At 43.1% G+C, this 280052-nt stretch overlaps 21 protein-coding genes, 1 long non-coding RNA gene and 4 other non-coding genes across 57 annotated transcripts; 13 read left to right on the top strand and 13 right to left on the bottom strand.

The window, feature by feature from the left end:
* Positions 1-26105: 26105 nt before the first annotated feature.
* On the bottom strand, positions 26106-33644 carry pfkfb3 (6-phosphofructo-2-kinase/fructose-2,6-biphosphatase 3). 2 transcript variants are annotated; one of them, XM_035610640.2, is made up of 15 exons: positions 33350-33644; positions 31793-31921; positions 31545-31641; positions 31382-31448; positions 31198-31272; positions 31045-31101; positions 30818-30942; positions 30512-30719; positions 30250-30396; positions 30045-30149; positions 29721-29850; positions 29476-29603; positions 29141-29329; positions 28892-28914; positions 27548-28447 (listed from the first exon to the last, which is right to left on the bottom strand). In XM_035610640.2, exons 1-15 carry the CDS (start codon positions 33426-33428, stop codon positions 28393-28395), a joined length of 1614 nt encoding a protein of 537 aa, XP_035466533.1. In that variant the 5' UTR covers positions 33429-33644; the 3' UTR covers positions 27548-28392. The 2 variants fall into 2 exon arrangements, with proteins under 2 accessions (XP_035466524.1, XP_035466533.1); XM_035610631.2 differs by lacking the exons at positions 27548-28447; positions 28892-28914 and adding an exon at positions 26106-27521 and having other exon boundaries at positions 33350-33643.
* A 3644-nt stretch (positions 33645-37288) lies between these two features.
* rbm17 (RNA binding motif protein 17) lies at positions 37289-50669 on the bottom strand. Of its 5 annotated transcripts, none has more exons than XM_035610667.2 (13): positions 50527-50669; positions 46127-46275; positions 45868-45984; positions 45512-45678; positions 45066-45190; positions 44414-44485; positions 43428-43566; positions 43095-43246; positions 42725-42775; positions 41151-41227; positions 40808-40906; positions 40644-40716; positions 37289-37516 (listed from the first exon to the last, which is right to left on the bottom strand). In XM_035610667.2, the coding sequence occupies exons 2-13, from the start codon at positions 46247-46249 to the stop codon at positions 37413-37415; spliced, it is 1299 nt and encodes a 432-aa protein (XP_035466560.1). In that variant the 5' UTR covers positions 46250-46275; positions 50527-50669; the 3' UTR covers positions 37289-37412. The 5 variants fall into 5 exon arrangements, 4 of the variants coding, with proteins under 4 accessions (XP_035466560.1, XP_035466552.1, XP_035466548.1 ...); XM_035610659.2 differs by lacking the exon at positions 50527-50669 and adding an exon at positions 46674-46811; XM_035610655.2 differs by lacking the exon at positions 50527-50669 and adding an exon at positions 46617-46770.
* A 670-nt stretch (positions 50670-51339) lies between these two features.
* On the top strand, positions 51340-56423 carry il15ra (interleukin 15 receptor subunit alpha). Of its 2 annotated transcripts, none has more exons than XM_035648612.1 (7): positions 51340-51576; positions 52480-52674; positions 53554-53601; positions 54406-54519; positions 55189-55299; positions 55511-55601; positions 55823-56423. In XM_035648612.1, the coding sequence occupies exons 1-7, from the start codon at positions 51498-51500 to the stop codon at positions 55902-55904; spliced, it is 720 nt and encodes a 239-aa protein (XP_035504505.1). In that variant the 5' UTR covers positions 51340-51497; the 3' UTR covers positions 55905-56423. The 2 variants fall into 2 exon arrangements, with proteins under 2 accessions (XP_035504505.1, XP_035504512.1); XM_035648619.1 differs by having other exon boundaries at positions 51343-51576; positions 55192-55299.
* Positions 56424-57533: 1110 nt separating this feature from the next.
* Positions 57534-70609, bottom strand: fbxo18 (F-box DNA helicase 1). 3 transcript variants are annotated; one of them, XM_035648562.2, is made up of 22 exons: positions 70300-70608; positions 69398-69565; positions 68897-69018; positions 68558-68774; positions 67582-67718; positions 67029-67176; positions 66745-66926; positions 66584-66658; positions 66125-66216; positions 64683-64851; positions 64182-64401; positions 64004-64091; positions 63805-63900; positions 63576-63712; positions 63076-63172; positions 62811-62977; positions 62507-62582; positions 62188-62382; positions 61866-61991; positions 61399-61505; positions 58111-58245; positions 57534-57887 (listed from the first exon to the last, which is right to left on the bottom strand). In XM_035648562.2, exons 3-22 carry the CDS (start codon positions 68989-68991, stop codon positions 57741-57743), a joined length of 2706 nt encoding a protein of 901 aa, XP_035504455.1. In that variant the 5' UTR covers positions 68992-69018; positions 69398-69565; positions 70300-70608; the 3' UTR covers positions 57534-57740. The 3 variants fall into 3 exon arrangements, with proteins under 3 accessions (XP_035504455.1, XP_035504446.1, XP_035504437.1); XM_035648553.2 differs by having other exon boundaries at positions 68558-69018; positions 69398-69600; positions 70300-70609; XM_035648544.2 differs by having other exon boundaries at positions 68558-69018; positions 70300-70609.
* Positions 70610-71421: 812 nt separating this feature from the next.
* On the bottom strand, positions 71422-77466 carry nudt5 (nudix (nucleoside diphosphate linked moiety X)-type motif 5). Its single transcript, XM_035648631.2, has 10 exons — positions 77127-77466; positions 76740-76814; positions 76105-76172; positions 75959-76008; positions 75776-75883; positions 74581-74676; positions 74277-74378; positions 72781-72789; positions 72624-72677; positions 71422-72531 (listed from the first exon to the last, which is right to left on the bottom strand). The coding sequence occupies exons 2-10, from the start codon at positions 76794-76796 to the stop codon at positions 72422-72424; spliced, it is 654 nt and encodes a 217-aa protein (XP_035504524.1). The 5' UTR covers positions 76797-76814; positions 77127-77466; the 3' UTR covers positions 71422-72421.
* A 191-nt stretch (positions 77467-77657) lies between these two features.
* cdc123 (cell division cycle 123 homolog (S. cerevisiae)) lies at positions 77658-85513 on the top strand. 2 transcript variants are annotated; one of them, XM_035648600.2, is made up of 13 exons: positions 77658-77814; positions 78067-78138; positions 78593-78656; positions 78899-78931; positions 79171-79266; positions 79535-79641; positions 80092-80143; positions 80309-80384; positions 80653-80775; positions 81656-81684; positions 81780-81881; positions 82028-82165; positions 84731-85513. In XM_035648600.2, exons 1-13 carry the CDS (start codon positions 77741-77743, stop codon positions 84785-84787), a joined length of 1023 nt encoding a protein of 340 aa, XP_035504493.1. In that variant the 5' UTR covers positions 77658-77740; the 3' UTR covers positions 84788-85513. The 2 variants fall into 2 exon arrangements, with proteins under 2 accessions (XP_035504493.1, XP_035504484.1); XM_035648591.1 differs by lacking the exon at positions 84731-85513 and adding an exon at positions 83966-84040.
* A 1117-nt stretch (positions 85514-86630) lies between these two features.
* LOC118318683 (kelch-like protein 22) lies at positions 86631-90840 on the bottom strand. Of its 2 annotated transcripts, none has more exons than XM_035648578.2 (7): positions 90424-90840; positions 89756-89921; positions 89357-89668; positions 88783-89210; positions 87912-88104; positions 87508-87741; positions 86631-87208 (listed from the first exon to the last, which is right to left on the bottom strand). In XM_035648578.2, the coding sequence occupies exons 1-7, from the start codon at positions 90642-90644 to the stop codon at positions 86903-86905; spliced, it is 1860 nt and encodes a 619-aa protein (XP_035504471.1). In that variant the 5' UTR covers positions 90645-90840; the 3' UTR covers positions 86631-86902. The 2 variants fall into 2 exon arrangements, with proteins under 2 accessions (XP_035504471.1, XP_047192300.1); XM_047336344.1 differs by having other exon boundaries at positions 89369-89668.
* A 1572-nt stretch (positions 90841-92412) lies between these two features.
* LOC118291500 (kelch-like protein 22) lies at positions 92413-98311 on the top strand. 3 transcript variants are annotated; one of them, XM_035619809.2, is made up of 8 exons: positions 92413-92982; positions 93063-93321; positions 93604-93769; positions 93862-94173; positions 94292-94719; positions 95717-95909; positions 96078-96311; positions 96632-98311. In XM_035619809.2, the coding sequence occupies exons 2-8, from the start codon at positions 93101-93103 to the stop codon at positions 96935-96937; spliced, it is 1860 nt and encodes a 619-aa protein (XP_035475702.1). In that variant the 5' UTR covers positions 92413-92982; positions 93063-93100; the 3' UTR covers positions 96938-98311. The 3 variants fall into 3 exon arrangements, with proteins under 3 accessions (XP_035475702.1, XP_035475697.1, XP_035475711.1); XM_035619804.2 differs by lacking the exon at positions 92413-92982 and having other exon boundaries at positions 92990-93321; XM_035619818.2 differs by lacking the exon at positions 92413-92982 and having other exon boundaries at positions 93180-93321; positions 93492-93769.
* Positions 98312-101886: 3575 nt separating this feature from the next.
* camk1da (calcium/calmodulin-dependent protein kinase 1Da) lies at positions 101887-157832 on the top strand. The gene is made up of 11 exons (XM_035649968.2): positions 101887-102266; positions 128165-128296; positions 131615-131689; positions 140405-140543; positions 144599-144725; positions 147398-147473; positions 149722-149834; positions 150314-150392; positions 150521-150608; positions 150742-150994; positions 152069-157832. The coding sequence occupies exons 1-11, from the start codon at positions 102169-102171 to the stop codon at positions 152191-152193; spliced, it is 1305 nt and encodes a 434-aa protein (XP_035505861.2). The 5' UTR covers positions 101887-102168; the 3' UTR covers positions 152194-157832.
* A 2688-nt stretch (positions 157833-160520) lies between these two features.
* Positions 160521-168499, bottom strand: ccdc3a (coiled-coil domain containing 3a). 3 transcript variants are annotated; one of them, XM_047336469.1, is made up of 4 exons: positions 167897-168496; positions 167354-167792; positions 166841-167018; positions 160521-162224 (listed from the first exon to the last, which is right to left on the bottom strand). In XM_047336469.1, exons 1-4 carry the CDS (start codon positions 167940-167942, stop codon positions 161919-161921), a joined length of 969 nt encoding a protein of 322 aa, XP_047192425.1. In that variant the 5' UTR covers positions 167943-168496; the 3' UTR covers positions 160521-161918. The 3 variants fall into 3 exon arrangements, 2 of the variants coding, with proteins under 2 accessions (XP_047192425.1, XP_035505867.1); XM_035649974.2 differs by having other exon boundaries at positions 167354-167865; positions 168035-168493; XR_007031937.1 differs by having other exon boundaries at positions 162090-162224; positions 166300-167018; positions 167354-167865; positions 168035-168499.
* A 2348-nt stretch (positions 168500-170847) lies between these two features.
* LOC124849345 lies at positions 170848-177065 on the bottom strand. Of its 3 annotated transcripts, XR_007031913.1 has the most exons (4): positions 176389-177065; positions 175732-175808; positions 174849-174902; positions 170848-174592 (listed from the first exon to the last, which is right to left on the bottom strand). It is a non-coding gene; the product is annotated as an uncharacterized LOC124849345 (long non-coding RNA). The 3 variants fall into 3 exon arrangements; XR_007031914.1 differs by lacking the exon at positions 174849-174902 and having other exon boundaries at positions 175190-175808; positions 176389-176915; XR_007031915.1 differs by lacking the exon at positions 175732-175808 and having other exon boundaries at positions 176389-176915.
* Positions 177054-185661, top strand: optn (optineurin). 2 transcript variants are annotated; one of them, XM_035649947.2, is made up of 13 exons: positions 177054-177170; positions 179609-179733; positions 179878-180086; positions 180277-180420; positions 181140-181324; positions 181492-181585; positions 181775-181890; positions 182084-182233; positions 182380-182464; positions 183303-183461; positions 183561-183703; positions 183846-183928; positions 184691-185661. In XM_035649947.2, the coding sequence occupies exons 1-13, from the start codon at positions 177070-177072 to the stop codon at positions 184801-184803; spliced, it is 1707 nt and encodes a 568-aa protein (XP_035505840.1). In that variant the 5' UTR covers positions 177054-177069; the 3' UTR covers positions 184804-185661. The 2 variants fall into 2 exon arrangements, with proteins under 2 accessions (XP_035505840.1, XP_035505849.1); XM_035649956.2 differs by lacking the exon at positions 177054-177170 and adding an exon at positions 177990-178148.
* A 651-nt stretch (positions 185662-186312) lies between these two features.
* On the top strand, positions 186313-194578 carry mcm10 (minichromosome maintenance 10 replication initiation factor). 2 transcript variants are annotated; one of them, XM_035610587.2, is made up of 18 exons: positions 186313-186558; positions 187762-187805; positions 187894-188184; positions 188318-188530; positions 188645-188785; positions 188889-189096; positions 189198-189363; positions 189813-189980; positions 190968-191084; positions 191185-191384; positions 191641-191735; positions 191868-191981; positions 192227-192718; positions 193273-193403; positions 193558-193671; positions 193814-193959; positions 194161-194203; positions 194318-194578. In XM_035610587.2, the coding sequence occupies exons 2-18, from the start codon at positions 187799-187801 to the stop codon at positions 194399-194401; spliced, it is 2730 nt and encodes a 909-aa protein (XP_035466480.1). In that variant the 5' UTR covers positions 186313-186558; positions 187762-187798; the 3' UTR covers positions 194402-194578. The 2 variants fall into 2 exon arrangements, with proteins under 2 accessions (XP_035466480.1, XP_035466478.1); XM_035610585.2 differs by having other exon boundaries at positions 187759-187805.
* Positions 194579-195644: 1066 nt separating this feature from the next.
* On the bottom strand, positions 195645-200292 carry ucmaa (upper zone of growth plate and cartilage matrix associated a). Its single transcript, XM_035610619.1, has 5 exons — positions 200138-200292; positions 199160-199219; positions 198981-199073; positions 196458-196556; positions 195645-196132 (listed from the first exon to the last, which is right to left on the bottom strand). The coding sequence occupies exons 1-5, from the start codon at positions 200193-200195 to the stop codon at positions 196044-196046; spliced, it is 399 nt and encodes a 132-aa protein (XP_035466512.1). The 5' UTR covers positions 200196-200292; the 3' UTR covers positions 195645-196043.
* A 1696-nt stretch (positions 200293-201988) lies between these two features.
* phyh (phytanoyl-CoA 2-hydroxylase) lies at positions 201989-220542 on the bottom strand. Of its 3 annotated transcripts, none has more exons than XM_047336317.1 (13): positions 220502-220542; positions 220315-220409; positions 211074-211196; positions 210329-210597; positions 207258-207351; positions 206588-206646; positions 206037-206147; positions 205557-205725; positions 205224-205305; positions 204283-204464; positions 204046-204195; positions 203771-203902; positions 201989-202663 (listed from the first exon to the last, which is right to left on the bottom strand). In XM_047336317.1, the coding sequence occupies exons 4-13, from the start codon at positions 210469-210471 to the stop codon at positions 202610-202612; spliced, it is 1176 nt and encodes a 391-aa protein (XP_047192273.1). In that variant the 5' UTR covers positions 210472-210597; positions 211074-211196; positions 220315-220409; positions 220502-220542; the 3' UTR covers positions 201989-202609. The 3 variants fall into 3 exon arrangements, with proteins under 3 accessions (XP_047192273.1, XP_047192275.1, XP_035466499.1); XM_047336319.1 differs by having other exon boundaries at positions 220315-220406; positions 220502-220520; XM_035610606.2 differs by lacking the exons at positions 211074-211196; positions 220315-220409; positions 220502-220542 and adding an exon at positions 207953-208020 and having other exon boundaries at positions 210329-210457.
* On the bottom strand, positions 207792-207874 carry trnal-cag. The gene has a single exon. It is a non-coding gene; the product is annotated as a tRNA-Leu (tRNA).
* On the top strand, positions 212251-214697 carry LOC118286250. The gene is made up of 3 exons (XM_035610575.1): positions 212251-212547; positions 212625-213953; positions 214266-214697. Exons 1-3 carry the CDS (start codon positions 212485-212487, stop codon positions 214521-214523), a joined length of 1650 nt encoding a protein of 549 aa, XP_035466468.1. The 5' UTR covers positions 212251-212484; the 3' UTR covers positions 214524-214697.
* On the top strand, positions 217447-223821 carry cfap206 (cilia and flagella associated protein 206). Its single transcript, XM_035610594.2, has 12 exons — positions 217447-218098; positions 218427-218510; positions 218789-218879; positions 219719-219907; positions 220224-220391; positions 220710-220924; positions 221064-221183; positions 221777-221975; positions 222090-222227; positions 222925-223118; positions 223222-223365; positions 223548-223821. Exons 1-12 carry the CDS (start codon positions 217991-217993, stop codon positions 223767-223769), a joined length of 1872 nt encoding a protein of 623 aa, XP_035466487.1. The 5' UTR covers positions 217447-217990; the 3' UTR covers positions 223770-223821.
* Positions 223822-226022: 2201 nt separating this feature from the next.
* On the bottom strand, positions 226023-226105 carry trnal-cag. The gene has a single exon. It is a non-coding gene; the product is annotated as a tRNA-Leu (tRNA).
* A 1020-nt stretch (positions 226106-227125) lies between these two features.
* trnal-cag lies at positions 227126-227208 on the bottom strand. The gene has a single exon. It is a non-coding gene; the product is annotated as a tRNA-Leu (tRNA).
* A 6193-nt stretch (positions 227209-233401) lies between these two features.
* mapk11 (mitogen-activated protein kinase 11) lies at positions 233402-246195 on the top strand. 3 transcript variants are annotated; one of them, XM_035649181.2, is made up of 12 exons: positions 233402-233685; positions 238888-239017; positions 239149-239207; positions 239427-239538; positions 240227-240256; positions 240463-240510; positions 240600-240714; positions 240800-240871; positions 241305-241384; positions 242112-242190; positions 242380-242553; positions 243086-246195. In XM_035649181.2, exons 1-12 carry the CDS (start codon positions 233573-233575, stop codon positions 243157-243159), a joined length of 1086 nt encoding a protein of 361 aa, XP_035505074.1. In that variant the 5' UTR covers positions 233402-233572; the 3' UTR covers positions 243160-246195. The 3 variants fall into 3 exon arrangements, with proteins under 3 accessions (XP_035505074.1, XP_047191889.1, XP_047191888.1); XM_047335933.1 differs by lacking the exon at positions 233402-233685 and adding an exon at positions 237512-237665; XM_047335932.1 differs by lacking the exon at positions 233402-233685 and adding an exon at positions 238310-238525.
* A 1070-nt stretch (positions 246196-247265) lies between these two features.
* Positions 247266-252162, top strand: mapk12b (mitogen-activated protein kinase 12b). The gene is made up of 12 exons (XM_035649196.2): positions 247266-247619; positions 248446-248575; positions 248708-248766; positions 248855-248966; positions 249110-249139; positions 249699-249746; positions 249841-249955; positions 250052-250123; positions 250480-250559; positions 250917-250995; positions 251099-251272; positions 251917-252162. The coding sequence occupies exons 1-12, from the start codon at positions 247501-247503 to the stop codon at positions 251979-251981; spliced, it is 1083 nt and encodes a 360-aa protein (XP_035505089.1). The 5' UTR covers positions 247266-247500; the 3' UTR covers positions 251982-252162.
* A 384-nt stretch (positions 252163-252546) lies between these two features.
* LOC118319102 lies at positions 252547-256252 on the top strand. 5 transcript variants are annotated; one of them, XM_035649224.2, is made up of 8 exons: positions 252549-252680; positions 252892-253001; positions 253807-253869; positions 254001-254249; positions 254331-254588; positions 255335-255583; positions 255678-255788; positions 256017-256252. In XM_035649224.2, exons 2-7 carry the CDS (start codon positions 252923-252925, stop codon positions 255770-255772), a joined length of 993 nt encoding a protein of 330 aa, XP_035505117.1. In that variant the 5' UTR covers positions 252549-252680; positions 252892-252922; the 3' UTR covers positions 255773-255788; positions 256017-256252. The 5 variants fall into 5 exon arrangements, with proteins under 5 accessions (XP_035505136.1, XP_035505117.1, XP_035505126.1 ...); XM_035649233.2 differs by having other exon boundaries at positions 255678-255801; XM_035649208.2 differs by having other exon boundaries at positions 255678-256252.
* Positions 256253-257036: 784 nt separating this feature from the next.
* On the bottom strand, positions 257037-263610 carry rpap3 (RNA polymerase II associated protein 3). Of its 5 annotated transcripts, XM_035649160.1 has the most exons (18): positions 263471-263610; positions 263227-263337; positions 262382-262542; positions 262117-262287; positions 261914-262024; positions 261710-261837; positions 261493-261614; positions 261333-261403; positions 261097-261231; positions 260621-260748; positions 260239-260360; positions 260031-260122; positions 259720-259812; positions 258742-258941; positions 258391-258568; positions 258021-258118; positions 257768-257868; positions 257037-257655 (listed from the first exon to the last, which is right to left on the bottom strand). In XM_035649160.1, the coding sequence occupies exons 3-18, from the start codon at positions 262532-262534 to the stop codon at positions 257570-257572; spliced, it is 1989 nt and encodes a 662-aa protein (XP_035505053.1). In that variant the 5' UTR covers positions 262535-262542; positions 263227-263337; positions 263471-263610; the 3' UTR covers positions 257037-257569. The 5 variants fall into 5 exon arrangements, with proteins under 5 accessions (XP_035505053.1, XP_035505063.1, XP_035505066.1 ...); XM_035649170.1 differs by lacking the exon at positions 263227-263337 and having other exon boundaries at positions 263471-263606; XM_035649173.2 differs by lacking the exons at positions 263227-263337; positions 263471-263610 and adding an exon at positions 262785-262954 and having other exon boundaries at positions 258391-258565.
* On the top strand, positions 263588-266050 carry atp23 (ATP23 metallopeptidase and ATP synthase assembly factor homolog). 2 transcript variants are annotated; one of them, XM_035649256.2, is made up of 6 exons: positions 263588-263735; positions 263982-264027; positions 264330-264411; positions 264526-264663; positions 265040-265123; positions 265301-266050. In XM_035649256.2, the coding sequence occupies exons 1-6, from the start codon at positions 263588-263590 to the stop codon at positions 265502-265504; spliced, it is 702 nt and encodes a 233-aa protein (XP_035505149.1). In that variant the 3' UTR covers positions 265505-266050. The 2 variants fall into 2 exon arrangements, with proteins under 2 accessions (XP_035505149.1, XP_035505159.1); XM_035649266.1 differs by lacking the exon at positions 263588-263735 and adding an exon at positions 263807-263882.
* A 7552-nt stretch (positions 266051-273602) lies between these two features.
* trnan-guu lies at positions 273603-273676 on the top strand. Its single transcript has one exon. It is a non-coding gene; the product is annotated as a tRNA-Asn (tRNA).
* The last annotated feature ends 6376 nt before the right edge of the window (positions 273677-280052 follow it).

Genomic DNA, 280052 nt, shown 5'->3' with positions numbered 1-280052 from the left:
CTTTAATGTTCACAGACTGTCTGGTTGATTCCGATTGGACCCAAATCTGTGCATCCTATTCCAGATAGCAATGACAAGACATTTTTATAAATTCATCATATCTACATTATCTGCAGTGGTTGTTTAGGTGTGCTAGTAGCATGGCTCTAGGAAATGGTCCACCACTGTTACCCTGACTGACATATTTCAGATTGACTGGCACAAACTTTAGTACCCATATTCACGAACCCCTCAGGATACATTTTTTGTTAGTTTTTCCTTTAGCACCATCAATGGGTTTCTTTTGTAATACTTTTGTGAATGGAACTAAGGACATTCACTGCTGACACTAGCAGGCAGAGTCACAGAGCTGCTAGCATGACTGTAGACTCTTAAAGGGGCAATAAGCGATTTTGGAGAAAGCTTGTTTCTCTTTCTTGTTGTTGTGATTTTCCTGCTCTGGCCAGGCCGCAAACCCACGACCTTCAGTATGGGAGTCCAATGTGTCTCTTGAGGTGTTGACAAGTGATGTTTACAGACTGCACTCGCAGTGTTGTGTGGTGCGGTCCACACCAATTTCTTTTGTTTTCGAATTTACAGAGCCTGGGCACAAAAGCGGCAGCTAATGTACGGTGAGGAAATTATCGCTGATTTTTACAAAACGTGTATTGCTTTAGAATCGCTTTCTACACAGGAGTCCATCTCACACACTGAAAAATCAGTTTCAATCAATTTTTCATTCTATTCACTTCCATATTGTGGACATAGCTATAGTTGTTAGGCGTTAGTTCCCGAATGCAAAATACAGGTGGCCTAAACTCAACGACTGTGCCTGAACACATCCTCTGTGGACACGGATGGATCACTGAGGGTGCTGCTGCTCAGCTTACATGATTTTGCTATGCAGGCTATGTAGACCTAATTTTAGTCTCTTGAGCATCAGTTTAATGAAGTGTCTTCATTTATCAGTTATTTGGTTTCCTCAATTTGCCAAAAAACATACACATAAAATTACAAATACAAAAACCAATACAACAACAATCAATGGTTATTTAATTGCTTTTTCTATCAGGCTTTATATCATTGCGCGGCTGACAGGGAGGAACTGTATAATGTTGTGTAACATAAGCTTGTTTGACTTGTTATTCAAGAGGATTAATATCAGCTTCACCCCATAACAGATGCTAAGTTAAGCCTCTCTGGTGACACTGGGTTTGGCAGCAAACAGGTGTATTCCCCAAAGAAATGGAGTTTTCTTTCTCACTGTATTCAAAAGCACGGTCTTTCCTTTTCATGAGCAGTATCAACATTTTATTTTGTTACGCTTCACTCGAAAACCATGTCCTTGGTCTCAAATATCCCCGGCTCAAAATTGCAAATTTGCAATGCTCCTGCTCAAAACTGTTTTTCTGCTAAACTCAAAATCCCCCAACCAACGGAATGCCAGGTATGACGTTGACAGTTTTTTGGGGAAGCATTGCAAAGCATTGCAAAATCTGCGTTAGAAAACAAATAAATTGTGCTCTTTAAAATCAAAGACTCTTGACTGAAGATAAGAAAGAAACTCCATGCAAAAATATTAGACTTTATAATCACATGTCTGAAGGATGAACAGACTCTCACTGTTCATACCTTCATTCATCACGGCTGGAAGCAAATGCAGTTTTGAATGAAGATCTGCCAAAGCAGACACAAAACCAGCCTCCAGGCAGAGGACACTGCAGCCCCTAAAACATTGTCATTTAAGATCATCAACTGAAAAATGGTTTTGTGTAAAATGTCAGTGTCAGAGACATCTAAAATATAATGACCGGTGATGAGTAAAGACTGAACAGTAACAGAAGGGAAAAGAAAAGAGAGTGATCAGTCAAATTTCACTTTGTTACCTGCGAGGCTTATATTTTAGTATCTTTGCTCACATCTTACAGTCCATGAAATTTTCATTTCATGGACTGTCACAGTTTCAAGAGTCTTAGATTGAATCCTTCTGCAGTGGTAAAATGCTCTCCAGTTTTTTATTTGTATTTTTAATAAGTGGCAAGCCATTTGCAAAAGGCAAACACAAATTGTACGCTGACAAATTGTGCTTACAGTAATGGTTATTCTGTATTTCTAAAATGGCCAGGATCATACTGAATGGAATGCTCGGTCCACAGTGGGACAGAGAGACAGAGGGCGAGGGGTGGGGCACTGTGCCCATAATGGGTCACATCCTCCTGCCGTTGTCGTGACACGTTTAGGTACACACGATGCTCGGAGACTAATCCACCAGGAAGTAGAGATGAGCGTTAATCACTGCTCTTCTGGTGGCACGCATGGATTACAAACACTCAAATACAGACCCACAGATGCATTTTTACAATTTTATATGAATATATTTGCTTCATCATGTGCGAAACTAATGCATATATTTTGACCACGAACACTTTACATTCTGTAACTGTTGACCAAGTACATATTCCTTTATTGCGTCCCTTCCTTCCGGTCTCTGTTCATTTCAGTGGACTATGTATAAAATAATCGAATTCTGGAAGCTTCCAACTCAAATATTACATATCAAATATTAAAGTACCACCACTGGAGGGTAGTACTTTGCTTATTTCTTTACTTTTTTATAGTGAAATATAGACAATGTCACTCATCAACCTGGCTATATGGTTGTAATCATTGGTCCATTACATTTTCAAATTTTATTTTCAAAGGAGCTGACAAAAAATTTGACGAGACCCTTGGTCGAACGCAAATTTCCATCAACAGTTCAGATTGTCAAGCCAATGAATAACAGGTTAGAAACTGACTAATAAACATCATAAACCTATAAGCCTGGCTTAAAAGTCTTTATTAAATTTTTTTTTAATGTTGTAACTTTCTCTCGCTCGTCCCAGATTCATTCTCCCCGCGGTTGTCTGACCAGTAAACTGACTCTCATTTAAAGCCGGAGCTAAGCCACAAGGGGTTAAAAGTCAGGTTGTTTCGTTTGGGTAAATGCAGACATAATCCAAAAAGTCATAATCTAGCACAGAGGTGGCAGAGCGGGCCATTAATCCTCCTACATCATCATCAGGGAAGCCCCCGCCATCAGCACTCCCCCCTCCTGTTGGATTGAACACATCCGCTTTGGCTTTACATTGAATGTCACCCGTCGTGACATAGTGGACGTAGGTGGGTTTAGTATGGGATCTGTTTGAAACCAGACATGCGGATTATGGGGCCTTGTCATCCGCCGAACAACAGACGTCCATTCATGGAGTGGTTTGCACGTCACCGCAATGTCCTCTAGCATTTGTCCAAGTGGAAACCTCCCTAACGTGACGTCAAAGTGTCTGGGCCATACTGCCTGTTGCTCCTGTGACAACGGCAATCAAACAGGAGGATCTGTGTTGTAGTATGTATCCATAGTATATTGGAAGGTATGATGACTCCTAGATCAGGGGTAATTAGTTGGAAAAAGCTACCAGAACTGAACTTTATACTTTACATTTACATTTAGCACGGAAAAAATATCTTGATATGATACAATGTAAATAGAATTTTCTAATATATAAGTAAAATATGACAAAACAGCGCCAGTTCTTCAGCTTAGTCAGAGCAATTCATCGAAACACTTTTCTACCGAAAAATATGCTTTAAACGACTGCAGAGCAACATCATTCATTTGAATTCATTGGACGTCGCAAATTCTTAATGTTGTGAAATTGATGCCACGTTCACCGTCGGTGCCTCCTCTTGTTTTGAGTGATAAACTAATTAGTTAATTAAGTTATTCCAAAGTGCTTGGATTATAGAAAGTAAGCACACAGATTCAGTTGTATCCATGGCATCAAAACCCAAATACTTCCTCCACAATAATTCTCACATGGTTAAGTGTTCATGATGATTATTGGTTCACCACACTTACATAACACCAGCATTGGTAAATGAAAGGGCGACCGAAGACGCACTGGGTTGGAGAGTACTTTAAAGGAAAGTATGAGATATTATCTGTGGCACTCATACTCTCAATTTGAACTGCCACTGCCAAAAAGAAGAAGATGTTCACACAGTTGTACCCACTATAGTATAAATAGAACATGTAGGAATTGCTTGTGGCCTCTGAAATCTCCCTCAAAAGTGTGCACTAATACAGCAGAAAGAGAGAAAAAACTGTGCAATTTATTTTAAGGTTGGTGTGAAAGTAGCTCACAAATCCCTGGACCTTTTTAGTGAGCTAATTGTTTTTGTATGTGGGCCTTAGGGCAGCCAGTGTTATCGTTATTGGTTTATGGGTTTTTAATTTTTTTATTTTTTAAACCCATAAATGTATTATGACCTAACCTGCCATGGAGTGTTTGTCTGCAGTACTTCATTCAATTCTATACTTTAAGATTATTTTCATTGTGGGCTGTGGAATATACTGTAATGTAATGTACTGTGTACCTTGAAAGGAAATTAGAGCAACACCATCAAAATTTGTGTGTTGTTTCTGCTGACATACCCAACTTTTTTTTTTACAATATCAGCCCACAGTTTGTGTCTACTCCACCTATGATTTGAAAGTAATTATTTCCTAGCAGTTCACCACACTGAACCAAAGAACGGGACACGCTGAACCGAACACCCTGTATCAAACCACCCATAATCTAGACATATTTGTTCAAGTTAGAGTAATAATAATTATTATGATAATAATATATGAAGCAATGATCATGTGGTCATGAAGCTGGTCCAGACAAAATATCAGTTGGCCACACTTTCACATTGTCCACGATTAACAGAACATGGCCTAGGGAAACCTGCAAGGCATGCAGTGGATAGCACACTGCACATGTTACATAACAAAGGTTTCATTTGCTAATAAAGAGTGATCTTTGGAATGCGTATTGAGGCTTGGTGGTTACACTGGCTGTTAAACACTCAATTATTTATGGCAAGAATCTTCACACTGCTTTTAGTTTTAGTAAATATCACAATGGCGCCCTTTGGGAAACAGTCTTGGTCCATGGGAAAAGTTCAAGGAAAAAATGACTTCCTTTGTTGATTGGGGATTTCCAAGTTACTGTAATACATTTTTAAAATAAATCTACACTCTGTCTTCTGTTCCTAGATTGTCAATGTCATCATTGAAATATAAATGAGACTGCTGTTACATAACAGTCAGACACTTGAAAGAATTTACAACCAAATTTATTAACCTGGTTTGAATCTAAATCTTTTTATTACCACTTCACCACGAGTGCTAACTGTATAGGTGTTTATTTCTTGTTGATATCTCGCTTATTTAACAAAACACTGACCTTACTTACGTTTGATTTTTCATGTGATATTGAGAAACCCCCTTAGAAACCCAACGCCGAATCACGCAAGTATTCACATGACTGTCTAGTAATATTTTTGGAAATAGGGTAAGAGAACTTGTTTTTCTTTATTAACATAACAAACTACTGTCATTATTGTTATTGTTTGTATTTTTATTACTATTATTATTATTATTATTATTATTATTATTTGTGAGATAGTTCACATTTGAATAATGTAAACTTGTCATCAACTGGTAGTTGATGACAGGAATCATGCATGGAGTTCCTCAAAGGTCCATTCATCTACATGCTCCCCCTTGCTCAGATTCTGGAATATTTGTAACATCTATTAACAACATGGTTGATGTTTTGCCAGAATTTTCTACAACTAAACTGAAAAAAACATGAATAATTGTTTTATGCCCCAAAGAAGTGAGTCAGTCCCCAGCTTAAATATGACACTAGAATATAGAAATTGTCCTCTTTCTAATCCATATCTTTTCATTTTCTTATTTGTTTGTTTTTTTATTGTCTTTAAAGAGGCAATTTTGATTTAATAAATTGCCTTGTCTTTTGAGAATGATTACATATTTAGTCTATAAATTCACAGTTATCTGAATTACTCACATTTCTTCTAAAAGTCTACACTATTCAAATTGGAAACTCACTAATACAAAATTATTATGGTTAATTTATTGATGGCTGTGTTATTAAAGACATAGACAAACAAAGTAGCGCACTCAAGCTAAAGCTTTGTGGCCTAAGCAGTAGTTTTGTCCACACTGGCTTACAGAAGAAAAAAAAGCCATAATTTCTTATCATGAGAACATGAAGTCCTTTGACCCTCTCTGATAAAAGTAAACAAACTAATCAGAAAGGTGACGGGTTTCTACGACCTTTCTCCAATTATGGTGCGCTATTGCTTTATTTAACTTAAACTTCTGCCATGTTCACATTTCACATTATTGCTATTCCTGATGTGCTTTATTTACTGCGCCATAATCCTACAGGCCCAATTATGGCAAAAGTTTTTTTTGGGTTCCCTGTAGTCGAACACAAAATAATGGAAATAACAGATACTGCTTTATTTCCCCTTCTTTCTTTTTTGAGACCCTTCTCCTTGAAACTTATGTGGGCAGAAGAGTAGAGAGATATTCCTTAAACTATTTCTTTTGGAAGTCGTTCAACTATTTCTGAGTGATTACTACCGAGCGGGAACATAGTAGGAAGCTGTGGGCTCAGAGCCAAATGTTTTACATCTGTCAGCAGCGCAGGCTCATTCTGCCACTTGTTCCTCATGTGCAGCAGTACACGAGGGAAAATACTCTTCTGGGTCATGCTGTATTTCACTCAGAGCAGGCCTGACACCCGCCAGGACTTTTCAGTCATTACTGAGACTCTGTAGATTTGGTTGTTAGGGTGGGAAATTATAGAGAAACTTCACATCATTATCATGATTATGTCAATTAGAAATGCATCAAAAACCAACTCTATTTTAAGAAAACACAGGAAGAAACAATGCGAGATTCAATCATGGCACACAAAGTATATTTCCTCACCCACAGTCAGAGAATGATCTGAAACTAATCAAATACACAAAGTCAGTCTGGGGGCATCTGATGAAGAGGAGGGACAGAGAAAGACGGAGAGGTCAGGCAACTAAACGGCAGCAAAACGGAGTCGGACAAATCATTTTGGGCCTTTCACAAAACCAGTGACATTCTACAATCTGCATCAAGTAATACACCACGCTTTGAAAAATATAAATTGTCTTTATCTTTTCAGAAGAACAACATCATCAATTTGTGTGGGAGTAAAGTTTTGATAACTATCCTGCAATGTATTGATACATGGCAGTGGAGTAAATAACGATGGAACTTTTTCTTTGAATTTACTAACAGAGTTTTCTGATAGACACCTGCTGTAATAGAACTTTTCTCCAAAGTCAGTTAATAATGGAGAATTCAAATTTAACTAAGTAGTGATCGGACAGAGGGTTTTGAGGAAATACTATTAGATTGTCAATGTCTATGCCATATGTCAGATCGAGGTCGAGGGTTTGATTAAAACAGTGGGTGGGTTTGTTTACATGTTGAGTAAAACCAATTGAGTCTACGAGCGAATTAAAGGCAGAACTAAGACTGTCGTTGGCAACATCCACATGAATGTTGAAATCACCCACTATAATAACTCTATCTGTGCTAAGCACCAACTCAGATAAAAAGTCTGAAAATTCAGATAGAAATTCAGACTGCGGGCCTGGTGGTCGATATACAACGACTATAATAACTGGTTTTTGACATTTCCAGCTTGGGTGAAAGAGGCTAAGAGTTAGGCTTTCAAATGAGTTAAAACAATGTTTAGGTCGAGGGTTAAGCAATAAGTCTCATTGGTAGATTGCTGCTACTCCTCCTCCTCGGCCTTTGGTCCGAGGAATATGAGTATTATTATAAGAGGGAGGTGTTGATTCATTTAAACTAACATATTCTTCTGGCTGTAGCCAGGTTTCAGTCATACAGAATAAATCAACGTGCTGATCACATTTTATTGTTCTATTGTTAGGTTCATTTATAGGCTTTGAGTTGATCTTTATGAGATTTGTGTGAATTACACCTCTTTTATTTACCTTTGGTTTAGATAGTTGAAGTGGTCGTGGGGAAGAAACAGTTTCTATGGGGTTATGTGGGGGCGACTGCTGTAATAGAAGGGCAGAGAGGCGTGTAAGACTGCAACTCTACTTCCTGGTCCCAACTCTGAAATGTCACGGGTTTGACCGTTTAGGTAACCGAGTCAGGTTTCTACAAATGAGAGCTGCACCATCCAAAGTTGGATGAATGCCGTCTCTCCGCATCAGACCAGGAATTCTCCAAAAGGTGCGCCAGTTATCTATGAAGCCCACATTGTTATCTGGACGCCACCTCGACAACCAGCGGTTTAGTGATGATGAACAGCTATACATGTCATCAACGTTCAAGTTGGGAAGGGGGCCAGAGAAATCTACAGAGTCCGACATTGCTCTTGCATAAGTACACACCGAATCAATATTCATCTTCATGACCTCCAAGTGGCATAATCGGGTGTCGTTCCAGCCGATGTGAATAATAATTTTACCATATCTACGTTTATCCTTAGCCATCAGTTTTGGTGGGATTCAACGTCGCCTGCTCTGGCCCCTGGGATACAGACTGTGGTCACTGCTTTCGCTAACTTCAAGTTCCTCAAAACAGAGTCACCAATGATCAGAGTTGTTTCCTCAGCGGGTGTGTCGAGAGGGGAGAGAATTTATTGGAAACGTGAAGTGGTTGGTGGTGAACCGTGAGCTTCAGTTTAAGACTATGCCTCTTAAAATCAAGGCATATTACAAAATTACAAAGAAAAAATTTGATATATTTCTGAAAAACCCCAGCGAACTGTCGGGTGGTGGCAATGAAACAGGACCCAAATGCAAAGTGCAGATTGAATATGATAATAATAAAAAGAAAAAGAAAAACATACAGTAGAGAAAACTAACCAGCAAACTGGACGAACTGACACAGAGGACTGGGAGCACAAAGACTAACCCTGCATTCCATTACACCTCGGAACTCGGACCCCGGAAGTCGGTGTGGTGATTTTTTCCGACTCGCAGTGTCGTTCCATTTGCAAATTTCGACGCCGAGTTCCGAGGTTTAATGGAACGCAGCATAAATACACAAGGGAAGCAGGGGTGATTGAATTCAGGTGATTGAATTCAGGTGAAAAACATTAGGAACAGGTCTAGACAATCACAAGGGAGCGAGACACAAGAGAAGTACAGTAACAGAAAAGAAACAGGGGAACAGGAAATAAATTTCAAAATAAAACAGGAAACTTGAAATTCAACGTAAAACAGAACACGGGGGAATAACAAAAGGTAACTTAAGTGAAACAGAGACACAGGGAAGGCAACACAGAAAAAGAGACAGCATGTGATCATGAATCCAAACAAAGTAACGAAATAGTCACAAGTTCACGGAGGATTAGAATCATCATCGACAATCACAACTCTTGAACCCAGACCTTTCAGAAAATCCCAGGTCAAGGCTTATGAATACTACAAGAGGGGGGCGTTAATGTGGACTCACAGGAAACACAGTAAACTTGACCCAATTTGAAGGCAACATCGGTCTTCTCATCTAACTTTTTGAAAGAAAACCAAAAACTAGGATTCACCTTGAGTTGTCATATTAGACCTTCCAAAAACCAAGATAAGAAACATTTTCTTCGAAGATGTTCTGCACCACAGTCAGTGCATATGTCCTTAGAACACTGGTGCCTGAGACTGAGGAGGCCCCTCACTTCCCACCAGCGCATGTACATTTACACCACCGACTTTATGATTCAGCAGAAACTGTCAGAGTTTTATAGTGTGCAGTGATCCAAGGCAGGCCAGAGAAATTCCCAGCGTTGCGTCAGCTGTACAGGCTCCAAACAATCGCGACACAGCAGTGACAGGTTTATAAGCACTCATAAAGTTCAAACCCAAACTGTATCCTGATGTGAAACTCCACCACAATGGCGGCAAAGGATATACATTCGCTTTCCGGGCTTCTGCTGTAGCCGAAGGGGCGGCGAACGACAGGTGAAATGTCGGAGCCACGGCGGCGAGCCCGCCGTAAATCTGTGCACCGGCCGAGAAGTTGTTAAGTGAAGCGGCACGATTTGTTTATTTACGTTTCAGGTTTCACGGATGTCACCGTATAGTCCAACCCTCATCCTGTTGGCTCCCTTTTCCAAGCATTGCTAACAGCAGCCATCTCCTTTAATCCAGTACCTCTTTGGTTTCGTTTTCTGTAGTTTGTCGTTGGACTTTACGCATTTATCTCATTAGACGAGCGGACTGACATTACAAAGCAATGTGTTATTTTCCCCACATCCCACCAAGATGGGGGTGGAAGGTAAATTTACTCAAATACTGAATTTAAAGCCACAGTGTGTAATATTTAGCTTATTAACTTACTCACAGAAATTGAATATATTGTCCATAACTATGTGTTCATATATATATAATCACCTGCAACAAAGTACCAATGTTTTTTCGTCAATTCTGAATGAGTTAAATATAGTTGCATGAGGTGGACCCCACCTCCGTGTGAGAGTCTTGTTGAATACGGTTGTTGAACTAAACGGTCCAGAATACGTCGCATTTGCGTTGAATTTTCAGCGCTGCCGGAAACCGGAAAAGGGAAATAGCGGTGCACCCCCATAAAGTGTCCCATGTCGGGTGCTCAGTTGGCTGCCATTTGCAACTTCACCACCAGATGCCGCAAGAAAAGTACAAAAATTACAGACTGTAGCTTTAAGTGTTATTTTAAGGTACTAGTACTTTGAGTAGTTCTATTTTATACTGCTTTATACTTCTACACCACTACATTTTGGATCCAAATAGTTGGATGCACTTTGTACTCCACTACATATATTTGACAGCTACAGTTTGTTACTTTGCAGACAGTACTGTATGTGTGTGCAACATTGTGTACATCAGTCCACAATTCTGAAATGAGCCATTCTGCATATCGAGTGCTTTTACATTGCTTTAACTTTATTTCTGGTACTTTTTCATGCCTTCACTGTAAACATCTAAATAATCCACTACGAGGACAAACAAACGGAGTTAAAGGAGACCAGTGTGACATAATGTAGCGTCTGTAACTTTTGAACTGGCGTCATTGAGATATTTATGAAGCAATGCTGTGAGCTGACACTGTGTTTAGCAGATAAAAGCCGTGCTTCATTTCAAATCAAAACACTCACTTGTTATGTGGAATATAATAATAACTGCACGTATTGTTAAAGTTACAAAGAGTTTATGTGAATTTACATAGCCGGACTGAATGCATCTTTCTATAGAGGACTTCAGGACAAAGTGGTCCTTGTTATTGTACCCCTGGAAGTCAACCTCTTGATCGTGCCATGTTGATTTAGAGTTTGCTTATGATTTATTTTGAAGGGCGGGCTTCCTGGGGACCAAGTTGATGGCGCAATTCATTGTGCTCAGGGAATTGAGCCAGAGTTTAGCCCTAGTCTGGTCTCTAATTTTGGCTCAGTTGTCAGCCACTTTATCATTAAAGGGATCATTCACTAAGTGCTTGAATCTTTTGTCAGTCCAACAATGTGAACATCTGAGCCGACAAACTGTTTGGTATTAAAAATATTAGTATTTAGTGGTGATTGCTGTTTTGTGTTTTTTAATCCATGAAAACAGAGAATTACTATATATTTCAGTGGCAGGTTTGTCTCCGTTAAAAGGACCTTTTTATTTCCATGTGACGTGTTAGCTCTCAAGTTGATGTTACTGTTGAATGGTGTAAACCTGGGCCCTTCGGAAATCTAAAAACCTTAGAGCACCATCTAGTGCACGCAGCTGGTAATGCTTCATTGTGTCACACTTTAACACCTAAAAACTGTGAACTTCTTCTATACTCTCAGTTTGTCACATTCATTCTCTCAGCTGTCAACCAACAATTGAGTTACTGCAATTATGTATTTTTTTTCTCTCTTTTTGCACAGCGATTTAAAGATTCTAAGGACATGTAACAATGTTTGGAACCTATTTGGTTTTTAATATTAAGAGTTTTGCTTTGTTTTTGCATCACACAAAAGTATGGTTCATCATCTGTGTTGCATTTGATTCAGGCGAGGTGCTGCTTGTCCCTTTTCTGCTCGTTCTTGCCAAAGTTAGGTCACCCTCGCAACCAAACAACAGCAGAAAAAATGAGCAGATTTCAACTTGGAAACTTATTTGATTGACTCATTAGATCACCCACACCTCAATGAGTGCATTCCCTCTCTGCCTTTCTATGTTCCTGTCTTCCGCCGAGGTGCAAACACAGCCGCCTTACTGCTGAGTTCACATGCAACGCACCAAGACTTCGGTAACAGCAGTCGTGAGACGCGTCTCCCCACATACCAGCAAACTTTTCATTTCCTTTTTCATCTGAAATACCACATTACGGAATTTATTGAATACCTCTGACGCTCAACTGTAAATCATGACATTCCATTCAAATCATGACATTTCCACTTGGAGCTTAGTCATTCTTTTGTTCTGGTTGGTCCTTATACCAGCTTCACACTGAAACAGCAGCAGAAAATAAGGGATGGCAACTTGGAAACTAATTTCTAAAAGTCATTAGATCACCCACATCTCAGTGGTTAAAATGAGCTACAGAAAGATTCCGCTGTCAGTACAGACAACTATGCTGTGAGCAAACTGTAACACTTTTGATTTTGCAGTTTGCACTTCCTAGTTAGACTCCTACATTGGCTCCATTCTTTATTTTTTCAACCGTTTCAACACTCTCTTTCCAGTAGAGGTCGCCCTTTCTCTTCATATCGCAACCATACTGTAACTGAGTGGCAAGAATTTTTTTTCCTTCCTGTCACATGTGGGACTGACTCACTCATCTGTGTGGTCAGAGAAAGTGAGTCATGCCGGGAATCAGCCTAAAAAGGTGTGTGTGTGTGTGTGTGTGTGTGCGTGTGCGTGTGTTGTGTGTGTTATATTTGATTGTAAACTTCTGTCTGCACAAGCTCAGAGCTCCGCGAATGTGAGGAAAGGCCTTCCAGCTCAGATTAGACGGCGTTATGATTTCAACAGGACGCACAAATGGCCCACTAGAAGGCCAGACAGATTAACCATGACCACCCTTCGACACACACACATATGAATGGGTCCAGGGATGACATGCACCATGACCTACAGTGTGGTTTCCTCTGTGGGTACAATATTTGAAGTTTCTGTCCAGCTGCAGTGTTGCTGTGTCATACCTCATCCAGCTGTGCAGCAACTGCACTGTAACCCAAACACTGTAGAATTAATTAATCTACAAATGGCACGTACGAAATCAGTGGTAGTTTATTTGTCTGACCCAAAGACTAAATATGTACTCTATACTGTGGTTTTTTGAAATGCGTCTAACCACTGAATTTCAGGAATTCTATTATGCCGTTGTAATATATTATATTGGAGTTTTGGATTTGATGTTGGATTTGTTCATTAAAGTAATATATACATAATAGTACCCCATGTAAAATATCAGATATCAGATCACAGTGTCGGAGGACGACACAAACACGGCCGGTTACAGGATGTCCAGATTTATGACTCATCAGTCCCTTCCGTCATCCAAATGTGTGTGTCTCACACACACACACACCAACCTGTAATAATCCCACACGGCAGGCTGACTCCCGCATTGCTCAAATACAAAGAGAAATATCACCGGGTTCAAGTAGATGACAGCCTCCGAGAAAAACTTTGCCACCACCGCCGACGGACAAAACAGCTGTACAGACAAACATTGCATTGTGAAAGAGGCCACATAGGTGTCATCACAGAGGAAGATATCATGTGAAATGAATGTCGTCATTCAAAATAGCCACATGAAATGAACCCAAGGAAGGAGAAGTTGATGATTCTCTAACAATACCCCCCACTGACATCACTGTTGATGGTCAGGAGGAAGAGAAAGGTCATGCAGTATAAACCGATAACGCACTGATGTGTCACTTATTACTGGTCTGCATTTTTTAATGGCTTACCGAGGAACGTGTAGTATCTCCATGCAAAACGTCACTTCCCATAATGCCGCTCTACAGCTCACAGAGAACAGACTTATTCCTCGTTGTTTTTCAATCCAAATGTATATATGGACCAGGCTGCTATCCATGACAGCTGAATTTTTGTTGAAATTCAGCCCTGCCCTTATTCCACTATTGTTCATTCCCATTCAGATTATAGCAGATTTTTTTTCTCTTTTAATCAAGGTAGAGGAGCCTCTCAAATGCCATCTGGGCCGTCTCAACCGAAACCAGAGTGGTGACATGATGTGGGGCTAGCAGCAATTTACCTGAACTACTTTCATATAGGACACAAACGCTATCGTCGAGATCAAACTTTAAATGTGAGCCGTCGACTGCACCCTTATCAGTGACGTGGGCTGCCGAGGCATCGCCTTTGAATGGTGCGTTGTTTTTTTTTAAAGATAAGCACTTTAGCTTTGGACAGAAAAGAAACAGCGTCATGCAAGGACGCAATGTCAATAACAAAATCTGATATGCTGTACCTGTCCAATAACTGGATGTAATTAATAGCTGAAAGATGCCAAGCTAATACAGATGTAGATTTTGAGCAGTCCTTCTTCATCCGGTACGCCTAGTTACATACTAATACGTGTATTTTCAAGTAATCATACTCTGAGTTGGGGAAAGTCTGTCTTTTATAATAAATTTGCAACTCACACAATAATTTCAGGGGGGAAAAAAACTTTTTTTTGTTTCCTCTGGATTGACCGCTGTCCTCGGGTGAAACTGAGAAGCGTTGGCGGTGCTGGCTGCTGTGTAGTTGTAGTTGCATGTTGTTCTTACAGTAATGGCCGTGTAGGGGTCAAGGTTATGTCAGTGGGCCGTTGTGCATCCTGAGAGGTAAGAGGATAGACAGCGGCTGAGAGCAGATATCGACATGATACACTCGGCGCTCGAGATCCCTCTCTCACAGTGTTTTGGATGGATAAAGAATCCCCTGGGTCAGAAATACGCGGCATAAGGCAAACCCAGCCCTTTGGTTTGTCTTTTTGCTCTTATTGTCCGCAACTACCTATTAAGAGAGACGTGTTTAGGTCACCGCATTAAGTGCTTCATTAACTGGATACAGGATAAATCCGTAGTCTGGGGATAGAAATGCAAAAACACTTTAAGTTGTATGTTTTTTTGTCTTCATGCCTTGAAGACAAAGTCATTTCAATGGTCAATGTTAAGGGCCGCCAAGACACACAGTTGATATTTTGAAGCAGTTGAGCATACGCAGATAGAAAAACAGGTTCGTAAAGGGATCCTGGATAAAGACCATTGGATCTGTCCGGTAGCTGACCGGACGGAGGATGAGCGAGGTTAAAAGTGTTCTTGGAATCATCCACCTGCTGTGATGCTGCCGTCTCACCAAACCCGTGGCTTAACGAATACAGAAACCGCAGCTACAGCTGTAGCTTCATACGCTTTGGGTTAGTGGTAGTCATCATCATTATTCACCCCGAAAGAAACAAATGTGAAGATGACAAATGCGTCGGTCAGGTTTTTGTCCTTTTTTTTTTTTTCCCGTGTAACAACTTTATTTGACCCATTCAACTCATGTGCATCAGGCCACTGTAATTTACAGTTGAAGGCGCACACTTGAAACAAAAAACCTCAACCCATTGAAAACTGCATTTATTCAAAGGAAACAAGCTTGACAAGCGTCACCCCGAACGTGAACTGCGCTTTCTAAATCATTTTCGATTTTGCAGAAGTGCCTCGCTTGCAACACGGGGGAACTTGTACGCTGAGAATCATTACTTGGAACATGACTTTTTTGCGTTTGACACAAAAGATTCAAATGAACCGCTTGCCCCCTCAAAAATTCTGAACAACGCGACTCTTTCACAATGAATCTAACCGATTTGGGGATTCGAACGCACTGACGCAGGGTCAGCGTCAGGTAACAGGAGGTCAAGTCAGGTGTTGGCTGATGTCGTCAGAAGCTCAGCAGTTGTGACAGTGAAGGCGTGATTCCTGATGTTGAAAATCACAGCTCTGTTCTGTTAGATCTCCTCTGAATATAAAAAAAATAACTAAACCCTGAGTTCAAACTCTTCTAAAAACGTTATTGAATCTCAGTGCGGTGAAATGTTTTCCCACTGTTTCTCTCATCAACTTTGCAGATTCTCATGTGGTCTAGTGATGTTTGTGGTTGCATGACTAACACAAGGAATAGTTCAACAAGTCATATCTTTGTTTCTTCCTCAGTGTCTTGTTTCCTACTTTGATTAAATTTTGTGGTGCATAATCATCTACATTGATACCCCTTAACATTGTGGAGGAGCTCAACTAACTTTGCAAGTAGGAGTGTGAAAAAAGTCTGATTCAATAGCTAAATGATAGATAGATAGATAGATAGATAGATAGATCGATAGATAGATAGATAGATAGATAGATAGATAGATAGATAGATAGATAGATAGATAGATAGATAGATAGGCAGGTAGGTAGATATATAGATAGATAGATAGATAGATAGATAGATAGATAGATAGATATATATATAGATAGGTAGGTAGGTAGGTAGATATATAGATATATAGATAGATAGATAGATGGATGGATGGATGGATGGATAGATAGATAGATAGATAGATAGATAGATAGATAGATAGATAGATAGATACAGAGAGAGAGAAAAAAGAGAGATGGTAGATAGGTAGGTAGGTAGGTAGATAGATAGATAGATAGATAGATAGATAGATAGATAGATAGATAGATAGATAGATAGATAGATAGATAGATAGATAGATAGATAGGTAGATAGGTAGGTAGATAGATAGATAGATAGATAGGTAGGTAGATAGATAGATAGATAGGTAGATAGGTAGGTAGATAGATAGATAGATAGATAGGTAGGTAGATAGATAGATAGATAGATAGATAGATAGATAGATAGATAGATAGATAGGTAGATAGATAGATATATAGGTAGGTAGATAGATAGGTAGATAGATTATATAGATAGATAGATAGATAGACTAGAATACATTGCTAAGAATAAGCTGATAGATCAAGTGGAAGTGAGGCATAATAACCTTATTAATTTCAAACTAAAATCGCTAAACATCTGAAAGTTGTGGATAAATATTTAGGGCTGAAATATGAAGCTTCTAACACTTCTAATTTGCAGCAGTGTGAATGCAAACTTGATCACGTGGCTAATAACAACTGGAATGAAATAAGATGAATTAAGTGGCATCGATGATTTTTAGACCTGTGACCTACAGTTTGAACAGGTGAAGTAATTGGCATTACAAAATCAAAAAAAAAAACTTTTTAAAAATGAAGAAGTAGATTTCAGTCGGCCAACGCCTCCTGAGTGTGGCAAGACAACAAAAGGCTCCAGTGTGATGTTTTAAGGACAAACTTTTTACAAGAGGCTTTTTTGAAATTCCGTGTATGTGCCTAATTGAAATATTTTTGGGACATTTTAACTCATGTAACATTAAGATACGCAGTATCAGAGGTGTCACAATCGAGTGACCCCCTTCGACTCCAGTGTGAACCTCCTGTCACTCTTCATTTGAGCGAGAACCTTAAACGAAAAGCCTTAAAGTATACGTATGACATAACGCGGCTCGGTGCCAATCTGTCTCACCCCAGAGTTCCACTCACCCTCTGCTGTGTTCACAGGCTGGGGTTAGACGTCTGGCTGCCGCAGAGACAGGAAACACTCAGCTCCTTCTCTCACGCCAAGTAAATGAGATCCCAAATGACCCCAAAGTGTGTATGAAAAGATGATGGAGGGAACCGCAGTGACCCGCGCTTAGGGTTAATGTTACCAACAAAACGATACAATACAATAAGTTGCAATAAAGTAGAAAATGTGGGAGTTGTGGTTTTTATTAAGATTGATATAGGGAAGGAAGTTGATTTAATTTGATTTCTTCAGAAATATTACTACAAGTTACATGTATATAAATGTTTAAACTATACTCACCTACAGCTATTTTTTAGCACGCGCGCACACACACATTGATTCGATGAACTCGTGGTGCACTGAGGAAACTTGGCCTTGTCTGTCTGCATCACCATCAGGGGGCAAACTCAGCTCAATCCAGTGTTTTTCCTCTCACCGAGCACACAGTATGCCCTGTGCAAACACAAGTCACAGTCCACATTGAGCTCCACACAAACACAACACACACACACACACACACACACACACTGTGACTCACAGGCTGGACGAACTAATGATGCTTCTTGTGGAGATGATATGTCTCTTTTTATATAATTAAGCGAAAGGGACCGGCGACGAATACGCGGGCAGCAATAATTCAAACAAGAGGTCATAATCATCATCATCATCACCACTAAAAATGAGTCATGGCAATCAGGTGAGAATGTGTATCGTGTTATCGTCAAGCTGATGGCCAGGGCACGATGCCATGCAGAGGTCATCAGTTTTTTCAAATTAAAATATATTTATTATCTAAAAAAAAACATTCATATATAAAAAGAGTCTATGGAATTTTATGTCATTTTTACGAATTTCCCAGAGACAGAAGTGATCTCACTGGTTGAGGTGCACCATGTTGCAGAAATATGCATGAGCAGCAGGAAAATTTTGACAGCATATAATAAAATTTGTCCTTAAAAATAACAGTAATAAGAGGCAAAACAACTCCAGATTGACAATAATTTAAGATTCATTATCGTACCTTTTTGGCTTGCCAAAAATTATTTCCTGTGTCATTTTTCTATCTACTTTAAAAATTTCATAGAGGTTTATCTGGCATTATCCCTTAAAAAACAAAAATACTTATCCTATATAAAAGTTGGTATAAAGTTGGTTGAATAAATAAAGAAAAAAAATTCCCTGTGTACATTACTTCTTTTTGGTGAGGCTCACTCCATGATCTTCAGACCCAACAAGTATTTTTATTTATTTGTGTTTTATTCAGAGGGAGAGGGAGGATGCAGTTTATGGTTTTGATCCACAGACCCATGATGTCCAGCAGCAGCAGCCATGTGTGTGATGAAGCCACCGATGCTCATTCTAGGGTTGTGGATGTGGCAGTAGTTGCATTAAAGAATCTTAAGGTAAAAAATGCATCAGAAAATGATTGCCCATCATGTGATGTGATGAAAATCACAAAGAAGTCAACGGATATCTCATGCATTATGCATTGTTGAAAGGTGCCTCTGCATCCTTTGGGAGGATAGACACGACTTAAGGCTTACAGGTATATATAGATCAAAAATAATTTATGGTAATATGGGAGTAATTCATTTAGCATAATGCCTCTGTGGAGTGTGTGTATAATGCACTAACTTTTGCAACAAATAATGTTAGAGAGTGGATCTACATCTTCAACAAGATCACCAATCATTCCTCATCATAAATGACGTCATGATGAAATGGCATTACTATAATTTAAAAAAGTTGGAATTGCAAGGTATGTGTCACCCGACAACAGACTCTATAATCATACATCATACTTGCAAATCGTTATCGTCGGAATCTTTCCTTTCTCTATTATCCATCCCATAACTCAGCAAGAGTGTCCCAGGACAGTCCTGGGAGGAGTTCACACCTGAGAATTAACTGACATCTTTTATGGATGTGCTATGTGGCTTAAATGTTCAGATTATTCCCGCCTCCAGAGTTTATTCTACTTCAACTACACCAGGTATCGTCTCTCACCTCGAATAGAGTCATCAACTGTCTCGCATGGAAAGAAGCAGCCGAGTGACATCACATGCTACTTTGCATGGGAATGTATCGGCCTCCGTTGTGTGTGTGTGTGTGTGAGAAACACTGTCACCTTTGAATTTGGATATCTGCAATGGTCAGACAAATCGGCGGCGACTGGCGGTAGAGGAAGTGAAATAATCGCGTCTGTGCAGAAGTCCCAGGGTTTTGTCATTTGGAGGAAAAATAAATTAACCAAACATGATTATTTGTGCCCAGCTGAGAAATAAATGACTCCACAAAAGAGGAAACAGATGTGTCCTGTGGGTTTCTGGCTATTTCATCCCAACAGCTGCCCATGGGGCGTCAGTGCTATTACTATGCTCTGCAGCGGATTTTTTCCTCCTCTGTCTTGCTGAGACTACGTGAGCCTCCACACATCACTCCCCCTGGATACAATATGTGTGAAGCGGGGGAAAGGAAAAAGGAGGTGGAGAGAAAGATGGAGAGAGAAGTTGGCGGGGGGAGGGAGGGATGAGAGCGGGGCACATTCAGGTGGACGTGACTCTCCGCATGCCGAGTGGTTTGACCCCGCCCCACACACACACACACACACACACACACACACACACACACACATCTGTACGCCTCCTCTCCAGTTCTAATCCCATGTTTTCTCTTCACAGCACATTTTTCCTTCACCCCTCTTTTCTGGGCTTTGCATCCAGCCTCTCCCATCTTCCCCATTTTTACTTTTCCTGATGTGCCCTCGGGTTTTTCAATTAAATCTCACACTTGTCTCTTGCTCCTATCCTTTCCCTCTTTTATCTCCTGTCTCACCTCTTCCTCCTCTCTCTCTCTCTCCCTCCCATCCCAATGTTGCCGTGTCTGCGCCCCAGGATGATCCTATTAGTCAGGAGTCTCCAACCCATTAACTTGACGAGGCTTTGCAAAGAGCCGGGACACTGATATAAGAGGCAGTAAGCCGCAACGTCAAGAGCACTTTGGGGCGGTGAAGCCACCTTTGGCTATACTCTTCCTCTTTTGAGATTTAACTACTAGTCCAGCGACTAATCTGGTGTCTATTTCAGCATCAAGGGGAGTGATGTGAATGTCTCCACTGCCAAGGTGGTTGGCACCTTCTGTGAATATGACCGTTGACGTGGCAATCATGAAAAGTCTTCCACAGAAAAGGGAAACACGCTCATCAGCAGTCACACCTCGCCCAGACAGTCTTCCACAGAAAAAGGCGACATACATTGTGAAGATCAAGATTTCTTCCTTCCCATTAGAGGACGCAAGTAATATAATAGCAACAAACTCTTTGGACGTTGGACTCCAGGTTTGGGTGCATAAACCAACACAGATCAGGGTGGAGTATCATCAGTCATAGAAAACATAAGCATTGACTAACTATTGTTTATATTTTTTTACAATAGCAGGATTATATGAAAAAAAAATCCCAGTTAAAACCAATAATAAAAGTATTGACTAGAGCCAATTCAGATTATTTTTACTTAAAAGTCCAGTCTTCTGTTCCAAAATCAAGATCAACAACAACACTTACAAAAATGTTGTTGTTGATCTCCAGTGTACACTATCCAATAAACACAATAGTTACAATTAATATGATTCTCCCCCAGGGGCAAAAACCTCCAAATGTGCATCTTTGTGCAGTAAAAAACAGCCTCTCTTTGCTCCTCGTAGACCAACCGGCTAATATCATTGTTATGCATTGTTATGGGTCTAATAATCACATCTTTTTATTGACCGGAATCCGATAGCTTGCAGCAGGAGATTGATGGGTTGATGACAGAACAGATAAAGTACAATGAGTTAGTTAGTGGACTGCCTTGCAGATCCTTGAGGGGAGGCATACCCACTGATATGGATATGCAGTTAGCTCCTTATTTGCTTCTCAACGTTGCTGTAACATCCTTGTTTTGAAAGCCACTTGCCTCACATTCAGCGCCACGACATACACACACAGGAAATTAAACACTTGTCTCAGCATTCCGCGAGGCCCTGGCCAAGTGGCTGGTATTTCAATTTCAATTGGAAAACATCAAATTATAGTCAAGGGGATTCTTTTTAATTGCAAGCCTACAGTGAGAATAAGATGTGAGAGGGATGCAGTGATCGCGATGACACAAATCTCTCTTACGGTACTTAAAGTTAAAGCCCCGGTGTGTTTAATTTTTGTACTTTTCTGGCAGCATCTGGTGGTAAAGTTGCAAACCGCAACCAACTGAGCACCCGACAGGGGACACTGTATTGTGGCGCACCGCTAATTCCGTTTCCGCTTTTTCCCGCAGCGCTGGAGATTCACTGTGAATGCAATCGTATTTAATGCTGCGTTCCATCATACCTCAGAACTCAGACCCCGGACGTCGGGGTGGTGTTTTTTATCTAAACATGGAAGTTCAGGTCCACCTCATTCAAAGTTGACGAAAAAACATTGTTTCTTTTTTTGGAGGTGATACATATATGAACACACAATTATGGACAATATATTCAATTTCTGTGAATACGTTCTTCTAAATATAACATACTGTAGCTTTAATTATTTTGTATTAGTGATAACATATTGATAAAGCATTGACAAATCCCAGAGGAAAGACTGCGAAATCCATAATCTGCCGATGAAAGTTACACAAAAGGTTTGACTCACTGTAGTCGGAGAATATTTTTTTGTTACGGTGATGGAACTGCACAGGATCTCGTAAAAAAAAGGGGGGGGCCTTTTATTCCAGCGCCAGTGTAATCAGGGATAAAGCGCAGGCTCTTTAATCTGCTCATGCTCCATTCAAGGCCGGCTGAGTGACTTATCCCCTTCCATTCAGGGCGAAATCTCACCATCAATGGCCCCCGCACAAAGAGAAAGGGATGAGTTTTCACTCCACCTCACATATAATGCATTCCTAACTAAACAGGAACAAAAGCCACAAGGTCAACTTGGGTATGCGCGTATACTCTTTCGCGGTAAGCTTCATATTCATATGACCGGTGGACAGCGAAGCTCCGGTCAATGGGATCAGTGCAACCTTCGTATCCCATGAATCTGCTTAAAAGCATTAATGACAGTAAAGATAGTAAAGACAGTAATGGCCACCTTGATCGACTACGGATGCAGAAATCTGTTTTAATAAATTTGACTTTTAACCGCATTCCCTTGGTCACAGACTAAACTTAAGGTTATAAAGACAGGAGTGTGTTGCCCCCTTCGACCCGGCAGCAAGGTCTCAGCTCAGAAGTCTTGTAAAAAAGAGTTTTCAGGGGTCAGAACCAGTAAACATCCCCTCCTGAGCCTGACGGGAATGTGTCGCGTAGCCGCATCTTCATGGCAAAACAGGAACGTTTGCCAAAGAGCGTGTTATTGCTGTTGTGCAACGGTCATATAGACATAAATATTTCTTTACTGACAAGTGATGCAATGCACGTCTAGGGGATATCCATCTAGGCCAGTGGTGGCTCCAAGGTGTTTTTGGTCAAGCGAAGTCCCACATGCACAGCCCCCTTTCAGATGAACTCAAGTAATTCTTCATCAGCACCACTCATCATGCATGGATAGTATTTAACCTTGAATAATATGAAGTGGATATTGTTACAACAAGTGTTTAGTTAGATTTGTATTCATGCAAGTACCAGCTGGAGCGGAAAAAGCTGAACTTTTAAAATTTTTGTCAATCATTTTTTTTAGGAGTTTCCACAGTTTATTCTTGACCTTCAGCTTGATCATTTATCCATGGCCTTTTAGCTAGGTCAACCATTTAGCCCAGACAGTGGGTAACTCACTTTCTAATAGTTGTCAATAGTCTTAATCACAGAATATTGTGTTCTAGTCGTAGGCTGAATATAAAAATGGTCATAGACAACGTGTCTGGAAAGTGAAGCCAATGCGGAAGTGCCTGGAACCTGTATTCTCTGGAATCACCAGCAGAGGCCGTCTCCACTGGTTTCAAAAATACATCAGTTTCTATAGAAGTCTATGGGAAAATAACTTCTCACTTGATTTAAAATGTCAGTAAATAATTTCCTGAGGAGTTTATTTTTCTCAATCGCTAGTTTCAAGTCTCCTTCAATGCAGAATGATGTCAATGTTTTTTTCTCTTAAATCATGGTCCCATTTAGAGTAAAATCGACCATCGGTATACATTGGTGCGTGGATACAGCGTGATTGACAGCTGGTCCCATCCAATAGGTGCAGGTGGCAGGTGTAGGTGCACATCCAGCGGACGAGGTCTGAGTCAGACCCGCCCCCCGACTCCTCAAAATATGGTTTCTCTGGGTGTCAAAAAACCAAGATGGCCCTGGCCAAAATGTGAAACTCCCTTCAACAACGACAATTAGTGGGCGACGTCATGGTGGGTTGCCCTTTGGTTTCAAGTGTCATAGCTGAAAATGAATCGTAATGTCTATTTCTTCTGATTAGTCGAGCGACTCACAATCACAAACACACTGAAGAAGTATCCCATGGGGTAACACTGCATCATATGGGTCAAAGGGCCTCAAGTTTTCATGCAGGTGTGTGTATATACACTGTATGTGATGAAGGGTACATGTAAACAAGATTACCGTGAGCTCAAATGGGTCTGGGACACGTGACCAGCTAAGCGGGACGAAGAGGACGAGCGACTGAGTCATGATAAAGGGATAGAGCGAAGGACAGGGGTAGAAGCGCAAGACACGACGCCCGGTCACCTGGTAATGATGGTCGATGGTTCTACGGCTCTTTTCTAGTCTTATCAACCGCGCAAGTCACATTCACCCGTATTCGTACGCCGCTGCTATTTACCGCACTTTTTTTAAATGTCACATTCATACTCTGCCGGAAGAGCCGCCAGGGGTGATTTAGGGTTAAGTGTCTTGCCCAAGGACACAACGGCATGCGGACTGGGGGAAGCTGAGTTAGTGGACAACCGACTCTGCCTCACAGACTGATGAGTCAGTCTGTGAGAGCGCGTAGATGCCTGGCGAAATGCAACCAAGCCTCAAAATGCTAATCACAATTTGTCCATGTTGTAAGCGAGTCACAAGAGTTTTGGTGTTGACCGGTCTCGATCGACCAACCGGGCCTGGTGTTTGTGTTGCCCGTGGCCGATTGCGGGGCAACACACACACAGTCCTGCATCAGCGCGGACTTAGACAGCTATTTGTGGAGCTGCTGATGCCTGTTAACGCCAAGCCCATGTACCATTCATATGCCTGACGCAGCAGCTCCTCTCTCCCACAGAGATTACTCTCTCTCACACACACACACACACACACACACACACACCAGCATTACCACCAGTACCTTCCCCAGGCCACATGCAAGTCTACTCTTGGCAGTATTTTTGAAGCATATACCACATAGTCAGAAGGCTTAGTCGCCTGTCATTAAAGTAACGAAGCACATTTGATTTAGTTCAGAATGCAACGCGACACAGATAAGAGCATGTTAGGTATAAATATGGGCATTAGCATGCTGGGATGATGATAATGATGATGATGCAAAACCTCTGCAAATGCCCAATGAGACTCTTAAACAGGCAAAGTGGCCCAGTCTGAGCAACAACAATATGCAAAGAATGGGTTTCAGTGACATGGAGAGTGCTGAGAGTGAACCTGCGGGGAGTCAGATATGCAAGTGTGTGTCTGTGTGTGTGTGTGTGTGTGTGTGTGAGGAGGAGCAGTAAGTGGTGAACCTGCCTGTAGTCACATAGCCACAGACTGAGCCAAGACACTCAGCCTGCCCATGATTCAGAAAGGAGGAAATGACCCAGTCGACTGGTAAATATAGAGTGTGGTTGACACGCCGCAGGGGGTCAATGAATGTTAATTATCGATTGGCATTAAGATGAGAAACGTCGAAGAGCTGCTGAAATGCTTTCCTAAATTTTAACAGGATGATGACGATACTAAAGAAAATCACCAGTAACCATCTTTACCACGGGTTATCAGGGACATCGGGAGTGTTACAAATGCTAAACAATATATATTACAAATCAAACACAAACATGTATGAATTTACAGGTCATCTACGTACATTACATTCATTGTACTTCCCTAAACATACTGTATGTTGCTTTTTTAAGATTTAAAATTTGTGTTTTGAAACCTGGATTGTGGGCGGCCTAACTTTCCTGCACTTTTGTATCATTTCAGAAACAGTGTAGATGAATTATAGATTCATCTTTTCGATTAACTACTAAGAAATCATCAGTCTATATTTCACAAAGCGCTCTCTGCCTGTACAATATATTTTTATTTTTTATCTACCATGTCTCACAATGTCTGTAAGTACTGTTTAAGATGTGGTCTAGACTTGCTCTATAAGACAAGAGCCCTAACATAACTGCTGTAATGATTTATAAATAAGGTTAGACTTGACTTGAACATATCAGTATCCTACATTCTTGATGCAAGTTGTTCGGCAACATTCCAACGCGCCCAGTGGCGACTAATGCTGATGGCGTGTGACTAATTAGTCTTGTGAATGGGTGAGATAGTGAAGGTAGGAGTGCCGGAACGTGCTGTGTACACTGCAGATTAGCGTCCGTGATGGACACACAAAAGGGGTTGACAGGAAATGTTGAGATTTGAGGCCAAGTGACAATAAGCAAACAACAAACATTGTGTTTTTTTTTGTTTTTTTCCCAGATTGAATTTATTGGTCCGGAAGGTCCAGCAAAATCAACTGTACAACATACTGTCCTCTCCTGCGTAGCAGTCATCAGATTAGAACAAGGTGCCTCTTGCTCCTAGCAGTCATTCAAAACTACATTAAAATAAATTAAGAGTATAACAAAACTGGGTTTTTTTACAAAAAGAAAAAAAAATTCAAGTATCTCAAGCAAACGTGTTTACAGTTTTACTGAGAGAGGTGAGCAGCAGCTTCGTTCTCAACAGATTTCCTGCTTTCCATTCAGTCCCAACACACTAGTACAAAAACAGTAATATACACACACATTTGTGTCATTAAAAGACTTCCAAGTCATCCCCCACACATTTCTAGCTACACTGTATGTACACTAACATTTACAAGTATATTATTAACAGCACGCATTGTTATAACAAAAATATAAGTGCTTGCATTTGTGCGTTGGAGACAACGACAGCAATAGGTAACCAAGCAAAATTAAAGTTCCCCAATCAGAAGAGGGAACTTTGTGAAATGATCAACGCGGACTGTAGAAACTACGACACGGTGAAAAATAAATATTCAAACTGTGAAAAATGAAATATTGAAATGAGATATGGGGTTATTAGGTGAAATGTGGTGCCTCTCCTCAAGCAATCAAGTGAGTCAGAGGGATGAAAGGAAAAGCGGCGTCAGGCTTGCAAAACAAGCACTACAGGCACTCTACGGTTAAAAAAAGAAATCACCTTCGTTACCGTCACAACAACACAGTGACACGTGAATCAAAGAAAAGTAAAAATGTATCCCCACTGTGCAATATGATCCCTTATTTTGTGTCACCATACAAAGGAGTCAATTACATCATGATACCACATTGTTAATGAGCATTAAAACCGAGCTGAAAGTTCTGGGCGTCAGATCTTCGATCTCGTCACATAATTAACCAAGAGAAACTGGTTTCCAAGAGAGACACATCTGAGCTGTGAGATGAAACAGGAATGAGTCAAAGTTTCCCTCCTTCAGTCTGAATAAAGGACACACTCTCACACACACACACGAGTTTCTAAAAGGTTTCCCAGAAAACACAGATCCATCAGTCTCATAAAGAAAGAAAATGACAATGGCATAAAAAGTTATAATTTAAGGGTCTTCCTTTGAAATGACAATATTATCTGAACAATAAAAAGCTATGTAAAAAATTACACAATTACCCAGTTGATCCTTGACATTTGACAAACTGAGAAATGTTGATTTTTCGGTTGGGGGAATTTTTACTTTTCCTTATTAATTCACGTTATTGTCGTCTTTGCCAGTGATCCACGTTGAGGCATCTTGAGCCTCGTGACACGTTGGTGCAGCTTCATTGGCAGGGCTGCAGGATGTCATGGCGACCAGATGAGCTCCTCCTCAGGTTCTGCAAACACACAACACACAACACACAAACCCCACCAATGTTTAGACATGATGTGCATTCTGTATTGAGGCTAACTATGCAATACAACTCTTATGGCTACCAGGAAAACAACACAAAAGGCATTGCTCCTGCATAAATATCCCCGGGGCCTAAATGATACCGTCTCATGCAGCGTAATCCCTAAAACCACAAGTTACATCACTTGTGTTTTTCTCAGGCCCTGAGTTTTTCCTCACACGATATTTTTAGAGGGCATAGCACCAAGTTCATGGGGTTGTGTGCGCAGGTTGCCGTGGCTGCGCCGCGTTAATCCTCGGGTGATTATGAACGAAGCCAATAAGAACCTCGCACACCCAGCTGCGCTATCTGCACCTTTCCACTGTCAGTGACAGCAAGACATAGCGCAGACGTGACGCTTCTCCACATGCGGTCGAGTTCAGTGACTATGGGGAGTCGCTTAACTTCCTGCTTGGCTACAGTTGAAATCTTTGGTTGAAGCAAAGTGAATTCTAACTGCAGAGAGACACAAATTGAGGGATAAACTATCAGGCCAACGTAGCAGCTGCTAACTGGTCATGGTGTAATTAATAACTATATTCCAAGTGTTTTGTGGTGCGTGACGTCACAAATATTGACAAGCTATTTCACTATGATTGAAATGGGGAAAATCTAATGGAACTATCCACTGATCATTCTGGACTACAAATGTGAGCACCCCCTAAAAAACCCTCAAATGGATGTTACGTTAGAAATTCCCTTGTAGTGACTTTTAAAGAATTAACTTTGTGACAGCCACCTGGTTTGAGTCATGTGTGTCAGATGGGGCTGCTGGCAGAAACTACAAAGCCACTGCAGAGCCACTACAGCGTGTTTACCTTTTGAAGACTAAGAGCGAAACCACTTTCAAATAGCGGAGGGTGGTTCGTCTTTAAGCAGCACATGACGGGCAAGAAATAAACCAAACACAGGGACACGTCAGTGTGAATCAGCTTGGTGTAGTAACAAGAAAGATTTTGGTGACATCAGCAGACAGGAATCACAACAATGTAAACCGGGGAGTTAGTTGGAGGCTTTTCCTCTTTTCCCTCACAGTGAGGAAACAAGAGTAAAGTTCAGACTTACTGTAAAACTCTGTTTATAACAACATACTTTATATTAGCGCAATGTGAAATTTGACTGAAATGTGTTGCATTTATCCTAAATACTCATAAATGCGGTTAATAGAGCTAGAAGAAGAGCAGACCTTATTTAATTATTATAGTAGTGCTGAGGGGGGGGGGAACACTGAACACAGTGTAAACAATGGCTACGGCAACAGGAAGGTGGGGGAGTGGGGGGTGAGATGGACAAAGCAAGACACGGGTACTTACAGGCAGACTTTGCCCAGCCAGTGCTGTAAGATGAGGAGGAGGCAGCAGAGGAAAATAGGACGGCAGACGAGTGAGTGAATGTACATGCAAAGATTGTCAGAAAGGAAATGAAATGGAGCAAATGTGACATTCTGCTTGTCTTGTGATGTCCTAAGTGCCATTTATGATTTTTCTGTAGAAACCAAAACTCGTGTAAGCCCTAGTAATCCTAGTAACCCTAAATTGTAATGTTTTTTCTGCTAGACCCACCTGTCCGGCCAGGGTGAGAGGGAGGTGTGAGGGGCTGCACAGGGCCAGCGAGGCAACAGACGGAGGCAGCTCCTGGATCGGAGCCTCGTCCAGGTCATCGATGCGAGGTTTCTTGATGTTCGACTCTGGGCTGGTGAGAGGAGTGACACTGTTCCTCCTGATCAAGGTGCCAGGACCCCTCTTCACCTCCTGCAGGGGTAACAAATGTCACACACACAAGACGTGAAGAGTCAGAAATTGAGAGGCATTTGAAAGCAGTGTAGACATTGTATTATCCCCTGTTGAACTGTTCTGTCAACCGCAAAGTTCTCTGAATTCACTTTTTCAACCATTACCTCCGGTCTGTCTCTGTGGGTGTTCACCGCCTCCACATTCAGAGAGATGGACTCCACTTTGCACCCATAGGCGACCGGGGTGAGCTTCAGCACCGTGTGGAGGGGACACTTCAGGTAGGGCATCTCATCTGGCAGGAAAACATATATATGAATAAAGATACGTTTGATTGAGAGTATTGCAACTCTTCATTTTTTTTTTAAAACAACACTAAAACCAGAGGGTTTCTGGGACTTGTAGTACCCACCTGCGCTCTTATCCAAGAAGTAGGCCAGCAGGCAGCGCATGACGGCCTGGTGGCAAATAACCAGGACGTTTTCCTGCCTCTCCAGCTCCATGATGACCGGCTCCACCCTCTGCACCAGGTCCTGGTAGGACTGCAGTCAGAGAGGCGAAGTTGTTTATTATTGTTTGTTAATTTGACCGTAGATAAATAATTTATCTGTAGCGGGGTTGTGTATTCATTATTAGATTATTAGATTATTAGATTATTTGATTATTTGATTCTTTGATTTTTTGATTTTGATTTGAACTAAATGTTGGGAATATGGCGGATGTAAACTGAGTGTACCTCTCCAGCAGGATAGCGGTAGTAATATTTATCTTCATCTCTCAAAGCAAACTCCTCTGGGAATTTCTCCTTCACCTCGTCGTACGTCATCTCCTCACACACTCCCTGAAAAGAACACAAACATGTATTTCGGTTAGACAACAGAGCAAATAGAGCTGTACGGTGTGTGTTTTATTTTTACAGCGTGTGTTAGAGGGACACTCACGCCATCGATCTCGTTTAGAGCCTTCCACTGTTCGTATGGGACCCCCACGTGCTCAGCGGTCTGGATGCTGCGGCACAACTGGCTGGTCCACACCTTCAGATCCTCCAGCTGCTGCTCCTCCACAAACCGAGCCAGGGCAGCTGAAAACTGCAGCGGGATAGAGAAGTTTTTTTCATCAACTGTGATGTCTAATCTCTTGTCATCTTGTTAAACCATGGGGCTCAATCGTCTATTTTGAGCTCCTGTCTGTAGTTGTTCGTACCTGCCTGCCCCGCGGCGAGAGGCCAGAGTCGCCACCGAGCCGTCCCTCCAGGTTGTCGGTGCTCTCTCCGTGCCGACAAAGGTAGATAGTCCGGGGCTGGATGTGGATGTTCATCAGGTAGTAGACAATCTTACTCTGGATGTGATCCTGGATCCGGTTGACGAGGAACCTCCGACCTATGTCGATCACCTTGATGAAGGAGAGGTCCCTGAAGGAGTGCAAGTGGGACGGTACGAGCCGATCAATACAACAGTTTTGTATGGGACAATGCAGATGTCCTGGCGCAAGCAGATGCTAAGGATTTACCTGTCGCGCTGATCAGGGTCCAGAGTCTGGTAGCTGGTTTTGTAGCATTCGATTCTTCTATGGAAATCCAGCATGGCGTCCATCTTGTTGCAGTCCCGGTAGTCTGGACACGACACCTTCACTTCCTGCACGAGGAGAAAGACTGTCAGCGGGGCAAATAACACGCCTGAGGCCAGACAGATGTTTAAGGAAAGCTCAACAATGCATTGTCGTGTCGTGTGACTCACCATAATGTTCGACGCAATAACGCTGGGATCGTCACACACAGACTCGATGAAAAAAACCTAAGGGAATAAAAATAAACAGAATGTCGTTAAAAGTCACTGTATTGGTAAACTATGCCATTACTTCACTCCTCAAGTCGCCACAGCGACACGTACCTTGAAGCCATTCTCACTGCCAAACTGGAGGATCATGTCTCGCCTTTCTCTTGTTGTGTTTGTGGCATCGAAGACCTGCAGGAAATACGACGGAGACGGTGTGAGGCGATTTTCGGTTTTCACAGCAATGGAGCAGTTGTGTTGCAGAGATTTAGAGGATGTGATGAACGACAGGAAGACTCACCGCCACATGGCCTCCCTCGTCCTTCAGGTAGGACTTGACATCCCTCAAGGCTGCTAAGGCACACTGCCTGAAGAACAAATATGGAGGAAAAGTTCATTTTTTCTCCCTTTCCGTTAAAAAAATGTTGCTACAGCGATCGTGCGTGTATGTGCGTGGGACTTACTGCCTGATTTTCACGGCACACTCATTATCAGGCTTGAAGAAGTCATAGGAGCTGTAGTTCTTTACCGCCTCCCTGCGATACTCTCCCACGTTGAAGACTACAACCCACACACACACGAAAATAACAACAACAAAAAAGTGTGAACATGCTGTACTGGAGGTAGAGACAGGACTTAAGAGTAATCGTGTAAATTCATAAGCAACTGAACAGACTGTGATAGAATTTGAGTGTGGCTGTGTGTTGTGTACCTTTAGTGGGCATGCCGATCCAGTTGAGGTAGCGGGTGAGCTTCTTGGACATGTACGTCTTGCCTCGAGCCGGCAGGCCCACCATCACGATAACAGTGGGGTGGTTGGCGAGGTGGGGTGCGCCGGCAGCTGCAGAGAGGGATGGGGTAAGGTTACAGCATGACAACTGTCACCGTTACAAATCTATAAAAAAAAAGTCAACATCTATGGCATTTCTTTGTGAACACTATGAAGGAAACCTGTAACGACCAACGACAGCCTAAATTTATTTATTAGAATCTATAATCCCCGTTTCTGTCCACGCCACACTGACACTCCTGAGTGAGCACGTGGCTGTCTGCAAAAACTGCCAGACTCGCCATTTACTTCCACCTCGCTGCACATCTGACCCACTTCTGCGTACTACGAGCCAGGACGAGATCATTTCCCAATCTCTTTGTTCTCCCTTTCATCCATCTCCATCTCACTCCCACCATCACATCCCTACCTCTGTACTTTCCACAGCCGCACCTCGTGGTGATTTTATTTTTACACTCTCCTTATCAAGGAAAAAAGGACAAAAGATATATTTGCGACAAATTTGTTTACCCTCATCAAACTCATCTTTTTCATCCCATCAATAATCAATGAGCAGCAGCAGAGGAGCGGGTGTTGTGAATCCAGTTGCACATCCAGCTGAATAGAAATCATTTCAAGCATGAAACAGAAACCCCCTTCTTCTTCTTCTTTTTACATTTTTCTCACATTTTTTGATCATGTCGTTCTACTATTTCCTCAATAGATCTAAAGCCTTCTCTAGTTGTAGCATTAGAAATTAAGCACTAATAACAAAGAAACGCAGAATAAATAATAATTGCTATTCTAATATTTGGCTTTAACGTCTGGAAACCAACTGAACCGAATTTGAGACATTTGTGGAAATTGGAGAGCTATGGAGCTGAGATAAAAGCTGTTGGCGCGTCATATTTCTGTAATAAACACAAATAATAACCGAGGACATTAATTATCATTCTCCTAAACTCCTCGTTTCCTTCGTCAACGATGAGGAATATCTCGGGGATACACGGACACGAGTCGTGCGGCGGTGGGGTCGCGCCACGCACACGCGCTGCCGGCGGACCAATAGGAGACCGGCGCCGCTTCGAAAGCGTCACACACGGGTCGACGGGGGCGCCGTGGTTGCCACGGTGACCGGAGCTCCGGGGGTTGACACGGGCGGTGACGTGCCGCGCGTGCTGATGGGGAGACCACCCAGAAATGGAGGTCGGTAGGTCAAAAAAGACCGGTGAAGGACAGGTGTGCTCCCATACAGCGCAAATATTATAAGTCCATTTAATTCAAAATATGTATATATTTTGTTGAATAGAAATGAATGGTTTCCTGTACAGGTGTAATGTGATGCTAGCTTAAACAATAGCACCGTGGAGACACGAACCTCGTCGCTAACAAGGAGCTGTCCAATGTCCATGTACAAATGAACATTTAGTAATATCATTAAGACATGTATTAATACTATATTATCATAAAAAAACAAAACACATGGAATACGGGTCGTACCTCTCCGCGGTGCCGGCTTGCCATCCTTGGTGGGAACCCAGATCTTTTGGATCCTGTTCTGAGTCAGCTCTCTGGGCATTCCTCAGGGACTGGAGGGAGCCGCACAGCACACGGGAACCGAGCCGCTTCAATATCCCCGGGGGTGGGAAGAGAAAAAGACGGAGTCAAACAAGAGTTCCGGGGGAGCACGAGCCTCGTCCGTCCGTCCGTTCAGGCACAGTGAGTCCGGGACTGTGTCGCTGTAGAGTGCAGTAAGCGGCGCACGTCGAATCTGCCGGTTTGCGGCACACATCCGCTATTTAAACCCCGCCCGGGCCGGGAAGCCACGTGACTGCGGTGACAAACACAAAGGTCCACACCGCGCACACATACACGCACACACAATGCACTACTATACTGCTCACTGTACTGACACGCGCGTAGCCACAGCGCCGCCTTGCGGCAAACTTCTTAATTATTTACATACTTTCAGATGTATAGTCTCTTATTAATATCAGATATCATTAAGACTGTAGTTCATGAACGCAGGCTCTGGTCCGTACTAAACGTAGTCATGTGTAGTTGTTTTGTGTTGTGATTATTACATTTCTATTACAGCAGTGGCAGTCATTCATATTCTATGAACATATTTTTAATATAACATTTCTTTCGACCATTTGCGGCGTATTGTTATTGTTTCAACGATATTGTTGTGTCGTGTTCATTATTTGAAGTATAGCTCTTTGTTACATGATCTGTTGTTTCTTGAAAATTTATTTTACTGCTGCAGAGGTGTCGGCAATTTTTAAAATCCTTGTTGATTTTTATTCATCTTATTTGTAACAAGACAACATGTTCTTACATCAGTAATTTTTTTACCATTCTAAACGGGCGATTTAATGCCTAAACACAGTATAATAATATATTATAATAATTTTTCTTCACATGTTGAAATTTGACACAACACTTTTCTGCACGTCCGCCTGCTGCCGCATCAGAGGCTCTGCTGTGGGGTTTATTTTTTATTTTTTTGCAGTAGTACAACCTGAGGAGACGTGCCGATTCTCGCATCGCCTCGTCCTGCTTCCCCATTCGGGGCTGTCCCATTGAGTCATAATTATACATACATGGTTATGTGGTTTGAAAAAGCCCAAAATTGGAGGAAACTGAAGATTTTGCAGAGGGGAAAAGGTGAAGGGGTCAAGCCAGACTCCCTCGATAAATGAGATTTAAAAGAAGCTCATTGTTTGATATTGAAGTGTTTGACCAGGAGACCTGTAAAATCACATATATGGTCTTATTTCAATTTTATGTTGTTTTTTCTGAACTTTTGCTCTACTCGTCATGTCTATTTTTTTATGTGACTGTAAAATGAAAAAAAAAATGAAAAAAGAATTAATCACATATATTGCACTTTAGAAAAAGGGAATTAAATGGTGTGGGTATTGTAAAGTTGGGACATCCCAGATGGTTAATTGAAATATTCATGTTATAATTTTGTTACCATGTATTTTATGGATTCTGTATGGGTTTTTTTAACAGCGTCTGGGCAGAGACTAAATATATAACTCACTGTGTTTCTGCACGGTTTGTTTGTCCTGTTTACTTTCATCAGTGAAAAAATTCATTCCTGTAGTTCACCCGAGCAAAGGGCAGCAGCAGTAAAACCCTTCCTTGTGTGCTGTCGCTGCTTTCGTGGGTAGCTGTAGTTAGGAGAAATTTAAACTTGAGCAAGGTCAGGTCCTGACCTTTCCCTCTTAGGGAAAGAAAGTGCAGTTTTGAAACTCAACTGTTTTTTTTTGTGTCTTTTGTTTGTTCTGATAGTGAAACAACTGGAAAGATTACATTTGGGAACACAGATGCAGATTCTGGGGGTATTCAGGATTAGATTATCACCCTCTTGCACTTTTACGATTAAAAAAGCAGAGAAAAAAGAGTAAATCATTAAGAATAAATAATACCTGTTGACTAAGTCTAATGAAATTTACTTGCAATGACCTTTTGTCTAGACACAGAAGAGTTTCTATTGTATAACTTCATAGACAGAAAACGGATTGAGGATGAATCTCAGTTGAGGAAAGTAAAGAGAGACAACAGAAAGACAATCATTTTTTATCAACATTAACATTTTTATTACAGCAATACATACATGGAAACTAAATGTTATGTATGTGTGCAATATAGTGTGCCACATTTACTGAACCCAGTGCTGAATCTCATACATGGAATGAGTGTATTCCCGCACATCAACCTACCAGATGCCTCGTCTTGCCTGTTCCCGACAGGAACGTGGCCATTGCTATGTGCCGAGCCTGTAACTGACCTCAGACTACTGTACACAGTTTGCTATGATGTCGTTGGTTGCACGGAGCGGGTTGTTGTTTTCCTGTAGCTACTCTGACGACAGAAGCACGACCTCTTGTTCTCCTCTTGGTCAGAACAGACAGACAGATTATTTCCCAGTAGTGGAAATTAATGTACTCTAATACTAGACTGGAGCACAATTTTTCACGTGGCTGTACTTTGAGTAATCCACCACATTTCATCAGCAAGCTTGTTACCCAACCTCGACCGAGTCAAAGTATAAAAGGACGCTTGCACATTGACGCAGCACGATTTGTATAATAACTAATAATGAAATTTACTTACTTGACATGCAAGTACCTTATTTTTCGCTCATGCTTCTGTACTTGTGTAGGATCTAAAAGTCAGTTTTGCACAAATGTAAAGGTACTTTTACTGAACCACTACAGTATGGATGGATGGATATTGTTTTTTTTCTTTCTTAAACGCCTTTAAACTGTAATTGTCTGGATGCGTGTGGATGCAAACGTAGCCTCTTTACGCTGTTGTTGAGATGACGACAGGGAAATAGGTTGAAATGATATTGTATTTATATAGTTATTAATTCCTTTTAAGCTGTGCACTCTTTCATGTCGTTGGTGTGTGTTGTCCTCAAAAGACACCAGAGACATCGTCACCAGGTCAACCTGCAGTTCCTGCCCTTACACATGGACCGGTGACCCTCAGCCACCTGAAGCCACGGGCAGCTTATCCCCGCGACCCCATCTCGTGTGACACACCCACTGGTATTTGGGTTAGGGTATTAATGGGACGCCGACAACCAATCACGCCACCGTGTTCTACCGTGCACGCTCAGGACACGCTCTGCCCATGCATCTCACGCCTGGTTCTCACATATACACGCATGCATGCATGCACGCGCAAAACTGTTTCCGTTAACCGCTTCTTAACCAGACACTTTTTTCCAGAAGTAACTTCTTTGGTACGAAGAAACATTGAGCGAACTATCAATAGCAGCACTTCAACGTCAGCAGGATATTTGAGTCCTTCCACAGCTGGTCAAATGTCTGTTTTTATGGATACGCTTCAGTCTGTTAACTCATATTCCTTTGACCTCTGACCCCTCTGCAGCCCTGCAATATAAATTACAGAATGAAATCTTTCTTTTCGGTCTCCTCTCATCTCTCTTTCTTTCGCTCCAGCCCGTTTTTCCCTGATCTGAATCAAAACCTGCTCCGTCGGGACACCCCGCTGACGTTTTTCCACCGGAGCCTCCGGGGGCCCTTTTCGGTGCACTTGCATAAGTTCTGAATGAGGCTGAGGCTGTGTTCGCCATCCCAGTCCCCTTCCCACAATGCATCAGGGCTAAATTAAGACTACGGGGCCCTGGAGATGTGTTAACACTGCTGAGGAGCCTGTGTTATGTGACGAGAAAATACTGAGGTGGGGAAACTAGGCCTTCTTGGATATTGCAAGCTCATCCACAACAGGATGTGAACATCTGCTTGGAATAATCAGAAGAAAACAGAAAACTTGACATAGTTCTGACCCTTTATTTTTTTTTTACATAAAGGTTATTATTCATCACAGGAAAATAAACATTAATATAGAGTGGACACTTCACTGTTTTTCAGAAAATAAAAAAAAATGTTTATGTACAAGTAAAGCAGACGGTGTGTGTGTGTGTGTGTGTGTGTGTGTGTGTGTGTGTGTGTGTGTGTGTGTGTGTGTGTGTGTGTGTGTGTGTGTGTGTGTCTTTCAGTGTCTTCCAGTGTCGACATCAGACCTGCTCCCCTAAATCCAACACCCGGAACTTGTCTAGATTGTAGAAGCAGGCCTTGACGACTCGCCCACCGAAGTAGCGCCCGTTCAGATCTACCACGGCTGCATAGAGAGAGAATGAGACACACACAGGTCAGTCTGTACCCAAATACGTGGACACAGATAAAACGTCCAACAACAGGATTAGTGTTTGTTTCAGAAACCAGGAAATCCCCGGTCGGATACTCCGCGGTGTCCGAGAATGCCCTCTTACGAGAAACTGCTATGGGGCTTTTGACGAGAATCTGCTCAAAGGAGGCTGTGAGATAACCCAAGCGTTTGTCTCGGTTTATGCGCTTATCGCCAAAGCAAAACGTTCTCAGAATTTGTATCCAACATGCCGTGCTGGCGTCTGAATGAGTTGTTTTTCTCGCTTACTGATTGTTGAGCGATCGCCATTCCTCAGTCATTACTATTAGCATATCTGTAGCTGCTGGAAATGTGAGTAAATATGCAATGGCACGTCAGTTATCCAAAAAATAGAGAACACAAATGCACCAAACTAAACAAAGCCACAGTTTTTTTAACAAGTCACTTGTTTTATGGTGGATTTTTTCCCTCCCCCCTTTAACTTTAAAGAACACGCTCACTTCTCTTCTTGTGAGAAGAAATTTTTCGAGATTTGTGGAATAAACATGACGCGGCGGCCACAGTTGATGTGCAAGCGATGGTCATCTCAGAGAGAAACACATTCTGAGAAAAAAAAAGAAAAGAAAACGATGACCTCACTGTGGCCTTCCCCGAAAGTGTCTCCTGTTAATGCCCGAAGAGGCAGACGTACAGTAAACGCTGTGAAAGAACAACTGAGATACGCAAGCGTTGATTCTGTCCCTTCTGACAGAGTTCACCTTATCAAGGGCATGGACAATCTCATGTCGTGTCTGTGTCCCAATCCAGTAGTGGAACAAATCCACTGTCCTTGCACGACAGGACAGGACAGGAGTCGGCACATTGTCCCGCAAAACAGACTGAACCAAACAAGGTGTGTATAAACACATCTTTCCAATGTACATTTACAGTATTTGTAGTTCTATCTGTGTATAGATTCAGTATGCTTTTAAAAACTTAACCAGAGTTATATTGTTGTCGTGGTAGTGACTGGTTTCCATTGGTGGATGTCAGTCACTCAACTACTTTGATCGAAAAAAAAAAAAAAGATATGTAGAAACATTCATTCAACAGCTAGTGAATGAGTTGAACTGACTGCCCAGAGCATTAATCCCCTTCCCCGACTTCTCCCGTGGTGCCACTATGAGTTTGATGTTTCTGATGTTGGATGAAATTTCTTAACAATCCATTTGACTGATGGACCCTGTAAGATAACTTTTATTACCTCTGGTGATCCCCCTGACCTGCCGACATCAGTCCAGCATATTAGTTTGAACAACAACTTGGTTCATGGCCAATTCCTGCCGAGGCATATATATCATATCTGCAAAATATCTGGATATTTAGCATCAGCGACAGCGTTAGCATTTAGCTCAAGTGCAGGCTCAAAGAGCAGCTAGTGTGGCTTTTTGGATTGTTCCACAAAATTCCAGACAAATCTAAATAAGTCTATTTTTACCACTATTACAGTAATGTACTTTCAAAGAGGTTAATGGTGAGATGTTACCGCCTTGAAAAAAAAACCCTTAAAATAACATTTAACAAATTTCCACATGGCAAGTGATTAAGGTTATATTTGAATTTCATTCAGTCCCAGACAGAAACAAGACTCAACTCGACTGCCTGCTGTGCAGCAGGACAGTGATGATCTCTACAGGGTGGAATGGCAATAGTACAAGGAAATGGCTCCCTCAATGGAGCACTAAAATGTTTTACCATCATCATCATCTTCAATGAAAACACCATACAGTGTGACACCTCTGTCAAATTGACTGCAGCCCACGCATTGTTCTTAGAGTGAGTGCGTGTGTGTGTCCCGCTTTCTCAGAGCTGTGATGTAAGCGCGGTTCTGCCCGGTGTCGCAGGGGAGATGGCTGGGTTCCTGGGCCACGTGTGATGTAACGCCGCAGGGAGCCGAGTCTCACCTGGCTTCTCATCTGGGCCAACCCATTTAGAATGGGACACGCTTTCACCCACATTACTGGAGCAGTTATACAAGTGACGCATTCACGTAAAGTCGATCCACGAAACCACCAAACACATTCTGACCCATTCACACACACATTCACAGATTGCTTTGTATCCAGCGGTAGGCTGTCTGGGCCATCAGGGCCTTTTTTCTTCATAATAAAATGAATGTGTGTCTGAACTCAATTACTTTTACAGTACGTTCCGATTATATTCCCAGAAAGAATATGGTTATTTTTGTGAGGCTGAGCGGGCGTCTTTTCCATGCGTCATCTAAACGCATCACAGCTCCGTGGACCAGCACTAGAAGTACTGCTAGCCTTTCATTGAAGCTGCCATTTCCCTTTTGAGTATAACTTTGACTGAAGTGTCTCATCAGCCAATCAAATGTTGATGCATATAGTGACAGAATGCCAGGGGCCCAGCGATGTGTCGGTGCTAGGCCCTTGCTGATGTCGTAGATTTAGTTTGAACCTTTGGTGGGTTGTGAGCGATTTGTGAGTGAACTAAGCTATGGCCGCCGCCTTCACACCACCTACTGATCCCATGTCCGATCTCCTTTGTTTGCCTTTTCCAAGGCAATCATTTGGAGAGAAAAAAGAAAATCATTTCAAGAGGAAGACCTTTGCCAGCCGTCGCCAGCTGGATGGGCTGGCGACGGCTGGCAAAGGTTTTGCACGGCACTTCATTGAGGGTAACTACGACCGCTATGACTGGCTAACATCTAGCCCCGAGCGGAACAAGCTATTTTGCAGGCAGTGTTTGCTTTTTAATACCCATTGGCATCTGTTGCCATAGAGAAGGAGCCGCTCATTCATCTTAAGCTGGAACCCCACAGTGCGCTACTGTTTCCATGAGACATCATTTATTCGGCACAGTTGCAAGGGACAATTTAGGGTCTTGCCCAAGGACACTTCGGTGAGACACATCGACCAGAGAAAATGGGGATTAAACCATCAACTCTAGCCACAGCCTGGGTTTCCATTTTAAGGCGACACAAACTGAGGGTGTGTTATAGAGACAAATCTGCTGCCGTGTCGGCCACTTCAGTTGTTTCTTCTGATGCGTTCAGGCGGGAGACGCCTTGTTCGAGGACAACAAGAAAAACACTGACCTTTTATGGCCGACTCCACCCTCTCAAACTCTAGAAATATCCGGACAGCTTCGTCGTCCGTGACAACTGCGATCTGAGAAGGGAAAAGTGTGTTTCTGTGATTATTCTGTCCAATCCACTTAACCCTCCATCACGTCGAAACCCCTGCGATTCGCTCCCCTCACCTCAAAAATTACACATTTGATCACTTTGCCGTATTTCTCGCACTCCTCTTTCGTCTCTCCCTCCAGGTCCTCATCCACTTCTCCTCGGCCCACCATGTTCTGGGAGACAAACACGTGCACACAAGGGCTTTACGTGCCTGGATCTATTGGAGATGATGAAATATAATTTCTTCTTCTACCAGGTCTTCTAGTGTCTCAATTTTCTGACTTGTGATTGATTTCCAAAAAATTGGTTCACTTGTTATTACACTCATATTCTCTGCAATGTTGAATGTGCAGTGTGTGATCTGTCTAGTAGAATATTTTCCTAAACACGCACAAACACACACAGAGACAGACATACCCTCAGCAGAACTACTTTGGTTGGATTTTTGAGGATCTCCGTGAGCGGGTTTGCGTCCGACTTCTTAGAGGGGTCGGCTGGTTGGATGGAAACAGACAAAAAGTTAACCTTTTTTTGTTTTAACCCCTCAAAAGAATATTCACAGGCTGCTGCTGCTGCAGAGCTGGATGGAGCAATGAGAAACAGCATCATGTTGTATTGTTCAAGACCTGGAGCTTGTTTCAACACATGCAATAAACGAAACAACTGTTCACGTCTTTTCTTATAAAAAATTATGTTCCGTGTTTGCCGAGCCAAACTCATATCTCCTTTTTCAGTCGTCACGTCTGGCTGTTTTCGTCATAGTTCTTTAGAGTGCTGTTTTTCATTGTGTTATACATGCTGTTCCAAACGGGTCATGAGTGCAGTTGCTCCACTGCTGGATAGCTGAACATGCAGCAGAGGGACAAATGCCTTGCTCAATGGAACAATGAAACATTCAGGTATACACATGAAGTATTTAGACTGTACATATGCAGCATACCTAAACTTTTCACCTAGTGTCTGGTTTAACTCACACATTTTAGACGGATATACTGATAACAGGGCTCATGCAACAGTTCTGCTGAAAAAATAAAGCAGCGACCAGCCTGACACCTAGTGGCCAGAAGCAGTCAGTGTTTTCAGAAAGAATCATTTCACAGGTCAAGTCATTCCAGCATAAATGATAATAATTATCCCCGTTAGTAAATAAATGTACATGACGTGAACCCATTTCCTCTCCAGGGTGCGTGTGCTTACACACACACACAAGGTCAAAGTCGGTGCCATCTATAAACAACGTCAGGCAGCAGACAGAATCCCACGCTTCACTAGTTTCTAATATTTGAAGCAACAGTTTGACATTTTCAGAAATGTGCTTATTTGCTTTTTGGCTCGAGTTACATGAGAAGATCAATGACAGCCTTGTGAGATTGTTAGTTTAGCTTATCGCGAAGACTGGAAACCTCCTATTTTCGTTCCTATTTCTTCCCAGTCTTTATGCTAAGCTAAGCTAAGCGCCTGTTGGGTGTTTTCACACGAGAAAATCGAGACCAAGTCTGCACCAACCAAAAAAGATTTTCACACGAACCACGGTTCAGTTCTATCTGAACCCAGACCGTGGTCTGAGGAACCTTTCACACCTGCAATTTTGGTTCGGACCAACCCATGTAGGTGTGAAAGCGCCTGAACAGTCAGGTCATAAAGTGGCGTCAATCTTCTCATCTAACACTTTCCCAGGCAGCGAATTTCTCTCCCAAAATGTTAAACTATGACTTTAAGCTATTTTAGCACCCTCTTATCATTTTCTAAGGGTTGGGAGAACAACCATGTTTAAATGAGACAACAGCAGCATTAGAAATGAAGCGTGGACATCACATTGAGCAGAAAACCCATGCAAATCTATTCTGATCCTTGCCATGGCATATCTTAAAACATGATGCCTGTTGGGTTGCAAAGTTCGCAATCCACATCGCTGATTTCAGTTTGGCTACCACGAGTCACTTGTAGACTAAAGGGTGAGAGGGACAGAGAAAAATGGAGTGGAGGCAAACCTGAAAAGCCTCCGACTGAAGTTTCAGCAACGGCTGACAGGCTGGACCCTGCTGCTCAGTCGCACACACACACAAACATACACAACGTGGACACAAATGAAAAAGAAAAAAAATGTACAAACATATGCAGACAAGGTCACAGTCATTTATCCAAGTGATGCGAAAATGACATTACGGTGGTCACTGATGAGTGTAGTAAAGTAAGTAACGTTTTCTGAAAAAAATTGCAAATTGAAAAGGAGACTAAGTGGAACAAGAAAAAGAAATATAAAATAATCCTAACAGATTTGCTGGCTCGACCCTAATAAAGCGTTGATCATGACAGGAGACAATTAACAGCGGGAAAAAAGAAACCAAGGTGCATCCTTACGTTTTTCTGCAGCGTCACCGATGATGATCTTTCCACCTCTCTTGCTGGTCTTCTCCACTGACAGCGCCGTGCTGAGGCCCTGCTCGTGCTTCCCCAGGCCCTGGCCTTCTCTGAAGCCATACTTCTGCATAATCTTATGGGCCACCGTACCTCTGTGGAAATGAACATGTTTTTATTTCAACAAAACTTTGCTCATAATGAAAAAACACAATGTCGATTTCATTCCGATATGAATATGTGGAACTTACAATACAAGGACATGAGCTGCTTGTGTGTTAAACTGTGGTGTGTGTGTGTGTGTGTGTTTTTGTGTGTCCCGTCTGTCTGACTCACCCCATGTTGGCCAAGAAGGAGCTGGTGGGTGCGGGTGGTGAACGTGGGCGGTCTGAGTCCTCAAACATAGGTGGAGGGATCGCGGCCTTCGATCCTCTGGCAGGACGCCCTTCATCCTCGTAGGCGAATGAAGCGGAGCCTGAAAACACACAAAAAACAACCCACAGCCATTAACCACATGTAGTGCTGCACTGAGATGCAAGTGATCTAGATGTTTTTGTTAAAAAACACACAAATTGAAAGCATTGTACTAATATAGGACTTCAGAGGTTGTGAATGTCTTACACAAAATGTATGTTCTCATTGATTTCTTTTTCTTAAAATTTGTCTGGGGTTTAAGATTACTATTACCAAGCACTCACACGTACACGTTGGTTTAACCCTCGACAGTGGGCGAGCCCGACACTTGGTGCTTGTGCTATCATCATTACAACAACAACGACCAATTAGGGCAGGGCAATAGTGCCAAAAATTGTATCAAGATAAAAAGATTCACATTAGTCGATAGCGATTAAGTATCACAAATAAATATCACATTATTATTTCTTTAAAGTTTAAAGACCAAGTTTTGCTCCAGGGTGAAGGTAGTGGTTTCAAACTTTTCTTTATGGTCAGAAAATGACAAACACTTTGTGATATACCACCTCACACTGCTTACACAATGCATAATCATTATATTGATCATATCGGAATTTTGTAATAATGCTATTGAAGAAATTAGATTGTTTTATCGCCCAGCCCTGCAACCAATCATTTTTTTTACTCGGGACACATATCATATCCATTAACGTCATTTGATTGACTGGTGAGTGTGTAGCTCAAGCAAAGCAAAGGCATGCAACCTAAATGAAGTTTGACGTCAGCCCATTTAAAGTGAACGAGCAGCGTTCCTGTCAAAGCCTCCAACGCGTATGCGTGAATGCTCCGTTACTAAGCCACTGTGGGCCTCTGCTGCTATTAGGGTGTATCGATTCTGCTGGTCTCACCTGATGGATCATCAGACCTACCATCTCTGTCCACGAGTGATGAAGGAGGAGCAATGGCCGCTCCGCCCATACCTGAGAAGGACAACGAGACAAAAAAAGGAAACATCAGAAGTTTAGTCTTTGTTTTGGCCGAAACTTGATGACGGTGTCACAAACATCTGGAAGCTCAACTGTATTGTGAGTGATGCTCAGGTGTCAACATCATTTTGTTTCCCCTTTTGAGTCCCAGTGAATATTACGCTCATGCAGTTCATTAATCTCACCCAATAAACGGTCAGAGTGCACCAAGTGACCGAAATGACAATGCAGACGGAACTAAAGCAGAAATTCCTCACATTTAACACCTGTTACTTATAAATGTTCTACTTCCTGAAACTGAAGACACTTTGGTTTCATATCAGACGATGGGAAATGACTAAATGATCAATACAAGACCAGCATTCACACTACACCAGGAGTTTCTATTGTTGTTATGAATTCAGATAATTTTTTTTATTTTTAAACACCCCCTTTTAAAAACGTGTTTTATTCGGTATCAGGAACAAGACCGCTCAGATAGTAATTGCTATTCATTATTATCAGTACTGTGTATGTAATAATAATAATAATAATATAACAACAATTTTCAGCCAAGCATCAGGGAAACACTCACTTCGTTTCCGCCGCTCTTTCTCGTACTCATCATCCTCATCCGAGTCTTCCTCCGCCACCGGGAAACGAGAGAAACCACTTGGAGCCGCTGCAGCTACAGGACCCTCGTTCTTGTCTTTCCTCTTTCTGCGACACATCAAGTTTCAGAGTCAAACAGGAGTCTCACATTTCTTCGGTTTTCTTACTATCAGGCGACAAATAACTAAATCCTGGAGCATTTTAAGGGCTACAGCTGCAGCAAGGACCACCCCCCCCCCCCCCCCCCCCCCCCCCCCGCCCCCCCGCCCAGGATCCAGAAAAGCAATAAATGGGATGAGAAACGGCATCAACAGATTAATTTTCAGCGTAATCTACTTTTTTGCCTACGTTATATCCTGACTCGTGTTTAATCCCAGCTGCCGTTTTTAATCACTGTTTGAGCAGGTTTAACAGGCATGATGCTCATACTTTTCTCTCTCCTCGATCTCCTTCTGCCTCTCCTGCTCCCGCTGCCGCTGTCGTTCTTCTCTGTGCCTCTTCACCACCTTCTCGTAGTCGTTGGGGAACATCGGATCATACTCGTCCGCCAGCGGGATCAGCGCATCACCAGAGGAGAAAGCAATGGGCACGACATCCTGAAAAAAGCACAAACACATGCAAGATGCATCGCATAAACTTTATTTTGATGTGGATATTCCCACGTACTTTAGCAGAAAAAATGTCTCTTTGCAACTGTATCCCAACCCAGAAAAATTTGTTTGTATTCTCTTACAATCCAAGCAGTGCTTAGCCCCTGACGACCTGCTTCCCTGTTTAAGACTGACCTTGATTCCAGCAGCGACGTGTGGAGGAGTGTCTATGATCTGACGCTCTTCGCTGGAGCCTCCTCTCTTAAGGTCAATGACGGGAGCCAAGACAGTAGACTGCTTCATCCGCTGGGTCTACAAACACAAACGAGATCACTGAAGATGTACACATTTCGGATCGCGGGGCATTCTTGTGTGCAAATCTAGTGCACATTCACTGGGCTCCATTCACCAGGATCAACGCTGTAATACCTCTACATAGTGCGTGTGTGCCTACCTTGGCCTGGGTCAGGGCTGCCTTCTTCACCTTCAGCTGGGACTGCAGCAGCTTGAAGTTCTTGGACCAGCCTTCCGTCTTGGTGTCACTGGCTCCCACGCCGAGGTCATCGTACAGCGACATTGCAGCTCGTCAGTACTGCTGTTCCCCTACACACACACACACAGATTTTATTCTATAATGTATATCTAAACTGGCTTCAGCAGCATCGTTTAGTTTTGGGACACTTTGACAGAACTCCAGCTCCTGATTCAGCTAGCGGCTAATTTTCACTTCATATTTTGTAACTGTTGTTCATTAATGCAAATACACATTCGCTAAGTAAGCTAGCTCAATAACAAGCAAACCAGGGGAGACTGGCAGCAACTGTGGCTAACACTTTGCTAATGCTAACACGACTCGTGAGCGAATTATCCGAACAACCCCCCCCCCCCCCCAAAAAAAAAAAAAGACGCCAATGCTTTAGCTTGCTTGTTTAATTTTAACCCACCTGCGTTAAGATACCAGGACATTAACTGAACACGAATTAGTATCACATAAAATATACATATATATATCTTGGACTTCTGATGTCGCTCTTCGATCGCTGTGCGTTTCGACTCAGCGGCACAACAACAAGAGTCAAGCGTGGCAGCCGACGACATAATTTTGCAACTCGCTGTGCTCTTGCGCCACCCAGCGGCCGGATGACTTTCTTCTTCTTCTTCTTCTTCTTCTTCTTCTTCTTCTTCTTCTTCTTCTTCTTCTTCTTCTTCTTCTTCTTCTTCTTCTCTTATTGTTTCATGGCGGTTGGCAATCAAGGAAATGGTGCATTTCCGCTACCAACTGGTAAGGAGTGTGGATCGGAATCACTAAAAACAAATCCAAACCAAACAACAACAACAACAAAAAAACAAAAAAAAACGTACAACAATGATTAGATTCTCCCTAACACCTTTATTTCCCTGAGGTACTGTATTAAATGACTATGACATTCATTATGTGAATCTTGCTGTAAAATGTCCAAAATATTCAGTTTCATCTAAAGCTTTCTCAGGTTCTGTCTGAGTCGTGTTCTCTCTGTCCCATATTTTTGACAGTGTACCATGATGTGTTCTATTGTTTCCTGTTGTCCGCAATTGTCACAGTTTCCTGAGTTATGTTTTCCTAATTTGAATAGTGTACTATTAAGTCCAGTATGCCCAAATCTGTGTCTTGTAATGATTGTCTCCTCTTTTCTACTTCTTCTTGTACTTCTCATCTCTCCCACTTTCTTTTGCATTCTGTAATACCATCTCTCTTTCCTTTCCTTCTCCCACTGTTTTTGCCAAATGCTTCTCAATTTTGTTTTATCACTCCCCTAATTTCTGTTGTGCTAATGTTCACCGTGGTGTCAATTTGTGTTTTTCTGGTCGCCTGCTTTGCAATTTTGTCTGCAATTTCATTTCCTACTACACCCAAATGTGCTGGAACCCAAATAAATTGTACTGTGAGACTCATCATATTGATTCTGTACAGTGTTTGTTGTATTTCTATTAAAATGTCTTTCCTACTGTCTGTGTGGCTGCTACTAATACTGAGTAATGATGAGCTTGAGTCAGAACAAATTATTGTTTTCATTGGTCTTACTTCTTCAACCCATTGTACTGCTAAAAGAATTGCCAACATCTCCCCGGTGTATATTGATAACCCATCACTGATTCTTTTCCCACTTGTGACATTTAACTCTAGTACTGATACTGCTGTTGCTACTTTACCATCAGAGCTTTTGGATGCGTCTGTATATATCTTTACATAACCATAATAACTATCAATTCGTTCCTGTACACTGAACCAGTTAATCTTTTGTCTATTCTTTTCTAAAAGTGTTAAATCCACTGGGGCATCTGGGAGTATCCAAGGTGGAATTACAGACATTGGTACTGTTGGACTGACATTCAACGTATGTACTTGTAGTTTCTCACATTTCCTTTGAACTTCCCATCCAAAACTTCTCATTCTCCTCTTCTCCTTGTCCCAACAGGGTTTAAGAATATCCTGTGCTGGATGATCCTCCCTGTGCCCTTGTAACCGTCCCCAATAATTTATTTCTAATTGTATTCTCCTCATTTCAAGTGACATTTCCCCAATTTCTACTTGTAACGCTGCTGATGGTGTTGATTTAAATGCCCCTGTACACAATCTTAGTGTCTGATATTGAATCGTGTCTAACCTTTGTAATGTTGTTTTTGCTGCTGACCCATATACAATGCACCCATAATCCAGAACTGATCTGATCAGGCCTGTGTAGATGGCCTACATCGCTGCTCTGTCAGCCCCCCACTCCTGTCCCACCAAACACCTCATCACATTCAGTACCTTTTTGCATTTATCTATTACTTTTTGAATATGCACCTTCCATGTTAATTTCTCATCATACCATATCCCCAAAAACCTAAACTGTTTCACTCTCTCTATTTCCTGGTTGTACAATTTTACTTTACTTCTACTGGATTCCTGCATTTTCTTTACCACAAACTCTACATTTCTACCCCTTTTCCAAATTGCACCATCATCTGCAAATAATGACACCCCCATCCCATTCTCTACCCCCACAAAAATATAATTTATCAATATGGAAAATATTAGTGGGCTCACTATACTCCCTTGCGGTGTTCCATTTTCTATTTCAAATTTTTTGGATTCTCTCCTTCCTACTCTTACTTGAATTATTCTTTTGTTTAAAAAGTCTTTAACCCACCTAAATATCCGTCCTTTGATTCCTAGTTGCTTAAGTTTTATTAGCAATCCTTCTCTCCACATCATATCATTTGCTTTTTCTATATCAAAGAAGACCGTCACCTCACTCTCTCTATTAACCTGAGCTTTCCTTATTTCATTTTCTAAGCACAGAGCAGGGTCCAGAGTATTTCTCCCTCTCCTGAACCCACTCTGATACCTAGACAAATATCCTTCCTTTTCAATATGATATATTAACCTTTCATTTATCATTTTTTTCCATTATTTTACACATGTTTGACGTTAATGAGATTGGTCTGTAATTTTTGGGATCCGAGCGATTTTTCCCCGTTTTTGGTATTGGTATTATAATTGCTTCTTTCCAGCTTTGAGGTAACTTACCTAATTCCCACACTTTGTTGTACAACTACAGAATTTTTTCTTTTGCTGATTCCCCAAGATGGTTTAACATGATATAATTAATTTGATCCTTTCCTGGTGCTGACATCAATGTTTTCCTCAGAGCTCGATTCAGCTCTGTAACACTAAATGGTTTATTAGTTAAGTTGTCTATGTCTTCTTCCTCCTTTAATATTCCTTCATTTCCTACTAATGTGTCTTCCCTTCCTCTTTTCCCTTCCCCACCGATGTTGTCTTCACTATGAATTTTGACAAAAGTTTTAGCTAGCATCTCTGCCTTTTCTTCATCCTTCACTGTTATTATTCCCCCTTCGCTCAAAACTGGATAACCACGCTCTTGTTTACCCCCCTTCATTCTTTTAATCATTCTCCACACTTTCCCAATTTCTGTCTCCTTTCCCACAGTATTACAAAATCTTCTCCAGTATTCCTTCTTTGCATCTTTTATTATTTTCCGTACCCTTGCCGGCACTCTTTTATATTCTATAACATTTTGAAAACTGCTATTCCTTTTAATAATTTTAAATGCTTTATTTCGAGCTTTCATTGCTTTGCTACATTCTTTTGTCCACCAAGGAACAATCTTAATATTATGCCTACTATTCTTCTTCTTTATAGATTTCTCTGCTGCCTCTAAGATGGCTTTACAAACATACTCATTTACTTCATTCACATTTTCATTAACCAGAATTTTTCCCATTTCTTGCTCAGTTATCTTTTTGAATTTATCCCGATCTGCACTATTGAAAAAAAAGAATGTTTCCACTCGTGTTACCTCACTCTCATATTCAATTCCAATATCTACCATTATCGGGTAATGATCACTGCCAATTGTTGTATTTGTAATAACTTCCCATGTACAAGTACTTGCCAGCGTATCAGATACCAGTGTCAGATCAATGGAGGTCTCTACTCTTGTTCTCGCATCTATTCTTGTTCCACTTCCATCATTCAAGCATACTAAATTTTTAATTTCCATAAATTCCTCCACAACTATACCATTATTGTCATTGCTTTTGTCCCATTACGTACTATCTGGCTTTCTTGAGAGGTTTTGAATGAATCGGTATATGAAAATCTTCTGTCTTAAATTTGATAATTATTTTAAATCCCTCTCTCACTACCTTTTTCCGAACGACCTGCCTTCCCTCACCCGAGCTGTTCTCCTCCAGACCCCTTTTGTTGTTTAGGCTAGTCGCACTCAGTCCACCATTTCCCCTTCCTCGTTGGCTACCTACGTTAGTCCAGTTGTCAGAGTCCATGTCGCCGTCGTCATCATCTACCTGACTCATCATCCCGATCCAGTCACAAACCAGCTTCTGCCAACCGCCACTTCCAGAGCCCGTGAAAAATCTCTCCAGTCGTGTGAAGTGTCGCCAAACTGTCCCGGGACCAAACTTCCCGCCTCCACCTAGGTGTCGCCGGATGACTTTGACCGAGCTCACTGTATTTAAAGGGATAGTTCTGTGATTTTGAAGTGGGGTCGTGTGAGTTACTTATGCATAGTTAATATGTAACCTCATGGAAGATGGTGATCAGCGATGTCATTTATCGGAGTTTGGAGGGGAAATGGAAGAAGCGAAAACCAAGCAGTGAACAAATACGTCCTTTAGCGTACAAATTAAGGGATATTTTATTTTTAGGTTGGCATTTAAAAATGTGGCGAAAAATACGTTTTTCGGTGGTCCCCTCTGAAACAGTGGGACTCAGACATTCGCTTCTTCCATTTCCCCTCCAAACTCCATGAAATTACCTCGCCGATCACCATCTCCATAAGGTGACATATTAACTATGCATAAGTAACTCATACAACCCCACTTCAAAATAGACCAAAATATCCCTTTTCACTGGTGTGCACACAGATTATTGCCTCTAGGCGGCAGTTTTGTGCGTCCATAATATAATGGACGCACAAAGGGAACTTTTCAGGAGGAAAAAAAAAAGAAAGAAGATATGTAGTCCAGTGTGAGCGTAGTTTCGTTAAAGAACTACAACGACGACCTCTGGCAGACGCCACGACCCGCCCATTGCGCTGCGCAGCGGTCGCGCGCTATTTACATACAGTCTATGGTTGCGCGCTATGGAGGAGGTGTGGCTGAGGATGAAAGTGAAAGAAGGAGGTCTGAGCAGCAGAAGCGGGTACAGTGGGCACAGTAGGAACAGCAGCAGCAGCGGGACTTCTCGCAGTGAGGATGGTCTTCACCGGTCTCACTCAACCCGGTGAACATGTTCTGAGTCTTCACAGATTGGTCAGATGGCTCTGGCTCCGGTCACACTCCGCGTCTGCGCCATGATGGTCTGCCTGCTCGGAGCCGCGCGTCGCTCCAAAGGCGGTAAGCGCTGCGTACACGGACCGGGACTCACCTCCGAGTATTGCGAGCTCTGCACGTTCAGAGTTCCCTTTAAAAAAAACAACAACAACTTCACTTTTACTGTAGGCGTTTGCTGCGGTGATTAGGTCAGAAATGGCACCAAAGAACCACATTTTGTTGGACAAATTAATTATTTTGTGCTGTATTATTTTCATTTTCTTAATTTTCTTTTGTTTTTATGTATTTATTTCTGAACGTTATACATGACATTACCGTCTGAAAGGATTGTGTTTGTATTCGATTTTCTAATAGATCATTATAGTATATATATATATTTTACAATTTAACATTAAAAATGATAACCCCAGGCAATACAACCACTTATAATACACGGGGCGATAACAAAAAAACGTAATAACCAAAAGAATACAAATCCAAAATTCACACTTGAGATGGTATTTATGACTTGAGTGTCTGGGAAGAAAGGTCAAGTGTCCCTGTCAATTTTAATCAATGGCAGATCTGACATTCTGACAGGAAGTCACTCGGACTGCATAAACAGATGCTTTACTTTCAGATTCAATTCTGCATTATGAATGTTCATAATGAACCGCGTACTGTAGACACTGGCGCATTGTCTGCGGCCCTTGGGAAAGAAGCTGAGGTCAGAACGTCTCCATTTACCGGTGTTAACGTGTTACTGGTAGAGTAAAAATACAAGTTACAATGTGTGTTGTTTTTGCTACTAAAATTCTACCCATGCATGCCCTCTTTTTGTTCCCCCTTTGATATCTCAAACCAAGTCACAAGAAAAACAAACAAATCTCAGATCAACTATAAAAAAAATTTTTTGCCACCTTTGCACAAGAGATTGCCCTCTGCATCCATACTGTCATTTTGTCACATGGCATTTTTGTTTTCTAGACGAAGATGGCTGTCGGTGTCCAGGAATTCCTCAAAGGCCTCTAACGAAACCGCCGCCGGAGACCTGTTTTAATGACACCTTTCGCTACACGTGTATGGACGGCTACGTGAGGAAAGCGGGAACCTCAAACCTCATCAAATGCAGCCCAATCAATGGCACTCTGCAGTGGACCAAACCCTCCCTCATCTGCAAACGTAAGATCTATCTATATAACTAATTGCACAGAGAAAATTCCTCTTTGTGTAATTAAGTAGTAATGTATATCTGCCAGTTGAGTTAATCATACATGCCATAATCTGGCTAAATTGTTGAGGATATTCATAAATTGGGGAAGAAATGGAATTCTGGACAAAGAGCACTATATTATCGGCATACAGTGAAATATAGTACTTGAATGCAGGGATTTAAATTAACTTTTTTGATCACCAGCCTACATGGCTAGCAGATTATTTAAATTACCAGCCAGTCAGATTTTCCACTAGCCAAATTTTTTTCCAGGGAAAATAAACCAGATTATGAGATGCATCCATGTTTCTTTGAAATTGATTTGATTTGCGTTGATGGCAGTTATACATTAAAATGGTAAAAAAAAAACAAATTATAACAATATAAAAAGGTGAACAGAAGAAAAAAGATCATCATCGATCATGTATCAAATCCCATCTTCATTGTCCGTTGTGTCTGCAAGCTTTCCTATTTTGCTCTTCTGGTTTTTTATCTCCACGTTTGTTTGTTTTTTCTGAACTAATGTTAACTTTACTACTTAATTTTTTCAGCTCCTTTATTTTGTTTTCGTGGACATAGGATGTCGTGACGATGTTCATTGGAAATGTAGGATTAGTTCTACAAAAAATGTAATTGTAATAAAGATTACGTCTCCAAGACAAACACACACAAAACCGCCCAAATTTCTTGGCCGAAAACAGACCAATCTGGCAACACTGATAGGATCCATCATTTCTGGAGTTTGACTGAGACTTGGTCTTAAAAAGTTTAGTTTAGTATAAGTAAGTTTCTAGTTGCAGATGATCGATTAACAGTCCAATTTCTCTATCCTTTTTTTTTCGTTTCAGCCGACCCTCTGAAAACCACAACACATCCACCTATGAGCACAGCAACACGTGAGTCTATCTATTATTATCTATTATTAGATTAGGACATTCGTCACAAAAGAGCACAAGCACATATGAAGCAAATTTACTCATTTGTAATTAATGACGGGTTGAAATGGGTTGGATTTTTGAAGACGAAAGAATAATAATGGTGCGCGGCTGATAATGATACAAAAAAATGGCTACATTTGTCTGTTTAGATCATTGATGTTAGGATTGCTTGGCATTGGTTTAGCAAACACCAATGCCATATTTAAGCAGTGTTTCCCCTAGGTTTACTGGTTTAGGGGGGGCGAAATTCTTTTTGTTTGGGATGACTTGCCATATTTTCCTCCTTCTGTCTCCTCTCTCTGTGGTTGTGCAGTTTTTCCCATAGGATTTTGAGAGACTATGGGGGGTGGACGTCAGACCAGAATTTTGTAAATTTTTAAAAGTTAAACCCATTAATCTGGTGAACTTTGACAGAAATTTAGGAGGCATAGATCTATGAAGGATTTTATGCTCTTGTAAACAATTGTGTGCCGTAGCTTTACAACCTATACATGTGTTGTATGGACACTGACCCACATACAACTACAAAAAAGGGGTTACATATGTTACGGATGCAATAGAGACGATGTAGCAACAGAATTTTAAAAACTAACAAGTCCAAATCACAATTTGATTTTTTTTTCGGCAGTAGTATTATAAGTAGTAGTGATGGGTGTAGTAACACAGATGGTGTTGGTGGTAGGAATAGTAGCAGTCGGAAATGCAGTCCCGCTCTCAGCTTTATTGGTAGGAGAGGTCATTTTCTTGTCTTGTCATCCGCAGCATCGTTCCCCAGGCTACAGATGACCCCGACGGGAAGCATCTCACCCGGAGAGGCGACAGACACAAACAGCACAGAGCCAATCTCACCCGGTGTGCAGGCAGATCACACGCAGGGTCAGGAGATGATAATCACTCACGCACACACACACACACACACACAAACACACACACACACACACGCTATGCTCTTATGCCTGATCGTTGTCAGGTCAGATGATTATATTGGCGACTTCCCCTGCCAATCCCACCTGGAATTATTCTCTTATTTATTACCTTTGAAATTTTCTTTATTTCTCCGCCGGTAATATAATAATTTATACACTTTTACTGTATAATCAATATAGATTTGGTTATTGTGTGTGTGTGTGTGTGTGTGTGTGTATAAGAAGGAAATCAGCACTAATGTGTGAACATTTGATTGAATCCACCGTGTTTTGAGCTTTGTCGTGTCACTTCGGAGACATCTGTTTTGAACATTTGTGCATTTTTTTTCTTGATTCTAAGAATAAGAGCCAGATTATGCATGTGTTTACTGTTGTATCATATTACAAAAAAAATTTAATCCACAAGCATACACTTTTGACAAATTGGTAATAATCAAAAACAGGTAACATTTATATTTAAAAGACAAAACAGTACAGAAACCTGGATAACATTGGGATAATCATATGACCGGTTATTCTTTACAACTTCAAAATCACCTTTATCTGCCAATGCAAAACTGCCCATGAATGATCGACCCACAGGAAAGTCTTACCCATCCTTTCTTTCACCTCTTAAAAGCAGAGTTCACGAGGGGCCGCAAAGCATCCGACCAGACAACATCGACGTCTCCCTACCAGCTTGTCAATAGGACGACGGTCAATCCTAGTGCGTCCGGCCAAACTGACCACGGTAAGTTCAACTCTGTAACTGTCACTAAGTCTCCTTCTAGAACAAATCTTATCTGTGGTGTTTGAACACGGGAGACTGACGAAGGAGCCACTGGGGCAAGTTTTAAGTGAGATGCATTATCCTTTCAAAGGTTGAACCAAAGACTGAGCATTGGTGGCACATTTTAAAATAAGTCTAAAGTTAGTAGTTTTACGTTGCGCTTCTTTTGCAGGACTTGGCAAAACAACAACAGGGCTGATTGTGTGCGCTTCGTTGGTGATCGCCTGTGCTTTGATCGGAATCAGCTACGCATGTTATAGAAGGTAAGCCAGGTTAAATGTATTTGGTTTTTTTTAATGTGGAATTATGTACTGCCACACTTTCTGTCACGCAATGAGATAACTTAAATTAAGGTAGAGCACATTATTTGTCCTTCAGATATCACAAAGTTTAACATTAAAAACCCTGGTCGAAATTCCCATGTGCTCTCTTATAATCATAACTGCCTGGTTGTAATTTTACCCCCGTTTCCTTTATACCTCAGGAGGTCACGAAACAACGGCCCACCAGCGACAGAAGAAGAAAAGATATCCATGAGTCCCGTTCCATCTGGATTCGAGACGTAAAAACTGCGGTGCAGAAGAAAATCAGTGCACTTAAACTAGGCTTTAAAAACACAACTTTATTTACAACAGAATATATGCAAGTAAAGTTTCCTGTACAGAACAGAATCACACCACCTAAGAAAAGACGTTTTCAAGAGGGCTATATTTAACTATCGGGAATATACAAGCAGAGAACAATAACAGTTAAATAAAAAAATATAGAAAAAGTAAAAGTCAGAGTTAATGATAGTAAGTCAAAAGTATATTGAATATCTGTTGTGTGCTTTTTACCCATTTTTATTTATTAAGAAGAAAAAAGTTTGTGCATTCCACAATTGTGGGATTGAAAAGACATTTACATCTGTATTACATTGATCATGATCATATTGTGAACTTGAAGTTCGATGTGCTTGTTCTTAAACATCAATCCTGACTGGACAGATGTGAAGTATAAATCCATGTTCATGTATGTGGTGCCCAGTGTAATGGACGTTGTGTCACGCGTCACGCAAATAAAGCAGCTGTTCTGTTGGTTCTACATTCACGTGTTTCAGGTTTTTCCCACAGTGCAACTACAATGCTGCGTCATGTTTGCCCCCTTTCCTTTCGTCAAGGACAGTCCAGTGTTTCCTTATGCTGAAGGAGAAAAGATGGGAAGCAGTGAAGCTCATTTCCTTATTACCGCAAAGGATGAGTGAAGTTTTGTTTTGAAGTTGAAATTCAATTAAATTTTAGGGCTATAGCGCCAAATCACAACACACATTATCTCAAGGCACTTAAATACTTTCAATACTTTCCTCGGCTGTGCCAGTCATGCCCACCTGGCACTCACTGATCCAGCTCCGCACCTCCCCACTCTCTCTCTCCTACAGTGTCAAAACCGCGCCCACCTCCACATGAACATGAATTCACACTCACACAGTCCATCCACCGTGTGACTATTATTTAAATGTGTATGTGTAAAGATGTGTAGGTACTACTAATGCCTCTGAAATATGTGCCTTCAGGGCTGTTCAAGTGGTGTTGAATCATCTTTTATTAAAATTAAGACATGGCTCTTTGATGTAGATATACTGTACATTTTTGCTCATATTTGAAACGGAAAAGCTGGTCATGGACGTGCGTAGTCTCCCTCCCGCGGAGAATTTCAGTTGTGTGAGAGGAGTTGTCACTAGTATCACATAATTTCTTCAGGATCAAGTCTTTCTGTTACCATGTTGGCTGTGACAATCTGTAGCGATGGTACATTTTGTCTGATGTGCTTGAATGATATTGTTCTTTTCCTGGAACTGTCGTCAGTGTGCCGCAACGCCGAGGCTGATTTGATAGCAGCTATTTGGCAGCGGAAACTTGGAAAAGAATTCAGGCCTCCGGGGCCCATCAGAGGAATGTGTCTCTCACACACACAGAGATTGTTAATGCTGCAACAAAAAAATATTTTACAGCTGTCCCTTACCAATACAATCAATTTCAAACTGTCCAAAGACTTGTCAAGTTAATCGAAATCAAAGAGCAGTGTTCAATCTGGTAGGCTACTTTTTTTATGGTCATGCACACACGTTTTTAAAACACGCAGAGAAAAAAGTTACACAGAGGATTATTAGTGACATTAAAATACTACTGAGGAAATAAATACACTCACAAAAGAGCAAAAGTAGAAAAGTCTTTAAAGAACACAGTCAGTGTAACACAATGACACAGAGTTCTCCAGTAAAATCTATTTTGTATCTCACAGAGAAAAATACACTCAAAAAACCCAACAGTTAAAAAAAAAAAACACAATCACAGTCGGTAAGCAGGGATGATGGCATAGCACCTTTAGAATTTTTACTGTTTTCATGTCCCGAACAGTGCGCATCAGAAACCGTGGTGGACTTCGTGGTCGAGTCTTTCTGGTATTTCAGCCATCGAGAGGACGTCGTCAGTCATGAGGAAGGCGGTTGGTCCGACGCGTGTCCACACGCACCTCTCGCACAGCGGGCCGCCATTTGACACATCATCCATCTGGACAAAGACAAATGTGTTAAAAAAAAAGAAGGAAAAAAAATCACACAAACATCAGAGCAAGCAAAATATTTGGTATTACAGGTATTACAACCCTTTGCCTGACTGAGACAAGATTGCAAAATCTCCTTTCAAAATGCTAACTGGCAAGTCACAGCTAACAGTAAATTCTGGGCTGTGAGTTGGAAGACGTATTTTGGTAGAAGTTTGGACATTTACTCACAAATTTCATCTCTTGTTTGTGCATGACGAACGCAGAGCCAGGTGTGATGCAGTTGGGACAGTTGGGGACGGAGCACGGCAGAGGCCCGCCCGCCTTCATCAGGGCTCTGGGCATCTCCGACTTCAAGAAGTACTCCTGGAGAGGTGATGGAGAAAAGACCGGGCAGACTGTTCAGATTATTGTGTAAGACTGCTTCTGCAAAAAGGGAACATTTATATATATTCTGAATTTATGATTTTTTTTAACTGTACAGGCTTTTGGTCTGCACCTTTTGTCCTCTGCCTTGCACAAACAACACAACTTGAAGTCAGTTGTAAACTGCACATTTCCAGCTCTGTTATTGTGTGAATTTGTTCTAGTCTTAGTGAGCGGTTTTGAAAGGTGACACATTATGCTCATATTCAGGTTCATACTTTCAATATAAGTGACCACATGAAAAGGTTTACATGCTCTAATGTTCAGAAAAGGCATCAGTGTTCTCATACTGCCCATTCCTGCAGCTCCTCTTTGTCTAAAACCCCTGGATTTCTCTTGGCACGCCCTCTCGATAAATCCAAGCCTGCTCTGATAGGCCGGCTGGCCCAGTCTGTCGTGATTGGTCAAATGCTTTCGAAATGTGTAGGAAATGCCAACCCCTTCACCAGGTGAAGTGGAGATTCTCAGATTGCAGGCGGGGTTACCCCAAAAGTGCCCAACTGTGACATCATAGTGGGAGAGAATTCTGAACCAGTTGTTCAGACACAGGCTGTAGGGTTCAGCCAGCTCACAAAAAATGACAGGGTGGTCTTTTTTCACAGTTTATGGGCAGGCAGGCTCCACAGATACACACATGTACAAACACTGAAAAAGTGATTTTTCCATAATATGTCACCTTTAAGTCAACATGCTGTGCTGTTGGCATTACAACAATTTTGTTTAATTCCCCTTTTTGGAAAAAAACGAGAGTTGTTTCTCCATCAACCACTCCAATGTCTACTACACTGTAAAAACGCAACAAATCCTTAGTAAGTCCTCAAAGACTTACATCACCAGTGGCTACAAGTACTTCTGGTCGACATGCATCGGAACCCTGAAGTATTGACAACATGCAGAACGCATTCCAGGGCTGGTAGTATAGTCTGATTTTAAGCTGCTGTGCATGTTTGATGGCTTGACAACTTCACAGGTGGGGGGTTCACACAGTGAGTCCGCCAAAGGATGTGCTTCACCACCAGCGTAGTCGCTGACTGAGTGCAGCTAAGTACTTGGTTTTTGGACTGTTGGTCAATTAAAAAGCTGTTTGGATTTCATCGCCTTACGCTGTGGGTCCAAGTGGTTTTCTGACAGCTCACAGCCCCACTTTCAACAGAATTCATCACAGCAGGAAAAGCACAGGTTTTCCATGTCAGTTTTCCAACCCGCAAGCGGAAGCAGCTAAATGGAGTTCGGCCACCATTTGTTGCATTAGGCCAGGCAGGGCAGACTGTCTGCCTGTCAGGGATGTGTTGGTGTAAATGGGCTCCTGTCCAGCCGTGCGCCTCAAAGATGTTTCTATTTTGCCCCACAGAAACGTTGCTACTGTAGTTCCATAACAGATAGTGAAATTGAGGAGTTTATATACTATGGTAATGACAGCATCTCCGGAGGAAGAGATTTTTTGAGGTTATGTGCTCATCATTATTATCTGATGGAAGTGGTTCAGATCAGATGCCAGGAATAGAGTGTGTAATGACAAAGGTGGGAACAAGAAAGGAGAAGTCCAAACAGGGAAGTGAACACACACAAACACAAACACACACACAGTCAGATTCAGGTTGGTGCCGTTAAAGATTTGTACAGTAAAACTACTTGTATCGATCCCTTATTTTAACGATATTTCTCATTTGCACCAATGAAAACATAACTCTGCCAACTACAGTCCATGTTAATAGATCCCTGTAAATCCTACAGTTGAAAAAAATTGAATGCAGGACCTTTTTTCTTTAACAGTATTTTTCAGTGTGCAGAAGTTTGTCTGCAGCCCTCAAATCCATAAATCTGTGTCTGCTCACGGACTCTCCAGGAATATTCTGTTTAAACCATTTCAACTTAAACGACTAACTCAGCCACCGTAGCCAGGCTGCAGGTTTAGAGATTTACACGCAGGAAGTGAAACCCCTTCACAGGGCAGGCAGAAATAGGAATAATGTGATAATGACATTGTCGACTTCTCACACAATACATGGCAATCTGAGGATTTTTGCAGAACACAGGGCCAGAACAAACTGCAGGGTTTTTCAACGGCATTATGAGAGTGTTTATGCACTCTCATAATGCTGTTGAAGAGGAAAAACAAAAGAAAAAAGCTGGGACATGTTCAGCTGTCATTTCTGGTCGTTCTCCTTCTGTCCTCTCGTCTGCTCTGTCAAGAGTTTCATTGTCATTGTGGGAGTGTAGAAGCAGAATGTGCCCTGAGTGTAAGCATTGTGAACAATATCTTGGTGGTGCTAAACATAATCATGCTGACGCCGATGTGTCCTTGCTGTGAGCAGTATCTTGCGGAAGCTATCGAATGTAAGGACATAGACGACCAATGTCATGTCAAGATATCTAGTATGATGACGCAGATGTGTACGTGTGTGGACAATCAAACATGTGACATCCCACGCTGCCTGTTTCGTAGATAGTGAGTACAAAAGAACTGTACACGCATATGCGCTTTGAATCGTCTTTGTTTTGTATGAACCACATCTCGAAATAAACGTCTCCCGCTGAAACTGCTCATCGGCTGCTTCGGCTTGTCTTTCTGCAAACCTCCTGAAACTCCTTACAGGAGCTCACTCACTCACTAATAATATACATAATAATAATATTCCTTGCACCAAGTTTGGAAGAATGAGTCCTCGTGGACTTGGTTTTGAAGTCTCCTAGCTACATTTGAGGCATCTATGCAAAGTTGGTAAATTGTAGTGTCTACAGAGATTATCTGCAGACACTACAATTTTTATTTTTATTGCAATTGTATTATGTTATAATTTTAAGAGTGTAAAATTGTCTTGATGATAATATGAAGAAAATATTGTTTATTGCAACTTCTTCTGGGACAATATATTGTCCAACAAAAGTAGTTTGCGTGACAAATGATGGTGAAAGGTCTCTATGGAATAACAATGACACAATTAGTCGAATAACTTTCTACTAGCTGTAATTATATGCGTCGGTGTGTTCCAACAATATCAAATACACTGATGTGTGTGTATACGTGTTTACGTTGTGAGTCAAATGTGCAAAGGTGTAAGAAGTGAGAGGGCACTGTCGGACGTGTCATACCCCGGACACTGTGAGGATGTGGCAGACGCTCTTGGTGATGATCAGCGTCGTCTTGGCACGAGTCACCGCCACGTACAGCAGGTTCCACTCATCGTCAGGGATTTTGCCTGAATAGGGAAGAGAGAAAGAAAAATATAACAACTTCCCACAAGAAGGATCAAGACTGAGAGGACTCAAATATATTGATATAAAGGAGTTTTAAAACATCCATCAACATAATAATAATACAGTATTATTACAGCATTTATTGGCACATATATCAACACCTCAGTCGGACCAATATCTGCGATAAGCTAATATCAGCTGATTTATTCAGCCAGGCAACAGAATACAACACAAAGTGGGTTGTTGGAGACAGAGACACTTCTTCCTGTGTTGGACAGAATAAGAGTGCGTGTTGAAAAACCTACAAAATAAATATGTGTAATGTGTAGAGGGGAAAAAGTTCTGTCCAAAGACGAACTTACCGAACGAGAAGCTGGGAGTGTGGTGCAAGTTGTGCATGGAGAAAGGAACCTTGGCAAAGTCGTCGCTGACAATCACGGTGTCGAACTCCAGACCTTTGGCCTTGTGGACGGTTCCGACTATGAAGTCTGGAACATGAGGTGAGTGCAGAGAACAGCAAGGGGGGGGGGGGGGGGGGGGGGGGGGGGGGGTGACAATTGTTTGTTTTTTAAAGGATTTAAAAGTTGTTTCATCTGATTTTCAAGATTTCGAATACACCGATATATTGTGTAAACCGTGGGGACGTCAGTTTAAAAGAGAACAAAAACGAGCGTGTCTGCAAACCTGCTTTGTGGAAGTCTTTCTCGAAGCAGCTGTCCAGGCGCTTCACCAGTTGAGGTATTCGACCCCGATATTTGTCCACGATGCTGAGTTTGCCCATGAGCTCCTTGTCCTGGGTCTGGTCAATGTACGTCTTCAGGGCAAGGACAGCGTTTTTGCTGTTCCTTGCGAAGCAGCGAAGTAGCGGATCCTTGAAGACTGAGGGCAGAGCAGGGTCAATGTGAACATGAACGTTGAAGGTCAGTGTTTGTTTTTTTTAAGAATAAAAGGGAATTAAATCAAAGATGATTAATTCATACGAGTGCATTTGTATGACTCTTACATTTTGGCTGTTTGTCTGACCCGTGCATCAGCCGCCAGATGTCCAGGATCCTATTCAGGCCGATATTTTTGACATCCTGAAGGAAAAGTTCGACCTGTTAGCACTTTCAATGAAGTGGGCCTTTAAATAATATTGAAGTGTGTTAATACCTGAATCTAATTCTGAAAAGTGTGAAGGTCTGAACTAAACAAGTGTGAAATTGCCCTCAGGCTCTAAACCAAAACCATATCTCACTTCAGACAGTTGCTGAATGGAGGTCAAGTATATAAGTTGACGTGACATCTTAACATAAAACATTACTCACTCCTATGAAGTGGATCCGGCAGTGCGGGTTGGCATCCGTCAGACTGACGGCTGTGCTGAACACGCTGAGATTGCATCTCGACAAGATAGCCGTCGTCCCCAGGCAAAGGCTCACGCCCGTCCTCACGGCCTCCGTGGCCTTGTCCGCGTTCTCGTCACACACACCGCCTGCAAGATGGACAGACGTGCAAAAACAAGACTGAGAAAAAATACCGATATTTATTTCCTTTTTACCTTGAAAATCGCGTCCCTTCATTTGCACTTACCCTTCTGCTTTCCTCCCACGAGAATCTTCTGGACCCTCTTACACACTTTGAGGATGGTGGCACCCACGTAGGCGATCTCGGCACCGAACCGAAAGCTCTGGATGAACACATCAGCGCCGCAAGGAAATCGTTTCTCTGATATGTACTGTATATAATCAGGTCTGAAGACAGCTATTTACAGTCATTATTTGTACTGAATATTGAAAACATAAAACACAAATGGGAGTTGGATTTAAATTGCTCAAACTTTTGGAGCAAGTGCGTTTCATCTCAATTGCACAAAATTGATCATAATCTGTTAGGATGCATACATTTAACAATATTTCATCTGTGTACGAGCAACGTAATATTACAAATGCAGATATTTGACTTATCTGGCACTGCCCAAATGACTGCAGAGCTTTGTAAATATACCACTAAAGACTACGTACAGAATTTATAGAAAAAGGAGTATTCCAAGGGATCCTAAAGCTCAAACTGCCCCGTGCGTTAGCGTATACCTGTGTCAGGTAGTAGATGTGCGTGTGGTCGACGACGTGCAGGGCGTTGACGGCGCCTCTGAAGGTGTAGATCTGCTGATGGGGATCTCCGACCAGGATCTTCCCACATTGCTGGGACAGCATCACATCCATGATGGCTGAGTGGGGAACAAAAGGGTAGCAAACGCCATCAAAAAAATACAATTGTACTTTTTCCCCCACTAAACCTGCGGGACTGCGTTAGCAGTACCCGGTGTGCAGTCCTGGGCCTCGTCGATGAAGAGAACGTCGTACTGGTCAGACAGAGCGGGTTTGGGGTCTTGGAGCTGCCACAGCTTCAGGTAACCTGGGAATGAAACGCTCCCGTTAGCATTTGTGCACTGTCTCTTCTTGTACTATAATATAAACACTTACTGTATATACATTTCATTTGTTTACAGTCGCTTTACCATCATGCGTCATGTAGTAGGCCTCGTTTTTCCTCTCATTGAGATCCTTCATTCTGTTCCAGATCTGCTGCACCTCGTGGACGACCATCTAGTATTTCACAATAAAAGAATGTGTTTTTGCTTCTGATTTATAAATAAACAAAGAGAACTTAAGTGTACGAGTTGAATGCATTCATACCAGTCTTTCATCACCATCTATTTCCTTCCTATTGCCATTAAGCGACACGTGGGCGCTGGGGACGTGGCTGGCCGTGATAGTTGGGTCCGCTGAGGCCATGAAGGTGTTGAGCGTTGTGGTCACCACTTTGGCCTTGGCAAAGCCGCCGCGGCCTTTGGGCAGAACAGCGCTGACAGTAAACGGCTTCAGGTTGGAGGTCAACTTCTGAGCAGCTTGATACCTGACACACGCGGGGAAATCGCGTCGGCTCAAGAAGCGTCAGTGTTGACATAGGAAAGCACCAGACGTACCTCAGGTTTAATTCAGTTCAAGGATCCTACACAGTTTCCATTTCAAAATTCTCAAATGTCCTTCCTCTCGGTAGATTTTGATTGACTAGCTTAAAGAGATTGAGACAGATCATTAGTGTTAAATCTGTTTAGACTTCAGTCTAAAGGTACTTCAACTCTAAAGGTATGACTGCTCATGGGATAATCTGAAGGAAAACTTGGGGGTTCTCACATCCGCCCGACGCCACTGAAGGCCAACGAGTGGACGGTCTTGCAGTCCACGTTCCCTGGGAAGCGGCGCACTGCTTCGCACGCCACCGACTTGTTGAAGGCCACGTACAGGAAGCGGAGGTGCGGCCGCTGCTCGGCATACTTGATCAGCGTGGTCGTCTTTCCCGTACCTGTGACAAGACGGCAATCATGCTGTGATATCCGAGGCCGGTCCAAGTCAAGCCTTCTGTGCTGGCGCCATCCGAGAATTATCAGTAACCTTCTGATATCCACAGATGTGCGTTTAAAAATGGCACATTTAAGACTTTAAGAGCCAGACCGTAACCACCGCTTAAAAGAAATCACGCTGGTGAAATCAGATATTAGACATGAGGGAAATAACTAGGGGCAACATTAAGTTCAGCAGGAATAATGAAGTCTTAATATTTTCAGGAAGTGTCAGAGCTGACATGCAGCTAGAAAAAAATCTGTCACTACATGGTTTTAAAAAAATTATTTAAGATGTACAAGTATAGGCGGTATGGATAAACTGTCCAAAGGAGAAAGACTGCGCCCTGGTAATGTTTCGAATGTCGTACAGTGAAACTGTGACACGCTTCTGTTTTACACCTTTGTCTTTAGCAATGTCTTTACTTTTATACCTTTGTCTTTGCGGACGACAACACTACATTTTTTACACACTTGACGTACATTCGTCAGCATTGTCACATACAGCTTAACACTTGGACTTTTAACTGCTCAGAAGAAGCGGTGAGCGATTTCCAGCGTGTCTTTGCTGTATAAACCAGGAATTTACAAATTATGATTAACAAAGTACTGTTTTTGGTATGTTTTGTGTTCTCTTAAAGTGTAACTCCAACCCCTACGTTTTGGCTGAAATGCCTCACCCTGGAAATTCAACAAATATAACATTCAACACAGGAACAGGGGCTGAAGCCCCATCCTTCTACAACGCCCATCCTCTCCTGCACCGCCATGTCTGAGGCCCCCACCCCCCCCGCACTGGACTTGAATGTTGTCTGATGGAACAGATTTTTAGCCCCACTCTTGCCGTTATCATAGACATATTTCATAGCACGGCATTTTGATTTTTTTTTTTGTATTTGACACAGATGCTCTTTTGTTCTTTGCACTAAACTGTGACACTGTGTCTCCCCACAGCTTGATTTTATACGAGGAGCGTAATGTTTCCCACACACTAGATGACTTTGAGAAGAAACTGAAAAGACTTTTAAAGGATTTGAAAAGACTGGGGATCTTGCAGGGTCACTATTTACTAAGACTGCCACTAGATTCCCTTTTAGATTTTTTTCCCATCATGCTCCTGGTGGGAGTTTAGAGGAAGATGAATTGTTGAACAACGGAGAAGAAACCAGTATGTGCAATGGTTTGTACAGAAAAACAGCAAGCAGCAGTGGCCACCACGTTTCTTGCTCCACGTACCTGCGAAAGCAATGATCTTGACCACGTCGTCTTGCTGGATGTCGTGGCCGAGGATCTGCTGCTGTTCACAGGTGAGCTGAATCTGAGGCCGCCTAGCAAAAAAAACAAAAACACAGAATAATGACAGTTAAAAAGACTAAACCTCTTCAGATTTCCATTACATCAGTCATACACAGTTAACCGTCTGTGGAACACTTCATGTAACTTTCAAGTGGAACTTCAGTACTTGGGAATCAGTCAACAAAGTTAGGCTACAACTAAGGCTACAGTTTCTCAGATAAACTCACTTCATCAACGAGAAGTGTTACGTGCGATTGCACAGTGTGGTCTACAAAATAACATAGGTTAAATAAAAAATCTAAAAAATTAGAGTGCATCTTTTCGTCCTCCCATAGTCATCGTACAATGTAGAAGGAAATGCGTGCTTAACGCGGAAGGAAGACGAGTTTTGGACCTCACCCGCTCTGACTGGAACCGACAGAAAAGGGTCCGTTCTCCATCAGGTGAAGCACGTAGTAGATGTTGTAATGCAACCTGAAGAAGCAAAAAGAGTAAAAGTCATGGGGGGAAGGCTGACAGGAAGTGAAGATAAATGGTGACAGACCCGTGGGACTTTTTACCTGTTATTTATCCGGATCCTGCTTCTCTCCAAAGCTAGCAACATCGTGGCCATGTGGCTGAGGTACTCGGTGACGCCGGTGTGCGACATGCAGCCGGAGAGCAGGGACACCAGGGCCTGCACGTCTCCGACACTTTCGCTCAGGATCAATACGACAGCCATGGCTGCATAGGGGTTGGGGCCCTGGAGATCAGAAAAGAATAGAAGTGAAAACAGGGGTCGTTTACCAGGTTTTTTTTTCCTTGCGTAGAGAATTACATGAGAGCTCTCGTGTGCGATTCATACCTTGGTGCCGAGGTTTAAGTACTTCTGAATGTCAGGAATACGTAATCTGATGGAGGCCTCGGCCTGAGGAAAAAGGCGATGTTTCTTAATACACTCCAGCACGTCCTCGGGCCTCACCCTCTCACCGACCTTATGCTGAGCCATTAAACTGACCAACACACACAAACGCACAATAATTATCACACTCAACATTAAAAGATTAATGCCCATACATGTAATTGTATCTAATTTCTGTCATTTTACCAAAACCCTGACCCAAACTAAATCACTACAAAACAACTATCAGGGGGGGGGGGGCATCAAATACAATAATGACTGACATGTCAAACTTCACAATTAATTATACACACACTTCCCATGTCTTCATTTAAAGGGGCAGTAAGCAATTTTGGAGAAAGCTCTCTTTCTCTCCTTGTTGTTGTTGTGATTTTACTCCTACGGCCAGGGGCCGCGATCCCGCGACCTTGGGTACCAGAGTCCGATGCAGTAACCACTGGGCCTGAAACCACGGAGTCGCAGGGCCACCAGGGCCTTTACGAAGGAAATGACTTACACTACGAGGTTTCGTATGCTGTGCTGTGACGATGCTGGGTGTTGTATGCGGCTGTTCTTCAGGATGGAAAATATCTCCCTCTCCGTCTCCTTCTCTCCCATCATGTAGCGGTAGTACTGTTTCCTGAAGGGCAAAAACTGCAAAAAAGGAACGCACAAAATCCACGTTAATCCGAGTTCAACACTGGTTTAACAATATGGTAGGAAATATTGAAACACATGGAAAGAGGATAAACTCCTCTTTGTAAAGTCAGCATGCTTCTCTCTGATGACAAAGAACCAACTAAAACTCTTTTCTCTGGCGCGTATACACCCGCCCTGTTTTTGCAGGGTGTCCCTACCGCTATAAAACTTGGGTGCAGCACCAAAGGATTTTTGTGCAGAGCCAAAATCAAATGAATTTTGAAAAAAAAGAAGGTTGTTTCCACTATGGAGTGAGAGGAAACCGTCTTACATCCAATTACATTGGATCATTCATCATGACAGATATTCTCTTTGAATGGAATAAGGAATGAGTACCAGTGTATCTCAATCTTCCACTGTGTTGCATTGTGGGTTGTTTGTCGCCTAAATATTGCTAGGCTGGTGGCTGTATTTCAGTGTTAATCAGCCTTAAGAGAGTTTGGTTAGTACAAATTTAACTTTCAAGGAACTTCAGTAAATTGCCGTAACACGTTCAAGTAAACAAATGAGGATTGCAAACGAGTTCTAAGCAGTTCTGAGAAATGTCCGGGAAAATAATTATGCGAGAGGTATCAACTCACTGCAGTTACTCAGCTGACTACAGTAGTTGCCAGTGTGAAAGTGACAGGTCTACAGACGTCCAACCGAATATAAATTTGTCATTTGTCACAAGTCTTATTTTACATCGGGACAGCCCTCACTGCAATTAGTGAGACTACTTGTTTCACATTTCTCATTGCTAATCTCTGACTGTGAACATGTACTTTTAACATAACTCTTGTGTTTTGTTTCACCTTGGCATCGTGGACAATGTCCCTCAAGCGATGGCAGACGAGGCCGACGCTGCGGAAGAGATCCTTGGCGGGGACGTGGCAGAGTACCTGCCTCAGCACCTCCTCCGGTAGGTCGTGCATGCAGCCCTGGGGCTGCAGCAGGACCCTGCTGCTGCCTAGGAGCCCATAGTGAGCATCGGGGAGGGCCTCCACCTCCTCCTCCTCATTGTGAATGTCACTGAAAGCACGTTCAAATTCATCATCTACCCCAAACATCTCTGCCGTGATTCCCTCCAGGTAATCCACCACCTCCTCCTCCTCTGACGTCACCATATCACTTGATTGTGTGAAATCATCAACCTCTTCCTGCTCCTCCTCAGTTGCCTGAGACTCCGTAGAGAAGGCCGCAGCAAGGAGGCTGATATCGTCAATCTCCTCCTCCTCATCATCTTCATCCTTTGGCTGGGGTCCTGAAGTCATCGCTTGAGAGTGCAAGAGAGAGGACAAAGATTGTGTCTGTATAAAATTTTACCCCTTACAGCACTTTTTAAAAAAATGGCACTGAACAAAATGGTCAGTTTATATTTTCGTGAACAGATGTCGTCCTGTCGGTTGTGAGCGTTACTTTGAGCACAATCAGAATTATTAATAAGGACTGCAAGCAGCAACGATCAGGCCCTGGCACATATGCGCACATCGGGGTGTGTCACGGATATCAGTTCCGGTGAACCATGGAAATTTCACATAAATGGGATGATGTTTGTTACATAAGTCTGACTTCCTGTTGGTCAGTAGGTGGTGCTATGAACATGGTTCAATATTGACATTTAAATGTGAAGGAGAAAGCTTAGTGCACATTACCCTGCCTTCGTCGTTTAGTGAGTGTCCTGGGGTACAGCCACTTGTTGGGGTCGCGGTTGCCCTGGCAATGGTTCATGAAGTGGGGCTGGGTAAGGGCATTAGTGCCCCCTGCAGTTTGTCCTAGGTCATCACACTCGTCTGCATTCAGGTGCCTCCTCTTGGCTTTCCCTTGGACAGAAGAAAGGCCGGGGTCAGATAAACGTCTGATAGGGTTGAATGGAGAGAAACGGTGGAGAGAGAGAAAGGGGGAAAGAAAAAGACGAGGAACGGTTCACCAGTTTTGTACTTATAACCATAAGACGTTGATTCCCCTTTTTCCTCAACCTTTTGAAAATTACCAAATCAAAAATAGACCAATGTGTAGTGTGAAATGTGAATGTTTGCCGAGTTTGGAATCCCCTGATCTTCAAAATGTCGCTTGTGCCAACGGCGCAAGTATCTTGACGAGAAAGTCATGAATTATGAAGAAAAGCACGGACTCTGTCCTTTTATGGTAATGAAAATGATCAACTAATATCCAATAGTGAGTCCGATCTAGTGTCATTACCAGTATCACATTTCAATGGGCATGTTGGACACGTATTCCACTGCACACTGGTTACATTGGGTTGTTAAGAATGATGTAGCAGTGAGATATGTAACTAAACTCTTTATATTAGGTTTAAAAATGTTTCCTCGTGTATATTTACTGAATGTTTACTTATTGAATCCGTTTATTTCCACTGATGTTTCTACTTTACCACCGTCCCTTGCTGCTAAATGTCCCCATAGTGGCACAAACGAAGGATTACCTCGTCTTTTATCTCATCTTAAAAACTGTGTTTAGCTAAAAAAAAACAAAAAAAAACACAGCTTGTTCAGTTGGAGTTCAGCTAATGGGTCTTCATTGGGAGTCGACTCACCTTTTACAGCCTCCTCCATGTTCATGCACACTGGCCTATCCGTCCTCTACAAAGAAGCCGAGCTCAAAAGTCACTAAGCTCATTCGTTCGTCATTAAAACACTGTCGCTAGCTTGTTTGACGCTGCACATTAACGTCAGCCGCAAGTTTCCCAACAACCAACGATCACAAATGTGACGCACCCGTTAACTCTAACGCATCAACTAACCCAAATATTGACATGGCTGTTGTGATATTGACATTTCTTTCTGAGCTGTTTCTGTGTAGCTACCATAGGGCAGCTACGAGCTATAGCGTTGCGAAGTTTGAGTTGATTGGCCCACGCGTTCTCTTTCGCTTATTTAAATGTTATTGGCTGACTACCTTAAAGGGCGCCGCACCGCTACCTGCTGGACTGGAGTGTAAAATAAGGTACACTGGCAGAAAACTGCAGTAGTGGGAGCTTTATGAATAAATTAAAAAAGTAAATAAAAGTTAGTGAATAGGTCTTTCTGCATGTATCACACCAGTAATCATTTAGAGGCTGTAAGAAGTCTAATCTTGTGAAAAAGGAATTGAATACACAAAGGACAGTAAAGTCCTGTAGAGCAGATATGCATAATTATCAAATTGTACACTAATATAATGCTGATTTTTTTTTTAGTAACATACATTCTTTGGCACATACAGTGAAGAATGTGCTGTCAGGCTTTTGCACCCCACTAAAGCCTATCCTATTCAATTTTTAAAATGTATTTCTTCTGCATTATTACAGAAACATGTCCCAAACCACAACAAAGCACTTACAAAGATATTAACTTTGTGTTATTTTTATTATTTGAGTTGTCTATACTCTTTCTTTTTTTATATACTGTTAATTTCACATTTTTTTAAGTCTTAATTTGTGTTACTACTTAGGCAGCTTCAGGCTTGTCCCACACAAAACTTCAATGTACCTAAACAGTGACAAATTTCTCTCTCCATCTATCTATACTGCATAAGCCAATTTACTAATATGTTTATAGAGAAGCTCAGACACATGCAATTAGTAAAAACTACTATCCCCCTCAATCGTTTGCCTGGACGTTGCTGACGTGTCCATTTGAGACAAGGCCCAGATTCAGGTAAGAACGTAAGAACCAGGTAAGAACGAAGGTAGTATCACTTTTATTCATTGGTCAGTACATTTCGAGTTTCTAGGTTAAGTACAGCATCGGTGTCCAGTCAATTGCACCGTAATCAGGTTAGAGGGGCTAAAACAGAATAGCTTTATCAATACAGCACATCTGTTGTACGTCACTGTCGAGTGAAAAGAAAAATCCCGGCTCACACTGTTAATAAATCAAAAACTTGTTACTTGTGTCACATTGCAGGAGATATGCCGTCGCTAATGGCTTTTACTTTCTCCAATGTAACCGGGTATTCACCGTTGAAAGGCATCCAGGAGTAAAAGAGGAATACACCAAACAAAAAGATAGATTCACCCATAGATGGTTATTAAACAGTATAGGTCGTTTGAGGTGCTTTTGTTCTTTATACCCTCCAAGTCAGCATTATAGAATGTTAGCACATGTAAGGAATGTTTCACAATCACTAGATTAAAAATATACATTTCACCTTATTAGTATTAAACTACTGATAATCTCATAAAAACCTGTAAATAACTGTTAGTCATTTAAGGAATACAAGATTAAACACTTTTCTGATTTAAGTGTGCAAACTATTTGGCGATTCATAGTACCACCTGTAACACTGAGAGCAAAAAGCAGTCTAGTACATGTAGCGTAAACCAGGGGCTCCTTCATAGGTTCAGTTTCTAAAACCAGGGATTTGTCAAGGAGTTTCATAATTTAATTTCAAGATTTTTTTCCCCCATTTAGTATGGTTCAACCACATATTTGAATTGCAATCTCCTACAATATTGCTCCGTCCGTGGACACAAATACTAAAATACAGAGTGAGGTTACATGGGGTGGAAAGTCACGTTGCAAGCCTAATTCTTCATACAATCTCTAAAAGAGCATCCGAGTCATCTGTTTTTTTTATTTTCAGTGCATTTTCCAAATATTTCCACATGTTGGAGCCCTATGACAACGACTACAGACTATTGTTCCTCTCACTCTACGCCTGGACGTTTTCCTTCTTCACTGCTTCAGGACAGGGAGCTCCCTTGGCTTGAAGAAGGCCTGAACCATCCCCATGGCAAAGATGTAAACTTTAGAGTCCACCACGATTTTCTCTTTCTTCAGCAGATCTGCAGGACGAGACAAGCCCAAGAGTATGTTACTGTGTTTTTCATGTTGATGGTCGTGATATGTTCGCTGTGGAGAAAGGCCGAGGTCTCACCGTCTATTTTCATCTGGAATTCGTCAAGCGGCACAAGAATGACTTCAACAAATTCTGAAAAGAGAAGATAAAAAAAAAAAAGTGGTGATGATGCGTGATCAAGATCTGCTGCACGATAGTTAAGACTATTTCTGAAATTAAGAGAAATGTAACTCACCTCCATCTCCTGTGGAGGAACACAACAGAATGTTGTTGTTATTTTTTTTACATGTAAACATATTCTTGACAAACAGGAAATATGAGATTTACTTAAAGGGCCCATATAATGCCCCCTTTTACACAAGTTACATTGGTTTTCAGGTGTGTGCACTACATGTCTTTGCCATTCCATGTCAAAACACCTCAAGGATCAAGCCACACAGCACCCTCCTCTTTCTGTATAAACAGCCCTTTGAGACTATGGTCGATTCCAGCGCTTTCCTGCTCACTCCTCGCCCCCCTCCCTTCGTGTTCCACCTCGCTCCGCCTCGCTCCTCCCCGGGTCTGCTGCGCAACTACGGCGTTGCGCTGCCATGACAACAGTCGCACGTAACAAGGCACAAACACGACGTAGAGAGCCAGGAGGCACAGCGAACACGTTCTCCATAATTACACACGGCGCACAAGGGGCTGGGCGATAGAACGTTAAGGACATCCCGGCCAGCTGGCAATGTCCTTAGCGAGCCAGCAGCCGCGAGCCGCGAGGTCCGCCAGCAGCCTTGAGCCGCGCGGTCCGCCGGCAGCCGCGAGAAAATTATGGCGTAGACGCGACCTGTTTTTCCGCACTTCAAGGGGGGAGGTGCTGCTCAGGTTGGGGGTGTGGTTGCCCCAGTAGAAGGAGTCAACTTACGTCACTTGACGCCTGGGCTGTGAATGGCCATTTACAGACCGTCTGCACGATCAACCCAAACCACGAATCAACGACTCATTGTTTTCTTTTCATTCTCCGTGGGCTGGCAGACACCCCAGATAACAAAATATACGTGGAGGCAGGCTGAAAAGGTGCCTGGAGCATAATATGGCCCCTTTAAGAATACAATACATAAAAATATAACACAAGAACAACAGAATAATATACTGTGCACAGATTTGACCATAAGCCGAAGAACAATGCCCCAAATTACTAATGTCGATACAGAAATTTACAGTCACAGAAATTATTTAAAAAAATAGTTTGACGAATTTTATATTGTAAAAATATCTTGATCGAGCAAAGAAGTCCATAACTAGAAACAGAAAGACAGAGGAGGACGTTCATCTAACAACCACTGAGTTAAAGAAGCTACCATGCCAAAAATATTAAAATAAAACCTGAATTAAAAAAAAAAACTTTTCAAACCCTAATCAGTATGTGTTAATCCCTGTGTGGCAACTGGCAGAATGTTAGTGCATGACTCGTCCAACAATTTTACTGCAAACAAATGAATCCATGCAACAAATTCTCTTGAATAACTCATATGCACGTACTTGTCACCTTCATGGCACAAGTGGTCCCAAATGAGTGAAAGAGTAAGCGTTAGCAGGAACGCAGTGAGCCAGACGGTAAATAATAGAATGAAAAAGCAAGCATGTGAGAAAAATGAGCAAGTTAGAGAGGATTAAAAGAATGAAGAGCAAATCTTTAATTAGACAAGCGCAGGAGGACAAATGATTGAATTGTGTCTGTCCGCTCACCGAGCTGTTGTGTCGGGTTAATGTTCTCCATGTCGTCTCCATTGATGTTGACCAGGATGATTTGGGTGGTACAATTCGACAGCCCCGGGTCCAGGCAGGTCACTGCAATCGAAGCATTAACATTACAGCACACTACACCGCCTTTCCAAATCTATCACATGAATTGTACAGTAGTTCCCTAAAATAGGCCCCAGACCCCTGAAACTCTCTCTGACACGTACGAGAGATAAGACACAGACGGGGGAGAGGCAGCTAATGTGATCAACTGTACAGTGTGCATCTCAGCGAGATGACGCCGCGATACCTGGAGTGACTCCCACTACTTCGCCTTTGTAGCCAGTTTCTTCCTTCAGCTCCCTCAGCGCGGCAGCCTCCGCCGTTTCTCCTTCGTCGATCAGCCCTGATACAAAGCGGAGACAGAAAACAGAAATTCCAAGTGTCGAAAAACTAAAAACAAAGACGTGGCATCGGAAATTCCAGCATCTCCAATGTCATGTGGTAAAATTCATGGAAGACAAGGCCATTGTTATGAGACAAATTATAGAAACTATATCACACCACAGCCATAGCTGGATTTCAAAAGTATTTTCAATCACTTTCAATCAAGAGTCTGTTCAGGACACAAAATGTATTTTCCTCAATGGAATGACAACATTCAATCAAGAGCTAAATGATTAGTAATTGCCTACTAAATTAATCCCCAACTATTTCAATAATTGTTTAATTAGTTCAAGTAGTTTTTATGAAAAAAATAGTAGTCTCTGTGATTCTTTGATTTAAGCTTCTTCAATGTGAATATTTTCTGGTTTCTTTGCTCCTCTATGACAGTGAAATAAATATCTTTGGTGTGTGGACAAAAAAAAAAATCCTGTTCTGGTTTGGGAAACACAATCAACATTTTTCACTATTTTATGGACCAAACAACTAATCGATGAATCGATTATGAAAATGATCGTTAGTTGCAGCCCAACATCTACCCAGAGCTTTTCGAGAATCCCACGAGCTATTACATCTAGGGCTGCAACTAACAACTGTTTTCATTATCGATTAATCTTACGATAATTTTGTCCACACACCAAAGATATTCAGTTCTCTGTCACAGAGGAGCACGAAACCAGAAAATATTCACAGTTAAAAATCTGAAATCTGAGAATTTTGATCTTTATATTCATAAAAACTACTTGAACCAATTGATCGATTATCAAAATAGTTGGCGGTTCATTTAGTAGTCGATAACTTACGATTTAACTGTTGTAGCTCTAATTACAACTGTGGAGATTCTAATTTAGAATCACTGAGTCATAGTTGTCCAATAGGGCAGTGAATCAGGAGTAACTGGACTTGGATGTAGATTCTTGAAAAAAAAAAAGTCAAGTGGGTCCTGATTCAATTCTCTTTTCGATGTGTGCTATTGCCAAAACATGGAGAAAAATCCCTCCTGAATCCCTGCCGGGGCTCACGCCAGTTTCAGTGATCAGGAGTGGGAAAAACAGTCTGACCTGCAGGAAACTCCAGCGAGCAGCATCCCAGGGGAGGACGAAACTGCTTCACCATCACCACGCAGTCTTTGTGGAGCGTCCGTTTCAGAAGGGCGATGATTCCCACACCTGCAGGCAAAATCCTGTTACACACTGAAATAACTCTCTTTAAGCGCCGACTGGCCGGGGGGGGGACATGCTCACCATCCGCTGAGTTGGTCTGCCTCGTCGTCCTCTTCACCGTCTCCCAGGTTCTGGTGGATGGAAAACGGCGATTAAAAAGCGTGTTGTTTTTTTTTTTTGTTTTTTTTTAAGGGAATATATTAGTGAGTGACGGAATGGAACAGCACCTGGTGTTTCCAGCCTGGTCCACGTATGTGGTCTTCTCCAGTTTCACCCATTTGCCCGATGCCATGAGCTGGAACACAAGAGAGCAGCGTGAGTCGACTGAGCCGAGACACTGTCGCTCTGAGACCGAAAAAATCCTCAGTTAATATATATATAGATATCTATATCTATATATATATAGATATCTATATCTATATATATATAGATATCTATATCTATATATATATATGTATATATATATATATGTATATATCTATATCTATATAGAGATATAGATATATAGATACTGTATCTTTATAGATAGTTATATACAAATAATTGAGGGCAAATATACCAGGTGAGATTCTATGATTACTCCACCAGATGATGAATCTGTCACTAGACACTAGTTAGGTTGCTTAGATCCCTACGACCTAACAGAGTCCATCACTAACGCCCTGCAGTAACTGAGGGGCTCATCTTAAAAGGCGTTGATCCATCTCTGTGGTTAAGAGTCGGAGAGTGTGTCCACTACTCTTTACACGCATGTTGTTGGCGACAGGATTGTTAAGAGACATTCAATTTCCCATGTGCACATTGGAGCCACACATCATTACAGGTTACTCTTGTGGAAACGTTGCAGGAAAACGAGACGTACCCCCTCTTTCACTATGTGCGGGGCTGTGGTCACTTTGGGCTCCTCGCAGTTGCTCATTGTCGATACCTGGGGCGACTGCATGTTGACGAGAAGAGGAGTTAGAAAGTTTTTAGTCGGAAACAAAACAACGTTCACTACGTGCTTAGCTGCTCAATTCCCAAGAGGTCGACAACAGGACGTCGCGATCATGAGTTGCTCAATTAGCTGCTACAGAGCAGCCAGCTCTTCTCCAGGTTTCTCAATACCGGCCCTCACATCTCGACGCGTGGCTTCTCTGCCCATTGCTACTTGCCAGACAAGTTACAATGGCGACAATTGTTTCCTCAGCTAACGTTTTCGAACTTTAAACAATCCCGACATTTAAATATAAAACTAAACGTAACTCACGTGAAAATGCAGTCGTGCAGGGGTAGTAATAGTGGAGATGTACAGAAGCGCAGAGGTGTCACTCTGCTACCGCTTCCGCTTACCGCGCACGTCAGCGGAGTCGAGTTTTATGCAAATAAATGGAGGGAAAAAAAGGTTGATTTAATGAACATTTACCTCTCCATCTAACGGTTGTGCTTCCTGTCTTATTGGTTATATTTATTAGCAATATTTCCTAGGTCCATTGTGTTACTGTCACGTTGTAGAATATAATTTCTGAGCATTTTGTGAGAATGAAGATGAACGTTACGCTTTCAGGGATTTTTCTTTCTTTCCAGTGACAATTCTTTCCCGTAAACGATCTATGTGGAAATCAGCGGGGTATTTTGCATCGGCAACGCCCACATGTGCACCTCCAAATGACTTCCCCGCCTGAAAACACAGATTTATCACATCATTTCAGTAATAAAATCAGTTTCCTTCACTAATTACAAGTGTCATTCAAACATATAATTAAAAAAAAACATTACCGCGCAGTGTGCCCGATGAAAATGCTTCGTAGAGCCTCAGGAAAACATTCCGGGGTTCGGACGATATTTACCGATGGACACCGTCTCATTACAGGATATTGCAGCATGAAGAAGGAGCAAGTTGTCAACTGTCAGTTTTCGGTTTGGTATCCGATTTTCAAGAAACATACGATTAAAAGGTAAACCGTTTGTTCAGATAATCGGGAGAAATAACATTGTTGCTGCTATTACGGTAGAACACATCCACAGTGCGCCGACGGGGAACGTTGGCTGGCAGAGACAGATACTGTTGCCGTCCTCTCAGCGCGACTGTCCTTAATCCTCGCCGTGTGTATCACTGAATAACTGTGTTTACATCCCTGTGTTGTCTGTTAGTTCATCTACTATTATTACAGTATCCATATGCGTAACTCACATCTTTCTATTTGCAGTCTGATTCTCCCACTGCCTCAGAATGTAATAGATTATTTACTGGACGATGGGACACTGGTAGTCTCTGGGAGGTATGTGGACACACACACACACACACGCGCACACACACACACACACACACACACTCGTTGTGTAAATACAAACGATTGCATGGCTTAAATGACATATCTTAAACATTGTGTAGACTGATTCCTAGTGAGGTTTGTGCAGTTTCTGGGGTGGTGCTGCTCCTCCTTTAGTATTTGAATAGGAGTCAGGTGACCGTCTGTGTTTTCAGAAGCATCAGTGCAAATATGCTGCGGGGTTGTGTGTCGCAGGGAAGTGATGTTACGCGTCTGTCTGTTAAAGGTCACACTACCAATTTTGTCCGTTCATCTTCTAAAAAAATCCACATTATATGCACATCAAGATCCTAAGAACTGTTTTGTTTCTCCTGAATCGGTTTAATGTTTGTCTGGCCTGTGACGCAGCTGCTAAATTGACTGGCCCCTCTCTGTTTTTGTTGTTTTTTCTTCTTCTCTCCAGTGACCACAACACACAGCAGACACAAACTAACAACAACGACTCGGATGCAGAGGAAGACATTCAGGTATCTGAGGTGGCCTCTCTCCACCTGGAGGCTCTTTTCACTGTTTGTCCTGTTTCATAATTCTCACGTGTTAAAAAAAGGAAATGTGTCATTGTTTCTCCAGTTCAGGGTCAGAAAAAAATATTAAACTTTTCCATTTGACTCACACAAATATTCCTATTCTTTGGATGACCAGTGGAATTTGACCCGAATCATTGAATCATTTTCCCTAATAATTTTTCTTCTTCTCTACTCCCATCTAGTGGTCAGATGATGAGACAACCACCACTGTCACAGTAAGGACATTAGTAGTTTCTTGCTGAAATCCACTGTCTGGGTCCTTCAGACCCAACACTAATGTTGAATGTATTTCTGACCTGATATATTTCCTTTGATGCCTTAAAACTCAGTTTGAATTGGTCTGAAAGTCTTCTCTCTCTGGTTTTTACAATTGAAATGAGTGTTTTATCATCAACCTTCATGCTTGTGACATCTACATAATAAAATAATGCAACAACGTGTGTGTGTCTGCCAGGCTCCCGAGTTCCCAGAATTCACCTCTAAAGTGCTGGAGGCGATAAATTCCCTGGGTGGCCGCATCTTTCCCAAACTCAACTGGAGCGCTCCTCGGGTGAAACGCTGCCCCCGGCTGCTTTATGAAAAATGGAAAATTGCATTACATTCAAAAAAGAAACTGTTTGCTTTCCTCAGCTTGAGAACCCAAAGTGTTTAGCTTAGCAGACAAGTGTTTCTTCTCTCATTTGCAGCATAAGAAATTTGTTTGTCAGCTAAAACCGCTGTTAATTTATGTTCAATTTTAACTTAAGAATTGTGCACCACTGCCAACATAAAGGACTGAGGCATAACTTAACGTGTGTATGTCTCTCTCTCGTTTCCAGGATGCTAACTGGATTGCTCTGAACAGTTCCCTTCAGTGTGACAGCCTCAGTGATATATTTCTGCTCTTCAAAAGTTCGGACTTCATCACCCACGACCTCACACAGCCGTAAGCCTTGCTATCAAACAACACCAACACACACACACACACACACACACACACACACATAAACACCTCAAATTATTCTGCATTAGCAGTGGCTTCAGATAGTGTTGATAACCATTCACACTATAATTTTATTTGCCTATTGGCAACAGCCTGTACTCAAATCCACAATGATAAAGGGAAAACACAATTTCAAACTGTCCTCCAAGAAAAACATGATCTGAAGTGCACATGACCTGAGACGGTGAGCCAAAATGTACCGCCAGGACAATGCTGGCTACGTGACAAGTCTCTTACTTTTTTCAAAATTAAAAAAATCTTCCTCTTCATTTTTTTTCTTATGCCTGGCCCTGATACTTTTCTTTACCCTTGTGATGCTACATAGCACTTATTTTATTTTATTTATAGATTGTTCTTTGCATTTGTAATCTTCATTAATTTCTTAATTTGCAGATTCCGTCAGTGTAGTGACCAGGATTCCCCAGATCCTGTCATCAACTATGAGGTATAAAAAACTAAAAATCAAACTATACATATCACGTTAGCATATATATATATATATATAAGATGATTTAGTTTACCATCATTTATTTTTTTATTTTCCTCACAAATATTATACACACCCCCACACCTTATGGATTTTTTCACTCCTGTTATCATATGTCCACAGCTGGTCCTGAGAAAGTGGAGCGAGCTGATTCCCGGTGGAGAGTTCCGCTGCTTCGTCAAAGAAAACAAACTGATCGGTAAAGATCCTCCTCTCACACTCACTGGGATCATCAGTGAAATGTCATTGACCAAAGACACTATTGCATCTCTGTCTTACTTTACATTGTGAGCTGCCAAGTCGGCTGGTGAGGGAGAATGGGCTGGGTCGCACGGAACAGCGAGAGAGAACTGTTGACTGAAAACTTAAATAATTTTAAATGGGGAACTAGCAGCACATGTCATTTAGAATAAGGTTATGAGATTCAGTTTCAGTTCAACTGATGTTCTATCTGTCCAATCTCCCAGCCATCTGCCAGAGAGACTACACTCAGTATTACCAGCACGTCTTCAAGCAGGAAGAGCAGACCTGTCAGGCCATACAGGAGTTCTTCAGCCAGCACATTCAGTACAACTTCCTGGACGAAGATTGTGAGCACCACCATCCCTTTTCTTTTTTTCCCCCACGCCTTCTATCTGTAATCTGAATTTCCACGACACTATCAACTTTTTACTTTTTAAGGAATCATGAAACATTCACAATGCGTAACGTTTGACGGCGGGGGGGTCGCTCGATCGAAATCACAACAATAGACAGAGTAGCGTGGGATCATGGGAGTGGCTGTCTTCACCATCATTGTTGTTATTGTAGTCAGCTTGTCCCTGTTGGGATTCCTTCAGTGTTCATCGTTCTTTAGGTTTTTTACCGGGGGGTGGGATTACCTCGTCTTCTCCAAAAGAAAGGGAGATTGAATCTGGTAAAAATACTTGATAAAAAAAAAAAAAATCTGGTGGGCACAAGCAGAGCTGCTGATTGATTCTCGGATCACTCAAAGATCCAGACGTCCAGTGACTGAAATCCTTCATCTGGTTAAAACAACCAAGATCTTAAATCATAAAAATATAGATTCAAACCTGGATAAAAAGTACATTTTTAAACATCTGAAAGTTAAACACAACACTGACAGACACACACTAAGGTTGATATGACGCCAGCTGACAGGCGACCAAATCAAATGGACTGTTAACTTGATTAAAATTCTCGTTTTGTTGGAGTCATTAGGGATACTGTTGTTACACGACAAATAATCTGGTCGTTTTCAGATATTTAAACCGCGTAAAAACCTTTTGTAAACGGGTTGTGGAGGCAGGAGAAAATGCAGGGAAAAGATTGATTGAATGTTTAAGATTTAAGGCAGCATTAACAGTTTAAAATTGTGCTTTGTCTTAGTGAAACTAGCTGAGAGAGTAATGCACATGTTAAGTTACTGGATGTGCAGTGGTTGATTGTAAATTCCTTCTATTTTTGCAGTTGTGTTTGACATCTACAGAGACAGTCAGGTAAGCACACTCGTGAATTATGTTTTAGAAATAAGTTTTCATACTCGCCCCTTTGAAAACACTTCTCACTCACATTTCTTGTGTGTGTGTTGCAGGGAAGGGTGTGGCTGATCGACCTGAACCCGTTCGGAGAGGTGACCGACTCGCTGTTGTTCAGCTGGGAGGAGCTGACGTCTGGAGAAGTCGCCAACCAGCAGGTCGACCACCACCAAACATCTTTTACCACAACAGATGTATTTCTTTGATTCATTGTCTGTTTGTTATTTGAGTCCTGAGCATACATAATTTAAAACTTCAGGCAGTTTCCTAATCTGTACAACGCATCTGTTCTGTATGTGTGCAGGAGGGCCCGGCGTTCCGCCACACCACCAGTGAGGTGACGGTGCAGCCCAGTCCCTGTCTGAGCTACAGGATCCCGCGGGACTTTTTGGAACTCTCCACCGGAGAAGACGCTTACAAGCTCATCGACTTCCTCAAACTGGTAATAATAATAATAATATATTGAGTTTATAAAGCGCTTTTCGGATACCCAAAGCACTCATACAAAACAAGACAAAACAAGAAAAAAAAAACAGAAGAGAAGAAAGTGTAATGGGGGAGGGTGGGGGGGGGGGCTAGGGATATGCAGAGGAGAATAGGTGGGTTTTAAGGCGTGACTGAAAGGTTGTGAGGGAGTCGGAGTCACGGATCTCTTGGGGGAGGGAGTTCCACAGCCTGGGAGCAGCCCTGGAGAAAGCTCTATCCCCAAAGCTGCGGAGGTTGGTTTTGGGGGTGGAGAGGAGACCGGCAGAGGTGGATCTGAGGGACCGTGTGGGTTGGTAGGGGGAGAGGAGATCAGTGAGGTATTGGGGAGCAGGATGGTGGAGGGGTATGAAGGTGAGGACCAGGACCTTAAAGGTGATTCGGTGGGAGACGGGGAGCCAGTGGAGTTGTTTTAGGACTGGGGTGATGTGGTGCCAGGATTTGGTGTGGGTGATGAGACGGGTGAGTGAGTTACAATAATCTAAACGGGAGGAGATAAAGACGTGGATGAGTCGTTCGGCGGCGGGGAATGTGAGTGGGGGTCTGATCTTGGCGATGTTACGGAGGTGAAAGAAGGAGTTTTTGACTATGTGGCGGATATGGGGTTCAAGGGAGAGGGTGGAGTCGAAAATTACGCCAAGGTTGCGGGCCTGGGGAGATGGGGAGACAGTGGTGCCGTCGATGGTGAGTGTGGGGTTATGGATTTGGAGCCGATGAGGAGGAATTCTGTTTTGTCGCTGTTGAGTTTCAGGAAGTTGTGTTGCATCCAGGTCTTAATTGCTGACAGGCAGGCCTAGATGTGGGAGAGGGGGGGTTGTGGGGGGATTTGGTGCTGAGGTTGGACGTTAAAATAGCTCTCGGGCGGAGTAGTTGTGTTCTCCTCTTGACTTGGTTCTCAGATCCTGTTCGTCACTCATTCAGATACTAAATAAATGGGGGGGGGGGTCTTTAGATCTCACGCATTTTTTTCGAGAAGAGTATTGTTTCACAGATTATACACCGAGTATGTTTCTCTCAAACTTAAATTGAACTCGGCTGTCGGGACCTGTAGCTAGGACCTCATGTTACATCAAGCGGTTGTTTGCTGTTGTCTTGCTTGATCGTGCCTGACACAGTAATAATTCCACTTGTAAAACATCCCTGACGTTGATGCTCTGGGACTACTCACTTAGCTTACTGTTTTATTGACAATTATAATATAAATTTGACTGCTCGGCCCCTGATGGTTCAATTTTCTTTCTGATTTGTTTCGGAACATGAGACTAATTCATGAAGATGACGCTGTAGACATTTGGCTGTGTCACACTGCATTTCAGTTGGTTGATGTTTTGTCTTCGTTCTCAGTAAAAGAGTTACCGGTGAGCGGCTGTTGTCCTGGTATGTGTTGGGTGACCCGGGGTGGAAAGGATGTTTGCGAAAGCCCTGTCTTTCAATAGACTAGAGAGGAGTTGTATAGTTGCTACACCCAATTCAAAGTTGTAATTAAAAGTTCCCTGTCGAGTGGTTCATCTCATCCAGTGCACAAAGACACGTGTGATGTAACACACATTCCCATGGTTAGAGTAAATGCGTTATGGCAACACTGATTGTAAAAATAACAAGAAGAGCCCAAATGGCCAGGTTTTGTAGTTGTGTAGTTTATTTGCCATAACCACAATTTATCCACAATCTTACAGCTATTATCCTATTCTTCTTTAGCAGAATAATGTCTTTACATTCACTCATTGCCCCTCTGTATCGTTTGTTTTTTCGGTGGCAGACCTCCGAGCTTGATTCAACTGACTTGCTCATGCACGAGGTATTCACAGATAACAATTGATGGACAGCACATTCATTCATTCATTATTTTAACTTTAAATTTTAATGTATACATTTGATGCATCGTACCAGAGTTAGCCTGGGGCTAATTTACATCTGCAGTCCCCTGGCAGGTCACAATTTAAAACATGTACAGACAAGGTTGATGAAATTCAGAAGACATAGCTCTTAGTTTGTGAGCTGTGACTTCATAATTGTGAACTCCAGGGCAAATTTAAGCATTAAACATTTGTGTTGGCACAATCACATCATTTTATGAAGAATATCTGGTCGCTTGTTCTTCGGATGTTCGTAGCAACAACATAGCTGCATGAATCACAGTGCCTGTCTCCAGTGATCAATAAAAGTGTCATTTCAGAGGGAACTCCAGGTAACCACAGTTTCACTGTATCAATCAGAACTGAAATCATGATTATTGTAGAAAAGACGACAAGAATGTAAAAAAAACACGTTGACATTGAACGTAAATCATACAGAGTTTGGCAAAATCATTTGGTGGTGTTGAAATTCTTGTCTGGCAATAGAATTGGCTGTTTGACCAGAGAGTCCATGAATTTCATCGTCAAAATCTGAATTCAGTCAAAAGTCGTCGAGTGTGAATCCAGTTAATACACGAACATGGTAATAATTACAATCGAATATATAGAATTGAGACAGGCTATTACTTAAATTTTCTTCTCCTCTTTTTTTCTCTTCCTTTCCTCAGAAGAAAAGCCAGCAGGAAGAGTTGGAGGTGGAAGAGGAGGAGAATGCTCCTCAGTGACACGGTTCCCCTGAAACCTGACAACAGTCCTCCATGTAATGATTTTTGCATGAAGTAACTCTTTACCCTCTGTCCTGTTTGAGCTCATTATTATTTTTCTTTATATTTCTGCCCGTTTTCCCTCACGCACTCCTGGTAATGGTACGTGCTGTACACGGGGTTTCTGTAATGGCTCTCTCGCGTCAGTTGAATGGAACATGTGAAATGAACGGATTGCGCTAGCGGCTCTGAGGAATCCTTTTCTGTCAACGTGCTCCCTGCCTCTGACACTTCTAATGGCTGTCTTGCCAGTCGTAATGTGAGACGAGCAGAGGGAGGCCTCAGCAGTGTCAAATTGTCTGTTATTCCATTTCTGGGGGAAACTTTTAGGGGGGGAAGTATTCACTAACGCTGTAAAGAATAACTGATTTTATTCATCAAGATAAGTGTGTATATAAGTTAATGTATATCCATTATGGAACAAAAAGTGTGTCTGGGTTGAAAATGAACTAGTCATCGACACACATTTCTTTGTACCTGAGTTTGTGTCTAATGAGGCTGCAGTGGATTTTTTTATTCAACACTAAAACCGTTCATCACTTAGTCACTTTTAATTTTTCTTCCCTGCCCCTCAATCTCTCCTCCCTGCCAGATTTCCCCTGAGCAGTTTTGACACACCCCTGTTTTCCATCATACATCACCGCCGACTGTTGCTCCAAAAAACACCATTAAATTTCTTGTCATGTATCGACTCGGCTGTCAGTCTGGTGGGTGCAGTAAACTAGCATTTTAGAAATTGATTGCGCTTTTTTATGCAGGCTCTCATTATGCCCGGGGCTAAATGAGCAGCGCCTGCACAGCGCAGGACAGTTTGTTTTGGGGGTTTGCTTTTATTTTATTTATTTTCCTCTTCGGTGGAGTGATTGAGCAATTACAGATAGACAGAAAGAGCCGGTGTGACAAGAGTTACAGGTCCCCGGCTGAAACGCTGTGGACGGGAAATGGTATACAGGTCACATACTGTGGGTAATGTTTTACATTCAGCTGTAAGCAGTACTAAGTACAACCTCGGAAATGGTTGTGCAAGTAGCCGGTTGGACGGTCCAGAGGCGTTATACAGTACTGAATATCAACCTCTCTTCCTTTCAGGTTTTCTTTGACTTTGTATTATAAACTGCCCCATAAAGACTAAAAGCTAAAAGAAAATAGCAGAGGAAATCAACTCAAAAAAGTAAAATACAAAATGCTCCTGGTGCTGAGATTTGTTCCCATAACAAATCCGTGTTGACATATCAGTTGTTATTGCTGGTACACAAGCACAGTGAAAGCATTTCATTTGAGCAGGAATGAAAATACAAAAGAACAAACAATTTTATAACGTATATATTTTAATACTTTACATACGTTAACAGTGAACGTTTTCAAAACAATATTGTACAACGTCTCTTCGTCGTGCTTTATCCACAGACATGGCACCATCATGTGAGTTGGGGTCTACATCCTGTGGCACCAGTGCTTCATCTTCCAGGGACGAACGCAAAATCAGTTCAACATTGTCTTTGCAACAAACTGTGACATCTGAGGAACAATATCCAAGGTTCATCTCCATAAAAACATACACAGAGAAACATACAAATACACCTCATAACACAGATTTATGTGTGGCCACAAAAAAAAGCCACAATATTTAAATGTCGAACTATATCAATAATTTGGATGTGATAAGTCAATTGTAGTTCAATGCAATAAACAGTTGCTGATATGTTGGAGATGCAAACTAAATCATATAATGAAAAGCTTTACTTTTCAGAAATTAATAATTCATCTGACGCCACAAAAACCAGCTACAGAAGCATTAGCATTTGATCAGGCAGGGATTCACGGTCGCAGTGTGATAAAATTTGAGAGGTGACTAAAAGTGTGCAGAGATCCCAAATGACATTTTGTTTCAGAGGCACTCAAAGTGGTCAACATGCAAAAAAGAACATGGTGCTGCCATAAACATTGCTACAACAATTTCCTGAAAGAACTTCAGATTTAACATGCTGATTTAAAAAGAAAAAGTGCATCAAAAGTCTCGAGTGCCCACAGACTCGGTTCATCACAGCTGCTTCACTAGTCCTCACTAGAGTCCTCCTAGTCTACCCATGAGGCCTTGGTGCGCTGCTCCCAGCCCCGGGCCTGGGCGATCACAGCAGGAGACATGAGCACCACGCAGGCTGCCATTCCAAGGACACACTCCTTGAACTCTGCCTCATTCTCCCACTCGTCTGCCTCGGTGTTGTACGCGTGAACGGATTTCCCCCTGTTGCCCCTGTCAATAGAGCGTCCGCCCAGGATGTAGATGCAACTGTCCAGCACAGCTACACCAGGTCCTTCATGTCCACCGGGAAGAGGGGTCATCAAAGACCAAGAATTGGCTGACGGTACAAAGCATGCAACCTAAAGGCAGAAAAAAAAAAAAACAAGTGTGAGTGGGGGGTATTAATTAATAAAAATACTGTCCAAACTGTAATGACTAAATGCTTTTCAGCTCATGAAAGCTTAATCATTATGTATAATGAGGTTGGATTCAACAGACAATAAAATGTTTTTTTTAATTGATCAAATGATAAACGCAGAGAACATATCAATGTATAAAATTGTAAAATAACGTGAAAAACAGGACAGAGCATGGGACAACTGTGTGAACACTCTTCACTGTGCAGCATTAACACCACTGATGACTTATTATATCATACTTTCAGGACATCACGCAGATGTCCACACTCATCATTGCTTCCCCCAATAACATAGACGCGTCCGTTAACAGCCGCCATGCGATGCCACGCCCGCTCCACTGGCCCCTCTGCACATGCTGCCCAGTCATTTGCCGCCGGGTCAAAGCAGTAGGTCTCTCTGAGGTACGCCGATCCTCGGCGGCCACAGGTGATATATATTTTGCCACCCGTCACTGCTCCAGCGTGGCCGTACACCTGCAAGGAAGGTCAGACTATCAATTAAGGGATTTCAACAAACCGGAACACCTGGTTTACATGAGGTAAGTCCCCTCAACAATGCTCAGGTGAGTATGCAGCAACGTCATGTGGATAGTACAAGTATTACATGCTGATCCTTGTCATCTTTCAGTTGTGACGTCTCATACCTCTCTTTTTAGAGGGGATACAAATTCCCACTTGTTGGTGTGCGGGTCATAGCGTTCCACTGAGTCCAGTGCATGCTTATAGTCCCGACCTCCAATAGCATAAATATGGTCGCCTACCACACACACGCAGTGGTCAGCATGCTGCTGCTGCAGAGGCTGAATGGAGCACCAGCTGTTGTGATGCGGATCATATCTGGGAAGAACGGACAAGTCTCAAAACAGCGAAGAAGAAATGTGACTGTCCAGGAATTCAGTCAGCAGCAAACAAATCTGTGCACAAAGCACATGTCGACTCAACCGAACTATGAGTTCAGTGGTTGGAAGAAACAAGAATATTCTATTGGAAAAGACTGATAAGTTCACCACAAGTTCCGTGAAGTAGCTCCTCTTGGATTTTGATCATATTACATGATCTTCATCAATACATGGGAGTTTTAATGGATTTAAAGATGTTCACAGTTCCATTGTTCTCAGAGCCCTTTATTGCATCTGCTTGTGAAGATCAATAGGTATAATCAAAAGCTCAAGAACAGCTATCAAATGCAGTGAGATTGCTGTTGTTTCCAAAAACTAAAATGGGCTAAGAAAACAATCTGCTGATGAATAATTATAGGACATGATCAAAAACTTCATAGCAGCTACTAAATGGATGTACTCTGAAACTGAATGGTCAAAGAAACATTTAAAGGGGAATCAGCACTTGTACTTCAACTATTACACTATCAAACAAAAGACTACACTAATGTCATGTGTCTGAGGATGTCATTGTGGGCACTGGGACCTGTAGCCTCGAATAAATCACAATATGAACCAACCAAGCAGTCTGGTCTGTGTTCTGCTGAACTAAACAAATGTCCCCAGGGGATCTCACCTCCAGCAGCGGGTCTCTGCTCGAAATCCACTGGTGTTATTGTCTCCTCCAACAAGATACACAAAGTTGTTGAGCACAGCGATGCCCTGGTTGCACATTTGGGGCGAGACTGCTCCAGGGACAGTCCTCCACTCCCCCCAGCTTGGGTGGAACACCTGAAACCAGTTCTTGTGCTTGTCTGGGTGGGAGATAGAGGTAAACCTCCCCCCAAAGCCCAATATACAATGGAAGGTGGACCTTGGCTTGGTTAGAGGACTCTGCAAGACGGGTTGCCAGATCTCCTGCTCATGGTAACTCAAGGCAACTGAAACGGAATCCTTCAGTGGACACTGGTTCAGTCTGCCGTGCAGTCTCTGCAATACTTTTTTATCAATCAGGGAGAAACGCACGGCATTGACCATCCTTGGATTGTCCTTTAAGCCAGGCAACTAAAAGGGAAGTAAATGTTAACAAGGATGATAAAGCTTGGACAAAATTTTATGATCAATCACAATCCCCTTTCTTGCTCAGTAAACTGTGTATCTGATGGAGATAAAGAGGCGGGTGCAGAATGCAGCCACACCTTGAAACTGACCTGCAAGTATACCTGGTCAGTTTCCACCTGTTCAGGACTGAAGTGGTAGTGAAGTGCCGCCTCGTACACCTCGTTCTCACTGTTCACCTGAAGCTCGTCACTGCTCAGCGCTCTGAAGACTTCGTCTTGTGGCAGCTGTCGGTACACGTCGGTTAGGGACAAGGTCTGAATGTTCCTGAGGATGTAGGAGTGGACCCTGGCGTGGAGCTGCTGCAGTCCATAGAGATCAGCCAGAGCATGCACCTCTAAAATGTTGCCCTCATCCAGCCAGACGAAGAGGAATTCACAGCAGAAGCCAATGACACTCTCCAGCTGTGAAACACAAAAGGACAAAGGTCTGCTGAAAACATCAAATACTAATCATCTTATTTTGCAAAACAGAGCCAACTAATGGTTTACCTGTACAAGTGTGGCAGCTCTGAGGACTTCCTTAACACACTCCAGGTCTAACTCAATCTCTGAGGTGTAGATGTAGTCAAGTATTTTTTCCATGGCCATGTAGGACACACCAGGGATTGGGATCTCCTTTTGCTGTGTTTCCTGAAGGCCTCCAGCAAACATCCCCCTGGTGGAGAGTTGTTGGGTTGATGAGTTAGTGTAATGTTGGGTCATTTGGACGGCCCAGAGATGATATACGGTAGTGAATATCAACCTCTTATCCTCTTCAGGTTTCCTGTCATTTTGTATTATAAACTGCACCATAAAGACAAAAAACTAAAAGAAAATGGCTCATGTTAAACAGAGGAATCAACTTAAAAAATAAAAATACAAAATGCTCCTGGTGTTGAGATTTCTTTACCCATAACAAATCCTTCATATGCTTTTGACCAAATCCGTGTCGACTATATTGACCTTCAGTTTTTATTGCTGGTACAGAAGCACATAGAAGAAATTTTGTGCTGTGTCTTTACCTACTTTTAGCATCATAATGAGATTGCAGGGCTACCTACCAACGTAGGGCTTTGGTTTACCAGCACAATGCAAGAGACACATCTTCTTCCATTTTGGAAGCGAATAAATAAAATGCAAGTCAGGCACCAATGCAACCTGTTGTGGGTGACAGTTACCTAAAATAATCACAAGAGGCTGCCAGGAGTATACGGTGGGCTTGGATGGGTCGACCCTCCACCAGCAGCACCACATCAAACAGGATGCCACTCTGTCTGACATCCAGCAGGCCACCAAGGAGGCTGTGAAAATAGGCTGAACTTCTATAGGTCTGTCGGCACAGACGGCCGGATGAGCAAGCGCCTCCCCCCACTGGACTCAGCTCTCTGTCTTCAGCCATAGCACGATACTGGAGTTCAGGTTTCAGCGCTTTAATCTTGAAAAAAAGTCCACAAGTTGTATGCTGGTTGGATGTTTTGAATCGCTGTAGGGAGTCCGATAAGAACTCCGGGTTCGGGAATTGTATTGTATTTTTAAATTTGGTCAAGCAACCGAGTGTCTGCTATAATTCAAAAGATGCGATTCAGTGAGGATTCACTACCTGTTGTGCTGTGATCACAGGAGTGTGTGCCTTTGAACCTTTGATCCATGCATCATGGGGGGTATATATGACAGTAACTCACTAATCAAGATAAATAAAAATGGCCATGCCTCTATGCAATCTGTTAGTCTTTTTATTTAGCAGTAAGTGTGTCAGGGTTATGCAGGAACTGGACCCAAATGCAGAGGGCAATTTAAATAATAGTTTTAATAAACAAAAAACAAACCAGACTTACATGGTAAAACAAAATCCAACTCAGAGTGTCCACGAATGTAGCAAAAGGAATCACAGAACAGAAAAGCAAACATCACAGACTGGGGGAAAATCACAGGGCAGGAATCACAGGTAACAGGTTGGGGGCAAAATCACAGTGCAGGAATCACAGACAAACCAACACAGAGACAGAATAGACACAAGGTGGGCGGGGGGAAATGGAAAACAGGTGAGACACATTAGGAACAGTTGCAAACAATCACAGGGGCAGGAGACACAGGCAAAGTAAAGTGAACAGACAAAAGACACGGAAAGAGAAAGTGCGGAAACACAAGGAACATTACTTCAAAATAAAACAGAAACCAACAACAAGGGATCAAGAAACTAAAATAATGGATACACAAGGAAAAGTACTACAAGGGAATAATCAAATCAAAATCCACAAGCAAGAAGAACTGTCCATGAAGAAAAACAAAAAGACTTTAAGAGTCAACAAAGGTCATGGGGCAGGTTCATAACAGTACCCCCCTCTTAAGGGCCGAATACCAGACAGCCGAACAAAAAAAAAGGGAACACTGAGCAGGACGAGTGGAGGGGGTCCTGAGGAGGGATCCAGGGGTAAACAAAACATCTCAGAGAAAAACTGGACAGGGGCTCTGCTGGAGGGTTCAGGATGAACTGGAGGTCGGGTGGCTGTGCAGGTAGGCAAAGAAGTTCTGGGGGACGGCTCGGAGGCCGGGTAGGTAGAAGTTGCAGTTCTTGGGGGACACCTCGGAGGCCGGGCAGGAAACGTAGCAGTTCTGGGGACGGCCCGGAGCCTATGCAGGCAGGCTAAGCAATTTGGGGGGAAGGCCCAGAGGCCTGGCAGACAGGCATAGTCAAACTCTGGGACCACCGACGAGGGATGTGTAAGTAGGCCCCCCACTCCAGCCAGTCCGCCAGCTGGAAACCAGGAGCTGGGGTCGGCCGGATGGCCGACAGGACACAAGGAGGGGTAGGCCAGACCACCAACAAGGGATGTGTCGATCGGACCACCGACTGGTGACGAGTAGCAGAGGTCGGCAAGGGATGTGTCGATCAGCCCACCCACTGGAGAAGAGAAGGGGTCGGCCAGACCACCGACGAGGGATGTGTCAATCGGCCCACCGACTGGCAACGAGGAGCAGAGGTCGGCCAGACCAACGACGAGGGATGTGTCGATCAGCCCACCTACTGAAGACGAGGAGCAGCGATCGGCCAGACCACCGACTAGGGAAGTGTCGATCGGCCCACCGACTGAAGGCCAGGAGCAGGGCTCGGCCAGACCACCGATGAGGGATGTGTCGGTTGGCCCACCGACAGGGGACGTGGAGGGGGGTCAGCCAGACAGGAGATGGCAGTAGGCTAGCAGGCCCGATGTTAGCCGACGTGCAGGCCAGTTGGTGGCAAGCAAGCCGCAGGCCTGCCGACGTGGAGACCAGCTGGAGACTAGGAACCCCAATGCAAGCCGAGGTGGTGTCCTAGCAGGCCGATGCTAGCCGACGTGGAGGTTGGTTGGAGGCTAGCAGCAACATGGGTGTCCAACCACTTTTTAATTGAGGGTACCACTCCAAAAGCCATGGTTTTGACTGGACCAAAAGCAAACAAAACAGACTTACAGTTTAAGTCATGGGGGCAGAATCATGACAAAGTGTTTTTGGAGAGTTGTCTTCTGTCTATTTACATGATTTCATTCCAAGTTGACTGCTAGCCGGTATTTTATTGTGTAACAGTATTCTGAAAGCTACAGTTGTGTGCATGATACTTGCTCGATTTGTTTTGTTTTTGCCCTTCTTATATACCAAAGGCGTGTCGGTAAATAAGTAACTGTCATATATACCCCCATGATGCATGGATCAAAGGGCCAAAGGCACACACAGTCCTGTGATCACATAGCACATAAAAGGTAATGAATCCTCTCCGAATCGCATTCTCCGTAGAGGCAAACTCAAAGATTTTTAACAGCGATTCAAACTATCCAACCAGCACACCACTCGTGCACTATTTTTCAAGATTTTCGTGCTATGGCTGAGGATGGTGAGCTGAGTCCAGTGGGGGGAGTCTTTTGCTCATCAGGTCGTCCGGGCCGACAGACCTACGGAAGTTCAGCCCATTACCGCAGCCTCCTTGGCGGCCTGCTGGATCTCAGACAGAGTGGCCTCCTGTTTGATGTGGTGCTGCTGGTGGAGGGTCGACCCATCCAAGCCCACCGTATACTCCTGGCAGCCTCTTGTGATTATTTCAGGTAACTGTCACCCACAACAGGTCGCATTGTTGCCTGACTTGCATTTTCTTTATGTATTTTCATTCCTGCTTATGTAATGACTAACCTGAACTTCCAGCTAGTGCAGAATGTGAAATCTTTGACAAGTTCGTTAAGATTTTTATCTTAATGGGGCAGTTTATAATCCAAAGTGACAGGAAGCCTGAAAAGGAAGAGAGGTTGATATTCACTACTGTAAATCGTCTCTGGGCCATCCAATTGACCCAACAACATCAACTCATCAACCCAACAACTCTCCACCAGGGGGATGTTTGCTGGAGGCCTTGAGGAAACACAGCAAAAGGAGATCCCAATCCCTGGTGTGTCCTACATGGTCATAGAAAAAATACTTGACTACATCTACACCTCAGAGATTGAGTTAGATCTGGAGTGTGTTAAGGAAGTCCTAAGAGCTGCCACACTTGTACAGGTAAGCCATTAGTTGGCTCTCTTTTTTTGCAAAACTAAGCCGTTTAGTATTTGATGTTTTTCAGCAGACCTTTGTCCTTTTGTGTTTCACAGCTGCCGAGTGTCATTGGCTTCTGCTGTGAATTCCTCTTCACCTGGTTGGATGAGGGCAACATTTTAGAGGTGCATGCTCTGGCTGATCTCTATGGACTGCAGCAGCTCCACGCCAGGGTCCACTCCTACATCCTCAGGAACATTCAGACCTTGTCCCGAACCGACGTGTACCGACAGCTGCCACAAGACAAAGTCTTCAGAGCGCTGAGCAGTGATGAGCTTCAGGTGAACAGTGAGTATGAGGTGTACAAGGCGGCACTTCACTACCACTTCAGTCCTGAACAGGTGGAAACTGACCAGGTGTACTTGCAGGTCAGTCCCGAGGTGTGTCTGCATTCTGCACTCGCCTCTTTATCTCCATCAGATACACAGTGATGATATAGTTTTGTCCAAGCTTTATCATCCTTATTTACATTTATTTCCCTTTTAGTTGTCTGGCCTAAAGGACAATCTCAGGATGGTCGATGCCGTGCGTTTCTGCCTGATTGAGAAACAAGTATTGCAGAGACTTCACGGGAGACTGAACAAGTGTCCACTGAAGGATTCCGTTTCAGCTGCCTTGAGTTACCACGAGCAGGAGATCTGGCAGCCAGTCCTGCAGAGTCATCTCACCCAGCCAAGGTCCACCATGCACTGTATACTGGGCTTTGGGGGGATGTTTACCTCTATCTCCCACCCAGACAAGCATGAGAACTTGTTTCAGGTTTTCCACCCGAGCTGGGGGGAGTGGAGGACTGTCACTGAAAAGCTCACGCCCCGGATGTCCAACCAGGGCATCGCTGTGCTCAACAACTTTGTGTATCTTGTTGGAGGAGACAATTACACCAGTGAATTTCGAGCAGAGACCCACTGCTGGAGGTGAGATCCCATTGGAACATTTGTTTAGTACTGCAGATCACAGACCAGACTGCTTGGTTGGTTCATATTTGTGATTTATTCAGGGCTATGACTTTCAGTTACTTTCATTATTGAGTAATCTGTTAATCTTTTAGATTAATCAATTATTTGTGGAAAAGTGTCACAGTATCCCAGTGCCACGGCATCCCAGTGGCCACAGTGACATCCTCAGACACCTGGCATGAGTGCAGTCTTTTGATCGATCGTCTTATAGTTGAAGTACAAGTGCTGTTCCCCTTTAGTTGTTTCTTTGACCGATTCCTTCTCAAAGTTGAGAAAACAAAAGTATTCAGAAGCAGATCCATTAAGTAGCTGCTCTGGAGTTTTCGATCATAACCTACGATTGTTCATCAGCAGATAGTTTTTTGAGCTCTTGCCCTTTTTAGTACATTTTGTTTTATAGGCTGAGGACAACACTTTTAAACTGACTTTGGATAGCTGTTCTGGAGCTTTTGATCATGCCTATTGATCTTCACAAGCAGATGTAATAAAGGGTTATGAGAACAATGGAACTGTGAACATCTTTAAATCCATAAAAACTACCATAATATTAATAATAATATATTTGATTTATAAAGCGCTTTTCATGTACCCAAAGCGCTGGTACAAAAAGAAAGAAATAAAATAAAAGTGGAACGGGGGGGAGCTGGGGATATGCAGAGGAAAAGAGGTGGGTTTTTAGGCGTGACTGAAAGGTGGTGAGGGAGTCGGAATCACGGATCTCGGACCATGTGTTGATGAAGATCATATAATATGATCAAAAGCCAAGAGGAGCTACTACACAGAACTTGTGAACTGATCTGTTTTTTCCAATAGAATGTTTTTGTTTCTTCCAACCATTGAACTCATAGTTCGGTTGAGTCGACATGTACTTTGTGCACAGATTTGTTTGCCGCTGATTGAAACCCTGGACAGTCACATTTCTTCTTCGCTGTTTTGAGACTTCCCTTCTTCCCAGATATGATCCGCGTCTCAACAGCTGGTGCTCCATCCAGCCCCTGCAGCAGCAGCATGCTGACCACTGCGTGTGTGTGGTAGGCGACCATATTTATGCGATCGGAGGGCGGGACTATAAGCATGCACTTGACTCAGTGGAACGCTATGACCCGCACACCAACAAGTGGGAATTTGTATCGCCCCTAAAAAGAGAGGTATGAGACGTCACAACTGAAAAATGGCCAGGAACAGCGTGTAATACTTGTACTATCCACATGATGTTGCTGCATACTCAGAGTATTGTTGAGGGGACTTTCCTCATGTAAACCAGGTGTTCACCATTTCTTGAAATCCCTTAAATGCTAGTCTGACCTTCCCTCCAGGTGTACGGCCACGCTGGAGCAGTGATGGGTGGCAAAATATATATCACCTGTGGCCGCCAAGGATCGGCTTACCTCAAAGAGACATACTGCTTTGACCCGGCGGCAAATGACTGGGCAGCATGTGCAGAGGGGCCAGTGGAGCGGGCGTGGCATCGCATGGCGGCTGTTAACGGACGCGTCTATGTTATTGGCGGAAGCAATAATGAGCGTGGACATCGGCATGATGTCCTGAAGGTATGATATAATAAGCCATCAGTGGTGTTAATGCTGCACAGTGAAGACAGTGTTCACACAGTTGTCCCACACTCTTTCATACCATTTCCTGATTTTCACGTTATTTTCCGATTTTATACACAGATATGTTCTCTGAGTTATTCATTTGTTCAATTAAAAGAAAACCTGTTATTGTCTGTCGAATCCAACTTCATTTTACATTCTGATGAAGGCTTTCATCAGATGAAAAGCATTTACTTATTACAGTTCGGGTGTATATATAATAATAATATATTTGACAACACACACACACACACACACTTGTTTTTTTCTGCCTTTAGGTTGCATGCTTTGAGCCCTCAGACAATTCTTGGTCTTTGATGACCCCTCTCCCCGTTGGACATGAAGGACCTGGTGTAGCTGTGCTGGACAGTTGCATCTACATCCTGGGCGGACGCTCTATTGACAGGGGCAACAGGGGGAAATCCGTTCACGCGTACAACACCGAGGCAGACGAGTGGGAGTGTAAGGCCGAGTTTAAGGAGCGTGTCCTTGGAATGGCAGCCTGCGTGGTGCTAATGCCTCCTTCCGTCATTGCCCAGGCCCAAAGCTGGGAGCAGCGCACCAAGGACTCTATTGAAGACTAGTGAAGCAGCTGTGATGAACTGAGTCTGTGGGCACAGGAGACTTTGGGTGCACTTTGTTTTTTTTGTTTTTAATTAGCACGTTAAATCTGAAGAAGTTTGAGGATATTGCTGTGGCAATGTTTATGTCAGGACTGTGTGCCACTCCCAATGTTGACTCAGTAGTTTTGTTTTTTTGGTAGTGTTTCATTCTGTCATTTTAGTTTCATTAGATACTTCAAACCAAGTTTATGTCTTCTAATTTCCAATGGCATCTTCCCCATTTCTATTATCAGCGCCGGTATTGGGGTTGTACGGAATGACCCACTGCACACTCTTAAAGGCTTTTGCTTGGACTATGTTAAGTTTACTGATCACTGAAGGGGCTGCTGATCCATAGATCATACACCCATAATCAATAGCTGATCTTATCATTGCTATGTACATCATCATAATTGATTCTCTTCCCAGCTTTAGGCTCAGCTTTGCTTGTTTGCCTTGTAGGAGACTGGTCATGCACCCAATTTGTGGTGCACGAGCAGAGTGAGGCAGCAGCAGGAAGTAAGCAGGTTCATCCAATAATTTTCTTCGGACCGAACATTCTGATTGGACATGGTTTTTTTCATTTCAATGACAGAGCATTCAAAACATTCATCGCTATTGGTGTGTTACGAGAGTTTTATCTGATATGACAGAGTTCTTCTTAAAAAAAGGATTTCTGCATGAACTGACTCTTTATCCTCTGTCCTGCTTGAGCTCATTATTAGTTTACTTTATATTTCTGCCCGTTTTCTCTCACGTCTCCTGGTAATGGTACGTGCTGTACACTGGGTTTCTGTAATGGCTCTCTCGCGTCAGTTGAATGGAACATGTGAAATGAACATATCACGCTGACGGCTCTTTGAGGAATTATTTTCTGTCGATGTGCTCCCTGCCTCTGACACTGCTAATGGCTGTCTTGCCAGTTGTAATGTGAGACGAGCAAGGGGAGGCCTCAGCAGTGTCAAATTGTCTGTTATTCCATGATTTGGGGGGGAAATTATTTGGGGGGTTTTAAAAGGGGTGGTAGGGGGGATATTCACGAACACGGTAAAGAATAACTGATTTTATTCATGAAGATAAGTGTGTATATTAGTTAATGGATCTCCATTTTGGCACAAAAAGTGTCGACACACACATTTCATTGTACCTGAGTTTGGGTGTAATGAGGCTGCAGTGGAGCACTTGGTCACTTTTTATTTTTCTTCCCTGCCCCTCAATCTCTCCCCCCTGCCAATTTCCCCTGAGCAGTTTTGACACACTCTTTGCTCCGACCGCTCCGGGGACTCCCCTGTTTTCCCATCATACATCGCCGCCGACTGTAACTCCAATAAACACCATTAAATTTCTTGTCATGTATCGACTCGGCTGTCAGTCTGGTAGGTGAAGTAAACTAGCACGTTAGAAATTGATTGCGGTTTTATGCCGGGGGCTAAGTGAGCGGTGCCTGCACAGCACAGGGCAGTTCGTTTTGGGGGTTTGTTTTTTATTTTATTTATTTATTTTCTTCTTCAGTGGAGTGATGGAGCAATTACAGGCAGACGGAAAGAGCTGGTGCGACAACAGTTACAGGTCCCCGGCTGAAACGCTGTGGACGGGAAATGGTATACAGGGCACGTACTGTGGGGAATGTTTTACAGTCATCATTATGAAAATTAATTCTGGCTGTAAACACCATCCAGACCTGGAGGCAGGATCCTGACTTGACCTGAGAGGATGAGCTTGATGAGCCATGAGTTACAGGCAAATGTGTAAAACCAACCAACGCTGTGGGAATGTATGAATTTTGTTGAGTCAAGTTATTTTGCACCTCTTCTGTGGTGGCAAAATTGTAAATACAAACTTAGACTAAGGATGAACTCCTGCCTGAAACCAACAATCACATAATAATGATTATGTAACTGATAAATAATTAGTGTGTCGCACATTTTGTTAGCTGTAGGTAGAAGCGGTCACCTTGTTTATTTGGTACACCTCACTAAAGTTGATACTCTCTAATTCCCTTCAATTCCATCGTGAAGTTTAAAAAGTGAAGTTTGTTTTTACACAGTATGAATTGAACTTAATGGTCATTAGAATAACCATCTAAAATTTAGTGGGGAAAATATAAAAGCTTTCTGCAGCACAATCCAGTGCAAGGCTTTTGTGTTAGACTGCACCCGTTTTAGCTACATGTGTTATAAACTGGGAACTGAGTGTGCTTACATTTAACAGTGCCATAATTGTCTTTTTATAACAATAGATCAAATTATAAAGGGTTTGCTCGTCTTGACAAAGGTACAAAATTGTCCCCCATACTCACCCTGTTTCCTATGCGCTCTTGTGAAACATTTAGCATCTTTCAGCGTGTTGTTTTGGTTTTCTCGCCTTCAACTGTTGTTTTGTTGTTGATTCCTTAAGCTCTCATACGTGGCAGTCAGTTGTTTTCAGAGGACAAAAAAAGCCCTGATACATCAACTGTATGATACCCACCCAGCACTAAACCACAGAAAGACAACATTATCATGTAGCTGGTGAAGGCTAGCATTTAGCTGCTGTAAAGCCAGATATTTTTGAATGCGTGTTCAGGTACTCTTCCTGGGGGGAGTTCCTGGTGTTGAGGTGCAGCTTTTGATGCTATAGGATGATAGAGTTACAGCTCTGTAAAACACAACACATTTCTTTGTTAAATAGGTGTATTCACCAGCTAAATTAAACAAACGGAGGTAGCTTCTTCTCTACCTCCCACTGAGGTGTAATCAACCAGTGACATTATCGCTTCTTGGGGCAAAGTCAGGGGAAGTTATGTTGACAGTGGCTTTGTTTAGAGTATCCCAGCCAGCCTCTGCTTTATAATATACTCCTGAGCTTACGGCAACATTTCCTCTGTAAAACAAAAAAGACCTATGGCACATTGCTGTGACCTGAGCTGCATCAAGATGAGCTGATGTAGTAGACGTGTACGTGTCTTATCTGACCTGTCAAACTGACTATCCCATGTATAATTTTAAAGGAGTCATTGGATGACATGATAGGGAGGGGGGTAAATATGGGTCTCAGCCATACTGAAAAGACCTTCATTGTGTCTTTGGCTCATAACCCAGCTGACGGAATGATTTATGGATCTCCTTGACATTCATCCTCTTTCTCTTCTTTTTTTTGCCATCTCCTTTATCCTCCCCTCCTTCCTTTGCAGCCATGTTAACACCTTTCATCAGGAGGAGGTCAGATTTGCTGACTCAGAGTAAAGGACGGGGAGGAGGGGGAGGGAACGGGGAATGGGAGCAGAGGGGAGGGGGGAGGGGAGTTTTCCTGGATTGCTGCTGAGGAAGAGCTGCAGTAGATTGCAGCCGGAATACTCATGAGCAGATGGGGCTGCAACACACTGTCCTCCCCTCCCCTCTCCATCCCTGCTTCTGTCTGCCTCTCCCTACAGTATTACCCACGTGTGTGTGTGTGTGTGTGTGTGTGTGTGTGTGTGTGTTGTGGGCAGCAACAGGCCTGAGCTGACCCCATCCCCCGCAGCTGTCAGAGTCCGGGGATCAGAGCTCCCCCTGCAAACTGAACCGTTGTAATCCAGGTGTTACAGCGGCCCAGCTGGCTGAACCCACACAGGTGAGAGTGCAGCTGCGCCCCGGGTCACTGCTGAGCCATGGTCGGGCGCGGCCCATCCTGTATAGGGATCCCAAATAGTGACGGATGCAGAATGGTCGTTCTTATTGTTTTTTTTTTTGCAAGTTGGTGCATTGCGAATTTACCCTGACCACACACGCGCGCGCGCGCGGAGTCGGACAGGATGCTCGAGCAGCACCCCATCAGCTCCCAAATCCTTTATTGCCAAAATAAGGCTCAGTTTTGAGGTGAGGACATGTTCACGAGAAAGACAGACAGAGAGAGAGAGAGAGAGAGAGAGAGAGAGAGAGAGTTTAAACACATTTATTGGTGGAGAATTTGAAACACAACCCCCCGCGACCCTCAAATGGATAAAGCGGTAGACGATGAATGAATGAATGAATGAATTTGAAACACTGAAAACGTGCAGTTAACGGCGTTTCGCTGTGGCGTCTGGTCCACACGTCAAGCTAGACACACGTAACCAGCGTACAGGGACATTGTGGGATGTTGGCTTCAGAATAAAAGCACAACAGAAACGCGAAAGTGTAGAAGAAGGCAAGGCTAGGAAGCCCAACAGCGAACTAGATGCATCTAATGGTTAAATAAAAAAGAGTTCGGAGAGGAGAAATTGTTCTCATTGTACATTGTGTTTAAGCTATGATTTCATTGAAATTATATATACTGCATTGCATTCATTCAGCGAAGGCCTTTGTCCAAAGCGACTGACAATAAGTGCATTCAACCATAAAAAAAATTACCCAAAGTGTAGGAATCGATAGAGTGCATAAACAATTATCAAATAGGCAAAAACAGCATCAAGTGCTCAATATATATAACAATATACTGTATATATATAATCTTAAAAGCAATGAAACCACTTAAAAAACTACTTGAAAACTCATAACGTGACAGGAAACGTCAGAATGAGTCTAGTTAGATATCCTAAACCATTACAAATTAAACTAACTAACTGATTTTTGTAGATCCCCTAAATTAAATCTATTGTGGGTCTATTACATTTCTTTTTTTTTTAAATATGTTTTTCAGCAGTTTGATATTTGGTTTAAAATGCATAGTTCGGATTGATTTTTGGTTTTTATACTGTCAGTCATTGTAGTAGCAATAATAATAATATTATACACCTGAGCAAGTATTGTTTTCACGCATATATGCTACTACATTATGTAAATCGGGCTTTTATTGTGAAATTGCGTAGGAGAAGTATAGTTACCTTCGTTGTGAATTGACGGCTGAGGAGAGGAAATGGAGAGAGAGAGAGACAGAAAGAGAGAGCGAGAGAGACAGAGAGAGAGAGAGAGAGAGAGAGAGAGAGGGGAGAGAGAGGGGAGAGAGAGAGGGAGGCAGTATAGGGACACTGTAACCTGCAGGAAGACTCATATGGTCCTGCAGCAGACCACGAACCACCGACATATCTGCAAACCTCTCACACTCTGCTCGGCTTCACTTTCCTCCGTCTCTTTAAACAGTCTTCCATTTTTTTTATTTTTTTTATTTGATTTAATTTGATCATTTTTTCCCCCCTCGCATCCCCTTCCTCCCGCAGCCCAGTATCGGTTGGTCGGTCGGTCGGTCGGTCGCACTCGGGCCGGTCAAGCAGCGCCATGGCTCGGGAGAACGGAGACGCCGGCAGGGGGGAAACGTGGAAGAAACAAGTCGACGACATCAAGAAGATCTTCGATTTCAAGGAGCTGCTCGGCACGTGAGTACTGCACACGCCGCACCTGAGATTTCATCTTTCGCTGTGTGATGTTCCAGTATATATATATATATATATATATATCTACATTCCCACTGGCTCTATAGTGAGTTTACAGTGACCTTAGCTTCACTTGTTGGCCATGTTACAGCTTTTGACCGATATTACAATAGAGACTTAACAATATTCGTCGGCACTAACCCTGACACACCTGGACAGTTCTACACTCTTCTTCTTCTTCTTCTACAATCTCTGTTGGATCATGTTGGATGTCCTGTGTTATGCTCAGGTCGGTGGGTGGGGGGTTTAATAATCACATCACCCGCAAATGTTTCTCCTCTTCTGTACTCTATTGTTATTTCACTAATGCCATGACATGCCGATGCCGTGACACCGGTGTAATAATAGGCAATGTGGCATAATATTTCAGCATAGTTCCGGGGTATGATGTGCTCGGTGGAAGTACAGTCCACAGGGCAGTCAACGGCAGGCTTCCTAACACTATTACTGTCATACAATAATTCAGCTAGCTAATTATTTCAACCGTTTATCAGTACTAATTCATTTCATTTACCTAACAATTTCAACTGGCTATCCATTTTTTCATGGATTTTACCATAACAATTTAGCCATTTCTTTTAGCCATAGTAATCACTATGGCTAAAAGTGATTACTATGACTTTTTTTTACCTTTAGCGTTAGCATACTCTTCGAACGTGTTACCCGTTACTTTTAGCTTTATCCTGTCCATTTGAACTCATCTGTTAATTAAAGCGTTCACTAATGTTTTTCAATTATGTGTTAGCTAACATTTTTAACTTATCCGTTACTTAGCATTAGCTAAATATTTTAGCAATCTATCTGAAACCGTTTATTTAGTTAACCATTTCAACCATTGCTTATAGCTACTTATATCCATTTTCTATCTATTAACTTTTAGCCAAATTATTTCAACCATTAATGTGTTACTCTTAATATTTTACAATTTATCAATTTTTTTTTCATTTTTCAGTTGTTTTCCATCACTTTAGTTTTGTACACCATTTACCCATTTATTTTAGCTAACTATTCAAATTGCACTGTAACTCGTGCTCAGCACCTTTTAGCTGTTTATTTATTTCTGCCTTTCCCAGACCCAGTCGCTAACTGATTATCATGCACTCTCAATTAAAACACATGTTGTGTTCGGGTTTTACAGTTGTCTAAACTGACTTAAGTCCAATAATGTCATTTAAATTTTTAAATTTTTTTGTAAGTTTCCACTGGGGTTATGGTATCCCTCTTTGGGTATCACTGATTTATGTTATCATTACAAACAATGAGTTTTAGAAATCTTTACACAGCACTTATTTTTATTGGTGCTTAGTTAATGGTATAGTAGTCACAATATGAAATCCTTATGATATCTCCACAAGATGATGTAAATTTGCATCAAAACTGATTGCAGCGGTATTATTATTGGGTGATAATATGTTTAATATTTCTTAATGAATTTACTATGGTCCCATGTTGTGTTTCTTTTGATCTCTTTTGCTACGATGAAAATTCAATGCCCCATAAACCTCTGACTGTGAGGCCCCTCGGCGTCTGTCTGTTTTCCTGCTGTGTGGAATGAGCTGCGCCTGGTTGGACGGCAGCCTGGAGCCCTGGAGGCGGGGGGGATGCAGATTGGGATTAACTATGCAGGGATTATAAAATTTCCCCCTGAATAGGGAGACGTTTTCCTTCAGCAACGTTGTGGACATCTAGCCGTTGGGGTTTGGACCGGATGTGAAACACATTGTCAGACGCACTTTGGAGGCAGACCGGTACAGGACTCAATGATCCAACTAAGTCGGCCATGTTGCAGCCACACATTAACCAGATCTGCTGACAGATCTTTTAACCTGATGCATCAGCAGAAGGAGTGTGTGTGTGTGTGTGTGTGTGTGTGTGTGTCTGTGTGTGTGTGTGTGTGTGTGTGTGTGTGTGTGTGTGTGCGTGTGTGTGCTTGTGTGTGTGTGTGTGTGTGTGTGTGTGGGTGTGTGTGTGTGTGTGCGTGTGTGTGTGTGTGTGTGTGTGTCAGATGGAGGAGTGGTTTCAAAGCGGGATGAGGAAGAGGAGAGGTGGTTACAGTGCTTAAATTAGGAACAAAGTAGAGCATAGAAACAAAAGCAGCAGCTGCATAGAACCAATCAAAAATGGGTTGTTGTATGTGCTACTGTAGCTGATGAGATTACCAGCCAGTGGGAAAATTGTCTCGCAACAACAGCGACGTTAAACAAGATACAGAGGTCAGTGTTTGCAGGTCGGACAAGTCACCTTGACCAGCAGCAGCAGCAGCAGCAATGTGTTCAGGTGCAGCAGCGCACGTTGGAAAGCTTAAGCGTCAGACTGGTCTAAGTGCCACTGCAGTTTTGAATGTATCTGCATCAGCACTTTTGAGCTGACGCAGAAACATTATGTGCAGTCTGTGCTCTGAGGGATGTGATGTCACGTCATGTTTTGTCTCCTCACACTCGGTCACCTCCTCTGTTTAGGGTTTTGTTTTTTTTCAGAGTGTGACCTACGATTCTCTTTCCCCTAAAACATTAATCTCTCAATCCTAACTCCTACTGACAGGTGTGTGTGTGTGTGTGTGTGTGTGTGTGTGTGTGGGTGACTTTGTGCAGCCATGTACATGAGGCTCTCCTCAGTGTCTTATTACCCTCCCCTGGTGAGTATTCTGTCTGTGTCCCTGTTGCTCACTATTCAATAATTCAATACCAACAGGAGTGTGTTCTTTGTGTGTGTCTGTGCGTGTGTGTGTCCGTGTGCTTGTGAGCCCCAGGTTTGCAGCTCTCCGCAGGAGGGAATCGCTGCATGTGTTCAAGACAAAATTTCCTTCAGGAGAATAAAAGTTGATCTTTTCTTAGTTCAAAACACAGAAGGAAAATAAATGTCCTTGTGTGCAAATTTTACCTGACTATTACCAAACACAGTTGGACTCTGGGTCCAGGTTAGACGTCCAGATGAGGTCGGATGAAAGTCTTTCCAGGGAGGACCCCAGAGAGAAGAAACAGTGTACGAGCGGAAAAGTAAACTGGCGGTGATGATGGTGATGCATTGTGGGAATGTCACTGTGCCATCTAGGGCACGCTGCCCTTAATTGATGCTCTACTTCCCTGCTGCTGGCACTGTTCTCTCCACTGTTTCTGGGCCTGAACAGCCCCCCCCCCCCAAACACACACACACATCCTCCACTTTCTCAATGCCTTTCTTTCTTTATGTGGCTCTCTGTGTCATATAGCTCCCTCCCTGAGTGTCCCTGTGTTCAACTCCAACACGCTTTCCTTTTTTTGACCGTGGATGCAGATTTAAAAAAGGGTTTATTTTCTTTTATCCCTGTTATAAATAGAAATGTTATAAAAAGAACAAAAGATGGTTCTTTGCTATGTGACAAAATGTCCAAAAGCTTTTCCTCCGTTCATCTCAGGAGGATGTCATCAGCCATTAAGTTGGTGGTGATTGCTCATGCAGCTGGATTTTGTCGTGGACCTTTTTCTATATTTTCTATGTTCCCATGTTTGGCTGATGTTGTTGTCCGTCACAATTTTTCAATTCAATTCAATTTTATTTGTATAGCGCCATATCACAACATATATTGTCTCAAGGCACTTAACATAGTGAGGTCAATATTACAATATTACAGGGAAAACCCAACAAATCCCACAATGAGCAAAGCACTTGGCGACGGTGGAGAGAAAAAACTCTCTTTTAACAGGAAGAAATATCTGACAGAACCAGACTCAGTTGTGGGCGGTCATCTGTCTCGACCGGTTGGGGTGAGGAGAGAAATGAGGAAGAGAGGAGAAGTGGGCAGAAAGAGGGTGGGAGGAGGAACTTTGGTTAATATTTTGTCAACCTGCTATTCCTGAAGTCGAGAGTGAACTTCCATGCTCAACATGGGTCATGAACTATCGTTTCTAATCATTCTGATAATACTGTACACGCCAAACTGACTGCTACCACGTGAAGAATGAAAATGTGAGCGTTAGACGATCAGATAGGTTGCAAATAATAGTAGTTGTCTAAACTACTATCATCTGGATGTAAAACTAGTACCACAAGTCCAAATTTAACGGATAAAAAGCACACAGTTTGGGTAATACAAACACGTTCACATTTTTTTCTCTTCCAAATAAATTTGGATAACACATGTTTCTTTTAAAATCAGTTTGATCATCTTGAATTCTCATGTTTCTTGCCCCTGGTAGCAAAATCTCTGCGTGTGTTTCCAGAACTTGAACTTGGCTAGTGCAGTGTTGTTATGACCAGTTTGTTAGGTATAGCTTCTGACCCAGAACACAGAGACAGGCAAGACTCAGAGGTGCGGTGTGAGTAGAACAAAAAGTTTCTTTATTTAACGGTTCGACCAGAAGCGAACCCCAGAGGAGGAAACCAGGCAGGCGAGCTCAGGCTTTAACCGCGGTGGCTGGTGGGCTGCGGGCATGTAGCAGGACAGGCTGAAGGGGAACTTGGAGCAGGGCAGATGTCAGCTGGAGGCAGGGTCTGAGCACAGAAAGAACAGGAGTTAGAGGAATTGGAACATGAACAAAATCAGAACACGAGTAATGACTAAACAGAGCCACGTTTACCACACTGGTGGATACAACAATCTGGCGACGATGGTGAGATCAATCCGGGTTTAAATCTTGTAGCGGTGATTCATGGATGGGCAGCAGCTGTGCGAGTAGAGCGGCCGAGTGAACGGCCACGGCCCTTAACTTGCTTCAGGAAGGACCCACCCCCAGACCTACAACCAGAAAGACAGCTGCCCCATAACAGTACCCCCCCTCAACGGATGCCACCGGGTGTCCCACTAGGCTTGTCCGGATGATCGCGGTGGAAGTCTGTGATCAACTGTGGATCCAGGATAAAGCGCCTAGGGATCCAGGTCCTCTCCTCCGGCCCATAACCCTCCCAGTTGACTAGATACTGTTGCCCCCTGCCCCGCGTCCGGGCGTCCAGGAGCCTCCGGACAGATTTGGCAGGATGGTCGTCAATGATCTGGGCGTGCGGTGGGGGATCCACGCAGGCGGGCACAAGGGACTAGAGGACACGGGCTTAATCTGTGACACGTGGAATGTAGGATGGATCTTCATCTGAGGTAACTTCAGCTAGACCGCAGAGGGATTTATCACGCACTCCACCATGAACGGTCCCAAATACCGGGAAGACAATTTCAGTGAATTGGTCTGCAGAGGAATATTCTTAGAGGAGAGCTAAACCTCCTGACCTGGCTGGAAACGGGGCGCAGGTGTCCTGTGCCTATCTGCCACCCTCTTGTTGCGTTCTGTGGTCCTAAGCAGGGCCGCACGGCGTCGCTCCACACATTGTGGCAGCGGCGAAGATTCTCCTGCACCGAAGGGGCGGCCAACTCTCTCTCCTGGGAGGGAAACAGTGGGGTTGGAATCCAGCGGTCATTTCGAACAGGGACAGGCCGGTGGCGTAGGTGGTCAAGGCGTTGTGGGCATACTCAATCCACGGAAGATCTTTAGCCCAGGAGGTTGGATTCTGAGCAGCCACACAACGCAGAGTAGCTTCCAGGTCCTGATTTGCCCTCTCTGTATGGCTGTTAGATTGGGGATGGAACCCTGAGGACAAACTCACAGAAGCACCGAGAGCAGCACAGAATGTCTTCCAGACACGAGAAATGAACTGTGGGCCTCTATCAGACACGATGTCCACAGGTATTCCATGGAGACGGAATACATGTTGGACTAAGAGGTCCGCTGTCTCACTGGCAGATGGTAATTTTGGTAATGCTACATAGTGGGCAGATTTAGAGAATCTGTCCACAATGGTAAGTATAGTATCATTATCTTCAGACTTGGGCAGGCCAGTGACAACGTCCGGAGCAATGTGGGACCAGGGGTGCTTGGGACCGGGAGGGGCAGCAGATGACCAGACGGGGGCTTGTGAGAGGCCTTTCCCCGTGCACAGATAGAACAGGCCCCCACGTAAGCCCGAACATCTGCTTCCACTGATGGCCACCAGAAGTGTCTCTTTAACAAAGTCAGCGTACGGTACATCCCTGGGTGACCGGCAAAGCAGGGTGTGAACCCACTGCAGCACCTGAGACCGCACTGACTCTGGAACATAGAGCAGGGTCGGCGGTCAATCCCCTGGTCCGGGGTCAGTTCGTTGGGCCGTCTTCACCAGCGACTCTATCTCCCAGCGTACCGCAGCCACAACGCAGGGGGAAGGCAGGACTGTCTCAGGCTTGCCGGTCTCTTCAGCGTCGGTGAACTAGCGGGACAGAGCATCAGGCTTTATATTACGTGAACCAGGACGGAATGACAAAATAAAGTTAAACCTGTTAAAGAACAGGGCCCATCTGGCTTGACGAGAGTTGAGTCTCTTGGTAGCTTGGATGTACGCCAGATTCTTATGATCGGTCCAGACCACGAACGGCTGCTCCGCTCCATCCAGCCAATGCCGCCACTCCTCCAACGACAGCTTAACCACCAGTAGCTCCCGATTGCCCACGTTGTAATTTCTTTCTGCGGGAGACAGTTTCTTGGAGAAAAAGGCACAAGGGTGGAGCTTCTGGTCTGTTGGGGAGCACTGACACAGGACGGCTCCCACCCCAGAGTCAGAAGCATCCACCTCAACAACAAACTGCAGCGTTGAGTGAAACCGCTGCAACTGTTTCCGCGAAGTGGGTGTGGGCCATTCAGTCAACGCCTTGATCTTCACAGGGTCTGTCTTCACCTGCCTGCTCTCGAAGATGAATCCAAAGAAAGGGACTGATCACTTGTGGAATTCACATTTCTACGCTTTTATTCTCCAACAGCCGTTGAAGGACCTGACGCACGTGCGACGTATGCTCATCGATGGATTTAGAAAAAATGAGAATATCGTCGAGATAAACAAAAACGAAACGGTTCAGAAAGTCCCTAAGCACGTCGTTTACCATGTTTGAAAAACCGCTGGGGCATTGGTGAGCCCAAACGGCATAACTAAATATTCAAAATGCCCAAGCGGGGTGTTAAACGCCGTTTTCCACTCATCGCCCTCCCGGATCCGAACGAGGTGATAGGCATTCCGCAGGTCTAGCTTAGAAAAAACCATGGCACCCTGAACGTGTTCAAATTTGGAGTCAATGAGTGGCAGGGGATATTTATTCTTGACAGTGATGTTATTTAGGCCGCGAAAATCTATGCAGGGGCGTAATGTCTTGTTCTTCTTGTCCACAAAAAAAAGAACCCTGCACCTACCGGGGACGACGAGGGGTGGATGATGCCAGCAGCCAGAGAGTCACCAATGTATTGCTCCATATTTCTTACCGGACGGGATAGACTGTATAATCGACTCGTCGGCAGAGGCCTATGGGGGGGGGGGGGGGGTAACGACAATGCCTTCTCCTTATTGAAAACCTCCGCTAGGTCATGGTATTCCTCAGGGACTAATGAAAGATTGGGAGGTTCAGTTAGTGGTGCGGGAGTGCCCTCTGCCGGAGGAACAGCAGAGCCAAGACACTCAGAGTGACAGCGGGCGCTCCAGCTGTGGATCCTCTGTCTATGCCAATCTAAGTGAGGGTTACAGAGACGCAAACAAGGGAACCGAAGGATGAGTGGGGTGGTTGGCGCGGACATAAGCGTAAACCTAATAGACTCGCGATGATTGCCAGACAGAATTAAAGTGTCGGGAACAGTCTGATGCGTGATCTCCGCAAGGAGGTTTCCATCAATAGCCGTCACACTAATAGGACTGGGTAGCGGCTCAACAGAAAACCCGGCTCTCTTCACAACGTCGTGATCGAGGAAGTTGTCCTCGGCACCAGAGTCAATGAGAGCTGATAGCGGCAGAGACAGAAAATGGGATTGCAGAGTAGCTGGAATCTGAAGCCGGGGAATAGTAGTTTCAGCATCAGATATCGGGCTCACCAGACAGCTGCCCCATAACACAGTTGTGAATTATAGCCAGTGCTGAAAAGAAGAAGACCAGGTTGTATTAAACTGATCCAAATGATCCCTCAATGTTACTGTTATTATTGCTTTGTTGACGACCGTGTGGGTGATGCTATTGTTACTGACATAACTCTGTTGAAGTCAGAGCTTTTGTCAATCTTCCAGTTACAGACACAGATTCATGTTTCAACGCGGATTAACGTGGAATATGCTGATCTCAGTTTGGGATGTCAGTGCTACGAAATTTGAGCTACAGTCACGTCACGCACGCACACACACACTCTCTCTCTCTCTCTCTCTCTCTCTCTCTCTCTCGCTTGCATTCGCTTGCTCAGGTCTTCCCTCATGACTAAATACATTTATTGTGAAAGGGTGTTTGCGCACGTGTGTAGGGGAGTGAGTATTAATGATCATAAACTTTAGTCCATTATCGGATCAGCGCTCTATTTTAAGCCTCTCAGCGACCACATCCAGCTTATAATGGCCCGGGGCTGAGAGGCTGGGGTGGCACACACGCGGCGGCCCTGTCTGACAGCTGTGTGCACGCTGGGACGTTGCTGTTCATGGATGTAAACAAAGCCACATGTTTGAAAGAAAAAAAAACGCATATCGAGAAATATTTGATTTTTTTTGTGGAATAAAGTGAGGAGATGCGCAAAACAGCCATCAAAATAATGTATGTATGTATGTAAGTTAGGCCAATATCCGTAACATTCATATATTTTGATAAACTGCCAAAATGTGACATTTAAAACTCTTTATTTTGTTGTATCCTGTCAGTCCTTCACTTTATGACTTTATAAGCGTTTACTTCATGCTGTATCATCAGGCCACGTACCTGGGTCAGGTATTCGGGGAGCTTGACATTACGCATCAAAAACACTTGACACTTTCCATTTTTGTCTGGGGCTTCTTGCCCCACTAGCCACACTGTGTGACTCCATCTTTTTCTGTTAGGGAAGCAAGACAAAATGCTGTTTCCTGGTGACCTACTGCATGACAATTCTTTCAAGAAACAGTATCATAATGAGATGAGATGGAGATGTTACATTTGGCCATCCTCTCCTTTGTGAGATCTGCAGACACAAGAGAGGTACATATGAACTTTGCAGGAAGACAAAATGAATGCAGGTATTGTGCGACAGCTGCAGAAACGAGACACTCGATCGTAATGCTTCAGTCTGTTTCTCCGGGAGGGATTTGGTTTCAGTCCGGTTGTGCAATCCTGAAGGGTCTCGACAACAACATCTGCTGTCCGAGAGGGGAATCAGGGATACAGCCCGCAGGGACACTGTTATTTAAATGCTCGCTTTCGTGAATTTAGCACTTGGTGGGTGACCATATTTTTGTGATCCGGGGGCGACAGGGTGCTCTGGGCCAGTGGAGTTGCGGCAGCAAGAGCAGCGTTGCTTACTGTTTTCCTGCAGCCTCTAAAAACATAGTGAGAAGTCAACAGAGTGGGAAGTAGACTTGTGAACAGCATAGGCGATTGTGTATCACAGATTTTAATTGAATAGTCAAAGAGGTGAATGAATAAACAAATAGGATGGTTTTGACTAAAATGAAAGTTTTGGTGGCTAATCAAAAATGCATGGTGGATTGTGTTGCGTTGGGGGAAATTCGACTCGTGACCTCCTCATTGCTGGCTACCCTCCTTGCTGCCAAAGCACCTTTGCGTACCTTTTGCAGAAGAAAACTAAAAAGCGGTGAGACAATCATGTTGGACCAGCCGGGGGCACGGACACAGCGTCAGCTCAGCCTGTGGTCATAATGTGTGCTGAGACAACGCAAACCCGTTTCCTGGATAAATCAAGATTGTGTGAGCAAGCGCTGTGGTTCACCCCCTCGGGGTGTGTTGGAATGACATTGCTTGTAGTTTTACTAAAAACTAAAACACGGGAAGCGCTCTTATACGGAGCAGCCAAAGGCCCCTCGGTCTGCAAACCATTACAGTGATTCAACTCGCTTCATTTTCATCTTCAGATTCCCCATAACCCGTGTTCTCCCAGAAGCAGCACTTTAAGGTTGGAGACACTAATGAGCTACGGAGGTTTCAGATTCCTACCACATGAAATATTTGGAGCAGTAAATGGAAAGACCTTTGTTTAGTTTTTTTATCCGCTGAAAAGTTCTCAGAAAAGCAGACGGTCAGAAGTGATGAAGACCTTTATTTCTATGAAACCGTGACAGTATTTTTTTAAATTCCTTTTGAATAAAAGCTATACAGTAAACCCTGATGGCTGTGATACAGAGCTGCAGAAAGCAGCTTAGCATATCCTCCCTCGAGGCTCTGCTGCTTTTGACAGAGGCAGTGCAATATATAAGAACATAGAAGAGAGAAGAGGAGGAGGAGGAAGAAGAAGAAAAGATAACGGGCAGAGGATTGAGAAATGAGGAGTGGTTATGAATAACAATGGGGGGAGCACACGCCTGAGGGGCGGCCTCAGGGCCCCTCCTGGAGAAATACTATATGATGGAAGTGATTTTTCAATCAGCCTTTCCTTTTTCTTCCGCCATCTGCCATCACCAGACATTTGTGAAGCTTTTGCTCCCCTAAAGAACAACATTATCTCCCTGTGATCACTCAGAACCCTGTCCCCGTGCAAAATTGGAGACATGGAGCTGATGTATGGTTACCATCTAAATAACAATTTCAATTTTAGGCAATGAATGGAAAGCTGTGGCAGTGTCAACGGTTGACCTTGGAGAGGATGTGGGACAGAATGCACAATGAATCAGCAGTCAGACCATCTCAGTTTGGGTCCGTTTATCTTCCCTGTCTGTGAGGCTTTGTCCACTGCAGGAGCACAGAGATCTGAACGTCCCTGTCTTTTTTCTCATCTCCTGTTTCGACGGTCGGAGAGCGAGCGCGGGCAGGTTGTGATTGATTTTTCCGAGCAAGACTTGGCAAAAAAGATTTATCCGCAGATGCGACAGTGAAAAGGGGGGGTGACTGTTGACCTCACCATATAATGCAGAACTCAGTTATATACCCTTCAACCCTATACCAGTTAAGTGAGGCTTCCCTGGCAGATGAGAATTAGACTGTCAACCTTGTGCTGGAAAAATATGATGGAGTTGACGCTGACTCAGGAGGACAGAGACCGTGGATGTCTTAAGCAGAAGCATTTATTACAAGGAACTCAATATCGAAGAAACTTCTGGTTCGTTACACAGATCTACAAGTGGTCAGTGCATGGCGTCCCAACAACCTCTCCCGGTGGGTGTATATAGCTCTCTCTGAATAATGTCGTCATCTCACAAACAGAATGGCTCATCTCCATAGTAACACTCAGTCTCTGTCTGAGTATGCTCTATATGTACTGCAGTGAATCTTGCAAGATGTAACCTAAATTCCGAGACAGCCTTCAGCTAACCACCGGCTGTCCCTTCATCCCGAAAATAAGATGACCTGGCATAGGCAAACCAAACACTTGTCTTTGCAGTCTCACAGAGAGGAGAGGAGAGAAGTTCCTCGACAAACCTGATGCAGGTAACAGGCATGTAGGCGCATGTTCGGTTGTGTGACTGTGGCTTGTGAGATGATGTGCATCGTCATGACAATCCCAATGTTAAAATGAATAAGACCTCAGCTTATGAATCTGTATTTTATATCTGTCTTTCCTAGAACAACAACAACAACAAAACGGTGCCAAAGCGACTACAAAATGACCAGGTTCATTCCACAATATTACCCCCGAGTAGCTTTTTTGAAAGCATCGCGTGGCACAAATTCAAAGTTCAATCGTCAATTCGTTGCATTACCACTGTAAGTGGTTGCCAAATTTTTGCAGGTGGTGCCAATATGACAGAACCTGTTTTTTTACCAAATGTGATGAGCGCAAACAACAGCTGGCTCTGTCAATCTTGTTTCACCTCCGGACTAATCTGCCTGCTGTATTATGGGTTTGGGACGATCGCGGTCAGGAGGCGCCCTATGATGAAGCGACAGATGGAGATGGTTTGTGTGAATGAGGATGATGGCTACTCACATTGGCTTTGGGCTTTGGCACTACACTTCAGAATTGGCAATTTCGTGATTATGAATTGAAAGATATGTATGATACATCTAGATTTTTTTTTCCTTCACTGCTGTTAGTCAAGTTGCACCCTATAAGAAACAATCAGGAGGGAATGAGGGTGATTGTCACAGTTTATGCCAGTCCTTACTAAAATGCGTCCCCGGCGTAAAAGGTTGCGAGCAGCGTTTCCAAAAAAACTTCCGTTTTCCAATTTGAAAGGTGAGGGGGTCTGCACTGCCTGGGCAAATCAAAGACAAGGGCTTTGAGTTTGAAGCCATGTCCACCTACTTCCACCTACAACCTGGATTTATCTATAGGTGAGGGAAGAACTGCTGATAATGTTACAGTAGATGAATAGCTCCAAATATCTTGTTTTATTTATTAAAAACTTGCCTTAGTTTAACTTTTTGTTCCCGTTTATAACCTTCCTTTGTCTTCATCCGATAGCAATCAGATGGCTGTGATTAGTTATGGAGTGACAACATGTACCCAAATAATATTTAGTAGGCAGGTTTGGCAGGTTGCCGTGGTAATGGTTAGCCGTTGCCCATCAGATTGTGAATGATCGCTGCCGTTAACGGAGGCAGCGCTGCAGAATCTCCATTGCTTGCCAGCACACACTCTGTCTCCTGGACAGGTAATTTAGGGCAGACTGCAAATATGCAGACACACACACACACACACACACACACACACACACAAACACACACATGTAAAACCCTTAAAACCCTTAAAACCCTTAGGATATTTATGTTAATCCACTTTTTGTTTAAAACATATCTACTGTAAACTAACACACTCACACAATGATACTACAAAATGACTCAAAAACTGGCAAGCATTACACTTCACACTCATTTTCACCTTGGAGCCTTTTTCTGTATTAGAGCAGACCTACTTTCACTAACCCCTACTACTGTACTTAGATCAGTGTGCGTGTGCGTGTGTGTGCGTGTGTGTGTGTGTGTGTGTGTGTGTGTGTGTGTGTGAGTGTGTGTGAGTGTGTGTGAGTGGCCGTTTATGTGGCTTAGCCTGGCCCAGTTACACTCAAGTCGTCCTTGAGCAGAACGCAATGTAACACACGTGAGATAGAGAAACAACACACATAAAACTCAACTAAAACCAGTTTTGAAGAGACTGAGAGAGGAGAGATGCTTTGTTACAGCTGAGGTGCTGTTTGATACTTGCACGTACCATTTCTTATTATTTGGTAACACCCAGTTGCGTTTTCACTTTTACTTTAATCGTAATAATGCACCCATGGTTATGGTAGTTTAGTGTTGCTGAGCCTGTGACACAGCGTGGGACAACACGATTAGACCCATTATCACAGCAAATATGGTTATGAAAGGTTTCAAAAAACCAAATCGGTGCTGGCCATTTCATTCTTGCAAAATAACTCTCTGCTGGTTGCCTGGCAAATTCTCATTTTAATCATGTTATACGGTACAGTGTAAAACGACTTTGAACACTCGAGTGATACTGGCTCCTGGCTGCCTCGTAAAATTGTCACATTTCAGGCACGTAGCTGACGCTGCTATTCATAGTCACTCTCTATAAGCGAGCGCGCTTGGCCGCTGGTGGGTCCCTTCCGCTCTCGGCAAAAACCTCAAGGCCTGCCGCACCCCGTGTGACCGTTTGCCAATGCTGACACAACCACTTCGCTATGCTTGTGTGTTTGACGTGTCTTTTTATGTTTTTTGTGACGTAGCTGTGATTAAATTAATTTGTAATCTGTTGGGCGAAGCCGAGATGTAGCCGACTGAATAGCCGTTATGATGTAACACGGCTCTGTTAACACCTGTTCTCCTGCGTGTGACCGTGTCGAGCGGTGACAGCAGCATATTTGGTCGGGTTTATACCTGGAAGCGATACAAGTATCAGCATGTATGTGTGTTAGTAAAGGAAATAGTCACCTTCAAGGCTATATCTTTTATACTGACACAACCAATATAATAAAGACAGTTTTATCACAAATCTCTCCAGCAAACATGCAGGTCTCATAGGAGACAAAGAACCACACATAATGGCTTCATGTGGTGAAGCTGTAGAGCCCTTCAGTCACACTCATAATGTTCTCATTTCTGTGAAGTGTTTTGTTTTTTTAATAGAGCATATTGTTGCAATTGTTTTGCAAAACCTTTAATCTGCAACTGTCACGTTTGTTTGCAAAGGTGATTTGATATCATACTACATATTCGAACCGATGCGGACGCTTCGAGTGCTCGTTCCTTGGAAATCCGTAGCGTTACATGTTTTTTCTCAGTCAGATACACGTGGTTATATGGAAAGTTTTGGCAGAATAGGCTGTGCTGTTTTTGTAGCCCGGCGTAGCCAGACCATTGCTCAAATGCGTATTAGCCTTGGACCTCTCGGTTCATTTACGATTTCCAAGAGGCGTTACCAACGGACGCAGAGCCAAAATGCCTCCGGATGCAATTGGATAGACCTACAACCGGTGAGAGCAACGAAGCATGTGACGTCTGTTGAGCGACGCGAAAATGTCAACAGACCAGAGCAGAGAGGAGAGGCCTGTGATGATGGTTCCACATTGTCTGTGAACCAGTGTTATCGGTTTTTGTGGGAGAAAAATTGAAAATGTCAGGTACTTTTAGTCAAATGCTCGTTCATCAGCGGCATTTGTTTCCAAAAGTTGCCTTGTCTCCGCGTCACGGTTTAAACCCCGCCCATTATCAGATAACCGCTTGCGATTGGACCGGCAAGTTTTCTGCGGGAGGGGAATCACTTCCCAATGGACGGGATCCAGACCATATTCTGGCAGAGCAAATTTGAATGAGCTCCCAGAATTTGTCTGGGTCCGAGGCTACTGTTTTTGGGGGGAGCTCTTGAAGAATCCAAGCAGCGGCAAGGTGTGTGCTGGCATAACTTATCCACTTTGAACAAACACATACAAGAATATGATAACGTCTGTGCTGTACACCTGCACGAACATGACTGGACATTCGTTGTTAGCCTTGGGGCTGATGAATGAGCCCGTGATCGTGAAGCATGAATGAGCTGAAGCTTATGCAAGATTGATTTCGGCTTCAAAAAACAGGAGAATTAGCACCGAGCTTGTATTTGTTTTGTCCTTCGGGCATTCAGGATACTTTATACTTTCTCCATTGGCCAACTGTGTACTCAGAGGGAGTCGATGGCTACCTGCCTCTGCACCATTCTCAGCTCTGTTAGGATAAAGGCAATGGATACATAATGAAGGAACTGTATCAAAGGCAAATATAGTGATGTTTGCTCACAGTGTGTGAGACATGTAATTACAATCCCCAGTCGCCCGTCTGGTGATAGAAAGCTGCAATAGAGCCAGACCTGTTTTTCCACTCTTTAGTGGAATTCTTTTTAAAATCAAAACTCCAAATGTTAAGAAATGATTTCACAAGTTCTCTTTTTACTCACATGTTCCAGCCTCAGAAGAATGGGTTGGACTTTATTATCACCGAGGCAGAGATGAAAGAAGTATTTCATGTTACAACAAAGCAAACATCAGGTGTTTGCTCACCAAGAGTCACTGGGATCAGCAACTGTAAAGTATGTGCTGAGGTTTTGATTGTAAAAACCCTAACTTACAGTAGCTCCATACATGTGACCTCTGCTCTGGGGGACTGGGTGTGATGAAAGGATCTTCCTTCTCATCTCGTGACAAATCCATTTTTAATATTCCCCTCACGACTTCCAAAATCAGAGCTGGACACCCGCGGGTGGCCTTCAACTTATCAGGTCATGTCTTTTTTTAAATCTCCAGTCGTCAAAGAAAAAGAAGAGTTAGGCAATGCTGTCTTGCGTTCCCCTGTATGCCTCTCCCTCTCTGCACGGCTCTTATAATACTGACTGTTTGTCTCTGTGTGTGTGTGTGTGTGTGTGTGTGTGTGTGTGTGTGTGTGTTTGAGAGAGAGAGAGTGAGAGAGAGGGAAATCTCCAAGGTGAGGAAAGATGAACGGCTGAGTCACCTCTCTCATTAAAACATCAACACACAGCTTTCCCTCAGTTGCTACTTGTCAAGGGATATGATCCACTGCTTTGTTGTGAATTTAAAGCCAGAGTGTGTAATTTTTGTAATTTTCTGGCCGCATCTGGTGGTAGAGTTGCAAACTGCAACCGACTGAGCACCTGACAGGGACACTGTCGCTGCTAATTCAATTTCCGGTAGCGCTGAAAATTCAACGCGAATATGCGTATTCTGGACTGTTTTGTGCAACTGTATTCAAGAGCTTCAGGAGTTTCATAAAGAGCAGAATCCACCTTGTTGTGCACACGTTGTAGCTCATACTGACATTAACAGGAAAGTCTGAGTGAATTAGCCCTGGGTAGTGACTCTGTTCTGCTGGATCCCAGCGTCTAACTCTTAATTGCTCCTGTGAGAAGTGATGCTGCCTGGCAGATGGTTTGTCATCATTTATCATCTTGTCTCTTTTTTCCCCTCCTCTTCTGTGTATCGTTTTAGCCTTGAACACACACGCACACACACACACACACACACACACGAATGCAGAAATGACCATGAACACACACAAACAGTCCCTGGCTTTTTCCACACAGCATTGGATTACCCAGGGTCCGTGCACACAGCTGTCTCCATGGTGATTAATGTAAACAGAAGGGAAGTCTCCTGACATCCCAGTGTGGTCAGGGCTGTTGCCATGGCAAATCCATACCTCACCTCAGTGGTTACAAGTGTGTGTGCAACGTACTGTATGATGTGTATCTTTCTGTGTGATGTGATCACAACAAAGCGGACAGGAATCATCATCATCTTCCTTTCTTTCATGTGCAGCATCTCACACACACATACACACACACACACACACACACACACACACACACACACACCAACAATACGCCCCTCCCAAACCTTCTCTCTTTTGTCCCCAGGAAATTCCTGATCACCAGGTGTTATCGGTATGAATACACCTACGTTTTTCCGAAATGTCCAAAGGAAATGAAGCACAAACATGGGCCAAAAGAAAATAACTATAATACCAAAGAAATTAAAGTCTAATCTGAAAAAAATTTGACAAATCAAGGTTGAAAATTACAGTTCCAGTGGAGAAAACAGACACCAAATGTTGCCTTATACATCGTCGTTGAACATGGTAGTCACTTACTACTCTCCCCTGTAACAGCCGTGTTATGGTGGGCTCACCTTGTAGCTGCATGTCACAGTGTGTGAGATTGATTTGATAAAATCTAGCCGTCAACTCTCCGCGGTTGTGGCCTAGTGGTTAGTCGTCGAACTCCCATACCCGAGGTCACTGGTTCGTGGCCCGGCCACAGCAGTAAAATCACAACCACAAAGACCAAAGAGAGAAACAAGCTTTCTCCAAAATTGCTGTTAGCCCCTTTAATCTGAACTGAGTGTGGGAACAGGGATTCGGGACTTGTTTTGGGTTGGCAAAAATTGGCACCTGTGAATTGAACACCTCACAGTCTGTGTGCAGAAAACTTTTATATTGTGTTTCTCAGTTCTTGGGTTACACACCCTGAGAACTCTGACACGTGCAGAGGTGTATAAAGTACTTACATGCTATACTTGAGTGAAAGTAAAGATTTCTTACTTGAAAATTACTCTGGTGACAGTGAAAGTTACACATGAGAAAATTACTTGAGTATCAAATGTATTTTTCAGGTATTAAAATGTACTTAAGTATCAAAAGTAAAAGTATGAAGAAAACATAAGAGACAGAAATTAAATTCTTCAATTTAAACTCAATGAACAGTATTTGTTTATCCCTCCTCCCTCTACTCCTTCCTTCTCTCCTTAAACTCCCTCCATCCCTCTCTCATCTCTCCTCTCACCCCCCTTACTCCCTCCATCTGCTCTTTTCCTTCCCTCCCTAACCTTACTCCCTCCATCCCCTCTCCTCTTACTCTCTCTCCCTCTCTTCTCTGATGAAGTACTTGCACTTTTTTACTTTACACCACTGGATGGTACATCTGGCGCATTGATACAATCCATTGTTGAAATGTTCATTATCAGTGGCTAACTTACCTGCAGCATTTGTATCAACGTTAACGTTACATTTTGTGCTACAGGGCTCTGCATGCACCTCCCATCTGTTGTGGTATTGCTGGTGGAGCCAATTCCTCACACCCATATGGACGACGGCTTGAGCTTTTTTGACCAAATGGTTCACGCATCGGTTGTGTGGATCTTTGTATGAAGAGAGGACTGTACAGGCATTTTCCCTCAGTCCCTCTCTATCTTTCTCTCTCACTCTCTCTTCATCCTCATCCTCTGCTGTTGGAGTCACGGAGAGAATACAGACTATAATTGGCACTTTATTGCTGCCGTGGCAACAGTGCTATTTAAGCCTACGCACTTTGCAACAAAGGCATACAGCGTGTGCTCCACTCCCACCCCCGAAAAAAAAGAGGAAAACACTCAAGGAAGGGGGCTCTCAGCTACCCTTCCCTCATTTAAGTGTTTATGTTTTTACATATGGAGACTAGATGCTGTGTGTGTGTGTGTGTGTGTGTGTGTGTGTGTGTTTTCATGCACAGCAACTGTGACAAAACTCTTTACCCATCATGCCTCGCTTCCTCCCGAATTAGATCAGCGTTTTTTTTCCACCCTTGGGCTGGGACCCGACAACAGGTGCCAAGATCATTTTGGAAAGATTATGAAATGGTGAAACATTTGCACATTAGTAAAAATTGAAAGCACGTTGTGGCTAATAACTCGATGAGAGTTTGATCGAATTACAGAAACTGAAAAGAAAAACAAAATGACGACCAGGTTTGACTTAATGTTCAATATCGTATCTTAGCTTGGGACCTCTGTTGCATCTCTCCCCATTAATTTCTGTCTTCTCTCTCCCAATAGAGGAGCTACAATTCTGACTTACTGAGTAATTTGTTTTTCCATTTTGCAGTTTTGTGGAGTTGACAACTTCGGGCTGGGTGACGTCTCGTCATCGCATGTTTTTCTCGATCAGACTTTTGTTATTGTTTGAGCCTGAGCAGCTGTTCGTGATTTCTGATAACATTGTGTTCCCCAAAGTAAAGTAAATGCCGACTATCTGCCGGCCCCAGCATTACCCGGCTCCATGTTGCCTTAAATAAGATGGTTCTGATGAGTTCCACACACTGGTTCATGCTTTAGATTTGAGGGGGGGGCAACGGAACTTTAATTGGATTGGTACTATGCATTGTGAGCGATATGGTATCTGGAAAGATATAAATTAATTTGGTGTATCTCTTCCCATAAATCTTCTGTGAACATGCTGTTGAGTTATGCTACATCATTTCACACACTTCTGTGCCATCGTATTCATGTGAAGTTGAATCAGCAATGAAACTATTCAACATCTAATGACTTTCTGATTGAAATTGAGTCATATTTATTAAATTAGCTAATTGACCCTCTCTACAGCTTAGAATGCTTCGTCACCCTTGTTTTTTTAATATTTTTATCACTTGATGTAGAATCCTACAGGTAGAAGAGAAACCCTCACGGTGAGCAATTTCCTCCAAACGCTACTGGTGCAGGTTTGTGTTTGCTCCCGATCTCATGAGAGACGTGTTAACATTTTTAATTATGCAATTACTGACGTCAATTTAGCCTTAATTTACGTCAATCCCTCAACAGGCAACAGGAAGGCATTGACGGACACGACAGACCTGTCCTGGTGTGTTTCTGCAACGCAGGTCTGCATCATTGACTTTCCCCACTCGTTTGAAAGTCCTCTTCATGTCGGTTTGTCAATACAGGTGTGAAATCACGGCAGTTACACAAAAGCTTGAGCCATTTTCACACACTCTATTTTTAATAGGGATTAAAATTTTGGCAGGTGTTACATCAGATGACGAATTGAAATACAGGAAGGTCAGTTTGTTTGAGGACTGCATCCATGAATTTGAAGGCTTACCAATAGTTTCACGGTGTTATTAGTACTGGATGAGTGCAATACGCTATGTGCAATATATGTGCAATGGAATGTCTGATATCTATTGTTCTATGTTGCTGTTTTTAATGTATTAGTGTGATCATTGTTTGTAACTGTGGAGGCATAATCTGGGCAGCACTTGAGTCCAAGACAAGTTTCCCTATGGGGACAATAAAGTATATCGTATCATATCGTAATATCACATGCTGGTTTATGGTTTTTACAAACAGATGACCTCGAGATCAACAGTTGAACTATGGCCAATCAACTTTGGCTAATCAACTTTGGCCAATGCTACACGTTGCTGTCACTTGACATTGTGGCTGAATGCATCCATAAAAGGACCAATTACTACTACCACTTTATTTATTCCTCTTCACTACGGTGACTTATATGAGATAAACTGTGCGGGGAAGTTGAAGCGTTGCAGCATGCTGCTAGGCCTGGGACCCAGACGAATTCTGGGAGCTCATTTAAATCCGCTCTGCCAGAATTCGGTCTGGATCCCCTCCATCGGGAAGTGATTTGCCTCCGGCAGAAAACTTGCCGGTCCAATCACAACCGATGATCTGATAATGGGCGGGGTTTAATACCACGACGCAGAAGGAAGCGACTTTTGTAAACAACCAAAATGGCTGACGCTGATGAATGAGCATTTGACTACAAGTACCCGATATCTTCACATTTCTCCCACAAAAACGGACACTGTGGAATCATCATCACAGGCATCTCCTCTCTTCTCTAGTCTGTGACATTTTCACGTCGCTCAACAGACGTCACATGATTCGTCTGTGTCCATTGGTAACGCCTCTTGGAAATCAAAAAATGAACCGAGAGGTCCCAGACTAAAACGCATTTGAGTTTTAGTATGGCTACGCCTGGCTAGCATGCTGCAGCAAACAGAAGTATTTGTATCATTTGTAGATTATGAGCATCTAACACTATGTATACACAATGAAACAATAGTAAATGGTACTGAATAGTAAATACACTGTACAAAAATAGTAGCTACAAACGGGAGTTGCTGGTCGTGGCTGCCAGTTAGGCCTCCTCTGTGTGACTGTTTCCCACTGCCATGTATAAGATCCGTGTTTGTGACGGTTTCACCTCGGTTCAAGGTGGAGTTTAGTAAAACAGAGGAATCTGATGACTGAACAACCTTCTGTCACCAAAGTATTTTCAGCTTGACATTGAGAAGGTGGCAGCTGTCAGTCTCCAAGTAAAATGTGTCACCATCACCTTGTCAGCCTATTCTAGTCTCTCCCTTTCTATCTCCGACTTAGACTGTGCGTGCCTGCGTGTGTGTGTGTGTGTGTGTTACTCACATGCGCACACCCTTGCACGCTCGGTGCACTGACAGAAGCAGTGGAGCTCAACTGACACTGTTATACAGCTTCATGCTGGAAAATTTGCAATCGTTGTTGCTGCAGGTAACTGCCAACGAGTCAACCCTACTCACACACACACACACACACACACACACACAGCTGCCAGATGTTATGCACACTTCCTTCCTCCAATCAAATGACCGCTAAGGTCCTTTCTGTGTTCCTGCTGTCGTGAGAGTGGTGGTGTGCATGTGTGTGTGCTCGTATATTTTTGTGTACTTCGCTTATTTATTAAGTTGATTCTGCCTCAAGTCACATTTGTAGCTCACACACACACACACACACACACACACACACACATACACACACACACGCACACTCTTCCTCTCTCCTCCCTCTCTCTTCTGACCTTTTTCATCATTTCAGTGCAGCTCAGCTCCATTTTTCTTCTTCCCACCATTCAGACATCATGAAGTCTCCTTGCCGACGCATTGATCAACTTTTGTCGCTCTTGGTTGCTTTGCCATTACTGATCCATACTGTCATTATGTTATACATCTGTATTTTGAAGTATATGCCAGGATAAATTGAAAGCTGTGCAAAATATTTGCATTAATGAGCTGTTACCAAAATTTTGACATATTATTCTCAGCTTGTAAAGTACGGGAAATCAGAGCGAATTTTGCACCCAATTTGGAGACGCGTTTCTGGCTTCTTTGGCTCTGTTTTGGTCTCCACCAATTTCTGAAGAAAATATATGGCTGTTCAGTTGCTACTGTAACTCTGTTTGCCATTTGGTGCTGTGTAGGTGGTGTACAGTGGGGTTTTTACAGCTTTGTAAAAAGAGAAAAAGTCAAACAGCTGTTGCTATTCCAAAAAATATTGCATTGAGAATCATGCCGCTCAGTTGCAGGACACAAACATAAAATAACGAGCTGAAAGATGCTTAAGTGCAGTAAAGGGATAATTCTCCGTGGGTTCGTCACTAGTCACTAAGTCATTTGATAAATTGTTACAACATTTCGACTGTAGTAGTTTTTACAGTTCCTGCAATTCATAATGAATTACCACTCAAGCAAATCCCAGTACGAAGCACCGTGGTTGGTTAGACGACACACATACACACCTTGAGTGTGTATGAGAATAATTGAGAGCTTTGTGCATATGTACTGTATCCCTGAGTTGTTGTTTTTTGCTCATTCATGAATGTACCAGTCTCTCGCTCTCTCTCTCTTCAGGGTAATGAATGAAAAGCTCCAAGTGTGTGTGTGTGTGTGTGCGTGTGTGTGTGTGTGTGTGTGTGTGAAGCAACAATACAAACAGCACGGCCCATGGTAATGTCTGGCTTTGACGTCATTTAAACCGGCAACAGCCATTATCAGTGCAAACAGAGTGTGTGTGTGTGTGTGTGTGTGTGTGTGTGTGTGTGTGTGTGTGTGTGTGTGTGTGTGTGTGTGTGTGTGAAGCGGCTGAATTGATCTGATTGGTTTCCGGACTGACAGGGGATATGATCGCTTGTCACTGTAAAAGATGTTTGGCGCGAGGGGAGATACAAAGGAGAGAATGGCAGAGAGAGGGAGGGAGAGGAGGAGGAAGTGAAGGTGAGAGGAAGACGAGATCTCTCACTTGGAGGTGAGAAAAACACCACAAGAGCAAGTGCTGCTGGAGAGGAAGCAGCAACCAGTTTCTGTATATGTGTGTGTGTGTCCCTGTGATGGTGACGCTGGAGTTCATAAGACCAGTCCGCCTTGTGTATGATCGGCGACTTGTCAAATGTGCTGCGGTCGAAAAGGGCTCGAGGGCTTTTCTGCACGCCAGCACACTGTTGATGCTCATTCACAACACCCCGAAATGAAATTGGATGAATGAATGAAAACCTCAGCACGGAGACGAAGGAGGAAGGTGTGATGCAGTTGTGGTTGGTTTGGTTGGGTGGCTGTATTAAAAAAGCAGCCACCCAATTTCATTTTCCAAGCAGTTAGATCTGTGTGAGATTGAGAGATGTAAATTAATTCATTCGTGGGTTCTCGAAAACCTCTTAAAAGACTCTCGACTGATGTGAGTTTTTCGGCAGAACAAAATGTTTAATCACCAAGGTCGGTGGAGGGATTTGAAAACATTGTTGGAATATCAATCGATGCTTTTTCTTTCTGTCAGTCTTTTATATCATTCGGTCAACACGGTGAGCAACCCGATCATTTAGTGCCATGAAAACAAAAAGTGACACATTAAATATGAAATGTTCAATAAAGCATCATTCCTATTCCTAACTCAATTTACACGGTTGGATTGGAAGAGTGGGAAGTTCTCGCTGAACATTGATGCAATATATATATATATTACTTTTACTCTTTCAAACGGCCCACTTCACTCAGCTCACATCCCCGCTTGGCGCTTCCATGAAGCGGCAGCGTGATTAATGCGTGTACCTCGTCCGCCCACTCGCGGTGCGTTCAAGACAGCTTGGGAAAAGGAACTCCGGGGATTACAGGTTGGAAAAGTGTTGGGACAGAGAGGAAAAGTTACAGGAAACTGTATACAGGGGTGTAGAACCAAATTCTGAGCCCTATACATAAGCAGCCTCTGTGGTTAATTCCAGACTCCCCCCCCCCCCCCCCCCCCCCCCCCCCCCCCCCCCCCCCAATGCTACCCCCATGCCTGTACCCCAAGTCCACTTTGCCCCTGATTCTACAGCTGAAGAATGTTGGATGCACAGTTTCTGCCCCCCTTTAAACTCTAACGTCCACAATCAGACACCAAATTTGGTCTGGTTCCGACCCAGGTGAAACAGGTCACTTAAAGTATAATTTTGCTATACAGCAATATGCACAGAACGGGGAGAGAGTTTCAGAACAGAACAAAAGACCTCTGGCTGAGCATTTCAAGACAATACACATAAGGTCATATGGGACTAAAATGTAAGAAATACAGCAAAAAGAGAGGTCATGAAGTACCCTAACATAAATACAGATTTTTCAGTCAGCGGGTCTGTGAGCGTCATAAATTTGGATTAGTTTCTGGCGCAGACGGGCTGATTGTTGGACAGGAAGAGATAAAGAGAGAAAATGAGGAGCCTCAGAGGGGGGGTGAGAGGAGATAAGGACAGAGAGATGTTTACTCTAATGTGACATCAGTGAAGCTGACGGCAGATCAACACATGAGTCAATGCTCAGCACTGGCAGATTAACTCGCAATAGGTTCATCTTCATTCATCACCCTGCTTTGTCTCCATCATGACGCCCACACACGCACGCACGCACGCACACACACACACACGCACACCCACAGAGCAGAAATGAGTTACTTAAATGCATTTAAATTTCCAATTATTGTCCCAATAGTGATGCAACGATTGTTATCAAGTTTCGTGATGCGCAAAAAAACAAAAATTCTGAATAAGTTTTCAACCTTTGCAGTTGTTCTAGATGAACAAATACAAAATTGCTAATGTTCTTCACTTGGCTGAACCAATCACATTACTGAAGGAATTCGATTACCAATTTTCTGTGTATGAAGATCATCAGATACAGGCTGCATCTTTTGTAAACGGGATCTAAATGGTACAATAACTGAATTGACGCATTGTTCAATCTTGAGTTACTCTGACACTGTTATTCCTTTCATTTGCTATGTTTAGTTTGGCACCACCGATGAAAATTTAAGTCCACATTCTCTAAAGAGAATTTCAGTTCAATTTGTTAGTGGTAGAATACAGTATAATTTACCAGTGTCAGGAAAGAACCAAATAATACAAGCATGAGACGGATGCCTTTCCTCAACTGATGAACTACAATTTGATAATTTATGTCTTTGTCTTCTTTTGTAGTAATATCCATTCAGTTTCGGTATCCATCCCTAATCATAGCACTTGGTGAAAACATTAAGCTCTAATGTTCAGAAAAGGCATCAGTGTTCTCATACTGTCCATTCCTGCAGCTCCTCTTTTCACCCTCTGTCTAAAACGCCTGGATTTGTTTTAGCCCCTCCTCCTGATAAACCCCAGTCTGCTCTGATTGTCCAGCTGGCCCAGTCTGTTGTGATTGGTTGACCGATTTCAAAATGTGTATGAAATGTCACTCCCCCTTCACCAGAGAAGTGGAGATTCTCAGATTGCAGGCGGGGTTACCTCAAAAGAGTCCATCTGTGACATCCCAGTGGGAGAGTCAGAATCAGTTGTTCAGAGACAGGCTGAAGGGTTAGGCCAGCTCGGAAAAAAAACACAGGGTGGTCTTTTTTCTCAGTTTGTTGTCCGGCAGGCTCCACAGATACACCCATTTATGTGCACAAACACTGAAAAAGTGATTTTGCATAATATCTCACCTTTAATGTAATGTACGGGATATTACACAGATCAAATATGTGGTCGAGTAGAGCTGCTGACTGCTGCAGCTGATGAGACATATTTATGAGAAGGGACAGCAATTTGTTTTTGTCTTCCAATATAATGCTCCTTAGAATATCTTCTCAATAAACACACGTGTGCTCACCCTACTGGTTTATATGGGGAGGGGGGTTCAAGGATGGCTTTCTTGTTGCCAAGTCACTGCAGGGTCAACAGTGGAGTCCGTCCCCCCCCCCCCCCCCCTCCACAGCTCATATAGAATCCAGGAAAACTTGTGAAATGTGAAAACCAATTGGAGGCCAGTAAGCTGACGTTATCTAATAAATGAGCCGCTGGTTGACTCACGTGATGTTTTGGGTTTTGTGTGTTCACAGAGGAGCCTTTTCGGAGGTCGTGCTGGCCCAGGAGAAGCTGACTGGCCGGATGTTTGCGGTGAAGTGCATCCCCAAAAAGGCCCTGAAGGGGAAGGAGAGCAGCATCGAGAATGAGATAGCCGTGCTGAGGAAGTGAGTGCTGTGACACACACACACACACACACACTCAAAAGCAAATTACCCTCCTAATTCCTTGTTACCAGGGCAACTGTGCATCTCCTCTCTCTTCCTCGATCACGACGACCCCCCCTCTTCCCCTCCCAGGTCACGATCCACAGCCCACCTACCACACATACATAGATGCGTCACAACTCAGACTCGTGTCTCTTTGGTTTCGCAGAGCACAAAACAGCTGCACGGTGTCAACAACAAAGTTCTTTGTTGGCATGAAGAAAATGACCTCTCCGTGGTCCGGACCACGGGGAGAGAGAAAGATAATGACCTCTGATGGCCGAACTGATGCGAGGAGAAGTCTTGAAGGTTGCCTGATTTAGTTGGTTTTTAAAAGAAGGCTCACTGTGAGGGAAAAACACATCACAAGGTTAGAAACATATTTAGAGCACAGGAAATGTGTCATTAACTCTTTGCCCAACGGCATTTTGACGACAATGTGTTTCTGGATGGTCAAACCGCTGATGCTCAGGAAATTTCTCTCCATGGTTACTCTTACACTATTGCTATGGCAACCATTTGAAATGTAATATAAAGATGTTGCTGTGGCTATTTTGCTTACTTAGCCACCTGTTTAATTTTTTTTCCTTTTCCATTTACTGTTTTTAACACTCGAGGGTAACACAACGTTGCACAGCGTCATTTCATGCCTATTACCAAACCTGGGATGCACGGTGAAGAGAAAAGTAGTGAGGTTACAGGACCTGGGGTGTTGTAATTGCTACTTTTCTGAAGCGCCACCAGTGTGTGAGCTGACATATGATACCTACAGCAGGTGGGGTGTTATGAAGGCCATAATGAAAGAGTCTGTGGCCTATTACTGTTTGGATCCAGCAGGAAAATCTACTCTTTGCTACTTCAACCCTTTTGAAATACACAAGCCTTTAAAGCGAAGAACACATTAAAAATGTATTTTTAAAAATATTTTTATCAGTCATGTATACTGTAAGGTTAATAGCCAGCATGAGATATCCCCGTATCATTAAATGATGGCATAGATGTGTGCCAGCTGTCGACCAACGGTGCTCCTGCGATGGCTGGAAGCCTTAGGAGCGTCCTGCTGCAGATAAGCAGATTTTAATTGGAATGGGAACGAGCCACCGTGTTTGGATACATCGTGCAGTGTTCAACGCAGATCCATGGGAATAATTAGAGGGAGCCAACAGCTCGTTAACACGCAAGGAGAAAGTGCACCTGATCCTCAGAAAACACGTCTCCCTCGTGCGTTCGCACCAAACGCCAGGCAAAGTCGTCGCGCAATCAGATTGCATACAAAGTCAATGCAGAGCGGGATCCTCCCAACCTCGCTGATATTCTCAGGTCTTGAGAAAGTTCGCTTTGCGTTCGGTGTGAGCTCACCATAACACACGAGCATGTAACCACACAATTACACAGAAATGTGTCAAACTGTCCGGTGTCTCTTTGTTGAGACAATGCAGATGTATAATGCTATTAAAGCAATACATTTTTTAATTTGTCTGTACTTTGTAGCATTAGAGAAAATGAGAATTGTCTCCAATATTGCAAGAGAGAGCAGACATTGGTGCGGACAACTGAGTGTCATTATTGTGAACAAATGAGAGCATCGCTAGGCAGAGCTCATGCAGCATGAGACACCAGGTCACTAGGTCAGCAGGTCAGCTTTGGAGGGAAACCTGCTGGATTATTTTACTGCACAAAACAGGGAAATGTCGCCGTTCCTCGAACTGGTTTGATCCCTGATGATTTGCTTACACCAAACCAATTGCGCAGCGTTTCTCAGAATTCATCATCGGAAAATGTCTTCAATATTGAGCGTGTGAGCATCATTGTTGTTGCCATGTTTGTAACTTTTTGCGTAGTGCACACTATAGGCTCAAATGTTATTTTCTGTTCATTAACTTTATCAATTTATCAAGTTACCCCCATGAGTCAGAGCTGATGTTATTTGAAATTATGAAAGATGAACTACATCTTCCAGTGGCTCCAGCTGTGTGGAGCAGGGACAAAGGGACACGCACGCAGAAGAAATCCATGAATGATGAAAACGAGCTGCAGCACAAAGCCTGAAATGTGTGAGAGGTTTTTTTTCTGAATGTACCCTGACTCTCCTCTGCCATCACACCCTTCATTATCCCAGGCAGGGCTTAAATACACAAACACACACACACACACACACATTATCTCTTTTCAGCCTGCACGCTTGCGTGTGTGTGTGTGCGTGCGTGTGTTTGAGTCACATCTCAGCTCAGCGGTTTATTGCCTGCCTGCCGTCGCAGAGTTCATACGCTCCATAATAAGTGTTAGATGCTCACCTATGCACCTGCTGTGTGTGTGTGTGTGTGTGTGTGTGTGTGTGTGTGTGTGTGGTGGTGGTGGTGAGAGATAGACCAGGGGGAATAACCTCTGTTCGCAATGTAAAAGATGTTTAACCCACACACAAAATCAATCAAGGTACGAGATAAGAGGATAACAAATACAAACCTACCTATACACACACGCACGCACAGAAGGTGGAAACACCTTCAGTACGCTGGCACTGTAACCATGGAGAGATCTGGTGAGAGCTGGCGAATCAGCAGAATGGTGAGGGGAAGATGAAAAAAATGAAACAAGTTTTTGATTCGGATCCCTGAAAAATTTACGTTGGCAGCCATAATAAGCCAAATAACTTTTGAATGTGAAATCTTTCAGCTGCTTCTCACCTGATGTCAACAAGCCTCAATCTGCTAATGCAACTCTGTCAGTTACGCTTCGAGAAATAAAACGTGAGGCTTCTGAACCTCGGAACAGACCTCGACAGGTACGTTCATCAGCTGTTCTGGAGCTTTTGATCACATTGAATGATCTTCATCCACAGCTTGAATTGGACGAAATCTGGGTTATTTTTCAAAAGTCAAAGGAAAACCAAAGCACGGAATGGCAGAGCTGACAGAAGCGCCTCACAGAGGCAGATTGCAAGCTTGTTGACATCTATTGAAGAGCATGAAAACCAGTTGAAAGCTCCAGAACACAAGTGTTAAGTATAAACTATTATCATAAAAGAAGTAAAGGTTAAAAATGTCTAAATCTGGATACGGAAATCTGGATTATGAGGTCACACTGGGCAAAAACACTGCCGGAGCATTATTCTGGATTATCTGTTCGTTCATTTTACGTGGAAGAAATCTAATGAAGAAGCAAAGTTTCTCTCATTAGGATTAAGAGTCATGTTAATGGCTTATTGTGTGTTTGACAGAAAACATGCTGCAGCTTTGTAACCACAACTTTAACTAAAGTTTTTTTTTTTGTGCTTTGCAGGATCAAGCATGAGAACATTGTGGCACTGGAGGACATCTACGAGAGTCCCGACCACCTCTACCTGATTATGCAGCTGTGAGTAGAAATTATTATTATTTAATTTTTTTCGACTTGATTTTTTTTTTGTGAGATGGTTATGTTGTTCAGTCTAACTGATAAGAATATCGTCCATGTGTTTTGGGTGATCCCGTGACATCCCGAAACATTTCATCTTCATCAGTTTTTTAGTTTAGTTTACTTTGTCGCAAGGAGTACGGCGGAGTTTAAGGGCCACATTGAGGAATTCAAAATAAAAATGAGACTTTGAGAATAAACATGTAATTTTTACGAGAATAAAGTCGTAATATTATGAGCATAAAGTCGTGATTTTACTCGAAATTTCAAATTTTATTTAATATTATATTACGGAAATAAACATCAACCCAGGAAACAGGCATGAGCCCTGGCAACAGCTTTCTCTTGTGTGCTAAGTGTTTTAAGATTGCAGAGGTCCCCCATGAGGTAAACATTATGACGAGGGACCAGCTGCCAACTTAGTACAAGAGTAAATGCGATGAATTCAGAGGTGAGGGGTTGCTTGTGAAAAGAAAAAAAATATGTAGGTCAAATTTAGTTTTTAAAAATTGAGAATGAGACAATGTAAGAAAATGTATTATTGAATAAATTACTGAGTTATCGATGTCCGAGTGCATAGAGGATTCGTTAAAATATAATGTCTTAAACACTATATATATGTGCTGTAAATTCATAACACCTCATCTTTGTCTTTCTCACACTTTTAATCCTTTTCTGCTGCCCACCCATCAATGCATGCGCGCGCGCACACACACACACACACACACAATACCGTCCTAATGCAGCTACAAGCCCTCTTCTACATCAGTAACATCTCCGCTTTGATGGTCAGCAGTAGAGTGATGCAGGATCGCACCATGGTTCACCCATGGGTGCCCGCCTAACCTCCTCTGCAAGGTTACCGCTGCTTACATAAGAGGAGAAGTCGGTGTGGGAGTTTGGCATTCGCGCTGGAAACATCTAGTCAAGATCAGGTGGAAGTCATGAATGTGGATTACATAACAGTGGCTATGTTTACAAGTCTGTGTGAGTAGATCATCTGTTCGCCTGCCACATGTGTTCTGGTCCTTCGATTTCCAAACTCTGCTCAAAATACAGGAAACTACGACCCAAACTTTTTTTTACTTTTGATACAGGGAATGAATTACTTAAAGACTACGTTACTTCTAAAGGGCATTAAGCAGCTAACACACAAGATTTCTTCTATGTTCTAGTTTTTTTTTTATTGTATTTTTTTTTTCAAAACAAACTTAACACACTCATACAGAAGAGTCTTCACAGCAAAGATCACGCGATGAGACTAGGTATCGAAGTTTTCATGAACTACCCGTAGACTGAATCACTATTACATGATACCAGTCACTAATATAAAGCAAATTATTATTATTAGTATATATGTAAACATTATTGTGTAAAATTAAAAGGCTGATAAGATGCTTATTTACTAAACAGGTTACTGTGACATAGTTAAGTCAGCCCTCCCTGATTATGGAAGTTTGAGCTGACACCGCTGATATTTAACGGTATTTATGTTCAGCAGCGGGCCAAGCGGTGCATGAAGTAATGACATTTTCCTTCCAGGTTAAGGTATTAGTCTCAGGAAAAGACTGCAAAGTGTCTGGTTTATATATATAAAGCTGAAGGGTTACAGCAGCAAAGTGGATAGCAGAAATAAAAAATAAAAAGTAGCAGCAAAACCAAGTGTTTTGAATTGAGCAAAAAGTTGGTTAACTTTTCGGTGATTCGTCTTTTTAGATTTTAGAGAGATATTAAGATATTTTGCCACCTGACGTTACACACTGAGTTTAAACATGACTTTGTTTTAGGCCAGCTAAAAAGCTGGCATAATGATTATAACTGCCGTAAATGATCGTGTCCTAGTCACAACTAACAGAGTAATTAATCTCTTCAGTGCAGTTCTATTCAGGCTGACTGAATAATAAATGAAGAAACCTATTCAGCCTCTCACAGAGATGAATTTTTTCCAAACATGCTGCTGAGAGGTGTGTTACAGAGCCTGAAATCCCTCTGTTGGCCAGTCTCCAGACTCCACGGCCTCTGATTAAGCTGTTTGCACACAGTATCAACCTTCTGATTGACTTTCCTGTTGCCATGAACAAACCAGATCACAGAGTACTTCTTTTTCCTGGGCCGGCTGTTTGTCACATTTACTATTCCTATATTTTCTTTTCTTTTTTTTTTTGCATTTCAAGGAAACAGTGATCTCCCATCTAGTTAATTTACAGTGAAATAAGTTGATAAGTGGATATGGATTGTCCTTTCTGTGGTCTTTTCCTATCTAGTATTCCTTGACCCCAGTGGAAAACATCATGAGGTCAAGTAAAGGTGTAAAGAGGATTTATAGGAATTAGGAAAAGCCGACAGCGGCGCTAGGAGAATCAGACTCCACTTACACTATACTACGTCATTATGCGTCTTGACGTGCGTCTGCCCTGGTGAAACTACACTTTACTGAAGATGGACCACAAAATTCGCATCTTATAGGCCACTTCGCTCTGTGCGTCCTGAACAGGTTTTTTCATGCAGGTTAAAAACATGGACAACACAGGGAAAATGACTTATTCATTACTAAGGTTGTAAAAAAAAAAACCACATAAATATAGGCTACGAAAACTGAAAGGAAAAGGTTCTCACATCGAGAATGTTTGCTCACGCTCACGCTCCCGTCCACCCATATTTATCCACATGACACCGTATGGCATAAGATGAAACGGTAACTTACATGATGACTTGCGTCCTTTCTCGTCATATTCATACTCTTCTTCTTCTTTTTCGGATTGAATTGTTGGTGTCTGTGCATGGCACGTCACATTAAATATCGCTGCCGCAATGAATAGTGTACCCTAGGTTAAAGGAGGTAGGAAAGTATTATGGAAGCACATTTCCTAAACATTTAGAGAATCCGAACTGCTCTTATCATGGCTGCCGACAAAATACCACCGGGTCATTTCAGGATTTAGGAAACTTCCTTAGCAAATCTGACAATTCGACCTCACCCGATGGTCCAGGTAGATTTCCCTTTACCCTGTGTGATTACTTTTAAACTGAGGGGATTGCAGCCTGAAATTCTCTCCATAGATATGATTAGATGTTATATTAGATAAATATTAATGCCACATTACTCAACAGTTCCAGGTAAAGGGTTGCAGATAAAGAATGACATGTAAAAGTGATTACCATCAAAATGACAGTTGCATTTCCTCAAAGAAGCGGGATCTCGATCACTTGCGTGAGTGGGACCTTAACTGAAGTATTGTTTGCTCTCACTGCTGCAGTCAGTGTGTCTCTGGGTAGCCGGGTTGATTCTATTATTAATACTGCTGGGTATGTACATTTCTTCTGTGCTTTATTGCATACAGTCGATAAATCATTGTCCCAAGAGGTCTTGGCTGTTCACGTGGTTCTTTTACTTTGGCTCTCTGACCATGTTTGTAACGCACTGTCCTGCAAGTAAATTGCATCGAGAGCTAAAGACATCACCTCTGCTCTTCCCCCTCCCCTCTATCTCTCCGTCTTTTGTCTCCCCTCTCTCACGTTACCCTCCCTCCACTCACGTCATTGCTGACCCTCACATCACACCTTGTTTCAGTCGCCATCACCTCTTGCCTTTTTCCATGCTCACTTGCATTTTCCCTTTTTCCTTTTCTTCCATTTTTTTTCTTTCTTCCTGGCACCATCTGCTCAATGAATCTGGGTTAGTTACCATAGTTACTGGGTCAAAGGTTACATGCGGGTTATAAACAACCTTGAGAATTGCAGCAGGGGTGAAAATGAGAGATTTGTTGTGAAGTTTTGAAATACTTCTAAAAATACTTTTATTACTCTTTTTAACATAAAAGATCACGCTTGTAAGTTTGAAATTGACCTTGCTTCTCGAGAGCTTTTGATCATCTTAAAGTGAGCACTGATGGTTTGATAGCCAGAAACGTAACTCCAAGTGAATGGTGGGTGTGTAAATATTGGATTGTTTGTCAACGTGTTCTCCATAACAACCTGATAAGGTGATGAAATATCAGGTATTGTGTATTCAGCGTGTTCCTTGGCTGAAAGGCTGAAAAATATATTGTTTGTGCAGATTTAATCAAGAAGGAAACCACTTTTTACATGATGTTGCTAATCCAAAATCGAATCAAATGTTTTCATGGTTGATCTTAGCTACTTCATTGCTCTTCCTCTAACGCAGAAGCATCACCAAACACCTGATCTGTTTTAACTTGAAGCTTGTTTTACCCAAGCACAGATTCCGAAGGTTCACTCACTGCCCTGATGAATAAGTGAATATGTCATTTCATTTATAATTATGTGCATTTATTGAGATGTCAGAAATCTCATTCAGGGTCAAGGACTTTTGAACATTTTCTGTGTTATTGCAGAGTGGTAGATCAATGCTTGTCTGCCAGCGTTCGCTTCATTACGATCCATCACGGTTCTTCTTGCGTAACCTCGACCGCAGGGAGGCAATCAGTCCGTGCTGCTATGAAAATCGATGCAACCAAGTGCAAAGTGGGCTTCATATTGATGGTGTTTATGCTGTGAATTGCGCATTAGTAAAAGGGGAGACATCATCAAAGCTGAAGATACGTCTGTTTTAATTTCACTTATTAAAATATGGGCGTGATTGACATCTGTCGCTGTCCTCGACGTTCTGTGGCACCTAGCGACCCACAGCCTGGGGTGTCAGGGTTTTTGTTTTTTTATATAATTTGGTTTTATTTGTAACTTTTTTCTTGTTTTCATATTTTGTAATCTCAATCAATGGCTGAAGTTATGTACCCTTTAATTTGTCAAACAAAGTATTTAAAAGTGGTGTGTTTACATGCACACTTTACATGATTACTGTGCATAACCTTGTTTAAGAAAAAAGGGTTTCCATGGTTCCAAGTGTTCGATAATTTGTTTAATGTCTGGAAGCATTCAAGGTACACTACAGGTCATTTTTATTAATTATGCAAAATAAGAAAATGCGTTCATTACATATCAAACATATTTTCAAAGCAATAACACATGACCAAATCATATATATTTTATTTTATGTATTAAATGATTGCTTAATAGCTGTAAGGTTGTGTTAATCAGGCTATGTTTAGACAGCTCGGCACTTCAATTAGTATAATTCGTGTTTATATGACAATTTCCATAGTATTGTCATAATCTGATTGAAATGGTCATGTGAACAAAACAAACATGTGTCCGCCCTTGACGGCGACTAATCACCAGCAGCAGCTCAAAGGCTCCCGTCAAATCTCCGCCTCTGTGATGTGATTAGTGAGTCTGGTCCTAAGACTGTGATGGCTCTTCATCTCTGCCATGGTGAACAGAATGCTTCACATATTCAACCACACACACACACACACACACACACACATAATCAAGGCTTGCTGTCAGCCATGATGCACAACCGTCGCCTCTAGAGAGCGATAAGAATGCCCTCCTCTCAATAGATCAGCTGTCGGCTGAGAGATGGATGGAGATACAGTGAAAGGGGAGGAAAGAGGCATGATGAACATTTACTCTTGAGACACCTGAAATTCATTTATCAATACGTGGTAAAAAAAAACTGTACAACAGTCGTTTATTTTAATCATGCAATGTCATTCTACGTTTGACAAACTAACCCAGTTCAGGGTTTCCAATTTCGTTTATACTTTTGTTTTTTTTAACATTTCTAATGCCATGTCTTTTTCTTCAAACATTTTTGTGTCTTGTCACATTTCACCCAAAAGTGAAGTAACTATAGCATATCTGCTCTCTTGTAAGACTTTGTCACCCCGTGTGAACTAAAAAACTCAAGCATCTTGGGGGTATTACAATAAAATATTTTATATATTTCAAGCCAAGCTGCTTAAGAAACTTTGTTTTTTCTGTTGGTTTCCCAAAAAATATTCCCTATTGAAGCCACTGTGGATCTAATAAAGTTCAGGCTGTGATTTCATCAGACACAACGGTTCTTGCTCTTCTGCCACGACTTCTCCATCCATTTTCCTCCCCAAGGCTAAAAAGGAACCAAACGCCAATCCAAAGATGGCTGCTTGTGTATCAGTGGTAACAAGGCACAAACAAGAAATACCTGGGAAGTGAAATGACAGCCAGGTGCTTCAGCAGCTACATGCACGGCAAAATATCTTCAGAGACAACAACTACATATACGTTTTTCATATCCACGTACACATTTCAATGCAAGTATAAAAATGTTTGTATAGTGTACATAATAGTGTGTGTGTGTGTGTGTGTGTGTGTGTGTGTGTGTGTGTGTGTGTGTGTGTGCTGTGCTGTTTGTCTTTTCAGTACTTTTTCCACCTTAATTTAGTGTGTGTGTGTGTGTGTGGGGGGGGGGGGGGGGGTTAAGTCTGTAAAAATGATGCTGCTGGTACAGTACATGCAGTATTTGTTTGTTTGCCTGACAGAGGCGTCGATTCAGGTCGGCATAAATGGAATGTGCTGCGCTCTCAGGAGTCCAATTAAAACCTCGCCCAACGAGCTGCACAGGTTGGATTTTGGAACCCACCCACTGAAAGCAGAGCGCGTGCAACACCACCACCACCACACAGTCCTCGGTGGAGGTTTGAATGACCTGTGTGGATGGATTATGGGTGTGAGTGTTTCCAGTTTCATGCTTTGTTAAAGAGACAAGGCGGTTACGCCCTACATTTTCCCTCTTTACTGAGCAGTGAATTAAGATCTCTGTCCAGTCATCATCACCTCTTTGTGTTAGCACAGACAAGTGTGGAGTCGCACATTTATTTTTGTACAAAATCCGACTCATTGTAATGAGCGATTATCAGAAGTATGTAGTGTGCAGGATGTTTTTCCATTCTGTTGTTAAGTTTTTGACGGCAGTATGTCTTGCGTACATTTCAGAATATGCACACAAACGCGGTGACAGAGGACGAATATGGTGCATTGGATAGTAAATTGTAAGTGATATCAAACATATACGTATACATTATCTTAAATGATCAAGTTGCTGTGACCTTTGACCTCCTTACTATTGGATGTTTTGAGATTATTCTATATTAAATGGAGGTAATTTGACCTTTGGCCTTGATTTACATCCTCTGTGTGCACTGTACATTATGTTTGCCTGTAGTGTGTGTGTGTGTGTGTGTGTGTGTGTGTGTGTGTGTGTGTGTGCGTGTGCGTGCGTGCTTGTGTGTGTGTGCATGTGTGAGATCCTGCCCTTGGATATGTGTGTGTGTGTGGGTGTGGGTGCTCCTGTCTGATTGCCATGGTCTCCTTACGCAAACACTTACGTAACCATTCAGCCGGGTGGCTGATCTCCCTTCCGCTGTGTGTGTGCGTGTGTGCATGCGCACGCTTAGCCCTTTCTTGTCATTCCCAGAAATGACTGCCTCTGAAACCAAATGAGTCGCTGACCTCTTTGAAGAGAGAGAGAGGATTAGCAATTAATTCTGATCTCTTTTTTTCAGAAACTTCATGAGAGTTTAACTTCCACTGGCTCTAATCTGATCTGTCGCCGTGGGCATTTTTGCCCTTGTTTGCTCTTGTGAGCCAGTAGTGTGTTGCATGTGCACGTTTGAGGCCGCTGGTGCACTGTGTTCCAGTTAGACAGGCAGCAAACATAGAGTACAGAGAGAATACTTATAGGTAGGTTGATTAGAGTATTCTTACGACTATTATTACAACATGTATATTTCCACTACTGTGCTGTTACAGTTTAACCATATATTTCTGCAACAGTTTGAACTGCAAATGGTGCGTCTGCAATGATAGATTCTGTCGTTTGCTGAAGGAGGAGGTTGTCCTCCAGCAGGGGGAGCTATGTGTCTGTTCTGCAGGTGGCGAGCCACGTCTCATCTGCACATACTGTATGCACTGTATACCTGAACAAGTTAATTCATGTGGTCTGGAGTCATAAAACCTAAAAGTGGCTATTGAAATAATCTGCCAGAGGGGAGGAATTGCAAATTAACTGTAGCGTTTTCTTGGGTCAAATTTGAGTTTTCCCTTCTTTTCATTTTGCAACTGATTTTATTTCAAAGAGAAGTGTTCTATTTTGGTGTAACTTTCAAAAGTAGTTGTTGGAACATGAACTTGTTTCCCTTTTTTTCGCCTGCGTGGTTCATCATTTTTCTCACACACAAGCTGCAAAGAAGAACTTTGATGTACTTTGAGTTTATCAAACATGTGTTACTTCCTTTTACCATTGCCCCTCGCTGAACCTTTAAGCTGCTGCTGCTGCTCCGGAAAAGAACATGAAAAAATGAATAATACAAAAGACAGAGATTTCACACTGATCAAAGATTAATTTAAAAATGTTATGAAAGTTTCAGCACCATCAAAGTGTAATGGATGGAAGTATAGGAATCACTTTGCAGGAGTAGAAGGATAATCTGTTTTTAAAAAAAAAACAGATTTTTAAAAATAACATGAAGATTTTACAGGGTATAATAACCTCTGCAGTGTGTGTGTGTTGTAGCACATGGCTCACAGCTTTCACACACTCTTGGCTGGAAAAGATCTGCAGCTCATAAATTTCTAGAAATCTCAGCCCAGCACACACTCCACCCTCCCCTTTCTTGTCGCCTGTTACTGCAGTGTGTGTGTGTGTGTGTGTGTGTGTGTGTGTGTGTGTGTGTGTGTGTGTGTGTGTGTGTGTGTGTGTTAGGTGTGTATGCGCGTGCATGCAATGCTAATGTTTCTTTACACACATACTCTGACACACTTCTTCTACAGGGTGTCCGGCGGCGAGCTGTTTGACCGAATCGTGGAAAAAGGTTTCTACACAGAGAAGGATGCCAGCACGCTGATCCGACAAGTCCTGGACGCTGTCAACTACCTGCACAAGATGGGCATCGTACACCGAGACCTCAAGGTACTGTAACACACACACATTCCCTCTTCTCTGAGGCTTGACACCACATGCACATGCACACACACACACACTCTCTCTCCACTCCCTCATCTCAAATGCACACACAAGTTCTCGTTCTCACATGGCAGCCAGTGATTTACTGCAGCAATAAAGGCAGCGGCGTGAACACATGCATTTTGCATCGTGGGTCAGCGTGGCACGTGCCGGCTGTTGGAAGCGAGTGGATTGGTTAGAGCGACCTCCACAAAGTGGCCGAGCGTAACATGAGGAAGCAAAGAGGGTGTTGGACACTTTTTTTTGAAAATTGCCTCAGATTTTTCTTTTACATGAGTCTGGTGCAACCTCTCCGGGAACCATCACCTTACCGTGGTGGAGGGGTTTGTGTGTCCCTATGAACCTGAGGGCTGTGTTGTCTGAAGCCTAGTGCTCCTGGTAGGGTTTCCCATGGCAGAGTGGTCTCAGGCGAGGGGCCAGACTAAGTATGGTTCAACAAAGACAACATGGACAACAGAGGAAGAGGAAAAGGGACCCAGCCCAGAGGAAGCCCAGGGCCCCCGTCTGGAGCTAGGCCCAGGCGGCGGGCTCGTCGGCGAGCGCCTAGTGGCCTGGTTTGTCACGTTGCCCGGCCGGGCACAGCCCTAAAAAGCTACGTGGCACCTACCTCCTCTCCATCCTGTGGGCCCACCACTCATAGGAAGAACCGCTGGGGTCGGGTGCGCTGCCACACGGGTGGCAGTGGAGGTCGGGGACCTCGACGAACCGGACCTGGGCTGCAGAAGCTGGCTCTGGGGACGTGGAACGTCACATCTCTGTGGGGGAAGGAGCCGGAGCTTGTGCGGGAGGTGGAGCGCTACCAGTTGGATCTGGTGGGGCTTACCTCTACGCACAGTTTCGGTTCTGGAACTGTACTCCTGGATAGGGGTTGGACTCTCTTTTTCTCTGGAGTTGCCCAGGGGGAGAGGCGACGGGCGGGTGTGGGGATACTCACAAACCCCCGGCTGAGCGCCGCTGTGTTGGAGTTTACCCCGGTGGACAAAAGGGTCGCCTCCCTACGCCTTCGGGTGGTGGGGGGGGAAACTCTGACTGTTGTTTGTGCATATGCACCAAACAGGAGTTCAGAGTATTCGGCCTTTTTGGAGACCCTGAATGGAGTCCTGCAAAGGACTCCATTCAGGAGTCCTTTGCAGGACCCTACTGGGGAGTCCTTTGCAGGACTCCCCAGTAGGGGACTCCGTTGTTCTACTGGGAGATTTCAACGCCCACGTGGGCAATGATGGAGACACCTGGAGAGGCGTGATTGGGAAGAACGGCCTCCCTGATCGGAACCCAAGTGGTTGTTTGTTATTAGACTTCTGTGCTAGCCATGGTTTGTCTATAATGAACACCATGTTCGAACATAAGGATGCTCATAAGTGTACATGGTACCAGAGCACCCTAGGCCAAAGGTTGATGATTGATTTTGTGATCGTTTCATCTGATCTGAGGCCGCATGTTTTGGACACTCGGGTGAAGAGAGGGGCGGAGCTGTCAACTGATCATCATCTGGTGGTGAGTTGGATCCGGGGGTGGGGGAAGACTCTGGATAGACCTGGTAAGCCCAAACATGTAGTGCGGGTGAACTGGGAACGTCTGGAGGAGGCCCCCAACCAGGAGATTTTCAACTCACACCTCCGGCGGAGCTTTTCTGGCATTCCTGTGGAGGTTGGGGGCATTGAACCCGAGTGGGAAATGTTCAAAGCTTCCATTGCTGAAGCTGCGGCGGTGAGCTGTGGTTTCAAGGTCTTAGGTGCCTCAAGGGGCGGTAACCCTCGAACTCCGTGGTGGACACCGGTGGTCAGGGAAGCTGTCCAACTGAAGAAGGACTCCTTTAGGGATATGTTATCCCAGAGGACTCCGGAAGCAGTTGCAAGGTACCGACGGGCCCGAAGGGCTGCAGCCTCTGCCGTGTCAGAGGCAAAACAGCGGATGTGGGAGAAGTTCGGAGAAGTCATGGAGAAGGACTTTAGGTCGGCACCAAGATGCTTCTGGAAAACCATTCGACATCTCAGGAGGGGGAAACGGGGAACCATCCACACATCCACACTGTGTACAGTAAGGATGGGACACTGTTGACCTCAACTGAGAAGGTAATCGGGCGGTGGAAGGAGCATTTTGAGGAACTCCTGAATCCGACTAACACGCCCTCTATGGTAGAGGCAGAGCTGGAGGCTGATGGAGGATCATCGTCAATTTCCCTGGCGGAGGTCACTGTGGTAGTCAAACAACTTCACAGTGGCAAAGCCCCGGGGGTTGATGAGATCCGCCCAGAAATGTTGAAAGCTTTGGGTGTGGAGGGGCTGTCTTGGTTGACACGTCTCTGCAACATTGCGTGGAGGTCGGGTACAGTGCCAAACGAGTGGCAGACCGGGGTGGTGGTTCCCCTGTTCAAAAAGGGGGACCAGAGAGTGTGTGCCAATTACAGGGGTATCACACTTCTCAGCCTCCCGGGTAAAGTCTACTCCAAGGTGCTGGAAAGGAGGGTTCGGCCAATAGTCGAACCTCAGATTGAAGAGGAACAATGTGGATTCCGTCCTGGACGTGGAACAACGGACCAGCTCTTTACCCTTGCAAGGATCCTGGAGGGGGCCTGGGAGTATGCCCATCCAGTCTACATGTGCTTTGTGGATTTGGAGAAGGCGTATGACCGGGTCCCCCGGGAGATACTGTGGGAGGTGCTGAGGGAGTATGGGGTGAGGGGGTCACTTCTTGGGGCCATCCAATCCCTGTATACTCAAAGCAATAGCTGTGTCTGGGTTCTCGGCAGTAAGTCGGATTCGTTCCCGGTGGGGGTTGGTCTCCGCCAGGGGTGCGCTTTGTCACCAATCCTGTTTGTGATAGTCATGGACAGGATATCGAGGCGTAGTCGTGGTGGGGTGGGGTTGCAGCTCGGTGGCCTGGGGATCTCATCACTGCTTTTTGCAGATGATGTGGTCCTGATGGCACCATCGGTCTGTGATCTTCAGCACTCACTGGATCAGTTCGCAGCCGAGTGTGGAGCGGTTGGGATGAGAATCAGCACCTCAAAATCTGTGGCCATGGTTCTCAGCAGGAAACCGGTGGATTGTCTACTCCGGGTAGGGAATGAGCCCTTACCTCAAGTAAAGGAGTTTAAGTACCTCGGGGTCTTGTTTGCGAGTGAGGGGACAATGGAGCGTGAGATTGGCCGTAGAATTGGAGCAGCGTGGGCGGTATTGCACTCGCTTTGCCGCACCGTTGTGACAAAAAGGGAGCTGAGCCGGAAGGCAAAGCTCTCGATCTACCGGTCAATCTTTGTTCCTTCCCTCACCTATGGTCATGAAGGATGGGTCGTGACCGAAAAAACGAGATCGCGAGTACAAGCGGCCGAAATGGGTTTCCTTAGAAAGGTGGCTGGTGTCTCCCTAAGAGATAGGGTGAGAAGCTCAGTCATCCGCGAGGAGCTCGGAGTAGAGCCGCTGCTCCTTTGCGTAGAAAGGAGCCAGTTGAGGTGGTTCGGGCATCTGGTAAGGATGCCCCCAGGGCGCCTCCCCTGGGAGGTGTTCCAGGCACGTCCAGCTGGGAAGAGACCTCGGGGTAGACCCAGAACTAGGTGGAGAGATTATATCTCCACACTGGCCTGGGAACGCCTCGGGATCCCCCAGTCAGACCTGGTTAATGTGGCCCGGGAAAGGGAAGTTTGGGGCCCCCTACTGAAGCTGCTGCCCCCGCGACCCGACCACGGATAAGCGGTTGAAGATGAGATGAGATGAGATGGTGCAATCTATGGACCCACATGACCATAACTTTACACCAATTGAAATCACAGAAATTAAATTAAAAACCCTTTATTCTCTCTCTCTCTCTCTCTCTCTCTCTCTCTCTCTCTCTCTCTCTCTCTCTCTCTCTCAATGTGTGTTGTTGTTGTTGTGTGTGTTTTTCTCATTTCATTTGTAGAGGACCGTGGTGTTCTCTGGTAAATCTTAATAAACATTGTTTATTAAAAATCAAATCTCACTCTCTCTCTCTCTCTCTCTCTCTCTCTCTCTCTCTTTCTCCAGCCAGAGAACTTGTTGTATTTTAATCCTCAAGACGAGTCGAAGATCATGATCAGCGACTTTGGCCTTTCCAAGATGGAGGGAAGTGGTGACGTCATGTCCACTGCCTGCGGTACTCCAGGATATGTGGGTAAGTTAGTCAGCCCACCCCCAAAAAAGGCACAACTTTATATACAGTGCACAGTTTGTTGTCCTTTAAACCTGTCATCGTGGCTAATCAGGCCTGTCTGGCCCTGGAGATAAGCCAGGGATAATGGTGGCAGACTGAACACTTCCATTTTGTCAGCGGAAATGACTGGCTAGCTGATTCACCTAACGTTTCTTCCACGAGTTGGTAGAAAGTGACATTGATGTTTCTGGCGGACTCGCTTTAAAACAGACAGCTGATGGCCACATAAATGACTTTGTGCTATAGGACACTGAGGCAGGCAAAGAAAACATCATCCTAACCAGATGGTGATTCATGCAGAAGACATGGACACAACATTGATCTTCTGTTGCTGTGTTCTGTTTTTACAAGTATGATTAGGAAAAATTTAAGATCAGACTTATTGGCAGAGTTAAGTCCCATGTTAAGTCAAGACAGACCACTGTTGCACGTGTGAGTGTACGTATGTGTTTATGCATATGCATATACAATACTAATATTTTTGTGTGGATTTTATGGATGTGTCTGTTTGTACAGCGTGTAGTTGCCTGTGTTTATGAGTCCCTGTGTGTGTGTGTCGTTAAAAGAGACAGATGCTCAGTGGTGAAAGCACACACTTCCATGGTGCAACACAAAACAAACTGGTTGCCTGTGTGTCTGACAAACAGCGTACAAACACTCACGTAAACAAATCTGTCGGAGATACAGGCAGACAGACAGACAGACAGATACATAAGTAACTGCTTTGATTTGAAAGTTTAATTTTGAAATTGATTTTGTCGCACCGCCATCAGGCCAACAGTTGGCTTCCTGTGGTGTGACAGTTTGAGTTTTCGCAAGTTATTACATTTTCAGCTGCAGCCTGCGTTTTCTCAAACTGCAAGTACTAATGACTCAAATGTAGACATGCAGAGGAGCGCAAACACACAAGCAGACACAAACTCACTCAAATGTCGCATCGCCCAGAATTTGGTTTTAAATGGTCATAATCTTTCATCAATCACTCTCACGTTCCCCTCTCTCTCCTCCTTCATATGTTTCTCTTTACCTCTCTCATCCATTCATCCAACATCATTTCAGGCTTCACACTTGACCCCCCGACCCTCCACACAGGAGAGTGGGAGGTTTGCTCGGCCACAGGGCATTTCCACTCCAGATGATGTGCGTCTAAATATAACTTTGGTATAAATAACCAACGGAATGCAACAAATGAAAACCAGATCCGACTGATGAGCGCGAGTACATGCACGAGTAATGATACTGATGCCAGGTCGCCATATTCCTGATGACACACCAACTGTATGTCCAGACAAATTAAATGAAATGGCTGCTGGAACATCCTACGAAACTATAAATTCCTGGGTAACGATGGAGGCATCATACTGCTCTAGTTGTTGTGAAAAACTCCAATCAATTTAGTCACTGAAATGTTTGAACATTTGCGCCTGTTTTTTAATCATCCTGTCCCTCCATAATAACACATTGAATCTATTGGTTTATGTACTTACTGTCCTTAGTCCCACTGATTCAACAATGATTAATTCAAGGATGTAAGTAAATCATTTAATAGTGCATGACCCGCCAAAATATCTGCTGATTCAGAACTGCAAAATGTGGAATTAGATCACCTATTAAATATCTTTCCATCTGCAGACACAATACACACTTTCTATTCAGTAAGTCAGTTTGCTGCAAACGGCGAAACCCCTTTCCTTCACCTGTCTACATCCCAGCGAAGAAAAGCACATGTAGATTTTAAAAAGCAGTTGATAGATAAACCCGTTGTCCTGATTTTATGAGAATCCTGTTCCACAAACTGAACAGCAAATTTATTACTGTGACCATGATGATGACAACAGCTGTTGGTATGTTTTTTTTCTACCTCAGTAAAATGAGACAAACCATCTGAAAGCTCTTGATAACAACACACAACTTGTGCTCTCAACTGAGAATACAAACTTCCAGCCAGTGTTTGCAGTGCACAAAAACACCCAAACAATTAGTATTCAGCAACGGCAATGAGTTAAAATGAAAAGAAATATCAGGTTATTTCTATATTAACTTCACGCAAACAGAGTTCTAAACCCATACTCTTACTTTTTGAAGTATCGAGCACCAGACACAATGACCTCAGTGTGTAAAAATGTCCTAATTCTGAATCCAGCAAAACAAGAACACAACACACACACACACACATACACACCTTCACAATGAGTGTCATAAACTCATAGACTCATAAACAAACTCAAGTACTCTGATTCAGCACACATGTGCTAAGTTTATTTTTTTGCCCCAGATATGAGTAGTATTTCTTAGAATCGCGCGCGCGTGTATGAGTGAGTGTACGTGTGCCAAATCTATTTCGAGCCAGCCTTGTGTGTGTGTATGTTTGACGTGAGGTAATGGTGAGCTCATTGTCAAGAAACAACAAGCTCTGTCTGATTTGTAGAAGAAGACCAGTGCAGTCAGATACCACAGAGATGTCTCAGGTTTGATAGTCACAAGTGTCTCTGATGTCAGGTACAACTTCCTGAGAGCCGTGAGAACCTCTACCTCCCGCAGATCCTTTCCCACTAATAAACAAACTGACATGTGGCTACTGCTGAATGGAGTTATAAATAACTAACCACTTCGTTCTCTGCCTCCTCCATCAGCTCCAGAGGTTCTCGCTCAGAAGCCGTACAGCAAGGCAGTGGACTGCTGGTCCATCGGGGTGATAGCCTACATCCTGTAAGTACCAGCTTGTCCTCTCTGTGGTCCTCTTAATCCGGCAAACTCCCAAAACCACTGGCTTGGCCATGTATGGACATGAAGCTGCAGGCCAAATGTTTTTCCCTTGATTTTTGTTTTGTTTGGTTTTGTTTTGTTTTGTTTTTCTTCTGCTGTATCACCCCTCACCTGTCACCCCCCCCCCCCCCCCCCCGCCCACACACACACACACAGAAAAACACACACACACACACAAACATACAAAATTGTTGAATGTGTGTGTACGTGTTGAAATACTACAATATCTGTGTCCAAGATAGTTTTAAAGTGTACGTGGAATGTGTACAATGTTATAGGTCATTATAGGTCATTAATGTTATAGGTGTGTGTGTGTGTGTGTGTGTGTGTGTGTGTGTGTGTGTGTGTGTGTGTGTGTGTGTGTGTGCGCGCGCGCGCGTGAGTGGAGCATGGCCCCTAAAATGTTCACAATGCTCCCGACACTTTAAGCAAATGCCTATAATTATTTTAAGGTGTGTTTGTGTGTGTTTGTACATAAGTGTTTCCGTGTGTGTGTGTGTTCCAACCTAGCAGACACACTATCTTGAGCGTGAGGTCAGATCAGGGGCCACAGGTCTGAGGTCAGCGGTAGGTTAATGGGATGCAGAGCGTGGGATGTGGCAGGGAGAAAGAGGCGCAGATTCAACGAATGTTTTTGTCCAACTTGTCTGTGATTTATCGCTAATGTTTATAAATGAATGAATGTCCCCTGCCCTTTCATCCCATTAGTCCCTCAGCTTTTCCGTCATGAACATTGTATTTGTTTGTCACTTTGTAAACCACAGGTTTTTTATTAAAGTGAGTAAAATGAGGTTTGGTGCAACTGTCAGCTCTCAGTGGAGGAAGTGATTTTGTGTGTGTGTGTGTGTGTGTGTGTGTTTGTGTGTGTGTGCGTGCAGAGAGAGAGAGACCAAGAGGGGCTCCCTGCTGGCAATTAGCACAATTAGTGTTGGGATTCAGACCTTGTTAGCTTTTAGCTGTTGTTCAGGTGGAAAGATCACATCAGGTAATCAGCCATGATAATCACACTGGACCCGGAGTGTGTGTGTAGTTGCGTGTGTGAGTGTGCGGGTGCATGTGTGTGTGTCTGAGTCTCCAACCACCCAATCAAACGTGAAATGGGAGGCATCTCTTCACTCCAGGTGGGACCTTCCCTCCTGTTGTGTGTGTGTGTGTGTGTGTGTGTGTGTGTGTGTGTGTGTGTGTGTGTGTGTGTGTGTGGTGTCGGATGAAGTGGAGGATGAGTTGGGGTGACGTGTAAGTCTTTAACCAAATGAGAAACCAAAAAGACAAAAAGAAAGCATTTCTGTCCTTGCGACAGGCAGAACACTTTTCTCCTGGTGTGTGTGTGTGTATTGATGGAGAACGGCATTTTAATGAGTTTTTATTTTTAAAAATCTCCTGGTGCATCCAGAGCTTGAGTAACGAGGTGCAGATGATATCTGTGGTTGAGCAGCAGCTCTGCAGTCGGTTCAGTTGCATCATTATAGCGTCTCAGACTAGTTCACCTTCACTGAGAACCAATAATCTCATGTTAACGTGATTAAAGGGATAGAGCCAACTACTGCTAACACGGATGGTGAAGGGCCTGTCCCATATACCACAGCTGTGACTAAGACCACCCTGTCCAGTGCCACAGATAACGGTATAACATGTAAAAAGTGAGATTATAACAGATATGTAGCACAGTAAATAAGTGACAGCAATAGTTAAAGGGATTAATGTTAGATACAGGATTTATATAAAATACACGTAGAATTCTGCATAGTACAGTTGGACAATATAATAATAATTATATTATAATAATTATAGGACAGAACAATACAATGACAGTGATAATAATGATAAAAATTAATTTTTTTCTTATATAAATAATAACCCAGTCATGTAAGTAGTTAAACGCATTTGAACTCATTTGTTTTTGCTTGTTTTATCCAACCTACAGGTCAAAACCCAAAGTATTTTTCCCCTGAAAACATGACTCATTCGATTAATCAGTTATCACAACTGTTAATTTGTTGGTCCCTTGAAAAAGTGACTAATTGTTGATGGTGGATCAATTAGTAGATTAATGAATGGCTTAATTTGTACCATATGACATGTCTAAAAGAGCATCAGGGACTGATTTAGTAGCTGAATGAATGAATGAAAGACTGAATAGATGATTGAACATAAGAAACCGTGACTGACCGAGTAAACTCGTCGTCTGCAGGCTGTGCGGTTATCCTCCATTCTACGATGAAAACGACTCCAAGCTCTTCGAACAGATCCTGAAGGCAGACTACGAGTTTGACGCACCATACTGGGACGACATATCGGACTCAGGTGAGCCTTCCTCTTTCTCCTCCTTCTTCTTCTAACTTGATCAGTCCTCCCTCCCCTTGTCCGTCCAAAATGTGGCACGTGGACCGCACAGCCACATTTGATACAATGTGGAAAAGACATCTGTGATTGTTTCTTTTTGTCATGGAACACTATCACAATTTCAACATTTGCTTTGTCAAATCATTTGGTTTATAGAATATCTGCAAAACTAATGACATTCCCATCAACATCCCAATTAACAAATGGTTCACCTAGTCTCTTCTCTTTGGAATTATGGAAACCAGAATTTGCACACAAAAAAATGGTGTAGCTGGACATTTGCACATGCCCACTGAGCTATCAATGAATATTAGTCACGTGTCTGTCAAAAAAATGCTTTTTTAATTCGTTTAGTTAAGAATTTGGTTAAAAGACAGTTTATTTTGTGTTGGTATTGGTATTTGTGTGTCTAAAGTGTTTGAATTTTCTTTTTCTCTCAGCCAAGGATTTCATCGGCAACCTGATGGAAAAAGATCCTGCCAAGCGTTTCACCTGTGATCATGCACTCAGACACCCCTGGTGAGAAACACACCCATACATACACACACACGCACACACGGTATCAAAGAGACTTACAATATAGATATTGATGTACTGTCAGAGGTGTAAACAGAGAATTTGTGTACGTGTTTGTGTGTATACATTAGGATCTCTGGGGATACGGCTCTCTGCAAGAACATCCATGAGTCAGTCAGCCGACAGATCAGGAAGAACTTCGCCAAGAGTAAATGGAGGGTAAATATTGTTTACTATAGTTTTTTTGTCTGAGGCCTTGGCTGCATTGTATCAGTATTGCTCCTGTATGTCACACGTTGTAATCCCAATGACTTTTATGAATTTCATCCTCCCATTTCCATCCTCTCTCCAGCAAGCGTTCAATGCCACGGCCGTGGTCCGGCACATGAGGCGGCTGCAACTTGGCAGCAGCATGGGGAGCAGCATGGATGCCTCCAACCCGCCGAACAGACCGAGCCAGGCGCAGAAGCCCGCCGGGAGCCCGATCCAGGCTGGCCAGAACCATTCAGCTCAGAGCCAAAACACGGCGCAGAGCCCGAGCACCAACATAGCTGCCAGCAAGACCTCTACCACTGACAACAACATAGCAGCTCCACGCAAGGAATGTGAGTATGAGTCAGGAGGATCAGAACATATGTGCATGACAGGAGGTTAAAGACTATTCGCTGAAAGACCCTTCCAAACAGCAATTATCCAATCCTATATTAGCAACGAAGGGGTAGGCACAGAGCTCTTGAGAGAGAGAGTAGCGACATCTCCGTTCACTACAATGGACCAGTTTTTTCCCCAGCAATGGCGGAAAATGGAGCCTCTCAATAGTTCCCGGAAGTGAGCAGCAGCGCATTAGAGTAGCAGCAGAATGGATCAATGGACTGTCTGTGTTGCACTTATGAAGGGTAAGACCTTTGAATAATCAGTTTGTATATTATCAGCACATCTGAATCAAATCTAAATGCGCATTAAGGCATGTTAGTGGATTACGATTTATGATTATTTATGATTTATTTAACGTATTGACTAACTACATAGAGTAACTACATAGGCATGTCGGTCTGCTTTATTGTAAATCGATACATTCGTTGACTTCTAATTACCAAAATCGAATTGCGCGCCAAGAACTTCCGGAACTATCGGAAGTTTACGTGAGTCACATGACGTGCAAACATTTTGGACTTCCGTTGTCACAGCTCTCATTCAACAGCGCTGGGCCTTCTCTATTAGATTTAGTGAAGTTTACATATTAGCAACCCCTGACAAAATCATGATCCATGATAGTGTTGCATTCAGATTGCTTAGACCTTACCCCGAAGCCTTTTTCTCTTCTTACATTGAAAGTAAAACACACTCTTTGAAAAAGCAGAGCATAAAGAAAGACCCTCTGGATGACTGGCTTTTATGAACGGGACAAGGTTAAAATGAAATGACAGACTTACATCAATCATATTACCTTTTCTTCCCATAACTATTGTAATACTAGGACAGATGCTAATTTGATGTTTGCTACACGATTAGCTTTGGCCTTAGTCCTTCAACCATCTATGTAGCCATTTAGTGTATATTTAAGATGCCCTTACAAGATTCTTATATTATAACAAATCAGTAAAAAACAGCTTGAAAGTCAGTTAAAGAATTCTGAACAATACATGCTGCTGATTTAACAGCTGCGTCCTCCCTCTCAGGTGTGACTGCGCCAGTCACGCCCTGCAGTCTGGCGTCCGCAGCCTCCTCTCCCACTGCGGGGGCCGAGCTGAACCGGCCACAAACCTCACCAGGGCCTGCCCCAGTGCTCACGGAGACCAAGTGACGCCAGGTCCCGCGGGGGACCAGCTGGGAGGCCACAGCACTGTGAGGCAAAAAAGAACGAGGAGGACAACAGGAGAAGAAGAGGATCAGCCTCTTCTTCGTCCGTCTCTTCACTGCACTTCCTCTTGGACGCCCTCCAGCCAGTTCCCTGCCCTGCTCCCGGGAGAGCAGAGGACTTTACCTCCACCCCACCGATTCAAGCCACACAGCGCCAGACTGAACGCCCGTCGCCCACCCGCCAGATCTGCCACAGCGCGGCCACTGACTCTCACTGCAGATGTTTGTGCGGCCAGCTGCGATTGGTTGCCATTCCTGGTTGAGTGTTGACTGTTAACTGCCCTAGACTTGAGCAGCAATCCGTGGTTCAAGGGGGGCGGTGGTATCATGTTATTCAATGTCAGTCAACTTCCCTCTTGAATCTGGTCTTTCCTGCGATGCTTTATTTAGCTTTTATCCAATCTTAGGTTTGACTGTTGGCAACTGGATTGTTTTATTTTGTAACTATTATTACTGTTCATTTTAAAGGTGCCGTGTTTAATATATCATTGTCAAATTAACTGCAATACTTTGGTATTATAACTGTAAATATAGCAGTCCATAAACAAGAATACAGATTGCTATTACTTGAGCAACTGCTTCTCTCCATTAAGACCCCAAGAGGCTGATAGACCTCTGAATAATGGCCTCACAACTTCAGCTACTGTTGTAAACTAATATGACAATGATTTATCCATGTGAAAATACTACACATAGCACCTTTAAGACCTTTTCTATGCCCCTATGGGCCTGTTTGTTTGTGCTTTAAGAAGTGCTTTAAAAGTACCATACGACTGTTGACATGTAAAAATATGAGTTAAGTGATTTACCTATTTTGCACAGAGAGGGTCGGACATGTTCTCAGACATGGATTAGCCACACTCCACTTAATGTTTTTCAGACAAAAAGTAGGGATTGTGAACCTTTATTTAAAAAACAAAACAAAAACAAAAAGGGTTGCAACTTGTCTGAAACATTCAGATTTATTCATTATTTTCTTACATTTTATGACTTTTATGATAATCTCCCATTAAGGGGCACACGCACACAGGTTACTATGAAGCACGCAGCAAGTTAAGGAGAGGATAGGAAAAGACAGAGATGTGTATTTTATTTTTTGCAAAACTGCCTCCAATTGAGAATGTTTGTGACTAAAGATAGCTTGCCATTTGACCTCCCAACCCAAGGGCCACAAGCAACGCAGTGCAGTTTCAAGGGAGTTAAAAGATACAGAAATGTAAGAAACCATCTCAGAGATATTTAGCTGCTTCCCACTGGGAATCTTCACAGTATTTGGCCCATGTGGAGTCAAAATCCAAGTTGGAAGAGCTGTGGCCTCCCGTTGTTCCGTCCCCACTTCAAATGAAGCCACGATCTCCCCTTCTCGCATCGTCAAGCTTCAGCAGTTCAGAAGTGCTCAGGGAAAACCGCAGCTGCACTGTGCGCTAGCCAACACTGGTTTAGATGTTTCCGTCATGGTACCGGCGATGTGGCATCACAGTTAATGCACCAGGGCTCTGGACGTTAGCTGTGTATTCTTACTGCAGGGTTGTAGTGACTCGTGACTTGAACATTTAGGACCCAGACCTGGTTTCAGACTGTACCACCGAGGACTTGTTTGTGAACTGAATCACCGGAAACATTTTTTTTTTTTTTTTTTTTTTGAGTTTCACCCGATCACCTGGTAGGTTTACAACAAAGGCCACATCACAGAGATTAACGTTACAACAGAAAAAGTGGAAATGCTGTCTGGGATGGAAAAACTTTTTTTTTGCTTAAGATGGCTTAATTTTTTTAAGAGCTTTTATTCCGATAATTTAAAGCAAATGAAAGTCCTCAGCTTAACGTCTCGTTTCCAACCGATGAACTCAGTTTAATCTAACTTTTCTTTTTACAGACTTCCCTTGAATGTGACCTTCTCTTGACTCAAATTGTGGTAATGGCTCTTCAGACAAAACTCAGAAGGGTGTAAGTGAACAACATTGCAATGCTCAGTCGCACATATCAGATCGTCATGTCTTCATTAGATGCAAATCTATTGATCCCTTTATCGTGAAATCTTAGCCAAGATTTTATTCATTCAGCGGTACTTGGTGAATTAGTTAGAACAGAAGTAGAAAGATTTTTAGTAAACTAAAACGTAAGGGCTGAACTCCAGCTGCATATGAATCTTGAGAGAACATTATTGACTTTTGACTTCCTATTCTGTTGCAGCTTAACTTTTTTTTCTTTACTCCACAAAGTGCTGCTGCAAGATATCTGTAAATTATTTATAGGGCATGTTTTAATCTGTATGGCATACAAAGTGAGTGTGAGGCCATGCCGGGATTAGAGTCAAATTAAAGTTGGGGGAGAAATAACACCGTAAATCAACACTCACCCAGGCTGTCTGGAATTCATTTGGCTCGCTGCATCATTTTGTGCATTCGGTCCGAACTATCTGGCACTCAAAATCGACTAAAACAAAACAAAATGAAACCTTTGCGAAGGTTAACCTATCTAAATCTTTCTCCCTCCTTGGTCTGCTCAGCAAGGACAATTCCAGTGTGTTTGCTTTCTCCGCTCCCCCGCGTTCCCCTTCGTGTTATATTGCTGTTTCAAGCTTTTATCACTTTCAGGATGAGGGCGGCTATATTCTATCGTTGACACTGATTGATGACAAATCCCATGGCAAGACGAGATGGAGTTAAGGTTGACATGAGACTGACCCTAATGTAACAGAAAGAAAATATCAGCTACTGGTTGAAAGTTTTACAGGGAAATAAAACAATCAGATGAACGAATATTGTGAATTAGAAACATATGTTTTTTTTGCCTTTTTATCCATAATAATTGTCCCTGAATGAGCACATCGATATGAAACAGATTCTGAGCTGTCCTTCTCAGTTTACAATGACTGCGTTTAGACGGCTTATAGTTCGATTGATGCTGATTGGGCCTGAGAAATTTGGGGAAGTGGAAATCTGATTTAGAAATTGCTGCGTTTGTTTCTGGTGAATATGAAAAGCAACTCAACACTTAAAGGGCCCCTCCACCTATTTTACAAATGAAATTCTGTTGAATGTTGACGATGTCATCAGGGTTGTCTCGGCAACCTTCAAATGCCATTTGAAATGTGGGCATTCTTGAGACAGGGTGTAGGCGTTAATGAAGGACACTATGGAATTGCATTATGGGAAGAGTATCACTTCAAAAAGAGTAAGGTGTGTAAGCAAAGGCCAATTAACCTGATTTATTGGGGGGTGGGGTTTTTTGAAACCTTTCGGTGTTTCTTATTGAACTACAACACCCACACATCCCCTAATGCATGGCTATACACTTCGTCTCGCAGAAGCCTATATTGTATTCTGACATTTTTATGGCAAGGCCTTACATTTGTTTTCTCTGCTAACCACACGTTTTCAAGTCAATCCGTCCATTCGTCCATGTCTCGTCGAGGGAAACGTTCAACATGTAAGGGCTTTATTCCAATGATCACCATAATCTTATTAATCACTGTAAGCGTGTATAGTACGTACACAATTACTGCTATGCATTTTTTTTAAAGATTTTTGAAGTGTGCTTTATTTTCCCCTTGAGAGTGGAATCAGGAAACACTAAGGAAACATCAGCAGCTATAGTTTTGAAAAAGAAGATCCTGTTCTGATTCTCAGACAATTTCAATGACTTAACTGTTAATTATTATTTTTATTATTATTATTATTATTATTCAATGAGCTACATTGTCAAAAAAGATGTACCACACGCTTCTCTGGCACAGATATGTCAATGAGTCGTCGGCCAAGACTGTAGGCGTACTTTCATTTAACAGGAAGTCGTCCGATTTGGTTTGGACGTTTTGGGTTTTACGAATGTGTTGTGAGGCAGGCAGAGGGTTCAGGTTCATGCTCCTCTGTGGTTTTATTGTCTGCTGTTGCTGTTTGATCTATAGAAAAGAAAGCAAGAGGAAAAAAAAACAAGTTTTCTGAATGAATCTTTCCGTGTTTAAGATATGCTACTGTAAATAGGTTGTGAACACGAGTGATCATTTTCAAGATAACACGAATGTTTTTGCTTTTCAGGCATGATTGACTGAGCGAGCGAGCGCGTGCGTGTCGAGGGAAGTTGATTGTATTCTCTATGGAATGTTTAATGTAGAGAATAGAAAAAGCTGAATTCCCCTTTACTCCCCCACTGCAGTTTGCTTTTATATACTGTACCGCACTGTGTGACTGCCATCAGCGGAGCTGCGCAGCTCCGTTTAATGCCGTCAGTGTTCCACCGCCACTTCGGTCGCACCAACTGAAGGGTGAAAGCATTGTTTACTGAACTCAGGCTTATGTTTTTTGCCATTCAAAAAGGAATCTGGCTCACCGGCCCACTATGCCCCATATGAGCTCACACTCATCTGACTTTTCTTTCTTTTTTTTTAACGAAGACGCTGCTGAGGTGCAACCGTCACGAAAGATGAAAACAAGCATGTCTGGCAAAAAAAAAAGAGGAAAAAAAAGTGCTTCGAGAATCCAACTCCACCATGAGTGTTTGCATTACCTTGTATTCCTCCTGTACGATGTTAGTATCTCTGTGTTATGTAAACATGCGCACGGGTCGAGATGCCCAGGTCCACGAAAAAAGCCGAGATCACTCGGTGGCAGACAAGGGTTTCGGTGCTACGAACAGTTTTCAAGAGGTAGACTTACAACATACTGTGTTCCAATGGAAATTGCAAAAAAAGGAAAATGCTGCATATTAGAGTGATTCCTTCTGGCTCCCTTCACATATGGATAATGTCAAAATAATCAAATGATTGACCATGCAAAGACTTTATTGTACCAAATCGTGACAGCAAAAAATCATTCAGCACGTCACGATTTAAGTGGCTGTTGTCCTCCAAGTGTATGTGGTTCCTGGGTCAACAACTGCCTCTGCCAATCAACATTTGTGATGTCATCTCGTAGAGTAACCCTAACCTTAGCCCTTAAACTTACCCTGACCCTAACCCCTAAACAAAATGTTGGTCCCAGGACAGCAGCCACTTGGCCAAATCAGGACACTCGAGTCATGTATGGGTAGTTGTGGCACTCGGGGAAAGTTTTAGTACAGATATATTGTAACTATTGTGCCACAGTAAATATGGCAAAAATTCAAAAGAATACATTTAGTACATAAGCTTTTTCATTCATTTATGATCTTGAAAGATTTTCTAGGGCTAGGGTCAGATCTTTGCCGCTGACCCGGAAAGTACAAACAATCGTTTGTCGCACTGACACTCTGCACGCTGCCCTCCTGGGACCGGGCGTCTCCCTGTGCGCGTCCCCGTCCAAGCGCCTGCCGGCCGTTATAGCTGGCTGTATTTACTCTCTGCATGTGACCACAACAAAATCCCACCGTGTGCACCGTCGTTCACGTGTGACGACATCCCCCGTGTCTCCGAGCGGCACTCATTGTGCTGTGCCGATGGCGACGACAACTTTTTGTCCTGTTAATGGGGCTTGTATATCCGATGCCTTTCGACAATCATGTGCACATATCAGTTACCATGACGACACAGGCCACAGAGCGATCGATCGTGTTTCGTTTGTTTTTTTTCCTCCTGGAATAAATCCCGAATGATCGTAACATGAACTTGGCCATCAGGTTGTTGGGGTGTGTTTGTATGCATGCAAAATGAGATGGATGGCTTATTAGTGTGATTTATTCTCAGAAAAAAAAAGACTACATTTCTACAAGCATAAACATATGTGCGTCTGTGCGTGCATACAGATGAGAAGCAGACACCAGCCGCCCCCCCCTTCTGCTCTGACCAACATTTAGCCCATACACATGCTGCACAGCAGATGTTTAGCAGACGGACAGATGTTGCAAACACTTGAGGCACATGTTGGCTCTGCCAGCACATGTTGAGATATATTATTAGGGTTAAAGCATTAAAAACACATCTGTTTGCAGTACACTCCAGTCTCCTTCAAGGATTGTGCATTTGCAGCTTAAGGTTCAAGGTACAAGATTAGACATGAACACTAAAGAGACCACGCGTCTATTTTGCTTTTCTGTTTTGTCTCCATGAGAGCAAATTATTTGAGGCCTCAAAGATCCCAGTGTTCAGACTGCACGCCGTGCGGGATTCGTCAGTGCTGATTGGCTGCCACTCAGCTTCACGGCCGTCTCTCGCTGGAGTGGAACCATCTTCTCCAGCAGACCTGGGTTTACTTCGTTTTACAACCGCTGTAAATACGTGTCTGTTTGCTCTATTGAATTAACATGCATTTGTGCCATTTTCAAATTTAACTCTGCACTGGCTCTGGACCAAATTGAAGAGAGAAGAAACTGGCAGGGGTGAGGAAACAGATCAACGTGAGACAGAAACGCTGCAGGCCGCCTCCTGTTCTCGCATGCCCCTTTGAACACTTCGGTTAATAAGTTGACACACAGTCTCACTTTAGAAGTCAACTTTTTAAACTGATCTTCAACTGAACTGTTGAGTTCAGCAGCATTGTATTATCATTTCAGATGAGCAGACTTCACATTGGTCCTTCCGTGAACAGGGTTCGGCCCCTTAGCAGTTTCTTGAGTTTCAAGTCATCGCACTTCCTCCGCTTTACACTCTGCTAATGGAGATTTTCTTTCTCTCTGTCTGTACTGTGCATTGTAAAGCTCACACACGCACACACAAACACACACACCAAAACCAAACTAACTTTGAAAATAAACTCGTGGCACCGAAATATGACACCAATGACATCAGGAAAACATTTTTATCTTAGAAGGGTACAACACTATGTTCTTTCAATGGCAGTTACAGAACTCCCAAGAGAGAGAGCGATGTGGAAGATGACGGCAAAGTTGGGCCATGGCTCAGTGTTAGTTTGTTATCTGGTTTACTAGCAACCATTGATCTGCCTTTATACTGCAGTTAATTGTGAAGAGAGACTAGAGACAACAAGGTAGAGAATCCGTGCCACATACACTTACCCACTACATTTGGACCAGATTGTTTTTTTGGGAACTAGACGTACGTGCAGGTGATGGCTCTGACAGAGGGGTCATCCCTGTGTTCCCTCAGCCCTATGTTCCCTCATTTCTATGACCCCCCCAATCAAAATTAGGCCCTATTTTCCCTCAGCCCTATGTTCCCTCATGGATTTGCCTCCAAATTAGGCCCTTTGTTCCCTTATTTCCATTAAATTTCCCCTGCATCAAAATTAGGCCTTATGTTAGGGTAACATAGGAATGAGGGAACATAGGAATGAGGGAACATAGGGCTGAGGGAACATAGGACTGAGGGAACATAGGACTGAGGGAACATAGGGCTGAAGGAACATAGGGCTGAAGGAACATAGGACTGAGGGAACATAGGGCTGAAGGAACATAGGACTGAGGGAACATAGGACTGAGGGAACATAGGGTTGAGGATAGGGCTAGCACCGATTGGACGGCCCTAGCTGTCAATCACACTGTATCCCCACTTCAATGTGTAGGCCTACTGTGTTGAAGGAGACTTGAAACCATAAATTCCTCAGGAAAAATGTTTACTGACGCTATAAATCAAGTGAGAAGAAGAGTCATTTTGTCATTGACTACTATAGAAACTGATTACTTTTTACAACCAGTGGAGTCGCCCTGTGCTGGTCATTGCTGGGAATACAGGTTTCAGGCACTTTCCCTCCCTGACCTGGTTACTACTACGTCCACTGTTATATCCAGTCTATGGCCACCACATGCAAAACATGTTCAATGGCATTAGGCTACGAAGGCGCAAATACATCTATGCCAAAAATCTTTTTTTCAAATTCCCAACTCCCAGTGAGCGACCCTATTGACACTTTGGTGACAGTGCTGCACACGGACTGCACTCCTTTTTCGCCAGGATTGCCAAGTTTCTGTTAAACAGACAAAAAAACCGCTGCGGACAAAGTAGCTCTAATCTTCTCAATCATTGCCCCCTCTGCCAAGGAGTCAGCATGGGTTGTGGGTCACAACTCGTCACGGCACGCATTTGTATAGTTCGGGTGTGTTTCACGGTAGTTGCTTTATTTCTTTCAACGAATCCATGCTCTGCAGCAATACGTCCTGAGAAAGATCCCTTCTCCTTAGTCAGATATGAATTGCTTTTAGGCTGTGGCAAAGGTATAAGGTTCTTCCTGGCGTTGATCAGTAAATGCAGCCAGGTCATAATTAAGCTGCTGCTTTATTCCTCAGCTTCATCATGTTCCTCCCACAAGACAGAACCTATCTCTCTCTGCAACCCCCTGTCCGTCCAGCCTGCAGCTCACTTTGTCGTGTTTTCAGTGATTCGTTTTCTTTCCATTGAAAAAAGGTCTTGTGATGTGACGGACCCTTGCCTCCCTCCGGAGCTTTGTTTTTTTTTTTCCAGACTGAATTAGAGGAATATTTCAGGGACATCCTGCTGCTCAGAGCACCGCTGCCCATACAAACACATTCCAGTCACTTGATGGACCAGACAGACACACACACACACACACACAAACGTTCTCCCCCCAAATAGTTCACACACACACACACACACACACACACACACACACACACACACACACACACACACACACACACACACTCACACACACACGTACTGTTTCTGTTTACGACCTTAACCCTGCATGAGTGTATACTCCGGTGACTCGGTTGTTAACGTTATCCCAACATAACACTGTCACGGTCACACTTTTGTGCATCCAACTTCAAATTTTATAAGCAGAAAGTGTTCATACAAAAATATGTACACGCAAGTTGACGTGCAGACTTGAATTAATAAAAAAGAAAAAGGAAAAAAAGAACCTTCTCAAACATCCAAGAGTTCTCGATCACGGACACACCACTCTCTCTGAAAGTGAAAGTTGACTAATGACAATATGTTTGAAATCAAACTTTTCGTCTGACTTTAACACTGGATTAACACTTAACACTCCTACACATCCCATAGTGCAACTCAATAGCGTCATTTGTTAGACCCCACCCAAACGCTTACGTCTTATGTCCCCGGTGTGTAAAACTTTGTGATAATTTTTTTCTGATCATTTTTCAAACCCGAGCAAAGACAGCCCTGATGACATCACTGGGGTTATTTGCAGAGTGCTTCACTTTGACGTGTAAAATAAGTGGGGGTGCCCATTTAACTTTAATTCTTAGTTCTCCTCTTGTCTTGCCCCTTGCATGAACGGACCTATTCTTTGGCCAGTTTGTCTTGACCTCTCAGGTTGGGGAAACAAGACACTTGTGAGCGGCCACCATGATATTGTGCCACTCTTTACACTCCTACATGCGTCCGCTGATGCTGATGTATTGGAGGAAAAAACACATCCGATGTGATCACAGCCTGAGAGTAGCACTGAGCACCGACTAGATCCTGTTGGAAAAACAGCTGAGCTAAAAGTGCTGCTCGAACCGCGGGCGGAATTATCGAGAGAGTAGGTGTTCGATTCCCTTTCAGGAAAACTTTTTGGTTCATTTGTCAGATGACCAGGAATCTGACCTGACCCTTGCCTCGTTGTGTAAATGCAATCAGTGATATAAGAGAGAAATAATACTTTACTTACAAAAACTAAGTAGATTATTACTTTACAGATTTGTTAACTCTTATACGGTAGTCGCTATTTCTTTTGTCTCTTTGCTCAGAAACTGCCCAGCAGCCTCTCGCTCTCCACAGCCAGTCTTCAGTCCAGGTGGGTGGCAGGTTGGGGCAGGCAGGTCTAGTTAAAGCTGCACTTGCTGGCGCAGCGCTGCGCTCGCGTAACGCCCGGGCGGAGGCTCCTCCTGGGTTATGGCGTTGAGGTGGTGCCCCTCTCGCCGCTCGGCAGCCTTCAGCTGCTCCTGCAGCTCCTGCGCCGCCTGCTCGGCCCTGCGCGTGGCCTTGCGCGCGTTCCGTAAGGAGCGCTTGGCCTTGCGGACGCGCTCCTTCAGCTGCCGGTTCCTCCTCTCCACTGCGGCCAGGCGCTCCCGCAGTTTGCGGCCCCGCTCCTCTTCGTCGAACAGCGCCGACTGCACCGAGGAGCACAGCAGCTGCGGGGAAGAGGAGGGGCAAAGTTCGCAGTCAGTGAACGTACACAGGAAGGTGTGTTTTTTTTTAACAGGCTAAACAAAACTGTCGTAAAAAAAACACCAGTTGCCATCTCGTCAGCTGGTTTTGCAGTGTGGGAGCACTGGTTATGGGATTTTCCCAGCAGCCTCTCTGGGAAAAAGAAAAAAAAAGAAAACATTGGTCTTTTGATCTGCAAAGTGCTGTTATTTCTCCTTCGCTATCACACTTGGAAGGAGGGAGGACTGGGGAAAAGTGGACGTCCCGACCCTCGTCATTTGTATTTAAGCACCCGACTGCCACCTCTCCTCCACATGAGGAGAATGCGTGCTGTTCATGTGTGTCTGTGTCACCCACGGACTCGCCCATCCCTCCCCGACGAGGCGAGGGTCGCGCACTTTGATGTTCCAGGGGGCCTAATTTTCCATCTCATTATTAGACCAGAGCTGACCTGAGCCAGCAGAGGGTTAACAGGGGTGAACACTCTCGCAGTGGGGAATTTGTATGTGTGTGAGTTTGTGTGTGTGTGTGTGTGCGCGTAACTGCATTTTGACAGAGGAGCGTACCCCCCCAGGAAAATTTATAAACTCGCGCCATGTATTGTACATACAGTGTTATAATAACACCCTGCTCACAATAATAATAATGCATTTTATTTATAGGAGGATGTATAGGCTACTGTAATATACTATATATGCCATTTTACATTTTAGGGGGTCAGTTCCTAAAACTAAGTTTTTTTATTGGAGCTAGACCAAGGACATGATATTCATAATTGCTACCCAGCTATATTCAAACAAAGAACATTGCGGTTGCACAGTTTTTTGCCTTACACCACAGGACTAGAGACAAACATCCTTTGAGACAAGTCTTTTTTTCCCGTAACATTGATACTTTTCTTTTGTACAGTTTGACCCCTTTGTCATGCTCATAGGAAGGCTCTCAGTCGGACGGCCCTGACAGACGCACTCCAACGCACACCACCTGTCAAAACATCTGGGTGTCACCTGCCTGCTGCTTAGCATCATCTGTACAAACAGTGTTTACAGGACATGTGAAGACACACACACACAAGTACATGGACACAACGCCCTCAAATTCAAGAATGCAAAATTTAAAGGCAGCAACGCAGAGAGAGCGAGAGTGTCTCTTTTGTCCGAAACTCGACATAATTTCAAAATTGAGGGGGGATGATTGTCATGTATTTGAAGATACATGAAACATTATATCTGCATTGAAAATTAAACAAAAAGACTGTTAGGGGAGTTTCTGGTTGTGATAAAAAAATAACACTGATAATTATAAGCAAACCTAAACAATTTTTGTTCAGCTCTATATATGTTTTAGGATGTTTCAGCACACACCCGTGTGTGTGTGTTTGTGTGTGTGTGTGAGGAGGAGTGAGTATTGGACTAATCAGCGTGTCATTGAATAACATTAAAATGAATTAATTAATTCCTGATGTTGCTGATGTAAATTGGCGAATGTTTGCTCACACGTTAGCCAAATACGTTTTTCTATAAATTGAAAAAATGACAATGGTGTGAGCAAAATGCTTCTCACTATATTTTACACTGGACCAGGCTGCGGCACCACCTGCATTTTGCTTCATTAAAACCAATTAAAGTAAGAAAAACACAGGAAAATTTAAGAAAAAAAGATGCTGTAAACGAAAGGGAGAGTGCACGGCTGCTCATTGGTTTCTCCAGATTAGGGATGCACCGATCCAGCTTTTTCAGTCCCGATCCGATACCGATACCTGGGCTTAGCGTATCGGCCGATACCCGATACCGATCCGATACCACTGTTGAATTAATCAACCGTACACCAGGGTTCCCCAATTAGTTTTAAATGTTCTTCTATACACCAACACTAAAAAAAAAATAAAAAAAATAAAAGCACCCTGGCAGGCTAACACCTTTTTACATCTGTGACTCAAGTAAGAAGCCTTTTAATTTACAGCACCCACATAGAGGCTCAACATAAAGGAAGACAATGAGGGAGCAGTAGTTCAAAAGGTCCTAGGTGTGTGGGATATATTCTGATATTCACAACAGCAAAAAGCATTTATTAATAACACTATAGCAAGAGGCACACAGAAATGCATGCCATCAATACCATTAGTTCAGTTTTTAAACCCATCTGCAATATGTCCACAAATACAGCTGTCAGAAGCATCTGTACAACCCTTCACCTCAAGAAGAGCAAAGCAGGCGACTGTGTGAGACACACACGTAAACAGAGAGAGAGAGAGGGAGGGGGAGAGAGGGAGAGAGAGCGCGTCAGCTGTCAGTTTGTCACTCATGGTCCGGTAAAATAAAACAAATCTCATCAGTCCAGTCACTTTGCCACCTTTTGGTGCGGCCCATGTTATTAATTATCTGACTTACTTGGATATTTCACTCAGAGGACCAGCGGATCAGCTGGTGTGTGTGCGCGGGATCTGATCCTTAGAGCAGTGCGCACCTTAACTCTCATGTTGCTCACTTAGTTTCATATTAACACAGATGGAGTAGGGATGCACCGATCCTAATAGCGGATCGGTGCATCCCTACTCCAGACCTTTGATTTCTCCTTCTAATTTCATGTAGACCCTCAGAAAGAGCCCCCCACCAACTACCCTGACCCAGGGGTTGTTCTTGGGACACACTTGTGTCTTAAGAGCTTCATGACTGACGTCAAACAGACAAGCCCGGGGTTTCTCCTCTTCCTCCTGAGGTTTTATCTTGATTTGTGGGTCTGTGTGTGTGTGCATGTGTGTGTGTGTGTGTGTGCGTGCGTGTATGTGTGCATGTGGAAGGGAGGTTAGCAAAGAGACACGGACAGAAGAGAGAAAGTGAAACATGATGAGATAAAGAGAAGAGAGAAGGGAGGTAGAGAGAGGAAGGAAAAACAGCAGGCAGCAGGCAGTGAGCGTCCATATAAAATTTTAATGAGTCCGAAAACTTGTTAAAGATGTTTACATGACAGTAACAACTGAAGTTGTCCCTCAATGTGGTGACCATCACGTCGTTGGGTTTGTGTAAACATAGAAAATGTGCTGATTTAGAGCTGTTTGGGGAGTCGGCCCTCTGTCCCACTGTGACCTACCTAATTAAGGCCGAAGAGCTCCAAGATAAGTGAAATGCGTCTTCAATGTGCCGTATGAAAAGTGAGCTTGCAGGAGTCTCCACCTCTGGCTGGTGGTAAAAGGGTCTCAGCGTGGTGCTGATAAGAGGGGGGCTTTGAACAAAAGCTAATTGAAGGTTCTGGCAGAAGAGTGGAGGAAGTCTCTCGTCTCCCCTTCTGGAAGCGGCGTCTGGTTCCCACGAGGCTGGAACCAGGAGCGAACCACTGACCAACTCCTGTTTTTTTTGTGTTTTTTAACTCCCGCTGAAGGAGCTCTTGGATCCTCGAAGCGCTTGGAGAGCGACGCAACCGTGGAAATGCTTTTAAGATCCTTTTGGACAGAACCCAGAATTCAGGATAGTGAAATTACAAATGGGATCCTGTACTCCTTTTTCATTTTTTTTTCATTTACAGCCCAAACAAAACAAGGGGGGGGGATATTCAAAATCCAGGGAAGAAAGATGGCCGTGCCATCTAATGCTCCTCCACAAATTCCCAGAGAGAAAAAAAACAACCAGTTTGGCACGCAGCCCTGCCTGAAGGTTGTGGCCTCGACGTGCGGGTGCTCGTCCTCCAAATGAACAGTGCATTTAACCCCTGTCTGTTTGACCTCTGACCTCTCAGCTCAGAGCCCTGCAGGTCAAACGTGCAGAGAAAGGGAGCAGGAGACACCACACCGCCCGCCCTCTCCCACACTTTGAATAAATAAATAAAGCCACTTTGGGAACATTTGGCCATGTCATCCTGTGAAAATTGTGCAGACGGTGACACAGCATCTCAGATATCACAGTCAGTTACTGCGACGATGGCTGTGAATGGCAATTTTAGCAATTTCACCTCAAATGAGATACGAATGCATTGATTTTTTGAATTACAGTAGTGGGATGATAGAGGCAAGTGTGATGCAAATCTCTGCACTAAAACTGTCCTCCCTCCGCTGACAGGGCTCACCTTGTCTCCCGTCCCCGGGTCAGCAGGGGCACAACTTTTCATGCCGATATGGATCGAAGCTGAAGACTGACGTGCTTTCAAACTGCTGCCCGTCAGAGACGTGGACCTTTGCTGTTTGCCCTTTGACCCCCCCTGACGGCCAGTATCCCGTCTGCCCCAGGAGCCAGACGGACGGACCTTGAACAATCAGTAATTGCTTTGATCTTCAACTTGCTGGGACGTGATCACATGGGACCAATCACATGCTGGAATTCTATCTCAGATTTGAATCACTTCTTTAGTGCGTGTGTGTGCATGTACGCGTGTGTGTGTGTGTGTGTGTGTGTGTGTGTGTGTGTGTGTGTGTGTGTGTGTGTTGCCGTGGCTCTGTGCTGCGTCAGAAGGTAGTTAAACTCTGATTCCAGTGATCCTTACCACATTCCTGTCAGCAGAGTCACAGCTCGAGTAAGAATTAGGTGTTGGACACGTGTGTGTGTGTGTGTGTGTGTGTGTGTGTGTGTGTGTGATTGAGCGTGTGGTTTGAAACTGTGTGATGCCCTACCCTGTTGTCCTCCTGGGTGTCCCACTCGGGGCTGAAGGTGTGGAACGGCTGGTTCCCCATGGTGCAGTTGGAGAACTGGAAGAGGCTGGAAAACATGCGCCTGTTGTCGGCCGTGTCGGAGAAGATGGCGTCCTGGAAGTTGACGCCATGCGGGAGGAAGTTGTAGTTCTCGTCCATCCTGCAGGTGACAGCAGCGGGAGGAGATGAGAGGAGATGGAAATGCTCAAGTAGCCCCTCAGAATTATATTTAAGTACAGCAGTCTTTTGATTCACATATGGATCTACATAGTTTGCTCCAAGACAAACAGGGACACGACTGCAGAGGTATCACGGTGTTTGTTTAAAGCATTTAGCAAAAATGCACATATGAGAAAACGTTGCACAGGCTGCAGTTTAACTTGTGTGTCAACATGTTTACGTACTCTCTGCTGTAAGTAGAGTTTGAAGCTATACTCAGAGTCTAAATATCTGTTGGATGTGTTGGAAAAACGTGTGCAGGCCTTACGCCCTCACCTGAGGAAGAAGAAGTAGGAGTAGTTCTCCATCACCGTGTGGGACTGGCAGGACAGGTACCCTAGTCCGGTCAGGTTGAGCCTAGATCCAGTGGGCACCTCCAGCATGCTGCCCCAGGCCTGGTCGCACAGCAGCTCCACCTCTGCCGAGTACAGCAGCCCTTCCTCTGCGCCCTCGTAGCCGTACCCGTACCCGAAGGCCAGCGAGTTGTGCACGCTGCCCTCCCCGCCGCCGGGGGGCTCTCGGTGGATCGCCAGCACCCGAGCGTACACGATGATCTCCGCCAGCTCCGCCCGGCAGCCCTCGCTCAGCGGCCGCCACTCGGAGGGCAGCTGGCACCCGTGCGTAAAAGTGTCCAAGTGCGCAAATGCGCAGAGGGCGGCGAGGAGGAGAGTCGTGCAACACATCCCGAAGAAGCCCGAGAAGAAGACTCTGAAAGCTGTCGCGATGGTTGAACGGAGAGAAGTTTGGCCGATCGAAGTTTCTTCAAATCGTTTTCTAAAAAATTGCCTCTGTAAAGAAGTCGACGCCGTTGATTGTTACCTGAACGCTTAAGGATGCTCTGCTCGACCAACGTTTCGCACTGCATGAACTAATCTTGCAGACTCTGATCTGTTCACTTAATAAAAATAATCAAATTAGAAAGTGCAGTGTGCAAAAAATAAAATAAACAACTCCAACCTGTGGTCGTGTTCCCGGCGTCCCCCCTCTCATCTGTCTGCTGCTTGAGAGCGAAGGGGGCTTCTGAGCGCACAGGTGCTGCGTTCAGGGACTGACGTGACGCTCCGACATCTGAGGCTTCTGTATGTGGGCCGTCCCGCCGCCGCCTGCATCCGAGTGCGACGAGAGCGGCGAACTTCTGTTATGAAGTTGCTTAACCTGATACTATGCATAATCCTGAAGATTGTAAGACACATATTCATAAAGCGCAAGTTAACAAAGGCGGAACAAATATTAGTGACGATCTATTCTGGGAATTATATATTTTTTGTATCACTTACTGACAGGAAACGTGTTTCCCCCTTTTTGTTGATTGAGTCTTACCTTTAAAAAATGCCATGGTTGAAATACAAAGACATCAGGCTTTGGGTGTATGCTATTTCTTGCAAGATTTCCTAATGGAAATCATTTCTTCCTATCTGGCATTTGAAAGCATCTCAGAGGAAATGGGGGGGGGGGGGGGGGGGGGGGCATCAGCTGGACCCACAGTTAAGTAGGAAAGTGGTATCTGATCTGGGAGAACATGTTCAGAAAATTTTTTTTGAGTATAGGTTCCAGACTACCGTAAATTATTTTTTGCCTTCCTCTGCGATTTCAAGGACCTAGGTCGATGTGTTCCAGGGGTCACCTGAGGTCATTGTAATGGATGTGAGAGGGTGTCGTGACTCCTGATCCAGGGGTGTATGTGGTCTGTGATAAGAGACGATGTTGGTGGAACACTGACTGTGCTCCTCCTGGTCCTACAGGGAAAATAAAGGGGATCTTGAGAGGTTTTGATTGGGGGGGCTCCATGGGACATGCATTGTTCCTGTGATGTCTGAGGTGGCTTTAGGGTTCTTGGGATGGGTGGATGGGTGGGGGGTGGGGGGGTCCCAGTATTTAGTTGGGGTGAGGTGTCATGTGATTAATAGATATAACATGGATACATTTCACAATGTCGTATCTGATCAAGTAACCAGGGCCGGAGTGGGGCCACTTTTCAGCCCCGGGAGTTTCAGGCCCAAGACCGGCCCACTTTTTCTATGGTGTGGTGGAAATTGAATACATGAAGCAACAGTTTAGCTCTTACTACCGTGAAGTTTTTATTTATAATATGTTCTAACAAATGTATTCAATTCAATTCAATTTTATTTGTATAGCGCCAAATCACAACATACATTGTCTCAAGGCAGAGAGAAATGCAGAGAACCCTTTGTACTGTCCCTGCATATTTGCTGCACCATCAGTGGAGTTGCCCACACGTGCCAATGTCAATGCTGAGTTTGTCTAATGTGTGTTTCAGCATCTCTGTGAAATAATTGCCTGTGGATTTTTCACAGTCCACCACAGCGACCAACCGCTCATGAACGGCATTTGTGACATATCTGAAAATGATAGTACACTAGTCCACACTGATTAATAGATATAACATGGATACATTTCACAATGTCGTATCTGATCGACAACAGTATAGGCCACAGAAAACACAAGTGATGGGGATGAGGAAATTCCACTCTCAGGTCAACTCCTCCAAACGTCCTGCGTGGTTTGCTTGAACAACACTGCCGCCATCTAGTGGACACTGAAGTTAACACACACAAAAGAATACATTTTGCATAACAAATGATCAAAATCAAATAACCAGGGCCGGAGTGGGGCCACTTTTCAGCCCGGGAGTTTCAGGCCCAAGACAGGCCCACTTTTTCTATGGTGTGGTGGAAATTTAATACACAAAGCAACAGTTTAGCTCTTACTACCGTGTAGCTTTTATGTATAATATGTTCCAACAAATATCATTCATTCATTCATTCATCGTCTACCGCTATATCCATTTAAGGGTCGCGGGGGGTCGCTGGAGCCAATCCCAGCTAACATTGGGCGAGAGGCGGGGTTCACCCTGGACAGGTCGCCAGCCTATCGCAGGGCCACATACAGATACGGACAATCATTCACTCTCACATTCACACCTACGGTCAATTTAGAGTCTCCAATGAACCTAACCCCATTCTGCATGTCTTTGGACTGTGGGAGGAAGCCGGAGAACCCGGAGAGAACCCACGCATACACGGGCAGAACATGCAAACTCCACACAGAAAGGCCCTGGTTGAACCGGGATTCGAACCCAGAACCTTCTTGCTGTGAGGCGAAGGTGCTAACCACTACACCACCGTGCAGCCCTCCAACAAATATATTCAATTCAATTCAATTTTATTTGTGTAGCGCCAAATATATAGCGGGGGTGGGGGGGTCCCAGTATTTAGTTGGGGTGAGGTGTCATGTGATTAATAGATATAACATGGATACATTTCACAATGTAGTATCTGATCGACAACAGTATAGGCCACAGAAAACACAAGTGATGGGGATGAGGAAATTCCACTCTCAGGTCAACTCCTCCAAACGTCCTGCGTGGTTTGCTTGAACAACACTGCCGCCATCTAGTGGACACTGAAGTAAACACACACAAAAGAATACATTTTGCGTAACAAATTATCAAAATCAAATAACCAGGGCCGGAGTGGGCCACTTTTCAACCCCGGGAGTTTCAGGCCCAAGACCGGCCCACTTTTTCTATGGTATGGTGGAAATTGAATACATGAAGCAACAGTTTAGCTCTTACTACCGTGAAGTTTTTATTTATAATATGTTCTAACAAATGTATTCAATTCAATTCAATTTTATTTGTATAGTGCCAAATCACAACATACATTGTCTCAAGGCAGAGAGAAATGCAGAGAACCCTTTGTACTGTCCCTGCATATTTGCTGCACCATCAGTGGAGTTGCCCACATGTGCCAATGTCAATGCTGAGTTTGTCTAATGTGTGTTTCAGCATCTCTGTGAAATACTTGCCTGTGGATTTTTCACAGTCCACCACAGCGACCAACCACTCATGAACGGCATTTGTGACATATCTGAAAATGATAGCACACTGGTCCTTTGATATGACATCTTGGGTTGTATCAATTTGAACTGAAAACATTCCTGCCTCTCTAACCTCATCTGCAATCGTGTCCTTTATCACCTGGCTGAGAGCATCCACAACTTTACCAACAATGTCCTTTGAAAGTACAGTCACAAGAGAACCTCTACCTTTTGCACCAGTGTCATGAAGCTTCTTGCATTGCTCAATACAACTACTAATGTGCTGTTGAAGGCACAGATCATACTGGCTCAAAAGTATGACCAACTCTAGAAAGTTGCCATGATTGACTGCAGTATTTTACAAGAGTATAAGCAACCTCTGCTTGACCCCCTCTGTAACTAAGTCCACATTTGCCTATGACTTTTATCACATCTATGATGCGTTCCATCACCTGACGCTTCTTTTTCACCTGCTCATGATGTAGAGACATGTTTGCCAGCCAGAAGGCTTTTTACATCTGCCCTGTTAGCCAACAGAAAGTAAGTGTAGCAGTTCACTTTCGGCTTCTCTGCGTTGTGTCGGGAACAGAGTGCGAGGAACTCAAGACGATGAGCTGGGTACTTGGTCTGTGCGCGTGTCATGGACTTACTTGCGAAGGCGATGGGGCGTGCCTTGCACTCTCCTTCAGGTACTTGAGAGATCACAGCACCTAATCCATCCAATGAAGCATCTGTTGACAGTATAAAAGGACGGCTGATGTCAGGGTGAGCAAGCAATACTGAGTTTAGCAAGGCTGATTTTAGTTGGTTGAATGCTTTACTCTGCTCTTCAGTCCAATCACCTGGGCCTCCTAAAAGATGCAGCACCTCTTGCGTTGGTCTTGCCAGGTGCAGCAGTAGTCAGCGAGAACAGGGGCTTTGCTATGCTGGAGCAGTTTTGTATGAACTTCTTTTTTGCTGAAGGCGTGACTCCATCGTCCATCATCAGGTCCCCCTCAGTCATGGCAGTGATGGCTTCAACTTTGTCGGGATCTGTGGCAACTCCATTCCCATCAATGAAGTGACCTAAGAACTTGTCACTCCGTCAAAAGAAGTGACACTTCTTCTGAGCCAGCTTTAGCCCATGCTCCCTAAGTCGTCCCATCACAGTCTTGAGACTATTTAGGGCCACTTCCTCAATTGGAGAAAAGACCAACACATCATCAAGATAGCATAACAGGGTTAGAAAATCCTGGTCTCCAAAGACGTTCATCATGAGATGCATGAAGCTCGCTGGGCTGTTACACAGGCCCTGTAGCAGCCTGTTGAGCTCATGGAGCCCGACTGGCGTCGTAACGGCGGTGAACTTTTTGTCCTGCTCGTGCATGGGGATGTTATAGAACCCTGATGTTAAGTCCATGGTGCTGAAGATGGCGTTTCCTCCCAAAGCAGCCAACCGGAGGTACCGGATGAGCATCTTTCACGGAGCGTGCATTAAGCCACAGGTAGTCCACACAAATGCGTAGATCACCATTCTTCTTCCATACAAGAACCCAGGGAGACGCCCACTCACTGCATGGCTTGCGTATGATGTCCTTCTCTTCCATTTCAGAGAGGACCTCTCTCAGCTTCTGGTACTGGCCCAGTGGAACACGGCGATACGGCAGACGGAATGGGCAGTCATCGGTTAGATGGATTCTGTGGACAAAGTCTTTGGCACAGCCACAGTCCAACTTGTCTTTCGAAAACACATCTTCATAGTGCTGTATAAGGTCCACCAGCTGGCCCTTCCAATAGAGTGACACTTCACATGAGTTGATGTCGATTTCACCCAGTCCAAGATTGCTGAGTCTGTCCTGATGTGTGTGAGCTCCAGTAGTAGCTTGGATGGGGCAGTCCTGCATGCTTTGGCCTTGTGCCTTAATCTCTGTAGCGGGGGTGTGGTCCACATTGAGTTCAAGATCTTCTAGCGCCACACAAGGTGAAACATCAGCTAGTTTCGTGTTCCTCTTCAGTGTCACTGGCTTGTCACTTGGATTCATGACCTTTACAGGTACCCACCTGTCACCACTCATTGAAGCCACAGTTCTCCCTACCATGATGTTTTTCCTGTGTGATTGATACTTCAATGGTTCCACCAGTATGGCACTCACCTCAGAGACAGGGAAATTCCCAGGAAGTTTTGCCCAAACGATGTGTTCTTGTCAGGGCATTAGCATCACAGCACTAGTTAGCTTCACAATTCCAATGGAGTCTGGAATGCTTTCACCCTTCCATCTTGTTATGCCAGAGAGCATGCTTAAGAACTGTTCAATGCCCGGCTCACCAGGAGAATCAGCTTTGTTCATTGACAATGTCCTGGTTGGTTTGGGTTCCCTCTAGTAGCAGTCCTGCTATGCGGAGCTCCTCTTCGGCCGCTTCACTCATAGTACAGGCCATCGAACCAGTGTCCAGCATCGCCTGCAATACAGTTTTATCATTCACCAGCACATCAGTATAAAACAGGTCGTCTGCCTTCTCAAGCCTGTGTATATTCTGGCAAATGATGATGTTGTCGTTCTGAACAGACTTGCAACGTTCCTAATATACAGAGCTTAAGTCATCTTTTGTTTCGAGGGACTGACAGGAAACACTCACACTATGCCCTCCTGAGTGTGAGTGACTCAGTTTTCCTGGTTTAGTGTGCGGCTTTCTGGCTGAATCTGGTGTTGCCTGGGTCGTGTGCAGTCTCTTTTCTGGTGGCCTGGTTCCAAGCATCCGAAGCACCTCTTTTCGTTCATACAGTGATCACATGTGGGGTGCGCCCTTTCACCACACACACAGCAGGAACCAGAGCGTGTCCACTGGGTTGACTGTTGGGCTGGTGAAGCAGATCTAGCCAGTACATTTTCCAACATGATCAGTACCCTCTGTAATGCTCTCACTTCTGAAGCAGGAGTTGTACTTATTTTAGCTGGTGTAGGAGGTTCGTGAATGGCAGCTCTCATTATGGTCACTTCCGTGGCTGACCATTTGCTGATTACCACAACATTCAGTTGAGACATGTCCAGTGTAGAGGGTAGAGGCTCTAGTGGCGGGATGGCTGAAGGGTATGGAGTGTGTCTTGAGGGATTAAGTGATTCACTGGCTAATATGCGACTAACCACAGAATAACCAATCTGGGTCCCTAGCTCTCCTTGCAAGTCACGTAGCTGTTCCAGGGTGTCACTACTAGCAGCAGCGGGGCTGAAAGACTGGGGCTTGTCTACCAGTGTGACATCATCCAAATCTAGCCTCCTGGTGAAACCTTGCTGCTAAACATCATCCCTGTCTGTGTCAGGTGCATATACTAACCCTCTACCCCTCCTATAACCACTAGCTGGTGTAAACTCCATTACACATCACATACAAATCAGCACAAATTATTTAGTTTAACTTGCTCACACAGTGAAATCCAGTACTGTGTAAAAACCAAAGTGGGATCGACCAAACAAATATGAAAAATACGATTGAATGTCTTTGTGGTCCTTGGATCCTTCCTGCCCACAGCAAGATAGGCTTACTTGCATACAGCTTAACCCGGCGATCTGCAGTGGCTGATCTGGAGAATCCGGGTCACGGCACCATTTGGAGCAGTTCACTTTCTGCTTCTTCTCTGCGTTGTGTCGGGAACAGAGTGAGGGACACACGATGAAGATGTGGAGATGTCATTTATTCCTTTTAGGAAAAAAGAAAACATGTCACACTTCCAGCCGTGCATCTCTCCACATAAGGCTCAGAGCGTCCGCTCTCACTCACACACACAACACCACACTCTCCAATGCTGTACATTCCAGTCTGATACAACATACAAAATGCCACAAAAACAACACAAAACAAATGTGATCTCTTCAAATCATCAAACACGTTTCCTCCCACTTTTTCATACCATACAAATCGAAACACATTAATACACTCTTCTCCATGAACATACCTTTTAGGAAAAAAGAAAACATGTCATACTTCCAGCCGTGCATCTCTCCACATACTACACAAAATGAATTAAACAAAAAAACACATTAGACAGAACACCATGCCCACTGCTCACTCCGATTAGAAAACCGGTAGCGGCTAGCGTTAGCCTAATGCTAATTTTATAAGCATCAAATTTACTTGACCTACAAAAGCTCTGTATAAACTTTTACACGACATTTGTTCGGTCAATCATTAACCAACGGGTTCATAAACACCCTACATAAACACCAACATCATATAAAATAATTTGAAACAAAAATATAAAAGCTAAATGAGAGAGCATATTAAGGGACGACTTACAGGCTCAGAGCGTCCGCTCTCACTCAAGTCCAGCCAGGAAGTGCAACACAAAAATAACACCCACACGAGACAAACAGGTATGCCCTGAAAACTGAGGTAGGAACCTTTTTTTAAAACCAGAACTAATTTTGGGGAAGTTCACACTTAAATTAAAACGAAAGAATTACTCAAGACAAATAAAGAAAACATTTGCTCTACTACATAAGCATCAGCACTATCTCTGTGGATCTTACTTTTCTCATGCTCCTCTTTACGCTGGTGAACATGTTTCCATGTTTTCATACCTCCCTTTATGAAAGGACTATCCCTTGCTGTAGGTGCAAATGCCAAACACACAGAACGATACAGTGATTGTGTTTTTTCACTGTATGCCAGCCACTTGCGGTTGGTGCCATGTTTGCTCTGAAAAACTTTAGCTAGCAGGGGGTGTTTTGTGGGTTGCTGAGGATGGTAATGGAAAACGTGTCTGAATCCTGTGGTTGAGGATGAGCAAAATGATCAAAATGATCGGTCTCCTCATCTACACTAGCATTTGTCTGTACCTCTGGGATCTTCTGCTGGGCTGCTGTTGTCTCACTTGATACTGTCTCTTTATCTCCTCTCTCAGCATCGGACTCCCCTGTATTGCATGGCATTAAAATGCAGAAGGGCATAGAAACTGTGATGTCATGACCGCAGATAGGAACTCTTGTTTAAACAACTTGAACCTATTATTTATTCAATCATTTTATTGTAATGCATTTATGCGGCACAATGAATTCTGTCTAGCATAACTCTAAATCTTTAGCCTAATGTTAACACCATTCTGAATATCTGGATATCATATAGAATCTATCACCTCTCCTGCTCTATGTGTGTGTTATCTAATTTTACATGAAATAACTTGAATTGATATTGTTTGCTCTGTTATCCTCTCTACCTGTCCCTTCTGCAGTCATGGCCTCTGGTTCTTTTTCCTCAATTTCAGCAGGGGACTGGCTTATCTGTTGCTCAGAGGCTACAAGAACAATCATGAAGCGGTCATTTTACTGTGTACACAGATCAAGCTTGAGGTTGTTGGGGTTTTTTTTTATCAATATTTGCTTAATATTAGCAAACTCTGTGATTCTCTATGGGCGATACAAATAGGCTAATATTTAAGCCTAAAATGTTAGCCTAATAATTACACTGCTAATCATTAGGCCTATATCTCTCTTTACCAGCTGCCACTTGGGTCCGTCCTCTCCAAAACATTTCTGTGAATTTAGCAGGGCCCTCCTCCAATGGCCCTTTTTCTCTTGAACATGGCCTCTTCAGCCCTCCCGGCCACTTTCCACGGTCCGTCCTTGCTGACGCTCGTCGAGACAGTGAAGCTGTCGGTACCTGAGAAGCTCTATGGACCCAACCAACTCTATCTGGGAGGAGGGGGGAACTCCTTCAGATGGTACAACCCATCTGCTGCGCTGTCAGGCAGGGGCTGCGCTGTGAACTTTAAGAGAAGTCAACTAACGGGACAATTGTCAGGTTGTGAAGTGAAAGTGAAGCGGCCCACCGGGAATCCGCCCGAATCTCCCGATTACCCATTCCGCCCCTACAAATAACTAAAAGGTTGCTATACAATATATAAAAATTAATACGAATGATGGAATATCTGGTAATATATTCTTCCACCTTGGTTTAACATTTGTTTTTCCATAACAGCATTGCCAGATTAATCCAGCAGGATTAATTATATATATTATATTGAGTTGTAACTCAGTCATAGCTGTGTGGGCGGGTTCAGGGAATCTACAGTTTTTCCTCACAAGTGCAAGGTGACTTGCAGGGAATTCCCGCTGACAGCTGACAGTCGGCTCCGCCCAGCAGCTGTCAGATCCAAGCGGATGTATAAAAGACGGTGGATGGACCCGTCACCGCGGTGCGCCTGCTGGAGCGCAGCTGCTCTGCGGTATATGAATCTCCCGACGCCTGGTGACGTCACTTCAAGGAAACGAAAACGACGGTAAAAATCTCAACCCGAGTCATCGCTGCGCCAGACTAACGACAGTTAGGCCAGTGCATACAGGAAGTGTGACAAATTCAGCCTGTAAAATAAAAGCTCAACAACATGGCGCTGACGATCATGCCACGTCATTGCTAACAACTTCTATTTATCATTTGACTCCACATATTCAAACAGTCAATTCATGAATTTTATATAATATATATGTCTGTGACAAAACCTTACTGAACCAGCAACCAATGAATAGTATTTTTATTTTATTTTAGGTTCTGTGAAGTAAAGTTGACTGCTCACAATATTATAGATTGAATAAAATACAAGCAAGTGTTTTCTGACAATAATAATGTTGTGCCATATGATCGGCTAGACAGTTGAACTTGAACAGTTGAGTTTTTGTTTTACATTATGATGAATTTCTTTTTTCTATTAGTTTTATTAAAAAGTTTCGCTGTATAATTTGGAAATATCTTATCGCCTTTTTTATTCTGCTATCCACTTTGCTGCCGTAACATCCACATTTCCCCGTTGTGGGCCGAATAAAGGATAATATTATTGTATCTTATCTTATCTAATCTTACTGTCTTCCAATGACACAATTTAATGTGTATTATTGCCTACAATTTAAAAAAAGTTCCATAAAAATAAAAACAAAACTTCGAACTGATCCTTTGAAGGATCCCACCCTTTAAAATTCATTTGAATATATATAAACATTGTTGATAAAGGATATTGTCCGCTCTTGTGCCCTTTTGCACACCCATTCACCTATTATGCAGGTGTGCTTTTATTTTTTCAAAACACTCGCCGGAAGTGCCTTGTGTTCGCACCTTGACTTTACGTCGCCGCGAAGCAGAAACAACAGAAACAAGGTTGTTCTGACACTTCGGTCCCTGTTCGCTCTCCGTACCGTCCCGAGTGTGTCCCATGTCTGTGAAGAGCGGACACCCTCATCGCGTGTAGCTCCGTAGCGGACAGTGGGTGAGTTCAAACCTTTTAAAAGAAAAGAAAAAACCCCGCTGTTAACGTTTTGGTTGTGACGCAGTTGGTTTCGAACCTGCGTCCGCGCGGTGCGAGTTGCTGGGTAACTTTTCAGTGTTTCCCGGGGGAGTCTCACACCGGATAGGCCCACCTGAGGAAAGTGGAAGTCAAATGACATCAGCAGAAATTCAACAAGAGTACTTTCCATACGATTCATTTTCAGGGCGACACTGTGTCTGGGACTTTGATCTCCTTGTTATTCTCTGTAGTCTCCCCTGTGTCATGCCTCCTCAATAACGATCGTGTTGTGTATTTGAGACGGTGTGTGTGCGTGTGAGGCCAGTTTTATGTTAACATTGCATTATCATGTGACCTGCTGATACGATTTGCGGCTGCATTGCAGAATCCCTGAGTCACTTGGTGATGTCAACATGGAGCAAGTTTAACTTGATAATAATCAATAAGTGATCGATAGCCCTCTGGATTGCCTAGTGTTATGCCAGGTTTATAATAAAAAAAAGTCTGCCATGAGATCAGATGACTGCATTTGAGCTTTGGAATAGGGCTGCAACTACAGGTTATCTTTTTATGATCGATTAATCTGCGTCGATTATTTTCTCGATTAAATCGAATAGTTGTTTGGTTCATAAAATGTCATGTAAATAGTGACAAATGTCATGTTCCCCCAAACCCCCACACCAAAGATATTTAGTTCACTGTCACAGAGGAGCAAAGAAACCAGAAAATATTAATATTTATGAAGCTGAAATCATAGTTTTCACTAAAAGAAATAGAATAATAAAAGTACTTGGTTATCAAAATAGTTGCTGATTAATTTAGTAGTCGATTACCAATCGATAAATCGATTAACTGTTGCAGCCCTAGTTTGGAGACAGTCCATCATATTGCCTGACTACATTATCCCTGAATCAAATAACTCGTAAACAAGAAAGTTATGAGTTCCTCTTCTTCTTTTTCTTCTTCTTCTTCATGCAAATTGTGTGACAGAGTGACAAAGGGTCAGAAAGACATTCAGTAATTGCTTTGATTTCCAACTTGCTGGGACGTGATCGTACATTTTTTGTTAGATTCTATGTAAGAGTATATAAATATATATACTGTAGATAGCAACCATTATAATAATCAATATTACTCTCTGGACGGTCCCCTAGAGATGTGGGTGACGGGAATATTCAAATAACATGAGAGAGAAAAAAACAGTTTACCGTCAGAGGGAAGTATGTATGTGTGTGTGTGTGAAATGAAAAAGAATAAATAGAAACAAATAATAAATGAATAAAGCAAAACCAACAGTAGAACTAAAGGAAGTGTCATGTCTGCTGCTGTACTTCTTCTCTGGTAATTGCCGTGTCAGTGCCACTGTTGTATATATAATATATATATATATGTATATATATATATAAACTCTCTGCCTCTTTCCTTAACTGTCTTTCTCTCAGCATCATGGCGTCTGGAGGCCCCGTGATGAACGGCGACATCTCTCGCTCCCCCAGTCAGTCGGGCGCGCTGGAAGATACGCTGCAGCAGATGAACATCCTCATCCAGGAGAACAGGGACCTTAAAGGTGAGCGTGGTTAGTGTGGCCACAGGCGTGTGCGTTTGTCTTTGGGTCAAAGGTCAGTGGGATACACTGAGTTACTGACCCTTTCGGTAAAAGGGGACACAATTGAACTGATTTGGCCTCTACATATCTGTGTCCTCGCCCCAGAGGCCCTGCGGCAGACCAACGTGACGATGAAGGAGCGCTTCGAGGGTCTGTCCGTGTGGCGGGAGAAGCAGCGGGAGGAGAGGGACTTCCTGGAGAGTCGGCTGGAAGAGGCCCGCGGCCGCATGGAGGCGCTGACCCGCCACAATCAGGAGCTGAGCAGGAGGTTTGAGGAGGGGTGGAGGCCAGGAGGAGCTCCAGGAGGAAAGCAGGTGAGGGTGGATCGGAGCAGCCGGTGCTAAGTTCCTATGTTTCATATTTTTAGTTTTTTTAAACAGTCTTTTATTTCCTATATAGACTTGACCCCAAATTGTTGTACACAAAGTTACACTAGATAACGCTACTGCATTACAAACCAAAATGAACACTTTTAAAACTACTTCATATTCTGCCCCCAATCAGAGTGCGGAGGTGGAGGCCCTGCGTGCCCAGGTGGCTCGCCTGCAGGCGGAGAAGAACGACTTGGTGGCCATGAACTCTGAGCTGCAGCTGGAGGCGGACGACGACTCGCGGGACGACTCCTTCATTGAGGTCATCCGGGTCTCGGTGAGGTTCAATGCGCTCACGCACACACACACACACACACACATACACACGCACACACACACACACACACACACACACACACGTGTATTTAAAGAAAGTAAGAAGATGGTCGTAGTCGGAGGCGTTATATTTTCAGGGTTTTCCGTCCGTCTTACTTACATGAACGTGATACCTAAGGAATAGGATGAGAAGATTTCTTTAAATTTGGCACAAAGGTCTCATTGGACCCAAGGGTGAACTGATTAGGGTTTGTCTGGTCAAAGGTCGAAGATCAAGGTCACTGGGATTTCAGAAAAATATGTTTTTTGGCCTCTTGAACGTCATATCTCCAGATTGCTTTGAGGGAATTTCTTCAAATTTTGCACAAATGTTCACTCGGGCTCAAAGATGAACCGATTTGATTTTGGTGATGTGTGAATGTCACAAGTCAAGGCCACTGTGACCTCGTTGTTTGTGAATTTAACAGGAACAGCCCAATGGTAATTTCACTACACAGGAATGAACCCGATTAGAATTCAATGGTCAAAGGTCACTGTGACGTCACGTTTTTAGGTAACTGAGGAATACGTACATTTATTATAACACAATACACTTAATACCTTTTATTAAAGATCTTCATCACCGAATGTTTTATATGAGTTTAGACAGACAAACCAGGTTTGATTTTTCCGCTGTAAACCAAAGTTTATCGTCCAATCTCTGTGTTTTTCCTCCCCTAGGACGGAGGCGTCGATGGTGTGAACGACGCGTGCGGCACAGAGCGCAGCACACGGCTGGACCTGAGCATGACGGCGTCACGGCTGGACAGCAAGGAGGTGACGGTGAGCCACCTGCTCCAGTCGCTGAGGAACGAGACTGAGCGGGCCGATCGGCTGGAGGCCGAGCTGCAGGCTTCTGCTGCCAGGTCAGACGACTTCCGCTTAAAGGGAACATATACAGTATATTTATTGTTGTTGTTTTCCAACTTTATTCACATTAAAAATAACTTCTCTTAGGTGCAGTTTTTGTCAATAAAAATCTTTAGTTTTTACTTCATCTCACCTCTTTAAATTTGTCACTTCGTCAAAACAGAATTAGAGAGCTGGAGGAGAGGAAGAGTAATGAAGACGAATCCACTCAGACGACCCAGCCAGAGACCAAGGAGGATTCTGGGTCGGAGGAGAAGGTATTTTTTATACTCAGTAACAGGAAGTATCTTAAATCCTTATCTGAGTAGGTTTATGAGAAACGTTTTTGTAGTTGATCCTCTCCAACAGTTTACAAGTAAAGGAAACTTTGTCTGATTTCCTCGACGGGGGATGTTTACGCATGTGTTGTTTACTGTAATGTTTGTGTGTCATCGTGCAAATATTAGACTGCATCTGAGGTAGAGAATCTCAAGTCTCAGATGATGACACTTTTCAAAGAGCTGCAGCATGCCCAGAGCAAGCTGGATGAAGCGGAAGGCATGAAGAGGAACCTGCAGGACAGGTTAGACCCATACTCACACTAAAAATGCAACAATAATTTAGGTCCCAGTTATTTGTTTTAATTCTGTCTTTTAAAAAAAAAAAATACTTCAGGAAAAAGAAAATTACCAAAACATATGCAAAACATATCCTCTTGTATATCAGATGTCTCTTTCCTTCAGTGTGAGCGGTTGATGTTTTGTCTCTCTGAGTAGACACCGGGAGGTGGAGCAGGACGTGACCACTCTGAAGGCTCAGCTGGTGGAGAAACAGGCGGTGCAGTCGGAGAACGACCGGCTGAAGCTGCAGCTGGACAGCATGCAGGCCCAGAGCCAGCTGGAGCAGAAGAAGGCCGGGGAAGAGAGGTCAGAGGGGAACACAGTAAAATATAGTACATTACTGCTTTTAGCTCTACAGAAAAAAAAGCTTTTTAAAATATAAGCTGCTTTCAAACATGTACTGAAGTCCACCAGTCCACTGAGTCACTGGTATCTTCCTCCCTCCCGCACAGAAACACACTGGCCCAGCTGAAGGAAGCCTACACCAAATTGTTTGAAGACTACAATGAGCTCAAAGAAGAGAAGAAGAAGAGAGAGGTACATTTATAAGTAAAGTGGGGACATTTTCTGATTTTGGCAGCTGATTTACACCAAACCATATGCAGGTATCATATAGAGAGAGTATGAATCTGTTGCAGCTCTAGGTGCAGTAGAGATCAAGGGCTTAGCCATGACATATTTTAGTTTACTTTAAAACATGTAATAATAATTTAACTGAATGTTTATACCTGCAGCTGCGGTAAGTGCTGCTGCTTTACCAGACTGAATTTTATGTTAATGTGTTTCTAATATTCTCATACTTACAAATGGAAACATGTGAAATGCATCACAATATAATTCAGTAAATTGGGAGACACAGGGAGCAAGGCAGATTGCAGGGCGGAGCCATTGTCATCATGTTCATCATCATCATCATCATCATCATCATCATCATCATTATCATCATCATCATTAGCAGGAGCAAGGTGGCATCTGTTAAAACATCCATCCTTCTGAAATATTTGCTTCCTTTCAAAGTATTTAGGTTTTCTGCCAACTGCAATGCTATAGTGAAGTTACCAAATTAAGTGAGGACTTTATAAAACTTCCATTGTAGTGTCTGCCTTCTGCTGTGTGTACTTTACTCGCTTCCTTTCCTTTATTTTCTGAGCTTGGAAGCTTCTCACTGAAAAATCTCCCAGGGATGGAGGGGAGGTCTCCGTCTTTTTTCTGTCAGTGTGTCACTCTTAAAATGCATCAGTTCCCATTTAGCTATGGTCTGGTGTTTAAGACTAAAAAAGGCAAATTGTGAAAAATAGTAAAAGCTTATGCCTATGGTATAAACAATTCCAAATAAAATCCGGACACGTGTGACCTTTGCTCTGTGGTCCCGCAGTCTCAGATGGTGAGGAAGGAGACGCTGGACGAGCTGCAGCACCGGATGACCGCCGCCGAAGAAGCCCTGGCTGCGAAACAGAGCAAGATTGATGACATGAAGCAGGAGATCTTCCATAAGGAGAAGGAGCTGGAGACCATATCTGTGTTCCAGGCCCAGGTCAGTGGATTTCTAAATGTTTCGCTGTGATGGTGGAGTGCTTTCATTTTGGCTCCCTTCAGTTTCATGGTGTTTCATGGTGCATTTTGCTGTGTGCAGGCGGAGGTGTACTCCTCGGACTTCTATGCCGAGCGGGCGGCGAGGGAGAAACTCCATGAGGAGAAGGAGCGTCTGGCTACTCAGCTGGAGTTTGTGAAGAAGCAGAACTCCCAGCTGCAGGAGGAGATGGAGTCACTGGGCCGGTACGGAAACAAATAGGAGACTTTTTTAACTGTGCAAGACATGGAACGTTACAAAGTGTTACAATATCCCTCCTGACTCCTGGAGTAGTTTATCAGTGTGGCTTCAGTTCAAGGCAGCCTCTTCCCTTGTCCTCCTCCACAGGCAGTCGCTGAACGAGATGCAGAGGAGACACCTGTCGCTGGGAGGAAATCCATGCGGAGCTGGTGCATCTGTGGTTGGAAGAGGTACCACATTTTTTTTTTTTGTGCCCTGAATTTAGCCTTACGAGGAGACCACGTCCTGTAAGCCAGGGCTCAGACGACAGGAGTTTTACAATCCTGACCAATTTTGAAATCGGGGTTGCATCACACACAAGTGGAGAATCTCAAAGAAGCACACACGACAAGATTTGAAAGTAATGGCACATTACACACTGCAGGATATTATTAAGATTATCGCCCCATAAGGAGCAACGCACCACCTCTGACATGAGGAAGAACGTGTAAACACAACAAACACGATGGAGGCTGGCGTAGTGCAACAACATGCTCTATAATGCTCTGCAGTGATAAATGCAATTGGTCGTCGTCACAGTTGCCACTTCAAAAGTTCCACGGTAATGAGCAGCTGACAGTGTTGCCAGCAACGTAAGCTCAGCAACGCTGTCTGTCTCTCATTGGTTCTGCTCGAAAAGTACTGACGTAATCATCCCGATTTTAAATCCTAAATTTCATGTTTGATGATTCTACAGGCATTTAGGGAGGTTTACGAACGGCTCTGTAAATCCCTCACACTACCAGATAATCTGGGCCCAACATCGGTACCGATCAAGGTTCCAGACCAGATTTCTCTTCATATTCTCGGGGAGGGGGCAAAATCAGCCCGAAATTGATACCTTGATACGGATCAGATGACTTTTGGTCTGGAGCCAATCTCAGCTCGTGGGAAGTGCAAGTTCAACGTCTGTCCAGTGGGCTCAGATTGTGATCAGTGTCTCTGACTCGCAGGTACTGACTGGCAGCATCAGGAAAACATTCCCGAACACGTCTGTCCCAAGTGCAACGAGATCCTGCCAGACCTGGACTCCCTCCAGATCCACATCATGGACTGCATCAACTAGACCTCCACGACGACAGCAGCAACCTTAGCACCTTGATCTTGCGAGTCTTCCTCTGCTGTCACCTGTACCTCTTCTCCGAACTCCGTGACAGCGCCCCACATATGCACTACAAGATCAGCAATACTCACTATAGGATGGGAACACTCTGCTTTTGTCTACTTTACTGTCTGTAAATTGGGGTAAAAAGTAAAAGAGTATTAATCTCTTATTTTTTTGTCTATTTTTAAAATTGCTCAAAAACATTTGGAATGGTAGAGAAATAACACTGTACATCCACTTGTAGGTTCCTGGTCTTTGCCATTTGGCTCAGTGACTTAGCAAACAAGCTGAAGATAAAATTCTTTGAGTCAAAACAAATCTGGAGCATCATAACAGAAACCACACTAAACACTTTGACAAGGATTTCAGTTCGGTGCTGTGAGCATGCCAAGCACTCGTTAACTAATCAACCAAAGTCAAGCCTTTAAAAGTTGTATTTGTTTACCAAATTGGTTGCTGGGAGATATTTCTTTTCTTTTTTTTCCCTGAAGGTTTTCTCGTCAAATTAAAATCAATTATTTTTATATTTTTTTCCTTGGAAGGGATATTTTAGCTGGGTTTTTGGTGTTGATGTAAAAAGAATGGAGCATGCACCAAGACATTTTAATATGAAGATATAAGATATATTTTGTTTTCAATCTGTAGAAATATCTGCCAGTTTCAACCAACTATATTTAACCTGTTGATCAGCCTATGAATTTAAGCATTATGATTTTTCCAGGATGCTCCAGCACCCTGATGAATCTGTGATCTGTAGATTGTAAAGGACTGCTGGTTCCATGTTGTAATTCTGTGAATAAGAATAAAATTATTTCCAAACCCCTGTCTACGTCTATTTATGTTAAAAACAGGAAACATAAAACATTTCTATTTAAACCAGTATTTTACATAATGATAGTAAATCTGAATGGAACCCTAACATTGTTAACTTTATCTGGCTTTAACCACTACAGAAAAGGTTATATAGAATTGGAGGTCACGTGTTTCTGGTTAGCGCTCCGCAACTGTAGCTGCAAAAAATAAAATCACAGTCCAGGACCTCGGACTTGTAAACACAACTTTTCATCTAAAACGTTTACGTATTTCTATAGGAGGTATGATTGTTTCTCTAACAAAAGTTTGACTTGCATTTTGTGAGCAATATCTTTGTATTTTGGTTTCTGTACATTTGAATAAAGTTTTTTAAACCAAACAAACTTGTAAACATGGACATCTGGGCTTCTGAGTACCCGGTGGACATTTTAACCAAAAAGTTAATAACAAAAATTCTGCTGGCTTATATATATATATATATATATATATATATATATATATATATATATATAATTTTTTTTTACCACACAAGAATACTGCATTAATATTTTGGTCCAAACAAACGCCAGCATTTTGTCCACGACACAGAAACCTCTTTTTTCATTAAGGCAAATCGTCGGGCACCTAACAGAACTTTGACAACACAGAGGGGTCCTCCGTTTAGCGCCAGTTTATGGTTTCTCCCTCGCTCCGAGTGCTTGTGGAGGGTACAAGATCTTCTTACCGTGACGTTTTAATAACACACAATTGAAGGAATGGCACATAGATACGCGTAATGTTAATAACGGGAAAATACATACTGATAGTCACAGGCTGGACGTCGAAATAAAAGTCTGTAAAAGTTGCATTCGGGCTAGCAAAGGACCAGAGGAGCTGTTCCATTATCTCTCTCCGACTCGACCAGTAAGTGGAAATCTAAATGCGTTTTCAACAGAGAAAAAAGAAAAAACATTGTGTTAATGTTACCAAATGTCGACTTTCGTGACTTCGGCAGCTGATAAACATGATAAAAGTTGGTTCTATTGTATGTGTCAGTTTAACTGGGTTAAACGTGGCCCCTCTGAGACTCCGTAGGGATTGGGGACACTTGTCCCATTGGGGACACTATAGACAGACAGTACGTGCAGTGGGTATGGTTCATCCATGCAGTATTTAGAAATCAACTTCACATCAGGAGTGTGTCACCCATTATGTGCTGTTCTTTCAGAAAAGTGCTTTACCACCAGTGGGGTTATTGAATGGCATTTCTCTCAGAGAACACAACTCCTCAGGAAACATCTTTACTCTTTATTTAATGATGTTATCGGAAAATAGTAGTCAGGGCTTCAAGTGCAGTCAACGTCATATATGTGTGTATATATACTGCAGTGTAATATATTGTATTGCCTGAGCGGAATATGCATCTATGTAGAAAAAAAACACAGAAGTTGATGTAGCTACTAATGCAATCAGACGCAAGTCATTATATTGAAAATGTGTATTTAACATTGGAAAATGTATATTGGAGTGTGACTGCTACTACAAATTAAATACAGGATGTATTGGGTAAATAAGGCAGGAAACAGTGCATAGACTTGTCACGATATATTTTGTTGACCTCAATAACAGCCTTTGTGTCAACATGTGTGTTGAATGAATGTCCACAACAGTCAAGTAAGTTTCGCTGCTTCTGTTCTCTCATCTGTTCTCGTCGTATGATTTATCAGTAACTCGTGTGGTCTATAAAATGTCAGAAAATAGGTATTTATTTGTATTTTTGTAAAGGCACCATGGTTTCAAATTTCTTGTTCTGGATCTAAAAGCAAGTCTAAACTTTGGATAACATTTCTCTCAGCAGCATCACAAATCGTGTAGGACTTGCACGCGACCAATAGGCCTTTACGGCAAGCTCACATGATTCTGTATTAAAACAATGGCGATATTATTGTTTATCGCAATAATTTCTGGAACAATATATCGTGCAACAGAAAGTAGTTCCCGTGATGGGCCCAACGGTGTATTTGATGTATGTAAACTTATCAAAAAACATTTGGTAGGTAATGATTAGGTTTCCCACAAATTAATAAGTCTCTCCTTCATTCCAACTATCACCCTGCCTGTCAGTAGGTCATCTGGAGTCAGCCCCACTATTAACATCCCTACAATGGACAGTGAGTATCAAAAGACTTAATATAACTGAATATAACAAGCTTCATCAGTTGTTCAGGGAACTCACCTTCACACTTCTCATCTGATCAGGTGAGGATGATCTGGACATTTTGACGGCGCTGCTGGAGGAGAGCGAGGGTGTCGGAGAGAAAGATCGGTACGGCCTGGAGCGGGAAGACGACTTGGACGGCCTGTTTGATGATGACGGTGGGGAGGAAGAGTACAAGGAGGGCGTCGAGGAGGAGGAAGGGCGAGCTGCGGGGACGGAGGAAGACGCGGTGTCAGAGCTCTTTGGAGATGTGGATGACATTGAACATGAGGAGAAGGTCACGAAAGGAAAAGCAAGTGGAGCTGAAGCCGGGTCCAACGAGGCTTTGCAAGGTTTGTGCCACGGCATGGCGCTCTCTCTGTAAAATCTGCTTCTAGTTGATGTACAAAGACATTTAGTTCAGTAGAGTGTTGCTTGGCAAGTCAGTGTTTGCAACCATTTGCAACTTGTGTCCTCCTTCCTCAGAGGAGCTGAGACAGATGCAGGAGCAGATGCAGAGATTGCAGCAGCAGCTGGAGGCAAGTAAGAAGGTTTCCACCCTGTCGTCCACTCCAGTCCGGACTGCAGGGAGCTCAGCTGGTCCCAAACGCATGACGCCCAAACAGACGCCTCCCAGACAGCTCCCCTCCAAAGTGACCCAGGCCAAACCCGCGGCCGCCACACAGAAGACACAGGCAGGTAAACATTTTATTGTTCAGGTGCAACATTTGCTTTCTGGTGTCGCGCACTACGTGTAATATAAATGGATAATGACACAGAAAAACAGAAGTTGATCATGCTTCTGTTTTCCAGCGACGCCCTTATCCACCCCCGTCAGAGGAGAAGGCGTGAAGCTCCACGAGTCTGCTGACTTTTCCAACCAGCTGAATAACGCCGACTCCTTCAAACGCAAACCCAGGGTGGCACACCAAGCAATACCCAGCACATCACCGGGTAAAATACACACGTACACCATCTGTCAGTTCTTAGACTGATGTGCAAACATGCTCCCCGTACAGTCGTTTGAGTGTATTTGCTTCCCTGGTTTCCCCTTCAGAGGACAGGGGGCCGCTGGTGGAGATAAAGCTTGGCAGCTCCTTTAAGCCCATGGAGAGCACCGGCAAAGTTTCCAATCCTCTGCGTTCACCTCCAGCCTCCCACACCAGACATGCGGGAGCTGCATCGGCGGGACAACCCAAGCCTTCGCCTCTCCCTGCTGTCCCTAAAGACGTGGCTGTTGAGAAATACTCTGGACTGCGGCTCAGGTCAGCGCACAGGAATTACGTGACTTTTTGACTTTTTTATTTATTTAAAAACCGAGACAGAAATGCTGCCTTATTGGTCTGAATCCGTTTTTATTTTTTAGAAAACCTCGGGTTTCCTCCAGCGAGATGGACCGCAAGATGGCCGACCGTCGTCTGATCCGTCTGTCGCAGTTGCCGGAGCGTTTGGCCCGGGAGAAACTGGAGGACAGTGACTGGGTGACGTTCGCGGTGTTGGTCAACAAGGCCACGCCGCAAAGCAGCAGCAGTGTAGGTCCCGTCTTGGATTCTACCTTGCTGAATACTGCGGCCTGTCTAATATAAGTAAATAAAATAGAAGTTTGGAATGGATGAATGGATTTCTAATGACCATTCACTAAAGTTAAGAGAGACACATTTAGCATAACCAATCAACATATTTTAGCAATAGTTCAACTATGGATTCTATGGAGCCCACAGTTTCCGTTTTTTCTTTCTTTCCAGCTCTGTTTATCCAAGGTTTCTTTCCATTCAATACAGACTCATCTCTCTAACAACAAAGGGTATATATATATCATAGATAAAATGATCCATAGCAAACTGGTAGCTTCAACTCGTGATTGGTGGGAAATCTCACTGATGAGATCCGACAGTAAAACTCATCCGAAACTAAATTGAAGTCAGCAAATCCTAAAAAAGTAATTGGAAACATTGTGTACCGTCACATCTTCCTCCTGCAGGGCAAAACCTTCAGCATCTGGAAGTTGAACGACCTCCACAACCTGGAGGTGTTCGTGTCCCTGCTGCTGTTCAGTGAAGTCCACAAAGAGCACTGGAAGACGGAGCCGGGCACCGTCCTCGGACTCCTCAACCCAAACCACATGAAGCAGAAGGAAGGGTACGACGGGGTGAGTGTCTTGACGGTCTGGACTCAATTTTCTTTCATTGTCTTGATGTTTCCGCAGACACATTTTTTTTTTTTTTTTTTTTTGAACGTCAAGATTCTCAAGCCAGTTAAACCGATCACCACCGTTATTTGTTCGAAGCACCGGAAACCGTTTAATCGATTTTATTCTCAGTCTTTCCTAATTACTCCTGCTCTTCTGGCTCTTCTTTTTCTGGGAGCCATGTTTTGGGATTTTAAAGTTTCTAATGTCACAGTGTTAATAAGGGCCGCAACATAATATAATTTTAGAGATTAAGCAGCTCAGTATTTTCTCCATTAATCGATTTATTTGTCTGAAAAAGGTGAAAAACATCTTTAACAATTTCAGATTGTCAGGTGTCCAGGAACCAAGACTATTGACATCACAGTGATATAGAGTACACAATTGTTTCAAACGATGAATCTGCTATCAGAGCAGTCATTAAAAACAGCTGATCATTTTTAAAAAACACTTTTCCAATTATCCTGTTACTACAGATACTACAAGACCCAGAGCCTTTCCTGTGTATATATATATATCTGTTGGTCGTAGACAACAGACATTAGTATTGGCATGTGGATTTGAAAATAATGAACAAGAAACTGCAGCACAGAAGTACCCAATATGTATTTTTAAGCTAATTCAACAAACAACATTTCCACGTGTCTGTCAGAGAACACAGACAAGTTTATTTTCTCACCTGGAAAATGCCCTTAAACTAATTTCAGGGATCCTAATGAAACACATATCCTCTCGCCAACTTCAGCATCACTCAGAGCAGTGAAACGTTCGTCCCACCAGTGAGCATGAGACTCTGGAAAGACTAAAAGACAAATAAAGAAGAGAAAACAAGCTGATATTTGGCCTTTGTTGCGTTTATCCTCTGTTTTTGATCGTTGTTGACTCGTCTCATGTCAGAAGCTGATTCCCCTTTGCAGAAACTAAGAGTTTGTGGTGAACATGTTACAGGTCAGCCTGACGGTGGATCACCCGCAGAAGCTGCTGCTGATGGGTGAAGCTCAGGACTTTGGCAACTGCCAGGCCATGAAGAAGAACGGAGACCCCTGCTCTCAGATTGTCAACATGGTGGGTCCATCATTTTCACCCTCTTCTTCAAAGTACCAGACCCATTTTCGTCCACATCATCCTCCGTCAGTATTCACATTTGTTGCTCTGTGGTTTACAGTACGAGTGCCAGTACTGCCAGTATCACGTCAAGGCCCAGTACAAGAAAATGAGCTCTAAGAGGGCCGAGCTGCAGTCGTCTTTCTCCGGGAAAGCTCCTAACAAGGTGAAGGGGAAGAGTGGCGGCAGCCTGAAAGAGCGGCTGTGTCAGGACGGCTTCTACTACGGCGGCGTTTCCTCGGCCGCCTGCGCTGCGTCACTGTGAGTCGTGTCAGAGGTCGCCTTCCCCTTGTATGTTTTACCTCCGTGCCGAACTCAAGATTCGTTCACTGAAGTTTTGATTTCAATCGAGCGTGACACTGTAGCAGACAACCCAGTCCCACTTTGGGTTGGGGCTGAAATTACATTTGCATTTATATAGTAATGTGTGCCAGAGTCAGTTTGGCGGGAACACGGCGCGGGTCTGTTCAGAACCACAGCCGCCGGACATTTTCAGTAACGGACCCGTGTGTTACAGGACGGCGACCAAACCTAACAAACCCACCCAGAAGACTCTGGACAAGCTGTTCGTGAAAGGCTCGGCTCAGCTCGCAGATCAGGCCAAGAGGCTCGGTAAGCACCGCACGCACGCACGCACGCACGCACGCACGCACGCACGCACACACGCACGCACACACACAGGTCCAAAAAAAAAATCTAATGTCTTCTGTGCTTTGACATTATTTTTTTTTACTTTTTTTGAAGCTCTGCAGTCCGGTGAGGTCTCGGGTTGTACAAATGAATTCAAGGGCCTGCTGTCCATGCAGACACCCGGCGCTCTGCAGCTGAAGAGGCACTTGGCGCACGGCGGCCAATCAGGTATGCCGCTCTGCTAGCCTAGAATATTAGCTTCAATACATAAGTAACGTCCAGTTCCACAGAAACTATCGACTCATCTGTCTGGATTCAATTGGAGGTTCTTGCCCACACAAAAACAGTTGAATAAATAGCCATTAGCCTCATATTTTTTTCACAATATCTGTGACCTGGGTTGATACCATGTTACCAGCCTGGCCATTACAGTTTACACATGTTCTATTTATTAAGCCGTTGTCATCCCTCAGCCCCCAAAGATACGTCCGGAGCTCCCGTTCAGTCGATCACAGCCTCAGACCTGCTAAAGCAGCAGAAACAGAAGCAGCGAGAGCTCCTGCAGAATCGTCGACAAAGGGCGGATGAGATCCAGAAGAGGGTGCTGCAGAACTCTGCGGGGGTCAGACCCGGGTCGTCGTCGTCGTCATCCTTGCTGGGCCGAGAGGGTCTGACGTCCCCAAAAGCAGCCTCTGAAGTCCCCAAGTCCACCCAGGGCCCTGCAGCGCCCCACACGCCCACCCTGGGCCGAGGCTTCTCCGAAGGCGAAGACATCCTCTTTTTCGAGAACAGCCCCCTGTCAGCCCCCGCCCTCAGCATCTCAGCCGCCAAGATGGCTGCTCTGAAGAAACTGAGAGGTAAAGGGGCGAAACTTGAAAAAGAAGACCCCAACTCTGTGAAGAGGAAGAGGAGTAACGACATCAACATCAGCGCACGTGTGGAGAAGAACCTGACCTCACCCACTGGTACACGCACGCGCACACAAAAACACACACACACACACACACACACACACACACACACACACAAATATCATTCAGACTTTTGTTTCCTGATGATCTCTTTTGAATTTCATATTCTGAATGTTTTATAATTTGATATACCAAACCTGAGAACTTTTTTGTACCCAGTGTTGATTTGTATTTTCTTTTAATAGAATAATAAATAACATGGAGTATAGAATAATATTTATTGGTATTACTATGTGGCAAGAAGTGATAATATTTGTAGCAGCTAAATCAAATTTCTTGCATCGTATCTTGTCTGTTTTTTTTTCACTAGTTGTTATCTCCTTATCAAATTAGAATCATCAAAACAAATATTAAAAAGGACAAGGATAGTAGCATAGACCAAAGACTATACAATAAAATGAAATATATAAAACTGAAAGTAAAAATGTTTGCACAAAAAGTTTGTGCAAAAGGGAAATGCTTGAACATTATTAAGAAATCTGATTTGCTCTTGATTTTAGAGTTCGAGTGAATTATTGTTTTACTATCACCCGTTCTTTGTCTTGCAGGTGGATCGTCGAGTCCTGAGGATGAGGAGCCGGCCCTGAAGAAGAAGCGCGATCAGCTGCGCTACATTCAGTCGGAGGAGTTCCAGAAGATCCTCAACGCCAAGTCTCGTCACGATGTCGTCCTGCAGGCGGTATGACCAGTGTTTTTTCGTGGCCCAGATTTATCAGAGTAGATCTGATTTTCCCTCTGGTTTAGTTTTTTACTTTCAGATGCTTTTCTGCATATGAAACATTATTAAGTGTGTGTGAAAAACAAAAACCCTTGAACAATCTCCTTTGTCTCAGGCTGAGTACCAGCTGCAGGAGCGCTACTTTGACCCTCTGGTGAAGAAAGAGCAGATGGAGGAAAAGATGAGGGGCGTAAGAGAGATGAAGTGTCGTGCTGTGTCCTGTAAAAAGGTATCGATAAAACAATTTATCTTTAAGCTAAACTACGTCTGTGTAATCATCATGAACGCCAACACGGCAGAGACGATCGGTCACCTTTAACTGTCTCACTAAAGTCGGAAAAGTAAACAGTTTTTTTTCCCCACGCTTCCAGTGTAGTTACACTTACTTTAAGCCGGCGGATCGCTGCGTGGCGGAGAACCACGATCTGCGATGGCATGACGCCACGAAGCGCTTCTTCAAATGTCCGTGTGGACAGAGAGCCATCGCTCTCGACAGGCTGCCCAACAAACACTGCAGGTGAGACTCTTTCAGTAATGCAGAACATACATGTAAATGGTTTTCTGAGTGGAGACTAAACTGGAAAGTAGCCACTGGATTTAACATGGCATACTGAAAGTTGTTGTAAAGTTATATAGTTATTTTTTTCATTTGACTGTTTTTTTCTGTCTCTCTTTCTCCTTTGTCACATGAATAACTGACGTCCTTTTACATTTCCAGTAACTGTGGCCTTTTTAAATGGGAGCGCGATGGGATGCTGAAGGTAAAGTTCCTCTGCCTCGCAGTTTTTACTCTCATTTGAAATGGAAGATACATTTTTTTTCACCATCGTGACAGACAAACGGACGCTGATGTTGTTCTTGACGTTCTGTTGCAGGAGAAAATCGGACCAAAGATCGGCAGAGAGCTTCTCCAGCCTCGAGGGGAGGAGCACGGCAAGTTCCTCAACAGCACGCAGTGACCGCGTGGCCGTCTTCACCACTGCCACATTCTGGTTGTTAAGATTTTAGTTAGTCTGGTGTCTTTCTACATGTTTATGAATTATGATTTTAAAGGTGTCGATCATGGAGATTTTAAAATGTCTGTGATTACATTGTGTTTGCTGGAAATGAGCTCATTAAAGAAACAATTTGAAACATTTCATGTTTAATGCCTCTTTTCTGAAGCTGAGCACACAGGTGCTATGAAAGATCTAAATACGTGATGAAATGAGGTTTAAAAAATGGTTAAAAAATGATTCCTCAATTCATAACAGCAACATCAGGTCAATTTTTTAATATGTGATTAAAAAGTAATTATTGCATTGGTGCTTGACGCTTTTTTGCTAACAAACTTGTTATTTGTTACAGTAGGAAAAGAAGAGGTGTAAATAAGACTGATGGCTGAATTCCATTTAGCTGCATCAGTGTCAGGATCCTGGTGGTGTTCCTGCTGCCTCACCATCACTAACTTAAAGTAAACTTACGCTTTTAATTGTCAAACACTTCTCATCTTTAATATAAACTAATGTTTCCTTATTTTTCAGGTTGTTTTCCCATGGAACGTTGGTGCCTTTTCCCCACTATTATGAAATGTCATCTGTCCGTTTTGTTTAAAATGAATGGTAGAACCGGGTGGTGAAGGTTGAATGAGGTACGATGTGGCTGTAGATATATTTTACAGGAAGTTCAAATTTGATTTAATATCTTTTGACCGAGAGATATTTGGTGCGTTGGGACTGAACCGGTCTCCCTTGTCAGGACACAAACATCCTCTATAACACACTCCATGTGTTGGACCGGCGACTACTGGGGCCTGGTGGCACGCGCTCAAGTCTCCGAGCCAACCCACATGGCCCTAAAACAGGAAAGCTCTGAGGTGGAATCGTGATTGGACGGAGATAAAATAAGGCTTGTGGATGTGACACTGTGATTGGTAAGTATATAGGAGGTATTGCCACTTCATTGTAAAGGCTTAATTTGTGCTCATTATCCCATTGCTGCTTTATGTCCCGCCTCCCTTTCCCCTACCTCTCCTGTCTCTCCAGTTGCCCAGTTTGGATCTAATATTTCCACTCCAGAATGTGGAATTAATTTCTGCCTTGATGACTTCTGCAGCTTGCCTCCTCTTCTCTTTTATTCCACTAACGCCTCCCTCGCTTTTAAATACTCCAAATAACAGACAGTATTAGCTTATTGAGTCAAAACACATCAGCAGACTGGTAATCCAGGAAAAACTTGTTTATTTGTCATTTTTTACTAAGAAATGAAAAGAAAAGTCAGTTTCTTAGCAAAAAATCTAACTATCTGTACACAAGAAGTGTATCTAGACATTGTATATGCTCGTATATACTTGTAAAAGCATGCATAACATATTGCCTGTGTTTAATGTGATAACATTGAGCTTTAAATGCAAAAAGTGCACTTTAAAAGTTTAACATAGAAACAAACATTGCAGTGTTTAGGCTGTATAAAAAAAAAATAAAGCAATAGAAAACTTATCGTAAAGATGAAAGTAGAAAAACAATATGGCGATAACAACTAGCACTTGCTCTCAATGCAGAATTACTCCCGGCCCCGGTGGGAGGATCTGTGACCCCGGTCCGCTGCACCACAAGGTCGTGCTCAGTGAGACCAGAAGTAGCGAGGATAGATGCCATCATAGTGGAACTCTCGCAACTGCTCGTTCGTCTCCCTCGACCTCTCATTCACCTCTGTGGAATACAAAATTTTAATTAAAGCAGCTACAATCAATATTTTATATATATATATATATATATATATCAACTCTACCTATTCGATGTCAGAAAGCTGTGGTTGCATGTAAATTCAGGTGTTAAGTGTGTCGGAGCAGACTTTGATTTTTGAGATGCACTAATATTGAATCTCTGTACTTTCAGCCCTCCGTGGAAAAGGGGGAAATGACGGACGGGTTTAGGATCTTTTTCTAAATTATTTCACACAAGTCTGAACTTGTTTTCACTTGTTTGATCTCTTTCCATTCTTTGGAACCGAAAAGCGGCTGCATCGAGGCCTTACCGTCGCGCTCCTCCTCCACGTAGTTCTCGTACTCGTCCCTCTGCTCCTCGTTGTAGTCCCTCCTCCGCTTGTCCGCCGCCAGCCTCACCCTCTGCTCGGCTGCCGAGAGAAGACAACAACAATGTCGCGTGATCGATGGAGCAAGTGCAGCCGGTGCAGTTCCGCTCCTTTAACAACCTTGACGCATCATCTGCTTTGTGATTATTTTTTCTCTTCCTTCCAGCAATGCTACTGGCATGGCTCACATTTGGCTCAGTGCTGAGCTTAGGTAGCCTACAGCCTCACAGAGCTGCAAACACGGCTGTTAAATCTTTAACCAAAAACCCAAATGAAATCTTGAATGTCTCCTGTGCAGGTACAGGCGGGCAGCCACTGTATTGTTTGACATGCTACTGTACATACTATAAATGAAATGTATTATTATTATTATTATTATTATTATTTCTCCTAATCCGTCTGTGTTCTCCCCCTCAATTTAACTTGAATTATAATTATAATTATAATTTATAAACCTATTTTCCCTCCAGTAGGCCAATCACTTGCGGGCCTGGTTTAGGTTTCATCTGGATATTTGCCTGGTTGACAAATATACAGATGAATCCGCGACAACTACAGCCCATCAGAGCGGAGGACTATGCCGTCGTTGGGGGGGGGGGGGGGGGGGGGGGTTCTCCTGGTGAAAGATCGTGTAGCGTGTGACCCCAGGCTGTCGCCAGTCAGTAGTGTTGTAGCATGAACTCCCAATGACTGCGAGAAAAACAAGTTGTGTAGTGTAAACTGCACGGCAATCCAACTACTTTGATGCTCCTGTGGGACAAGTGGCTCGTGACCACGTATTAACTAACTTTCTGCGCTGCTTCTTTGTTTTTTCCACCGTGTCTTAATTTCAACACCTCACATTAGTCCTATATTCAAGTAATGAGCTCAGTCGATTCTTTGGTCCTTCCACCACTTCCATCCGGACTGAAACTTCTGGATGGATCGCCAAATTGTCTTCACACATTGATGGAATGGCAATAACTTTGGTGGTCCTCTACTTTAAAACAATCGTATGCAATTGGGTACTACTACATAACTTTTCTTGTGAGAATGAAAACAATTCAAAGTCCCTCATACGCACACAGAGAGAGAGAGAGAGAGAGAGAGAGAGAGAGAGAGAGAGAGAGAGAGAGAGAGAGAGAGAGAGAGAGAGAGAGAGAGAGAGAGAGAGAGAGAGAGAGAGAGAGAGAGAGAGAGAGAGAGAGAGAGAGAGAGAGAGAGAGAGAGAGAGAGAGAGAGAGAGAGAGAGAGAGAGAGAGAGAGAGAGAGAGAGAGAGAGAGAGAGAGAGAGAGAGTTCTCGTGGCCCGTGCTGGCAAGGGACATAATCGACCTGTCCCCAGGAATGTGGGTCTGTGTTTTCAAAGGCCCCGTTTGGCGCGCTGATGGGCGGCAAGGTGAACTGACTCACAGCGTTTCTCCGGAGGCCTGCTCCGGGGGCACACGTGCTCGGTCTGATGGGTTTTCCGACAGAAACGTCTCAGTGAACAGATGAATCAATGTTTGTCTGCTAAAAAGATTTGGCAGGTTTGGCCGTTTTCCTCGCCTTCTTCTCAGTTAAAGGAGCCTGAGCGGAGGAATCTGTTTTTAGCTACGGGAAAAAACGGATTTAAAGATTTCGTTGTCGTGATACTGTCCTTATCTGTGTGTTTATCCACTTGGTTCAAGTTGCAACGCTGCGTATCGTGCCAATGCTTGGCAGTGGAAGAATGAGCTTATTGTGTAGAGAAACAGAGAGGAAAGGCCTGCTCCATGCTACCCTGTGACTCCTTCAGCCTCCTGTGTGTGTGTGTGTGTGTGTGTGTGTGTGTGTGTGTGTGTGTGTGTGTGTGTGTGTGTGTGTGTGTGTGTGTGTGTGTGTGTGTGTGTGTGTGTGTGTGTGTGTGTGTGTGTGTGAGAGTGTGTGTGTGTGTGTGAGAGAGCTGCTACTGTACAGAAAAACACCTGTCTGAGTTTCCACTACTCTGTTTCTCTCACTGCTTGCAGTCAAAACCTCAAAACTGTATCATATTCAGAATTTAACCACGAACCAATAAAGCAACACTAGCCCACAGACTCACATACACAAGTTCACTACGGGAAGCCACACATGCCATATTTATGGCTACATCAACCACACACAACACCAAATATGAATAAATACAGCCGTCCATCCCGATCATCTAACTATCAGACATTTGATTTGAGAAGAAGAATTAATCTTGGCTCTAAGGCGCAAACTCACTTCAACTTAATTCTTCCCGAATTATTTCCAAAAGGTACATCCACTCTCCCATGTTGACAATTGGCACAAAACATATGGGCCATCTTCCACCTGTTGCAGAATTCTGACTTTACCTTTTTTCCTGTCTGAAAGCAGCTTTTATCAGACATCTCAAAAACGACATCTTTCTGGCAGGCAGCAGCAGCAGCAGCAGCAGCAGCATCATCATCCTTTATCTTGGCCCTTGAACAGAGAAGTTAAATGCACTTTTTTAAAAACTTACCTTGGAGCTCATAGTACCGGACTGAGCGGCGACCACGGTGTTTGAAGAAGTTGGAGGCGTCTGACTCAGGCACGAACACCTGACGCGCCGCGCCTAAGGGTCAGTTCAGACGCGTATGGGTCACATATGGAGGTCAAACTAAAGCTTATGTGAACTAATGTGAACTAGTGCTGAACAACCTTTAGGATCAGCTGCGTTCGAGTCGTCCCGTACTGCTGCGTTTTCCCCCACACTGGAAACTAAAGGCAGAAGGAAAAAACTGTTATTTTTTTCTTTTTACACTAAATCTTATTTTTGTCTTTACATCCTACTGACAAGAGACCAATCTTAGACAAAACCCCATGTATCTAACAAAACCGCACATACACTACTGTACATCATGAACTTTTCTTCATTTAGCCAAGTAAAAATGTAACATCTGTGACAACAAAGACTCCAAAAGCATCCTTTAAAAGATGCTGCTTCTGCTTATAGTTTGATATCATGCCTTAAAAATGCCACAAAGGAACTGCAGACGGAAAGAAAAACCCTTGTTAAAATACATATTTGCACAGGATTGATATTATGGGGGAAATTCAGTCTTCACCAGGGAATGGAAGGTCACCTGGCCCACAATTGGTCCTTTACAAAATGATTAATGTTGCTGAAGGGAACGGGATTATGATGATAACAACAATAATAATCCATAATTATTGATATTCACAGAATGTGTAGCCCTGCAAAGCCATCTACCAAATTTCACTTTACTCACCGTGATAGTGACAGCACATATGGTGCTTCTTCAAACTAGGAATCTTCACTGAATCTTCACTCTGAACTGACAAATAGTTCACTTGCACATGTAATGCAACAATCAGAATGTATTTTGAGAACTTTTACAAATGGATTCACACACGACCTGCTATTATTAGGTAAAATGTGAAAATAATTGTGGAATCTAACAAATTAATTTCACACAAGTCATGAAAAGCTTGAGGGTTAAAGTCATAAAGTCCTACCAGCTTCATGAATATTCTTTTACACATTAAAGGCTGAAAGCACATATCAGTGCCTAATATAACCTCAAATCTCTCCTAGAGGATGTGAAATGTTTTTGTTTTTTTAAATCCCTCCTTCCGCTGACCTTTCCATCGCCCCACCCCACACATGATACTCACAGGTGAGGATGAGGAGGGTAGTGAGGAGAGCAAGGACGAAGACCCGAGTCCAGGACATGTTGAAAGACCCAGGCAAGAACTCTACTGGACTCAATGACGCACCTACTTCAACTGAGAGAGGAAAGTGAGATGAGGGAGGGAAGGGAAGAAGGGAGTGGGAGGAGAAAGAGGGGGAGAACGGCTCAGGGAGGGGAGGAAAGCTGCTGGAATTTCAATCTCCCAAGGGATGCGAAGAAGAGGAGGAGAGCAAGGAGGAGTGATGGGGTGAGTGCAATAGAATATAAACTATAGGGTTTGTCACAGGAAAATCAAAAAAAATCTTGGAGGCAGCACTGTGCACTGCCTATGGGAAGCCCGAAGGGTAACAAAACAAAAAGATACAATGAAAATGCATATATGAATGAATACATTTATTTACTAAAATCTTCAGCCTGGTCATATTTTTCTGTGGGTTTATTTCTGACAAGGGACTTGTTTCACATTATAATCATCTGACCCGTAAATATAAAATTGTATTGATTGGAGCAGCTTTTGAAATGAAATTGAAGTGAATTATTTTCAGCTTTTCGACAGACGTTTTATGAGGAGGTAATATACAAGGTTTTGTGTGTGTGTGTGTGTCTTTGTATCAGTATTTTTGCTGGCCAAAAGTTCATTAAACTTGAAGTGAGACACAATTTAATAACTTATAATTTAACAGACCTGCTGTGTCCAGAAATCATCTTTTTACCTTTTGTTGGGCTTTGTCACACATTAAATGTGCATTTTTATGTTTCTAAATTAATGGTGTGTATTGTGTATTTCTCTCACAGAGGCTGTGCGGGTGTACTCATGTTGCTGTACTGAACCCATTCATTACTGGTCCTTACAGGTATGAATGATATCGGGGTTCAGAATGCAGATGCATACCTACGCTGACCTGTATGCATTTGCAAATACAGCCGGTCGCTGTGGATTGTTCCCTGACTAGGTGTGATCAGGTTAAATCTGAAATGTGTTTCAGTTTCCTCCAAAGGAAACTGGGCAGAGACCACAGGCTCCTTTGTTCAGTCTGGGAAACATTTAGCCGCAAATGAGCCTGTGTGTGTGTGTGTGTGTGTGTGTGTCTGTGTGTGTGAGAGAGAAAAACTATTTGCTGTTTGTGTATTTGTATTTTTTTGAGAATATTAAACTAAGATACTGAGATCTTCCCTCTGGATTTTAAATGAACAAGCAGTTTATAACACACACACACTCTCTATCTCTCTCTCTCTCAAACTAATGACAAGTCTTTTGTTTACAGTAGTTTGATGCTGCAATCCCATGTGACTCAAGCAGCTTGTTTATCAAATGTTTATTTTAACCTGCCGGTTAGAAACAAAACCGACTCTTGCAGATAAGACTCATCCGGTGTGACTTCATTTTGGCTGTTGTTCCCTCTGGTAGATGTCTTACATAATTGATGTAACATGATGATATTGCACATGCAGCGGGCAGAAAAAGTAACGGTTAGTAATTACCTATGTTTACGTAGAAACTTGTCCTTACAATAACTGCAGTTCACAATCAATTTGTACTAATAACACAGAACATTGTAGTGTTCTTGTCCATGTTGAATATAGTGTACAAAGATTCAGTGTAAGCTGTAGATCGAGACGGTATTAAAATAAAGTGACAAATCCTGGAATAACGTGACATTATCACCATAACTGTTTACTATTATTATTATAATATATAATGTATAACTGTATTTCATTATTGACACTCAATTGAGAACTTATAATCTTGACCGTCCTTTATTGCATAACACAGGTGAATTGGGAAGGTGTGTGTGACGCTGTAGAGGGGCGAAAAAATCAAAGCAAAGTCTCATTATAATAGCAGCAATTTCTTTTATTATTAATGTTATTTTAACATTGCAATTATCATAGACAGACAAGAAAATAAGGCCAAAACCCATTCACCCATCATCAAACAGTTAACACCCATCAAATAAAGAGAAACAAGAAAATTCAAACAGTGATACGTTTGTGAGGCAGTGAAAGGTGAAGGCCCATGTAATTATTATTGTTTTGCTTTCTGATCAACATAACACAAGTCTTTTTCAGCCTGGTATTAGTGCACTCAACATCCCTTTCCATCAAGGTATGTGTTCATTAAACAGCCTGGTTGACATTTCATGATGCATTCACACTGTTCCATCGTTTTAACGTCATATTTCAGCTTCATAATGTAAAATTACATCAGCCATTTTCCATTCAAACATTACTCCCCCATATGTTTTCTGTTCGGACGACATGCTCCCCATCACTTGCCCAGAACAAATCACCAAACAGTTATTGAGCACGATTACATATACAGTAATTCATCTAGAAATTCCGTTCCTCCTCTGCTGAAGGAATTTGGGGATTTTTTTTTTTACCATCAGAAGCTGATCATTACATTAATCTGCTCTCGTTGCAGCTCAGTGATTGGTCACGTCTGTGGGCGTCCTCACAGTGATACCCTCTCTCCCTGCACCAGACGGCCTCGGAAAGCCCAAGAATCCTGTCGGGGGAACAGTTAAAGGTTTAGTTCACTTATTTCAGTCATGGCTTTTTTGCAACAATATTCAAATTCACAACGCAAATGTGGGTGTTTTCCCCTCGGATCAGGTCGTCACTGCTTCATATCATAATTTTGACTGTTGTCACATTTGGTCTGTGTATGTAGCACGTAAGCCAAATAACATTTGGGTCAATTTCACTCCTGTGTACGATAATGACAAACAACAACTCTGTTCCTTCCCAGGGGTGATGGGGTCACAGTGTCACTGTGTCAGACTCTGGCAGCAGAAAGACGTGGCGCTAACTGAGACGCGTCGACAGATCATTACACCAGTTACATGGCAGTGTTGAATCGGACGACCACTAAACCCACGTTTAGTTCTCCTTGTTTTCATGAATTTCTGAACTAATCCCACATTTTCTCTCCTGCCTGCAGAGACCCAGGATTGGATTCTGCTAAAACCGACTCATGCCACAGACCAGGGTGGGTTCGGATTGTCCTTCCTGTCGTCTTTCCTATCTGCTATTCCTTCACCTCAGTGGAAAACGTCTAGAGGTCATGGCAAAACTTTCACTATACTATGTCATCACGCGACAGCGGATGTTATTGACGTGAGTCTGCCGTGGTGAAACTACACATTTCCGTAGATGGACAACAAAAAAATGCAGCGGCTCCACCCAGCATTTTTCAGTGTGTTTTACCACCGTGTGACATCAGATGTAAATGATTCATATGTAACAGTAACTTAAATGATGACGTGCGTCCCTTCTGGGTCATATTCATACTCTTCTACTTCTTCTACTTCGGATCGAATCGTTTACGTTCATGCATGGCTAGTCACGTAAAATATTGCTGCCACAATTAATTGTGGGGCATCTATTTGTCCTTTCCTTTCGCATAGGAAGGTCCAGTGTACCCTATGCTAAACGAGATAGGAAAGGAAGCATTAAAGCTCCTATCCTATGCATTTAGAGAATCCAAACAGCTCTTATCATGGCGTGTCAGCAGCATCAAATACCTCAAAGGTAGTGGAACTCCACAGGTTTATTGCAATGTATTAGGGAACGTTTAAAGTGGATGAATGCGATATGAGTGTAAATGTCTGACCTTGAATGCAATTTTGTCCAAACCATACTTCCGAGCTGCGATCTCCATCACCTCTTTCTCTATGTTCTCTTGTGTGGTTCCTTTCACGTCGATGTAATAACAGTCGCCGCTGGCGTAGTGGCAGGAGATGGCCTGGACGCACGCACGCACGCACGCACGCACGCACGCACGCACACACACACACACACACACACACACACACACACACGTGTGATCACACAAACCTGCCTCCGATTCGATGTGCGGTTTCTAATTCACATAAATAACGCCAGTACCTTGCGGAAGCCCTCCGTCTCGTTCATGCCGGAGCCATGGATGAGGAGCGGGTGGAAGAAGACAGTGTCACCCTTCTCCATCTCCAGGTGGACCCTGGGGTGCTGCGGGTTATAGTCCCGCACGCCGTGATACATCTTGTTCACCCCGCCCTGACGACAAACATGGTGCTGAGACACTGCACACGTGTGTGACTGTGGAATCCTGCTGTGTTTTTTTTTTTGTGTGCGTTTGTGTACCTCCCACACGGGGTAGTCGTGCTCCTGCAGCGTGCCGGTGTGAGTTCCCGGCAGGACGACCAGGCAGCCATTCTGCCTGTTTACTTTCTCCATTGCCGTCCAGGAGCAGACGATGCGGTCGGCCGGTCGGAACGGGAAGTAATGCAGATCCTGGTGCATCGGGTGGCGCGACGTCTTCTTACCTGACACACAGCACACGCACCACATGCATCATCACCAGGATTCTGCAACCTTTCCTATCAAAAGAGACATTTTTGGCCCTTCACCCACCAAATAAAATTAATCTGGAGCTGCAAAACCTATTTGACCCTTAAAATGAAGATAACGCAGCATCAAAAGTTTTATATATAGTTATGCTATACTTATACTATATAGTTATACTATATATAAAACAACTACAGTCTGATGCATTTATGAAACTGGCGAACAACAAAAAGATAACTGTTGACATTTTATTGCTGTTTTGAACTGTTATAACAAAGGAACAAGGAGTAAAAAAACACTGACATGTGTAGGCCTACTTTGAAATAAAACACAGAACTATGCAGGCCTATTTGAGTCCTTCCCTTATTTGTGGAAAATTTATAAAATACTTTTTTCTTATCCATGGTTCTCTTACCGAGGGTCGGAAACTCAAGATTAGCCACCGGCAGGCGGAAGGATGTGACGCATATTTTTGTTGAAGAAATATTTCAAACACTTTCTAAACATCTGTTATTGTTTTTTTTTCAATATCTGTAAATCCTTCCTCCAATCGCGACCAACAGAACCCCACAGATGTTCCGTTTATAATCATATATTACGAAACAAAGCGAGCAGCAATTTGAATTTGAAAAATTTGATTTGTAATAAAACAAAAGAACAATCAGGAAAATATGTGCCAGTTAAGTTTCTGCCAATGGCTCCATGGATTCATTGACACTGAGTTCCTCACTCTGTACCTGCGTCGGGAGGTTTGTTGATCAGCATGGTGTGCATGGCCATGATATTTGGTCCAGTGAAACACTCCACATACTCCAGGATCTGACACAAAAAAGTTACTGTTGATCAGTGCTTGGGTTAAAATTATTTGTAAAAAAAACAACCCTGTATGTATATACACAATCCCAGTAAAAACTGACGCAGGCTGTATTCTGTCTTCAGCCTAATCATCTCAGTATCCATGAGTTGGATCTATGTTGTTGTTTTTTTATATACATTGTATCTTTAAAAACAAGGGTATCACAATGAATTTGCCGAGCGAAGACATACTGTGTGTGTTGATGTTGTTGTACCTGTGGTAAGCTGCAGTAGCGGAACAGTTCGGGATCCTCCTGGAAGTCCTGGATTTTGGACACGGCCCTCTGGTCCGGGACGAACTCTGACTTGGCGATCGCCACGTCCCTCATCACAAGCATGCCGGGAACTTTCACTTCCTGGCGACAGATCCGTTCAAATGCCTTCCTGGGGGAATGCACATAGCTCACGTTCAGCACGTTTGTGGCACGGTCGAAGGATTTCTTAAAAATTGACAGTGGCGTTAAAAATTTAATAGAAATCCCCAATTTTCGAACAATAAAAACTCAATATTTTCTTTAACCACTCGCAGTCTCCTCGGTCGCACATACAGTCTGTGGTTCTCAATAAGTGGTTGATAGAGGTTTTTGTCATAGGAAACTGTACTACAGTTACTAATGTTAATATTACATGTTTACACGCTGGGTGTAAAGCATCGTTTCCCGTTGCAGTCGCCAGAGTGAGTTCACGGCGGTTACCTGAACTTGTCGACATCCTCCTCTGGCACCAGGTTCCTGATGAGGACGAAGCCATTTTGCTCATAAGAGAGTCGCTGCTCTGGGGTCAGCAGGTCACTGTCAAAAGTGTATCTGCCAAAAACAAGAAGAAAAGCTGCAGTGAAGTCTTTGGGTCTGAGGGAAATGTTTGACAGGCAGTGTAGCATTAAATGTCAGATTGGATTTATGGTGAATAAAATCCAATCTGATTTTTTAGACTATGAAAAAAGTGGTGACTACAAGCAGGACAGGCAAGACTTTTCTGTCATGGACTTTTTTCCCCCCCACTTTGTCTCAGCACTCAGCCAGTGCCCCTGCTACTCAAAAACAACACGACAGTTCCTATTGCCTCTGGAACAAATAAAGGCACTTACGGGCCTGCACAAATAAAAACTGTGTCAGGGGTTGAATGAGGAACCTGGCTTGTATAACAGTGCATGCAAGGACCTTTGACCTGGGTTGGACTGCCGACGGCCGAAGCCAAACACCGTGGCAGAATTTAAGTCCCTTTTAAACGCAAGATGGACCCTCACCTCAGACTCTGCGGTGGTCTTCTGCGGGCAAGGGTCTGAGCAGAGGTCGGTGCGGCTTGCTGAAGAAGAACAAGTTAAGGAGGGAAACAAGCTTTTATCTAAAAACGTCCCCAGGGCATCTACACTTGAACACAAGAGGCAATCTTCCATATACAAGTGCAGCAGATGTGTTGTGTTTGTTGACTTGTCATGAAAGCAATATCTAGCTTGCAGGGACATAAAGATGACGTGGAATTATTAGTATTAGTATTATTTTTAACATTCTGTAATCTTTACTGTGTGTAAGGTGACAAATGAAACACAAGATACATAAAAAAAATGTTAATTAAAGATGTAAGGTTCACAGGCTTTCCACGAAATTCAAAGTTGGGCGATTTCCAGCTAACGTTTCAAAGATAATTATAATAATAAAATACATGTACCATTTTTTTGGTTAAACTCTTAAACGTGCCTGACGTTAACCCTTCAGGGTTCCTGACTCACTAACAAACCGGCTGCGGTCGCTGTTGAAAGAGCCGGTGCCGTTGTTGCCGGACGGCCTGCTGCCCCAACGGAGGGACCGCTCGGCGTGCCGCTGTCCGCTAACGGGCGCAGAGTACTTCCGCCCTTGTGGAGCTCCAGCCATGCAGGCAGCGGGCGATGGGGTCAGTCAGCGTAATGAAAAGGATACGATCGCGGCCGGCGAGCGATCGAGGTGACCGATCAGCTGTTTGAGTCTGTCCGCAGCCCGAGACATCTTCCCCGTCAGGTCCCGCTGTCCCGATCTGATCGAGGGTAAAACGAAAATGTGGGGCAAAGGGCACACACACACACACGCACACACAGAGGCGTCGCTTGCCAGCAGGCAAGGCAGGCAACTGCTTGGGGCCCCCAGGTCTGTAGGGGGCCCCCCGAGGGCTGACAAACTTGATAACTACAGCAGTGACAATGCGCAAAGTTTGCAATGAGAGTAGGAGAAAGAAGAAAAAACAGGAAGACAGTGTTGTTCACTGGTCCTTGGAGCCCTCTAGTGGATGTTGTCAGAACACGAGTACTATACAGTACAGTAAGTACTTCATAAGCCATGTAACTGATGACTTTGGATGTGTGTCACCAGCTGGTGTGTGTAAGTAGACACCAGACACACAGGTACAGTTGTAACTTATGTGGAGATACTGGGAAATTGTTGTCCAAGAACAGATGTTGACCTGATATAAATATTAACTGTCAGAAGTGGGATTCGAACCCACGCCTCCAGAGGAGACTGCGACCTGAACGCAGCGCCTTAGACCGCTCGGCCATCCTGACTATAGTACAGCAAAAATATCACCTTTTTTTTCTCTCGACGTCTTTAACAGGTTTTGTGAGTGTGGTAGGTCTACTTACTGTAGCCTGAACAATTGAAAGATTGTCTTCCCCAACAACAGAAAGATTGTGGTGTGTCCACTGTACACCTGTGTGTGAACGCAGCATGGAAGGTTTCGTTAATATCTAGAAACCATATAAGACTGTGGTGTGAGAGATTATGTAATGGGCAGCACTCTGGACTCTGAATCTAGCGATCTGAGTTCAAATCACTGTTGGACCTGATTTTGTGAGAAATAGACTGTTGTCCCAGAAATCAACACATGATAATGATACTCTTCTGAAAACACTTGACATATTGGCACATTTTACGAATTGAACTGATGAACCAAAGTAACCAAAAATGCTACAGTCACATTCATTGAACAAATGCACATATAGGCCCAGATGAACAGTTAATTTACAGACTGCAAAAGCAATGGAAAAACAAGGACGATACACAAGTTGTAACTTGATCACTTTCTCATATACATTGAGAAACAACCACACTTGTCAGGGAGTGGACACAGGACCTTTGGGGTTGACCTGGGGGGGACATTGGCAGAAAAGGGTTTGGGTTTCTTGGATCCATGATTCTAGTGATTTCACATATTATACGTACTTGGTCAGATTGGAAGTTCTCTCTCATTAAACAGACTTTTCGTCAGGTTCTATCGAGACTTGAACTCGGATCACTGAAGTCCAGAGTGCTGACCATTACACCATGGAACCATATCTCTAAGGTGAGTTATTATTAACTATGACAGCATACAACAAGTGACACTGGTTGAAGAATCACTAACACCTAGATGAATGCTTGATGAGGCTCTTTTTGTGAAGATATAATTCCTTTCCCTGTTTTTTTGTCTTGGCAAAGTCAGGCATAGACTGAGGAAACCTGAACCAAATCTGGTCATGTAAAGCTGAGCCTGATGCACCTGAGTCTAACGTGTCCTACAGTAAAATGGCTACTGTTGGTGCCACTTTCGACATTGAACCCTCATATGAAACACAAACCACAGGTTCATTCAGAGCATTGAAGTCGCATGTGTTGGAAATGATGCTAATTGGCCGTGTTAGTGTTACTGCCCCTCCCTTTCTGCCTGCAGTGCTTCAACTGGCCACTTACTGCTGGAGTGCAAGTAAAGGTGAGTTGTTAAGGTAATGTGGTGGCACCTGTGTGGACCTCCACCAATGTTTTAAATACTAGTCTGAGCGCAATGTCTCTGGCTCCCTCTTAGGTTCCACATCGCTCCAGGTTTTGGGTTTGTTTTGACTTGTTGTTTTTTCCCCTGTCATTCAACAGTAGCATTCCCATGTCTAATACACACATTCTACATTCAACGCTGTTTTCTCACTTAATAGTGGTGACGACCTTATCAGTGCGATAGTTTTGAGTCCTGTCAAGATATGTAGCTTGTGGTTAAAATGTTAAGTTAGCCTCCATGAACTGAATGTGTTCATATTTGTTTTTACAGATCAGAGCATCTTAAAGAGAAGCTGCAGCCTTACAAAACAGAGGTTGCCAAGAATGCTGCAAAGGCCGTGATGTTGTTGTCCCACTTCAGGGAGTCCATTCACACTCGTGCTATGGTACTTAATTTAGTAAATGTGCTGTTCCTTTGTGTAACCGGTAGCGTGTTTTCCCCTCCACTTTTTTGGAGGTGTAGTATGAGTGATGTGGTAGTTATGTTGTCTGAGTCATTCGTATCTTTGAAATACCTCAAACTTGCCCCCCTCTCTCCCACTATCAGGCATGCGTTTGTTGTGCTGAAGATGCAATCTGCAGGTTGGCAGAGACCCTGCTGTTGGATGGTCAGAGCAAGGAGCACTGTGTTCTGGATCTAAAGGGCCTGAAGGAGGAGCTCCACTCAGCTATGTTCTTCACTCTCCAAACCCTAAGGGCAGTTCTCAACTACCATCACTACTTCAACAAGGCAGGTTCTCTGCTGTAGTCTAGTGATCACCAATCAGCTGTATGTAGTGTGAAGTTACTCCATTGATCAGTGGATTAGTTGATTATGAGGAAACATATCAACATTTTTTACCTTATTGTTAAACTTTTAATGGCATATCTCAAAGAAGGGTACCATCTTCACTTTTCTACCGTGCCTGTACAATATTGTTTTGGTTTCTGGAGGGAATTTCAAGGTTGCTCATACAGTATTCAATGAATATTTCAGGTGTAAAAAGTGAAAAAATTCATATAGTTCGGTTGGGACACTTAAGTTGCGATGAGTTGAAACGGATTAAGAGTAAACATTGAAAAGAGTTCTGGTGTCACTTTGAGAGAAACTGCTGAAATCAGCACAAGAATTATGTATTGAGCGCTTCAGAAATGTTTTAGTTTGAAGTTCAAGAATAGTAGAAATGGTGTGTAGGGGAGAATCTGTGACCCCACTGTGTAACACTAGGTACCTGTTTACTGCTGCTTTTGTAGGCCAACAGCTGGTACAGTCTGGTGCTATGTGAGAACCTCCTCCAGGAGCTGCTGTCAGGTGTTGATGCAGCTGGTGGTCCCACACAGCGACACAGGAGGACCTGGGGGACGATCCCTGCATGGAGGTGCAGACTTTCTTTTTTCTTAAAGAAGAATCCCCCACCAGATACGGAGGAGCTGGTTCATCTGGCTTATCTGTCTAATGTAGTCCCAGGTGATGCCGTCCAGCAGGCGGGCAAGCAGATGTCTGAGCGGTGAGAGAATTGAGTTTGAGATGAAAGATTAAGGGGTCGCAAGCCGAAATAGAATGAGCCACTGATTTTATCAGATTACAAAGAAAGAAATTTATTAAGAAAGCTTTGTTTTCTCAACCGTTCTATCTTGTAAATGGTCATATGCATAATTTAATCTGTATTGCCCATTTTTAACAATTATTTCATCATCTGTCTCAATTGTAGACATGTTGGCTTAATCATACATTTTAGTCATCCTTTATTCTCTGTTATTCATCAGGTGCATGGCCCTGAGGAAACTTCTAATTTCTTCCGGACCTGTGGATTTGGGTCACCTGCAGATGGCCTTACAGTGGCAGTATGAGTTGTTGCGGAGCAGCCATGTAAATCAGTCCCGTGCTGACAGTGCCCCAAACAGAACAGCCAAAGATTTTAAAGACAACCCTTCAGAGTCAAAACTAATTAAATCTGAAAGTGGTAAGGAAGCTACCAATCTTCCTGGAACACGTTCTTTGACTGCAGTTACTGGGGTGGTGTTAGCTGCTGGTAAGCCCCCCTCCTTCAGCTCATTCGACTCAGGCTTTCATGGAGCCGGGAGCAGCCAGCTGGAAGCCTGGGGAGAGAGAGAAGGAGTAGAAGGTCTGCTTAGATTGGTTCGGACCAAGGACTCTGTCAAACCTACCATGAGCCATCCTCAAAATATCCATGAAGAGCAACTGTACAGTGTTTCAGATCCTGTGGATCACAGAGGGGAGTTTGACTTAAGTCCCATCCGCAACGTACTCTCCAGCACTGTAACAGATGAAAGAGATGAGTCCATCTGCACCACAGAGGGGATTCCTAGTCTTCTCTGGGATTTTTATGACCTCCATTACCAGAATTGGGATGTTGAGGATGGGTAATGCTTCAATTTGTCTCAAGCTGATTCATTTTAAATATGAACCCTGTAAGAGAAGAAAGCACTTAAAGGCAACATACCCTAATATTCTCTAAAAGACTGAGGCTTAAAGCTATATCTAAGCCTTTCACTGTAGAACAAATAAAATAAATCAAAGCAGCACAGGTTTAAGTGCAATTTTCTCAGGATTGCTTGCAGTCTTCCCCAAAACGTTTGGTCGTTGGTAATGCTGGTATGAATACCTCTAAATTCATTTTCTCCATTTGATGACTATTTCACGCTGAATTGACAACACGCTAACGTCAGACACACTGCATCTACAAACCAATCGATGTCAAGTATATGTAGACATAGCCCACTTAAATCGTGTGTACGCATGTGATACAAAATTATTTAGTGCGCTCCCGAAATTGAAATGAAACTACACTAAACAGATGAAATGCATGCAATGTAACAAAGACATGAACCTTGTTTTGGTCCAGACTTTCAGTTATGAAAACTCCCTTGAAGGTAATTTACTGAAGATGGTGGTCAGATATGTACTTGACCGCTGCTGGTGTGCTTTTCATGCACTAAAGTTTTAAGCATTTTGAAAGCAGAAGACTGTTGCCTACAAGTCAGTTCCACTGAGAAATGAAAAAAGTTTGACATTAAAGGGAGTCATTTGTTGAACATGGCTAACTATTGATATAAGTATCAATTTATTTACTATGAGACTATTTACTTGCTTTTTATTCCTAGTATGATTGCTATATCTCAAAAGGATTGGGATGAGGAGCAGGACAGTTTGATGGAGTTGAAGGTCCTCGGCAGGACTGATGACAGACTGGATGTAAGAGATGCACCATTTGTGTCAGGGAGTGGGTTACAATATGTTATTTTGTAACAATATCTGGTTCCCAGTGATGTCTTCATGTATTTCTTGATCTGATCAGCAGTCAAATATCTGTCCCGACAGGCAGAAGAAAATGTTCTTGCTCAGGAGGCTGTGCTGGAGGCCCTGATGAGGTCAGACGACAGACACAGCCATCGGCCAGTGTGGAAGGGAGAGGAACGGCTGCGTGTGGTACGTTAATTGCAGATCAAAACAAGTATGTAAACTATGAATGGGAGGCTGCTCATCAGTGACCTTTTCTTTTAAAGATGTCATCCAGTGGGTTAACTGAAGCTGGTGACATTTGCCTCGAAGACTACTTTGATCGTGCTGAATATGACAACCTCTGTGAACACATTTCATCCAAATCTACAATTGAAACTAAGGAGTCTGAAGATGATGGGCACTGCACTGAAGCTGCAACAGAAGCGGATATAGCAGAATTTCACAGCCAGCCAGACCTGCTGATGGAGCGAAGGACAGTCCATATTCTGGACAAGGGCATCTTAGAGGAGCCCCTGAAGATTCATGAGCTCCGACACTGTTTAGAAAACCCCAACCACGAACTCTGTAAGCTCAAGCCTTCAGATGCAAACAGGTCATCAAATGTGAGCGAAGAGAGGAAGGCTTTCAGGTTACAACTAGAAAAGGAGGAAAGGGAGGTGGAGAAGCTTGAGAAGGGTTTGGACAGAAAGTGTAAAGTGAAGATGCATCAAGACAAAGCTAGAAAGGTTGTAAAATGTTCTGTAACAGACAAGGCTAGAAATAAGAATAGGGAGGACCGAGCGCTCTCTGAGCTTTTATCAAAGAGCTGTAACGGATCACCCAGAAATCATACTGAATCTTTGGACAAGAATGAAGATGCATGTAAGATTGATTATATTCCAGCTGAATTGGTTCCTGGTGCTGCCAAAGAGGCTAAATGCTCTTTCTCTGAGGAAACCCAACCTCAGGAATGTATCTACTGGAGAGAATTGGCCACATCTGGTGAAAATATTACCATATGCAAACCAGGAGCCTCTTTAATCCCTGGAAAGGTGCCAGATGGAGTGTTTGATCCAGGTGGAAAATCACGCCTTCCTCCTGTGCCTATGCCAAGAAAAGCTTCCTTTCCTTTGGAGGACAACGTTGAATCTCCTCATTACACAGAGCTGGCGAATCCTGCTCTGTCTTCAGTAGCTCAAGATCCTGGTTTTGTGCGACTTGATCTACAAGAAAAACCTCTTAAATCCCTGTCAGGGAATGTGACTACATCCATCAGTGTCTACTTTCTCAATTCAAATGTCAAGGAACACAGCAATGACAATGACCAGCCAGAGAAATGCGGGCTTTCATTGGACCACTTATCTGAAATGGCCACTAACAATGAAGAGGGGACGCCATCAATGAAATTCAAGACTTTATCTCCTACATATGAGTGGCCACATCAACGGTCAGCACCACAGCTACCTCCTGACCAGTCTCTAGAGTTTGACTCTGGTGGAAGAGATGAGCTGAATGAAGACTTGCCTGATGGTGTTCAGAGCTCTGAGGCCTTGAGGATATCAGTCTCTTTGTCACCTGGGATTCGGGTCGATCTTAACATCAACACGAGAGAGGTACATTATTTACTGGAGTACATGGCGGAGCCACTTTTAAAGTCGTGTTCTTTAAGTCCATTAGTCAAGAGCTTACAATGCAGTGTAATTTTATAGGAATACATTTTAGCTGAGATGAGAAGATGGATATCAGTCAGATGGAGGCAGGCAAGCTTTTTTCTCCCTGCTTCCACTTTTTAAACTAGGCTATGCTAAATGTCTCGTGACTCCTAAAATGCTGAACTGTTAATTTGGTTGGCTTAATGAATGAACCCATTATAAAGAAGTTGCAGCATTTATGTTGACTTTATGTTTTTCACTTCTGGATTACAGATGATGGATTTTTCTTTTGGTGTCTCCCTGAGAATGGAAATACTCTGCTGCTGGGACTGCATGGATGATTCCAGGTTGAAATCAAAGGCCTGTTGCCTACTGTCACCAGGCCCAAAGGCAAATAGTTCTCAGTGTGGAGTGATGCTGGCCAACGTGGAAACATCAGAAAGAACATGCAGAGTTCAGCTTGCAAATCGTCTTCAGAAAGTGCTCCTGAGAAGGACTGCTGTGAGGTCTGTGAGCCTGACTCCTGTGTAATGTACCACTTCAATTTATTTCACCAAGTACAATGTACACATAGCTCTAATGCAGTACTATGCCTTGTCTGAGCCGCCATATAACCCCTTTTAAATATGCTTTCTGTATTGAGTTTTTTTGTAGCATCACTTTTACATCCGTCATCAATGTGGATCTTGACAAGTGAGCTCTTGACACCAGCAGTTTCTATTGAACTGCTGCTTGCTTTATGCCTTAATCAATTGAGATCCATCAATTGCGTTTCTGTTTTCCAAGAATTTAAGCATAAAGTATTACATATATAGTTTATGGAAAAGGACAAATATTTAAATTTAAGCCGCTCAATGTTTGTCAATTAAGTAAAATTTAAACTGCGTCAAAAAATTATGACCGCAATAAATTATCTGTGTATAATGTGCGAGCACGTCAGCAAGCCTCTTCGACCATAACTGATGCTGCAGGTCTTTAGGACAGGCCTGAAGATGAGATTCTTGGACTAACTCTTGCAGTTTGTTCTGTAGGTTTCTGATTGTGTTCTTTCTCCACAATTCTTACTAGTCTGTCCTGCAGCTCTGTCTGCTGGAGCTGCTCATTTTGTATACACAGCATGGAATGGAAAATCTGTCATCAGCAAATTATAGACAGGTTTTTCCAGTTATGTAATTTTGACTCTCTGTGCTCGCTTCAAATATATGTATTTATCTAATATCAAATGACTGTGTATTTATACAATTTAAACTAAATTTGGTATGAAATATTATCTTTGTGTTGGACATGGTGAAAGTTGCATTCATTTTTGAAACGTTGATCAATGTTGTTGTTCAATGTTCACGTCATTTTTTATGATGGCGCATTAGGGACACTGTTGAATTATATTATGACTCCTTAAAATATGACTTATAATAATATGACTTATAGTAATAACAGTGACCCTAATGATCATCAAATATTGTGACTCAAAGCAACAGATCAATGTACATAGATGTTCGCTATTACAACAGTATACTGTGAACTGGAGAGGAGGGAAGAGAGGGTTTGTGGGATACGCAGTTCATATTCCAGAAATCAGTTGTAGCTGAGTCATCAGTTACCTCAGTGTTATCTCAGTTATTTTTCCCACATGTTGATTCTCCACCTGAGTTGACTTTTGGTTGGTGAAGGTTTGTATGTGGTTGGTAAGAAGGAAGTAAAAGTCCATGGTGAATGATGTGATATATGGTTTTGATATGGTAATGCCTATCCCTTATTCTGTCAAACAGATGATGTTAAATGCTACTGCTGCAGGTACAGTGTTTTGTATGTGTGAATAAGAAATTCTCTTGAGTGCAGTGTCTTACCTTTGTTATATTTTTTGGTTATCCAATATATTATCTGAGAACATTGGCTGTGTGGGCTTTTTCAACATCTGTGCAGTAGTGTTTTCTTTTGTTGTTGTTGTTCTTTTGGGGATAGGAGTTACAATGTTGCCAAAGCAGCTGGATTATCTCATTACAATGGATTTTGAAAGCATTTGTCAACCCTGTGTCTTCATACCTTTTCCTTTTGCATGAAATTATTTGTTGGATGTAATTTGGTTGTGCTTTGTTTTCATATGTGGCTGCATGTTTTACTATTTTGGTAAATTTCCCAGAAAGGCATAGGGTTGCCATTTGACCTAAAGCTTAGTTAAGTGGAGATCAGTGAAATGTGACACTGGAAACTAAACAGATCATGTAAAATGCTACTGCTGCAGGTACCGTGTGTCTTTTGTCTAAAAAAGAAATTATCCTATTGAGTGCAGTCTCTTGCTTTTTATTTTATATTTTGGTTTCCAATCTTTTCTGAGAACATTGGTTGTGTGGACTTTTTCACATCTGTGCAGTAGTGTTTATTGATTTTTTAATAGGACTTACATGTTGCCAAAGCAACTGGATCATCTCATCACCATGAATTTCTAAAGCTTTTGTCAACCCTGTCTTTATACTTTTTCCCATGCATGAAATTATTTGTTTGGTGTAATTGATTGTACTTTTTCATATTTGGCTGCATGTTTTTTGTATTTTTGTAAATTTCCCTCTAGAAAGGCATAGGGTTGTCACATGACGGCAGAAATGAGCCACTCCGTCTGCTTTTGTTTACTGGCTGTAGTTTGAAAAGAACAGGCTCTTTTACCTTGTCTGGGTCACCTCCGGTAAATGTAACAGTCTGGACTGAATCTAGCGATTTTTCACCTAAACCATGTTGTCTATTTCTGTTTTTATATTAAATATTTTAATTATGTTTGGTGTAGTCCCTTTCATTAATTTTCAGTTATTTCACAATTTCCCACAGCAGAACCTGAAGTAAACACATGCACTCGCCTGTCTAAGGAGAAAATTAAAGGGGAATGCCTGTTCAAAATAAAATTTAAGTAGTCCATAAGAATTTAGATCCAATCATTTGAAAAATGCTGCTCATCATATTTAGCCCTGGACTGCGTTGGCTTAAAAATGCTCTTATACATAATAATGAAGAGCAAAGGAAAATTATTGTGTTAGAGGCATATAAATAATGTTAAATAATATTATTTCTAACTAACGTATAGATAACTCTACATGGAAATAAACTAACCATTACAACTTGCTACTATATTACAAATTAAATGGTAAAGAACATTTATTTGCAATAAGTAAATTTACACTATTCCTCAAACGTTTCAACCATGCAACAACCAGCTTTCTCCCGCCGTTTCTGCTTGACTTCAATAACTCAGCAACTTATGCAAAAAAAAAAATTCTCCTTGAAGTGGCGCCCACGAGGATTTACTCAGGTGGGAACCTGAGTAAATCCTTAGTTTTCCGATTATTCCGACACCACGTGAATGCTCTGTCTGTGACATGTCTTCTTTCTCAGATCAAAGACTCCTCTTGACGTAATGTGTGAAGCACATGGAAATAATGCTGCCATGCTGATCATGTTTTTCTTTTTCGTAATTTCGATTTTATTCTATTGTGTTATTCATCTCGTCATAAACGCCTCTTCTGTCTGTATCGACAATGTCACGTGAAAACGGTTACCGTGGCAACAAGCGATCAACAAGCTAAGCGAGTTCAACATACGTGTTTCCGTTATCTGTTTTCACTTAACCTAACATTGACCATCCTGGATAACCTGTGCGACTTAACTCTTTATATACCGATTTTAATGAAACGTAAACGGATTGAGTGATTGAGCAATTCACTTCCGGAACAAGAGCCGTTCTTAAAGTGTGCGGTCGCCGTCGAGCTCAAGATCTGCTGCGCTTTATTATTCGTCCCGTTACTCTTAACTCTTTAACAGTCATGATCCTGAATGATGACTGTGGTTTTCCAGTGATCTGATCGGTACGATGTTCTTTGATTAGCCCCTTTGATCTGATTATCTCGAACTTCGTGCCGTTCAGCGTGCGTTGCCATGGTGATGTAAGAAGCCTCGTCGGACGGAAAAACCTCAGATTTAAACCTGAAGTTACCTCCCGAGTCGTGAAAGAAATGCATCGTGCTCGGGCGGAAAGTGTGATCAAAAACATTATCCGTGGAATAGTGCAGCAGTGTGCCGCGAAGGGACACGTCGTGTCGGACACTCTGGTGGCTTTCATGGTCAGTAGCCCCAATGTATCTGCTGAACTAGCTGGCTAAGAAACGCTAGATGCATATGTGTACATTGCTTTACATTTTGATTCCTTTGTTTTTATTTCTATAGTTTTGCGATAATTATATCAATAAATATCACCTGTCTTGAGACTAGACATATAGCGTCCTATGAGTTATGATGCACAGATATCGGTTAAGTTATAATTTTTTGGGAATTTCCTGGGAGTTAAATATTGTGCTTTCCTTAAACACAGACTGTCGCCCCTGTGTGACTGTAAGCTCAATGTAGGAAACTGTAGGATTTTTTTTTCTTTTTAAAATACTGTATCTTTAGGTGAAAACTGTTGTGCTGGACCCAAGAAATGGATTCAATGTTGATCGGACGCTGACAAAACAAGATCTCCAGAAACTTGAAGAGGTAAGTTTATGTATATATACTCTGTTTATTCAGTTAACTGCTGAATGATGTGGACTGTATATTTTATACTTCAGCATGACAATCTAAAAAATGAAAGCTGTCTCTACGGTATAAAACTTCAGTGTAATATGTGTGGTCTAAAAGTGGTCAAATTCAAACCGTTTTAGTATATATCAAAGAACCATTAAGAATAGTACAATGTATAATCTCCTGCACAAATCTCCCAAATCACAGCGCACGTGACCTCAGTGTGGTCTAATCTGCAATGTTTCTTCCAGCTGTGTCTGGGTAAACTCAAGGAACAGTGCAGCCCATCCCTGGACACGATCAAAATGCAAGTGTATTTTGATATGAATTACACGTCCCGACGTAAGTGATGAAAAAAACATTCACACGAATGTCTCTTCTGCTGCCGCAGTGATGATGTCATGACTTCTCTTGAGGCCCGGTACACAAACTGAGTGAATTTGTTGTCACACTGATTTAGGTAAAAAAAAAAAAGTGTTTTTACAGCGTGATTGTGTTTTTACTACAATTATGTTTTTAATATATTGATTTACCCTTAAGGAAATATGTGCATAATAAATTGAAAACAGCACTCGGGTATCTCCACCCAACAGCCTATAACCCAAAGACATTCAGTAATATACTGTAGGTGCCAAAAAACTACATGGAAAGTCACCATTCAGTCATTTGTAGATATTAGTTACTGCCAATTGTGATTTTTATCCTGTAACATTAAACCAATTAGCTAAAATGAAATCATAACTCAGATGTTCAAATATAGTTCAATCTGGTCAAAGGAGTATCATTTTAGGAGTATTGTAAAAATGTAATACATAGTTAACACAATGAAATTGCCCTACATGCCTAATACCTAAATGTTATTGTTATGTCCTTGTTGTCTAGCTGTGCCGCCTTGTTTTTTTAATGTAAGTCTTTTTTCTGTGTAAGTACACTGACAGCTCAGGAATCCGGAGTCTAATTCCTAGTATGTTTACACATGCTTGACCAATAAAGCTGATTCTGATTCTGAGTCATCTGGTTATAGAGAGTTTTAGAAATGACAAACTGGAGCATATTACAAATGGTCTTTTTTACCTGGTCTGGCTTTTCATTTTAGAATTGTTTTGTGAAAACGAGTGAGAAAAGTTCTTCTACAATATGAATATTATGTCGAGGCATGTACTCGTGTACTGTGTGTGCAGGTGCGTTTCTGGAGGAAATCCACCGGGTGGCGGAGTGCAGGCTCAACACAGTGAGCAGGGAGATCACGGACAGCAGGGTGAAAACCCGGGAGGAACTAGATGCTCTGTACCGCAAGATTGTTACTTACATCCTGCTGCGCTCCGCCATGGGCTCACCCACGCATGGCGACACCGTGCAAGAGGCCACAGGTTTCACAGCGACTTTTACAACGCAAACGGCATTATGTGGGGAAAGTAGGATAAAGGAGCAGTGCCACCCATTTTAACAACTCACAGGGGGTGATCCAGTTCCAGGCTCTGGGCTCAGTGTTAAAATGTTGTCATTTCATGAAAGTAAAGTTTTCTTTCTAGCTTTTAAACTGGATCGTAATATTATTGCAACTTTTCCGCCCCCCAACAACAGCGCCACACAATTGGAGCGAATCCTTGCACACACACACACACACACACACACACACACACAAACACACACTGTAACCTGACCCTTGATGTCTCTTTGTCCCAGCTGCCCTGCAGAGTGTCTTTCCTCCCACTGAGCTGGGAACCTTCATGGTGCTGTTGAAGAAGGAGAAGGAGCAGCAGCTCCGTGAACTCACCATGGTCGTGACGGGGATCCGACTCTTCAACAAAGTCAGCAAGGGGGGAGCAGAGGAGACGGACCTCGACGAACCAAGTACAGTGCACCACACTGCTGACATGAAAAGCAATATAATGGCAATGATAATTTTTTAATGTAAAAATACCACCTTCTGATTAGACCACAGCGTCTTGTATCCTACTGACCATGCAGGTTTAAAGTCGACAGCTTTTCAGTGTGCGGTCCAGCTTGTAGGCCATCAAGTTCCTGTACATGAGACAAGATGAGAGTTTTGTCCCGAGAACATAATTTTTTTCAAACCAACATGTAAAATCACGCATAATCTGTGTCTTAAACCACATCATCAGACTTGGTTGTTAATCGCCAATACTGCTGTTTACATTATCCCCGCAGTGCCGCAGGTTCTCAAAGAAACTCTTCCTGTCGTCAGTAAAAGCATCGAGGAGGAGCTGAGCGCGTCCCAGAGTTTGGCGTGGAAATACACGGCCGCACAGGAGAAGCTGACGAACTCCGACAGTCAGCCCGAAGAGCGCGACGCGCCCGCTGTCTCGCTCAAACAGGCTCTCAGCAACGTCAGGCAGCACGAGGTTTTCCTCAAAATGTTACTGGTGAGGTATCCGTGGCTGGTATTTATAGTAATTAAGTGTAATTGTGATATTTTCACGTAGCCTATGTCAATCTTCAGTATAATCAAAACTTCACTTTCTGAAGTTTATTCAAATAAATTGCTTTTCTCTTCACCACCAGGCAGATGCACATCTGTGTGCCAGGCATGTAGAATTGCTGCAGACGGAGCTCTCGTCACAGATGAAGCTGCTGAGAGAAACTGTGCAGTCAAAGACGGCTGTTCCCACCGCAAAGGTTTTCGTAAGTGTTTTTTCCGCGGGACGACTGTTAGTTGGTATGTTGTTGTTTTTTTTAATGCATTCGTCCAGCAAAATTTTTCAATCAGTCCTCGATTTGAGCCAAACACGGTGGAGGGATGCAGCGTGGGCCGGGGAACAATTGTGATCAGCTGTGGCTCAGACGCTAGAGCGGGTCGCACTCTAACCAGATGGTCTCTGGTTCGATTCCCAGCTCCTCCAGTCTGTGTCCTTGAGCAAGAAATTACTGAGTGACATACTGGGATTGCTACTGTAATTGTGACCTGTCATATTATCTCTTAAAGGAATAATTCAACATTTTGGCAAGTACACATATTGGCTTTCATGTCGAGAGTGTGTTTTGACGGCTCATATCAGGCCTCTGTCTTTCTTTAGTACAGAGCTGAAGTCAGAATGTGCTTAGCCTGATTCCCAGTAGTGGTACCTCTAGCTTGTTTATATGACACAGTTTAACTGAGAACTCCACAACCTTATTTATTTTACTATTTTCATTGTCTTGTTCTTGTTGTGAAGCATGTTGTACTGCATTTTTGGTCAAATGCAACAATTGTCTCATTTTCTCATATTGTCTTTCAGCCACTGTTCAAGGCCCTGTCAAAGGCGTGGTCTGGACTTCAGGATGAGGGTGAGCTGCTGAGCATCCTCCGTAACATCACGCTCAACCTGAAGCCCTTCCTTGCCTCTCAGGCCACGATCGTTTCCGAAGCCTATTTGAATGGGCTGCTGGAGGCGTCAGAGGTGAAAACAGACCAACAGAGAATGACTCAGTCCTCGGGTAGGGGTGAATTCCACGTCTCACGAAACTTGGCTCAACAGGGAAAAATGTCTATGATCAGAGCCCAAGTGCTTGAGCTTACATGCAGTTGCACTTCTTCTCGGTGTGTTTCAGAGTGTATTGTTCCGGCTGAGATGAAGACACAGGAGTGGTTCCTGCCTGAAACAACAACCAGTTATAATGATCTGTTGCTACAGTATAATGGAATCTGTGGCTACACACTTGTGACCAGAGACGGGCTTCTGCTTCCAGGTACTGCTCTCATTATGCACCGGGATGATTTCAGGAAGGGGCATTTGAATGTTCCTTCTTCGATGTGACAGTAAAACCAAAAGTGTCCATACGTGTCTGCCCCAGGTGTCTCGTCACGCTTCATGTTTTCGCAGAATATCTAACTGGGGAAAAGGCATTGGCCTGGGGGGCTCAATAAATATTTAGATGCCTGAACCACCTCAACTGACTGGTATCAGTGTTACGCAGCAGAAATAGAAATACATTTTAGCTGCATGTATCCGTGATGTTGTTCTTTGGGTCATTGGCCAAAGCTCATAGGTGGAAGGTAGATTAAGTGGCAAACTGCCTTGAAGCTGATCCTCTCTCCAACCCTACAGTCAATTACGTAAAAGTCAAGGGGCAACCCTCCATTTTCAGCCATTGTGTGATGCCAACAAACGGCTAAAATCCAAAGATCCCATCTGAAATGATATCATAAACAGAATAGGAACACCATAACCATAAAGAAACCCATGGCAACATAGGGAAACAAAGCACACGTAGATCGGACAGGTGATTTTTTATTGATCCATTCTTTCTAGTTATACGGCTTGTTATTATCATTTATTTCCTCCAATCAAAATTATTCTTAGTCTGCAAATTATCTCTTAAGGGACACATTATGAGGAGCATCCTTAATCTACGGTTTAGTTTTCAGTGTATTTTTTTTTTGCAGGTAATCCACACATTGGAGTCATGAGGCACAAAGATAAACTTTATGTTTTTAGCTCCAAAGAAGCTGCCTTGAAATTTGCCACCAGTCCTGACTACTTCATCGCAGAGGTTTTGGAAAAAGCCAAACTCTCCCCAGAACTCATTCAGCTCCTCAAACTCCACCAACAGTTCTCCTGCGTCAGTCCGTACTCTGAGGTGAAAAAATTACATTTCATTAATGCCACTATTTGTATGAGTTCACAGCTCGTTCACTGCTCGTCACTCAAAAATAACAATTGTGGGGTTGTTTTTTTTGCAGATGCAGCCAGGAGAGAGTTTACTGGTAAAGCCCATGATCAAGTGTGAGATCAGCACCCAGACTGACCTCCACCCCATGGAGACAAACATTGTCAGGTCATATGAGTGGAATGAGTGGCAGCTCCGGAGAAACGCTATCAAACTGGTGAGCCAGATGAAGTCACAGGATGTTTGTTTTTTTGGACATAGTCACCATGTATTTTGTATCTCTTTTCAGCTTTTTTGTTTGTTTGCATTAAACAATATCCAGGATAATTAGGCAGGAGTAAGAACATGAAGAACCATTGGTAAAATAATTGACAAATTGTTTGTATTTCACAATTCTAGGCTAATCTCCGGACCAAAGTGACACACTCGGTGCAGTCTGATCTGAGCCACATGAGGCGGGACAACAACACTCAGACCTGGCTGCCCAAGGACGCCTCCTGTCAAGGCAAGAGAGAAGGTGGGAGCAGCATGCCCAATCCTCAGACCTACCTGGCAGGTCTGAGGGGACAAAAGGACGCACATGTGGTCAAAATAAACCTGACCAGACCTGTAGATGAATAATCAAAGTGTGCAAAAATGTTTCAATAAAGGTTTGTTGCTGAGTAAAGTAAAAGCTAGTTTGTTCTTGTGTTACTCAATGAAGACTGGAGGATTCAGCAACTAAAAGCAGAGACAGATAATACAGTAGTTCAAAGCATTCCTAGAGAGTTAACCATTTAAAATGCATGCACGTTAACAGGTTGTTGAGCTGATAAGGCTAATGATTATTATCCATACAGGGCTCCAGACTAACTTTTACTAGGATCACTGTTGCCTCTTACTGACGATTTTAGGAGCCAAATGTAGGGGCACACCTTACATCAACCTGCAACACAATTGCTCACATTTTCACTGTATTACTGATTTTGGTAATAAATAGCCAAGTTGCAGAAATTACAATGTGCAGTTTTATTTAAATTCAGTGTCACATTTTAATTGTATGTGAAAAAAAAATGTGAATGGATCTTTTCACCATTGTTGAGTAAGATTATTATTTTTTTGCTTTATCCCTACACGTTAGCATGGATTAAAGCAAAAAAAATAATAATCTTCTGACAGATTTTTTTTTGAAGGTGTAGGAGACCTACACTGACCTCACAGGTGACCTCTCTGGAATCTAACTGGCGGCCAATCAGAGCAGGCTGGGCTTTCGGGAGGGGGGCCTTAAGGAGATGGTTTTATTTTGTGTGATAATCTTTCCCTCTTTTTATTAGAAGTTCAGAGTAGACACATGAAAAGTCTGGAACAGCAACATGATTCCACTCATGCATAAATATCTGCTGCGCTTTATTATTTGTCACGTTACTCTAAACTCCGTTGTCCCTGACGGGATTCTGTAGAAAAATGACGCTGGTTTCCAGTGATCTGATTGGTCGGAAGTGGGGCTATTGACAGGTTTCGATCTCGTATCTTGAACATAGCCTGCCCCGTAGCAGGTTAGCCATTCAGGACAATTAACCATGGTGATTTATGCCGATAAGAAGAGAACCAGCTTCGTAGGACAGAAAAGACAGAGTTAAAGCTTAAGCTTCGATAACCGCAAATCCTGCTTCACATGGACCCCTCAGCCATCCTGACTGCTTGCTCATGAAATAACCCCCTACCGGTGCGCGTCACGCATGACAGAAGCAGCACTGCTGCAGTCAAAATGTAATTAATCTCCTTTCCTAACTGCTTTAGGTCATTAGGTCAGAGAAAGCTAGAGGAGGTGGTTGCTTGTGCAGGATGGTGTGCAGTGGACAAGCTCAAGTCAGACCAATCTGGTCAAATTACGAAACTCGAGGCTTCAAAACAGCAGTTCACAAAGCAACAAGTGACGTCATGGTGGGTTGCCTATTGATTTTTTCATACCATTACTTGCCTAGTCCCAGTTCAAATTCGATAAGAATACTTATAATTTACACAAAAGTGGCCATTTGGAGACTCCAACCCTATACCCCTTCACTGCTTTTTGCTGAGAATATGTGGTTTTCTCTGCCTTTTTGGCCATTTAGTCTTTAATACCTTGGTATTCACTTTGACAACACATCAGCTACACTGTTTTTTAAACTCCACTAGCTTTGTCCCTGCTTAAAATCAGGTTCTATTGACATTTGAACTCAGATCACTGGATTCAAAGTCCAGAGTGCTAACCATTACACCATGCAACCTCCAGAGAAGAAGTTACATGTTTTGATTATATGTACTTCTGGGAGCTCATTTCAAATTAGCTCTGCCAGAATACGGTCTGGATCCCCTCCATCGGGAACTGATTGGCCCCGGCAGAAAACTTGCTGGTCCAATCACACACCAGCGGGGTTTATACCATGGCACAGACGGAGGCGACTTTTGTAAAAAAAGCAAGGCTGTCGCTAATGAATGAGCATTTGACTAAATCCAACCGATATTTTAAAAATTCTCCCACAAAAACGGCAACACTCGTTCACAGACATTGTGGAATCCTCATCACAGACATTGCCTTGCTGTACGCTCTACTCTACATCAACATTGTTGACATTTTTGCGCCGCTTAACGGACACATTATTCGCCTGCTTCCGTTGGTAACGCCTCTAAGAAATCGAAAATGAATATATGTCTGGCTATGCCAGGCTAGTTCCTCTAGTGTGTTATACCTTTTTTGTGTATGTAAAGTTAAAAAAGGCAAAGTGCACAGTTGAGGGAGCTCCTCTACCCGACACAAACACCCTGATCCTGAAACACCTCGTCAGCCCTACATAAGTACTCATATAGTCTGATTTTCTCAACATCATATTTCACGTGAGGAAAAGCATTGACTGTCAGAAGTGGGATTCGAACCCACGCCTCCAGAGGAGACTGCGACCTGAACGCAGCGCCTTAGACCGCTCGGCCATCCTGACTGTGCCCATCTAGAACCCCCTACGTCTCAATCAAGCCAAGCTGAATGAAGCAGTATTGGAGACTCCAAAAGGACCCCTGGTAACCACCCCTGTATCATATACAATGACATATGTAGAGTATAGCCTTGCATAGCCAGACTTATACTCAAATCAAATTAGTCTGGGTTGTCTCTGGGTTCATTTTCGATTTCCAAGAGGCGTTACCAACCGATGCAGACGAAGCATGTTTTTTAGTCTTCGAAGACATCTAAGTCAGAAGTATGGGTATATTTTGTAGTTTACGAAAGTGCTGAGGCACAGTTCATAGAAGATTGCTATCCTGTCTACAGAAATGCATAAAATAAAATCACACTGAACGCCTCTTTAGGATGAACGAGGGGATCAGAACTGACTTGGAGCCATTCCTTTTTATTTTAGATCATGCTCTCCCCATTTTTTCATCAGTCCTAATCCATCCACTCCCCTTAACTTGAGCAGAGAGAATCAGTCAGTCATGAGAATTACATTTTATCAAGGTTCAGAGCAGAACACACACTTTGAGTTTCAGTTTCTTCTCCTCCACCGAGAGAAAGAGAGAGCCGGTGGTCCATTGGACATAGTCCCCAGGTCCAGAAATTGAAGCCTATGCGGAAGTGCCGGAAGCCTGTATTCTCTGGAATGACCAGCAGAGGGTGACTCCCTGGTTGAAAAAGGAAGCCAGTTTCTATAAATGTGAGAAAATGACTCTATTTCTCACTTGATTTATAACATCAGCAAACATTTTCCTGAGGAGTTTGTTTCAATTGATAGTCTTCAATACAGCATGATGTTCATTTTGTAAATTGTGGTCTCATTTAGAGTACAATAGACGATAAAGCATTGTTGCGTGCATACAGCTTGATTGACAGCTGGTCAGTCCAATGCATCACTTCAGTTTAGCATATTTGATTTATTCTTCATTTATTCAGGCAATCTTAATGAGATAAGGATCTCCCTTTTTCGAAGAAAGACCTTATATCACATATAAGGAAAAGCATAAACTGTCAGAAGTGGAATTCGCACCCACGCCTCCAAAGGAGACTGCGACCTGAACGCAGCGCCTTAGACCGCTCGGCCATCCTGACTGTAGGTCACAAAATTACCCGGTACCGCTAGTCAACTCGCTGCAGTCAAAATGTTATTAATCTCTTTTCCAAACTGCTTTTGGTCATTAGGTCAAAGAAAGCTAGAGGAGGTGGTTGCATGTGCAGGTGGGCGCACAGTGGACAAGCTCAAGACAGACCCACCCCCAGTTCTACGTCCGGTATCAAAAAACCCAACAGGATGCTGGTCAAAATGCGAAACTCAAGGCTTCAAAACAGCAGTTCACAAAGTAACGAGTGACATTATGGTGGGTTGCCGCTTGGTTTTAACCCTGATATAGTAATTTTTTTCCTAATATTACTTACTCATTCTTGTAAAACTTCAGGTCCCACCAAGACGTATTACCTGGGAAAACACTATGAGAACACAGCATAAAGCCTCGCCTAGTTCCAGATCAGATTCGATAAGAATTCCCCAAAAGATTTACATTTTTCTTCATGTTTTTTCTAAGGGTACGTCCTGACACTATCCAAAAGTGGCCATTTGGAGACTCCAAAAGGAGCCCTGGCAACCACCCCTGTATACCCCTCCACTGCTTTTTGCTGAGAAAATGTGTTTTTCTCTTCCCTTTTTAGCCTGATGTCTTTAATTCCTTTAAAAACTGTTCAATTAAAAAAAAACAATGAAATGCCTAATGACATATGTAGAGTAGCTACTCTCTGCAGATCAGAGTTTTATTGAACGCATTTAACTACTGAGACTCAATGGTATTCCCTTGTATCTGATAACTTCAACAACAAATGCTTGTTTTTAAACTCCACAAGCTTTGTCCCTGCTTAAAATCAGGTTCCACCAGATTTGAACTCAAATCACTGGATTCAAAGTCCAGAGTGCTAACCATTACACCATGGAACCACTATAGAATATGGCTAAATTGTTAAATGAATGTAAATAATACAGAATATATGATATATGACATGTGAACAATGACAACGTAGTTGAAAAAGCTTACCAATTAAAAATGGAACTAACTTTTGGTACATGGTCAACTCGCAGTTTGGCAACACGCTCTCACTTAAAGATTAGTTTTGGTAATAGACTGTATACAAAATTGGATGTAGTCCGCAAGTCTAGAAATTTAAGCATATGCAGTGCCTGAAGCCTGTATTCTCTGGAATGACCAGCAGAGGGCAACTGCCTGGCTGAAAAAAAGTCAGTCCCATAAAGGTCTATGAGAAAATGACTCTAGTTCTCACTTGATTTATAACGTCAGCAAACATTTTCCTGAGGAGTTTATGTTTCAATCGCTAGTTTCGAGTCTTCTTCAATACAGTATGATGTTCATTTTAAAAATTGTGGTCTCATTTAGAGTAAAATAGACGATAAAGCACTGTCGCATGCATACAGCTTGATTGACAGCTGCTCCGTCGAATTAGAACATCGCTTCAGGCTATCCTATTTGATTGAATCTTTTTTTAATCAAGCAGTCTCAATGAAATTAGGATCTCTTTTCGAGAGAGACCTTATATCACATATAAGGAAAATAGGCTGTGAGAAGCAGAATTCGAAACCACTCCTCCAGAGGAGACTGCGACCTGAACGGAGTGCCTTAGACCGCTCGGCCATCCTGACTGTTTAACAACCAACTGATTCCCTACCATCATCTGTCGCACATGACAGAAGCAGCAGCACTGCAGTCAAAATGTAAATAATCACCTTTCCTATAAGAAGTACAATTTTGCAAAGTCTGTTTTCAAAATCCAACTTGAGTGTTCATCTTTTTTGATTTCCGAAATCATAACACATGAATTACATCTGAAGAAAATCATGTGCTGTCAGAAGAGGGATTGAAACCCAGTCCTCCAGAGGACACTGCAACTGCACGCAGCACCTTAGGCCGCTCGGCCATCCTGACTGTGCCCACACTCTCATGCCACATTATTTTCAAACCCCAGACACCAACCCCCACTGAGATAGGGAGCAGGGCTGCAGTCGAGTAAACAATCCCCTTTCCGAGCTGCTTGTGGATCATTAGGTCAAAGAAAGACGTGAAGGATAATTCATAAAGATTCATAAGCAGTGCTCACAGAATCTGGCTACTAGGCTTTTTTTTTTTACACCAACTTTATTTATAACACAGATCGGGTCACAAGCACAAGATAAGCACTGTTGTCTGTCTCCTCCCCCACTGTGGGTGTTTGAGGGGTGAAACAAGTGGGACCCTTTGATTGGTCCGTTTGAAGAGCTTGCTGCCTTTGGATTGGACCAATTGATGACAGCATTTCATTCATTGTGTATTGTCTTCTGTAAGACGTGTAACTGCAGACCAGTCCTTTAGACAGTCTGAGAAATGTGAGTGGTTCAGAATTACTGTTCTAGCTTATCAATAAACAAGTTTGTATGTTGTTGTTTGTAAATTAACCATGTGCATATGCTAAAATAGAGAAACCAGTAGCAGACTGGTGGGAGTGATAGGCTGTTTGTGTTTGATTGTTTGTTTTACTACTTTCCTGTCTCTAGACTGGGAATCCACACATCTTGAATGGCTCCCGGCACTCTGCCATCTTATGCCGGGATTATGGCAATTGTATACAAAATAATTAAAGAACCTCTCCAGTCACATTTTAAAGTATTTAAAATCATCTGATATGCCTAATATTTTGTTTAACATTGTTTACTCCAAAAAAGTTTTTTAAAAACCCTCTGACATGGGACTGGAAACCATCCATTATCTCGCCCTCATTGAGGAATTCTGCTACTATGAATATTCATGATATGCAAATAACACAGGCCCCACCCACCACAGCTGCCCACGCAAGGTTGACCAGTGGATGTGCTACAAGATGGCTAGCGCCAACATCGGCAAGATTCGGTCATAAAACCTTCACAAACTGCTAATGCTAACACTAACTGTCTGCTCACACACCTGCCGTCCTCTAAATAAATAAATTTTATTTATAGTGCCCTTTTCATCAAAAGGGCTACAGGTTAAAAGCAGTTTTGTTAATTTTAAAAACATCTAAGAGGGGGAACCAAAAGTTTTGCTAAAAATAAATGTCTTAAGACCTTTTTTAAAACAGTCAGTGGATTGTGGTGCCCTCAAGGTGTCAGGGAGGGCATTCCACAGGCCGTGGGGCAGCAGCACAGAAGGCCCTATCTCCCATGGTCTTAAGTCTGGTTCTGGGTAAGTGTAGGAGGTTTGAGTGAGTGGAGCGGAGGGAACGTGTTGTGTTTTGTGGTTTTAGAAGTTCTTTTGGGGTAGAGGGGGGCATGTCCATGGATACATTGGTGTGTGAGGAGGGAAACCTTATACTCAATCCTGGTGGAAACGGGAAGCCAGTGGAGTAAGTGGAGGATGGGGATAATGTGCTCATGTTGTTTCCCCACTCTCATCAGGATCCTAGCTGCATAGTTTTGAATGTATTGGAGCCTCTGCAGGCTCTTGCTAGGGATCCCGATGAGAAGTGCGTTGCAGTAGTCCAGTCTGGAGGAGATAAAGGCATGGACCAGTTTTTCGGCATTTGAGAGGGAGAGAATGGGTGGCTCTAGTGGACGCACTGCCTCTGCTGCAGTGGAAGTTTCTGGTTTCTTTGCCTACATTTGAATATTCAACAGCAATTGCTTTTCTGTATTTGTGACATAAAAAATCTAGATTGTCCAGGATTCTTTCGAATTTCAAATTGCAGAGAAGTGCACAGACATTTTAGAGGATAGCAACAGAAGATAAACACTTTTATGAGTGAAGGGGGACTTTAAAAAAATAAGTAAAATGTAAAATCCTACTTTTACATTTCTAAATCTAATGACAGAACTTATAATAGTAAAGTCACTGGGGACATTGAGTAGATTTTTGATCATACAAACTTTTTTCTTCAATGCTGGGCTTTTACTTGCGATACATACTTTAACAGTGTAGTACCTGTACTATGGATGTAAAGGCGTCCTCCACCTCACATGCTAACATGCTAACATGCGTCCTCCACCTCACATGCTAACATGCAAACTAACGTGCTTTAGTTATGACAGTGAAGTTACATGCTACATCTTGTTTATCAAACTAAAAAGATAGATAGATAGATAGCTACTTTATTTATCCCAAGCTGGGAAATTCCGGTGTAACATAAGCATGTTTCACACAGCACACTTTAAAAAAATATACAATATCTACACAAGTAAATTTAAAATATACGAATTGACGAAAAGAGGATAAGAATAATACATTTAAAGAATTTACATGACATATTAACAGTGGAAATAGTGAAGTAATACAACCATAATGAACAAAAAATAATAAACTAGGTTTAATACTTCCTGTTAAATTGCGTATTCTGCGTTCATGTCCAGTCATTATTAATTCTGTTTAAAAAAAGTATTTTTCGATTAATTCTTTAGTTTTTGCAAAAACACTTCTCCATCCAGCTCAACAAACTGTCACACGGGAACTTGCAAAGAGAATTTAGTCACACAAATCGTGATATCATCAGAGACTTATTATTGCCGTAATATCTAATACCCCGTCAAATGCACCGTCAGCTTTTACAGCAGCTGCACCAATTAAACAACTGCACAGCTGTTTTTTAGCTGCTAATGTTTTTGCTACATTACCTAACATGACACAGGAGCAGTCCGTCACTTCAAATGTTTTGGCCTGGGTTATCCGGTTATCACGGCCAAAAGGTACAGACACTAATGGTAGAAGTATCTGTGGTTTTATTATGGTATGAACACGAGCCTTGTCTTACCTGTAAACTGGCTGGTCTTTCAGGTGAGCCGGACGACGTCACGGCCGAGTGTCGAGCAGAGGTGAGCACGCACAAACCGGCCATAGCCAGCTAACGGTGCATTCACAGACAAGAGAGGATGTCGGAAATTTCCAGTGAGCGGAGATGGTGTGAGCTGGCGCACTGCAACTTAGTTCAACCTGATTTTTTAGAGGCATCTATTCCGGTGGAAAACCCCATTGTTATTTGTTGAAATACCAACAAATGCTTTAGACTTAGAGGCTAGGTTTTTTTTCTTCTTCTATTGGTATACAGGTTCCATATAAGCACCAAAATAGTGCGAGTGCTTGCTGTATACCTGTTTAAAATCAAAAGATTCATTAAAAATGTTTTGCTTTCATTGTGATTCTTGGTGAACACAGTCTAGTTCTGTTCTAGTTTTTTTGCCCATAAAAATATTTAAAAGTTCATGATATTGTTCGCTTGGGCACCTAGCCGTGTCTTGTGTTTGGCTCTAAGAATTGTGGATATATCTTTTAAAGCTCCATTAGTCAATATTTAATAATTAAATTACTATAAAAGGGAAAGGGGTCTTTTAAAGGTTTAGGTTTAACCCTTACCCCCAGTACAGTACACAGTAGACTGCTGTACACAAACCCAAGGGGGATCGTGGTACAAACACAAATGTTGCTATATGGACATTTTCCAGAAAAGAAAAATCTGCTAACGTCTCAGTGCCATCGACAAACTTCCTTCAGCATCCAAACTAAAACCTAAAACTAGGTAATAAACTAGGTAAACTGTGTCTTGTCAGTTTGTGTTGGAGTTATTCTGCCCCCTAGAGGCTCAGGTCTTTTAGTGCAGCTTTAACCCATAACCTTTGCAAAATTATGCGACTATTTTACATTAAAATAACAGCTTCAAAGTCATTTTAATGAGACACAGACTTGAACAATGCCTCTTTCATTCCCACTCCGCTCCCCGAACGCACTGTTGCACAATGCAACTGTGGTGAGTGGGTACAATCTCACTTTAACTGCCAGGCCCAGCGAGTTCAAGAGTGATGCAGAATTGGGAGTCAATCTGAAAGCCCCCCCCCACCCCAAAAGAGAGAGAGAAATGAAACCCAATCGTTCAACTCTTATTATTTGGCAAAGAAATGTGTGAAATATAAAGAATTCCAGTTTTCAGATTGAATTACCACTTGTGGCTGCAGAGGGCGCTGTTGCTCATGCAAAAGTTTCATGGCGTTGCGTTTAGCAGCTGAACTTTTTCAAGGCAGACAGGGCACAGCTTCTGTTGAGCTCACTTATATATATATACACACACACACACACAGACACACACACACACACATGTATAGCCTACTGTAGCTCACATTATATTGTATTTTTTGGGACCTATTTTCAATGATAGTCTGTTATATCAACCATTGGGCAATGTAGCCTCAGCTCAGGGGGAGGGGGAAGGTGAGAGAAACAGAGAGGGGAGTGATGGGGTGGGAGAGAGAGAGAGAGAGAGAGAGACTGTCAGTGCAGTGTGAGGAGCAGCAGCAGCAGCAGCAGTAATAGTAGAAGGCGGCCCGGGTCCCATCTTCTATCGTTTCCTCCCTGTATTTCCTCTCACAGTATCCCCCCCACCGCCTCTGTTTGCTCCCGTCTCCCCCCGTTGACGTCTCGGAGAAATGTCCGCCAGACCGGGATTCTACCGGCAGGAGCTGAACAAGACCGTGTGGGAGGTTCCCGAACGATACCAGAACCTGACGCCGGTAGGCTCCGGAGCCTATGGATCGGTGTGGTGAGTTCGTCTCGGCGCGTGCGTGTGTGTGTGTGTGTGTAGGTAGGGGCGAGGCTGCGCTGCCACAACATTTACCGAATACTGGCGGCTGATGCATCAGCAAAGCGACGTGTACATGTCGGCGGTGAAGTGGTGATGATGATGTTGATGTGGTTTTATGTTGTCATTGTCCGTATCACCGGTCTATTATCAGCCCAGTAGCTCATGCATCTGCAGCAACGGGGACAATATTTGTACATAAAAAACATAAAATAATAATAATAATAATTTCTTCTAAAAGCAGATGAACACATTTTTTAAATTTGTGTTGTCAGATATCTAGAAAGACAGGAGCTCATATACTGTAAAATGGTAGCAGGGGATTATAGACAGAGACAGTGTAAGTACTGGAATTTCCGAAATCCCCACCACCACCACCACCCACACACACACACACACACACACACACACACACACACACACATAGACATAGTCACACAGACAAACACATATATACACACAAACACATATAGACATAGACACACACATACACACAAGCACACACATCGTCTCTACGCCCATTTGAATATGGCAAGCAACTGTGCTGAGGCAGGTCTAGTGGGACCCCACAGATGCATGCACATCTGGATATCATGTGGTGAGTCTGGATGGTCCTGTGTACTGTAACATATTTTTAGCAGTTCTCTGCAACCCCCCCTCACTTTATGCCCCACTGTTCAGATTGCAGAGTTATTCAACCTTGCAACATGCAGTTGCTTTAACATTTTTTGTCCAATCTGTGTCAGATAGTGAGATCCTGTTGCCATGGCGATGGAAAGCACCTCCAAGAGTCGACATTAATTAGGCTGTTAATAGCAGGCGGATGGTTACACGAGGGAATGTAAAGAGCAGGGTTTGTTTTTACTTTTCACGTGGCTGATTCCAGAGGAATAATCACATCTTCAAGACACAATGAAGATGTTAAAGCGTCACGCAAACCTTGCAATGCAGCGGAAGTAACTTGGTAAGAACATTTTTCACAGAGGTTCTGACAGATGGGCCAATCACTGTGAATACACACAGACGCTCTCAAAACCAATTTACACAAAGCTTTGTAGATGTAAAAATGTAGAATCTTTCTGTAGTTATGTGCCATCCGGTCCATATAGCAGCGTTTAAAGCCGATCCAATCCCCTGCACTTTAAAAATCTCAGTCACAGCCTGAAGCCTCAAGCTGTCCACTGAGGCTTTCTGGACATCAATGAGAATAATCCTAATTCGCAAGGCTGTATGTTTCCAAATCCCACAAGTCCAAATCACCAGAGGGATGAGAGGGGCAGAAGATTAATAGCGTTTATGGTCTGCCCCTAACTCTACTGGTTCTAAGACAGTTTGGACGTTAAAGTTTCTGTTTTGGCTTTGTCATAACTGCAATTTGAGCCACTCTAGGCTGAATTCACTTCATCATATTCTCATGTTATGAAAAAGGTGTGGGAGAACGGCTTTTCTGGTAGCATTTTCTTCACAATCTTACCACCGGGATATCATCGTGTAATGTGTCAGATCACATTGGCAGCTCACTCGCTGGCCTGTTCATCCACACCACTCGGTGCCATTCGCTGCAGTTAGAAAGGAGGTTTTATCTGCCGACCTCTTGTCAAGATGTTAATTAAGATACTTTCTGAAACGGCAGGAGTTGTTGGGATGCGCCTCTCTGCTGGAAGCTCCACTCAATGATTCAGGCTCTCACATGAGCATTTTGTTGCATAAACATCTCCCTTATATTGCAGCTTTGATGAGCTCCGCTCAGTGTCACAGAGCACAGAAGCAAAAGTGAAGAGAGCCGGATCATGACTCGGCTCTCGGCTGATTCGAGATTAAATGCACACGGGCATCCATTCAGTGTTTCACAAACGATTTTGTTCCTAAGCAATGTGGCATTAACAGGCATTACCTGTAAACGGCCACTTATCCATTACTTTAAGGTAAATATTTGAACAGTTTATTCATAAGTTTAAGCCGGCGGCAGCTTCTCTGTTTGTTTGCTCACTAGTTTTCACGAACTCTTGGTTGCAACACATACAGTATTCAGGTGTTGCCTCTGACTCAGCGTATGGATATGTTTAAACAGAATGTGATTATGATTTCTATAGTTTTTTAAAAATAATTAATTTCTCTGGCTTGGTTTGTTTACAATAATGAAAAGATTTGCAGTTATTTTCCTCCTCCTGTCTCATGCACTTTGCAGTTGTTATATTTCTCAAGGCGTCATATCTATGACATCCCATAATGGTGAATGTTGGCGTCGGTGAAGTGCCCAACTCTTTTTTTTTTAAATATACACACAGACAAAAGACATTCCTCCACACACCACCCCAGCACTGTCCCTTCATTTTTAATGTTGATCTCAAGCCATTGTCACTGACTCTCTCATGATGACATGACTTGGGGGTTATGTCTCGTATAGTCTATTTCTTGAGATGTGCAGTGAACCACCTTTCATCGTTTATCTCAAATAGCTGCATTTTCTCTCAGCAAACCCTCCTTGAGACTGCAAGCCTGCTCCTATGATCCATTATAGCTAGAGATAAAGAACTTATACGCCCCTCGTCCGTGGGAGGGGGGGAACCAGGAGACACAGAAACAGAGTTTGGAAAGAAGATGGTCCAGTAGATATAAGGGAGTATATTAGCTAGTGGGGAATGAATAGATGTCCAACATTCCGTATCTCTCTGCAAAGCACAGACACGAGAGAGAGAGAGAGAAGCATCATAAATACAGAGCGTATTTAATAATTTAACGTGCAGCGCCTTTTGGATTGTGATAAGTCATGAGAGAAAGTATGGCAGACTTGAACACCCAGTCAGTGCTCTAGCGGTTATTCAGACTCATTGTTCTCTCCAACCCAATGAGAATCCTCATTTCTGCTTCAGCTTCTCAAGACAGAAACTGGGCCAGAGTCAAGTCTGAACATCAACCGAGAATATGCGCTTTACCCGATCAAGGCTGCTTTCATCTCGTGTCTGCATATGTCTGCTCAGTTATCCAGAAACTCGGCGAGCCTGTTACTTCAAATAAAACACGACCGGCTGCTTCGTTCTCTCCTGTCAAAAGTCTAATGTGGCTTCTTTTTATCAGTATGTAGATTCGAAATGTAATAAACGGAGCAGAAAGCGAGACTGCGGTTCTGATTTGTTTTTCGTGATCGTGACTGGATAGATTGAGGATCATTTGACAGCAGTGCACCTTAACAGACGGATGCATGTGGGATGAGATATATATAGATATATATCTATTAGAGAATGATTTAATAGGCTAATATTTTCATAATGGATATTCATGTAGTTTTTCAAGCTAAATCGCCAAATTGTATTGCTTCTAAATTGTGATTATTTGGTACTCTTTGTGGTTTTATATGATAGCGGTCAGTGGTGGCAGCCCAAATTTTGTGAAACTTATTGGCATATTTCAGAACAGATCTGGGCTTACAGTCTACCAAGCTGGAAACACAATGTAATTGGAAAAGCCACTGCCCCTCTCTCCACTCCAAATATACTGTATGCGAATCACATAATTTACCATAAAGATCAGAAAATCTATACGAAAGCAGTTGTCATTGGTGGATAACCCGCGAATCATAAGATTCAGAGGCAGAATATGAAGACATATATAGTGGGACAAGAAAGAGGAGGACAGAAATCAATTGTGTGCACGCTGAGAGCGGCGCAGTCGTCAGACCCATGTATGGAGGATGGCAGGGAGGAAGGTGTGTGTGTGTGTGTGTGTGTGTGTGTGTGTGTGTGTGTGTGTGTGTGTGTGTGTGTGTGTGTGTGTGTGTGTGTGTGTGTGTGTGTGTGTGTGTGTGTGTGTGTGTCAGTCAGTCAGTGATGCCTGCTTGATGTCAGAAACAGAAGGAAACTGGCTGCAGTCCTGGCTAAAAGCCTGGTGGGGACATCCGGACTGTCAGCAGGGGATTTCAAAGCCGAGAGCCACATGGATGCGTGAGTGTGCGAGAGTGTGTACAGTAGTTTACCTTAGCATGTGAGCATCACAGGTCACCAGGAAATGATACAGTAGTATCAACAGTGACGGTCGGTTCGAGAAAAAGACAGGAGACATTTGACTAAATTGTGAAGAGGTCGTTGTTGTTGATGTTATTTCACCAAAGGTATAAACCTCATTACTGGGAAATTCCTGAAATGAACAGCGCACATTCAAGAAAAACCTCATGTGTATAAGCAAGAGGGGATTTTCCAGAAATCAGAAGTCTCATATTACATAGATAGTGTTTCATACCACACATTGAGTCAGTGCTAAATAGGCCGGACGTTTATTTATTACCATTCACTCTTACTCTATTTCAAATGCCCACTTCTTTTTTTTCCACTTATTGTTTCACTTCTCGCTTCGCGCTCGTCCCGCGACTGGTCCGAGGCATTTCTCAATTCTCGTCCATGTTTCCTTCCCGTTTATCCGCTATGCTATCTGATGACTGTATAATTATTATTACAGTTCAAAAGCTGGCAGGGCTGAAAAAAAAAACAAAAAAAAAACATTGGCACAACAAAGGCGGTGGCATCGGCAGCAAGCGGGGCCCGGTCGTTCGACGTGTGGAGTGACATTTACATTTCCAAAGAGGCGGATGAAATGAACGGCTGCACTGTTACAATATCTGACATCCTCACTTCTCTTGTTCCACCACATCCTCTTTCACTCTTTCTCTGCACTTCTCTCTGTCAGTCTGTTTGTCCCCCTCAGTATCTCCACCTTTCAAATATTAATCACCAGTTTGAAGGGATGGTTTGACATTTTGGGAGATACTGATGAGTTGGATGAGTTTGTTTGTTCCTCGGGTAAAATGGTAGTCTCTTTTTTATGAATTCTTTTTTTATTCTGATCAAATGAGATTTATCATGCTTTAGAGGTGTTGGCATATTTTTTTCAATGTGTAGACAGAGTCAGACTAAACTTTTTCCCCCTGTTTTCAGTCTCAATGCTAAGCTAACTGTCTTTTGACTCTATCCTAATATTTAGCACCAATCAATTGTCTCATACAACTGTGAAATAAAAGTTTGAACCATTGCTTTGATTTTTTTGGTCAACAAGCAATACATGGCTACATAAGAAAGTTTTGGAAAAAATGTCTTTCAGTATTGTCTCTGGAAACATCACACATTCACACAAGGTTTAACATTCATTTCCCTGTGTTCTCTCTTTCTCCAGTTCGGCATATGACGTGGTCTCAAGGCAGAAGGTCGCGGTGAAGAAACTCTCCCGGCCGTTTCAGTCCCTGATCCACAGCCGCCGCTCGTACCGGGAACTCAGGCTGCTCAAGCACATGAAACACGAGAACGTTAGTGCCCCTCGTAAAAAAGAAAAAAGAAAAATACCCCCGCGACAGACGGACATGGCTCTCTGCATGGTTCCGCTCTGCTATTGATCTGCTGTGCTCTGCCTGTCTCATGTCTCGGTCTGTCTCTGCAGGTAATAGGGCTGCTGGACGTCTTCACGCCTGCTGCAACATTAGAAGACTTCAATGAACTGTGAGTTATTTTCCTTTTTTTCAACACTTGATGTTTTCTACAAGCTCTACAGCTGTCCATGTAAATGCATCGATTCTGTTTAATGGTATGGCGACGGTGGTGGAGGTGATCCAGGGGATCAGAGGTCCAGCTCGGAGAGGTGCCTGACAGTTGCCGTGGCAACGTCTCCGTTTTCCCCATCCCCCTTTCACTCAAACTTGCACCCTCCCCTTTTTCCAGCTACCTGGTGACTAACCTGATGGGAGCAGACCTCAATAACATCGTGAAATTTCAGAGGTTGTCGGACGAGCATGTGCAGTTCCTAATTTACCAGCTCCTCCGCGGCCTCAAGGTAATTTACTGCATCGTGACACGTGTGCTGCATGTCGTACTAAATGCAACACGGTGTACAGTTAATATTCAGATAGTAAATACCTTGTGGACAGATTGTTTTTGTCTCATGCAGTCCTCTCAGACGAACTAGGATAAAACCTCATGAACGCCATCATAACGAACCAAAAATGTGGATTTGAATTCACTTTAAACCTGATATTATTCAACACTACTGTTTCGATTATTATGTTACAGTATTTGATTTTTTTTTTGATTTTTTTCCCCATCAAATTGTACAACATTTAATTTCTCATCCCCTGGCAACTTAAACACCCCCCCACCCCGAGGTACAATAACCCCCGATGGGAATTACTGTGGTAAACCATGCTTGGTGTGAAAGCAGCCTGTCAGCAATCTATCTGTCCGCATTTGGAAAATCATATAAGTCGATGTTGCACAGATAAGTGTAAACTGCCGTTATGTTATTCTTTGTAAATTATGTGCCATGTTTGCTTGCCGACACTGAGTAAGTTCGGCAGAGCTGGCAGGATGTTGTGTATTCCCGGTTACCATGTGGCCGACAGGAGCAGTCCCTTCCCTTAGGCGGGAGCTAATATGGTGAACTGCGCCGTTCACGCCTGTCTCCCTTTATGTCTTCCCTCTCCTCCCCATGCCCTACTGCCCCACCCCGCTGCCCGTCGGAACAGTACATCCATTCAGCGGGATTGATCCACAGGGTGAGTGCCCCCTCTTTGCTCTTCTCGTCATCATGACCATCAAGTCTGAGAGATTTGTCGCAGTGTTTACCTGATTTAAAATGAAAAAACATACAGTTTCCCCCTTTGTATTCTCTCTAAAGGTTAGGAGAGTATCTCCAGCCACATTCTGACTAGACTACACATTTATTCTAATCGTGCTTCTCTCACGTCCCTATCTTTTTCAGGACCTCAAGCCAAGTAATGTGGCGGTAAATGAGGACTGTGAGCTGAGGGTAAGACCTGACCTTCAGTTTAAATGTGCAAATCCCTCAGTCCAAAGTATGAGCCCTGTCCCTTAGAAAAGTCTACACCTGTTCTACAGATTCTTGACTTTGGATTGGCTCGGCAGACAGATGACGAGATGACAGGGTATGTGGCGACTCGCTGGTATCGAGCGCCGGAGATCATGCTGAACTGGATGCACTACAATCAAAATGGTAAGATTCCATCAAACCAATATTTTTTCAGATGCAAACAATAAATATTTGCTGAGCGATTCAACCTCTGGTGTTTCTGTTCCAGTTGATATTTGGTCAGTGGGCTGCATTATGGGGGAGCTACTGAAGGGGAAAGTCCTTTTTCCCGGCTCCGACTGTATCCTTTACAAGCATGGCAGAGCATCAACCTTCAATTACCTTTTTAAAAAGCCTCGTCGACGCACAATTCTTTTTGGATTTGCATCACAATCCCAGGCCTTGCTGACGGGGAGGTGCATCAACAGAGAGAACTTGGGAATGAATAGGCTCAATCACAAAGGGTCGAATTAACTTGGGTGTTGTAGTCGTGACTAAGAGTAGAGCCGTAAAGCGAATTTGATCTACTGATCTTTGTGTGTTGTCCAGAGAAGACCAGTTGACTCTCTGTTGCGTTTACCAAGTAGAGTTTCTGTCCTGATTGATTTGTGTGTGTGCGTGTGTGCGTGCGTGCGTGCGTGCGTGCGTGGGTGACAAAATAACACGAAGAGCCAATCCTGCAGGTAGACTTTTTTACAAATCTGGATGGACCCTTGACCCCCTCCTTCTCTGAGATATCGACCAGCTGAAGCGAATCATGGAGGTGGTTGGGACTCCGACACCTGAGTTGTTAAAGAAGATCTGCTCTGAACACGTAAGGGAGGAAAAGATGACCAGAGGCATGTAGGCCACACTGGTTAATCTAACCTGGGACCCAGGTGAATTCTGGGAGCTCATTTCATTTGCCCTGCCAGATAATGTCTAGATCCCCTCGATCGGGAAGTGATTTCCAGGTGGCAGAAATCTTGGTGATCCGATCACAGCAGATTATCTGATAATGGGCTGGGTTTACACCGTGATGGATAGAGAAGCGACTTCTGCAAACAACAAAAATGGGTGCCGCAGATGAACGAGCGTTTGACTAAATTTACTCGATATTTTCATAATTTATCCCATGAAAACGGCAAACCTGGTTCACAGACATCATGGAACCATCATCACAGACATCTCTCTGCTCTGGTCTGTTGACATTTTCGCATGCTCGACATATGTCACATGATACGTTGCTCTCACTGGATGTAGGTTATATCCAATTGCGTCTATTAGTAACGCCTCTTGGAAATCAAAAATGAATAGGGTGGTCCCAGACAGCACCTGCATTTGAGTATTAGTATTAGGCAAGAACGTGAGGAAGAATTGATTATGCAAACACTACAATTGCCTCCACTGATGACAGCAGCCTGTTCTGATTGACGAGTCATTCCGTCGGCATGGCTGTGGATTGAATAGTCAATATGTGTGCGTGTCGGGGTGATCGACGGCTGATTGTTTGACACCGAATGATGCACACCGTCTTTGTCTGGTCTGGTCTCTATTTGCAGGCACAGAAGTACATTCAGTCTCTGCCCTTCATGCCCCAGCAGGACCTGGAAAAGATCTTCAGAGGAGCAAATCCACTAGGTAACTGCTCCACAGATTGGATTATCAAACTCTTAAATCCAATCGAAACAGCCTATTACAGAGGCTGGGAAAGCTCAAGTTGCTCTCTCCATATTGAAAATTATGAATTCACTTACACAGGTTTGAACTTTTTTTCCCCACTCATATCCCAGACCCTCCGTCACTAGTCTCCCTGTCTGTCTCTTTCAGCTGTTGATCTTTTGAAGCGTATGCTGGTGCTAGACTGTGATGGGAGGATCTCGGCCAGTGAGGCTCTGTCACACCCCTACTTCTCACAGTACCACGATCCAGACGACGAGCCCGAGGCCCCGCTTTACGATCAAACTCTGGAGAGCAAAGACCGAACTCTTGAAGAATGGAAAGGTAAAGATTTCACCTTTGAAAGTGACACAAGTGACACCATGTGATTGGATTATATTCGTGGCGTTTTGAAAAGTGCAGCTGTTGTCTACTTTTCAATTTCTTTCAAATGAATGCCCTCACTTCCCTTCATAAACATTATACTCAGTTTTTAAATTTGCAGAGGAAGAAGTTGCACAAACTTGATGCCACATCGCATGAACTTCAAGCTGCGGAGCGCCTCACAATGGGGATTGTAAGGATGAGTTAGAGCTTGCATGTGTGTTATAGGAATGCTGACTTCACCGTTTCGAGATATTCGGAGCTGCCCTTTCATAACATCACAGATAGGATTTTGCCACAGTACAGCCGGGGGTTTTATGGTTTGTTTGGTCTGAGGTGATGCGAGTCATGGTGGATAATTTTGCTTTGGTTGCATCTTAAATATGAGCTTCTTTGGAAGACTACCATACCGAGCTGAACAAGCACAAAGACGACAGCGCTGCGTATGATACATTGCTTATTTCCCTTAATTCTTTCCCTTTTATGTATATAGAGTTGGTGTTCGAAGAAGTGAACAGCTTCACAGCACCCGGCAACAAGACTGATAGCCTTCAGGTGGAGCAGTGAACCTCCGTCTGCTGTGCCTCTACCCGGAGAAGGACAGAGGACTCTGTGAGCAGGAGAAGGGCTGTGGAGAGAGAACTCCTCCTGCTGGAAGGACAGTCTCCGCGGGATGAGACGCACAGGTTTTTAATTCACGTGGAGGCATTTTGACAAAAGACAGACGGATCGCTATAGTGCAAAAAGTTGATCCGTCCTATGTTTCCTCCCGGTGAGGGCAAAATGAGGAACAGTTTCGTCTCGACTACGACAGGGAGCACAGAGGACACGTGGATTCATACGAGGGAGTAACTTTCAAGAAAACTGAACCGTGTTTACAGACTGAAAGAAGGATGTCGACGGAAGAACAAAAAAAAAAACGCACACTAGGATTTCCAAAGTAACAACAACAAAAAACGCCATCCAGACCCTCATCACAACATTACCATAAGCAGCCACTGCTTACATAGATGAAATCCATGTCTGTAAACGACACAGAGCAGCTTCAGCCAGCATACTACTGCATGATTTTTTGTGCAATACCGAGTATATTACCAGTATTGTACTATAACCATTAAGAATGCTCATTGCATCTGCCACACCGGTATTAAACCAGTATACAGGTCAGAGAGAGAGGCATTACCAGGAACGTGTCCAAATTTGAACTTCTTTTTTTCTTTTTTGTAATAATTTCAACACAATACAAAAAGCAAACAAAACACCGCCGTTCATCCTCTCCTGCTTTCAGAAAGAGTAAACACCAACTGTGCGATTAATCAGCAAGGTAATTGATATACGCCGAGGCTGGAACAGAACGACTATGCTGCGGGTCCGTGTTTACAGTGTGGCCTCACTCCTCTTATACGGTTTCCAACGATTGCCAGATTCTGATCACCTGTTCGCCAAGTTTCCATAGTTCTTTTGAGTCCGCGTGGATTGAGTTCACAGTCATTTCGATCGCAGGTATTTTGTTAACTGTGAGAAACAGTTCCCAGAATGTGTAGCAGTGCTGGATGAAAAAACAAACCTCCATCCAAAAAAAAAGGCACTCACATTGAGCAGCCATATTTAGCGAGTACTATAGTTATCTTTCATGTTTCCTCAGCTTCTTTTCAGTTTTCACGATGCCTGAGTATTACAAAGGTCACTACCCAGATTGTACACGTCCATCACACTGTAGACCATAGTATTAAAGCATCGGGGGCATTCCCCACTTCACCGACTTCCCCACTGACGCTGCGTCATTCCCCTTGCAGCAGACCTTGGAATTTTACTTCTACAAACTTTCTGCTGAGGTAGAAATAATCTGGTTGGGTTAAACCACACTGCACAATGCCAAGGGACCAAAGAGTCTGTGGGATAACATGTATAATAGGAAACATTCTACATAAATTCACAAACTGATGGTGATCCAGTTTCCAAATCCCACCTACACTCTACCCAAACTCTTTGAAAAATTTCAAACTCAAATTTGAACGCATCAAACTGCAAACAGTACTTAAAACTGTCGACTCCTATTAAAAGCAGCCTGCTAACTACAGTATGGAAGATGCAAAATGTCATCCGGGGATTAAGTAGATGCAGATGCGAGATTAACAGCAGAACAAGAAGTGAAGTGGAGGGGTTCATTAACTGATGGCAGCTGACATTTTTGAGAGATAAAAGGGTCATAAATCAGGAGCGGACATTAATCTGGTTTATGTCCGGAGGCCGAAGACGTATTCTTTAAAGTGAAGCTGTAACTGACCAACTAATGACCAGCATCAGCTAAAGTAGCTCTTTCTGCCATTGCAATCAGCTTGAGATTGCACGATCGTTTAGTTATCACTCAGAAATATTGCCATTTTTTAGCCTCTTTGCATCAAAATTTACACAATGCATAGTAAAACGCATTTAATTTTTAGCAGTCAGACTTTTTCATGTGCTAAATGAGCCAAAAATAAATAAATAAAGGCATCTAATCGATAGTTTTAGGTTAGTATGCAATGAAATATAAGAACATTATAAAATTCCAAACCAAGCCTTCTTGGGAGTAATCAGCAGTCACTCATGAGCAAATAATAGGATTCCATGTGTGCACCAAAGTTTTCATGAAAGGCGAAAACTTGAGGCGCTTGAGAGATGTAATAATTGACATATGTCACAAAACAGAGATAAAACCGGTAACTCCTCCTCGCGCTCAGAAAGGCATCTTGCGTCGTGTTCGTGTGCACCTCCCGACAAAAAATGGTGAATAAAAGTGTGCCGTTACACGGCAGAAAATGTATTCGTGCACTCAAGCTTAAGGTCCGGTTTGCTGCGCATATGAGGAAAAAACCGCAAAATAATAATGTCAGTTGAAAGGGAATTTCACAGACATGAGTCAGATACCAGTTTCAGGAGATGAAAAGCGGGTAAACTAAATACTATTATCTACTGGCAACAGTAGCTGTTTGGGCCAGCTAAATAGCTGCAGCCAGTTCTGATTAAAACCCAGTTCGCTAGGTTCAATCAAGTTGTATTTTGACAGTGCAGTGCTTTGGCCCACACTCAAGTTTAACTCAATGAATTAGATTATTTCTACCTCAAAAACATACAATTACAACAGAAATATATATTATATTACATATTCGGGATTTTTTCCCCCCATAATGGTTCACACTGGATTGGTACATGTAGCCTTTTGTGCAAGTTGTCCACTAACACTGGATGCAAAATGTTACAGTCCAAATGAACTGAAACTGTCTTAGTCAAAGCGTGTCAGAGCTCTGAATGTTAACGTGTCACGTGCTTATGTGGGTGTTGTACATGTGATGGATTTGAATAGTAAACCGCAAACTGAATGTATATGTATACTGTATGTATGTATATGTATGAATGTATGTTACAGGTTTCGAAGTGTCTTTTGAATACGTGGTGGCATGTGATTCGGCTGTAGCCATGAGTTTCAAATCCCCTAAACTGAATGTCGGCTCTGGATTTTCAAGTAGTTCAGATGATTTTCTCGCTCATCGTTAACAGGTAAGGTGACTTGGCAAATCTTTGCTCCAACGGAATAAACACCGTCATTTCTGTTTCTCAGTATGTTGTTGTTGTTTTTTCTGTCTTATGACAAAACGCACGCAAAGCCAGTATAAACAATATTGCTTATCGAAAAATATCAACAGAACAATGTGAAAATATCCCCTCAAATAACGGAACATAAGTGTTACAGTAAATTTAAAGTACTGGGTTGGTCCCGGTGACCGATATACTATTATGACACCATTAGATGATTAATACTGAACCGTCAGTGGGTGAGTAGTATCATATACTATTGTATGTACAGTATAGTAATGTATAGCATAAAATAGCACATCTTAGGCCCTATATATCATATCATAGTATAGTATAGTAGTAAATAATTGCATAGTATTCCATACAACCATAAATAGTATAGTATAGTATATAATTGCATGGTATTCCATTCATAAACAAATATTATAGTATAGTATAGTAAATAATTGCAAGGCATTCCATACAGTAACAAATAGTACAGTATAGTATAATAAATAATTGCATGGTATTCCATTCCGTTATAAATATTATTGTATAAAATAGTAGAAACAGTTATCTAGTAAATAAGTGCATAGTATTCCATACAGTAATATTAGAGTGTAACATGGTATACTTTTGTTTAAATGTAATCAGTGAGCAGTAAAAATACTTGTGATACTACTGATTAATGTAATTAGGCTAAAAATCATTTCTCAGTAGTACTCTAGAAAGATACTCTCACACCTGTTTTTACTCAAACAAAATACTCTTTCTAAACCTTGCAGAGATATCTTTATCAAACATTGATACACGAGAATTATTGGTTGAGATAACATTGTACAGCATTCAAGCATATTATATCAATGAGTATTTTGCACTGATCCATGATCATCACTGTAAAGTCAACCCTGTATAGATTGAATATGACAGAAACATTACTATATTAATTTGGTATTAACATTCCACGGGGGGATTTTACATGGGGTTTAACTTTAGTATGGACAGATGTTTGGTTTGTTGTTTATTTCCCCCGCACACATTGTGGACACACCCACAGATTGCCCAGGACCAATGCCTAACAAAGTATGTGAGTGTGTGTGTGTGTGTGTGTGTGTGTGTGTGTGTGTGTGTGTGTGTGTGTGTTGGGGGTGTAACGAGACAACCCTGCGAGAGTCGCACAAGTGGTCGGCTGGTTTCGTCTGGAGGATTTTTAGGCACCGCCGAACCGTTGGCTGCACGTTTAAAGTGATTTATAAAAAAACAAATCTGTGCATCCTCACTCACATGAGCGGCGGACCGGACCAGAGCGGACCCACATCCTCCTGACCTCGGTCGCGTTGCGTCGCTAAGGACATGGCTGTGCGCTCCAGGACGGGATTCTTCCGGCAGGAGGTCAACAGAACGGCGTGGGAGGTGCCGGAGCGGTACCGGGACCTGAAGCAGGCCGGGACCGGAGCCTATGGAACAGTGTGGTACGTCTGGGGGAAGAGTAAAACGTAACATCACATTTATAGTCCCGAACAATGTGGACAGAATATATTGTTCACGTCAGCTGTTCGGGGGACAGGGGTTTGCGTAAAAGCCGAGAATCACATGAACTATTTTTTTTTTTTTTGCCAAATGTTGCCAAAAGAGAAACAGCTGAGAACAAAGTGTGGACATAAGGGATGAGTGCTACTGTCATTGCAGCAGTCCTTTTTGTATTTCCTGTTTTCAGTTGGACCTTTAAACGATACACCCTAACCTAAGACAAAAAAACAAAAAACAGGAAGCACCACATTTTTTTTTCATGCAACACCACTTTATGCTGCAAGTAACCTGTGTCAATCCTGCGGCAGCACCACTGCTCCCAGCACTGTGGGAGATATTTGGTGGTTCGCAGTTCCACAGCTGGCTCCGCAGGGCCCCTCTTTGCATTGTGTTGTGTGGATGAGGGCGAACAAAGAAAAAAAACACCCCCAGTCTCATTGTTGGAAGTCAAAGGCTCCCGAGTTAAGTGCATAGAACGCACCACTATTTGGTCTTCAATCACAAATGGGCCCTTTCTCCCCCCGACCCCACAGCAGTCACTGTGACTGGTCATAGCAGGGGAAGACACAGTTAGAATTAATAACATTAATGATAGCTCCATTTAGGGCGTCCCACCTGTGGATTCCCACAGACACCAAATCGAACACGGGGCTACAGTCACTTGAGTTTTGTGGCACAATGATGGGGGTTTTTTCCAGAATAAAACTGAACTGAGCCTTTTCTTTTGAAACGCACGTACACAACAAATAAGGGATCGGTCTTTTTCAGTTCGGCGTGGGACCGCCGCACAGGGGCGCAGGTGGCCATCAAGAAACTGCACCGGCCCTTCCAGTCCAAGCTTTTCGCCAAGAGGGCGTACAGGGAGCTGCGACTCCTCAAACACATGAGGCACGAGAATGTAAGGACGCTCTCTGGGGAAAGGGAAAAGAAAGGACGGTTAACTTTAAAGCTGCAACGTGCATTTTTTGGGGGATAATATTTGAAAGGAAATTACAATGGTCTTGTTTCATATTTCATCGGTTCTGAGCAGGTGATTGGTCTGCTGGACGTGTTCACTGCTGAGATCTCATTGGACCGGCTCCGTGACTTGTAAGTTCCTCTCCCCCGAGTTCCTCAACGCTCATTTTGTAAAGAGCAGTCGATCCATTCTCCCGCTCTCTACTCTCCTCTTCTGCAGCTACCTGGTGATGCCATTCATGGGCACTGACCTAGGCAAGCTGATGAAGTTGGAGAGGCTGTCGGAGGACAGGGTGCAGTTCCTCGTCTATCAGATGATGAGAGGACTCAAGGTGAGCACGTTACTTTTACCGGCTTTTCCATACAGCAGCTGTTCACAGCGTCATATACGGTCGCAGTTCTGTCATGTTACACGTTTGTTTGACCCCCAGTGAGTCTTGGTTGCTGATGTTCTCTGTATCTTTTCCCTCCGCAGTATATCCACTCCGCAGGGATCATCCACAGGGTGCGTGAATTTTGACCCTTCAGACTATGAGCTTTGGGGGGATGGGGGTTCTTTTTCTTGCCCAATCCAATTAATTTACATTCCCACAAAGGAAGCTTTGCTCCTTGTGTGTGTGTGTGTGGGGGAGAGAGAGAGAGAACTATACGCAGTCTGTTCAATTTCATCATTGAAATGTCCCAAATGTCAAAGCATCTTCCTTTGACCTTGCTTTCAGTCGCTCAGCACCACTTTTGAAATTGTAAGCGTGAATTTCTGGAAATCTGAATTTTTGTAAAGCCGACACTGAACAGCTGGATCTAGTTTGTTATTTCCCCCGCTGGGGGGAGGCAGGAGCCTAATCTAGGCAATGCATGCCCTTGTTCATGCCTTTAAATAAAAAATAAAAACGTAATTTAGGTTTCGTTTTATTCCAAAATTAAATTTATATATTCACTTGAATTTAACCAGGCAGCCAGATAAAGCAAATTCTTTCCTCAAGACATTTTGAAAAAATATGAAGCAGATGACTGCTTTCATCTCAATGTATTAATATTGTCATTATTTTCTCTGTGTCCCGCAGGACCTTAAACCTGGAAATCTAGCCATTAACCCGGACTGCGAGTTAAAGGTACCCCGACTCAATAAATACGGCTGCTCGAGATGCGCCTTCCCTACATTTTGCACGTTTTCTCGTTACAGTGGTTTTTTGTTCTCTTTCCTAGATTCTCGACTTTGGCCTGGCAAGGCAGGCGGACGCGGAAATGACGGGCTACGTCGTGACACGCTGGTACAGGGCTCCCGAGGTCATCCTCAACTGGATGCACTACACGCAAACTGGTAAAGTCTCGCATGTCAACAAAGACTGCAAAAAAAGAAAGATAAACAATGAACAAGATTGACTGGGAAAGCTGATGTGTTGGCTCTCTGTTGCAGTCGATATCTGGTCTGCAGGTTGCATCATGGCAGAGATGCTGCTGGGAAAGCCGCTGTTCAAGGGAAGCGATCGTATCCTTTACTGTCCTTGACACCGGCCCGATTTTCACGCCCTCCGCAAACCATGTCAAACCTCGTCGTACATCAATGTCTTGTTACGTGTCAGCACAAAGGAAATGAGTCAACTTCCTCCTAGATCTTTTGTACAGTAATTGGCCAAAAAATATTGCAGATCCCACGCCAGTTGTATCTCAAAACTAAAACAATGAAATCCTTTAAACGGTAACGACAAGGGCAAGTCATTTGCCCATTGTTCCTGTTTCTACTGTCTCCTCACGTCGATCACACTAGAGCACTGTAGGCTCAATGAGCAAGCTCATATTTGAAACGGATGCAACAGATGATACTTGACTACTAGCGACCGTCAGACCTGGACCAACTCAGAGAAATCATGAAGATCACCGGAACCCCGAGTGGCGACTTCGTTGTGAAGCTCCAGAGCCAAGATGTAAGATCCTCAGACCTCAAAGAGAGCAGCAGCCGTGGGCAGCTTGGATCCATTCAATCCTTTATAGTCTGTGTTAGAAAATCGACAAAAAAGTCTTGAAACCATTTAACAGAATATATTATCCCCCCCCACTGTTGAATGGATTCAAGCTGACCTTAGCTGCTGTTGTCTAACACTGAGGAAACCCCTTAACCCATCGTGTTCTGAATTACGCTCCTGTAAAACCTATTAAGAATTTTGATGACGTGAATGCCAAGACTTTTTGGAAAGAAAACTAATAAGTATGAGAAGAAAATATCGTCTCAAAGAATTCCCTCATCATATCACGTCTCTCTCACCACTTCCTCTCTTCAAAAGGCCAAAAACTACATCAGGAGTCTGCCAAAGGTCCTCAAAAAAGACTTGCACGCCGTTTTCTCCAAGGCGAGCTCAAGCGGTACGTGAAGCTCTCTGTTCTTTCCAAGTTTATCCAAGCCGCCGTTGGCCTCCGCTGACCTCTGTCGTGCTGACTCTTGACATGTGGATGTGAAAAACCGCAGCCGTGTGCGTCTTGGAGAAGATGCTGCTGCTGGACCCCGAGCGGAGGGTGAGCGCCTCGGAGGCACTGGACCTGCCTTTCTTCGGCGAGTTCAGGGACACGGAGGAGGAGACCGAGGCACTGCCGTACGACCAGACCATGGACAACACCGACCTGCCACTGGACCAGTGGAAACGTAAGAGGGAGGGGAGAGTTTGATTCAAAGGCTACATTAATCTGTATTTTTTAGCTCATATAAAAGAATCTGTCTGATGTTTTTTTCTTTTAGTCCCACGACTTTACTGTTTTGGTTTGTGGTCGCTCAGCCCATTAGCCTTTTTCCCAGCAGCAGCTGGCAGCTGTTTTCAGTGGAAAAACTCTGATAATCACACTGATTGCAACCGGACCAGCACCAAAGGTCAACATTTGTGACTGGCTTGTGAACATTGTGCAGCAGAAGCCAGATATTTTTCTCGGGAGTGAATATTGGTCTTGCACTGGATGTGTAAATAGGCAAAGTGTTAGTAAATGCATTTGCCATATGAACCTACGGCCACAATATGTCAGGGTTGTGTTTACGAATTTTTCGCAATGTTCGAGATTGCCATAAGGAAAAATCAATGAATACAGATTTGAGGCTTTATTCTCCTTATTTTCTTCATAAGGAGAGCAGTGAGCAGGGTTGTTACAGAAGCTGCAGTTGGTCAGAGGAGGTCGCTAATGGTCTGAGATTTCATTTGATGCCACACAGTTTTTGGGAACTTTGTGGGAACTTGAATCCGGACACGGGCGCGACGCAGGGAAGCCGATGCATGATGGTGTTCTTTTGTGTTTGTACAGGTCACACTTTTACAGAGATACTGACCTTCAGGCCGAACAAGGACTCGAAGGAGACGTCACTTTAAGAGCACACATGCAGACATTGTGCCACACACAACCGTCTGCTGCAAACGCTCACACTTAAGAGACCAGCACCCAAATGTATTCTTGACTTTTGTTTTTGTATTTTCTTTTTTAAAGAAGTAATGGATGTTGTTAGTTGTTTTTGTTGTTGTTGCTTTCAATAAATATGATTTGCTCACTTGATATGAAGCTCTTTTTACTGTTTATTTGGTCCATCGTTCATAGAAGTCATGTTTAAATTCTTGCCACCCTTTTTTTTGATAGTGGACAGTTATTTCTGGGAATGAAGGGCGAGGTCACGGATACAAGGTGAATGCTGGGAGGGCAGAAGTAAATAAATTTGGTGACTCACATCATATCAACCTCTGCAGCTCTACTCCAGGACTACTCCTATAATTTGTTTTCGTTTGCTTCCTCTGTAGCAGATATATATTGTGTATATATATAGAGAGATCCAGAGCGATGATTTCTTTTTTAACAATATGTCTGTTTTGCAATTTGTGATTGTCATTTGAATGGGACACACCCCCTTTTACAGTGCCGGGATATAACATTGTTGGTCTCACTCCAAACCATTACACCATCTAGATCACTCCCTCCAACTGGCTCAGAGCCAGAAAACCCAAGGACAGGAGCACCGTCATTCCTTCACTCTCACAGCTGAGCTTTTCCAGGATCCCATCTGCACAACTAGAGGAAAGGTTCTGTAGTATAATAATGTCGAAAATTGTTGTTTGTTGCTGCAGGAAAAGTCCATTAGAGTGAAAATTGTTTTTTACGCACTGTGGTCCACAGTCCAATCAATGGATTTGCATTAGCGTGACTAACAGGGGCAGGTATGCCTCCCTGATAAGAGCCGTTTGCCTGCTGATATTTGACTGACCAGTTGCGGCTGTTTTCTATTTCCCCCAGTGGCCTTTACACTTCACATTCTTATAGGAAGATGGATAAAAGCTGCACATCCAAACAAAACGGAGGACACTCAAATCTCTGCAGACTTTTGCTGCTGCTGTTTCTGGCAGGTAACGCAAGGACATTCAGTTCGATGAAAATGGGGCGGGAATTTTAGCTGTGATAACTTCTGGGTACAATCGTGCAGCCACACTGACTTTGATTGACTGTTTGAAATCTCGCTTCTGTCGTGTTTCACTATGAAACCCGCTTACTAAGTAAATTACCTGTTGAAATGCGATTGATCATGCTGTACAGTGTAACTTTCAATTTACATAATTTCTCTAGTACTCTACATTTCAGAGGGAAATATCCTACCTTTTCTATATATTTGAAATCTACAGTCAGTAGTTACTATGTATTTAAGACTTTAAATACAGAACCTCAGCTTTTTCAATATAGTTGATGCTATAAAAGTTTAGTGTTATAGATTAAACCACTCAACACTATGTGAAGGAATCAGAATAAGCTTCAACTCAGCAACAACAGCAAACTACCACTAACACATTAACGGTTCAGTAAACATAATCGAACAATATGATTGCATATACTCACAAGGGACATTTTTCTATGTAATGGGGTATTTTTACGTTGTTGTTTTTTAAGAGTAAGCCTATAAAATACTATATAATGTCTGGGGCCTAAAGTGAAAATTAGGAGATCATGGTAAAAACTACAAAATATAGTGTAATAGTTGCACAAGTAGAAGATAAATGAATGAATAAAGTCAGCAAATAGACTAACTAATGTCCGTTACACAGCACAATATGTGAACTTGAAGCAGTTATGGTTTCACCAATGGCACTTGGGGGGTTTCCCTGTGACAACTGAGCAATTCCTTCCTTCCTTATGAAGTATTTTCTAACTGCCTGTTAGGCCTTCCGTCAGTACTATCTTCAGATGGGGAGCATCCTGAACTAGACGACGATGACAACAATGGTAAGCGGTTTTTCATTCAATCAAACAATAATCAACTTGGATATCAAAAATAACTGTTAAATTAACATGTACATCTTAGTACGATCGCTGTAAAGAAATGTAGAATGGTGATTGTGAGGTGACATTTTCAGAGGCAGTGAAAGTATCAATTATTGGTCCGGACTATGTGACCGTGGGTGTGCCGAGCAGCATTGAGTGCGATGCCGGATGCCCTGGATGTACCTATTCTATGTCTTTGGATGGGCAGAGTGCCATGGGTCAGGGAAATGTACTAGCCTTCACTGTGAACAGCTGGGTGGAGGCTTTAACCGTGACATGTACAGCCACAGAGGAAGACACAAAGCAGACTGCCTCGACAACAAAGCAATTGCAGATCTTAGGTCAGTGGTCGTTGGGAACTGTTTTGTCAGCCATTTTGTCAGCCTTGCCCTTGTGGCTCATATCTGTCTTTCTCAATTTAGCCGGACCTGCCAACATTTCCATCACAGGCCCCGATATGATGATTCCGACAAAGAGCCACACCTACAGCTGCCACGCCTACTGTCGGCCATCTTGTACTTACGCCTGGAAGACAAATCATGGCCCGTGGATTGGCGGCCAAGGGAATGTGATTTCCATCACTCCTCAGGAGATGCACAGCTCAAAATTGATTGTCTGCAAAGCCACCAACAGCGTGTCTGGGCTGTTTGTTGCCGCCACTCGAAATGTAACCGTCATTTGTAAGTCTGCAGTTTCACACGATTCAGTGGTGGGTGAGAGGCCTGGTGAGAGAGACCTGGAGAGAACACGTTCATTTCTGGACAGGTTTCTGCAACCGTATTTAATGCTGCGTTCCATTATACCTCGGAACTCAACCCAGGAAGTCGGGGTGGTGATTTCTTTCCGACCTCCCGAGTCGCAGTTGAACGCAGCACAACACGACATAGCAAACATGACGATTTACACGGAGGTCGGTCCACCTCATGTTACTATATATAACTCATTCAAAGTTGACGAAAAAACATTGGTTCTTTGTTGCAGGTGATTATACATATATGAACACACAATTATGGACAATATGTTCAATTTCTGTGAATACGACACAGAGTTGTGAGGTGCGGTCCGAACATTTTTTTTTTTTGTCTTCAATTATACAGAGCCAGAGCTAGCTGAAAAACCAAGATTTTTTCTGCACACACACAGAACCGACTAGCTACCGGACCGCAAGGAAATATTCACTGATTTTAACAAAACGTGTATTGCTTTAGAATCCCTTACTGTCCCATATAAACGAGAAGATGTCTGTCTCATGTCTTTATGATAAATAGGAAGTTGTTTCCCAACAGCAATAGGCCTCTAAAAGCCTTAAGACAAAACTACAGTCTCGTCGTTTGACTGCACTGTCTTTTAGATTTGTGTTTTTACTTCATGTATACATTTCATGAGCTTTTGTCAGTTAGTGATCTGGCTTTTTTTTCCTCTCCAGCGGGTCCGTCAGAGGTCCAGATCGAAGGCCCTGACACCATAGAAATGGTGGAAAAGCATAAGTTTGTGTGCACCGCGAAATGTCTGCCATCGTGTCGCTACGTCTCGTCCGTGGACGGTCAGAGCCTGCGGGGCAATGTGATTGAGATGACGGTGGAGCAACCGCTTCAATCTGTCACTCTCAAATGTGAGGCACAAAACACCGCTTCAAGGAAGACAGCCACGGCATTTAAAACCGTGCAACTCAAAGGTAGATGAGCTGTGATAGGCTATCATGTACAACCTCACATCACATCAACATTGTTCTGACCTGCATGTTTTTTTCTGCGTGTGTGTGTTTTCAGGGTCAAATCCAAATCGCAACCCGTCTGTTCGTCCCGAGGAGACTTCAGCAGTGCTGCTGTTGGCCTTCGTGATTTCTGTCACTTTCACACTGTGATCCAATTTGCAGACAGGTGGCTCAGGAGAGTAATGATCTCAATAATATGATTTGCTTGGTTCACTTACTATTTATTCTCGATTGGTCTTTTTAGTGGTTCCTAGCATATAACCACATCAATAGGATTACTTGTTAATAGTATAGTAATTGTTATGATCATTTCTATTGGCATTAGGTGAACTATTTGCTCTTATGATTTCTTATAAATGATTTCTGTCTTTGTCTCTGTGTCTTTGTCTGTCAGACCTTCAGGTTGTTGGTTGGTTTGAATTGTGGTGAACGAAGAACTCACACACCGGCAATCCCACTTCTTCTTTTACAGCCGTCTCAGATGTTGACAGTGGGCTGAGCCCTGTTTGCACTTTGCAGCCGGTGACGTGGGAAGGCACTTCAATATCTGCAAAGTGTGGAGAAGATATGTAAAAACAAAACCAACATGCTTGGTGTCGTGCTTGAAATAAAATGTTCCAACACATCCAACATGTTTCCATAAAAGTTTTCTCAGTTAGATCACTAAGCTTCTGAGTCGAGCTTGTGCTTGGGAATGACAAAAGGTGACTTACCCCGATAGCAGCAGGGTGAGGGTAAGTTAGAGCAACCGCCTGAGTGGGTGTGTAGAGGCTTCAATTCTCAGGAACTCTAGGGAGCACGGCACGTTGGTCTGGCTCCACCTGCAGGCCGTACAGTGGTAGCACCGCACAAAGATCTGGAAACTCAAATCTTACCAGATTAAAATGACAGTAGGTCAATGTTTAAAACATTATGCATTTTTTTTTTCTCCAACGAATTTCTCAAAAAGAGTTTACCTTTACATTAAGATGTTTTCAAAAATAAATAAATAAATAAATAAATAGATATATAGTGACTGGTTGATAGGCGGTTATTAGATCAAATTATGTTATCTAATATCAGAATGTTGACCCTTTTCCTTCGTATCAGATTCTATCACACCACATATTTGGCAATTAATGCCCCAAGATTTCCCATAAACATAAATGGTTATCATTTTACAATACAAATTCTTTTACCACATATCACATCAGTTCCATACCTGATATTGCAGTATTTTTTTACCTTTTCTATGCCCAATATGTCTCAACTGAAATTCTTCTTTGAAAACAAAATGTCACAACACAAAAACATAATGAACATGGGAAAAGAATGATCATGGTGGTGAGATTAAAAATAGAATTTTCTTGCCAAACGATATGCACGATCATACTTTGCTGAGTACAGAGTTGACACATCACCCGTGTGACACATCTGAGATTGGTAATGTTAAGTTCGAACAATTTTATTTTTGTAGTTACGGACTGAGAAAACAGCCAACATACAAATTATAAAATACACCTTTTGCAGAACAGTTTTCTATAGTTGAAGCAGGTTTAGCCAGTGCATGTCATGGTTTTATTTTTTTAGCAAGTTTAATAATGAGAGAAACATTCACACGGGGTTGAGTACTCACAGAGACCGATCCATACTTTAACACTGTGTTCACACCTCTCTTGATAGGACAAGCCTCCTAGTTGGGGGGACAATCCTTTAAAAGATGTAGTTACATGGCTCCACGCTGATACACTGACATGTTTATCACATGAAAAAGCTCATACAGCATTATTATACAGAGTATTAGTACAATACTGTATGTGACAAGAAACCCCAGATTTTTTTTTTTCTGGTAGCACACAGAAGCGACAGCTAACATACCGCGAGGAGACATTCGCTGAATTTTACAAAGCGTGTGTTGCTTTAGAATCGCTTGCTGCCCCTTTAACACCGTTGCCTAAGATTGGAGGGTCACACGCCGTATTTCTTCTGTAAGGCGGCGACAGATGATTCTTCCAGCTCCGCTTGGTGAAGAAAGTCAAACAGTCCTTTGAGCACTAGAGAACGGAAAGATACAGCAACTGTCAACATGATGGACTGTGGCCAGCGTGAAACATGCGATGAAAAGTGTGAAAGTCCTCGGAGATGGCATTTCAAAGGGACTCTTACTCTGCTTCTCCGGGGACGACAGGAACATGACAGCCATGTCGAAGCGCCGCACGCTTGCTAGACTGCTGAGGATCTCCAGCGTAACTGCCGGTGCTTCATTCCTACACAAGAGTGGATCTCATTACACAATTTAATACTACACATTTTCATCTTTAACATTAAATATGGCTGTGTGCTTAACTATAACTAAAAATGCAAACAAAAGTTCGGCTCCATATAATTTTTCTGTGGGTATTTTTTTTAAAGAACTTACTTGATGTAGAACTCTTGCAGCGTCTTCAGGATCTGATTGAAGATCTCAGGTTCAAGGGAGTTTTGGAAAATCTGTTTGTATGACTCAGGTTTGATTTGCTGCAAGACAAAACAAACACACAAAGAACTCAAAGAAGTGCGACAATTTAAATCATGAAATTTTAACTTTTTCCATTTAATTCATGAGTTCAGATACAATGATTTGAAATTTGAATCAAATCTGAAAATCAGACTGGGTTAAGATGGTTATTAAGAAGATTATTTATGAAATTGTGATAAACATCCTTTCTACTGGCCAGGGAAGAAAGATTTGACCTTACTTTGCATATCCGTCTTCAATAAAACGATAAAAACAGTAAAACGCTGCTTACCCACAGATACTTGTAAATCATTTCAGGCTGCTTTCCGATCTTGCGGAGGTCGGCCTCCAGCTGGAAGCTGCTGGTGGGCGGAGGAGGCGGGTCTGTTACCGTCGAGGCGGCGGCGGTGGTGGTTGACGTTTCAGGATGACGAGCTATTTCCTCCTGCTCTGGTCGCTCCGTCTGTCTGCTGGGAGGGAGCATGGTGGACAGAAGCAGAACATTTGCTCACACAACACAATGCAAAAACGAGTGCTTTACACACTGATGAAGCACAGACACAAAACAAACAAACACAACAATCCACGTTGTGACTGACAGGTATCACGCAGTTTCAACCAGTAATATAATGGGGTCACTAACGGCTCAGTCGGGAGCGTGGGGGCATCGGCTATCTCCTCGATTTTTATCATTTTGGCACTAGGTGACGTCGACAGCGGGGACGACTGGTCCTCGGGCTCCCTTGTCACTTCCTGGACAAAGGGTGTGGTGCCCGCTGACTCCTCCTCCGGCACCATTGCTTTTCCGCTGACTTCCTCGATGTCGATCCTCCTCAGAGGTTTCTGAAGAACATCAGACAGACAACAGGGCGACCCAGTGTTAAAAAAAGAAATGTGTGCGTGTCTCTATCTTTATGACATAAAAAGTATCCCAGCCCTGATTGATCCTCATAATAAAGATATTCAATCTACACTCATGTCTTTTTGCTGACACCTGCTGGACAGATGGGGAACAAGCAGATAAACATGTTAGTGGGGAAGCAGTCAGTTTAACATTTGTACGTTATTTGTTAGTCGGATTTGTGTGGGTCCCGTTGGGTTGAAAGCTTATTTCAGTGTTCATTATGAATAATCATTAGTATTAGTCCATCATGTTGTTCACTATCTCTGACATATAGTCCAAGAGCCCAAATCATTTTCAAACAAAGTGAAGAAAAACATGCAAATCATTACATTTTGGAAGTTTGTACTTTTTACTTCAAAAACTAATCCGACTTATAGATTGACAACAGTGTTTAGGATTAACTTTTGGTCTACTGATAAATTGCGTCATTGTTTCAGAATTGAATTTACTACTTCTAAGCAAAATGTCCCATTTATCTGCAAACTGTGTTCTTTCATTAAAGGAAAACTAAACGCACACATGATCTTGCTTCGACATGAGACTTTTCACCTGCAACGCAATCTGATCGCATCCATGTTTTTTATCAGGTGTTTCCTCTCCTACTTCATTGTCTTTGATTCGACCAAATGCAGACACACAATTTTTAAGCTCCTATAAATAAAGGCCTCTGCACTGAGGGAAAAGAAAAATTGGGTGGAAAAAAAATGATCAACTCACAGTTGAGCGCAGATGTGTTGGTTTGTCAATTGGCCGGACGGTTCTCCTCTGTGAGCCGTCCTCCGTTTGGAGGAGGCCGCTGGGACAGACGTCCTAACACAACGAGAGGAGAGAGGAGTGAACTCAACACACAGTGGAGGAATAAACGTAATCCTCTAAATCACGACATAACAAATAACCAACAGAAAATAATACAAAGGTCGGAGTGAAATGATATATCTGACGAGCAGAGTGCTTTATTTCTTAAACAATGTTCACAGGAGGCACTTTCCTGTTTTTGCTTTACGGGCCAAACTTCATTATTTACTTAACATCTGGTTCTTGAAACCTACAACGTGGAGTTTCTGGAGTTCATTCAAGGCCTGTTTGTTCCCCGGCTCCAGCTTCAGCACCTCCTGAAAGTCTGAGAAACACAAACAGACTATGTTTTGATGTCAAATAACATTCAACACATAAAAAAATCCTGAATGCTGTTGCTGCCGTTTGCCTTTGGACGACAGTGTTGTCCTTCACTAGTACCTTGTTTGGCCTCTTCCAGTTTCCTTAAAGCCACCCTGGCTGTGCCCCGGCGGGCAAAAGCCTTGGAGTAAGTACTGTCCAGATAAGTGGCTTTAGTGCAGTCGTCCTCCGCCTCCTTAAACCTGCAACAAACACAATAAATACAAGGAGACGGTCTGTTGCTGCTTTTCAACTGTAGAACAATATCTCTACAAGTTCAAGTCAATTTAAAAATATTCATTCAGTTTGTTGTTTTAATAAGAGTTAGACAAACGTACAGGGTTAACCATTTTTCAATTATTTCCTCTATAATACAAACATTGGCTCTGTAGGGGAACAAAAAAACCCCTCAGAAGTTAAGTTTTATGCTCTCGTAAAGAAAATATGTCAGAGTTGTGCTCACTTCTCCAGCTTGAGGAAGGCCATGGCTCTGTTGGCGGGAAGGAGGACATTCATGCCGTCCGCCTCCATGCCTTGGCTATAGCACTCCACGGCTGCTTCGTACTTCCCCTCTTTGAAATATGCGTTCCCCTGAGCGGCACATTCGGGAAAAAATTAGGCACGTGGGAAGACTTTCTGCGAGTAAACACGCTGTCTGAGTTAGGGTTAGGAGGGTGCTTGGAATTTTGAACTGCAGTGGGCCGCTACATGATGAATTACAAACGGGATCACTGCATGAGCGAGAACATTCGCATCACACATTATTTTGTTCATGTGGAACAAAATGGGACGGGTATAGACAAAAGAGTCTATGGCATGAAACTGACTCTGGAAACTGGTCTGTATACATGTGCACATTTTTTAATTTACCGACATGTGAGCTCACGTGTCCAACGGGGAAACTGCAGCACAAGTAGAAAAAACCACAGTGGAACTGACTCTGTCTTTGTGTAGAACGGCCTCCTGCCTCCTCCGCTGTTCCTCCACCAGTCTCTGCTGCTCGGGATCAACGGCGGGAGCCTCGTGCGGCTGCGTGGCTTCACTTTGGATGGTCGGCGCCTCGTTCCCGAGAGCCTGAAACCAGCAAGGGAAAAGGATCAAAGGAAAAGTAATTTAAAAAAAAAGAGAAGACTTAACGGATGACGAGGACTCAAAATGATCATCTCACAACTCACCTCTTTGATTTTCTTCACTTCGTTCAGTGCCTCCATGTTCCCAGGGTCGAGCTTGAGAACCATCTGATAATCTGTTCAGACACAGATTCGTGTTTTTTATCACAGAAGACTGAAGGAGACAATCAATTTCTTTAAAAAACAAATACAAAACATTTGTTACCTTCTAATGCAGATTCATAATTGTTCAGTGCAAACCGTGCTGCTCCTCTTCGTGCATACGCTTTGAAGTAGTTGCTGTCCAACGCGATCGCCAAGTTGCAGTCGGACTCCACCACGGCGTACCTGCAAGGAGCAAAAGTCTCACTCGTTTGCAAGACAAAACATTTCACAAACATGACGCCAGCAGGAAACAGCAGCCAACGAGATCTGTGCTTTACTTTTTGAGTCGGAAGAATGCGGTGGCTCGGTTCGTGGGAAGCACGGGGTTGCGAGGATCCGCGCTCATCCCTCTGGTGTAACATTCGATGGCGTCGTCATACTTCCCATCTTTGAAAAGCTTATTACCCTGAAAATAAAAGTGAAACGTTTTAAGCAAAGGCATCATTTTTTTCCATTTGTAGCACTTCTCTTGCTGCATTTACCTTTTCCTTCTCTCCTAAACCTTTCTCCCGGTCAGCTGCAGCTTCCTCTGTATCCGACTCATTGGACTCTGCCGGACTTTCTTCTTTATCCATCTCTGCCAGAGCCTTGTCCTGTGACCAAGGGAAGCAGAAGCGTTAAGTCAGCTACTCTCACGACCCCGCCGGTCACATGAAGTATATTTTCAGAAGAAGACATCAACTACCACGTCAAACTTGTCCCACGATCGGTAGTCGTAGGCTTTTATCTTTGAGTCTTGTTTGTGCTCCTCTGCTTTCGTGTCACCGTTGCAAGCGGGCTGCATCATCTTCTTCTTTTCCTTTTTCCCCCTCATCTTTGATTTGTAGTCTTTGTTGCGCACAGGTGGGAGTTTCCTCTGCAACACATCACACAGAGATGCTGACACCTGAGGGACAACCAGGACATTACCTGCTCCTGAAGTGGAAGAACACTTAACAGCGGTGACAGACCTGGGTCTCCTGCGGTCCTCCTGTCCTCAGCTCTTCATCCCTTCTCTTCATGTCCGTCTCCCAGCTCCCCAGCTCCTTCATGAAGCTGTGCAGGTCCTCCGCGTTTTGCCGCATCTGCAGCTGTAACTCGATGGCTTTGTTCCCGCCGGACATGTTACCCCCTGTGAAACACACGTTCGTTTTGGACAAATTCACACTTGCTGCCGTCGTTGTTGCGCTTTAGTCCGTGTCGCCACGCGAAAGGAAACACGAGAATCACGTTTGATGGCTAGCGGCTAGCTAGTTAGCTAGCTAGCTAGCTAGCTAGCAGAAACGCCACACGTAAGGAGAATAAAGTGAATAGCCGCTAGCCATCAAACGCCACACGTAAGGAGAATAAAAGAAAGTCTGTAGTAACATAAACCTTGTAAAGTATCTTTCACGTCGCCCTCGGGCTGATAAACAAGGTTAGAGTGCAGCTGTCAATAGTTTGTCTAAGAACTACAACAGAATAAGTCGTTATTCAACGCTTTCTGTTTATGTCCGGAGCCATGACAGCGGAGTAACCAGCCGCCCCTGGTGACGCTATTATCCTGCGCCGTGTGTGAACAAAGATCGTCTATGGTACAATCGCCAACGTAGCAAATACAAACAAACAAACAAACAAACATACAAACAGAAAACCCCTAAAAACCTAACTGCTGAGTTGGTAAAAGATGTTTGAAAACGAGAAGCAACGCATAAGTATGACTTTCATTTTTCAACGATGAACATTAGCATTTTGTGTGTGTCTGTAGAATATCTGTCATCGCGTTGTACATCTTATGGATAAAGTAGGATACAGGCCCTGAAGTGAGTGCACTGGCCTGGGAACTGTCCTCCCCAGGTTTTGGTTTTGGTCCACACGCCGCTTCAAGTTGACAACTCGTCCGCACGTTCTGGATAGACGATCTATACCGGTGCAGCCTCTCACAAAACTATATTGAAACACCCATAAATATATTTTTTTAATTGATTAAAATGAAACGAGTCTCCCAATTTTATATAATAAAGGGTATTTTAAATAATAATATATATATATTTTTTTTTAAATAATGAATTACTTCTGACCTTTAGGGACCACGTGATCTGCCAAACAGCGACGACCTCTCTTGCTAGCACGACAGGAAAGCTAACCACTGGAGGTGGAGGGGGAACACTTCCAAATTGTAGGCGACACTTCTCACAATGGACCAGACGAAACAAGAGGGGGGATATGGATACGACCTGTTCCCGGAGAGGAGCAAGCGGAAGTACAAGGAGGGGTCTATCGCGGAGAGACTGTTCACTTTCAACAACAAGTGTCAGGTCATGCTACAGTTCGCCATGGAAACAAGTGAGCGTTCAAGCTAGCTAGCCCGTTTAAAGAGAACGACACCTTCGGATATGCTGTATGAACACATGACGTATCTTTCCATCGCGGTTGTGATTAAAAAGCACCAATGGGTGCAACGTTAAAGTCGCAGACTGGCTCGCAGCTGAGGTGCGCTAGTTTAGCGTTAGCCAGCCGTGGTTTCTGCCAGTGACTAACATTGACAGTAGACTGTACACTGCGATCTAACCGACCTCTCTTCTCCTCCAGGTCCGTACGCCAAACTCCTCCTCAGTGCCATGAAAAGTTCTGGATGGTCAGTATGTGTTTAGTCTGGCAGCTCATCAATTTGTCTCTTTATTGTATTACTTCACTGCTAATATTACGTGTATTATTATTCGTGGATTATTATGATACCTAAAGAAACAATTTTAACTGGTACCACATAATCCAGCCATCAGGCCTACATCCTGTTTCATCTGTCACCTTTATTAATATCTATTATCCTAAGTTATCCGTGTTTCCTCTGAGTTTGGGCAGGTTCAAAACTGAAATAATTGTTGCAGTGAAAATGAATGACACCCGGGTGACTTATGACTCTGTGGTCTCTCAACACAGCAAGATATTGAAAGACCGACATTTGTCCTGCGAAGATTGCGACGGGACAGTCAGCGGCGGCTTTGATGCAGCTTCTTCTCAAGTAAGTCAGATTAACGGCGGTCAAAAAAGAGAAAAGAGGGAAAAACAGTGCAGGTTGAGCTGCTTGTTTAGTCAGCAGTGATGACGATGATGATATTTGCTTTGGTTTTGGCAGATTGTTTTATGTCAGAACAACATCCACCAGCAGTCCCACATGAACCGAGTGGTCACACACGAGCTCATCCACGCCTTCGACCACTGCCGGGCCCACGTGGACTGGTTCAACAACTTCAGACACCTGGCTTGTTCTGAGGTGAGTCAAACGTGTTCCAACACTGGCTGGCTGCACCGAAGTGCAATCATGGTGATTCTAGTCTGACTGAGATTCATTCCTCCCAATCCTCACGTTCCCGTCGTCACGAAATGTGCATGTTACAGAACGTAGCCATTTTTCTCTGTGACTAGTTCGGCAGTTTCTGCCCACTAAGTACTGTCACTACAATTCTACAACTGCTGTTAGCTGTTGGCATTTGACTGAGTGGATTTCATCCATCCCCATCATTCACAACTCAAAGTTTTGTTGGAGCTCAAAAGTATTTTAATCATTTTATTGCATTTGCAGAAGAAAAAAAAATACGTTATCTTGCATTATCTTTTTTTTTTTGTGTGTGTGTGTGTCATTGTTTCAGATACGGGCAGCTAACCTCAGTGGAGACTGCTCCTTCAGCCAAGAAGCTGCTCGATTGAACTTCGGCCTGAAGCAGCATCATCAGGTACCCGCGCTGGGATAAGTGTAACTCGTGAGCTGCTTTAAGACAATGCCCTGAAATTTTCCGGAAGGGGGCTGTATGCGCAAATGTCTGCAAATGTTGTTCCAGACATTTTCTGGATGTTTCCCTGCTCTGTCTCACTAATCCAAAACGTAACTTCACCCCATTTTGCCCCGACAGGAATGCGTCCGAAGTCGCGCCCTCCGCTCCATCCTGGCTGTGAGGAAAATTAGCCGCGAGGAGGCAGAGAAAATAGTCGACGAGGTCTTCGACACGTGTTTCAACGACTACGCGCCCTTCGGACGGATCCCGCACAGCAACAGGGACGCCAAGTTTGCCAACAGAGATTATGAGAACAGAGATAGATATTATGCAAACCTTTAGTGTCGCCACGTTCTCACGTCGCTCCCGAGGACTGGCAGTGATGCTGACGAGAGCTTGGCAGCGTCGGGCGTTGGTCATTCACAAAGCCTCAACAGTGTGACTTTTTGTTAAAAAAACACTCGTATCCTTTCTGAAAAGATTTTCAGAGAATGATTCGGCCGTGGAAATATTAAAGCAAAGGAAGGAGCTGCTATACATTTCATTTTGTAGCCTTATGGAGACTCGCAATTAAAGGGATTGTAAGGACTGATTTTGATCTGCAAGTCAAATTTTAGTTGAGGCACCAGTGAGTCTTGTCATTTTGACTTTTAAGGGGATCAATGGTTGCTCTTAAGGGGACGCAAGATTTCCTTTTCGTCCATCGACATTTGCCGTGAACATCCTCCAGCGACAAGCAAGGGTGTTCAGTATTTCTCTGGCTGTCGGCTCTTCATCTCGTTGCCGAGTGGCTTCCACTGATTTCATGTATATTGAGCAGGTTGTGCTTAAATTAAACCGAGTCACATGTATGTGAATTAAAGTTTGATTCCTCTGCGGGGGGTTTTATGTTTGTGGCAAGTTACTTTTCAGGACATGAGGGTTTTTCCCGTTTCATTGGACCTTGGCACGGGAAATTTGAATTTCTGGCTCGCCCCCCCCCCCAAAAAAAAGGACTCGCAAGTATATTGCTGATTATAATGCTTTTACGCTTAATACTTCTAAGGGATCCTTGTTCTTAATGTGATGAGTGAAGCGAGAGAAGTTCCTCCACAACAACACGGACAACTTTGTTCAACATCTGCTTCACCACACCCAAATGTCATTGGCGACATCTTTATTGGACATTAGCATTTAAAGGATCTCGCATCGCTTCGCAGAGATTAATGAGGGAGCGCGTTATGAGGGAATTAGCCTCACAATAATCCCCCCTTTCCTCCCCCATGCCTGCTTATCTGAAAGACAACAGCCTCTGCATCACAATCACAAAGTCACTTTGTCTGCTGCTGGAGTGTAATATGACATATTATCTTAATATTCTCGTCTGAAAGAACCACAAAAGCAAAAGGAAGAGCGTTGGCTCGAACAACAGTGGGGGCGGCCGGGTGAGGATGGGATGAGCAGAGAAGATTAAGTTACTTTCAGAAACTTAACAGAGAAAATAATGAAAAACAGCTTCAAGGCGGCGGGACTAATGTGACACAAACACGAGAGGACAAAAGACAGAGCAATGTCATACACCCAAGTACACAAAATAAATAAATAAATCATACAAAACAACCGAATTACTGTTGGAATTGTGTACATATCAAATGCCAGCTACTTAGTACATTTGATACAATTAGACGTGCCAAGCAAGGTTGAGAATTTGCAAGTTGATTTGTTTTCGTGCTCTTGTATCGCGTCCAAGTCCTCGCAACAAACCCAGCTCCACATTCATGTCTCGTATTCAGTCTAAAAATACTGGAATCAACACAATGTTAACGTTTATAATTACAGAATGATATCTCCTCCTAGGTTAATTGTTAAAAAGAACTACAGAGGATGAGACCATAAAGTTCTCAGTGATAGCTATACGGGGCCCTGTTCAGTTAAATTCAGTTGCAATTAAACAAAACAAAGAGGTGCAGGAAAAAGGGAGGCAGTCAAATTTAAACCCAACAAACTTTTCACACATTAAGAATGTGTATAAAAGTTGTGTAGATTTGCTTATTGAACAACCAGCAGACCAGAGACGTTGAAACACCGGGGGTAACGTGAGACACTGGCCTCTACCAAAAAGTTAAAGACATTTCCAAAAAAATAACCAAACCCTAAGTGCAGCAGGTAACACTCATATTATGCTGAATGATTTCCAATGCTGGTGTCAAATCTTCTGCATCTGTTGTGGGACATCCGCTCCTTTTGAACCATGAAAGAACTGTTTTGTGTATGTTCTGCTCTGTCTTCTTCACCTCTCCTGTATCTGTCGCTCTCCTCATCACTACTCTTTCTTGTAGACTGCAACCCTAAAAAGCATTCTCATCACAAAACATGACATGAATTTCACAAACAGGATAAAATCATGTATGATGCATATATTTCCATTTATATCCCGGCAAAGGAATATAGTTGTGGCAATATCTCTCTTCAGCATGGATCATTATCAGTGCCCCCCCAGCTGTCATACTGTAATCAGCCTGTGTTGTGGGGCTGTAATAACCATGTCATGATGAATGCATGCAGTACCACCACTGTCCACTAGATGGGAGTTTTGACCCACTAATCCTCACCATCAGGCTCCAAAAGCGAGTCCAATCCAAACTTGAAAGGAAAAGTGCTGTTACTGTTCTATCGATACATATAATTCAAGTTGTTTCCTCGAGTTCTGGTTCCAGGTGAATGTCAGGCCCTTTACGAGCAGACGTAGGGGCAGTGCACTAATCAAGTTGCCGCTGGGAAGAGCGACAACTTCCATTACTCCATCTGTTTAAGCAGGTATAGGTCCTCACTCTGATCTAATTAGGATGCTCCAGCAACACTGAAATCCCCTCAGCTTGACTGCTGTACAGGACAACACATGAACCCCCCTGAGAGCACTTAATTTGAATAATGCCAGGTTTAGTTGTAGCACGGAGAGGCTACGAAGAGCGAGGACTCCCGCTTTGTCTTTGTGAAGTTGAGTGGTGGGTGGTGGTGGAGATAATAATGAGAGACGGCTGAATTATTTAGCTGGATGTGAAGAAAGCACTGAGATATTGGTACTGCGACTTTTGAAGGAGACAACGCCTCTGCGCAGTACATCTATTCAGAGAAGCGTCTGACAGGTTCCTTTTCGGGAGGGAAAGTGTTTTCACGCGTCTTCTTAAAGAGGTTTTCAGATGACTTTGAAAGGAACATGAAGGAAAAGCAGAAAAAAAAGCAGAGAAGAGACCTGGGGAAAAGCCAGGCGACGTGACATTCTTTGGCCGAGATGGACGTTTTTTTTGTGTGTCCCATCTCCAGCACCATGGGGAAACACTTGAACAAAGAAACACATATTGAGTCCAGTCACCTGCTCTGTAGCCTGAGGAGAACAATCATATTCAGCTGATTGAGGACAAGGGGTGCATATCTCAAGATGGCCGCCCGTCACATCGTATCTTGGCGCAAATATCGAAGACTGTCGGCAGTATTATCAAAGTTTCACCTCATGATTAAGCAGTCGTAGTAGCTTGTATTAGCCCCATCATTATTTGCAATATGGATTATTATTATTACTATTTCAATGAAACAAAGATTTTGGGGATATGAGCTCATTCACTTTCTTGACGAGAATTGTTATTTTATCATCATAGTAAGTGATAGTATAGTGGTAGTAGCTTAATGTATACTCATGGTAATATGACATTCAGCCTTTTAAAATACTCTTTCCCCATCATGGAATGTTTGCCTAAGTTTGATTCACATTTTTGGCAAAGAGAGAACAGTTATGACTGCAATCAAAAGGGCAGTCATAACCCTCAAAATTAACAAGAACATATTCAAGTTTTATATGGAAAATAAAACGAATACCCCGTTTACATGACAAAAAATCAGCAAAAAGTCTTTGTCTTCTTCATTACTTAAATCCACGCATGACCATTGAATATCCAGAAAGCATTGGTTTTTACTTAATAAAGTTCTTGATAGAGATACTTTGGGGTGTGGTGTAATTCATTAGGTTGTTAACGGGCAACACTAACAGTGGAAGAAGAGAAAAGTTCCATTAATCATTATAATTCGCAGCACAAATCCTCTGGAGGCGCAGCGCCTAACCTGACAATTAACTTCCCCAGCAGGGAGGCACTGTTTGAGACCGCCATTTGTGTAAATCAATTAATTATGTGCGCAAGTTGAGGATTAATTAAGAAGGTGTTTAAAGTTGGCAGAGATCAGCTTTGTCTATATTATACTGCAATTCCAAGTTATGTGAACAAAAATCATAATAAGGCCACCGATAACCGATACACAACGGTCAGTTGATGCAAATCAGGAAACACATTCTCGGAATTATGCACCAACCATTGAACAGTTTTTCTTCAAACTAACAACAAATAAGTCCCTATGGATCCATCCTAAATTTAAATCAATTTCAAATCTCTGTTGATAATGGATTACTGTTCAAGCCTGCTAATTCGGTAACCTAATCTTATCAACCTGTTGCCATGGAGTACATTGAGCATCGCAGTCTACTGTGTGAGGGTTTATGTCTTAAAATACCCAGAGTTACAGTATCTTAATGAGATAAACACAGATTTGGTAGCCTTTAATGAAGGATTTATTTTTCAATATGCCCGTGATCAGGAAAAAAAGGGAGTAGTCTTGTAAAATGATTGAAGGCCATTAAGAGTAAAAACCTTTATGAGTTATTATTTGTACCGGCATATCTTAAAGCTACTATATGTCACACTCGGAAAATCATGCTTATTAATGACACCGGTGCCCATTTAGTGAACTGCAGTCTGCATCCAGTCGCTAGTGCTCATGTAGCAGGCATGGAAAAGTGTTTGTATTCCACCAAATATCCCTCATTTTTACTGTGTATTCATTTTTGTTTATTTGCTCCTTATTCAATGAAGGGACTGTGTATGTATTTTGCATGGGTAATGCGCCCTCTGCTGGTCGTTTTGTGGACGTACTGTTCGTTTTCCCGGCTCTCGTCAGACGATGTTGGATCTGGCCGAGAGCGGTAGGTACTTTGTGTAGCGTGGGGCGGATGTATAAAATAAGATGTTTAATGTGTATTTAAGTGATTTGACAGGCTGATTGTGGTTAGTATAGATTTTCAGCAGTTGGACTGCTTCATTCTCTTCCGTGTATTTTTGTTTATTATTCAGTTCTGAGTGTTTTAGGGAGCTAGCTTACATGCCATGTTTTCACATGTATCTGCATTGGCGGGTATATGTATATTCTCTTTATGTTGTTAGACGTGTGTCGAGGGCATATGACCAACACTGTGTTTCTCCTCTCTAAAACACTGAACAGGTATGTTATTTGCACAGGACTTATTGTGATTTAAAATTTGTATTTTGTAATGCTGTGAGGTTGCAGTTAAAGTGTGAGTGTGAGACATCTGAGAGCAGTTTTATATAGGCTATATATATATTTTTATATTCTTATTTTGTATTTTTGAATTTATTGTTTCAAATGTGGGAATTTTATTTGATTGAGAAATGAAAATTATTTCGGAGACGATGTTGGATCTGGACGAGAGCGGCGTGTGTTGTGGGCATATGACCAACGGTGTGTTTCTCCTCTCTAAAACATTGTACAGCTTGCAGCAGCACTAAATGTCCTGTGCCTAAGCCCGAGTCTCCAGTCGTCTGCTTCACACGTTAGACACAACGCAGGTAACCGGTACTGAGGCCAGGCCAGTTACACTCACATGCGAACTCACGCTCGCGATCATCCTGAACTCAGACAAAACCTTGACGTGAACATACTTTACAAGAGACTGATCGAGACTGACCGGCTATTACACTGTTATTTTAGTTTGATGATAAACTAGAAGGGCGCTCGGAGACTGCATATCTCCACCAAGACTAACGACCTATCACGCCATGTAAGAGAAAGTAAAAAAGAATTCCTGGATCTTCCCATTTTGCGAAAATCCATTCTTGGTCATGCGGTCCGCACCAATTTTTGTTTTTTAATTTACAGAGCCAGGGCTGCACCAAAAAACTGGATTTTGGATTAAAATCAGTTACTGCCTTTTTAAGTGTAAAATGTAGGAAGTTTGCATTTAATTGCTTCACATTCTGAGATTAATATTTACCATGTTTTCACGTTTGCCATGTTTTTTTAAGTCATTCAAAGTCAAACAGAGATGTGGAGAGAGGGAAAGGAGGTGGTGAGTTAGTTAAGTGCCCTTTTTCCTTTTCCCACGTTGCCACAATAAAAGCAATAAGTCAAGGGGATTTGTGGGACAATGAATGGGGTTTATTATGAATGAAAGGACTGGAAATCCCCTTTCAAACCCACACAAACATGATTGAAAGCTTGCACACACACGTACACACAGTAAACCGTCTATTCGCTGCCAAACATCCTTTAAGCGAATTAAGTACAGGTTTCACTGGACAGTCAAACTGACGAATGTCCCAGATGAGGAAGGGCTCAAACTAAGTTATCACCAGCAGACTGTGGTGGAAGAAATGTAGAATGACTTTCTACAACAGTAATTAAGACACACTGGCATTTTAATCTTCACTCTGCTAATGATATGCATGGTATTAATTAGGGCCTAAGTGATTAACATAACAACCGCTGGACAATGTCCCAAGGAGGAGCAGGGCTGTTTTCCTCATGATTAACTCTCCCCGAAGCCAAGGGCTAATTAATGAGTCCTAACAGACAGCTCGGCTAACCTTGACAAGTATTTGTGAGTCATGTTTTTTTTGTGGAAAAGTAATTTCATTAGCGCCCTAGATTGAATTGAGAGATCAGGAGTGTGTCATGGAAGCGAAGGGGCCATGGATCTATCATATTAACTGGATAGTGAACGGTCGCACAAACAGAATGGAGGCGGCGGCGGCGGCGTTCATTCCTACAGGAGTTGCTCACCCAGCTGCAGCGCACGCGGCGAAAAGGTTTCCCGGCTGCCCCATTACTTCCGGGGATCTATGGGCCATAGATGTATTCCCATCATGCCTCTGGGCGATAAGAACGAGCGTACAGAGCGGCGTTCTGGATCAGATGGCGAAGGTGACCAAAAAACGAAGAAAATGTGAAGCGTAGGATTATATTAAATTGCAAATATCGTTGATTTCATGGTTCATTCGTGTTCAATTTTGAATCTATTTGTTTCCAGGGAAAACGAGTCTTTGACAGACACTGATGCTGTATGTGACAACTATAACCTGTTGATATTGAAAGGTATGACATGTCTGATTTTTTATTTTGGAAGGTGTTTACTGTTAATAATGAATCCACAGCTGTCTGCTGCAGTCAAGGACTGGAGCTCAGGCACGAGTTGAGTTCACGGATGTATATTATAATACCTTATTCCATGGTTGATCTCCGAGAGCGTTCAACTATTACGAGACTCTTCAGTGCAACATCGTTTGAAGGAATTAATTTACCATTTACTTATTTATTCTTAATATATGTTTGTTTAAAGTGCAGTGTATCATATGAAATGTGTTGATTTGAACCATTGATACACTGATATCTTGTCCGGAATTTCCCAGCTTGCGATAAATAAAGTACCTATCTATCAATCTTTGGTTATTTATGAGGTCTTTTCAGAGCCTCACAACTTTGATCCACCTAAGCTTTTTGAATTCACAACAAATATCTTCATTGTTACTGATAAATACCAAACTTGTATTCATTGTCATAAAATAAAAATAAAAAGGTGAATGTTTACTGTATGTGGACTGAAGTACAGCAAATAAAATCTGGGTTCATAATGGATGAAAAATAAATACACATAATTTGTATATTGGATGTTTCAGCATTAGCAGACTTTCAGAAGCAAATTAATTCCCACAACCCGGTAGAACCACGTGTTTTCATGTAAAACATTCATTCCCCAGATATTTGATTATAGAAAAGAAAGAAAAACAATCGACATGAATTTAAGAACTTTTATTTATTAAAATAATAACGCATGTTACTGAACGTTGAGGTGTACCACATCATTAACCCTAAAGAAACCTGTTGTAGTTATAAAAATAAAAAAGAATCGGCTTCAGGGTCACGTCAGTGAATCCAGTCATTACGAGGTTACAGTAACATGTCGATTTAAAAAAAAAAGATTAGGTTCGAGAACAAAAGCGAACAAGCGACCAATAATTAATGCAACGTGTAAATAATGTTTATGTGTGAAAGGGTAAGAGTCTTTTTTGTGTCATTAATTCAGTTTTCTCATCGTACTGTACGTTTTACTGTGACTGAGCGAGAATCCTCGTGCCCGAGACACGACGCGACCGCGCGCACCCTGCTCGTACCACGGCGGTGACGACACCGAGAGAAACGTTGACCCTGCTCTTATACCACGGCGGTGACGTCACCGAGAGAAACGTTGGGCTTTTTTCTGAGCGACTGAAAAATTTTACAAGGATTAAGACTCCATTACCTAAAAATTATATAATACAAAGTTTAACATCACAGCGCATCTGTCTCTGTGGCGCAATTGGTTAGCGCGTTCGGCTGTTAACCGAAAGGTTGGTGGTTCAAGCCCACCCAGGGACGAGATAGGATTTTTGTTTTTATTATTCCACAATTGTTTTACTATTATTAATATTACCAAATAAAATGCAGGGAGGTTGACAGACAGTCATTACAATCATCACATATACTAAGGATAGTATAAAAATATCTTCGTATTATAAAAGCAGTAATATGAGTAATATTACCGCATTGGCATCTCTGGAAAAAACCCCCACAATAGAAGGCCGGTGGTACGAGTAACGGCATGGACCGAAGGCGGGCAGGCAGCTGGTAAATGTGAAAAGGCCTTCTCACACCTTACACAACCTCCAATTCACAATTACCACACTAATATTGGTGTCCATGGATCTATCATATTGACGGGATAGCAAAATTTTGCTACTAGGCCGGGGCGGTATCCTGTTAATATGATAGATCCATGGTGAGGACACAGCAGAAAGAGAATTGCACCAAACTCAAAAATATTTAGCAAAATCAAGGATAATAGATAGAAACATTGGGAAATTACAGAGTGAAACAGAATACAAGGCAGACCATGACCGCATGAAATCCCGATGAATGGAGTAGAGCACAGAACTATAGTATATTAATATATAGGTAATTATTAATCCAGTACCAAACTACTTACAATTCAATTGAATTTGTTTCCGTGGAACCTTGATTCACTTTGGCCCATGCCACGTCTGTTGCAGGTCATTAGCAAGTAGCGCCAGAGACATCAACATAACTATATTTAAATTATTCAAAATAGAATATTCTGTAATGCCAAAGATGGCAGTTGTACAGTATGTCAACCCCACTGCCAATCGTCTACAACTGATGGTGGCAGCAGGTACAGAGAGACGAACAGAGGGGAACGCATTCAGGTGATCCGGTGCGATGAGCGGACTGCGTTTTCGGATTGAGCCATACAACAACAATTTGTTGTTATGAAACGTTGCACATGCATGGTAGAAGTGTAACCCATGGGAAACATTTGCTTTTATTTTGTGGTAAGAGTCCGAATGTATATAGCCGAGTTTGAAAATTGTAGAATGGGTCAAAACGACAGAAGCTAATTAAGTTGCATTAACGATTAAAGAGTTTTGCAGATCAATGGGGGATGTGGTTTTCGTTCGTCTGCACTAAACCCTTCAACATACACTAGATTATAGCTGAACAATGGTTACGATTAATTGAGACTGAAAACCTTGATTCTTGTGCCGGGGAAAGATGGACTGCACATAACTCAAGTTGTTATAGACCAGAGAAATGGTCTGGAGACATGAACTTGTTCTTCCCGTGAAGTCAGTTTAATCCAGAATCTCTCCTGCCTTAAATTTTTGTCATTCGAAAACTCCAAGGACGTCGTCGGATCACCTCCATCGGCTATGTGCGCCGCTCGTGCGACATGAGCCGAGCGGGGGGGGGGGGCGGCCCGCTGGGACTTCCAATTCATCGAAGGGAAGAACAGGAGATTGCCTGAAGGGTGGACTTCCCTCTCTGGTGAGCCAATTTAGTTTGACCTCTCGTCTCGTCTCCTTCGTTGCGAGTCCAGATAACTGTCCTCCAATCTGGCGGCTTTGTCACGGATGTGTGGATGAGCTCCGGCAGCGGCAGAGCAGCTGAACCCGAACATCCACAACCGGAGGGATTACTGTGTCTTCGCTGAGGACCCACGTGAGGGGTGGGCTGTGACACAGTAGATACGAATTGGGGCAGACAAAGGGGGCTGGCGGCTAGAGCCAGGCCTGCTTACCTGTAACTGTAGGGGCAAGAGTTTGATCCCTCGGACTGCCAAGGTGTCCCTGACCAACTTGGACGAAAGTCGTCCACAACTGGACCAAATGTTGGGACGAGCAAGTGTTTGGGGTTTTTGAGAATAGAGTATAAATATCTTAAAATCTAAATGAGAATACAGTTTTATCATAATTTGATTGGTCGACCTGTGCGGGCTGAACCGTAGCAGGGGCATCACTAATCCAGAGGGTGAGGACGGCTCTGACTGCTCTGACACACTACACTTTTTAATCGCCGCAGCATCAGCCGCCATCCGGCTTTTAACACTGCACCTCCATTGATTCGCAGCAGGCAATTAAAGGGAAAACTGAAAGCAAACACATTTGGAATATGACCTTCACACACTTAACTCATCTCACACGCTGAAGCAGGAGAACTGCAATGATCTTCAAACGTCAGGCGGCAGGCAGATGTGACCCGTTCAGACTGCTTCTATTCTGAGATGACACGTTTATTCAAATCCGTCGGATGCTGACCTTCAAAAGATCATGTTTCTGTTTTCCTAAGATAAAAAAAGGATTCAAGGATTGCAAGGGCAAATATAGATTGATAAACATTCTCTGGGTTAAAGGACAAAAGACAACTGACGTACTATACGGAAATATGACATCTTTTACACAGTGATGGAAGTGGATGTACCAACACAACTTACAACAAACTCAGTCAACGCGAGTAGACCAATCAGTGGCACAGGGGTTAAAAGTGGAGGTTGTGTAAAAAAGGGCCAAATCCCCAGGCTCACAGCATAGAAACTGGTCTGCAGCACATTAATTTTATCATTCATTGGGTAAAATATGAATTATGCATCATAAAAAATCATAGCCAGATTGTGCACATACATGTAGGGGATAAATAGGCAGGTTAAAAGGGACCCAGCAGCTCGTTGGCTCCTCAAGTGCCTTGCTCAGGGGCAGTTAAGCTAGAGCTGATGAGTAAGGGGAGAACATTTTAATTTCTCTAGAGACTAGAAACATCTACACTTCCATTAGTGGCGTAGATGCATTGCACACATTTTACCTGACAACATGCTATATGGCATGCTAATAATAATAACAAGGTCAAATTGAGAGACATAAGATAAACACTGCGATTACAGCACAAGGCCGCTCACAGCAGGTATTTCAAATGTGAGATGGATGGATTTACAACTGGATTTACAACTGTATTTGCTGTTACGGCCCCTAGAGGTCGCTCTCATGCTGCTGCACCCAAGTAGCGTTTGACAGGGCAACACTTCACCTTACACTGATCCTAATCCTATTTATTTTTCCTATAAATCAACCCCAGGAACTGACTACACTATCATAATGTAAATACAAAAATAAATCCTATATTCACCCACTTCTGTGTGCGTGTGTGTGTATGTGTATGTGTATGTGTGTGTGTGTGTGTGTGTGTGTTGTGTGTGTGTGTTTTATAGAGCAAATACACACACTATGGGGGATTTGTTGCAGGCGAGTAGTCGTGGGCCTGCCTGCTGGTCAGTCTTTGTAAATAAGTGTATAAATATGTTTCGAGCCCTGAGTTCATTTTGGAAAACTGCACACATTTAAAAGTTAACCTGAAGTCAGAATAAGACTCGAGTCGTTCCTTTAACGTGAGTTTAGGTGAATCACCCCCACAGTTTATTAGTTACAACACAAGACCCATTTTTGTTTTCTGCAGTGGACGTCTTCCAGTTGCCTCCACCAGCAGTAAATCTTATAGTCTGCATAATTCAAGACTGTTGCTAATAAACAGTGAGCGCAGGCCGTACCACTGGGTATGAGGCACATCTCATTTTTATCTGCAGCCCGGCCTCCAGATCTCCCCCCCACCCACAACCCCCATCCTGTCACTCCCCTCAGGACGAGAAAAAAAAAGGGGGAGGGGGGAGGCACACACATCTCCAGAAACCACTTCTGATGGAAAACGGAGCTGTTTGCAAGTTTCGCCCGCCGAGAGAGCGAGCATGGAAACGACTGGTAAGGCACGCTCCAACAGTGTACAGCAGGCCTCCTGGCAGACTCTCACAAGGGCACGGAGCTGTGGTTTCACATGGTTCAACTAACTGCATGAGTCACTGACCAGAAACATGTCCCTGCCATGCAGCATGGCAAAGGGCGCGCTGACTTGCACTGTGGCGGGCGAGGGCCAAAGACAATAAGCCAGGGGGGCTTATTGCGTCTGAACATATGTGAATGATGCCCTGGGGGGGTAATGTGAATCCATATGGGGACCAATAAGAAAAGCCCTTTAAACGCATGTCACGTGTTATGAAAACCCTGCATGGTGAAAGTGGGAGTTCATTGAATGTTTTCTATTCTGTGTTTTGACCTCACTGTCACTCTGGAAGTGATACATTTTAGATTTTCAGGTATAACAGCGTAAAAACTAAGAATACATTTTACTGAGGTACACAAACATGTACAAAATGACTGCGTTGCCACAATTTGAGCCATGACGTTTAAATCAAATTAACTCTGCTATTAACTCTTTTAGTTTTATTAGTGGTAGATGAAATTTCCCATGTAAAATAGAAGAAAGATGTTCATCACCAGCTCTGCAGTGTGCGCGAGATCTAGACAAAGTCTTAACATTCTTCAGGTGCTTTGTCCTAATTTTGTATCCTGCACCTTTCACATTTTGGATCACCCTCACCATTGTCATTAACCTTATTTTCAGATATTACATTAAATACATTTCAGCCAAAAAAAAATAAGAAGCTGTATTTGATCCACTGCTTTCAAGTCAGTGCTTAAAAATCTAGCTTGTGAGCAAAGTGGAGCTTTTTAGCAGCTACGGTGTGAAAGGTAATATTTATTTGCGGGGTGACTAGAGTGACTATTGGAATTGTACTTGGAAAGTACACGTAAGAACAAGTGACACGGTGGTACAGTGGTTAGCATTACTGTCGCCTCACAGAGAGAGGCCTCCCCACCACCCCCAGGACATAAAGCTAATGGATTGAACCAATGGATGTGCCATTTTTGTTGCACTAGGCCCAAGTGGCCGACACAATGCTAAAGCCTGAGAACTACAATTGAAATGGTCATCCTATTCAATGAAAGATCAGAGAAGACATCACAATACTGCCCTCCATAAATGATGGATGGGAGATGGGAGCTGACCCCTGGGAAGTGTAGTGATTACCAGTGGTTAAAAAATTGGTTAAATTATGGTACATGCCTGAGAGCTTATACGCTTTTGCCTTTTTTTCTTCTTTTTTTGTGGACTGTGGGTATGTTTTTATGATGCCAGGGCACATTTTTCAAATCCACCACAGGGAAGACAAGTAAAAAACAATATTCATGTGAATTTGTTTTTTTCTCACTTCCACAAACAATGGGAGCCGGTGGCGGGGAGCTTTATCTCCCAAAGTGGTCGTTTTTTTGAATGTCCCACCCTTCCGAGCATGGCGCTCTCGGCTATTTCGTCGGTGTTGAATGCGATTGCTGCAGCCGTGGCAAGGTGATTTAAAAAATCAGGGTGTACTGTGTGATTGATGCGGTGTGCGCCAAACATGTGCTTGCCGTCGCGCTGGTAATTACAACACTTTTCAAAAGATGTCAAGTTCGCCTTTTGATGTATGTGTTTCGCCCGCGGGACTCTCAGAAGAGAAACCATCTGGGACTGAAAAGAAAGTCGCTGGTGGGATGAAAGACGTCTGTCACAGTTATATGTGAAAATGCAACGCAGCATATTCTTCGACGAGTGTTTTTTTCTGAATCAAGACCTTAGATAAGGCTGTCACGAGTCTTTTGTGTGTGCTCATGAAAAATCCTCATTGCGAAGACTATCCATAATGTACATGTAAGTTTCTACAACCATTTTAATGAATGGATTCTCCAAGTGGTTTATTTTGGCAACTCGTGTCCTCTGATCTAAGTGTAGTATGTATAAGTTTGGATGAAGTAGGCGTTATAAGCTCGGCTTCACATTTTCCATCAGTTTTTTTTTTTTTTGTCATTTTGTTATAATCTGAAATGTAATCTCTCAGTTTATCACTATCATTACATTTTCAGTTGACTGATTAATAAACGTGACTGAAAAGTGTCATTTAGTGAAAAATTTGTAAGCTGCACTAATCAATATTTTTCATTGACAGCGATTCAGATCACTATTTACTGTGAAAGGTGTCGCCCCTACTGACAAAATCAGAATCATAACCCGGCTCTGCAGGATCGCCTCGGTTCTACAGAACATTTTAGAATCTTCCAGCTCATTGTGCCGGAGTTGCAGTCGGCCACTTTACTGTTTTCATTCAGCATCAGCATTGTTTCTATATTCACAGGCAGCTGATATTTCTTCCCAGCAAATAAATATCATAAATTCACTGTATATTACCCGCTCAACACCAAACAGCAGGCAGACACATTCAAACATGGCGGTGTGCTCAGCAGATAAAGAGGGAGATATGCCTCCGTCAGGAGTCGGGGGAGAAATTGCCAGTGGTTTTTACTCATCCGTGTCTGCTGGGTGACAGTTTTGTGTTTTCGGCTTTCTAAGACATCAAAGGAAAAAAAAAACTACTACTATTAATATGTCAGTCGATAAAGCTGCCATTTGTTTGTGTGTGTGTGTGGGTGTGTTTGTATGTGTCTGTTTTCAAATGTAGGTTAAATTTGGTTTAGGTTTG

Source organism: Scophthalmus maximus, chromosome 12, assembly GCF_022379125.1.
Source record: "Scophthalmus maximus strain ysfricsl-2021 chromosome 12, ASM2237912v1, whole genome shotgun sequence".
NCBI classification, from domain to species: domain Eukaryota; kingdom Metazoa; phylum Chordata; class Actinopteri; order Pleuronectiformes; family Scophthalmidae; genus Scophthalmus; species Scophthalmus maximus.
This window is presented reverse-complemented; position numbering and strand designations above follow the sequence as displayed.

Excerpts from the sequence above, each read along its gene's own strand:
- pfkfb3 (XM_035610640.2), bottom strand. The coding sequence starts at position 33,428 with ATGCCCAGAGAGCTGACTCAGAACAGGATCCAAAAGATCTGGGTTCCC. Across the intron at positions 31,642-31,792 it reads GATCGGCATGCCCACTAAAG|TCTTCAACGTGGGAGAGTAT; the intron begins GTACACAACACA and ends TGTGGGTTGTAG. Across the intron at positions 30,150-30,249 it reads CTCTAAACGAGATCGATGGC|GGAGTGTGTGAGGAGATGAC; the intron begins GTGAGTGTCCCT and ends TGTTCTTTTCAG.
- rbm17 (XM_035610667.2), bottom strand. The coding sequence starts at position 46,249 with ATGTCGCTGTACGATGACCTCGGCGTGGGAGCCAGTGACACCAAGACG. Across the intron at positions 45,679-45,867 it reads ACGTCGCTGCTGGAATCAAG|GATGTCGTGCCCATTGCTTT; the intron begins GTCAGTCTTAAA and ends TGCTTTTTTCAG. Across the intron at positions 45,191-45,511 it reads GAGATCGAGGAGAGAGAAAA|AAAGAGGAAAGACAAGAACG; the intron begins GTATGAGCATCA and ends GATGTGTCGCAG.
- il15ra (XM_035648612.1), top strand. The coding sequence starts at position 51,498 with ATGGCTCTGGCTCCGGTCACACTCCGCGTCTGCGCCATGATGGTCTGC. Across the intron at positions 51,577-52,479 it reads CGCGCGTCGCTCCAAAGGCG|ACGAAGATGGCTGTCGGTGT; the intron begins GTAAGCGCTGCG and ends TTTGTTTTCTAG. Across the intron at positions 55,300-55,510 it reads GTCCGGCCAAACTGACCACG|GACTTGGCAAAACAACAACA; the intron begins GTAAGTTCAACT and ends CTTCTTTTGCAG.
- fbxo18 (XM_035648544.2), bottom strand. The coding sequence starts at position 70,324 with ATGAACATGGAGGAGGCTGTAAAAG. Across the intron at positions 64,402-64,682 it reads TTCAGTGGCGTCGGGCGGAT|GTATCAAGCTGCTCAGAAGT; the intron begins GTGAGAACCCCC and ends CGCGTGTGTCAG. Across the intron at positions 62,583-62,810 it reads GCCGGATCCACTTCATAGGA|GATGTCAAAAATATCGGCCT; the intron begins GTGAGTAATGTT and ends CTTTTCCTTCAG.
- nudt5 (XM_035648631.2), bottom strand. The coding sequence starts at position 76,796 with ATGAGCAACTGCGAGGAGCCCAAAGTGACCACAGCCCCGCACATAGTG. Across the intron at positions 74,379-74,580 it reads AGTAGTGGGAGTCACTCCAG|TGACCTGCCTGGACCCGGGG; the intron begins GTATCGCGGCGT and ends CTTCGATTGCAG. Across the intron at positions 72,532-72,623 it reads ATTCCAGATGAAAATAGACG|ATCTGCTGAAGAAAGAGAAA; the intron begins GTGAGACCTCGG and ends CTCGTCCTGCAG.
- cdc123 (XM_035648591.1), top strand. The coding sequence starts at position 77,741 with ATGAAGAAGGAGCAAGTTGTCAACTGTCAGTTTTCGGTTTGGTATCCG. Across the intron at positions 77,815-78,066 it reads AAGAAACATACGATTAAAAG|TCTGATTCTCCCACTGCCTC; the intron begins GTAAACCGTTTG and ends TTCTATTTGCAG. Across the intron at positions 79,642-80,091 it reads ACCCACGACCTCACACAGCC|ATTCCGTCAGTGTAGTGACC; the intron begins GTAAGCCTTGCT and ends CTTAATTTGCAG.
- LOC118318683 (XM_035648578.2), bottom strand. The coding sequence starts at position 90,644 with ATGGCTGAAGACAGAGAGCTGAGTCCAGTGGGGGGAGGCGCTTGCTCA. Across the intron at positions 89,669-89,755 it reads GAGCTGCCACACTTGTACAG|CTGGAGAGTGTCATTGGCTT; the intron begins GTAAACCATTAG and ends TGTGTTTCACAG. Across the intron at positions 87,742-87,911 it reads TATCCCCTCTAAAAAGAGAG|GTGTACGGCCACGCTGGAGC; the intron begins GTATGAGACGTC and ends CCTTCCTTGCAG.
- LOC118291500 (XM_035619809.2), top strand. The coding sequence starts at position 93,101 with ATGGCTGAGGATGGTGAGCTGAGTCCAGTGGGGGGAGTCTTTTGCTCA. Across the intron at positions 93,322-93,603 it reads GCCTCTTGTGATTATTTCAG|GGGGATGTTTGCTGGAGGCC; the intron begins GTAACTGTCACC and ends ACTCTCCACCAG. Across the intron at positions 94,174-94,291 it reads CTGACCAGGTGTACTTGCAG|TTGTCTGGCCTAAAGGACAA; the intron begins GTCAGTCCCGAG and ends TTTCCCTTTTAG.
- camk1da (XM_035649968.2), top strand. The coding sequence starts at position 102,169 with ATGGCTCGGGAGAACGGAGACGCCGGCAGGGGGGAAACGTGGAAGAAA. Across the intron at positions 128,297-131,614 it reads GAGATAGCCGTGCTGAGGAA|GATCAAGCATGAGAACATTG; the intron begins GTGAGTGCTGTG and ends TGTGCTTTGCAG. Across the intron at positions 149,835-150,313 it reads GGACGACATATCGGACTCAG|CCAAGGATTTCATCGGCAAC; the intron begins GTGAGCCTTCCT and ends TTTTTCTCTCAG.
- ccdc3a (XM_035649974.2), bottom strand. The coding sequence starts at position 168,067 with ATGAGAGGGGGGACGCCGGGAACACGACCACAG. Across the intron at positions 167,019-167,353 it reads TCCTACTTCTTCTTCCTCAG|GATGGACGAGAACTACAACT; the intron begins GTGAGGGCGTAA and ends TGTCACCTGCAG. Across the intron at positions 162,225-166,840 it reads ACACCCAGGAGGACAACAGG|CTGCTGTGCTCCTCGGTGCA; the intron begins GTAGGGCATCAC and ends TCTTCCCCGCAG.
- optn (XM_035649947.2), top strand. The coding sequence starts at position 177,070 with ATGGACCCGTCACCGCGGTGCGCCTGCTGGAGCGCAGCTGCTCTGCGG. Across the intron at positions 180,087-180,276 it reads GAGCTCCAGGAGGAAAGCAG|AGTGCGGAGGTGGAGGCCCT; the intron begins GTGAGGGTGGAT and ends GCCCCCAATCAG. Across the intron at positions 180,421-181,139 it reads TTGAGGTCATCCGGGTCTCG|GACGGAGGCGTCGATGGTGT; the intron begins GTGAGGTTCAAT and ends TTCCTCCCCTAG.
- mcm10 (XM_035610587.2), top strand. Across the intron at positions 191,982-192,226 it reads GGCGCACGGCGGCCAATCAG|CCCCCAAAGATACGTCCGGA; the intron begins GTATGCCGCTCT and ends GTCATCCCTCAG. Across the intron at positions 193,960-194,160 it reads CTGCCCAACAAACACTGCAG|TAACTGTGGCCTTTTTAAAT; the intron begins GTGAGACTCTTT and ends TTACATTTCCAG.
- ucmaa (XM_035610619.1), bottom strand. The coding sequence starts at position 200,195 with ATGTCCTGGACTCGGGTCTTCGTCCTTGCTCTCCTCACTACCCTCCTC. Across the intron at positions 199,220-200,137 it reads TACCCTCCTCATCCTCACCT|TTTCCAGTGTGGGGGAAAAC; the intron begins GTGAGTATCATG and ends TTCTGCCTTTAG. Across the intron at positions 196,557-198,980 it reads CCGGTACTATGAGCTCCAAG|CCGAGCAGAGGGTGAGGCTG; the intron begins GTAAGTTTTTAA and ends TTCTCTCGGCAG.
- phyh (XM_047336317.1), bottom strand. The coding sequence starts at position 210,471 with ATGCAGGGATCGTCCCCCAGGTCCTCCTGTGTCGCTGTGTGGGACCAC. Across the intron at positions 205,726-206,036 it reads GAGGATGTCGACAAGTTCAG|GAAGGCATTTGAACGGATCT; the intron begins GTAACCGCCGTG and ends GCATTCCCCCAG. Across the intron at positions 204,465-205,223 it reads CAACAAACCTCCCGACGCAG|GTAAGAAGACGTCGCGCCAC; the intron begins GTACAGAGTGAG and ends GCTGTGTGTCAG.
- LOC118286250 (XM_035610575.1), top strand. The coding sequence starts at position 212,485 with ATGAGGTCAGACGACAGACACAGCCATCGGCCAGTGTGGAAGGGAGAG. Across the intron at positions 212,548-212,624 it reads GAGAGGAACGGCTGCGTGTG|ATGTCATCCAGTGGGTTAAC; the intron begins GTACGTTAATTG and ends TTTCTTTTAAAG. Across the intron at positions 213,954-214,265 it reads TTAACATCAACACGAGAGAG|ATGATGGATTTTTCTTTTGG; the intron begins GTACATTATTTA and ends TCTGGATTACAG.
- cfap206 (XM_035610594.2), top strand. The coding sequence starts at position 217,991 with ATGCATCGTGCTCGGGCGGAAAGTGTGATCAAAAACATTATCCGTGGA. Across the intron at positions 218,099-218,426 it reads ACACTCTGGTGGCTTTCATG|GTGAAAACTGTTGTGCTGGA; the intron begins GTCAGTAGCCCC and ends CTGTATCTTTAG. Across the intron at positions 221,184-221,776 it reads TTCCCACCGCAAAGGTTTTC|CCACTGTTCAAGGCCCTGTC; the intron begins GTAAGTGTTTTT and ends ATTGTCTTTCAG.
- mapk11 (XM_035649181.2), top strand. The coding sequence starts at position 233,573 with ATGTCCGCCAGACCGGGATTCTACCGGCAGGAGCTGAACAAGACCGTG. Across the intron at positions 240,715-240,799 it reads GATGCACTACAATCAAAATG|TTGATATTTGGTCAGTGGGC; the intron begins GTAAGATTCCAT and ends TTTCTGTTCCAG. Across the intron at positions 241,385-242,111 it reads AGAAGATCTGCTCTGAACAC|GCACAGAAGTACATTCAGTC; the intron begins GTAAGGGAGGAA and ends CTCTATTTGCAG.
- mapk12b (XM_035649196.2), top strand. The coding sequence starts at position 247,501 with ATGGCTGTGCGCTCCAGGACGGGATTCTTCCGGCAGGAGGTCAACAGA. Across the intron at positions 247,620-248,445 it reads GGAGCCTATGGAACAGTGTG|TTCGGCGTGGGACCGCCGCA; the intron begins GTACGTCTGGGG and ends GGTCTTTTTCAG. Across the intron at positions 251,273-251,916 it reads GCCACTGGACCAGTGGAAAC|GTCACACTTTTACAGAGATA; the intron begins GTAAGAGGGAGG and ends GTGTTTGTACAG.
- LOC118319102 (XM_035649224.2), top strand. The coding sequence starts at position 252,923 with ATGGATAAAAGCTGCACATCCAAACAAAACGGAGGACACTCAAATCTC. Across the intron at positions 253,870-254,000 it reads AGACGACGATGACAACAATG|AGGCAGTGAAAGTATCAATT; the intron begins GTAAGCGGTTTT and ends TGACATTTTCAG. Across the intron at positions 255,584-255,677 it reads TAAAACCGTGCAACTCAAAG|GGTCAAATCCAAATCGCAAC; the intron begins GTAGATGAGCTG and ends GTGTGTTTTCAG.
- rpap3 (XM_035649160.1), bottom strand. The coding sequence starts at position 262,534 with ATGTCCGGCGGGAACAAAGCCATCGAGTTACAGCTGCAGATGCGGCAA. Across the intron at positions 262,025-262,116 it reads CGTGGGACAAGTTTGACGTG|GACAAGGCTCTGGCAGAGAT; the intron begins GTAGTTGATGTC and ends CCTTGGTCACAG. Across the intron at positions 259,813-260,030 it reads TAGGTTTCAAGAACCAGATG|GACGTCTGTCCCAGCGGCCT; the intron begins TTAAGTAAATAA and ends TCGTTGTGTTAG.
- atp23 (XM_035649256.2), top strand. The coding sequence starts at position 263,588 with ATGGACCAGACGAAACAAGAGGGGGGATATGGATACGACCTGTTCCCG. Across the intron at positions 264,664-265,039 it reads GACACCTGGCTTGTTCTGAG|ATACGGGCAGCTAACCTCAG; the intron begins GTGAGTCAAACG and ends TCATTGTTTCAG. Across the intron at positions 265,124-265,300 it reads GCCTGAAGCAGCATCATCAG|GAATGCGTCCGAAGTCGCGC; the intron begins GTACCCGCGCTG and ends TTGCCCCGACAG.